Consider the following 288,358-nt stretch of genomic DNA (forward strand, 5'->3'; position numbering starts at 1 on the left):
GGAATAATGCCATATGTCCTTGGAATAGTATAAAAATCCCACATGAACAAAACACTAGGAAATCCTAGTATATAGAAAGATTAGATAAGTACATAAACTCAAAGAAAGGAGAGGAAGAAGTGAAGCTTGAAGATCCATAAGCTAGGCTTGATGATCTCATGGACCTCATTCAAGGCTTAAACATTCCATCTTACTAATAGAGGTCATCACTAAGAAAGAAGGAGGCACCAAAGTAAATCCATTATCCTACTTATAAGGATCATCTTTAAGAAAGAAAGTAAATCCCTTATCCTACTCATAAGGGTCATCTTTAAGAAAGAAGAAGGCAAAGGGCACCAAAGTAGTAAATCAAATGGACACGTAACAATCCATGAAGATCTCTAGTATCTAGTCCAAGATTTTGGGAGATTTGTAGGTGATTTAGGGAGATTTGCAGGTGCTTTAGGAACGCCGTACTAGAGCATTCTCCCTCACCCTTGAAGAACTTAGGTGAACTCGTGACTACGATTTGGTGGCAAAGGCTTGAGAATCAAGGCTTACAAGTCAGAGGCCCTCATACAAAATTTCTTAGTGCCTCGTACTCTTCATCACACTCAAGATGCCCACTTCATGTCCTTGTAGGCATGGGATGCCTCACATTATTATAGACAGTTGTTCTTGAAGAGAATATAGCATAATTTTGAATGATGCAATGGCTCATAAGGCTGACACCACCAGGAGCGCCCTTAAATTCTCCAAACTTAGCTCTAGAACGCACTCCTTACAAGCTCTACAAACTTGCTTGGTCTCATTCTCGAAGCCATGGATGTATCCCGCTTCGGACTCAAAGCATTCGTCCAAACCAAACTCGAAGAGACTGCTTGGGAGCCGCAAGTCGACGTAAGAGAGACGGTTGATGGTTTTACCTTCGTAGTAAACGTTCAAGGTACTCAAATCTACACGATTCTAATGAAGGATCCAACGCAAGTTGCTGGCAGATGTACTCATGTTTCCCCACGTATATTGCTGAAGGATGAAGTATGCACTGCAGGATTCGAACGGGAAGACATTCGGGTAGAAGTGGAGGACGGTCGTGTTCTACTTCTGGGTGGGACGCGCAGAAGACGTGAACAGAACCGAAAGAACCATTGGCCGCCACAAGTAGATCGGTCTGGCCTGTTTTTGTGCAGGCTTCAGCTGCCGGAGAATGCAAGCGCCGAGGGCACGAAGGCGAGCTTGAGGAATGGATTTCTCACAGTCACTGTTCCGAGAGTCGTTGTTTCAGGGGGGAAAAGGAGGCTCAAAATGAGCATTGCCCAAATCAACCTTCAATAGAACGGGGCCGAAGGATTCCTGAGTTGTAAGAAGGTAGACTACACTTTCTCTTGTGCTCAGGCAGACAGCTAACCTAGAGTTGTAAAAATATATAAGTATTGTAAACTCAACATATGAGCATATAGAGGTTCGCTTTCTCCTTGAATAAGGTGTCAAACCCAATCTGTAAACCCCTTTTAATAGTTACCTTCATCCGTCAATCAGTCGTACATAAACTTGCCAAAGCAATTTGTTCTCCCTTTAAAAAGTTCAAACCTTTTCAAGTGCAAACTGGTTTATCTCATGTTGTCAAGTCAAATAATAGTTTGAGTTCATTTGGCCCTTTTACAAGTGCAAACGAGTCTAAGTGATTATATTGTCAAAGAAAGCAGGTATGGGTTCACTTGGTCTTTTAAAAACTTTTGACCAAACTTCTTTAAAGTAATGCTACCATTGTTGATAGGGTTCTTAAATCCTACAAACACACTTTTTCTACATTGAGAACAAAGTTCTCTTTAAAAAATACACTGAGAAATCCTTGCCTCTCCTTCTATTCCCTTTTTTACCCTTGTCTTTTGATCACATAGCCACCTTTCTCTCTCTTTTTCCTTCGCCACTATGCTCCTCTCCATCTTGAAACCTTGACTTGCTTCCCAAGGCCAGGTAACACATGTGTTGATGCTCTTTTACATTAATTCAGTATTGGCTCATTGATGTATGATGTTTGATTGTTGTAACAAGTACTCAAAAGCTACCCTCTCTATATGGGCTATTCTTGCTTCCACCCTCCTTTATTCTTTTGCCTCATTGCCTTAGCTTCTAAAGTACACTTGTTCTTGGTTCATATTAGTGAAGAGTCCTAGCGGCCATGCCAGGAAATCAACAGTAGGCTATGTTGCAAAAGATAGGAAGGGATCAAAGCAAGAGGAGGTGCAAAAGCAAATGCATGAGTTACAATATGTACATATATATATAGATAAGGTTGGGAGGGGATGATGGGTTCAAGGCATTTCATGTTAATGGAGAGTTGTTTTTCAAAGGCATTCCCATGTCGATGAGTAGAAGCTGGCAATGAAGATTCTAAGAAAAGTGTAAAAAACAGTATTCAACACAATTATTTTGTCTCTTTGGTTCAAAGTGTGAGACATCCAATCTTTTACATTCCATTTTAGGCAAGGCATGCCCCAAATTGTGAGGAGAAGTGCCACATTACATGTTAGGCAAGGCACACCACCAAGGTTGCAATGAGGGAGAACCACATGGCTCGACCCTCTAGAGATCATAAAAGAATGAGTTTCCATACTGCTCCTTACCTCAGAGCTTATAAAAAACATCGGGCTAGAACAGTTGTACAAAATCTTTCCCATGGTGTCAAGCATTAGAGAAGCATTATGATAATGGTTTTTAAAAAACAAAGCAAATGTAAGCCCACATTCAAAAACAAGACATAGTTAGGGCTCTCTATTATAGTGCATTGAAGAAGCATATGTCGGAATCCTCAGCTAGTGTGCCCTCAATATTTCCACTATCCAAAGAATCATTACTTCACATTACCCTATAATCAAGTTGTGAAAAATTCTAATCAAACATCCCTAAAAGCTCTTCAATTTACTTGGCGACAACCACAACAGCATCCATCAGTGTTTCTTGTAGAAATATCCTAAAGCCATAAAAAGATTACAACCCTACATCCTTGAGAGACACTTGCCAAAAACCACGACAACGTCCCTTAATGTTGCTCGAAAAAGCTCGTATGCCAAAAATGGTAGTACCTCTGCAGGTGAGGTAACTTCATCTAAAGTTAAGATGTCTAAGATGTTTCTTTGTTTCCCAAACCATCTTTGTCACTCTCAAAATTGTTTGGGAAGCCAACACGAGGGAGAGATCCCTTGCAACCCTTCTACCGATCTACATTGTGATGACGCTTGTTTGTTCACAATGAGTTCACTCAAAAAACAAAACCTTGGACCTGCCTGGCAAGAGAAATTACATAATCTTGTAGATGGGAAAGAAAATGGCTACATAATCGATCACACAAAACATCAGCACTCAAACATAGAATGGCAATGATCATACCTCACAAATCATTTTCCCACACAGAGACATGCATCAGCAACTAGCCTCAAAGAGTAAACTCGCTATCATGACGGGCGTGACCCATATGAGAGTGGTTGAATCTTTTGCAAGCCCTTATTCCTTAATAGCTTCAGCACTCTGAGTTGAAGATATGCCAAAAGATCAATAGGTTTCATGAACTTGCAATGTGGATGGCCAAGTCTTTCTATGTGTCTTTTAATGTCAGGAGGCAAATCTTCATTTATCCACTACCCTTCCCAAAAGAAGCACTTGCCTTTTATTGCACTTTCTCTTCGTGCCATCTCTTTGTGCAAGTTTTGTTGAATGCATTGTAATGTTTGAATGCATTTTATGTTCTCAACTTTGTGTGCATTATACGTTTTTAGCTCTCTATACATTCTTTTCTCAACTTCATATGTTTTCAACTACTATGAATGCATTCTATGTACTCTATGTAATTTATGTTTTCTATGCATTCTATGTTGTCAGCTTTGTACATTTTCAGCTTTGAAATCATTTCATATTTTGAATGCATTCTATTCTTTATATGCATCGCATGCTTCGTATGTTTTCAACTTTGCATGCATTGTATATTTTGAATACATTCTATGCATTAAATGCATTCTATGTTCTCAAATTTGTGTGCATTGTATGTTTTCCACCTTCTATGCATTTTGTGTTCTTAGCTTTGTGTGCATTTTATGTTTTTAGCCCTCTATGTAACTTTAAATGCATTCTATGTACTCTATGTGTAGTAGACTTTGTATGCATGTATGATCTTAGCTTCATATTTTTTCAGCTTTGAATGCACTCTATGAATTCCATGAACTCCAAGCATTCTATGCTTGTGTGCATTCCGTGCTCTCACCTTTGTAGGCATTCCAATATGCTTTGTATACATTCTATATTCTCAGCTTTTTATGCATTGTATGCTCTCAGCTTCGTATGCAATAAATCTAATATGTTTTGTATGCATTCTATGCTCGCAACTATATGTTCCATGTTCCATGCATTCTATGTTGCCAACTTGAAGCATTCAATAGCACACTATTGGCAGGTAACTGAAATCATTAACTATAATGAAGTGAGTAGCCTGCTCAATTAGTTCAAACTCGAAAGATGAACTTGAGTAATTAAGACCTGAATTTAGAGGTACATTAATTGACTCATTCTAAAGAATATAACATGAACTGAGAGAGTAGCTTCCTCATTGACATGGACTTTAATTTCATTACTTTGAGAGCAGCCTGCTCATTGACATTAATTGGCTCCATTAGTTCAAACTCAAAACTGAGAGAGCACCTTACTCATTGACATTATCGAACAACATCCACACAACATCATGTATTAACGTCTTCATAAAAGATGTTCCATGGTATTATTGTGCTTAATGGGTGTATCTATATGATGATAATTTTTATACATGCAATTAGGATTATGTGTGGCCTTTATGTGTGCATTGTGGCTAAGTTCATATGTGGGCAAGTGCGAGTGAGTGTATGCATCTCTGTATTTATGTGCAATTGAATATCATTGTGTACTCATGTACATGGGTCCCTGCATGTGTGTACATGTGCCCGTGTGTGTGTGTGTGTGTGTGTATGTGTGCTATCAAACAACTATCCTACTACACTACTAAACTAGTTTCCAATGTCAAAATAAATCCATTTCAAATATCTGCTCTTGCCCTTTTCAAACACTTAATGAGAGTAATTCATTGTGAAACAATCTCACTACTACACACAGATTCTATTGCGACATTTAAATACCGACGTTTAGCACGCGCGGGGTGCTAATCGTCGGTATGGGAAGCGCATCTTGTAAAGCGTCACTATATAGCGACTTTAAGCAAACGTCGCTATATAGCGACGATTCTAAAGTCACTATATAGCGACGTTTGTCAGAAATGTAAGTGTCGCTATATAGCGACACTGAGATATTATTTTATAGAGACATTTTCCAGAGAGCTTTTTTACTCATATAGGCCTTAAAAGTTAGTTTTTCCCAATGATAAAAATTTTTAAATTTTCATACATGTTTGATCTTTTGAGAGAATAAAAGTATGAGAGCATGTACATCAAGCCTTTGAAGCTCATATATTCATGTCCAAGTTTGAGATGAAAAAAATCAATGAAGAGCATTTACATCAACTGTTTCATCTTGAGCCAAGTCTAATGCACCAAACAAGTCTATCTCTAACTCTATACTGAGTTGATCTCCTATATCGTCATCGTACTCTAGCATCGTGTGTTCACCTAAAAGTACTTGATCATCTTCTTCAATAAAGTTTGGTGATTCTTGATGATCATTGTCTTCTTCCTCAATATTGTGATCTCCATCTTCCTCCCGTGCGCATCTTCCTCTTGGCTCATATTGTGATCTTCATCTTCTTCGCTAGATTCATCGGGATCAATTGGATCCGGCATTGGTAGTGGCATCTCCATATCCACATCTCTATCTTCAAAAATTTGCTTACTTCGTGGTGCAACTTGGATCACGTACCACCATCTTAGATCCGAATGATCTGGATGAAAAACCACCTATATTGAAGATGGGTGCCAGATGTCATCAATTATATATATGACATTATGCTTAAGTACATGTATCAATGGATCTTTAAAAATGAAAGCTATGATTAATTAAATCATTAGTATGCACCTGCTCATAGTGCTCACGAAGAACAAAAGTATCACTTTCATTGGTCCAATGTTTAGTGGAGTCTATTGCAAAGAAATTGCTACTATCTTTTCTCACTGTCGCATGGGGACCGTTGTAAATAGTTCTAAACCATTTTACATCAAGAATGAAAATACTAAATCATCTGAAATAAACTTCATAGATTTTGCGTATGGTTCCACAATAATCCAACTATGAGGAGAGAAGATTGGTATCTGAAGCACTTGCTCAGCTATCTTGTGTGAAGTTAGCCATGACTCCACAATCATACGTGACTCTCTTTGAATCGATGCATTCCACGTGAAAATGTCATCCATATGACCATAATGCGCTGTACTTTTTGTACTGTAAAAGAGCATCATTAAAACAATGAAGATGCATCTATTTTATAGCGTATATTGCCACAAATAATTACTTAATTACGTTAAGAGGTAAGAAACTTACATGCATCATACATCCAGATGATAACTTTTGCTTGCACTCATTTATTGTCTCTCCATCATGTTTGGCTTTACGTAGAGCTAGTTGTAGCCAATCAAGTGACATGTGAGTGGGGAGAAGAGCCAGATCCCGTGGATATGGTTGCAATCGCTTGTACATTACTTTGAATCTCGTCCTTGCATTTATTCTTTCTGCTTTGGCCACTTCATATCTCTCAATCCACTTCTGCATCTCAGGGCTATTGAGGATACAAAACTTATTGAATTTCTCTATTTTCTCTTCGCTCATCTTTCTTTCAATCCCTTTTCCTTGGGGAACCTCGCCAACGATGCGATCATCATCCTTATTATGCCAAGCTTGTGGCATATTGGGATTCGTGGATGTAAGAAACTCTGTGATATATACTAATGACTCTTCCACAAGCCATCTCTCTACCATGCTTGCTTCTGGTCTTTCTCTTTGTCTTACAAATCCCTTCAAAGTTTTCATAAACCGCTCAAGAAAAAACATTCATCGAGTATGAACGGTATCTGCAATAGCCACCTCATCAACTAGGTGCACAAGCAAGTGGACTTGAGTTGTCATAATGCTTGAGGGAAAGTGCTTCTCAAGCAAGCATACGGCTTCGATGGATCCACCCTAGCCTTCTCGATCCTTGATATGGAGATCTCTTTTTGAGATATCCACCGATTTCACATGTCCGTGTAAGATATTTTCATAATCAGTCTATAGATTAATCAGCTTAAATTGAAGAAAATGCAATCAATGCGATTTGATAGTAAGCATACCTCACAATACCACTGATCTTGAATATAGTATTTCTAACATCTTCTTGTAAGCACCCTTTTATTATAATTGGGAGGATGAACTATCAAAGCAACAAAGAAGTCATGTCAACAATATAACATAATCATAATTACGCTAATGCATCACGATTATCGGTACACTTATTCTACAGCTTAGAATACCTTTAAGACCTTGTGCCAATCATGGGACTTGAGCCACTAAGCTTATTGTCCTTTGAAAATGCTCCTTTCAAGCAATGCATGTACCCTGTCGGTGTTTGAAAAGAGGCAATGTCCGCCTTGACCGCTGCCTCCTCCCTCGTAGAGAGGATTCACATTGCTTTCGGGAGGATAACTTTTCCCGAAGCATGCACTTGGGGCCACAAACGAGACATCCTATTCATAGCACACAAGTCTTCTCACTCTCCTCTTGAGTATTTGGAACCAACCAAGTGTGTCCAAATAGTAGCCCCCACATTCTTGAAGATATGCATGGGATCGAAGAGATGATTGATTTGTCACTGACCCCAATAAGGAAGCTCATGAAAAATCGATAGCCTCTTCATACTAGGAGGACGTTCCTCTCCATTCGCCCTCCAAGCTTGAATCCAGTCACTTGCCTTCAAATATGATGGTGGTGGATCAAGCTGACCTCCACGTGCGAGATGGTCCAGCAGAAGGTATTGAGCATGATCTTCATAAATATTTTTTCTGATATTTTTGGAGTATCGTGCAAGGGATTTCAAACCCGGTCCATAAACAGGACAAGCATGGTACCCACTTGTAACAAGTCCTGCATGCATGCATGAATGTGCTAGTATAAGACATGCATGTGAAAGAGAGTCATAAAAGCATAATCCTATATTATACTTATAGAGACACAACCACGTACCTGTGTACTCTCCATATCTTGGGTAGTCATGCATGGTCCACATTAAGATACCCCTAACCAAAATATCATTGGTATGTCTAGGAGCTCTATGAAAATCAAAGACCCGCACTCCTCTCCATTATATCTGTAACTCCTCTATCAAAGGTGCCATGCACACGTCCATATTTTTTGCCTTGTACTTCCGTGGAACAAGTAGTACAAGCATGAGGTGTCCCTTTTTTATTGTTACCCATAGTGGGATATTGTAATTCACCACGACTATGGGCCATGTCGACTAAGATGTCGAGCGTAATCTGAAAGGATTCACGCCGTCCATGGCGAGCCCAAGATGTAAGTTGCGTGGCTCCCTCGCAAAGTTCGGCCACTGATTGTCTATGTGCTTCCAAGCTAGACAATCTACGGGAATCCTCAATGTGTCATCAGTGGATTGATAAGATGCATGCCATGTCATCAACTCCGCTAGGATTTGCATAGAAACATGTGCTGTATTCTTGCAATGATGGGAAAGTGTCTCAAGACCTTTATCGGTATCTGCTCACCCTGCAGTCATCTCTATATCATTGTTTCCCACACTTCGGACAACTAGCCAAATCTCCATGCTCATGACGAAAGAGAATACAATCAGTACGGCAAGCATGGATGGTATCATAGTCCATACCCACCGTTGTTAGCATCTTTTTCGCTTCATCTCTTGATGCGGGCATGGTATTTGGTGCAGGCAACATCTTCTAGAGCAACCTATCACAATTTAAACATACATAGGCTTGGAATAATGATGATTCAGTACACTAATCCATACATGATGATTCTCAAAACAAAAAATATCCAAATAATGAGTCAAATTAATGCAAGAGCTAACCTCATTAAGGCCGAGACACTTGTATCCGACCACCCATACTTTACTTGCAGATTCAAGATTGAGAGACAAGCACATAGTTTAGACATCCTAGCACCCTCGTACAATTGTGTTGATTGCAACTCTCGCATTTTGACCTCAGACTCTGACATCATGTGTACATGGGATGTAGTGCCCCTAAAAATAGAATCCATCATGTCGACCATACCCTCGTCATCATCCGTTCAAAGTGTGAAGGTATATGCGTACCCTTGTCAGCCTCCTGATCCTGATTTAAGATTTCGTATAAATATAAGATCTTGTCTCAAGGTTTCATACCATAATGGTATCCAATATTAACTGCGAACTTAAATAGCTTTGACTTACCGATAATCCATCAACATGTGCAACACCAACCGTGGGTACTGGTTCAGGATCCTCCCTATACATCCGCAAGTGGTGCATGATAATACGACGTTGATGTCGTATTTCTTACTTGCAATGAGTGCAATGACAATATAACCTCTCCGTAAGCCACTTTGTGCTCCCGGGCATTGGCGCATCATCAGATGAGCTTCCACTCGTCCCTTCTATCTGCACTTATAAAATCACAAAATAAGTTGCAAGGAAATATATTAACAGTTATAAAATAGCATCTATGAGCTTATTTTTTAACTTTAAACATAAAGTGTCCTAAAATGTCGCTATATAGCGACGTTTTGATGTGTTCCGTCGCTATATAGCGATGATTTGCTTTGTTCCGTCGCTATATAGCGACGCTGTGGGTTAAAACCCAAACCTCGCGATGTGCGGCGCTTTCTTTAGCAATCTCTATTGTAAGCTACAATCTCTCCTCCCACCTATTTCCGATGACCTCCCACTCTATTCTTCACTCCTCACCAGTACTCACCCCTCTCCTAACACTTGTGCTCCTCTCTATCCTTCTCCCTCTTTGCTTTCTTGAAAAGAAGTTTTTCAAGAAGGTGAGTCTCTTTGAACAATGTAGATTCGGTTTTTATGAGATTTTGTTTTGTGAGTATTGAAGCATGTTTCTCCTTGTATTGCTAAGGCTATGTGCTAGTTTTTGTGCTTGATTTCAAAGGATTGAAGACAAAAAATGAGATTTTGTGAAAGATAGAAGACTCACCTCTTCTAGTCTTTTTTGTATTTCTTTTTCTTCTCTTTCTCCTTGTCTCCTCAATCCAATCTCTTTGAGAAGTTGGACGCATTATTCCAAGTAAGAAAGTGCTTCCTCTTTTTTCCTTTTGTATTTCTCTTTCTTCTCTTTCTCCTTGTCTCCTCAATCCAATCTCTTTGAGAAGTTGGATGCATTATTCCAAGTAAGAAACTGCTTCCTCTTTTTTTCTTTTGTTATTTTTGTTATTTGCATTGGCCTGTAGCTAGCACCTTAAGCGCTAGCTAGCTGCAGTGATGGGCGTAGGAACCTCTCTTCCCCTCTCTTCTTTTTTTCATCTTTCAATCTCTTTTCCCCTCTTCTTTTTTACCCCTCTTTCAATCTCTTTTTCCCTCCTTTCCTTCTCCTTCTCCTTCAATCCTTCAATTTTTTTCCCCCTCTTCCAATCTCTTTTCCTTTCCCTCTTCTTCTCTCTTTCCCCCCCTCTTTCCCCTCTTTCAATCTCTTTTCCTTTCCATCTTCTTCCTCTTTTCCTCCCTCTTTTCCCCCCTCTTTTCCCCCCTCTTTCCCCTCTTTCATGCTCATGCTTATGCTTATGCATGAGCATAAGAGCAGGAGACATATGCTCATGCATAAGCATAAGCATGAGCATATGTCTCCTTCTCTTATGCGTATGCATAAGAGGAGACATATGCTCATGAATAAGCATAAGCATAAGCATAAGAGAAGGAGACATATGCTCATGCATAAGCATGAGCATATGTCTCTTTTTCCCTCTTTCCTTTCCCTCTTCTTTTCTCTTTCCCCCCCTCTTTCCTTTCTTCCAATCTCTCTTCCTTTCCCTCTTCTTTCTCTCTTCCCCTCTTTCCCCTCTTTCATGCTCATGCTCTTATGCTCATGCATAAGCATAAGCATAAGCATGAGCATATGTCTCCTTCTCTTATGCTTATGCTTATGCTTATGCATGAGCATGAGCATATGTCTCTTTCTCTTATGCTCATGCATAAGCATAAGCATGAGCATATGTCTCCTTCTCTTATGCATAAGCATAAGCATATGCATCTTATGCTCATGCATAAGCATAAGCATGAGCATATGTCTCCTTCTCTTATGCATAAGCATAAGCATATGCATATGCTTATGCTTATGCATAAGAGAAGGAGACATATGCTCATGCTTATGCTTATGCATGAGCATAAGAGAAAGAGACATATGCTCATGCATAAGCATGAGCATATGTCTCTTTTTCCCTCTTCTTCTCTCTTTCCCCCCCTCTTTCCCCTCTTCCAATCTCTCTTCCTTTCCCTCTTTTTCCTCTCTTCCCCTCTCTTCCCCCCTTTCCCCTCTTTCATGCTCATGCTCTTATGCTCATGCATAAGCATAAGCATAAGCATGAGCATATGTCTCTTTCTCTTATGCTCATGCATAAGCATAAGCATGAGCATAGGTCTCCTTCTCTTATGCTTATGCTTATGCTTATGCATGAGCATATGTCTCCTCTTATGGATAAGCATAAGCATAAGCATAAGAGAAGGAGACATATGCTCATGTTTATGCTTATGCATGAGCATAAGAGAAGGAGACATATGCTCATGCATAAGCATGAGCATATGTCTCCTTCTCCTTCTCCTTCTCCTCTTTTCCTCTTTCCCCTCTTTGAATCTCTTTTCCTCTTTCCCTCCCTCTTTTCCCCCCTCTTTTCCCTCTTTCATGATCATGCTCTTATGCTCATGCATAAGCATAAGCATAAGCATGAGCATATGTCTCCTTCTCTTATGCTCATGCATAAGCATAAGCACGAGCATATGTTTCATTCTCTTATGCTTATGCATGAGCATATGTATGCTTATGCATGAGCATATGTCTCTTTTTCCCTTTTTCCTTTCCCTCTTCTTCTCTCTTTCCCCCCCTCTTTCCCCTCTTCCAATCTCTTTTCCTTTCCCTTTTCTTCCTCTTTTCCTCCCTCTTTTCCCCCCCTCTTTCCCTCTTTCATGCTCATGCTCTTATGCTCATGCATAAGCATAAGCATAAGCATAAGCATATGTCTCTTTCTCTTATGCTCATGCATAATCATATGTATTTGCCTTTTAATCTCTTTTTCACTTTCTCTCTCTCTTTTCCCTTTTTTCCTTCTCTCATGAGCATGTCTCACTTTCCTCTTTCGATCATAAGCATATGTATTTGCCTATGCCTATGCTTATGTTTTGTTTTTTATTTTTTATTTTCGTGTTTGTGTCTATGTTAGACATGGGATCATGTCGCACGTCCGACGAGTACGGATAGCCTTGCAGGAGGAGACATCACGATCTCTATGCTCTAAAGGACTTTGATTCCTCTCAAGCGACACCTGAGGGGACTACCTCTAGTCCGACTCCTCTCGGACGTAGCACTGCGACTACCCCTGGTCTACCCCTGGTCTGACTCCTCTCGGACTAGCACTGTGACTATCCCTGGTCCGACTCCTCTCAGGCATCGCACAGCGACTAGCCCTTAGGGAACTCCTTTGCTAGCAGCACATGGCTTTATCAGGATTCCCGACGAGTTTGTAGCGCAGATGACCGATGAGGAGGCAGCAAGATTATTCTCTCTGTTATCTCAGAGGACCTCAACCATTCCCTCTCCTACACCGACGGCAGGACCTACTGCCCGGCCGTCCCCTCATGCCCCTTCGACTGAGGGGTCATCACCTGCATGTGCCTATCATAAGGGAAGGAGGAGTAGGAGGGGCCGCTTATGTTGTGCTGACTCGGGAGATGTAGACAAGTCAGCACAATCACATTCCTACAGGTCTCCACTTGGTCCCGAGACACAATATCAGTCAGGTCCCTTGCCCTCTCCTACTCCCACTGCTACTCCTCGCTCCGGAATCGCTCCGGAAGCGCTCGCACAGCTTCCACTCGCTCTGACTCTGCCACTATCATCAGTCCTTCTTACCTAGACGAGGACCTCTCCTATCAAATCACAGCTACTAGAGAGATAATAGAAGATAGAAAGGGCAAAGCAGTGATGGCCACCATGAGGCGGTTGATGAGCCATCACTTCAAGAGCGGCATTGCTACCGATTGGCGGTATCAAGATGACCAAAAGAAGTAGGCGGTCATCGATGAATTAAAACAAAAATACCCTAACCTGCCAAATTGGGAGTTTAATGAGAATTGTATGCAAGAGCGCATGGGTTTGGTCTTGAAGCATTGTAGATCAACCTTGCGTACTTCCATCGCAAAGGGGATGGCTAAACCCAGCTGGGTAGACAGAGTTGATTGAAAGTTCTTCAAGAAGCAGAATAGGGACCATCTCGAAACGTTTCCTCAAAGGAGGGCTGCGAGGAGACGGCTGGACACCGTAGGTACTTCGCACTTTGGTGCAGGCGGACGGTTGGTGTTCGAGGCAAGCGAGGTAAGTCTACTTCTTCTCATTTAATGTATTATTCTATTTTTTTTACTACCTATTACATGCAATTTATCTAACTCTAACTCTCGTAAATTGGATTCATAACAAGCTGCGATGGGTCGTCTTCCTACAGATGCAGAGAGGCGACGCGCATTTTGCATAAGGACAAAGCCGTGGTTTATTGAGCAAGAGGCAATGGGAGTGACGGTCGATTGGGCTGAGGCGGCTGCTCGCACGGTATAAGTCTACTCCTACTTGTAATCTCACTTTTTAAATTGTTTTATTCTTTAAGTTCCAATGTAATTTTCAATTTATATGGTTCACTCTTAGGGTCAAAGTTCGAGCGTCCCATCACCGGAGGCAAGCGATCATAAGGGCTAGGGATCAGACGCATGTGACGAGGGTCAGGGAGAAGGCGCAGCTCATGAGGACCAAGGATCACGCCAACAACATGAGGATGAGGACGAGGACAACGAGGACGATTTGAATGAGTAGTAGTAGTAGTAGTAGTAGCAGTTTGCATATACTTCGCCATGTCATTTTGTATATCCGCTCGTTTGAGCAATTCTGTATCACCCTTTTAGAAAGGGTAATTTTGTAACAAACAATGTTGTATATGTTCGACATGTATATGCTTTTGTTGCTCGATCATTTCATTTGAGCGATTTTGTATCACCCTTTTCGCAAGGGAAATTTTATAATAAAAAACTTTTTTTTTTGTAATTACAAAAAAAAAACATTAGTGGGGCAAAACAGGGCTTGCTATGGCCTTGTTTATAGCCCCACTAATGCTTTTTTTTAAGTTCTGTTTATCATCACTATATAGCAACGTTTACCAGTGTCGCTATATAGCGACGTTTATCAGCGTTGCTATATAGTGACGGTTTATAGCGATCGTTCTTTTTTGATGCTTTTAACGACTTTAATAACGACGTTTGCGCCCATTAAAAAAAAATTTAATGTAAAAAGCATCGGTATTTTCGTCGGAAAAGGCCTATGCCTTGTAGTGTCTCTTAATACTGCCTAAGTAAGAACAATTCATATCATACCATTCCTTCTCCCAAAGTAACAAAGTGAAAGTCAAATTTTATACTCACATTCATGTCAGAACATTGTAAAAAGTATAACAATATCGATGGCTAGTCTCCAATAGAATGTTCAATCTTATTTAATAGTACTTGGAGATAATCTGTTGTAGAGTATGCTTCAAAGTTGCCAACACCTTCTTCATGCCTTATAATTTTCAATGCAAATCTGATGGAGAGGTGTGCCAACTCACCTGCATCCATCCACAAACATAGCACATTATAACATGCACACTATGAATTGTGGGACTGCAGGCTTCAATGCCGGCACATAGTTGTTATCTGTGTCACTCAATCTAGATTAGGATAATCAAATCTAGGCATTTTATTATTCAATAGTAATCAAAGGTGGGCATTTAAAGATATTAAGAAATGCATATAAATGTTCGTGAAATCCAAGTAATAGATGGGAATCTTAAGTAAACCATAAATTCATCATTTCACACTTAAAATCATGCCATATTCTTGACTTCTATTGATAAAATTCCAATGGAAATCTCATAAGGTAAAAAATGTTCAATGGAATCACATAAAATCCCAAGTCAAAGTAAAATCCCATGGTCCAATTCCAAGTCCAATTCTCTTAATTATAAGAGGCCCATGGTAGTTGAAAGTATAGGAATCCCAAGTAGAAGGATGTCTCAGTGCAAGTGTATGATTCCCAAGTAACAAATTGTAGTAAGAGATCTTAAAAGAGTGGAATCTCCCCCTTAACATCATAAACAATGTGAAATGCAAGAAATCTATGCTTTCTTGCTCTTCTACAAATCCTGAAAAAATCCTCATAAAATTATTTTTAAGGAATAGAAAGATCCCATAAGAAATAAAGGGGATACCCATGGATATCATAAGTCAAAGATCATGTAATAAAAATTGCAATGGCAATATCCTTTTTGTTCATGAATCACACCTAGGTAAAAGTTATAATGAGCTCATCTCAAAGGTATAATGAGCTCAAAGTTCTAATGACCTTGAGACTTCAAAATTATAATGAGTTCCTCTCTAATAGATTAAAATTTTTGTAAGCTCCAAGTGGTTTGGGATTTTTTTTTCCAAAGAGGAGATATTAATAGATCCACGTCATCTATACCTTGTGGAAGGGGTTTCTAATAAGACTCTAAGGCAATGATCATGGCTAGTAGATGGGGACTATAGCTCTTGCCATTGTGGGTGCTTGAGGCATATGAAAACCATCTAAATTGGCTCTTGTCATTTGATTTGATATGTGACATGATCCCATTTGGATTTGTAAGTCCAAAGATATGGGGTCCTACTTTTAGGGCCTGAATGCCTAAAATAGACAGCGCGTTAATGCGCTACCTATGTCATGCATTTAGGCCTCAAAAGTAGGACCTTATTGGCAACACAATGGGGTCCTAGCTTCCCTTGATCTCCTGTTGGGTTTTCCACTTCTTGGTATTATAATTAAATCTAAGTACACATCAGAGTGGTAAAGTTATTGAGAGGGTCACAAGTTAGCATTCGAGAATTAATAACTACTTAGCAAATTTTCTAAAAGAAATTCCCAAAGTAATGCCAATGGGAACCTCAAAATAATCTCTAATGGATCACAACCGTAAGATCTCCCTAGTATATAATGAAATTCTAGTGGTTTTCCTTTAACCTCAAAGTTTAAAGAATGCATATCAAGTATATATACGGCCATATAAAAATTCCAAACTCCTTTCAAGTGGGTTCAATTCTACATGTCATAAGAAATGAGAATGGCCCAAGAACTACAGTAAATATTAGAATGGGACTACCCAAGGCCATGTTATGGACTATCAAAGGGCAAATAACCAAAGATGGTCCTAGTAGTAAAACCATGCCATAAGAATCCAATGGCACTTTTTCTTTTCCTCTGAGTCAGCAAATGTCTATTGGAATATCTATGGCCATGAAACAAATCTTATATGTAACGTCCTACTTTATGAGTCTCCTATACTCATCTAGGAGTGCAACAAAGTAACATATATCCTACATAATATATCACAAATTGATAAAATTACGATGGTCCTTCTCTTGGTTAACGAAATGTCTAGTTCTTAGAAGGACTTAGGGCCCAAAACAAAGTCTAGTAATCCCAATCAATATCACCATGGTCTTTAGTTGAAATCTGTTTATCCAAGTAGCATTATCCATTTCCTTATGCTGGAACATACTCTGGGACAGAGTTATGAAGCTATCACGGCGGCTCATTTGAGGCTTTCTAGTCCTTGCTACACACAAGTGAAGGATCAGGAGGCCACAAGTCCCTGCTGGCCAACACAGTCATCGCAATCCTGTGCAGAAATCTCATATAGCGCAGTGGTCACCGAGAGCTACCACACGGGTGTGAGGTAAGCCTTGCATGGATCAATGTTCACATAACCAGAACGAACTCGTGGTCTACTATGCAGACGTGGTCGAAATTAGTGACCCACTACAATCCTTAGATCACATGCTATAGAAATAGCGTCAAACCACGATCGTTGATGGAAACTATGTACGAGCAAAATGGAGCTTACAAAATGAAAACTACGCCACAGCAAATCCCAGCAAACCGAGTTCACAAAGGCTACAATCCATGGACAAATGGAGGGGTTCGAAAGGAGCGTGAAGCCGAGGAAAGCCACTCGATGAGTGAAGGGCGTGCATTGCTGCCTAGGCGGCTGCTGCTAAAGTTTGCCCTTCACAAGATGGGTAGGTAGGTGAACGACGAAGAAGAAGTGGATGCAGGAAGCTGAAGGGCAGGGATGATAGTATCGATGAGGGACAAACCTGAAGCTCGAAGGTGTGGAGCAAGAGAAGCAATATTTACTGCTGCTAGACATGCAATGACGTTGAGCGGAGCAGCCATCCCTATGGCGCATAGCAGCTTCGTCTTGTGAAGGAATGCAACCGATTCAGATAAAATTAAAGACTCCATTGAGCTCCAATGGGAGTCCCTTCGGGCGTGACTAGCTTAGTAGAATAGGAAATATCAACAGGAAGTATCAACAACAGATTCGTAACAGCCATCATAGCTGGAATAGTGAAACAGCAGATTCGCAAGAGCCATCATCTCGTGTTATGGACTCTGGACCACCTAAAATGGATGCAAAATATGTAAATATATAACATTGCTTGACGTTTGAGGTCGTTCCTCTGACGTTTGAGGTCATCGACAACCCGTGTCCATTTCAGTCTCCATGCCTGAGAGTCATGACCTTCGTAGTTTTGAGCGGGAGGTCTTTTGCGCGAGGTCATCTCCTAGGTTTGAGCGGGAGGTGGAGATGTCTTTTGTGCGAGGTCAAGGTCTTTAAAGCAAGCCTCCATCATCTGCCCTTGATGGATACCATTCGTAATGGGCAATGTGGTCCCTAGACCACGTTTTTAATGGCCAAGGAATGCTTACATTTCCCAAGTACTATATGTCCTTAGACATCTTAATGATCTATCCCTACACATAGGATTCTCTTCCCAAAAAAATCATGTGTTCCTCAAGAAACTAAAAAGCTAGGAAATACCAACTCCATCTGTAAATTAGGAGGCATACCAAATAATCCCCTCGTGTACAAGGTCTGATCGCATTCTATGGTATTCGAGCCCATTCATAGGCCCTCGAAAAGATATGTGGTTTGTTGGGTAGTATATATTATTAAAGAGAAGTGGCTCATTGGGTAGTGTATAGTGGTACAGCAATAATAGACTCCCAGGACTATAATGGCCAATCATATTAGTATAAGGCGATAGTCACACTATGGATCTTTGGTTTGTTGCTGTGTCCATTGTTTCATTAATTTTGGGAACCAGTTGTTTCATCTTCTTAGACTAAGAATGTCAAATTCTATTAATTTTGGTTTTGTTATTTTACATTGATTAATTTAGAGTGTTTCATTAATTTTGGGGATGATGCATATGATCTTTCTTTATCTCATTGATGTCATTTTAATGAGAAAATAAGTGAGATGTTTCATAAACTTTGGGAATGAAGTATTTGTTATGTAAACTCAAAAATCTTGTTCAATTGCAACATGATTGCACAAGCCGTGACCTACAATAACTCACCTTAAATTATTTAGTATCTGATAATGAAAACATGAAAAACATTCCAATGCACAATGAAAACCTCAAATTTAACATTACAATGCCATACAAGAGAGTTAACTTTGTTGAATTATCAACACATTTATATAATAGTTGGTGTAAAGATATAAATGCCATTTGTTTAAAACAATGACCAGAGTAAAGCTAAGCTTGTTATCATCATCATGACATTGTCAATGGTAATTGTTATGCATTCAACCAATAGGAAGACAATGAGCTCAAGCTAAGCTTGTTATCATCATCATGGCATTATTAATGGTAATTGTTACACATTCAACCAATAGGAAGTCAATGAGCTGAACTACTCAATACAAGCCCTTATTTAAAGAAAACAAAAGCTTAAAACCATTGAGTATTAGCTCAGGGCCAACTTCCAAGAATTGAACACATGAAAGTGCTCAACCAATAGGAAGACAATGAGCTGAACTACTCAAAACAAGCCCTTATTTAAAGAAAACAAAACCTTAAGACCATAGAGTATTAGCTCAGGGCCAACTTCCAAGAATTGAACGCATGAAAGTGCTCAACCAATAGGAAGACAATGAGCTGAACTACTCAAAACAAGCCCTTATTTAAAGAAAAAAAAACCTTAAGATTATAGAGTATTAGCTCAGGGCCAACTTCCAAGAATTGAATGCATGAAAGTGCTCAACCAATAGGAAGACAATGAGCTAAACTACTCAATACAAGCCATTATTTAAACAAAACAAAACCTTAAGACCATTGAGTATTAGCTCAATTTGCAGTCTTGTCGTTTACTTGATTAGCCCCTTCTAGGCTTGCTTCTGCTTTCTCACGCACGGTAGGTGGAATTTTGATCTTCTTGGGCTTCTTCCCTCCTTTCGGTGTCCAACTCGATACTATTGAGTCTACTTGCTCCCAACGTGTAGGATCTTTGTCATTGCATATCCAACATTTCTCCCAACAATTTGCATACACTTCTTCCTCGCTTGCATTCTTCTTATGCAAACATGGTGCCCAATACTGTATCAATACCATGTTGTATTCTTTAGAGGAAGTATTGGATTTAATGTCTGACTTGGCTTCACCCAACCAAATTGGATATATATTATCGTTTGGCCTCACAAGAACAAAGTCACCCTTTTTTACATCTATAAGAGGTTGGAATGTATCTTTTGGCTTGTTACGTTGAGGACCACAGTATTGGTTTTCCAATGCCTTTAAACCCATGAAACCTTCATTTTCGATGCTGGTGTTCTGCTCTGCTACATGTGTTGTCTTCTCTCTCTCTCTCTCACACACACACACACACACACACACACACACACACACACACACACACACACACACACACACACACACACACACACACACACTTATTTTCCTAGAGAATCAACATATGCATGTGCATCTGTGTAGACATGTCCTCTCGTGTGTGTGCACACATAGGCAAGCACATACATGCACACTTACACATATAGAGACTCTTGACCATGTACACCTCTCTCTCTCTCTCTCTCTACACATATAGAGACTCTTGATCATGTACACCTCTCTCTCTCTCTCTCTCTCTCTCTCTCTCTCTCTCTCTCTCGCTCTCGCTCTCGCTCTCTCTCTCTTGCTCTTGCTCTCGCTCTCTCTCCTCCCCGCCCCTCTGTGTGTGTGTGTGTGGTCTCGTTAGTCTGCAATCAAGCTCTCAGTCTGGTCATGGGCATATGGTGACCGGTCTTTGTACTTCGGGGTTCTTACTCTTGCCCACCCACTGATTGCATGAGTCGTTCAAAGGGGCGGTCTTCACCATGTGTCGCAGTTGCCCCCTTTTCCTGGGCAGCCTGTGCCTCTGCTCTATCCCACTGCTCTAGTCTGCTCTGCCCTCTACTAGAACCTGCGCCACATGGCACTCTTGCGTAGACCCACCTTCCACTCCAACGTGGTGCTTCCCCCAAACCTCGAAAACTCCTCCTCTTCCCAAACCTTCAGTGAACCTTCCTTCCCCTCTCTCTAAACCTCCACAATGCACCACGTGGATCCCTTCCTTAAAGAATAGTAAGATAAGAAGGGATATGTTTGAAGGTTATATTTTCACACTTGTTTTGTGTATCTATGCTCTTTAACTTTAGTGATTCATCTTGGGACTTTGTCTATTCTCTCGCCACCAACTTTCTCTACTCTCTCTTCCTCTCTTCCCATCTCTATGTTCTCACCTCTCTTACTAGCCATCTTGCCACACCCTCCTCTCTACCTCTTGCTCAATTCCCTCATAGCTTTAGGGTCTCCTTATGCTCCCTCTATCACCTACAAACCCCCCTCTTAGTCTCTTGCCTCATTGCCCTGACCCCCACCCTATGCAACTCTCCTACTCCCTACCAGTCTCTCTTCCCCTAACCCCCCCCCCAATACTAACCTCTTTTATTCTCCCTTATAGCCTCTCAACCCCCCCTATAGACTTTCCTGCGTCTCCCTCATGGGTGTTCTCTTAGCCCCCCCCCACATTCTCTCCACCTCCCCCTCCTCCCTCCTTGTGGTGGCAATGACTTACTCCCTCATTCTCCTTCGCAGTCACCTATTCAGCCACCCTAGCACACCTCTTCTCTTGCCCCACTTGTGTGGCTTCTACCCAACCCTCCCCTTGCCCCACCTTCCCCTCCCCCTCCCTTGTGGATCCCCCCTCACCTCTACTCACCACCCATCTTGGCAGTTGCTGCCCATCCCTCCCCTCACTCCCCCCTTCTTGCAATTCCTGGCTCCTCTCACTCCCCTTCTCACTCACCTGTTCCACTAGCCCCTTAGACTCCTTCACATACTCCACCTTCACTCCTCTTGGCCCTTCTCCTAGCCTTGGGCTCCCATAACACCCCCTCATAAACTGTCCACCCCACCACCCCACACAAACTCCCATGACCACACCCTCACAAACTCTCCACCCCACCACCCAACACAAACTCCCATGACCACAAACTCTCCACCCCCCCCCAAGCCTTTGACCACCTCAGAACCTCTCCACCCCCTCCTCATAACTTTTGACCTCCTAGCCATGGGGTGTCATGAACCCTCATAACCTCTCCACACCCCCCCCCCTTACTCTTGGCCCTTCTCCTAGCCTTGGGTTATCATGACCCCCTCACAACCTCACTACTCCCCCCTCAATACTCTCAGTCCTTCTCCTAGCCTTTGGCTATCGTGGCCTCACAACAACCTCCCAACCCACCCTCACTACTATTGGCCCTTCTCCTAGCCTTGGGATGTTATTGCTCCCTCATAATCTCACCATTCCCCCTCACTCCTCTCAACTCCTGGGCTACTGTGACCCCCTTTGAGCCTCTCCCCAACTCCTCATGCTCTTGACCCACTCTACAACCCCCTTTCCCATTCACTTTCTCCCTTCACCTTGACCTCCCTTCTCTCATGGTTGATGACATGAATAAATACGTAGGTTCATCAAATTTGGTTGATTTTTATATATAGACCCATGCAACTCACACATGGTAGAGCTAATTGTTGATCATTTTGACATTGACCTTTAGACTACAAGGGTTGTTGATTGAAGAGTGGTTGACCAAGCAATGTGGCAATTTTTCCCAAAATGAAAGTAAAACCGGATGCAAATCTTTCTTGATCTTATGGGGTTTTGAACCCACCATCCCTCATTCCTCAAAATTTTGGGTCGCCATATTACCATTTGCATTTCCTTGATATTTTAAATATGGAATTTGTAAACTTATATTCTATAAGCATGGTGGATCTCAAAGGCCATAGGTTCTCATCCACATTGACTTTTGAGAATTTATGGCAAATGTTTTATTAAGCTTCACTTGACCTACATGAACGATCCTATACAAGCTCATTATTAGCGATCATGGTGATTCAAACAAATTAGGAAAGAGTCATTGATTCTTATTACCATAGCATGAAGAAGAATTGGGGCTCAACCCTCTATCCACAATACTTAGAGATGATGGCTGCATGATTTGAAAAGGTACTCTGTATCCTTAGAGGTACTCATTGATCATTACACCCAAACTACATTGTAGATTGGATTGAGGCATGTTCCCATGCATGCAATTGCACCCATCATAAGTGTGACTCACACATTGGATTCTCTTAAGGATAAATTCATTTGGTTAGACAATTTTTCCAATTTAACTCTCAACTTTAGTCCAAGATTGTTTAGATATTGTTTAAAAAGCATGCACCCCTACTATAACTAGACAATTGTATTGTATTTTTTTTACGGCCAAAACCACACAAATTGCACTATTTGGCTACTATCTAGCCCGCTTTATTGAGAAATTGGTAACATAAACACTAAATCCAAAAGGATTTTGATTCCATTGTTCATAAGGAACTACAAAAACCTCATGGATCAATGGGAATATATGCCTCATTGCAATATGGACATGGAAGCTTACTTTTGATGTAAGCCATTACATGCTCAATGATTTATCGATGGATTTCTATACTTGTAGTAGACATCAAAGTCACAGTCATCATGCCAGTGAGCATCACACAACATATCTTGTGATTGATGGTATGGAAAAGGCTAGCAGTGATTTCAAAGCAAAATGTAGTTACCATGGATTGTGCCTTGAGTACTCTGTGTATCTAGTGGTCCTTGAGTACTTCGTGTATCTAGACTCATTTGTCCCCATACTAGCCATACATTTCAAACAAGGTTATGTATAGCCAGCACCACCACTTATACCGAACATTAAGGTTTTTAAATATGCACTTAGCACTATTAGCATTCAAGGAATCACCTACCTTCTAGAATTCTATTATGATTGGAATGTTAGTATGAGAAAAAACCCATTTGCATGTTTCATTACTTTTTAGAAGTACCTAGGTAGAGCCAATATACATAGCTCCATATTTAATTGCACACTTGCCACTCCTTTATAGTGTTTGAAACATGAAGTGAAAACTTAAATATTGGGGCATGGGTACTATTGCATAGTGGAAATTACTCCACAAGGCACATGTAGGATAGCAACACTACATGGAGTCGAGACTTTGTTTGTGTTTTTCCTGCATCTCACCATGTTTGTCCGATCATATCTATGTTCCATAACATTAAATGTTTTGCTCTTTAAGCTCAAAATGTACTTATGTATGAACTATGAGAAAGACAACGAAGGATGTGGTGGATTGAAGAGTGACCTTTCCCATGGTACTAGGAACAACAGTGATAGCAATGTGCCTGCATTTTAGCCCAAGCTCCTTCTTGGGAACCTGCAAAGCCAAAACTATTTTTCCCTCATGGAAGAGTTTATGAATGCCAAAGCTATAGTGCCTTCCTGCAATCGCTCATCTTTCTTTTAGATTCCGAGTCCACATACAATCTCTTGCCATACAATTTGGCAGCAAAAATTGATTCAATAACTCCAAAGTAAGCAAATAGATATCTTAAATTCTCAACATCTATTGAGCAGCCATAAATGATGTCCTCAAATTAATGATATGAGCTCCTCAGACTAATCAAATAATGCAAGGGCTGCTCCTCAAAGTATTTAGGCAAGAACGGTTTATCAATTCATTTTTAGAACCTTCAAGTAAAATCCTTGATTTGGGCTTTCTTTTAAGATACTATAGGTATGCTCTAGCTTCCTTGAGTGCCGAGTTTGCATAGAGTCTATTGTTGAAGTGGCTGTAGGCCTGTGATATTTGTGGGTCAGGACAACACTCATGCTAGAATTATTAGTACACCGGTTTGACTACAACCATGATGAGGTTTACTGAGCTCCTGCAAATGTTGTCTCTTTCTCTATACATTAATGCATGCAAAGGCATACCTTAGGATGCTTGACTTTCAAGTCTAAAATGGGAGCAAATATATATATTCATATAGATACCTCTATGGTGAAGGATGCAAGGAGTCCAAAGACTGTGGCGATCCCGGCTCTAATTTGTGATGGGATCCAAAGAATGTACTTCTATGGGATTAGAGACAAGAGGTACCTGTGTTAGTTGCTCCCATATCTACTGTGATACAAAGTTATGGCTCGTGATTGGGTGAATGAGTGTGCCACAAGTATGAATCTTCTTGTTCTCCACCTGAAATGTTAAGGGCACCCTAGCAGGATCTATTGTTATATCCTCAGCATCATCTATCGTTTCTAGGGTAGCCTTATATATGGCCATTTGCCTCCTTTGCTTTAACTTAGCGTCATGAACCTTGGTCTTTTCAATAGCTTGTCATTTCATTCTTGCCACTTTGGCCTTAAGTTCCTTTTCCTGATGGATGGCTTGAAGGGTTTGTAGGGTGAGAGGACCGTAGTACCTTTTCAATTTGCTTCCATCATAAAACATAAAAGCGTGCTCATACAACATGGTTATTTACTATAGTAATATTGTTATGTATCCTAGGGTGCACAAATATTTTCCATAAGTAGAGGACCTAGGAAGACAAAAACATCTTTGGATGTGCTTGCTGAAGTGTGCTTTCGAGTTTCTCTGAATCCCTTCAAGCTTCAATGATGGATACAACAAAGAAAGACAAAAATGGAGGAGTTCTTGTGATTTTCAATGGCAAGAATCTCGTATCCTGGCAGCTTGCTACACGGTTACTGTTCATGCAAAAAGGATTGTGGGGAGTTGTAGGCAATATAAAGAAGAAACCCAAGGGTAATGCATCGGAAGTAGATAGGAATGCATGGGAATTGAAGAACGAGAAGGCTATAGGCTACATGGGACGGCTACATGGGACGAGTTCGCGGACCAGAGTTCTTACGCCATCTTGATATGAAGGTCATGGCATCAGAGAATTGGCAGATTGGCAGATGCTAGAGACACTGTTTGGAGTACGCATGAAACATTCGAGAGCCAATCTCAAGCAAGAATTATTTGATCTATGCATGCAAGAAGAAAAGACACTTGGAGTGTTTTTAAACAGGTTGCAAGCGTCGCTAAGACAACTAAATGATATGCGAGCAAAAGTAGAAGATGAGGATAAGAAGGTGGTACTACTCAAGAGTCTACCTGTAGAACAGCATGGAGATGTGGTATGTATCTTGCGTTTGGATGAGGAGATGGATTTTCTCGACTGTGTTGGAATGTTGCTCAGTGAGGAGAAGCGTAGTAGTGCATCTTTTTATGATCCAAGAGTGTATGTAGTAACTGATAAGAGAAGATCTACTCAAGATGTTCGCAAAGATAGAAGATGTCATTATTGTGGTAAAGATGGGCATATCGAAAAATTCTGCTATACCAAACAGCGTGATGAGATACTGAAAGGTAAGGATAAAGAAAAAGTGTTAGCTCTGGACAAAGGTGGCGAAGAGGAATCCAGTATGTTAGTTGAGGCAGATGTCTTTAAAGACCAAGGTTGGGCCTTCTAGAAGAAGCATGTTCTTTGTAAACATTTCTATTCTCTGTGTCTCAGTACAAATCGGTCTTTTTGATTTACTCATAGTGTGTTTTGATTTGAAAGCTCTTTGTGAGCATTGATAGTTCATACGCAGTCCTCTTTGTGAGGTAATGAGCTCTTTGTGAGCATCGATATCTTCATGGAATTTTTTTTTTAATCAAGCTCTTTGTGAGCTGATGATTGTTTGTCTGTTGCTTCCCCATTTTGGCCAAGGGGGGCTATGTTGGCTTGAAGCTTGTTAAAGCTCATCCTCATGGGGAGGAGTCCATTACCCTAAGGTTACTATGTTGCAGGTGATTGGCTTAGTGGCATAAGTCGAGTTGTTTGATTGGACCATGCAACGAAAGAGCATATGATTGGCTCACTATTGCATGCTTACTACTACGTGGCAACACTCCAATTCCTGCAACACGTGGTTGCAGCTCTTGGAGCTTCATGAATGTTCTGCTCACTACGAAGGCGCATCACTATTCGGAGGCTTGAAGCGTCACACCAACCTGTAGACAGCTTGATGAGAGTCGACCTTAGAGCTAGATACCACTCCGGAATGTAAAATTTTCGTTGACGTTCAAATGTCCATCGCTCGCCACAACATCAATTTCTCATCGTCCCCCGCTACAACATCGATTTTCCATCGTCGCTTACCACATCACTCGCCTCTTTCAAAATTTATGTTAAAAAATTCCATCGTTTGCCACATCATCAAACATCAGACCATCCACATTATCCGCCATCGCCATCGCCCATTATCTACCATTGCCACTGCCAGCCCGCCATTGCCATCACCTGTCAGCGCAATCGCCACTCGCTCTCGCCGCCCGACCGTGCCCCTAGGAGATTGTAGTGAAGGATGCCATGAATTGTGAGCTCCAACAAGGTCGGTAGATCTGAGGAGACATGCATGGCCACATATCTATTGAGAAGGGTAGTTTCAAGATTATTATTTTGGAAGCTTGTGGCAACCGGTGTTTGTGAGTTGATTATAGAAGAAAGAGTTCTCAGTTATCCTTTGTGTATTTTCGTCATTTCATGAAGTTCATTTTCTTCTACATTTTATGCAATTCTAGCTAGTCTTCCTTCACAACCTCACTAGTCATGCATAGCGCACCCATACATTTCGAGCACCACGAATAAATTGCTAAAATCTCCAAGGGAGACTTGCTTTGGCCCAGACACATGGTACACTCATCACAAAAAGAGTAAAGTACTTAATATTCCAAGATTCAATGGGCAGGAGGTGTGAAAAGTCAAAATTTATAGGAGCAGCAAAATTTTCAACTGTTGGATTTTTTCCCTCCGACGATACACGTCAATAGAATTGGATATCCCAAACAAGTGCAATGTGACCTAAAATGCTTGAAAATGCAAATAGGCCAAAGGGCACACTATCGGGTTTGATGCCATGTATTATGAAATGCAATGCATTACCTTTGGCATGCTTATGAGCCATATAGCAAGCAAGTGCATGGAAAAAGAAATAATTCAAAATTATAAATAGTGTTGGATTTATTAAAAGATCTTTGCACATGCACAAATTGCACATTTTCAACTTCTTCCATTTTATCATAAATCTAGATACCAATATCAATAGCTATTAATGTTTCAAGACCACCATGTAGTAGTCTCACTAGTTTGGATTCTAAGTTTTCAATCCATTTTGGTTTTCATCAAATTAAAAGAAAGTTATGAAGCGTGCACTCAAATGGGTGTGCATCACTTTAGCACAACATTGGAGGCCCGTTAATACATGCCTAATGTTGTCATTTAGGTGTGTCCTTAGGTTGAGGAGAAGCTCATGTAGTGTACTTTTGAATGATTACTTGGTTGCATGTATGTACATGATAAAATTTTAATGCTTTTGAGTAAATTGCTATATCCTATAGTCTTCAAGATACATGCTTTACATGCAAGCACTTGTAATGCTTTAACGGTCTTGTTCCAAATCCTTATTCCATAATTTTTTAGTCTCATGTTTAAATTTGGAATGTGTATTACAACTTGAAGACAGTTTTTCGAATTCCATTGAGCAATGGTGGGTCATGTAAGATACCTATATACAGAAAATTCCCTGAACCTCACAAAAAATGGCTACACCCAAGAAAACAATGACCCACGAGGTCTTGAAAACCTCTACGTGGGCTCCACGTGTAGCTCTCTGCCCTAAGTCCGCTCTGATAATCAACATTCTACTATGATTTCTCCCACAACTTCTCTGATCTGACTCCAATGGGTATGCTTGGACTAATCCTAAAAATACTTTCCAAATGGAAAGTTTACATCCCTTCCAAATCAAAAGTTTCTTTTATGGCACTATCATTTCCACATAAAAAGTTTATTTACTCACATAATGCTTTTGCACTAAAAAATGGAAAAAGTAGGAAGTATAATTCGCATCTTACTCTAGGATAAATTTTTATTTTAAAGATTGTTAAATCAATATTAAAAAATTAAATGCATGAAAACATTATCTGTATGAATGGCCCATGCATGACATGAGTTTACCATAAGAGTCTTGTAAAATCTTCAAGATATCATAACGGTATTGATAAGCACCTTTGAGAGTTTTAAAACTCTAAAATCTAGAAGATATGGCATCATAGGAGGCTGCACATGCACGCATGGCACGAACATGCCTTTGGTTTATCGATGGAAGGCCATTGGTACATATGACAAGATGGGTGCGCTGCACTTGCCCACGTGGCATATCGATGGAAGGACATTGGTACAGATAGTGAGACACATGTGCTGCAATTGCCACATGGCACGGACATGCTTGTGGGGCTCTTAGTTCATCATGTTGTGTGAGATTCACGCTGCAGCTATTGATGATGGAGGGGAGGAGGGGGAAAAAGGGGGAAAGGGAAGGGAAGGGGAAGGGGGAAGGGAAGGGGAGGGAGAGAGAAAGAGAGAGGGAAAGGAAGGGGGAAAAGAAGGGGAGGGGAGGGGAAAGAGAACGAAGGGGGAAGAGACATTAGGAAAAAGTGAAGCTCATTTTGGGGCCCTGTAAGAATATCATGATTTTCAAATTTTCTTGGATCAAAATTATTAATTTCTAGAGTGAGAAGCACAAATTTATATGGTCGAGAATTTAATTGGAGATATAAATCGTGAAACTGATAAATTGAAATTTTGAAATTTCCACTTCAGCATTTTTTAGTGAGTCATAAATGCTATGTTCAAGGACCCAAATGACTTTCTACTATTTTGGTGTGGAATTTGGTGGTTTTGGCATCACCTTTGTGTTTGGAGCAAGCGAAAACCCCAAATCAACTTTTGAATTACTAAATTTGGCCGGTTAGAACGACTAGAATAGGTGCATGGCAGGAGTGTGCTTACGAAAGTAATTTGGGCACTTGGCCCGAGGTCAAGTGCCCAAATAGCTTTCTTAAGCAGATTTCTGTTAGGCGCCTGCTTTGGTCATTTTGACCTCTCTAGAGACATTTATGACACTAAAAAAGGCTCGAGCGGGAACTTCAAAATGTCGGTTTAAGGATTTAGTATAGCATTTAAGACACACTAGAAAACAAGAGCGGAAACTTCAAAATGTGAGTGTGTCGAGCATCTCTAGAGAGATAAAGTCTTTTTTTTAATTTTAAGAAAAGCATTTTCAACGTAACGTTGGCCTCTCTCTCATTGGAGGATCTCTATTTTTTGTCTAACCTAAAAGGCCTCAGAATGAGCTCCATTTTTTCACACTGAGGAAAGGGGAGGATGAGGGAGGAAGGGGGAAGGGGAGGGGAGGGGAGGGGGGGGGAGGCGAGGGGTAAGGAAGAGAGAAAAACGGGGATGGGAGAGGGGATGGGGAGGAGAGTGTAAGTGGGGAGGGGAGAAAGGAAGAGGGGAGGGGAGGGAAGGGGGAAGGGGGAGGGAGGGGAGGAGGGCGGGGAAGGGGGCACGGCCGTGGCCACACACTCCCCTCTTTCTAAGAGAGAGAGAGAGAGAGAGAGAGAGAGAGAGAGAGGGAGGAGGGGGGAGGCAGGGAAGAGGGGAGGGGCGCCGCCATAGCCGCACACTCCCCTCTTTCCCAATATATTTTTTGGCACGATCGCAGCCACTTTTTTTTGTGCAGGCTGCTACCACTTTTGTATTTTGGAGGGGAAGGGTGAAAGGAAGGACAAGAAGTGGGAGAAGGGAAGGATAAGAGAGAAGAAGCGAGAGGGAGAGGGGAGAGAAAGAAGAGAGAAGATAGAGATAGAGGAGTGGGGAGAAGGGAGAGGAATGAAAAAGAGAAGAGAGGGAGATAGAGGAGTGGGTAGAAGGGAGAGGAATGAAAAGGCAAAGAGAGTGAGGAGGGAGGGAAGGAGGGGGAAAGAGGTCAATATATAAGCCACCAAAACCTAAAAATTTTAAATTTCCCTCTCCCTCTCCCGCCTCTTCCTTCCCTTTCCTAGAATTCAAACTTTCCTCTCTTTTTCCTCTCCCTCTTCCTCTCCCTCCTCTCCCTTCCCTTTCCTAGAATTCAAATTTCCCTTCCCTTCCCTAGAATTTAAACTTCCTGCTCCCTTTCCCTCCCCTCCCCCCTGCCCCCTCCCCCTCCCTCTCCCTCTCCCCCTCTCCCCCCCCCTACTTCTCCCCCTCCCCCTCCCCCTCTCCCCCTTCCCTACCCTCCGCTCCCCTCTCCCTCTCCCCCTCCCGTCGTACCCTACCCTCCTCTCCTTCCCCTCCCCTTGCCTTTCCCTTCCATCCATTCCCTTTCTCCCCTACCTTTGCATGACAATGGCTGTCCTTTTTAATTTATGTTTTTTAAAACAAAACATTAAATAAATTCATTTGCGGACTTGGATTATAGTCTCGCTTTTTTTAATGGCCATGATACTTTGCACTCACATCAAACAACCTATCTTGAGTCATGTGGAAAGTATCATTGCTATCGGATATGGTTTGCATAGTCAAACTCGCATTGGACCATGTTTTTCAATAAGTCTCATACATAATGATCAAAAAACACCCTCCAAGTTGTGTTCTTCAAATGTGCACATATTTCATGGCCACGATAATTTGCACGTGTCAATATCACCTATCTTGAGAAATTTACAAATTATCGTTATCATCGGATATGGTTTGCATGGTGGAAATCACATTAGACCGTGTTTTTCACCAAGTCTCATGCACAATGTGGAAATCACATTAGACCATGTTTTTCACCAAGTCTCATGCACAATGGTCAAAAAACACACTCCGGGTTCCATTATTCAAACATGCATATATCTTATAGCCAAGATACTTTGTATACACATAAAATCAATTATATTAAGGTGTATGAAAAGTATAATGCCCATCGGATATGGTTTGCATGGTCAAAAGTCGCACTAAAGCATATTTTTCACCAAGTGTCATGCACAACTCTAAAAAAAACACACTCGGAGGTGTGTTATATGAACACGCACATGTCCAATGGCCATGATACTTTGCACCTACATCAATCCCTTATACCTTAAGAGGCTTGCAAAGTATCCTTTCCATCGGATATGGATTGCATGATCGAAGTAACATCACACCATGTTTTTCACTAAGTCTCATGCACAACCTTCAAAAGACATGCTCTGAGGTGTGTTATTCAAACGTGCACATATCTAATGGGCACGATACTTATCACATGCGATCCATCGAACATGTTTTTTTGTTATTCTCTTTTACTCTTAGTTTTGTTTCATGTCTCTTCTAAACTTTTTTCTTCCCTTGTCCCTTTTCTGTTCTTCTGACAAAAATTTAAGTTGTAAGATTGAATATATTGTAGTCTTATGAAGATATATACATGTACACATGTATATATTGCAGGGAAGCAACTGGCAGCTCCAAGGGTTTAAACAGATGTTGGTGATGTTCCAATCCAAGAGATGCGAGATTGTGGCATTTGAGATGAACTCTTGATGAAAACTATATCAGACTCTGTTAAGTTAGTGATGGATGAGGTAGATGAGAGAAACAAGGAAGCCGCATATTAATGTATAATTAGCAACCTTGGGTAATGTTATTTAATTTGATAGGCTGGTTCTTATTTGTAATTTCATGTCAGCTAAATGTGCGTCACTGAATCCATTTTTCAAATATTCAGGTTAAAGATAGATCTTATATGATAAGTAAACCGATTACTGTGTGGATACAGCTGATTAAATTCAGGCATGTCCAGAGATAACCAGGAGGTCCTCTGTTGAGATAAACAATGTGGTCTTCAAAGAGAACTCTCCACAATGAACTGCATGTCGATGGTATTGTAACACCAGGCCATGATCTATGTACATGAGGAAGAAATAGCAGCGGCTACATGTGCCCAAAACGTAATGTTGTAATTGCTAACCTTTTGAGTATTCTAAACCACATTCCAATACTTGTGGGAGTTCAAGTGAGGTCAATTTACAGCCTGCCAAGGTCTTTGTCTTCAAAGGAGCCCACTGCATCTAAAGGGTGTACACACTGAGCATGCCTACATACAAGACTGCATAAAGGCTTCCATGCAGATCCTGAGCAATGCCCAAAAAAAGGCTAATCAGGAGGTGCAAAAGACCAGGTCATGCTAACTCTTTCAATAGGAAGATGCCATGCTCAGTCTATGCTCCAAGTCTGGCAGCCTGAGAAATCCTTGCTGTAATTTTGTGATTTTGCATATTATGTGTAGGCCTTGAACCTCTCCTCATGTTGTGATTTTAAGGTTTCGGTTTAGCTTTTCCTCTCCATCCTATCTTTCATATATTGAGATGACACTTAAATTAAAAATAAATGCTTCCATGGTTGGAGGCAAAGGCTGGGACAGTGCCCAGCCATAGGTCCTCTATATGGGCAGGAGAGATGGGGCTCAGACAAAATTCCTTGTATTTGATTGGACTTCCCACAGCAGGCACTACAGTCCATGTGAGACCAGCCATCATTGGGGCTTCCTATGGGTCTGCTGGGAGGAGTCAAAGGCAAGTACAGTGCCCAGCCATTAGCCCTCTAGAGGGGCAGCACACTCCACATGGGACTCCCATGTTGGCTGCCCATCATTGGGGCTGCCCATGGTCTAGACCAGTGGGAGGAGTCCAAAGGCTGGGACAGTGTCCAACCATAAGCTCTCTAGATGGGCAAGAGAGGGGGCTCAGTCCAGCAAACAGGCACAGGCCTGGTGGGCTTTTACAAGCCCTTCAAGAGTGCGTTCCCAGGCACTGGAAGGAGCAGGAGAGCGCTGCAGCAAGGGCACAGCAGTCAACCCAGATCCAAGTGCACAGCAGGCAATTGAGAATGTGGACCAGAGGCATCAGCAGGGTGTAGCAAAGGCACCAGTCAAGGTTCCAGCAGACCCTAACATGTGTGAAGTGCTCAGGCAGTGAGCAGATCACAAGTGTGGAAGGAAAGCTGACAGAGTTTCGCATAGCCACTGAAGACCTTGTTGAGAGGCATGCAGCAAAAAGAGTGAGCAGAAGTGTGGGCAACGGTACGTGGCCTCCGTACTAGCACTAGTGGGCAGCATCCTGCTGTCCACGTAGTATAGTGTATGAGTGCACCTTTTGTACCTGTGTTGGGTCCTATCTATTGGACTTGTTTTGATATACAGTTATTCCTTGCCATCTCTCTCTATATACTCCAGATCTGAGTGTGATTTACATTTACACATATGTGTGCACATCACGAGTAAGATCTAAAGGTTGAGCTGGATAGAGACGAATCGACAAACAGTTATGGGGAGATCTCAGACTCGTCTGATGAAGAAACTATAATTGGAGACCCACTCAAAGGATCAACAAAGGAGATCTTAGGAAAGGTTTATAGAGCCATCATGACATTCGATAGAGAGGATCAATTGCCGGCTAATTTAGGAAGGTCTCTTATGAAGGATGCTCAGGCCCTCATAACAAGCAGGAGGCATCCCTAGAGTAGCACAAAGAGCAGCTTTGGGCCAGCCAAGAGTGCATCAAAAAGTTACACAATGCATGCTTGTTCTTGAGTAGGCATACCAGTACAAAGAAGCATTCCAGCTCAAAAGCTGGAGGATAAGTTTCCATACTATAATGAGGGAATTACAGCTTCCGAACAATTATCAAAGGATACAAGGAAAACTCATGGAGAAAAAGCTTGCAGTACCTATAGTGGAGCTCAATACATGTAGAAGGGTCTTGAATAATTTTCAGTGCAAGAATTAGGGTTTGAAAGAGCTTTGCATCAATATTAGAAGTCAAAGATCGACAATTGAATGCGAAGCAGGATAAACAAGCGATGATACAGATTCCATTTGAGGAGGTCCACTTAGAGCGTGATACTCTTTGATAGCACATTGAGACATTGAAAAATGTGGCTTAACAAAGGCTCGAACCCCGATGAAATCAGTTATAGTTTACATGTTATGATATTTTCTATTTCAAAAATTTGAATCGACATATTGTAGCAGCACCTCCTATGGCATTTGGAAAAACACCACTGTGTGGGGGTGAGCGAGTAGAAAAGTTAGTCTACTCGTTGTTGTACACACACATTGTATACATTTTGATAGGATAAGAAGAGTAAGTACTGTCCTTTAGGATTCATCAGAGGAGTTTGTAGCACTAGGATGGGTAAAGGAAATAAGAGGGAGACTCTGATGTTCTCGTTCTCTACTGTGCAACCCTAGATGGCAGTATTTGCTCAAATTGAGGAACTCGAATGAATATGGAATTCCTATATCAAACTATTGAATCTTCAGTGGCTTTCCTTCATGTTGCACTTGTGAAAGTTAATGTGAATGTTAATTGTGAATGAATTTGTATGTTTGTGCGTTTTGTCTGCTTTATTCTATTTATTCGATGTGGTTAGTTCGAGAACTCAGACAAAATAGGGGGTAGATTCAATGCTAGGATGATTAATTCATTCGTCATAAAATGTTTTGAGAGGCAATTAAACTAATAGAGCGACATGTGTTAACAAGGTCACGAGGAAATGATAGAACTCTGTTTCCTTGACTCATAGCATAGATCGTTTGATGTTGAAGGGTGCCGAGACTAGACGAGTACTAGTGAGATAGGGGCTCTCAACTGCTCTTCACAACTTTTTCAATAACATGAACGCACACATGAAGGAAAGAAGTGCTAATAAATGAGGCTGAAGTATAAAGGTTCAAAAGCTTTGACAAAAACAAGCTTGGAAGAAAACTATATTTCTTAGAAGGGGATTAGGTATTAAAGTGAAAATGGGAGGAGAGGAGCAAAAGGAAGAGACGTGGAAGAGTCATAAAGGGCCAACAAAGATTGAGTAGTGCACCTTAAGGGAATGAAAATGTAAGTCAATGATTGCACACTAAGAAATTTAGTGTTTTTCAAAATAAATGTTCTAGTAGAGATTATTTAAGTGCGTGCAAAGAAGCTTCATTCTATAATAGACTAATACAAAGACTTACTTAAATACAGAGGTAAGTGGTCTTGGGAGCATTATCCAAAGAGACTCGAAAAGGTGAAAACAGGGAGGCTATAGTAAAAGGTTGGGCAAGTTCTATAGAAGGGGACCAAAAATTACTATTTGAACAGAAAAATTAGGGAAAATTTTAAGGACTTGAAAACATGCGCATTCCAAGCGCGTCAGATTAAAACTTCTTTTCTCTAAATCATCAAATCATTGAAATGATCCACAATCTTATGAATTTTGGCAATACAAAACCCCTACATGCTATATTTTACAAATGATGAGTGAAACTAGGGCCCTATGAAACTCAAAACAACTAATGAAGACCTTAATGAAACTCAGAACGTTTCCATTACCACTAGCGCTAAGAAGACAGAGCATACACTCGTCTATTATACAATTCTAACTTACATTACAGCCGAAAGAAATTCGGCTTTTAGTTATAAACGATGTTAACAATCGTCACCAGCGCCTTCTTGACCCTCCCGGCGTTCCTGACTTTGGGGATCATCACAGTCAGAAGCCCCCTCTCCAGCGTTGCCTCTGCCTCTTCTCCGATTGCCGTGTTCGGAAGCTGGAACCTCCGGAAAAATCGAATGCCCGCTTGCCGCCGCTCTCCTGTAACTTGTAGAACCCTATCATCCTCCATTTGCACCTGGATATCTTCTGCTTTCACTCCTGCAAAATAAGCCAAATGCTCTCAATATTGGCGGATCAGTGTGCACTGCTTTAGCGGAATTGTCTGTAACTTCCGTGATGCTGCAAGAGTTCAAGCAGACAATTTACCGGGTAAATTGATTTTGAAAATGTGGCTAGCTAAAGTCTCTTTCCAATCCGCTTGCGGTTGAACTACACGAGTAGCTGCACGCCAGCCCCGACCCTCCATGCTTTCGAAGAAGATAAACGAGCACGGAATAGGTAGCTAGAAGCAAAAGCGATTTACAAGTCTGATGCTGGAGTGTGAGTTTGCCATTACCGATTCCAACTGAAATTTATAGGCAGGGCAGTGGAACGATTCGACCCATACCAGGGGCCCGATACGTATCACTAATCAAAACCGCACATGATTGCCAAAATTCGAAGGATCTCTCATGGGAAATGAAAAAGCAATGCTCAATATGTGAAAGATGGGACGCCGCAATGGGTACAGTGGAATCCAATTATTGGGCTTAAGCATATGGAGTTCAAGGCTCAAGCATTGGTCTGAAAGCATATTCAGTGGAATCCAATTATTGGGTTGCAGCATATGCAGTTTCAGAGTGGTTTGATTATTGATACAATTGATGCACTAGGATAATGCTAAAGTAACATACTTGAGTTGCACGCTACTCATTATTCATTCTCTTAAGTATGTCCCCCTTACATTGAGAAATGTATCCTCGAGATGCACGCAACTAATTATTCATTCTCATAACGCTCAAGTCTTATCAAGCTTTAGTATGCAGAACTTTGAAGAATACTACGGAGTGGTTCATCTAATTGTTGGGTGTACAATACCAATCATGGCTAGTCTACATGAAATGATACAATTGATTTCAAGTGTCATACACATGCTATGCACCTTGTGCCTTATAGCTTGAGAAATTTAACCCCATGTGAGAACACACATAACAAACGGGTGATGGAAATTTTGAGGGACTTGATTAAAATGTGACCAAAGTCTAGGGTTCTAAACCTCAATCTAGTTCTAAAATGATGATATGACTTCAAAGTCTCCATCAAACAAAAAAAAAAAATATATAGTCATAAATAATAAGAGACAATTTCTCTACCCTAAAAGCATCTTTTTGATCCAATAGGAGAAAATTGAATATAATCATTCATGCTTTGTATTTAATGCCACTTTTCGTAGAATATTTACAAACAAAATGGGTTCATTTGGAAAAACGTTCGACTTTTATTATATAAAATTATTTGAAAATCGTGTGTTACTAGAGTTTTTGTTATTTTCACTAAACATACATAAAATTAAGAATGTTTTGCAGACTCCCTAGTCCTTTTGAGAAAAGTAGTTGCATGCATTTCCTCTACACTCTTAATCCTTTTGCTTACCTCCTTCGAAATTCCATGCAGGGATTATTATTTTTACGTTAGTTTCGTTAATACTTATGAAATTTTTATATGGCTTGTGAAAGATTATATGCTCTTATAAAAATAAAAGCTCAGTATCTTCACCACAATTTAAAACTAAAGTTTAAAAAAGAGCTAGGCCTTTAAGATTATAAAATTATAAATAAATTCCATGAAAATTTGCCAAAGTTTTCTATAATAAATACTAGTGGGAAACTCGTGGCGAGCTTCCTTTTCCTCTTTGTCTTCCTCGTTCCTTTGGCCATGGCTGCCTTTTCCTAGTTTATGGCTTAACTCCCCCTTTGTAGCCTCAATTGTCTCCTCACCTCCTCCCTCGACCTGGCTTTCCTCCTCCTCGTTTTAGGTCTTGCCTCCTTTCATTTCCTGTCCCAGAAACGCCAGTCGCCAGCCTCCTTGGTAGACCACCCTCACAATGGATTCCATGTCAGTTTCTACCACAATAGCAGATTGATCCACTTGAATGGTATCATCAGCCTTAGCTTACTACTTTTCCTTTGCCATAGCGCCTTGGACATTTGGAGAATCGTGCTCGCTGCCACGTAGGGGATTGGTTTCTGGGAGGTGCTCTCTTCCATCAGCTAGGCCCTCATCTGGATGGTCTTTGCATGGCCGAATACTTTGTTGAACCGAGGGAGATAGAAACCACTAGTGGCAACGAACGTTCCATAGCTCAGCCATAACGCGCAACAAGAATCCATATACTTAAAAATGGGCTCTTGTGCAATCGTTCTGGCCTCAGTTGCTCTTCACGGGCAAGGTGTTTACAGAGTACGACGGGCCTTTCTTGATCATGCAGTTTGTGGAAGAGGAGAAGGGGCTAAAGCCTGAGGTTTGCAGAGCAAAGCGAGAGAATTGGATCAGTACATGAAGATATGAAATGGAAACCAGAAATGAAACGGTATGGGCACGCTCAAGAAATGCACCCTACGAACACAATCATTCCCTTAGATCCACCGACCAAGATTTATTCAATCGTCCTCCCCCAAACCTCTCCTTAAGAGAGAAAAAGATATATATTTGGGAAATTTCGCCAACATATTAAATATAATTTTTAAAAATTTGGCTAGATCTATAGAATTAAGCACCAGAAGAAGACTAGTGCAATCAAGTATAATCTTGTGTTAACATTTTATGTTGTTAGAATGATAATAATGTGGAGGTTTTATCTATTTGAACATGAAGCCGTTCGATATTGCATAAAATGTAAAATTTATAATGTACTATTGTCGCCAATATATCTGACATAGTACAATCCAGTACTCAATCAATACCTTAAGTGGGCCAATGCATGGCCTTATATCTAACCTATATTTAGCTACCTTAAGCTTATGGTAGGCCCATCACCAGCACTATGTCTACCCCTTGTCAAGTCATATAGTAGGGGTATAACTATTTTGTATATGACATTTTCTATGTAGGCTTCATTAATGTGGATCCATATGGTGGCATATGAGATAAAACGATGTGTACATGTGTGTGTGTGTGTGTGTGTGTGTGTGTGTTTAGATTTAATAATCCCATCAATAAATGAACCATACAATTAATTCGATCATTTGGATAAGTTATTAAAAGATGTATATGAGAAATGGATTGAAAAACTTTAAGAAAACTAAATTAAAATAACCTTTGACAACATTGTAATCCAAAAAATTGCTACGGAAAGCAAGAGTACTAGCCATAGAATTTTTCATTATATTGAATTTGCAAACTTAAGTAAAGAATCAGTACAACAGTGTCAAATCCGTCAAGTAGTCCAAGCTTTGAGGTCACGGTCTACTTACTTGCCACCATCCAAACCAACCAATTGTTAGAACAATGAAGTTGAATTTGGGTAAACAGGTAATGCCTGTATCCCCTAGCTTGTTATCACTTTACTAAAGACTAAGAACAAACCTTTAGGAATTCTAACGTAAAAAGAAGCCTTAAAGGAATTAAAGAACATAGCGAGGGTTTTAATTTTAAAGAACTCCAAAAAAGTGAACCAATCCTAAGTGGGGTACTCCACACCCTTTAAAAGAATCATTACCAAAAAAGTTGACCCCATCAAGATTCACAAGGCATAATGACAAAAAATGGAAAGAAAGGGGGTTAATCCACACCCATTAGCGCAAATATTATCTTCTTTGTAAATGCCACTTGAGGGGGGTAGACCACACCTGTATAGCGGTAACTTCTCTTTTTTTGAAAAGCTTAGAATGAAGGGGGAATTACAAGGGGAATATTCCAATTCCCTAAGATCAACTTTTTTTGTTAGAACTAAATCATCACTTAAGAGGAGGAATTCACACCAATGATTAAAACATGCCTTAATAATTGGGAGTAGAGTACTTGAAAAGGTTAGAAAATTTTGAAAAAATTAAACTATTAATTAGATACAAATTGATAACCAAAAGTGGCCAAAAAAGGTAAATTTTTTACCTCTATATATATATATATAATATGGCTAATAAAAAGACAGAAGAGGGACTAAAGGGCTAAGGAGGTAGATGTGTAAGCTACTAAACAAATTAAAGCAATCAATAAACTTAAGGGAAATGAAAGTTAGGAAATAATTTGTCTCTACAAACGATATATACAAACATGTATATATATATAAACAAGACTATAAAAAATTAAAGAAAAAAATCTTTAAAGAACACTACAAAATTAAGGGAAGAAAATAACTAAACAAAAGAAAGAAGGCACTGTAAATAAAAACAAGTAAAAAAGATTAAACATAAACGAGTACAAAGAGTGCAAGAGAGAGGCGAAAAAACCCGCAGTGCCAGTCCCAACAACGCGTCACGAACCAAAAGCATACGAGCGACGCCAGAGGACACTGAGCAGAGTGGAACCAAGTTCACCTATAAGGGAGACAAAGAACAGTGCGGCAGATGCCCCGAGGAAGAGCCATCAAGGTGCGCAACGATCGCAGCCACACAGTACTGAAACAAAAGAACCGACACCATTGTGTTAGAGAGGAGAGAAGTAGGAGGTAAGAGGAGAGAACCGACATCATCACAAAAAAGCCGGGATTCTATCTGAGAAGCCAAGTAGCGAGTCAAGCGGGAGACAAACTGGGTGGTAGACTTACTGAGGTTCCTAAAGTCGAGTAAATGAAGGCTAAGAGGGATACCAGACGGAAAAGACTGAGTGACCATGCAGAGAGTTAAAATCTGTGAAGCTTGATAAAGTTTCCAATAAGATCTTTGAGTGGATTACGTAGAAACGACTTCTTTCGACTACTTGCGTAGAAAGCAATACTAAGTAAATACGTCCCTAACTAAGGCAAGTCAAAGAAAAATGCTTGTAGTCAGGCTAGGAGCAGCCAAAGGAATGAAGGCGAGGAGCAGCCCATGGAATGAAGGTAAGGAGCAGCTTAAGGAATGAAGGCGACCGTGAAGCGTAGATGACCGTGAATACATTGGAGTGAACTTGGCAGTAAGGCGGCCAAACAGTGTAGATGAAGAACGTCGATACGGAAGAAAGCCAGCGAGGGGAGCAAGGTTTTGAGGGGGCGCAAGAGACAAAGAAGGAGTTTGCAGGTGTCACTTATGAAGAGGAAGCGCAAACTAGGCAAAAAATGGCCAGCTCATAAGGGCACGTAACACTTCGTGGGCGGGTAGTGATGAATGCAGGTGGCGGTGGCCGTTTTAGAAAGGAAGGGTAGTGAAAGACAAAAGGGTAAGGTGGTCAACTACCACTTAGGTAGTTAATAACAAAAAAGAGAGTGCGGTGGGGGGGTTTGGCTCCGGGTATTAAGAGAGCCATACAGGACTAGATAAAAGAAAGTAAATAAGTCAAGGAGGTACAATAGGTAGGATAAATTGGGCCCCCGGTTCGTCAAAAACTGCATTATTTTGTGGAGGAGAAAGTAAGAGGGGTGAAAAGGAAGGGCTATGACCTAAGGTGCAAGGCAAAAATTAAAGCATAAATGGGGGGAAGGATTATTTTAACGCGTGTCTCTTCAAGACTTTTCTACACTGCCTTGACAAAGGGTATATAAATGCGCATGGCTGTGTCCTCTTCCCTCTGCATCTTGCAATAGTCCAGCACTCTCCCTAGGTCCCCATCGCCAACTCCTCACACTGACTATGGCTTTCGCCGTTGTAGCTCACTTTCCCAGCAGCAGGACCCAATTAGACGACGGTTCCGCGAGACATCCAAGTACGTAAGAATAGGCACCCTGGCTTAGCTGCGAGGGGATTTGAAATGTGAGATAATTCTAGGATAAGTACAAAGACGCGAGCTTGCTGCAATTTTCGATCGTATTGGGTGATCTGATCAGAAAGAGAATTATGGGAGAGGTTCAAGAAGTTCAGCCCAGAGAGCTCACCAATTTGATACTGTAGGGGTCCCGAGCACTTGTTTAGAGCCGCAAAGAACTTGGACAAATTATAATAGCGCCTGATTTCGCTGGGAAGAGGGCCATCGAAGTGGTTGTTGTTGATTTGGAGGACTTGCAAGGGGAGTGAGCCGCCGGATGTAGGGAGCACTATGTTACCTGATAGCCTGTTATTTTGGAGCATGAGGACAGTCATTTAGGGGAGACTCCAAATGTTAGTGGGCACAGGTTCTCTGAACTGGTTGGAGTGCAGTTCGAAGCATAAAGTTGGAATTTTGACTGCGAGGGAACAGGAATCAATGGAAATATAAATGTTAAAACCCAAACAGATCATGAGCGAACGAGAGAGAGAGGGGGGGGTTGTGGCGAGGTGAAGAGGGACAGGCAGCCTGGGCTCTGTGAAGGGTGGAGGTAGAAATCCATCACAGGTAGGCCTAGCGGAGGGAGTGAGAGAACCGCTGGAGGAGGGGGGGCGACAATGACGCGGAGGGGCAGGAGTAGGGTGGGCTAAGGCGAAGGGTTTAACTTAGGCTAAATGAGATTAATTGAACTTAAATTAATTTAGATTAGCTTAATTACTTTAGATTAGGGGGTTTAACTTAGGCAGAATTAACAAATAATTTTATCATTGAATCTCTCAAACCAATTGAGTTTTGCAGATTGAATGCAATGCATGTACAATTGAGCCACAAAATTACAAACCTCCTAAAACAAATCTTATGGAAATCCAACATTTGAATGGGTGGATCATGAATTTCTTAATTTAGTAGACCCTTAGATAGAAAGGGGGTACATTAGATACATAATTGGAAGTAAATAAGACAAGGGGGTACATTAGATAGGAGATTTAGTTAGAAAAGGGGAAAGAATTGTGAGAAAATTAGTTAAAATTGGTTACGGGTTGGCTAAAAGAGGATAAGAGCGGGGGGGAAATAAAGTACCTAATTACTAAATAAATTTAAGCAAATCCTAGAAAGGAAAAAGGAACTTTAAAAAAAAAAAAGGGGGGGGAAATGTTAGGTGTGTTGTTATTGTTAGGGGGGGGTTTAATTAAGAGTCTTGAGAGAGGAGTGTGTGTGTGTGTGTTTCTTTGCCATGTATATGTTTATTAAACATATACATATATATGTGTGCACTGTGTATCTTATATTACACACGCGCATGCACACGCGTGCACACAAACATGCCTAGATCAAAATTGAAAAGACATTCCAGAATATTACTAACTCCTTACTGGTATGCGAAAAAAACATGGAGACTATAATGCAACTACAAAAGACCATGACCGATTGTGTGTCATGGGGTGTGAAAAACCAGACTCCACCCTATGAAATTTTGCACAGTTCTACAAACCCAAAGCATATTGTATATACATATTACTATGCCATACTCTACTACAAGAAGACTTATATGGTTGGGTTGTTGGATTTTTGTGTTAGTATTGGGTAGGGTCTTCAACTATGTTGGTCCTTAATAGGCTTAATGGGTGTATTTACTTTTCTTGACCTTTTTAGGTTCATTGTAAATTCTTCTCTTCAACATGTGAGTGGATGAAATTTGATTATTGTAGCACTAAGGAAATTTTGATTTTAATTGAATGATGATCAAATGATTTACATAAAAAAAATTTAAATATAAAAAGAAGTAGCATAGCTTTCTTTGGTAGAATCGTATTTAGAACTTGTGTTATGGTCACTGGCTACTTATTCTCTCTAGGTTATGTGTATGAGGTTAAGGGGTGCGTGGTTCATTTAATTAGAATTTCTATTCTTGTCTAAATAATTTTATGCTTGGATTATTCTCTTGTAGGCTTTAATGAACCCTTAATAATTAAATAAGGATATTTTGTTATTTGTGTGATTTAAAGAGTTTTGATGTCTCTTGGGTGGCGTTTAATGTCTTGGTTATAGATGGAGATATATAAGTAGTATGGACATTTTAGTACATTGTTACGTCAGTTTAATCTAGTAGTCGAGTATTAGCCTTTAATTGTTTTACCACACTGTCAATTGTATGGGTAAACCAAAGAAGGGATGGACTAGTAGTGTTTAATATAAAGGTTTAATAATAAATTGAGCCATGCCTAGATTGGAAATAGGGTCTCCTTGAGAAGCTTCCCTATTTTTTACTTTTGCTCAAGATTATGAGAAGTAGATCTCTGTAAGGTCTACTTGTCATTCGTGAACTTTTAAGTCTAACTTTAATTTTAATTAGTGTGAATGAAAGTTCGTTGTCCTACCTGCCTATCGATTGCAGAGTCGGCTTTGAAATTCTCTCGTGGGCTTATAAAGGCGGACTTCTAGGTTTTTGTTCAATTACTCTAAGTGTTGCTAGCTTCCCAGAGTCTTATGGTGTGTCAATAGCTTAATCTATCTGCTCACCTCTTTCCTCTTGATCAGGTTTGTCAACATCGTCAACTTCTAAGGTGGAGGTAATGGGCACTCCTTAGGTACCAAAGTCCTCTGAGTTAGATCATAATATCTCCCAATTGATGGTAGAGTTTGCTGATTTGAAATTGCATTTGGTTAGTGCACAATAACCTAGAGCACCAAAGAGTGAGGATAGGCCTCGAGATAAGAGTGGGGTCACTTGCTGTGAATGTAATGAAAAAGGTCACCATCGCCCTGAGTGTCCTAGATTGAGAAAGAAAGAAGAAAAACAAGTAGCCTTGATAGAAGCTTCTTCAAGGGAGAGAGCTAATGATCGCTAAACGGGGGCGTGGTAAAGCAAAAGAAGAAGAAGAAAGCAAGGAAGTAGTAGATGATTGCGAATCAATATAGACCAGCGAAATGAAGGGATGAAACTATGCATGTGCCATCACCATAGTGATGCAAAGCAGAAGGAAGCAAAGAGCGTTGAATACAAAGAAAAACAAGAAGTTGAAGGAGCTCAAGAGAACTGCAAGTGCGAGGAGGAAGAGCAAGCAAGCAACTAGTACATGCAAACAAATGCCCAAGAATTGCAATCCAGATTGCCAATACCCCACCTTGACAAACTTGAAATGACAATGATGATGACCCAAAATAGTCTTGTCAGATCAAGTTAAGGATGGCTAGAGCAATGCGTTCAACATTGGAGCTGAAGTGGTCTATGGAATCTTCTATGCCAAACAACCTATTGGAAGAAGTCGTTATTTCCTATGTGATGAGGCAGCATGTACTAGAGTGCATGCTGATGTAGTGTTGGGAATGTTGCAAGTAAAGCACAAGAGTAAAGGGGCTATTTTATTAAACCAAAAAGACAGCATGGTATTTACATGTCCTTAAATGAGCAAAACAAAAGATGATGCGAGGTCAACCAAAGTAAGGGGAGCACAATAGTGTGCAGGTTGAGGTGACAAGAAAAGTGTAAGCAAAAAAGGTTCTTCACTCCTTTCATCCATCCTAAGCCGAGGGGCACATAAAGTCCATCCTAAGAGGGGGGCACAATAGCTCCATCTTGAGCGGGGGACATAGTAGCAGTAGCTGGCAATTTAAGAAAGAATTCCAAATTTTATTTGTAATATCCACTCGCTCATTCACAACAAGCATAACATACTTTTGGAGATTGTCCTAGATCTTATCAATCGAGACATCTGCTGCTTCAATATAACAATTATGGGCCTCTATGCATGAATTAATGAGCAGTTAGCCCAAATGCATCAACTAATTCACCTTCCAAGTAGTAATAAGACCAAACGCTTGTGCTATGGCTATAATGAGAATGGAGGCAAACACAACGAGGTCTAGGAATATAATATATGTGAGAATAGAGCCCAATTATTGACCTCCCAACTACTAGACCTTTGCTCAAGACTTCAAAGATTGCATCTATCATGCATTCTTCCAAGTTCCAACTTCACTCAAGAATAACAAGCTCACAAGTTTTAAATATACCAATGAAAGGCAAGGATCATTCAAAAGATACTATACCTGGTAGATCCGCCCATCTCTTCCATTAGCTAGAGAAAACGTGCCATTGGAGGAATGTCCGCATTCTTGCTGGCATTGGCACTGAATGATGCTCGCATGTAGGGTAGAAGTGAATTTTTTGCTTTGCCCTTAAGTGCACGCACGGTGTAGTAGCGGGACCTGTAGATGATGAGGACTCCTTAGGTGAATTCTCAAGGAGTTCACTATATGTAAACCCTCTATATCATGTGCATTCAAGGCCTAACTTTAAAATCCCTTATCTATGAATTTTTCATGAATAAAACTCACCCTTTTTCTATTCAATCTGTGAATACCCCCTTTAATTGGTACCCTTCTAGAAAATGTGTAAAAGAAAGGATTTTTAAATTCTTTATGTTGAACCCATGTGCTATGCTTACATATTTATGAGTGACCCCCCCCCGAGGGTGAATTGCCATCTTTTTGACAAAGGCATGCCTTCCAGGGAGTCCAGCCATTGTGAGTGCGCCTGCGATGCATGCAATGTTCCAAAGGAGCCATAAAAGTGGACTCTTAGTTTCAGAGGTATGGGAGAGAAATGTTTCTCTCTTTGATGAATTGTTGTACTTTGAACTAAGAGTGAGCATTTCGACTCTCTTTGAACACTTAGCGCATCTTCCAACAAGAAGGATATGCTTGCATGGGAGGTCTCTTCACCAAATGGATGTCTTTCAAGTCCACTCCGACAAATGAAAATTCAAAGCCACCATGGTGCTGCTCAAATTTTGTCTCACATCACTCAAGGTTCGAGCCCATCAAGTTATAACATAGATTCTAGCTAGTACTTGACAATCCAGCCTGACAAGTTAGAACATAGAACTTGCCACCCCACCAACCGCCTCACCTTTCTCCATCATGTCCATCCAAATGATTAACCTTCCTTTTCATGATTAATTTAGTATTGATATATTAGCGTTGATTTAGTAAGGATATATTAGTACTAAATTACTACTAAATTAGAACTAAACTAACATTGATATATCAATACAAATAAGTACTAAATCAACATATCAACATTAGTACTAATCAACATTTCAGCATTAGTACGCAATGCAAGCACTAAGGGGAGGTGCTGGAATGTAACTCACATCTGACCACCTTGCAGTAGCCAAAGGATTATGGCACCAAGGGGAGATGTTGAGAGTTGTGGTGCCATGAGCACATGTAGAGCAAAGGTATGAGTAAAGGGAAAGTTGCCACATGGCATGGAGGAGATATCCCACATGTGAGCAAGCATATGGATGTAAGTATCCTCACCTATAAAAGGGAGGTTCATTTGAAGTAATATCAATCAAGCACTTTACACTATCTCAAGATTCTCTTTATGAGTCCAAGTTAATCTATCTTGGAACCTAATTGACTTGAGGTACATGTCATGAGCACTCTCGTCATCATGTTTCCACACAGGTTCCATCCACCTTAGAGTGCTCCATAGATCTTGAGGCACACATGTTTTGTCAGCCCTTGCCCCAAAAGGGCCCCCTCAAGGGCCATATTGACAAACACATTGACAAACATTGCAAAGCTTTTATCCTTGGCTTTTGTGAAAATGGCTTTGTGTAAGCAAAATGGCCTTTTCTCTCTCATTTCTACTTGATATTGATATTTGAACACTAATAGATAAACAAGAATACTACAACACTCCTTTTTACTTGATACTCCAACACTATAGAAAGATTGTGGGGGCGGGGGGAGAGAGAGAGAGAGAGAGAGAGAGAGATGGATCTCACAAGAAACAACATGACTAAATGAAATTGATTCTTTATATATATAATTGTTGACCCAGGGTCATTCCAACATGTAGTAATATATCCATGTACAAGATGTATTCAATCCCATAGAATGGGGGATAGTATTTAGAGAACGGGTTTAATACAAGGATTTTTGTAAACACGTCCATTGGCAGCCCCAAAATTCTTTGTATCACATCTTGCCAGTTTGTAGGCCTTGCAAAACACAAAGCTAAATATGTGGCAAATATTACAGGATTGTAGATAAATTCTTGATAATTAACAAGTTCAAATACATTAAAGATAAGTTTAAATACATGAGAAGTCTAGATAAAAATTTAAACAATAAGAGTGTAGATAAAAATGGACTGTGCACAATAAGCATAAAACCAACTCAAAGAGCATTTCTTTCTAGAATAGGAGATCAGCTCATATACAATGTATCACTTCTTTTAGGATCTTGTCCTACGCAATGGGGTTGGCCATTTTCCATTATCAGTCAAAAAAACCGTAGGATTCTTTAGGAAACTAAACTTTTGATTCATTGAGCCGATTGGGAAAAATCTACCAAGCGACGTGTCGTCTAGCATGTCTACATCTTCACAGGTCTAGCTTGGAATAGCATAAATAATTTTAACAGTCTCCACCACCTTCTCATAGTAGCTATCCATCTCATTGTCCTTCATCCCTTCTGGGATGTCCTTCTGGCTATCCATCATCCCTTCTGAGATGTCCTTCTAGCTGTCCATCATCCCTCTAGGCTGTCCTGTACTAAAACATCCTTGCCCAGAAGCTTAACTTGGTTTGCAATGGCATCCAACATCTATACTTCCTCTTCAAATCTATTTGAGTGAAGTTGGTTTCCCATGCCTGCAGGGTTAATTAGAGTCCATTTAGCATACATTAATTGAATTTGAAATTAAGCACATACACATAATTATATAATCTTTTAATCTTTTATCTTCTTGTTGTTGTACAAGATCTTACAACGCTTGTTTTAAAAATCCTACTCCTCCCTTCGTCTAGGTAGTAGCCTCATCTTTTGAGGTAATTTTACCTTGTGAGACTGATAACAAATTACAACTTCATCAGTTACATTTAGTCCATATGTAATGTAATAGGAAAAACACAAAAAAAAAGAAAGAGAGCCAAAGACACATCATACCTTCATCCCCTCCCTGTGCATCTTTTGGGTGTGAAGCCCCCTCTGCAGGATCTCTCTCAATTGCTTCCTTTTGCCTTCTTACCTTTTTAACACCTCATCATCACACTGTCCTCCTCTCCCCCTCTTACACCAACCTAGGAATATTTACATCCTATATCAGGTTATCCTACATAGGCTTCTCACGAGACATGAGATTGCCATCTTCCATGACATCATTGGTGGGTTTATCACATGAGGCCTGTGCGGATCCATGCTGCTTTTTCTTCACATTGGGATTCAAAATGGTATTACTAGGAGATTGAAAAGTTTCATCTTGGACACATACACTCCTAGACTTCTCCGTAGCTTGAGTAACATGAAATCCAATTGCATTCAATTTCAGTACTATAGGGAAATAGTTTAGTAGTACACTAATAATACTACCTTAGTTCTAACAACTAGAGTAGCTGTAACATAGAAATAGATTGTACTATATTAGTACTACATTAGTACTCTACTATAGAAACTACATTAGTAATATTAACACTCTACTGTATTAGTATTATATTAGTACTCTACTATAGAAATAGAATAGTACTATATTAGTGTTCTAAGATATTAGTATTGAAGAGAAACAGATAGTATTACATTAGTATTAATATAGTACTATATCAGTACTAAATTAAAGATATGATATATTAGTACTGGAATAGAAACAAATAGTGCTATGTTAGTATGGTGATAGTACTATGTTAGTAGTATATTAGTAGACATTAATAGTCTACTATATTAATACTAGAATAGTGCTATATTAGTACTATAAAGAAATAGATAGTACTCTACTAGTACTAATATTAGTACTAGAATAGGAGTAGAATAGAAACAAATAGTATTGATATCAGTACTATAATATTACTCTAATATATTAGTACTAGAATAGTGTTATATTAGTACTCTATCAGTGCTAACATTATATCTAACGCATTACCATTAGTACATATAGTACTAGAACCAATACAATCTACGTAATGCTACTAAATTCAATCAGCATATGTAGTATTGAATGATACAATCAGCCTATAATGCTAACATAGTACATTTTCAGCTTTATAATAGAATGTTTTTTATGCTACCAAGTAATATTTTGGTATTCTTCTATATCATAAATTATAAACATTATTTGAAAAAGTGGAATTTTAATACAACTGCAAAGAAAAATTACCAGTTTTTTAAGAATCCTATGGCAGCCACCCAATCTTCTAAAACACTCTTCTTGTAGGACATAAAGATGCACTCGGTTTGATAAAAAAAATAACTTGTTGCACACACCATGTGGTATGTGTGAACACCACATCAAGAGATTCTATCTTAAATCCCATACCACACAATTCAACTTGCATATGTATAGAAAGGGTTAGTATGTACTAGCTACTCTACAAAGACCAGGGCCTAAGATAAAATAGGTATTATGTAAATGAAAAAAGTTTATCTTACTTTTAATTGGCCATTGGAATACTTGAAGAGCATGTTGGATGATGTATCGGTATAGGGATGAGAACCTACAACACATGCTTTGTCACAGCTACTCTGTTAATTGCTGCATATGAATGTTGAATGCAGGTCCTACCTCCAATTGCTCTACGATCTGAATGTGGTGCATTCTTGCCAAATAGAAATGTTTTGTGGCACATTCCAACTCTGCTTCCAACTATTCCAAATTTGCTAATAGTTAATCTTGCATGGTGCTACTTGCATTTTTTAGTTTAGTACCAACCTAGTCGACTGTGTGTTTCACATAGTCAATCTATTTTGTGGTTTTTGACTCACGTATAGTAGCCATTTCTAAGTCTGAGTCCTATTTTTGTTTCTCCTCCTCCACTGATATCTTCCAATTAGATAAGATTGCTTGTTGCTGATCATCAATCATCAGTGTCTCACACAATGTAGTACTCAGGTTCGTCTTCACAGGATGTTTCTTTGTAAGTCCTTCCAACGAGGTTCCCGAAACATGCTCCTGTTTGATACAGGTGCTTTCTTAACTAGCACTCCTAGCATTGGTTTCTTGATGGTGGGCAAAATCATCCCATTTCACCTTAGTGCCGTGAATACATGCGCATATGCTCCAGCCAATATAGTGCCCTCCTCATTGTTCATGATTGTGCCAATCTGATATATCTTTCTATGAAATCTTCATTAAAAAATTTCTTGAGGTTTCCAATGTGATAGCCCCACCAGCTTGACTTGCACGGGGTGCCCCAAGTGTCTTGCATCCATTTATCCATGTCCTAGAAGATGTCTCACCTAGCTTTAAGGAAAACCTTCCACACAAGCTTCACCCCGATTAGAATTAGGAAGGTTTGAAGTTCCTTGCCCTTCTCCTTCCCCTTTTCCTTTGTTACAATTCTCTTTGTTGGAGAGAGTATTCGAGGTGCTTTCTTGGGTTTTCTTTTCTTTCCTAATGACTTCATGTTTTTCTTCTGAGACATGTTTGCTTCAGTTTACAAACGATGTTATAGCTCAGCCATATGCTCGCCATATGTAAAAGCTGTATGCAACATTACAACTCAACCATATGTAAAAGATGTATGCAAAGAAAAAACTCAAAAAAGAAGAAGAGGAGAGAGAGAGAGAGAGAGAGAGAGAGAGAGAGAGAGAGAGAGAGAGAGAGAGAGAGAGAGAGTCACCTTTTGTAGTTTGCAAACTTCGTATGCAGAGGTAAAAGTCAAAAAAGAAGGAGAAAGAGAGAGCGACAGAGAAAGAGAGAGAGAGAGATTCAAATAATCACCTTTTTCTTTATAATGCCTTCAGCCAACGTGAGCTCTCTACCCAAGATGCACTTCTTCTTTGTCTGGAAGAAAAGAAACCTTCAACAGTTCAATCAACTAGCTGATGTGCAGGTCAAAGTGAGAATAGGTGGTCGATAAAATCTTGAACCTATGTGTGCCCAAAAACAAAAGACAAGGCCAGAACCCATAACAATTTTCTTGGATGTATCTTAAGTTTGTCTCGCGTGTGTGCATGATAATGTGTGCATGCATTAACTCAAATCTTTTGAAATAGTACTAATATATAGGATTACATTGTTGCCACTAGTACATACACCATAGGGTGCTTTCACCTTGGGCAAGATTTTGTCAATCAATAATTTTTCTTTATTGGTCATATAGCTCACATTGGATTCTAGTGGTGTGGCATCTTGAAGACAACCATTATTGGTTTGTCAATTGATTTAGAGGTTGTCATGGCTCGGTGTTAAAGTAAGTGTTAGTTTAATATGTCATGATGGACATGCATCTTAATATGTAATACACACACTCAATTCTTTCATATGTTATGATGGGCAGGTTGGAAAACAAGTTAGTATCTGCTATTAGAAAAATCAGGCAGTATCAAGACCAAATGAATTTCCAGACATGTATAACAGTGTAGCAAAAGGATGGGCATAGATGTGGGTTGCGATTTCCTACAACTGCATGTTGCTCCTCAATGAAATTTCAATGGGACTTGCATGTCTCAATAGAAGCATATATAGAGCTTGATCTACAAGAGTTTAAGGCTAATGCCATTCACGACCTAATTGCTACCATTGGGAAATAGCATGTAAGTGAGGCAGACTCACCCAAAGCAACATAAGATACAATTCATTATCCTAAAGCATTATAGCCTGTACAGAGTTACAACTTGCAAAGAAAGAAGAGAATGAGCCTACCCCAAAAAGCATTACAATCTCCACAAGAAGTAGAGACTCAATGCATAAATTCTACACAAGAATTAGATTGTTGAGAGATATGGTGCCATGAGCAAATGTAGAGCAAAGGTATGAGCAAAGGATAAGCTGCCACATGGCATGGAGGAGATATCCCACATGTGAGCAAGCAAAATGGATGTAAGTACCCTCACCTATAAAAGGGAGGTTCATTTGAAGGAATATCAATCAAGCACTTTGCACTATCTCAAGATTCTCTTTATGAGTCCAAGCTAATCTATCTTGGAACCTAATTGACTTGAGGTACATGTCATGAGCACTCTTTTCATCATGTTTCCACACAGGTTCCATCCACCTTAGAGCGCTCCATAGATCCTGAGGCACGCATGTTTTGTTATGGTATTAGAGCATAGGTTTAGCTCTCCTAGTTTAGCTCATTAGTAGTTCACTAGGATTGCTTCCATTCCTAGATTAGTTGTAGGCATGTGTTAGGAGCTCATGTTTTTCTCCTAGTTTAGTTTTAGTTTTAGATTGAAAACAAATTTCCGTCCCTTGAGAGAGAAATTTTCCGTCCATCCATTTCATGAGAGATTCATTGTGACTTGAGTGTTCATTCAAATTTGAGAGCATTCTTTGAGATATTTTCTGCTAAGAGGATGAAGAGATTTCTGTTCATGCCTCAGAGATTTGGTGAGAGTTTGATTCACAAAGAATCCCTACGAGTCTTCTTGTGTGTGAGAGAGAAAGAGTTTCTACAACTCTATCTATAGCCAGCCGAGGCAATGCTTCTTCTACCTCGAATCTAAGGCAGCCTACTGCAGCAAAGACAACATAGAGCCACAGCAAGCATGCAGCCAAGCCATGCCTCCTCCAAGCAAAGTCTCATGAGCTTCAGCCTTGACTCCTATGCAGTGGCGGCCACCCACTTTGAGCTCTGGCCACTAGCTCATGCAACTCTGAGCCGCAACGACCTCCTACTACAAGTCTGAACGACCGCCTACTACATCAAAGCCGTGACCAAGGCATCCTACAACAACCTACTTTTGCAAAGTCCTCCCAACTCACGGGCATCCTTCCATTGAACAGCAGCAAAGCAAGAAACGCGCTGCAGAGCCATAGCTGCAAAGCTTGACTCAGCCATACGACTCACAGCACCTAAGAGCACCGAAACGACCTGCTCTTGCAAGGCAGCCGCAACACAGAAGGCTCTCATATGCCTTAGCAACTAACGGACTCCATCTAACGGCTCAGCAGTCCACAGGCGCAACAAGCCCAGCGTCACAACCGCTCCAAATGCCTTCACGGACGGTCACCTACGACGCCTCCTCCACAGTGTGCCTCTCATCGCAATGCACATAGGCTGTAGATCGCGCCTCATGGTCGAGCATCACCAGTAGCAAAGCATAGCTTCCTCCAACGGTCCCCAACAAGAGCGGCTTTGGACAGCCAGCGACCTCTAGCGACCTCCAATATCGAGCTATTGCCAGCAGCAATTGCATCGCTCCAAGCAATCGACCAATCGATCTCTGCTTGAGCAGCCAATGCTATCTATGAGCCGCCGTCAAAGCCAGCTCCCAATACCTCGAGTCACCTCCATGGAATATCTGCCTCGCTCTTTCTCATCCAATTCGCCATGTCGATGCCCGCACCCGCATCTCCGTTGCAGTCGTCGTGCATCGTGCAGAGAAGCCTCAGCTTTCTCTCTTTCTTCCCTAAGGTATAGACCTTAGGACACGTGGCATTTTTGGAACCACTCCTAGTGAGATAGGGTTGGTTGAGTTAGTTGAACTATGGTAAAGTTTGTGTAAACCTTGGGTTTAACCAAGTTGGGATCAAAGGTCACCACAGTGCCACCTATGCACACAGAGCCCCTTGCTAAGCACAGTATGGAATTCAGCATGTGAATCCCTATGCCACATCATCAAGGTCCCCTCTTCTTCACAAAAGCTTCAACAAGGCGTAACTTGCAATCCAGGAGGAATTTGGACACACTCCAAAAAGGAAAAGTGATCGTCTTTTCAAGCTCTACGCGCTGGTCAGATCAGAATCATTGTATGCATTTAGACACTGCCAATATTGAAAGAAATCAATTGGTAAGACCTTTGCAACAAATGAAAAAGCAAAGCATGAATGTAAACATCGATGTAAAAAGCAAGCCAAAAGCACAAGTGTATGAGATGACCATAGCCCGAAGCATGGCATCCACACAAAGCATCAAGGCACATGGAAGAACAAAGCATCATGCATGAAGCTACACAAGGAAGAAGATTGCAGATTGAAGAACCAACAGGTCAACTACATAGCATCGTCATCAAGCCATGAGCCAAAAGGTGACATCGATGGAATGTATTGAAAACAAAAACCCTTGCCAACCTTGCCTATATTTTGCAAATCAAGCTTGACCACCTGAGAGTAGCTATGAAAGCACCCAGGGGAGGTATTGACATGTAAAAACCACACTTGACCACCTTAAGTAGCAATGCATGCACTAAGGGGAGGTGATGGAATGTAACTCACATCTGACCACCTTGCAGTAGCCAAAAGGATCATGGCACCAAGGGGAGGTGTTGAGAGATATGGTGCCATGAGCAAATGTAGAGCAAAGGTATGAGCAAAGGATAAGCTGCCACATGGCATGGAGGAGATATCCCACATGTGAGCAAGCAAAATGGATGTAAGTACCCTCACCTATAAAAGGGAGGTTCATTTGAAGGAATATCAATCAAGCACTTTGCACTATCTCAAGATTCTCTTTATGAGTCCAAGCTAATCTATCTTGGAACCTAATTGACTTGAGGTACATGTCATGAGCACTCTTTTCATCATGTTTCCACATAGGTTCCATCCACCTTAGAGCGCTCCATAGATCCTGAGGCACGCATGTTTTGTTATAGATACTCAATGTACACCTACAGCATCACATCTTGCAAAGCTTCGAGGAGATTCAGTCTACCCCAAAATTATTACATTTTTCAACAAAAGTAGAGAGTCAGTGTACATCGGTTGCAGAAGAAGTAGAGACTCAATGTACTCCTAGAGCATCACAACCTTAAGAAGAATCATTAGAGTCTACTCCATTGTGAAGGCTGAAGCATGTAGATGCCCTTTTTCTAAAGTATCCTAAACTTTGTTGGATCAAAAACCTCAAATTGGACATTTCTTGGTTGTTTCTATTGACTAATGATGTTTTTTGTTAATTATGTTAAATGTCAAGATACATGAGGTATATTCACTCACGATATTTATTTCATGTGTATTATTTGATTAATATATGAATGTCTCATTATGTGGTTCTTTAAATATTAAAAGAGGCATTAATAGTGGTTCTTTTCAAATATTTAACTCACTTTATTTGAAATCTTTCAGTTCAATCACTTTATTCAAAATCTTTTGTCTCACATTATGATTTTGTATAGTCTTTCATGTCACAGTGTCAAAGTAGAGTGTTCTCCTATCCTCATCATAGAAAAACCACTTCTGCTCTTAGAATTTTTCAATCACTAATTTCAAACATTTAACTCACTTATTCAAAATATTTCATCTCACATAACAGTTCTGCACCTGCCACTTCACACTAGCTAGTAGAGAATTTTCCTACCATCATCACAGCAAAATCTCAACCTCTCTCATTAGCATTATCCCACATTACGGTTCTTCACATGTCACTTCACACTATCTAGTAGAGCATTATCCAAATATTTATTTCAAATCTTAAACTCACTTTATTCGTAATCTTTCACTTCAGTCACTTTATTCGTAATATTTCATTTCAATCACTTTATTCATAATATTTCATCTCACATTAAGGGTTTACACTCCATTAAATTCCTCTCTCACTCCTTCCATCTTGCCTTGGAGTTTTGCTCTCATTACCATTCTCCTATCCTCATCCTTAATCTCATGCTTTCTGTTTCTTCTTCCATCATGCCTTGAAGTTCCACTCTCATCACCATTCGAGATCCTATCCTCACTCTTACTTTCATGCTCTCTATTCCCTCTTCCATTGTTCCTTCAAGTTCCACTATCATTTAAAAAATTGAGAAAAAATTCTTCTATCCTAAGCCCTACTCCTGCACTTTCTCTCTTTCCTCCTTTTGTCTCTGCTTAAATCTACACTTCATGGATCCTTTTGAAATAATCTCTTCCATGGAGGTTGCCATAAGCAACAACCATAGATTGGATCATGGAGAATGAGGAGAACAAAGAGACGAGAAAGAGACAATGCGCTCTACTCACACAAGTTGAAAAAGAGGAGTCTGCCACTCAGAAGGACCTGGGGAGGGAGGAGAGGGAAAAAATAAGGAGTTGCATTAAATAAGGAGTTGCATTACTGAAATAAATAATTTAATTTCAAATAGGAGAGATCTAGTAGAGTTTTAAAGTGAGGTTATTGCTCATAGCACTCGTCATGGGTGATTTCCACTACATGAAGAGCAAGCCATATAGAACTAGGAAAGTGTTATCGAGGAAAAAGTCAACAATTTCTTACTTCTCTTATAGAATTGTAATTATATTCAACCCATGATGAGATGGTTTTAGTACAAGACTAGGTTGATTCTCAAATACAATTAGCTAATGCCAATGCCTTCTAGTGAGTATAATCTAGAGGCTTATGATTGTAACTATTTGAAGGTGTTTGTTAACACCATTGGTAATATTATGAGACTTTGCAACTAATTTTGATGTAACTTAGGTGTGAATACCATGCTATTGAAGGTGTTTCTAAACTCCATTAGTAAATATTATGAGAGTTTGCAAGTGCTTTTGATATAACTTAAGTGTTAATGTCATGGGGTTCCTAGAGAATATGATAGTCTATGTAAGATGTCACGTTAAACTTTATAATTATAATTTTATTTTTTTTAAAGAAATCTTAAAATTTTCTTACTTTTATGTTTTAATATGTTAGAAATATTATTTTTTAAAATTTTTGTCTAAAATTACCTATAAAAGTGAATTCAGACATTGAAAAGTGTTGAGAAACCATCTCAACATCATGTGTTCGATATTGTGCATAGCACTAACACATAGAGTTCTATAAATGAAATGGTTAGAAACCCTAACCCTAACCACTGTAACCCTAAAGGGGTTTGTATGTAATCATCATTTTCAACTAAATCTAGTGTACAATTAGTCATTTGTGGTGTGCTCTCTAGTTGTGCCCGCCGCTCTCCTCATCTCCACTCTTCTCCTCTCCTCTCTCCATATTTATTCATGGTACTATTAGAGCTCCCTTGCCTTCCATTGAGGCATTGTGATTTGTATGAGAGTGTGAGAGATCAAGAGATTGAGAGAAATTGAGTGTTCTTTCACTTCCCCTGAGTAATAGAAAATTTCCATCCATAATTCCGTTCATTGTGAGTTCATTTCTTTTGAGAGATTGCTATATATTCGACACCTTGTGAGAGAGTCCTAATAAGATATTTTTTGTGAGGGAGAGACCCCAGATCAATTTTCTCCTTTTTCTTTTTTCAAGAGAGAAACTAAGGAAATAGAGATAGTTTTATTCTATATTGAGAGAAAGAGACCCTTCAGAGGTCTACAACAAATTCAATGATGGTGGACAACACACAACAACAGCTTGCTTCTACAACATACAGACTCACCAAACATAGACATTGGCTATGCTACAATCACATGCAATAGCAAACCTGATGCAGAGGAAAATTTGCAAGAAATGTTCAGGAAATATAGGTAGTAGTTGACTCAACTACAAGTTGTGGAGGCACATCACTACGGCAACAGAGCTGACTACATGCATCTGAGGCTCCCAACAGAGCTTCTACTACATCAATCTACAGCTAGGACAGCAACTCGATGGACCTCCAATAGCAACTAAAAATCAGAGACACACAGACCAAAATAAGGCTACAACTAGCAAGACGGTGAAGGCAGTCAACCAAGCACTAGCGCCTGACATACAACTCTACTAGTGCAACTAAACCTTGACTCTCTAGTTTGACAACTACATCAACTATCACTTCCAACAACCTGCACGTGCCCGACACGGCTCTTCCAAAAATGAACGACCGACCAACCACAATGCTCAAGCTTTGCTGCTTCCAGTAAGGTCCCTATAGCACCAAAGATAGTCCATGGCAGGAGCAGCTACATACACAACTACCTCCAATAAGCTCTCCTACCATCTCTAGCCACTACTCACTCACAGCAATGACACCTTCCCATAGTCAACTACACACAACCTCCAATCGGCTGAGGCAACAACAATCAACCCGAATCTCTAGCATGAGCATCTACGACTCTACACAAAGGCACCAAATCATTCACACACATCAATGCCCTCTCAATGACTGGTTTTGGTCTTAGCAGAGCATAGAAGACCAGTGACAAGAAAAGCATGGTGACCAGCATAGAAGACCCCGAGACTTCTACCAACAACGACCATCGAATGTAGCAAATTTCTTTGAGAATCCAAATGATTCCATCAACACATGCGGAGATAGGCTTACCACACCTTGGGTCACTGTTTTGACACATGGTAGAAGAGTCTTATATGCCACATCAACTTATCCTTCCATGTCATGACAACTAGCCATGTTGCCATGTCACCTTATCATGACACATGGTAGTCCCACAGACACTTATCTGCCACATTAGCAAATCACCCTTATTTGGCATGTGGTAGTCGCTTGCCATGTCATCCTCTAGTTGACATGTCATTAGCCATATTAGCAAAGCCATGTCACCACTACCACATCAGCACTGACCAGTCAATTGCCATGTCAGCAAGTCCATGTCAGCACTCCACATCAACTAACACATCATCTTCCATGTGTCCTGCCACCTTAGCATTGGCATCATGTGGCATTCCCTTGGTAGGCACACTTACGCTTTAGTCAGTACTTGCATTGTGAACCAAGTAGCCACATCACACAGTGCCTCCCTCCACCTAGATCAAGGCATATCTCTTGATCTAGGAAGAATTTGAGGGTGCTCCAAAAAGAAAAAAAGCTCAATTTTTTGTGTTCTACGTAGTCATCACATGATGCACACATTTCAATACAAGTATCACACACTTTTGAGCCTCGGTGCCAAATTCGCTTCTTGCATGCTATTAACTAGAAAAGAATTCAATGCATGAGACTAGACGCTATGCATGGTGACACTCGAGGGCCATGGAGGAAAAGGGAACGTGAGGGAAGAAGCGTTAACATAGATGGGAAAAAAATATTAAGAGGGGTGGGAATGAAGAGAGGGACTATGGCACAAGGGGGAAGGAAGAGGGGGAAGAGGAGCATGTACATGATGGGAGGTGGAGTGTAGAGATGGAGACATCAAGGGAAGAGAGTCATGCTTTATTGGAAAGATGGGGGTGGGAAATCAAAGTACTAGCTAGGTGGCTTTACAAGAATGAGAGTGTTCCATCAAGGAATAGCCCCCTCCTTTTATAGCCAAGAGAGGGGGTCTCTCCCAATAAATGCATCCTCCCACATGCATGGTGTGTGTGGAAGAGGGTCCCATGTGGGCTAGGCAGTTACGCACTCTCAATTGTGTGCGACAACCCTTTTCCTCATTTTTCCACATACATCAACCCCCATATCCCAAGTCTAAGATACTCCCTTGGCCTCTTCCCAATTTTATAATATGTTCAAACATCTAGGAGGACAAGTGGAGGGTTGGCACAAGGAATCTTGCCACCTCATCCTACTTTCCCATTATTTAACTTGCATTCTTGGACTTTATACACCCCCCCCACATGGGCCTATCCTACATGGAGGGAATAATCCAATATAATATCCATCTCCACCTATTTTATATTACTTCTCCCATGGTCCTTGGGCCATATCTCACTAAATGCAGGCGTGGGACTGCCTAGGTAGAGGGGTGGTGCATGGAGGACCCATGCCACCTTATCATTTTATATTATTACTACCATGGATTATGTACAACACACCTTATGGGTCCTCTTACATGGAAGGGTGGCAAATGGTCATGCCTTGCCACCTCAACCTTGGGCCTTATGCACACCATATTTTATTATACTATTGCCACACATACAAGCACACACACATATTTATGCCTTTTACTTTGGTCAAATTTATCCATAATAGTTCCCCCCCCAGGCAGGGAATGCACATCATTTCCATGCCTGGGACCATCATACACAAAGAAGGGCTTGAGATGACACTTGTTGATCACCTTCTTGCCATATGGCTCATGCAGCTCCTGAACTTGTACAGACCCATTGCTACGTTCCTTGATGATTTTGTATGGACCAATCCACAGTGGCAGGAACTTCTTATCGATTTGATGGTCCAATCTGTTATCAAAGCATAGCACAACATCCCCCTTAGCAAAGTGTCTTTCCCATCCCTTGCGAATTTTAGCATCCAAGCAAGCCTTTTGTCGATTCTTTTGGATCTCTGTTTGATGTAGTGCAAGGCATCGGGTTTCATCTAACTTCTCAAGTTGTACCAACCTGGCCTCTACATGTTCATCTTCCGTCATCCTTTGTTCTCATGCCAATCTCAAGGCTGGAATCTCTATCTCTAATGGTAAAATTGCCTCAGTTCCGTACACCAACCCAAAAGGAGTGTGACCTATAGACGTTTTATGAGAGATGTTGTAAGCCCACACAGCTTCAGTGACCTTCTAATCCCACTGGCTCCTGTTCCCTGTGGCCATTTTTCTGATGGATTTACAAAGGAGGCCATTGGTCCACTCCGTTTGTCCCATAGATGCTGGATGATAGATGCTAGAAGTGCGGTGATCAATACCCATGCGATCCATGAGCAACTCCACTGCTTCATTTGAGAATGGACTCCCATGGTTAGATACTATTTCCATGGGTGTCCCAAACCTTGTGCAGATACATTCAAATATGAAATTTGAAACTGCCTTACCATTTGCAGTGGGGAGGACGATAGCTTCAGCCCACTTAGTGACATACTGAGTGGCTACCAAAAGATACTTCTTTTTGCAGGCAGTCATGGGTAGGGGCCCAACAAAATCTATTCCCCACCTCTAAAACGGATGGATAGACATCACTGGGTGATGTTTCCCAGGACGCAAATCCTTCCTACCAAAGAATTGGCATGGTTCACAAGTTTTGCAATACATAGTGACATCCTTGAATAAGGTCGACCAATAGTACCTAGCATGTAAGATCTTCTTAGTTATATAGTCATTGGCATGGTGGCCTCCATAAAATCCATCATGATAATGCTTCAATACCTTAGGTACTTCATTTGCATCAATGGCCTATCTTAGTACCCCATCCAAGCCTTGATGGTATAACACCCCATCAAAGAGAGTGTAGCGCCTACTATCTCTACGAATTTTCTTTCTCTCACATCTAGTACTTTCTAGAGGAAAGGAGAAAGTGGTTAGAAACCTATAGATTCCACCATACCATGGATCCCCAACTTCTATGGCCGCTACAAGGGTTACATTGAGGCACTCCTCTAAATCAATCAAAGCATTCTTCAAGTTGGAACAACCCCCTTTTACAATTTTGAAAGAAAAATCATATTCTTGTAAAACTACCAACCATTTGGCCAACCGGCCCATGGGATTTGGTGATTGAAGAACCTGCTTTGCAAGACCATTGCTACAGATTATAATGAAGGACTTTCCAGCAACATAATGCTTAAATTTCTCAATGCAGAACACCAAAGACAAAGCATGCTTGTCAGCCTCAGAGTAGCATCATTCAATTTCGAGCAATTGTCGAGAAGCAAATCGAACGAGATACATGAACCGATCCTCCCCTTGCTGGAAAAGAATACCCGCCATAGTGTGCTCACCAAACCCAAGATTGATATAGAAAGTCTTTGACCAATCAGGATTGCATAGAATGGGTTCTGAAGCCAGATTTGTACAAACCCATGATCACAATCCTCATCCCAAGAGAAATCAATTCCATCTTTTAATAGCATAGTCATGGGTTGCGTCAAAGTAGCATATTGATCAATGAAGTGGCAATAGTATCCTACTAGATTGACAAATGAGCATACCTGACATTTGGTTGTTGGTGGGGAGAGCTTGAGGATAGCTTCTACCTTCTCAAGCTTGACGCCCTCAGATGAGACAATATGTCCCAGTAACCTCCCTTGATTGGATCCAATGGTGCATTTATTAGGGTTGAGGCTGCCATTCACATCATTGACCCTTTGGAAGGCCAACATAACCTTCATGACATGCTCCTTATGTGCCGACAATATACAGAAATCATCTAAAAACACCTCCAAGAAAACCCACAAATAAGGAGCAAACACCATCTACATAAATCTTTGAAAGGTAGCAGGAGCATTGGTGAGGCCAAATGGCATTACTTTGAATGCAAATGTTCCCCAAGGTGTGGCAAATGTGGTTTTAAGCACATCCTCCTTAGCAATTTCGATTTGACAAAACCCAGAGTAACCATCACAGAAAGTATACATCTCATGACCACTTACCTTCTCAAGAATGAGGTCTTGAAAGGAAAGAGGATGATGGTCCCTCTTGGTGGCAGCATTGAGTTTCTTATAAATGATGTAGACCCACCACTTGTTTTTCTTTGAGGTCTGGGGAAAGCATAGATTCAAGCTGTTGAGAACTAGCTGTTACTTTTCTGTAGGTGGCGGGGTCGGCGGAGACACCCCCATCATGTAAACTTCCTCCTCTGAGAACTCCTCCTCCTCGTCTGATTCTTCCATTGATTCAGACACCGAGGATGAGAGAGTATCATTGTCTTGCTCCTCTTCTTCTTCTGGTTCAGTGGCACCTGGTTGCATTAGGATCTTCTCCTTAGAAGCACCAAAAGACATGTGTCCTGTCTTACAATAGCTGATTGCATCACTCTTTCTCAACCATGGTCTCCCAAGTATGGCTGGGTAAATCATGTGTGTATCTTCGATGTCAAGTACATAGGAATTGACGGTGGTGGTCAACCCATTAACAGTGATGGGCAAATCCTCAATACCACAGTCTTGCTCTGTACATGATGAAGTTGCTTCTTGATTCCTTCCTCCCTCATCCTAAGGCTGCGGATGTTCTCTTTCATCTCCTCCACTTTTTGCTCACTCTATGCAACAACTGCATCAGAATCCCTCAGCATCTGTTGAACTTTCATAAATTCCTAAAAAACATCTTCATGGGCGGTTTCCAAGACTTCCACTCTACTTTGGACATCTCGCAGGGCGATGTACTGCTTTTCATAACTATTGAAAGCCACAACATTCCTTGCTTCTTCATTTTTCTATTGTCATGGCATGGTAGGCAACTAGTCTGGTCTCTGTATGCTTCTCTAATTGGTAGAGTCTTTCTTTCAGGGATGCATGATCTCCCATGCATTCCTGTACTACTATGCATAGGGTTGGTATTACAAATTCCAGTGGGATCATAGGTTGAAGACCGTACACCAATTGAAAATGTGTGTTCCTTGTACTGACCTTGATTGTGGTCCGGTATACCCATAACGCTACACTTAGTTTCTCTGCCCAATCAGAATGCTTTGGTTCTACTACCTTGGTGAGGACAATGCATAATATTATGTTGGTGGATTCGGCTTGTGTTGATTCCCTTGGAGGTAGTAGGGTGTGCTTTTTCTATGGGTCATCATAATGCCAAACAAGAGTTCTTGGATAACATCGTTGACAAAATGTGTGCCTCTATCTGACACAATTTTAATGTGATATCCAAATTGGGTGATAAAATTCTCGTATAAGAACCTTGATGCGCTTCTGGCATCTTCCTTGCTGACTGCTATACCTTCAGCCCATTTGGGAAAGTAATTAGCGGTGGCCACAATGATGTAACATGGAGGTAACATGCATGTGTTTCCTTTGCTGCTAGATGTATGGGTCCCACAAAATAAATCCCCCATTTTTCAAATGGTTTTTGTGTAATAGCTTTTGTGAGGGGATTTAGGTACTTGTGTTATGGTTTAGTAGTTCGTTAGCATACATCACAGCTTTTGACATATTCATAGGCATCTGCCCAAAGTGTTGGCCACCAATAGCTTACGAGGAGGACCTTTCTTGCTGTCGCTTCCCCTTAGAAGTGTCCTCCTGCAAAGCCTTCATGGACTTTATTGAGGATTGGCATGATATCATGTGGCATTACACATCTCCTTAAAACATGGTCCTTGCCCATCTTGTATAGTTGTCTTGCAATGAGTTGATAGGGTGCAACTTTTAGAATTAGTTTTCTAGAATCCACTGCTTTCATTTCAGAGGGTGGTCTTCCTACCATTAAGTACCCAATGATGTCTGCATACTAGTCAAGCATAGCATCAATTTGAAATAATGCGGCGACTAGTAGGTCATCTTCTATTCCTTCTGGTTCTTCTTGTGATCGGTAATGAAATGTTGAGTTAATTTTCTCACCATGATTTCAAAATTGAAATCTTGTAGCAGTAAAAGCCATCGAGTGATCCGGCCCGGGGTACATGGTAGATTCACAAGATATAATAAGCCTTGATGATTTGTGTAGAATATAAAGTCAATAGCCAATACATAGTGTCGATATTTATTCACGATGTATAGATCATTGCCAAAGCTTCTCTTTCTGTTGTGGTGTAATTGCATGATCTAGCTACTTGCTTGCAAAGTATACTGGGTAGTCTTTGTTGTGTTTGCCAGGTTGACATAACATGCTCCCTACTACATAGTTGGAGCCATTAGTATGTACATGAAATTCTATGTCCCAATTTGGTGCCATGAGGATTGTAGAAATTAGTAGTGGACACTGCCATTCTCCACTGGTGGCATTCTCCACAGAGATTGACACAAATCCATATGATCTCTACACAGCGGAGAGAGTGATCACTACATAGAAGAATGCACATTACTACTAACGGAGAATGGCAGTAGGATAATGGCAAAAGTGCCAATGCACATGTGAGTTTAGGATTCCTTGTGCATGTTTTCAAGTCATGGTATGAGATTGGCACCACTGCCATTCTCCACTGGTGGCATTCTCCATAGATTGACACAATTCCATATGATCTCTGCACATGTGAGTTTAGGCTTCTCCACAGAGATTGACACAATTCCATATGATCTCTACACAGTGGAGACAATGATCACTACATAGAAGAATGCACATGTGAGTTTAGGATTCCTTGTGCACCACTGCCATTCTCCACTGGTGGCATTCTATAATGGCAAAAGTGCCAATCCACATTTTACTTTAGGATTCCTTGTGCATGTTTTCAGGTCATGGTATGAGATTGGCACCACTGCCATTCTCCACTGGTGGCATTCTCCACAGAGATTGACACAAATCCATATGATCTCTACACAGTGGAGACAGTGATCACTACATAGAAGAATGCACATGTGAGTTTAGGCTTCTCAATGCCATTTCTTAGGGCCTAATAAGAGATTGGCACCACTGCCATTCTCCACTTGTACAAATGTTTACCCTACTATTCTAGGAGGGGTATTCTAGTGATCATAGGAGAGTGGTGTCAGATTCCAATCCAAATGTGAGTTTAGGATTCCATATGATCTCTACATAGTGGAGACAGTGATCACTACATAGAAGAATGCACATGTGAGTTTAGGATTCCTTGTGCATGTTTTCAGGTCATGGTATGAGATTGGCACCACTGCCATTCTCCACTGGTGGCATTCTCCACCGAGATTGACACAATTCCATATGATCTCTGCACATGTGAGTTTAGGCTTCTCAATGCCATCTCTTAGGGCCTAATAAGAGATGGCACCACTGCCATTCTCCACTTGTACAGATGTTTACCCTACTATTCTAGGAGGGTATTCTCGTGATCATAGGAGAGTGGTGTCCTATTCCATTCCACATGTGAGTTTGATGATCTCAGTGTCTTTATGTAGTTGCCATCATGAGATTGGCATCACTACCATTCTCCGCTAGTGGTAATCTAGACAAACTGAACCTATAGATTGACATTCCACTAATTTTATTGGCTGCAGTAGGATAATGGCAAAAGTGCCAATGCACATGTGAGTTTAGGATTCCTTGTGCATGTTTTCAGGTCATGGTATGAGATTGGCACCACTGCCATTCTCCACTTGTACAAATGTTTACCCTGCTATTCTAGGAGGGGTATTCCAGTGATCATAGGAGAGTGGTGAACATTTGTACACAGTGGAGACAATGATCACTACATAGAAGAATGCACATGTGAGTTTAGGCTTCTCCACTAGTGGTAATCTAGACAAACTAAACCTATAGATTGACATTCCACTAATTTTATTGGCTGCACATGTGAGTTTAGGCTTCAGAGTGCCATTTCCTAGGGCCTAATAAGAGATTGGCACCACTGCCATTCTCCGCTTGTACAAATGTTTATCCTAATATTCTAGGAGGGGTATTCCAAGGATCATAGGAGAATGGTGCCCGACTCCAATCCACATGTGAGTCTGAGGATCTCAGTGTCATTATGTAGTTGCCTGCATGTGATTGGCATCAATTCAAGTCTCCACTGGTGGCAGTCTAGATAAACTAAACTTGTAGATTGACATTCCACAAATTTTATTCGGTGCAGTAGTATAATGGCAAAAGTGCCAATGCACATGTGAGTTTAGGATTCCTTGTGCATGTTTTCAGGTCATGGTATGAGATTGGCACCACTGCCATTCTCCACTGATGGCATTCTCCACAGAGATTGACACAAATCCATTCTCCAGTGGTGCCAATCTCTTATTAGGCCCTAGAAAATGGCATTGAGAAGCATGCACATGTGAGTTTAGGCTTCTCAATGCCATTTTCTAGGGCCTAATAATAGATTGGCACCCTGCCATTCTCCACTTGTACAAATGTTTACCCTACTATTCTAGGTGGGGTATTCCAGTGATCATAGGAGAATGGTGTCCGATTCCAATCCACATGTGAGTTTGTTGATCTTACTGTCATTATGTAGGTGCCTGCATGAGATTGGCATCACTGCCATTCTCCACTAGTGGTAATCTAGACAAACTAAACCTATAGATTGACATTCCACTAATTTTATTGGCTGCTTTAGGATAATGGCAAAAGTGTTAATGCACATGTGAGTTTAGGATTCCTTGTGCATGTTTTAGAGAATGGCACCACTGCCATTCTCCAAGGGTGGAACATAGAAGAATGGCATGTGAGTTTAGGCTTCTCAGTGCCATTTTCTAGGGCCCAATAAGAGATTGGCACCACTACCATTCTCCCTTGGTACAGTTGTTTACCCTAATATTATAGGAGGGGTATTCCAGTGATCATAGGAGAATGGTGCCAGGTTCTAATACACATGTGAGTTTGGGGATCTAAGTTCCATTACGTAGATCCCAGTGGAAATCTGCACAAACTCAACATGTAGATTGGCATTCCATTGATTTTACTGGTAGTGTATCATTGATATTTTTATTTTGGTACCAAATCTTACACATAAATCTTGACTAGTGTTGCAAATCTTTCAATTTATTTCAAGGGATATTGGCACTAGTGTCACTCTCAAGGACTTCTTACGAGGTCTTGGAGAATGGCACTGGTGCCATTCTCCATTTAAAATTAAAATTTCAATCTCTAAATTTGCCATTCAATCATGAAAATCAAAATTGAGATTAAAGTTTAACTTGAAATCAAAATTTGAAAACTAGAATTTTGGTTTTGAAATACAATTTCACACAGAATAATTTGAATTTGAATTTAAATTTAATATTGGAGAGAAGGGCATATGTGCCACTCTATATATCCAAATTCAAAAGGGAACAATGGCGGGAAGAGCTATATTTCAAAATTTTATTTATCTCAAGGGGTATTGGCACTAGTGCCACTCTCACGGACTTCTTATGAGGTATTGGAGAATGGCACTGGTGCCATTCTCCATTTAAAATTAGAATTTCAATCTCTAAATTTGCCATTCAATCTTGAAAATCAAAATTGAGATTGAAATTTAACTTGAAATCAAAATTTGAAAACTAGAATTTAGGTTTTGAAATACAATTTCAAAAGAATAATTTCAATTTGAAATACAAATTGAAATTAAAAATATCAATATGAATTTGAATTTAAATTTAATATTGGAGAGAATGGCATAAGTGCCACTCTATATATCCAAAATTCAAAAGGGCACAATGGCGGGAAGAGCTATATTTCAAAATTTGAATTATTTAGTAGTTTCAAACTATCACTTTCAACTTTCAAATCTAAATTTCAGAAAAATCAAGACCTTTTCTCTCATTTCAATTGATGCCTTTCCCTCATTCACTTTCTATTCATTCCAAACAAATTGGGGAGGAGTCTCAGAGTCTCAGAGTTTTACTCACCACAGCTCGCATGGAGAGTCTTGAGGCAAGAAGGCAACCAACGGCTCGACAGCCTGAACTCCACCGTAGCTGCGAAGTTGATGGAGCTGGAAGGAAACAACACAATTGACAATTGAAGCTCAATCAGTTCAGTAGCTTCTCTTTAATTTTCGGATTTTTTGCTTTCTTTCTTGCAATTTGGCTTCTTCCTCCACCATCGACACAACAAGATAACAGGAGGGTTGAAAGAAAGAGAGGAGAGCTCCTCCACCATCTATGCAACAAGATAACAGGAGGGTTGAAAGAAAGAGAGGAGAGATATACCTGTGACGGACTCAGACTGCTCGATTGGAACGGAGGCGTCGATTGGAACGAAGGCAATTCTCTATTTTACACATGATTGGAACTTAGACTGCTCGATTGGAATGGAGGTGTCAATTATAACCAGATTACTTGTGGAACTTTGATTACTTGTAGCGCCGATTCGAACGAAGCGCTCCTTGAGTCTATGCTTGATGAAAAGATACGCATGAGGAGAAGCTTGACGAAAAGCTACGAGCACGAGGTAAAGCTTCGCGCATGAGGGCTTGAGGAAAAGCTATGCACACGAGGTGTCCACGAACGGAGCGCTCCTTGAGTCTATGCTCAGACTCTGTGAGAGCCTTGAGGAAAAGATACACATGAGGAGAAGCTTGATGAAAAGCTACGAGCACGAGGAAAAGCACGAGGTAAAGCTTCACGCACGAGGGCTTGAGGAAAAGCTATGCACACGAGGCATCCACGATTGATGAAAAGTTATGAAAAGCTACGAAAAGCTACGAAAAGCTAAGAGATTGTGCGCACGAGGAGATCCACAGTCGCACGGCATGCGAGGCGATCCACGTAGGGCAATGAGCATAATGAATCAGAAGGTACTAGGGTTTTTCAATTTTTTACCTTCATAAGTTTAACCTTTTGCATTTCGTTAAAAAACAAATTTAACACATTTAATATATCCTACCTTTTGCATTTCATTAAACTAGGATCTAAGAATCCTCCCTACACCCTTCTCAAGGGATATTAAAATTGGCTTATGATCAGAGAACAAGAGGGATGTTAAAGTAGTGGTGTCAGCCAAAATCCTTCTAGAGAAATAAGCAAGGACGACGAGATATACGAAGTTAGAGATGTGTCATTGAGCTTCAAGTATAGACTTGGGCTCCATAAACCACACAAGGCTCTAGAAGCCTCTTGTAATAGGCCTTGACAAGAACTACAGTCTTTTCAAGAGCATAAGAATGTACTTCAATAACTACTTAGCTTGAAATAAGTTCTCATTGGAGTTTAGAATGCAAGCTTCAAGAGAAACACATAAAAATATAGTCAATGATGTCTAGACATACTCATAGTGATGTAGAAGTCATCTTTGTGTGAATTCACAAACCTCTGCCTCTCTCTCTCTCTCATAGAAGGGAATTCCACACACAAATCCTATCAAACATAAATTTCAAACAACAAGAAAATGAGTTCCTAGGGGGCTCCTACAATCAAGCTCTAGAGCTCTCAAATATAAATGGGAACTATAATACTCAAAGAAATGGTGAAGATGGGCAATGTTAGCCCCTACAATCAGGCTAGCTCTAGAGCTCTCAAATATAAATGGGAACTATACTACTCAAAGAAATGGTGAAGATGGGCAATGTTGTAGAGGGAGGGCTTTGGAGCGTAACAAAACCAAGGGCTTACAAGAGAGAGACACTATAGGGGGGAGAAGAACACCATGGGCTGATATAAAGATAGGGGTGAGAGAGAGGGGACAAGATGACTAATTGTACACTACATTAGAAAATGAAGATGAGGGTAAATATACATCTTAGTGGATAATGACTATTCCTTATAATCCACATGTTGAGGATAAAAATGCAATTTAACACTTTTTAAACAATTTATGGCTAGGTTGCAATGAAAGGTTAGCTGTGTCAAGAGGGCAAATCTATTTGAGGGCACTTATCGAGATTCGATGTTATGACTCATGTGCTACTATATTTCTAAAATCTTATTGAGGTGAACTTCCTCCTTTGACAAGACTAATATACACAACCTAACTAGTTTGTCACTTGATACAACTCCCATAAAGATACATGTTATGAAAACTTTATAATTATTTCTACTAAATGAAATGCAAGCATGACCACTTGTGAAGTTCATTAGTTACTTTGGCATAGTAGAGAGAGAATGAGAAGTGCTTGAGAAGGTGAACATAGAAGTCATCCACAGAAGACAACAATGGCTTGAGGATGATTTCCTTAAAGAGTGCTTCTTAAGAAATTGATGGGCTAGGGGTTAAGGATGATAATTCTAAAACATTAAGCATCTAGATCAAGTAGATTAAGGACATAATTCAAGTGCACCTTTATTCAAAAGGAGTTACTCTCACAGGCACACCATGGGCACCACCCACACATCATGGATGGGCAAGATTGCCCGCCCCATCCAACCCATGGCACAGATGCATTCAATGCACCATAGAGGGACCTAGGCAGCTCTAGTGTGAAAACAGCATAAGCATTCAAGCTGCCAAGTTAAGGGCACTTCAGCCTATAGAGGGGCACGTCTGAGCTGAGGTCAAAGCCACAGAGAGAGAGAGAGAGAGAGAGAGAGAGAGAGAGAGAGAGACAGAGCGCAACGAAATGTACAAGAGAATATTGTATTGGGCGGTAAGTTTACCTCTTGAGTCAAGGCAGCAAGGACGGCGAGATATACGAAAAGCAAAATTTTACATTACTTGGACCTTGATCAAGAAAAACACACTCTAACATAAAAATTTGTAACTTAACCAACCTAGCATAACCAAACTAACGTGAATAAACTCACATAACGAGCTAGGTTTCATAAAGTAATATCGATCAACTTTACCACATATATGAATAAATGGAAGTAAAATAGTGTATGGTTTCAAATGAATACCACGTTCACATACACACACACACACACACACACACACACACAGCCATCCTCCAATCTCCCCATTTTACAAAGCTAAAATTTTTTAAATTTGCTCCACTTCCATTCTCCCATTGCAAAGGGGGAATGGCACTAGTGCCATTCTCCCATTGTGATTTCCTGATTCAAATCTTGGCTATGCAAAGGGGAAATGGCACTAGTGCCATTCTCCCAGATTCAAAGTTTTGGCTTCACAGAGTCAAAATGGCACATGTGAGTTTGATGATCTCAGTGTCATTATGTAGGTGCCAGCATGAGATTGGCATCACTGCCATTCTCCCCTAGTGGTAATCTAGACAAACTAAACCTATAGATTGACATTCCACTAATTTTATTGGCTACAGTAGGATAATGGCAAAAGTGCAAATGCACATGTGAGTTTAGGATTCCTTGTGCATGTTTTCAGTTCATGGTATGAGATTGGCACCACTACCATTCTCCACAGAGATTGACACAAATCCATATGAACTCTACAGAGCAGAGACTGTGATCATAGGAGAGTGGTGTCCGATTCCATTCCACATGTGAGTTTGATGATCTCAGTGTCATTATGTAGTTGCCAGCATGAGATTGGCATCACTACCATTCTCCGCTAGTGGTAATCTAGACAAACTAAACCTATAGATTGACATTCCACTAATTCCAATGGGAGAATGGCATTGGTGCCCTTCTACCTTTGTGAAGCCAAAATTTTGAATTAGGACATTCCATTGGGAGAATGGCACTAGTGCCATTCTCCATTTTCCTATTACAAAGCCAAAAAATTAGGACATTCCATTGGGAGAATGGCACTAGTGCCATTCTCCATTTTCCAATGGGAGAATGGCACTAGTGCCATTCTTCATTTTCCTATTCCTAGTGCCTTTCTCCATTTTCCTATTACAATGGAGAATGGCAATAAACCTATAGATTGACATTCCACTAATTCCAATGGGAGAATGGCATTGGTGCCCTTTTACCTTTGTGAAGACAAAATTTTGAATTAGGACATTCCATTGGGAGAATGGCACTAGTGCCATTCTCCATTTTCCAATGGGAGAATGGCACGAGTGCCATTCTTCATTTTCCTATTACAAAGCCAAAAAATTAGGACATTCCATTCGGACATTCCATTGGGAGAATGGCACTAGTGCCATTCTCCATTTTCCAATGGCTAGTGCCATTCTCCATTTTCCTATTCCTAGTGCCATTCTCCATTTTCCTATTACAAAGCCAAAAAATTAGGACATTCCATTGGGACATTCCATTGGGAGAATGGCACTAGTGCCATTCTCCATTTTCCTATTCCTAGTGCCATTCTCCATTTTCCTATTACAATGGAGAATGGCACTAAACCTATAGATTGACATTCCACTAATTCCAATGGGAGAATGGCATTGGTGCCCTTCTACCTTTGTGAAGCCAAAATTTTGAATTAGGACATTCCATTGGGAGAATGGCACTAGTGCCATTCTCCATTTTCCAATGGGTTCCATTTTCCTATTACAAAGCCAAAAAATTAGGACATTCCATTGGGCATTTTCCAATGGGAGAATGGCACTAGTGTTATTCTCCATTTTCGTATTCCTAGTGCGATTCTCCATTTTCCTATTACAAAGCCAAAAAATTAGGACATTCCATTGGGAGAATGGCACTAGTGCCATTCTGCATTTTCCATTGGGAGAATGGAACTAGTGCCATTCTCCATTTTCCTATTCTCTAGTGCCATTCTCCCATTGCAATGTCCTAATATAAAATTTTGGCTTTGCAAAGGGAGCATGGCACCATTGGCATTCTCCCAAGGCAAAGTCCCAAGTCAAAATTTTGTCTTCCAAAGGAAGAATGGCACTAGTCTGTTCTCCTCTTATGAAGACAAATGTTTTTCTCAAGTCAATGCATGGGGAGAATGGCACTGGTGCCATTCCCCTTTTCAAAGATGGGATATGCAATTCTCCATAGGTTAGCCAAATTCACATGGAGAATGGCACTGGTGCCATTCTCCCCCCGCTGGAAGGACAACTTTGTTGGTCTTATGAAATTCTTTGGTTGTAGTTTGTTCATAATCAATTTCCTGTCATCGTAATGAGAGGGGATGGCTACTATCAGATGCATGAATCAGGTCATGACGATGGTGAAAATAATTCATGCTTTAGAAAAAGTTTTATCAAATTGCTAAAATTTTTAGGGAAATAATTCATGCTTTTATGAAAATTTTGTATAGACTCATTCATGCTTTATAGAGATTTGCACCAATGCCATTCTTCCCCTCTAGAAGGACATGTTTGATGGTCTTATGAAATTCTTTGGTTGTAATTTGTTCATAATTAATTCTTCGTAATCGTAATGACAGGGGATGGCTATCAGAAGCGGGGAGAAGGTCATGATGATGGTGGGGAATGAAGTGGTTGGAATTGGTGGAGTGTGTGCAATAGATCCGAAGGCCTACTGTAGTGGTGTGAAGATTGGGACAGAAAATGTATCGGTGATAGTGGAGAAGTCTATCAATAGTGAAATGCTCTTGCCATTTCCCACTATGGATGCAGTGCTTGTTGGTGAGGCAATTTGGAGCATTGTCAACTGGCCTAAGGGCTCTCTAAAACATGTTGGTGATTCTTTAGATGATGCGGTAATTGAAGAAGCTGCACCAAGTGAGCCTGAGCGACCTTATGTTGAGGCAATGCTAGTTTCTTCATTGGAAACTGACAATTTCATTCGTGGATCTTGGAAAGAGAAAAAGGTTGTCTTATGGGATGAGAGCAAAACAAAGATCGTGGGGGAAGGTGTGATCTTATATGTTTTCCCGGGAGACTCTATAAACTTTGACCTATTGGGTAACGATTGCATTGGTGTGGGTATTGAAAAGAAAGAACAAATTAGAGGAAGTGACTCAAGGTCTTCTATACAAGATGTCGGCTCTCTCAGCCTAGTCAAGCAGATTACCTTACTTGAAGGAAGCCCATTGCAACAATATGTGCCCATGGACCACGTTGCTCGTATAGATGAGTTAGTCAATGATCAAATGTTGAAAAGGGATGATTTAAGATCAAAGAAAAGAAGGTACACTTTCATTAACAGGGTGCCTAAACAAAGAGAGCCTCCAACAACAATGTACAAAATGTCACTAGATTCGGTGCAGCAGGTTTCTTCCATCGATTGTTATGGGAGTAGGTGTTGCCAACATGCAGAGCGAGATCTCTTAATGAATCTAAGGAAGAACTTTTGGGGCAGCTCCTTGGAGTCTCGTACAAACTTTATATACGATGTGTTGTCAACGGCTTGGCATCATGACTACACAGGGAGGATATGCTACAACTTCAGGATAAACGGTCGGGATGTCTGTTGTAGAGCATGGTATGAGATGCATGGAATTCCAAGGACATCATTTTATCGATACAGGGAGCAATTTGAGAGTGGTGTGCAGCGATATGTGCATGGCAATTCAGGGATTATGAGGAGGAGCAGGGAGCACATAGGTATGGGAAGGGCTCTCATTCAACACTTTGTGGATAATAGCATAGAGCATATGCCTCACAAGAGTAGAACCATGCAGGATGGTTCTAGAGCGACACAGCAAGTGATACCTGAAGTGTATAAGAAGATAGACATCCTACGTGAGGTCAACACTTCACTTAATCAACGTGGTTATCAAAGCCTATCCACATCCACATTTGGTAGGATTTGGAAATCAAACTTAAAAAATGTAGCCCTTGTTAAGACGAGTGAATTCTTGAAATGTAGCTTGTGCAGCCAGATCAAGGCTCAATTGGCAGCCACAAAAAGTCAAGATGAGCACAATTCGCTGATGGAAGAGAGAAAGATGCATATGATACAGCAATAAAGTTGTAGGAACTTCTATTATGCATGGCGTAGGTACTCCGAGATGGATCCAAAAAAGTATGTATGCATAATCCAAAAAAAGATGGACCAAAAAAAGACGGCAATTCCAAGACTTCGGGTGAGGTCCAAGGACACCGATTCTGCATGGCAATTACAGGTTTCACTCATTGGAATGATTACCCATGGGCATGGAAACGGTCATTATGGACACTTCACCCTCAATGGTTTGTGGCCATCTGATCCCAACCTGACGATTGGATCGCTCTCAATTTGTTTGCATGACCTCGAGAGGATGGATATGCATGACCTTGGAGACCTTACTACCAATGGGATTCCTAGAAGCAATGCTCGCCTTTTGAATGCTCTATGTTCAAGAAACGCTTTGGACTCCCATTACAGTTCTAAAGGTGCACATGTTTCCACAAGTGGAGCTAGCTTGTTTGAAAATGTAGATGTCATGATCACAAATGCAAATCTAGAAACTGTATCGGAAAGTGACCCGAAGTCTGTCACGGAGGCCATGACAACTTCCATTGCAAGGGCTACAGACACATGTGTGAATTTTTTTCCGTCAAATACAAGAGAAAACCCACCCTCTTTAGAGGGGAGTGTTGCTATTGAGCCACCATTCCAAAAGTTGCCAGAGAACTTGCTACTCTAACTAGATAATTGTGGGTCTGAGAACAAAAATAGATACTTGTTTGCATACCTTTCTCTTCTTGTAGCAAGGGGCATTTTCAAGACAGTTCAATTGGGCTTCTTGATGGTAGGGCACACACATGAGGACATTGATGCAATGTTCAGCCGGTTTTCTGAGAGCTTGCAGGTGGGACAAACACTCACTTTCCTGCATCTGATGGATACATTCAAAAAATGTACATCATCTTCACCGGCACCATTTGTTCTTACACGGGTTCCTAACTTCAAGGATTATGTAGATGGCTACCTATGTGATGGGTAAGAAATGCTAGTTGGACATGCAAAGCCATTACAATTTCGATTTTATTTTTGGGTTCAAATCCTACTCTTTAATAAAAAGAGAGGAGAGGAGAGGAGAAGAGAAAGAGAAGAGAAGAGAAGGAAGAGGGGGGGGGCGGGATCTGCTATTACAATTTTACAAAAACTCAGGAGAACTAGACCTGGAGACGCAGTAGCCCAGAAAACTGTCATGCGAGTGAACACAGTAGATGCGCGGATCGAATGTGCGCACAGGAACTCAGAAGGAGCACATATGTTACAGTTCTGCAGATGCGACCGGTACGAGCATAAGATTTGTCGGCCAGAACACACGTAGAAACTGTGAGTAGAAAGTAGTAGTCTGAAAGTGTAGAAGCAGGGAGGTTTAGATGCGTGGATCGAATGCGCGTGCAGGAACTCAGAAGGAGCACAAATGTTATAGTTCTGCAAATGCGACCGGTACGAGCAGAAGACTTGCCGGCCAGAATACATGTAGAAACCGTGAGCAGAAAGCAGGTAGTCTGAAAGTGCAGAAGCAGGGAGGTTTTGCAGCCGTAGGGACAGGGAAGGTACAGAGTTTGGAGGTGCAAAAGTAGAGAACTGTGCACGGAAGAGGCTGCCTCGGGGGGGTCACTCATCATATGTAACCCTATCACGTGAGTTCAACAGAAGGATATTTTTTATTTCTAAAATTTATAAAAATAAATATACATAAGGGACTATTTAAAATAGTTTTGGAAAAAATTTACAGATTTGTATAGAAAAGGAATACATTTTATTAATGAAAAAATTACAGATAAGGGATTTTAATAAATAGTCCTTGAATGCACGTGATATAGAGGGTTTATACATAGTGACCCCCCCATGGAGGCTGCAGAGCCGCACCCAGTCGTAGGAGTAACAGGTTTTACACCACTAGTCGTGGAGATTTCGATCCTAGCAGCCACACTATTTCTATTAGTCGGAAAAGAAATCAAGATAAGTGGCTAGACACTAAGCATGGTGACTCTCAAGGGCCATAGATGAAAGGAGAACGTGAGGGCAAAACATTATCATGGGAGGGGAAAAGGGATTAGAAGGGGAGGGAATGAAGAGGGAGACTATGGCACAAGGGGAAAGGGAGAGGGGGAAGAGAAGCAAGTACATGATTGGAGGAGGAATGTAAAGATGGAGACATCAAGGAAAGAGGACCATGCTTTATTTGGAAGGAAGAGAAGGGAAAATATCAAAGTCCTAGCTAGGTGGCTTTACAAGAATGAGCGTGTCTCATCAAGGAATAGCCCCCTCCTTTTATAGCCAAGAGAGGGGGTCTCTCCCAATAAATGGATCCTCCCACATACATGGTGTGTGTGGAAAAGTCTCCCATGTGGGCTAGGTGGTTACGCATTCTCAATTGTGTGCGACAACACTTTGTCTCAATTTTCCACATAAATCAAGCCCCATATCTCAAGTCTATGATACTCCCTTGGTCTCTTCCCAATTTTATAATATGTTCAAACCTCTAGGAGGACAAGTGGAGGGTTGGCACAAGGAATCTTGCCACCTCATCCTACTTTCCCCATTATTTCACTTGCTCTCTTAGACCTTCTATCCTCCCCCACATGGGCCTATCCCATATGGAGGGAATAACCCAATATAATATCCATCTCCACCTATTTTATATTACTTCTCCCATGGACTTTGAGCCATATCTCACTAAATGCAGCCTAGGTGGAGGGATGGCACATGGAGGAGCCATGCCACCTTACATTTTATAATATTACTACCATAAATTATGTACATCACACCTTATGGGTCCTCTTACGTGGAAGGGTGGCACATGGTCATGCCCTGCCACCTCAACCCTGGGCCCTATGCACACCATATTTTATTATACTATTGCCACACATACAAACACACACTCATATTTATAACTTTTTCCCTTAGACAAATTTATCCATAACAATGCACGCGATACATAGGGTTTCCTAGTAGTGCACCCCTCGAGTAAAAACTCCTTAGGCCCTAGTGTGTACTTTATGTATAAGCCATAGGGATAAATTCCAAGGTAGAAGGAAGTACTGCATTTATACGGTATAGGAATGCCGTAAGTATAGAGATATATGCCAAGTTATAAGGAAGCAATGAATTTATTGGATATCTCTTATTGCAAAAATGCTCCATGTAACAGATTGTTTAGTAATCAAGGCAGAGGTGGACTCAATAATGCATAGTTAACTCATTCCAAGAGTGTGCCAAGCTTGTATTGGGATCATGGAAGTATACTCGAAGGGGAATTTTTCTAGCAAATGCTTAGTGATTTGATCTAAGAAAAGAATACAACATTATCATTGGGATGAGTTGGTGAGCTTCTAGCTGGTTGTGCTATCCTCCACATGTCAATGTGCTCACGAGCCATGTCAGGGCCTTTAATACCACTAGAAAGTATAGTCACCCACTAACCTACAACAGGCCCTATTGGATAAAAGGTAGAGAGGTCTATTTAAAATAAAAAAGGACCCCTTACCCTCCCTCATGTCAAGAAGCAAGTCACTTATATGTACCTATTCTTCTACCACTCTTCCAAATTCCCCCTCTCATCTACCTAGTTTCCTCCTCTCCTACACCTAACCTATCATACTCATGAGGAACCCATGCCTTTAATGAACAAATATGGAAAGAGGAGAGGAGAAGAGTGGAGATGATGAGAGAGGGCATAGCTAGAGAGCACACCACAAATGACTAACTATACACTAGATTTAGTTGAAAATATAGAATATATACAAACCCCTTTAGGGTTAGGGTTAGGGCTAGGGTTTCTAACCCTTCCCTTTATAGCACTCTATTTGTTAGTGCTATGCACATATTCAACATATAATGTTGAGATGGTTCCTCAAAACCTTCCCTCAAGATCAACATCATGAAGTAGGCCTTCCCTTAAGATCATGATTTTGGGGAATTGAAGAAGGACTGAGCATTATATTTCATCACACCGCTTTTATGGGAATGTCCTTCCTATGCATCAAATCAAGAGCTTGTTGATGCTTCTCAAAAAGCTCCAAGTGGTTTGGTAAAGATGTCTGTAACTTTATTTACTTTCACAATAGTGCCACGTGATGTCACCAAGTAACACTCTTTCTCTAATGAAGTGCTCTCTAACATTAATGTTCTTGATCTTGGAGTGATATACTATATTCTTGTCCAATGCTTGAGTCGATTTATTATCACAGTATATTGTTGTTGGATTTGATTTATCAAAGTAATATGTTTTTGATTACATAATACATATCTGGCTGTGTAATAGTCAGATATATAAGAGATCCAATGAGCTGTTGATAGTACTTGTCATTGACTGTAGGCTTTTCTACATCGTTAATAAGTTTCAAGCTCTATTCCATGGTAGTGGCGACAATCTTGCTATCTACCATATGAAACTTCTTCAAGAGATTGTCAACATATTTTAGCTGACTCATGAAGGTGCTATCTGAGTCCCTCCACAACTCAGTTCCAAGACAATAGTGCATGAGTCCAAGATCTTTCATGTCAAACTCTATAGATAATTCTTGTTTCAACTTCTTGATAAAGCTATCATTGGTTCCTATCACAATCTGATCATCTACATACAAAAGTTCAATAGTAATGTCTTTCCCTTGAACTTTGTAGTAGAGAGTATGATTTGCATTGGACTTCATGTGTCCCAGATTAGCAAAATACTTGTCAATTCTATTGTACCAACTTCTAGGTGCTTGCTTTAAGTTGTAGAGACTTTTCTTGAGATGGCAAACATGATTGTCTTTCCCTGGCTCAACATAAAATGTTGGTTGTTCGTAGACCTCCTCGTCAAGGTAACCATTGAGAAAAACATTCTTGACATCTAGCTAGTACACATTCCATTTGCTGAGTGTCGCTAGTGATATCAAGAACTATATGGAATCCATCTTTTCTACCCAGGAGAATAAGTTTCATCATAGTCTTAACCATATTGTTGTGCAAATCCTTTTGCAACTAGTTTGGATTTATTTTATTTCTATGCTTTCATTTGGATTGTACTTCACTTTGTAAACCGATTTGTTTTCTATGGCCGCCTTTCATGGTGGAAGGTTGCATAATTCCCAAGTGTTATGTTTATACAAAGCTTCCATTTCTTCATTCATGGCAATTGTCCATTCTAGCTTATCAATTGCATCTTCAAAACTTACACTGGCTCTTCAGTAGCCATGATGGTAGTCAAAAGAGCATAGTTGGTAGTTTCAACCTGAATTGCTTTTCCTTTTTGAGCATATGTCAATTTTGTTGGTGGTTTGCTTTCCCTAGTAGACCATCTGAGTTGCTGCTCTTCTTGGGGTGTCTCTGGAATTTCTTTCTCTTCTTCAATTGGTATGTCCATCTCCTATGTGTTTGAGGTTTACGCTGAATTGGTTTGATTGTTGGAAGCTGATTAAGTAAGTAGTTTGCACTGGCAATTTCTTCTTCCCAATACTGATTCGGAAGATGCTTCTTACTAAGCATTGTTCTAGCACTGTCTGCTAAAGTACAGTTCTTCCTTTTAGCTCTTGCATTCTGATGAGGAGTATTTGCACAGTGAATTGTCTATATCTTTTGTAGTCGTTGATAAAAGTCAAGTAGTAAAGTAAACCATTGATGCTATGAGTCTGTGCATAACCCCATACATCTTTATGTATCAAATGAAGTTATACCTCATGCTTGAGAGGTGCTTCTACTAAAGTTGGTTCACTTTTGTTTACCGAAGTAGCATGCTTCACAAACTTTCCCAAGAAATTTTAGCTTCGCAATTCCAATTGCCATAGTCTGATTTTTGAGCTGTATCAAGATTATGAAGTTGAAATGTCCATATCTCTTGTGCCACACTACAGAGAGTGGCATCCATTGATGTTGAGCTGACATGGCATGCAAATATCTAGCATTCTATACAAGTGTCCTTCTGATTACTTTTCCTACTACTTGATATCATTTCCATTTGTCTCTAATCGTGCATTCATCTCCATCGAAGATGACTCGGTAGTTGTTTTCTATCATTTGCCTAGCTGACAAGAGGTTCTTGATGAGCTTCATAACATAGAGTACACCAATCCTTTCGTACTAGTGAAATTGTTCATAGAGAGAATGCCTTTCCCTTGAACTAAAGTCAGCCTGTTATATGTAGTGTAGATAACATTCTTCTATCCTTCTAATGGTTTCATCTCTGTGAATCATTCTTGATGCTTTGTCATATGAGATGATGTACCAATGTCGATGTACCAAGGATCCTGATCTGTTTGATCGACTTGATAACTACATTCCCCTTTTGAATTGCAATCTATGTCAAGATACATTATTTCAGTCTTCTGCATTTTCTCACTTGCAAGAAACAATTTCTCAGGTTCATTGGCATAATGACTGTGACTTCCATAGCTCATTTCCACAACCAACTAGCTATGTACATAGCTATGCACTCACCTAGCAACATGCAACAAGTGAAAAATATTTTTCCTTTTTTATCCACACAGCGTATAGACGCGTAGTTAGATGCATAAATAGACGCGCTTATAAATACGTTTATAGATGCACATATAGACGCGAGTCGAATAGATAGACGTGTATATAAATGCATTTTTAAATGCACTGATAGACGCGCTTTATTTTTTATTTTTTAATTTTATAGAATGTTGTGTATGTTGTGTATGCTATATAGTTACAAGAATCCCATATCCACATTGTGTAATTCAATTCTTACAGCCAACCGCATTTTAATTACAATTCCAAATAAAACATTACAACTCCAAAACGCAATAAAATTGAAAGCTCAAAAAGTACTTATATATACATATAGCACGAAGCTAAGCCATGTCATGTGGCTCCAAGTACAAAAAATAAGAGGAGTGTATATACAAGAGGCACAAAGCCAAGCCAGTGGCTTTAAGTACAAAAAAGAGTAGCTAGCACTACTTGTACGACTGATCTATGTTCTCCAGGTCCTCACTCCCTTCCACGCTCCCTTCTGCACCTCCTTCCTCCTCTTCCTCATCGTCTTGTGCACGGGCCTGTAAACAAGGGACAACATATATCAATGTATGAAAAATCAAATCTTTACTTATAATTTTGGCATTATTTAATTACTTTCAAATACCTGGCGGGCTGCTCCAGTAGCTCGGGTATACTGCTCCTCAGTAATCAACCCGTCATCATAGAAGTGCCTCCATGTATCTCCTTTGCGATGGTGGCGGTGGTAGGCTATCTCCACAGGAGTAGGGTATCTGCCTACGATCTCAAGCTGCATGACCGCGACACACTTTGCGGAGGAATTAGTACAAAGAAACAACCTCCTAATAAACTACATAAGCAATATAATTTGAGATCGATACTTACAAATTGGGCCTCCCATGATTCAACACCACCTGCTCCAAAATGCGCGCTTCCATATTCCTCCATTTGGATCCTCCGTGCCTCCATGTGCTACAGACTGGGGTCCTCCCTCGCTGACTTCATTGCCTTCTTCCACTCACGCTTGTGAGCGGTGTGGGGCAGGCCCCTTGGTGGTTGACCTGCCTCAAGCCTGGCAAGCTCCACTAGTGCCTGCCTCTTAAGCGAAGATCTTTTATTGCTAAGTATCATAACAATCTTTGACTTCGCCCATTTATCTGTGAACTGGCGATTGGGGGGGTTAGGATACCTAGAGCGAATAGTAGCGAGGGTCTCATCAACCAACCTCTTTGGGTGGTCTTTGTAGTGGATAAAGCAATCTCTGTAATTGTTAGCAATTACAGAGCGCATGAAGGCCATGATGTCCTTCCCCCACGCATCCATCAAGATGCCTCCTGTCTGAGTGATGTCATAATAAATCGTACCATCACCCAGAGGCACATCTAAATCATTTGAATCATCATCCTCCCCACTGCCACATGACCCAAAGCACTGTGCCATGCATCCCCCACCGCTCTCCTTGCTACTACGCCTGCTACCCTGTCGTGTCGAGCTCGTATGCTAGCCACTCGTAGCTGGAGACTGCACGGGACTACGTTGACCACTTGTAGCTGGAGAACCGAGTCTCGACAGCATAGGAGTACGTCGATGGCTCTACGAGACAGAAGGACCTCCTGACGGCATGGGGGAAGGGGCGTAAGACGGGATGGCAGAAGGGACATAAGACGGCATGGGGGAAGGGGCATAAGATGGTACGGGGGAAGGGGCATAAGAAGGGGCATAAGACGGCTATGCTGACTCCGCTGGGGTGATCTCAGGCAGTGTGGGGTGGCTTGGAGTCTGTAGTGCCGACTCCTGGGGAGTGTTTAGAGTACTCGTCATATACCCGTATAATTCCGCAGGACTAGGAGGGTGCCCTAAAAGGTTATATAAGTCCTTCCAAATAGATTCCCAGGGATCAGGTGAGCTGGAAGCGCTTCTTGGCCACATGTTGAACTGGCAAAAAGGAAAAAAATCTATTACTGATGAGCTGAGAAGAAAGGGGAAGACAAGAGAGGCTTACTGTCAGAGCGCATCTATAGACGCGTCTGATTTGCACGTCTATAGACGCGTCTAACAGAGCATCTAACAACTCGTCTAACAGAGCGTCTAACAGAGCGTTTAACAGAGCGTCTAACAGAGCGTCTATCGACGCGTCTGTCTATGTCTGTAAACAGGCCAGACGCGCATTTAGACGTGCCTGTAGACGCGCTTTTAGATGCACTCTGAGATGCGCCTATAGACACGCTCCGACAGATGGGATTTCTAAAAAGTAGAAAAGGACATTGCGCCCGACACAAAAACGTGACACTGATACCCAGATCATGCGCTTCTTGGATACGAGAAAGTACAAATCTAGAGAGAGCAAACTTCCAAACAAGATCAATTGCAAAAAGACTTACTTGGATAGAGGTATGGAAGGTTCTTCTTTCTTTTTCAAAGTTGCTTCTCCTCCTTGTTCGTCCTCCTCTCCTTTAAGCTTAGAAGTAAGTGTGGGTGCCTTTCTCTTGAGTGTAAGCTTGGAAGTAAGTATGGGAGCCTTCCTCTTAAGCATCGAAACTATGGATATGCTAATAAGGAAGGAAGCAAGCCACGCGAAGTATAAGTAATGTGAAGAAAAGCAAAGCGAGCGGTGCGCTAAAAAACAGGTTTAAAAGCCGCATCTATAGTCGCGTCTAATAGTGCGTCTAAATACACAGAGTAGACACGCCTTTAGACGCGATTTTAGACGTGCTTTTAAACGTGCCACAGAGTTTAAATTAAACATTTGAAGAAGAGCAAATTTGGTGGGTTGTTTGTTTGTAGGATGTCTTCATCTTCAACAAGTAGCTCCAGTGAGGATGAATCCCTCCATATCCACCATCACGAAATGTGGTTGGAGCAAAAAATTCAAATGTGTGTGTGATCGATGTCGAGGAAACATGTATCGTGAATGCAGGATTACACTCAATCATATCTCAAAGTATGGAGAATGGGATGTGACCGTAAACAGGGTAAGGGTTTGTAAGTTAAGGTTGATTGAGATACCTATGGGTGTTCATATGTTTGAGTTATGATCCCGTTTTAATTTGATACAGGATGCAGTGCCAACCCGCATATGTTACCCTATGCTCGTCGTGAGGAGGTGAAGCATCGGCGATATGAGGTGGGATCTTCAGGAGAGACCGTTACGGATGCATGGAGTGATGGTGATAGTAGCCCTCCGACATTATCTCATGAAGCCGTGGAGGAGGAGGTGTTTGATGATATGGTGCGGGATTTATATGTCCATCAAGGGAGGGATAATAGCATGGAGCAGGATGATCTTTTTACTGCAGCATCGGCTCCACTGTTTGAGGGGTGCACATTCTCTGTTCTACGTGCCTCCCTTGAGTTACTAAACTTGCAAACCATCTATGGATGGAGCAATGCAAGTTTGAATGTATTACTCAAGTAAGCTTTAAAGTCGATTTTGCAAACATGGTGAATTATGCTAGTGGGTCAATTACTCGAATGCTTTTCCTCATTTATGGTCTTCACGTGCAGGCTATTGTATAAAATGCTTCCAAGGGAGAATAAACTACCGACCTCAAGAGATATGGCGAGGCAACATGTGACCTCTCTTGGAGGATTAGATTACAAGTGCATCCATGCATGTGTCAATGATTGCGTTTCGTTTCGTGGACTACATAAGGATGCAAGAGAGTGTCCTGCTTGTGGAGAGGCAAGATATAGAGAAGATCTCAAAACCTTGGACGTGCCTCGTAAGGTATTGCGACATTTTCCCATAATCCCTTGCATCCAACATATGTTCAAGTGCAAATCTATTGCAGAGCTCATGTCATGGCATTCCTCCCATCGATCAACCGATGGCAAGTGGAGAACTCCCGCAGACTCTCCTACGTGGAAGCATATTGAAGACACATGGCCAAGCTTCAAGGAAGAACCTAGGAGCTTGAGACTTGGATTGGGTATGGATGGTGTGAACCCATTTGGTCTCAAAAGCATGTCTTACAGTGTATGGCCAGTGATATTGGTGAATTACAATCTTCCACCCTCTATGGCTATTAAGAAAGGACATGTCATGCTGTCCCTTCTAATTCTAGGGAAACATAAAGTCAAAAACCCTGATGTTTATTTGGAGCCTTTGATTGATGAGCTAGAGATACTTTGGAGAGGTATCGAGGTGCATGATGTGAGCAGGCCTCCCTCGTCACGAGACTTCAATTGCAAAGCAGTCTTGATGTGGACGATGCATGACTTCCCAGGCTATGGCAAGTGTTCAGGTAAGCATTGCATTTTTAATTATGAATAGGCAAAGGATGTGGCACCCTAAACCCACCTTCCACTCTTAATTAAATCTCTTGTTCAGGTCTCACTACATCGGGTTACCATGCATGTCCTGTTTGTGGTCCTTCGCTAGTTGCCTCACGGTCAAGACGCATTGAATAAGGTCATCTATGAGAATCACCATCGATTTCTCCCACCTGATCATCCTAGATATGTTGCCCCTTGGAATGAAGTCCTCCCACAATCACTCACCGGGGGAGATTGGATGAGAATTTGGGACGGTTCCACGACTCCTCCACCACTTGGCATGAGCCGGTAAGGGTTTGTAACTATTGGCTGGAAGTAAAGATTGGCTATATTGGCTGAAAGTAAAGATTGCACACTAACACTTTATTTTGTTTAGATACTCCATCTTTTATCGTTTAGCATATTGGTCCCACCTCAAGATCAATCACCTGCTTGATCCCATGCATATCTTCAAGAATGTGGCATCTACCATTTGGGAGCATTTGAATGGGACACGAGATTCGGCAGGCATAAGGGAGGATCTACATACCATAGGGAGGATGCGTGAAGCTTGGCCTCAAGAGAGACCAAATGGGCGTGTTTTTTTACCTCATGCACCGTGGATGTTATCAAAGCTAGAGATGGCGACAGTGAAGCATGTGCTATTACTACAATTCGTACTCCCACTGGATGCATGAGGTATTTGAAGGGAGCCTTTACAAAGAGCAAGAAAAGAGGTGTAGAGCAATTATATGGCTTGAAATATCATGATTGGCACAAGATTCTCCAAGTAAGTATTTTATGTGCATAATATCTTTTTCCTTTCAAATTTGTGAGTGAATAGCTATAAGCAACTAATCAACCACCTCCTCGCGGGTTCAGTTCATACTACCTACTAGCATTTCATGTAGTGCATTGAAGGATGTGAAAGATTGTATTTACAAGATGGGCGAGCTTGTGAGGTATGTGAGCTCAAAGGAAATAGATCCCACCACGCTTGAGAATGCTCGAGTTATGTTAGTGGAGGCGGTTTGTTTAGTGGAGGAGACATTTCCACGTTCTATTCTCACAAGCCAACTATATCTCATAGTGCATTTGGTGGATGAGATTGCTATATGCGGTACTATACATGCACGATGGTTGTTCTTCCTGGAGCGCTTCATGAAGACCTTGAAGGGCTTCGTGAAACAAAATGCAAGACCCGAAGGTAGCATGGCCGAGGGTTGGTTGGTACAAGAGTCACTTGTATATATTTCTGAGTTTCTTGTTGACGTGGATAGCTCTCTCCCACGACTATGGAGGGATGATGAAGACCTAAGGATGACCTCTACTGTGCCTCAAGGGAAAGGACGCAACAAAGTAATAGACACGGAGTTGCATAATAGTATCAACCTCTTTTGCGTGCTTAATAGTGATGTGATGAAAAGATGGGTGACAAGATACGAGGATGCAAAGGCAAGAAGACAAGAAGAAAGGGCCCTCTTTCGTACACACCACGGATCTTGTGTGCCATACCCTCAGTATCTAAGAGCACTTCCAAAGGATATTCATGTGGATTGGCTACTTGATGAAATGGAGAAAGCAGAGAAAGACGAGGGGATGCATATCACAATGGAAGAATGGGAGTATGCTAGGGGATGCATGAGCAAGGTCGGTATATAGAATGTTATGCATAAGTTAGGAGCTTTCAATAATTTAGATTGCTTATTTAATTGATTTTTTCCTGGTGTAGTGCACTATGTTCAATGCTATATGGTGTGAGGGCAAGCATTTTCGAACACAACGGATTGATGATAAGAGAAACACACAAGATTGCGGCGTCATTGCTAGCTTTGAGGGAGCCAATGGAGCCATGGATGATTATTGTGGCATAATCCAAGATATTATTATGCTTGACTTTCGACGCTTCTTTGTGTATGTTTTAGATGTAAAGTGGTTTAAGGACGTGGTGGAAAGAGGCCCTAATGCAACAATCAAACGCCATGCAAGTGGCTTTGTAACTATTGACTCCACAAAGTTTTGGCAAAGTAGGAAGGACACACTAGTACTACCGCAACAATGTGAACAGGTATTGTGCACACATATAAAAATACTCGCTTTTAAATATTTGATACAAGAAAAGTAACATGATTGTATTTGTGTTTGAATTAGGTTGTCTATCAACCAATGGTGGATAATAATAGATGGTGGCATGTCATACCTATTATGCTACGTTCCAAAGTGATGTATAGTACATTTACTAATATGGAGCGTATGGAGGATGATCATGGCCATGGACATGATGATGACTGTGATACGAGAGAGGAGGATGATCATGAGATAGGAGATACAGATATTGAGGCCATTACCCGTGAGGACGAGCCTACCATTTGAGATGCTGATTTCGATGAGCACATGAGTGGCACAAGTAGTAGCGGGTTGAATGTATTTGTGGATCTAAACACTTGTTTGGATTTTGAAGTAGATAGTTTGGCAAGGGTTGATCTCATTGAGGATGAGATTTAACCGTAGCCCCATAATTGATATTGGCAAAGCTATTTTACATATTGTCTCATTCTCCTCATCTCACTTAATTCTTGTATATGTGGGCTTGCAAAAAATTATGTGCTTTGCTAATCATGGGCAATGTTTGGAAAGCAATGATGTACACCAAAATCTCACTTTCTGTATTCTCTGGTTTGCATCTATTTACGCGTCTAAATGCGCGTCTAATTCTCAGTGTAAACGCACAAATAAGCGTGCTAATACATGCGCAAATAGACGTGCTAATAAACGGGAGGTTAGACGGGCCCGTATTTTCTCAAGTTAGATGCGCATGTAGACACGGTAATTTACGCACAAATAGACGAGCTTTTAGATGCGCATTTAGATGCGCCCGTAATTCCTCTACTAAAGCAATGCCTATAGACCCGCCCGCTATTTTGCGCGTCTACCAAGCGCATCTATAGTTGCTTTGTGTTGTTGTGAGGCACTTCTATGATGACGGGTTGGATACTAAGGAGCAGTATATTTGGGCTACTGGAGCACCCCCCAGGTATTTGAAAGTAATTAAATAATGTCAATATTGTAAGTAAAGATTTGATTTTTCATACATTGATACATATTGTCCCTCGTTTACAGGGCCCTGCAGAAGAAGATGAGAAAGAAGATGAGGAAGAAGGAGGCATAGAAGGGGGCGAAGAAGGAAGCGAGGACACAAAGAACTTAGATTAGTCGTAGAAGTAGTGCTAGCTACTCTTTTTTGTACTTAAAGCCATTGGCTTGGCTTCGTGCCCTCTTGTATATACACTCCTCTTATTTTTTGTACTTGAAGCCATAGGACATGGTTTGGCTTCATGCTATATGTACATACAAGCACTTTTTGAGCTATGAATTAATATACACTCTTTTTATTTTTTTGGCTTTCAATTTTCTTGTGCAATGTTCTATCAATTAATGCCTTGTGAACTAAACGTTTTGGAGTTTTAATGTTTTATTCGGAATTATAATCGTCGGCTATTGACATGCTTGCAAGAGTGCTAATTAAAATGTGGTTGGTTGTAAGAATTGAATTGCACAATGCAAAAATGGGACTCTTGTAACCACATATCTTACACAACATACACAGCATTCTGTTCAAGCACAAAAAATTCTGCTTTTATTAAAAAAAAATATTATGTAGAGCGTCTATCAGAGCGTCTATAAATGCGTCTATGTACATGTCTCTCTGTTTAAGAGGGCGTCCATTTGCACGTCTATAGACGTGTCTACAAACGCATCTATATACATGTCTCTCTATTTTTTTAAAAATTTCTAGCAGAGCGTCTATTTGTGCGTCTACAGGCCCGTCTATCTGTTATATAGATGCGCCTTTAGATGTGGGTCTACAGATGTGCAAATAGATGTGCCCGTAAGTTTTTTTTTAAGTTATGAAAACGCATCTGTGTGCACGTCTGTAGGTGCTTTGTCTTGTTGTGTATTCTTTATTTTAGAGATTGAGTTGTCGATCAAAGAGCTAGCCACGTGTCCTTCATGTAGCTCTTCTCCTATATCTCCTATATGTACCACATGGCAATTTTGAGCAATGACCTTCCCAATATCTTGGCCAACCGTCTTTCTATCTTTCTCTCTCTCACGAACTCTCAAACGCTCTCAGTATCTTCTTCCTGCCCCAATGCGTGTCTATTACGTGTCTTTTTGTTTGTTTTTTATTTCTGCAGAGCATCTAATAGCGCATCTATAGGCGCGTCTATAGGTTATATAGACACACCTATAGTCGCGAGTCTATAGACACGCAAATAGACGCACCCGTCACTTTTTTATTATTATAGGATCATACTCATCATGAATTATGCTCCTCTAATACCTATTTATGGCTCCCAAAGTATAAGAAATAGAAAATAGAATAAGTGGTTTGAGATTTATGGTACACCCCTTAGTTAATATTAGGAGATTAGAGAATATAATTGTATTAGTATGTCAAATAGTTGTTGTGCTAAAGTCGCAAGGGGGGATTAACTAGTTTACATGGGGTTCACACCTAGCCTTAAATAACTCAATATGTTTACTTGAATTTGGATAATTGCATGCACTCAATGGTGAGTGTTTACAAATCATGTGAGGATAAACCCACAAATATAAATTATCTTTCCAAAATCATAATATTTGCACAAAATGCCACACCCCTTAAGACCTAGTATACTTAAATTGGGAGTTCATCCATTTGAGCAGTGAAATAAAGATGTGTAATTTGCACGTTAGCCTTCATAAACTTTTATTCTACACAAAATATTTGCACAAAATGCCTATTCTAAGTTTTAGTATACTTAAATTGGGAGTTCATACATTTGAGCAATGGAGTAAAGATGTATGATTTGCACGTAATCCTTCATAAAATTTTATTCTACACATAAGTGAAATGCTTTCAGAAAAGGTTTCTTCAAAGGAAATGGCCATATGTTGTGCTATTATATGTGTTAAGCAACATGACTTTGTCTTTATGTTGAGCATCAAGTTGAAGGCAACACTTTCACTATCTACCAAAAAAAAGTCAAGGTGTAAGGGTAGCATTTTAACCTCGAGGTAAAGCTTCGCATATTTGTTTTATTCTCATGATAAAAATAGGACTCCTCGAGTGTCTTATATTGAGTTCAGTAAAGCACAATAACTTTTTCATAACCATGAGAAAGATAATTCACAAAGGATGAAAATAGATCCTAAATCTTAAAGCAAAGGTATATGCGGCAGTCGGAGTTTCCTTCCCTTACGGCAAGTTATGCTCATGAAAACCTTCTTATCGATAATCATGTACGTAGGATCGATATTCGGAAGTCACTAATTATTGGAGGCAACATTTGGAATTTCCATGTGACTTATCCGACAAGGAAGCCTTTGGATAGAAAGGCACTTGGATACATCGGATGATCGTTACATATAATTATTGGCCTGGAGATGAGCATTACATATAATTATTTGAGTGTCACAGGATAATGCTTGAGTATGATTGACCTGTATTTGCACGCGATTCATTTCTAGGATCTGTCGAGGATTTGAACCCATTATCCGTGCAGATGCTTCTTCCTTCGGATGAAAGAGCGTCGCAATTAAAGTTCGTTTCCTCCTTTGCGCTGTCTGAAGGCTTATCTCGCATCTAAATGATTTTGGTGGTGTGGGTGCTCCGGGGGTGTGGGTGCTCCGGGTAGCTGTGATATGCTGTCCCCGTAAATCGGGAAATGGAAACGTTTTCGTCGCTCATACACCGGCGATTTTCATGACGTGCAAAAATAAACTGCTTGGTAAGCATGTACAGCTTTATGAAGCACATTCGTACTATGATTCCCCACCATTAATCTTATCCTTTCTCCTCAACTCTCACCTTGGATACAATGTAAAGAAAGGTATATGCAATACAAGATGCTCCACTATCTCCCGTTTATAAGTCTTGCAGACATTTTGACGTGTGTCAGTAATTATTATGGTTTTGTAACGGTGGCGGGATCTTTGACATGTTTCTAGTTTTGTGAACCTTTGCATACGTTGCCAATCACATGCTCAAATTCTAGCTCTTACGAAATTTTACACACATACACACATAAATGTATGTGTGTGTGCGCGTGCGCGTGTCCATTGGTGACTTCGTCACAATATTATTACAACAAAAAGAAGTATGTATATATAGTTTTAAAGTGACTTGGTCACAACATTATTTATTTCAAATTTTTTACTTTGCTTGGATTGCAAATAAACAAGAAGGTTCCAAGCGAAGACGAAAGAAGGATATTATTTATTTCAAATTTTTTGCTTTGGTTGGATTGCAAATAAATAAGAAGGTTCCAAGTGAAGATGAAAGAAGGATTTAAGATTTGGAGTGACCTTCGAGCTAAGATAACTAAAATTCTCTCTCTTCTCTTAAATCTCCCTCACCCATCCTATTTCAAACTAATTCTCTTTCTTCCCGTGGTTTTAGGGTTTCAAACTCATTCTCTTTCTTCCCGTGGTTTTAGGCTTTACATGCTTTAGGGTTCAACAAAAGAACCTTTAGATCATGATCCCTCCAATAACTTACTCATTCCATCACTCACTCTATGGAATAGAGAGAGAAGGCCCAAGTAATCTACGCTTGTTTCCAAGGCGAGATAATGTGTGGTGTGGAATATACATGGGCAACCACCTGACGATTGAATGCCCTTGCCTACGAGCAAGGCCAATGCTACGTCGCCCATTGCACTAAGTGGGGAAATCATGAAACTTGACAATGTCGATACCCCAAGCCGATGCCCCCACCCTCTACCAACAAAGGAAACCATTGCCCTTACCGCCGGCACCACCTAACCAATATTATTAGGGCCACTTAGCCATACAAGGAGCCCCCCTTGGCCAACCAAGGGCCATTATGGGCTCAAAATTTGCCCTTGCCATACCGCCAGTTCTAGGTCCACAACCCCCACCACCACGAATTACTCCCATAAACCAAGTAACCATTGAGGAGCCACCAAGCGAGTGGGAGGACCCTAACTATGCCTTACCAGCATCTAAGCCATCTCCCTATGAGATTCATGTGGATCAAACTAGTTAAATTAGTCATTATGTTATGCAGGATGAGCAGTATATTTTGGCATATCACATGGCTCCTACAATGCAACAAGCTAGGGACATGAACACTGTGAAACACAGATCGACAATCCAATGTTATACGTGCCAAGGTCTGCACCATGCTAGGAGGGCCCACTCACCTAACTTTGCTTGCCTAAATTACTAAAAGCTCTAGAAAAACCGCGACCGCTCGCCTAAAATTTGATCACTCACCTAGGTTCGCTCACCTAAACATTTTTTCCATTGCATGGTTGGGTTCCTCATGACCTTCTGTGTCACCTCCTCAATTAGCCCCTTATCTTACATTTAGTTTCAGTTTCTCAAAAGAACATACTTTGGTTTATTATGCTTCACTCATTCTTTATAGTATTCCTGAATAAAAATGAGAATGCCACCTATGTAAACATTAGTAAAAATATAGACCTCTTCATAAAAAGAGACTAAAAAACTTTTCAAACTTACCGTTTACTTGAGTAGTTGCATTCTTGAAGGATTTCTTGAATGTAGAATGTAATCACTTCATATTTAGGTAGCTTGGCTTCACTTAATGGTTTTATTCCTAATAACTCAATATCAAACAAATGTTTAATCTCTAGTTACTATAATTCCAACATTGGGAAGCCACCCCTAATTTTTTTCACCGTGATGCCCTCATTGAAAAATCATTCATCGACTATGGAGCTTTGATTGCATGTGTTAACCTAGTCAAAAGGGGCCAACTAGCTATGTCTTTGTAGATGTTCTACATGTAATTCCATGTAGAAACAATGAGACACAACTGTTCTTGTTTATTCATAGAGTGGTTACATATATAGGCAACTGCCTTCATGTAGGTACATCCCAGATCCACAATCATCTCCCGATTATCTCAATCAATCACCTCCTATGATCACTCACTCATCACACCAACTGACACACCTAACTGGAACCTTCTAGCACACCTACACTCACACACTTCTTGCATAGGACTCCAATCCCATAGGCACACACATCAATTTGCCCCTTCATTCCCCCTCACAAATTGATGACCTCATCCCTTAGCAATAGTACATGGGATGCTCCGTGGCTTGCCCACTATCATGTGGCAACACTCATGGCCCCAACCTGTGACTCACTTATAGAATTCTTGGTTTACAATCGGGAGATGGACACAAACTATGTATGTAAAAGCCCAATGAGTCCAACAAGGAAAAATCTGAAAAGACTAACAATCATTTGAGGATGGGCTATCCATGGCAGAGAACCATTATTGACTTCATACACACATAACTTAGAAAACATATGGATCCTTCCCCTTGTCAGATTTGACTTGGGTGTTGTAAGCAGTGAGAGATTGAGCTTTGACATTTCTCTGGTTCTTCTTCTTCTTTAGTTTCTGGTTCCTCAACAAGATTGGTTGAACATCTCTTTTTGGCATAACATTTCTTTTCAAAGTGTCCAGGTTTGCCACAAAAGTTACATTTCATTTTGCTCTTTCCCTTGAAGTTGCTTAAGTTGCTTCTGGCCAAATATGCCCCTTCTTTGTAATGACTTCTTTATTTGATCTTTCTCTCCTCCTCCAAGAGTGATGCTTCAATTTCTACCAGATTTATCTCTGGAATATTGGTGAGTGTGGTTACAATAGTGCCATATTCTTCATTGAGACTTCTAAGTAAGATGGCAATGATAATATCTTCATCAAGATTAAAGTTATCGCCTGATAACTGTGTCAAAATGCTCTTCATTGAATTTAGATGTGAAGAGATGGACTCCCCCCTATCCAATTTTAATTCAAAAAACTTGATAAGCAAGCTATACTTAGAGCATCTTCCCTGTGCTCCAAACACATGCTCAAGATGAGTCCATGCAGCATGAGCAGTCTCACATCTATTAAAGTGATGAATAAAGGAATCACTCAAACCAAGAGCAATTATAGCAAGAGTTTTTTCATCTTTTGGAAGCCATGAAGCTTCTCCTTGTTGATGCCTGGGCCAAAATGCCTCTCAGTATGCTAGGCAGATGCATGGTCGTGAAGCATATCTTGGCCCCAACGTCCTTCTACATTTTGTCGGTTTGTGCTTTCCTTAAAACCCACTTGGGGATGATTGAAAAGGAGTTGAGAGCTTTCATTTGGAAGAGAACCAAATGGAAATGGCTCTCTTGGTCTATCCTCTATGCCCCTAAGAAGCAAGGTGGATTCGGAATTCCAGATCTGAGTAGGCGCTCCACAGCCTTTTTGATGAAGTTGTGGGTTTAGTTTCTTGACTCTAAGGAATCATGGGCAGGATTCCTCGAGGATGCAATCCGGAGATTACCAATCAGCCATTTCCTAGGTATGGACATGTGGACTAAAGTCTTCTCAATAGCCCCACTCAGACTGAAATAGCTTCTTTAGCAGACTGGTGGTTGTGTGGAAGGAACCTTGGTATCACCTTGTTATGGTAGAAGGGCCTTCCCACAGGTATTGCTGATTATTCCCTCAAACTCTTGATGTGGTGGCAGGCGGCTTTTGGCCAGGAGGCGACTGCTTTGCAGTGGGAAATGAGGCCTTAGTAGGTTCTCTTCACTCAAAGGGTTTGCACACCTGGGAGGATCTGTGGGACCCTCAGACAGAACACTGGCAACACTTGGCAAAGCTTGAAGTGGGCTATCGCCTCTCCCTTGCTGAGCTGGTATTTCTGTCAGAAATAGTGCGCAAAATCCTAGCAGATTGGCCGACCAATGTACACCCCTCCCAGGCTTCATCTTCAGTTCCAGAAGATTGGGAATGGGGGATAGGATTACCCATTAGCAATATTCCTGCTAAGCAAATGGACAAGCTGCTTGCTTACAAGGAGGATTGGCATCAGAGATATAATGAAAGATGGTTGAGGGAGGACGGGGAGCCTAACTGGAAAGGCAGATTCAAGCATGTATGGAAAGCCTCACCCTATAGCAAAGTCAACTTCTTCCTCTGGAGGATAGTAGGGGGCCATTTCCCGGTGGGAAGTCATGTTCCATGGTTGAATTTGGATGACAGGTGCAAATTCTGCAGGTCTGCTACTGAATCTCTCATGCATTTGTTCTGGGGGTGCCTGATAGAGCTTTGCTATTGAAAACAAACCCAGCAAAGGATCCACTTTTGTCTGGAAGCTTATTATTGGTGATTACTTGTGTATGGATGCTTATTATGTGGCAGATATCAAGAGAGCAAGCAAAAATTGACGAGTCTGTATGATCTTCAAGATCTCTTGATCACGAAATGCTCTTGAATGCCACAACATCTCCTACACATCAAAAGAACTCACCATTCAAATTATGTCCATCAAAGTTGTGGTTCAATGGAGTGCTCATCACCGGCGATGCCTCCTTTCTCAAAAAGTCAAATTTGCATAGTTTTCCTGTCGGTCATCAATCGATATGTTGATGTGCATCCAAGGCATGTTTCAAACATCACTCTGCATGACAAAATTGAGGTGGCAGCTCTTCAAACCTCAAGTGGTCACTTCGGCCCTTGCCACGACTTTGATAGGAGGAAGAGAAGCATTTTCTTATGGAGGATGGGTAACTCTAGGACTCCAGGCCCCTCCCTCCCGTCGAAGTCATGGGGAAGGGACTTGAGGTGTGGCTGCGCCCCATTTTCCCATGAGGATGACATTCACCAAGCACGTCCTCCGTTAGCTCATTTTACTTTTACTTCATATGTTTTATTGCTTATCTCGTATTTGCTTTGTGGGTCCCTTCAAGGCTCTCAAAGTTAATAAATTCTCTCACTTGTTTTTAGAAAAGGGAGGGGCGTGAACAATGGAGACTTAAGTAGGCACGGGAACATGTAATAATTGTATAAAGCTACAAACCTTGTCAAAAATATAAACAAAAGAAATTAACAACTCTTAAAATTGGAAAGAAACTTGAGTCACTTAGTAACACACAGTTTGTATCACTATAGGCACCACCAAAGCTTGTGAAGTATATCGCTAACCGATTATATAAGTAGCAACTCCAATAACTATGTCCCTTCTAATAGATATAGACTTCTCTAATTGCCTAGCATAGTATGGTCATTCAAGAGCATACACAAATAGCCATAAACTACACTAGTTCAAATAGCTTCAATGCTTCTTCTAATAGAAAATGATTGAATAATGAAAAGTATCAAACTCAAATTTTTAAAATTGCAAATAAACCCTCACTATATGTGTGTGTGCGCACGTGTGTGTGCATGCGTGTGTGCATATACAAGTGCTTACTTGTGCATGTGCGCATATTATGCACGTGTGTGTGTGGGGGGGGTAAGAGCTTTGGATTTCCTTAGCCTCATAATTGTTGTTTCAACAACATTACTACTATACAACATGGTATGACTCCACCAATTTCCAGCCACATATGGGTATACAAATCAAAATTTCTACAAATATTATCACAATAAAACCACGGAGATGTGAAACAAACCGATATCATAGTAGAAGGATACATAATGGAAAAGAGAAAAAAAGGAAAGGATCAAATTTAGTGCTTCAATTCAACATGCCTCCAATTGAGCAAAACTAATTGAAATACAGAGGTGTAAAGACTCTATCACCCGAGAGAGGCAACTTATAGGATCAGGATATGATGGTGAAGACTAGAGGAGGGTGGTGCAATGGAATGTTGAGGAACCATCTCAACATCATATGTTCAATATGTGCATAGCACTAGCAAATAGAGTGCTATAAAGGCTCAAGGGTTAGAAACCCTAACCATAACCCTATAGGGGTTTGTATATATTCCACATTTTCAACAAAATCTAGTGTACAGTTAGTCTTTTGTGGTGTGCTCTCTAGCTATACCCTCTCCTCATCTCCACTCTTCTCCTCCCCTCTCTCCATATTTGTTCATGGTATCAGAGCATGGTTGTACCTTCTGGTGAGCTGCCATTCTTCTTATAAGAGTGTGACCACAACTCATCTACTCAAACATCTTTTGTAGTGCAATCAAAGGTTGTAGACGTCCACGGCCACAAAACCTACTAGCATCTACTATAGAGTGGACTACATGCAAGCGACTCAGAGCCTACGTGACTACACATGACTCTACCAAACTCCTACAACTAGACCATAAACGACTCTCACATGGGCAGGCAACTCGGGGGGTTCACCTAGAAAAAATTTAGCGTACCTGATTGATCAAAGGATAGATTGCATAATATTTCATTTTGCACTCACATGCCACCATTGTAAAGTCTTATAGCCTATTTTTTGATATCGTGCACACATCATTTAAGCCTTGTAAAGCCTCTTGGCTATTCTTGGCATCATTTGCCACAAGCCTTGTAACAAATTGTATATACATTGCAATTCTATCTTCACGGACATGTCAGATTTGACTTGATATAGACAGTGTATTGCAGTTGATTTAGACTGTGATTTTCACAATACTTTGTGTACATTTCTTGCACTGGCAACCTCAATTTGGAGGGATCTTCTAAGCTAGACAATTCCAATTATGGCACATGGAAATATCGAATGAATTGTTGGAATACTGAAAGGAAAGAGTAGAGTGGACACAAAATTAGAATACTTGCTTTACATGCTTATGGAATGAAGAAAAGTGAGGTCCTTAAGTAGGCACCTCATACAAGCTCACTGACATCACTGATGACCTCAGAGCTCCACAATCATCTCCTCAATCTGCTCCTAGATTCTCTCAATCATCCTATGTGGCTCTTCCACCACCTAACTGTGCTTGTGGGCACCTAACTGTGCCTCTAGCACTCACACATAGAAACATAAGGTGTGCCTGAGGCATACACCTTGAGATATCCCAACAAACCCCCCCTCAAGGGAATGCCTCAGGCTATGTCAAGGATACATCTAGTCTCATAGTTTCTCATGCCATCTCATGGTGGTCAAGGATTAATCTATGGCTAGGTTCTCATGCTAGCAAGGGTTCCCTTGGGTGTAAGGTAAACAAAAAGGGATACAAAAAGACCTTCCAATGGTTATCTCCCCTGCATGTACATGCACACAATGTCTGCAGGAGGTACCATGGAACAAAACATACACATGGCCTACATCATAAGGTGACCAGAGGTGTTTACAAAACACACAAAACACAATAGTTTATTTTCATTCATTTTGGAGGACTATCCAGGCTGAGTACCTTGACATAAAAAGAGAGATCTGGAGCATACATAGAGATGTGTTTAAAATGCATAATCTTCAAAGGATGCCTCATCTTGTGGAGGCTCATTAACTGTAAGTAGATTTGCATTTTCTGTCTTTGCTTTGGCTCTGCAAAACTTCTCATGATGGTTGTTCTTGCCACAGTGCTTGCATGGATTAAACTTTGAAGCAGTCCTTTGAAAGGTGATTTGTCTTTCCACAGTGATTGCAAGGAGTATACTTGCCCTTCTTGACTTTTACAGCATAAGCAGTGTCATTGCCTTTCCTTAGCTCCATATGCCTTTCTTCTTCTTGGAGAGCAGAGATAATGCCTTCAAGGTTAGGATTGGGAAGATTCTTCAAAGTGCTAACAATGTGATCAAAACTTTCAGGCATACTCTTAAGTAACACTGCCATAGCATCATCAGGGGTGATAGGAGAGTTGATAGAAGCTAATTGAGTCATAAGACTCCGCATATAATTGACATGAGCTGCTAAAGTAGTATCACTTGCCATCTTTAATTCAAAGAAAGATATTCTAAGTGATAGTTTAGAGATGTGAGAGCTTGCACCAAAAATCATGTCTAGCTTCTGCCAAGCTTCCGAAGGAGACTCCAAGTCAGAGATATGGTGTATATAATCATCACCTAGAGCAAGAGCAATTATACCATATGCTTTTTCTTCTCTTGCTGGATCCCTTGCCGGTCGTGTCGGTGTTGAGGATTCTCCAGCATTGGAGGCTGTAGAAGAAGCGGTAGGAGTGGGTTTGACAAGTCCCCATAAGTTCTCCCGCATCAATGCAAATTTCACCTTCATTTGCCATGTATGGAAGCCCTTTCCATTGAACTTCTCAAGATTAAATATGGTAGCCATGAGAGGGTCTAACCCAGATATTGGGCAGTGTCTATCTCTCTTACAAGGCAAAAATAACTGAAAGACTTCCAAAATATGAGCACTTGATGTAGCAAATAGTAGTGACTAGATTTCAAACAATGATGCTTCTTCTTACATGCTTCATAGAAGTGGGTGAAATAAACACTTTCCAATCAAAACCAGGTCTAGTAAGTCAAAACAAAACTGAATCCACACTTGTACTTAACTTATTGAAAGCTTCAAAAAACCAGAAATGCTAGAGTAGCATTTTATGTAGCATCATCTTCAAAAACTTGTCCAAAACTGTCAAAACTGAAAAGCTGAACTTGGAGGGCTTGTAGCTCACTCTTCAAAGCAAGGAAAAGAGGGCTTTCTGAAGCAAAAGAAAGCTCATATACCAGAGAAGGTCCAGCACAGAGGTTGGACGAAATGGTGCGCACTTTTGCCCGGGAGAGTTGCTACAGGCTGAAACTGAGTTTTGACGATTTCGCCCTCGTTACTGAACCAAATGACCTGAAAAATGGCTCAAAATCTTTGTATTGAGGTCGCCCATCTACTTCTAAGAGGGCTCAGGCAATGGCGGAGCAGGCAGGGAGTATTGAGCAACAGAAGAAATTTGCTGTTTGGAGAATGGCAGCCACCACAGACGTTTTTTCTTCAATTGCTTGCAGGTGGAAGTTCGCCCATACTAGAGGAGTTTCCAGCTCAGAGGGTTTGGGCAATGGCCGTTTGTAGATGGAGAACCAAGCTCTCAAAGATTTTGGGAAGAAAGAGGAAAATGGAGAAGAAGAAGATGAAGAAGAAGATGATGATGTGGCAGAAATGGGCTCAAGGGGGATCAAAGGGCTCTGATACCATGTTGGAATACTGAAAGGAAAGAGTAGAGTGGACACAAAATCAGAATACTTGCTTTACTTGCTTATGGAATGAAAAGTGAGGTCTTTAAGTAGGCACCTCATACAAGCTCACTGACATCACTGATGACCTCAGAGCTCCACAATCATCTCCTCAATCTGCTCCTAGATTCTCTCAATCATCCTATGTGGCTCTTCCACCACCTAACTGTGCTTGTGGGCACCTAACTGTGCCTCTAGCACTCACACATAGAAACATAAGGTGTGCCTGAGGCATACACCTTGAGATATCCCAACTTGAATACCATTCTTGTAATTCAAGACAAATTGGAGTATGTCGATGCGTCTACATCTAGACCAATGGCCGATCTAGTTAGTAGTAGCTCCACTCCCACCGTTGTTGCAGCACCAACAGTGGGATCTACAGCTGCACTAGATTCTGCCATTGCCAAAGCACAAGCAGAATGGTACAAGAAAGACAAATATGTATATCATTTGATCAAGCTGAATGTGCAAGATGTCATGCTAGGATAGCTCAACATAGTCAAGACATCAAAAGAAGCATGAGATATGTTAGCAACTCTTTAGAATGTAAGAACACTTCTAGGATTCTCACATTGAGAGGCCAAATCGACTAGAGTTTCTGCAACAACAATGAAATTGATCATTATTATGTGCTCAGAATCAAGGATTACAACAATTAAATCACAACAATAGGAGAGACAATAAATCCCACAGAATCGGTTTGGTTCATCCTAAATGGACTAGTAGAGGGGTACACAAATATAGTCTAGAGTATTGCCATTTAATGGCAAATACCAACACTGGAAGAGCTACAATCAGTGTTACTTGTTTGTGAATAACTCAGGAGTCAGGACACAAGCCATTCATGCATGCAAAGGTCATTCCAATGATCAAGCATTCACATTGCACAACTTTAGATAGAAGCAAAGACAAAGGCAGAGGCAGAGGTAGAACATTTTAGCGAAGTGATCATCATCAACAACAACAAGGTCGTCACATCAAAGTCAGCATTAGCATCGTCCTTAGCAACATCAACAACAACAACCAACATAAAATTATTCCAATAAAGGAAGATTCTAAGGGTGATGCTTGTGAAGATAGTGGGAGAGAAGGAAGGAGTCTCACTTGTGGCTTTCTCACATACACAATGGGGGAATACACACAAAGGTGGAGGCTGAAAATAGTTTTCCTCTTCTTAGTTGTGAAAGCCAAAAAGAACTCTAGTACAAAGAAATAGAAGAACCCTATATGTGGGTCTCAAACCAAACTCAGCTAACTAAGGTGGTATACTAACTGAGCCACGAACTAGAGTACATAAGGATAGCTATCATCCAGCTATTATTCATGGGCGGTGTACCAACCGTATCTGCAACTAACAAGTCAGTGACATAAATGCACAACGGTCACCTTGGCATATCACGAGTGGAGCTCGATATCTCAACAGTCCCCCTCGAGCTCAATCCCAATTCCTGCACACCAAGTAGGTCTCTAAACTTGCGCAGCTTCTATGCACCTAATGCCTGCATGAATATGTCAGATACCTGATCCTCTATGCTGACATAAACTAGATCAATAAGACCTAGTAAAACCTTCTCCCGCACATAGTGATAATGCACCTCAATGTGCTTTGTTCTAGCATGATAGACTGGGTTATTTGCCAAGTGTATACTACTCATGTTGTCACAATAAATGACAACTAGCCCATCTGTAGACTGATGCATATCATAAAGTAGCTTATGCAACCAAGCTACCTCACATGCAGCCATTGCTGCACCCCTATACTCAGCCTCTGTGCAAGACAAGGCAACTGTAGGCTGTTTCTTACTGCTCCAAGTGACTGCAGCACTCCCAAAAGAGAATACATATCCACTGGTAGATCGTTTATCAGAAATACTACCAGCCCAATCAGCATTAGTGTATCCATGCAACTGTATCTGAACAACAGTCTCATAAAATAGTCCATACTACAATGTGGACTTCACATACCTGAGTATGCGTCTAGCTGCATCCAAATGCAGTTTCCTTGGAGCCTGCATAAACTGACTTACCAATCCAACAGCATAGCTCAAATCTGCTAGCCTGGTAATAGTCATATAAATCAAACTTCCTACTATGCATTTGTACATAGTAGGGTCTTCCAGAAGCTCACCTGCATCTGCGCTCAGCTTTACATTTTGCTCCAAAGGAACTGAAATAGGCTTACAGCCTGTCATCCCATATTTGGACAGCATGTCCAATCCATGTTGGAATACTGAAAGGAAAGAGTAGAGTGGACACAAAATCAGAATACTTGCTTATGGAATGAAGAAAAGTGAGGTCCTTAAGTAGGCACCTCATACAAGCTCACTGACATCACTGTTGACCTCAGAGCTCCACAATCATCTCCTCAATCTGCTCCTAGATTCTCTCAATCATCCTATGTGGCTTTTCCACCACCTAACTGTGCTTGTGGGCACCTAACTGTGCCTCTAGCACTCACACATAGAAACATAAGGTGTGCCTGAGGCATACACCTTGAGATATCCCAACAAACCCCCCCTCAAGGAAATGCCTCAGGCTATGTCAAGGATACATCTAGTCTCATAGTTTCTCATGCCATCTCATGGTGGTCAAGGATAAATCTATGGCTAGGTTCTCATGCTAGCAAGGGTTTCCTTGGGTGTAAGGTAAACAAAAAGGGATACAAAAAGACCTTCCAATGGTTATCTCCCTTGCATGTACATGCACACAATGTCTGCAGGAGGTACCATGAAACAAAACATACACATGGCCTACATCATAAGGTGACCAGAGGTGTTTACAAAACACACAATAGTTTATTCCATTCATTTTGGAGGACTATCCAGGCTGAGTACCTTGACATAAAAAGAGAGATCTGGAGCATACATAGAGATGTTTAAAATGCATAATCTTCATGGGATGCCTCATCTTGTGGAGGCAAAATATCCATGTCAAGGCAAGGTCTTACCACATGGGCAGTGTCTAGTGCCTTATAAGATGGTACTATGATAGAACAAGTGGATCTGAAAGTCATATCCTTCAAGAGAACAATTATCTTGTCATCTTTAATTCAAAGAAAGAGATTTTAAGTGATAGTTTAGAGATGTGAGAGCTTGCACCAAAAATCATGTCTAGCTTCTGCCAAGCTTCCGAAGGAGACTCCAAGTCAGAGATATGGTGTATATAATCATCACCTAGAGCAAGAGCAATTATACCGTATGCTTTTTCTTCTCTTGCTGGATCCCTTGCCGGTCGTGTCGGTGTTGAGGATTCTCCAGCATTGGAGGCTGTAGAAGAAGCGGTAGGAGTGGTTTTGACAAGTCCCCATAAGTTCTCCCGCATCAATGCAAATTTCACCTTCATTTGCCATGTATGGAAGCCCTTTCCATTGAACTTCTCAAGATTAAATATGGTAGCCATGAGAGGGTCTAACCCAGATATTGGGCAGTGTCTATCTCTCTTACAAGGCAAAAATAACTGAAAGACTTCCAAAATATAAGCACTTGATGTAGCAAATAGTAGTGACTAGATTTCAAACAATGATGCTTCTTCTTACATGCTTCATAGAAGTGGGTGAAATAAACACTTTCCAATCAAAAACAGGTCTAGCAAGTCAAAACAAAACTGAATCCACACTTGTACTGAACTTATTGAAAGCTTCAAAAAACCAGAAATGCTAGAGTAGCATTTTATATAGCATCATCTTCAAAAACTTGTCCAAAACTGTCAAAACTGAAAAGCTGAACTTGGAGGGCTTGTAGCTCACTCTTCAAAGCAAGGAAAAGAGGGCTTTCTAAAGCAAAAGAAAGCTCATATACCAGAGAAGGTCCAGCACAGAGGTTGGACGAAATGGTGCGCACTTTTGCCCGGGAGAGTTGCTACATGCTGAAACTGAGTTTTGACGATTTCTCCCTCGTTACTGAACCAAATGACCTGAAAAATGGCTCAAAATCTTCGTCTTGAGGTCGCCCATCTACTCCTAAGAGGGCTCAGGCAATGGCGGAGCAAGCAGGGAGTATTGAGCAACAGAAGAAATTCGCTGTTTGGAGAATGGCAGCCACCACAGACGTTTTTTCTTCAATTGCTTGTAGGTAGAAGTTTGCCCATACTAGAGGAGTTTCCAGCTCAGAGGGTTTGGGCAATGGCTGTTTGTAGATGGAGAACCAAGCTCTCAAAGATTTTGGGAAGAAAGAGGAAAATGGAGAAGAAGAAGATGAAGAAGAAGATGATGATGTGGCAGAAATGGGCTCAAGGGGGATCAAAGGGCTCATGTTGGAATACGGAAAGGAAAGAGTAGATTGGACACAAAATCAGAACACTTGCTTATGGAATGAAGAAAAGTGAGGTCCTTAAGTAGGCACCTCATACAAGCTCACTGACATCACTGATGACCTCAGAGCTCCACAATCATCTCCTCAATCTGCTCCTAGATTCTCTCAATCATCCTATGTGGCTTTTCCACCACCTAACTGTGCTTGTGGGCACCTAACTGTGCCTCTAGCACTCACACATAGAAACATAAGGTGTGCCTGAGGCATACACCTTGAGATATCCCAACAATCCATACTACCTTTGCAAGAGCCGTATCCCACTTGGTGATCTAATCACCTCAATGCCCAAGCAATAATGCAGCTCTCCCAAATACTTCATCTCAAACTTCTACTTCAATAGCATTTTCACATGAAGGATATCTTCATCACTATCACCTGTGATGATCAAATCATCAACATAAATGACACGCAACATAATACCTTTCTTTGTTTTTCTCACATAAAGTGAGAAATCTGCCTTGGAAATTTGAAAGCAAATAGTGACAAGATACTGTCCTATCTTGTCAGACCATGCTCTAGGTGCTTGCTTCAAGCCATACAAGGCTTTCTTCAACCTGCAAACAAACTCAGGATGAACATCATGAACATAACCTGGTGGCTACTCCATAAAGACCTCTTCTTGCAAATCACCATGCAAGAAGGCATTCTTTACATCCATCTGATGTAAAGACCATCTCTTTGATGCAGCCATAGAAATGACTGCTCTTACAGTTGCCATCCTTGCAACCGAACTGAATGTTTCTTCATAATCAATGCCATATGTCTGTGCATACCCCTTGACAACTAATCTTGCCTTGTATCTGTTCACAGAACCATCTACATTATGCTTCACCTTATAAACCCACTTATAGCCAATTGCATTCTTGTCTTAAAGCAAAGGCACCAATTCCCATGTAGCATTAGCTTCCAAGGCATCCATTTCTTCATCCATGGCTTTCTCCCATTTTTCTTTTTCCATGGCTTGCTCAAAAGAAGTGGATTATGGTTCCTGTATCACTTTGACCATATAGGCATAGTGAATGGTTGTAAATCCATCATATTTCAGCCTATCCACAGGATACCTAGCTCTGGTAGACCTGCGCAAAATAGACTTACTTCCAGGTGCTCTCAAAACATCCTTGGTCTTCCTTACTCCAGGTGTAACAACAGAAGGAATACCCAACTCATCATCAATGCTATGTTATGAGCCACTGGATTCACCATCCACATAAGAGTGACCTGCATTCACATCAAACATGGGTCGATCTACCTTCTCTTTTCCTTTTCATGATACCTGCATACCACTATCTGCATTGCTTTGAGGAGATTCTCCTGATCTCAATCTACCTGTCCATGGTGAAGTATGTGAACCACTGCTAGAGGACACTCCAGGTCCACTAATATTTTGTGATTGCTACTGTGAATTCTGTGCGGCATTACCATTTTGTGCATCTACATCATCAATCACATTTACTGGTTTATACCAGCTGCTCATCTCATCAAAAACAACATCTCTGCTCACTGTAAACTTACCAGTAGAAGGGTTATAGCATCTATACCCTTTCTGCTAGAGAGAATAACCAATAAAGATGCACTTCTCAGCTTTTGGATCCAACTTGGACCTCAACTCATCTAGCACATGAACATAGGCAGTGCAACCAAAAATTTTCAAATGAGAAGTATATGGTTTCCTACCAGTGTACATCTCCTCTGGTGTCATGCCATGTATTGCTATAGTGGGAGTCCTGTTCATTATGTAAACTATTGTAGCAACTGCTTCAACCCAATAATAATCTGGTAGGTCTTTTTCATTTAGCATGGCCCAAGATACCTCTCCAATATGCCTGTTTTTTCTTTCTGCAAGTCCATTTTGCTATAGGGTATGACTGCATGAATATTGCTGCTTTATGCCATGCTCCTATAGGAACCTTGCAAACTCATTTGAGAGGTACTCTCCCCCTCCATCTGACCTTAGGCATTTTATTTGCAGGCCTGTTTCTTTTTCAACCATAGCTTTAAAAGCTTTGAAATGCCCAAACACCACTTTTCTTTTTCATAAAATACACCCAAACTTTTCTATCGTAGTCATCAATAAAAGTGACAAAATAATGACACCCTCCAATAGATGCAGCTTTAGTAGTCCACACATCAGAGTGGATTAATTCCAATGGATTCTTACTCTCTTGAACATGTCTAGGAAATGGTTTCCTTGCGTGTTTTCCAAATTGACAGGCTTCACATACCTTATGCATTTTTGCAACCTTGAATTTAGGCAATCCTGCAATAATATTTTGGGCTTGCATTGATTTAAGTCACTGTACATTAACATGACCAATGCATTTATGCTAGATATCAATATCTGCAACTACACTGGTCCCATGTGCAAACATTGCTGCACTCAATTCAGGCATGTCTGCATCCAACATAAACGTCCTGCCCTTCTTCTTTTCTTTTGCTATCAAGCGACCGTTATTTTTCATATCCTCAACAAAGCATCCATGAGGATTAAATCTAACCTTTGCAAGCCCTGCTCAACCATTCAGCCAATAGAAACTAGGTTCTTGGTGATATTCAGGACATGAAATACATCAGGCAGGTATTTCTTTTTCCCATCCTCCATAAACAAAGGAATTTTACCAATCTACACAATAGGATGTGCAGCATCATCACCAGTCTCCACAAATCCTGGTCTTTCCATTTTCCTTGGATCCTGCATCCATTCTGCATGACCTATCATGTGGTTTGATGCACTTGAGTCAACATACCACACATCATTGCTTTCTTCTGCACTTGTCACAGAATTGGTCATGTGCTGCACCATAAACAGATGCCCATTTCTGTCATCACCTTGTCTATTAGAAGATGCATAATTCCCTTGCTGCAATTTTCCATTCATAATGTCATTCTGCTTTTTATAGAAGTCTTTAGCCATATGACCCATTTTACCATAGTAGTAGCATTCAACATTGCTCTTTGCATTTCGGCCTCTCTGCCATCCACCACGACCTCTTTGGCCCCTCGTGCCTCTAGAGTTACGACATCCTCCTCCATAGGACTAGTTTTCTTGAGTTTGCTGCATATTCTGATTTCTACTACGGCCTCCAAATCGGCCTCCTCTACCTCCACCTCTACCTCTTCCAGCATTTGAGTAGATGACAGTTTCTTTTGAAGTTCCTCCTGCAGAAAATGCACCACCATTTCTCTACTCTTCAGAAACTAGAAGAGCAAACAACTCCTCAAAATCAGGAAAATTTTCACGGACAGCAATGGATGTCCAAAACTATGCATAATCCTTTCCTAGACCATTCAAGGTCATAGAAACTAAATCATCATCTTCCACTGGCGACCCAATGGAAGCAAGTGCATCTACAATCTTCTTCACCTTCATGTGGTAGTCATTGATGCTCATATTTTCTCTCTACACATTATGCAACTCTGCTTGAGCTGCATTTTCCTGGCTTGCGTATTTATGCTATACATTTTTGCCAAAGTATCCCATGCCTCCTTTGGCATACTTGCATCTTGAATATGCACAATCATAGAATCTGAAATATTGATAGACAACTAGTACATAACTTTTTTGGCTCTCTCATGCCATCCTTTAAATGCCTACATTTCCTGTTGATTGGGAACATTAGGAAGAACTGGTTCTTCTTCATTTCCTGTAATGTACTCCCAATAGCCTTTTCCCATCAGGAAATTCGTCATTCTAAACTTCCATGCTTGGAAGTTGTTCTTGTCAAGCTTTTTAGTGACAATCTATGAAAGAGAATTAGACGCCATTACAGAACACTGCAAAATATTTTGTCACTGCAAAAAAACACAGCTTCTGCCTCACAAGGGCAAATCTACAAAACTGACGAAAGTGGTATTTGACCACACAGTCACTTCCTAGTGACGATTTTGCATCAACAGGCAATAAGGATGATTTTGTAACTCCTAATATCTCTGCACACAGGCATATGATGCAATTTCTACGACAACTTTTCACTGACCAGCAGAATAGTGGTCGCACAGCAAAAACAGGGCCTTTTTCTCAATGCTTGCAGAGAACTTTCGCCTCCAAAACAGGCCCCAAAATGGCCTCGAATCAGAAAAATAAAGCATATACTGCCCTCTCACCACACCGCGAAGGGCGTCTCAATCTGAGACAATGCACTCTTGCACTTTCCAACGGTGCTACCTATAGAGATTTGCTCCCAAACTCGAAAAAAGGAAAGCAACACTGGTCCTCTTACCAAGACACCACAAACTTGGTTTGCTTTGTTGAGCTCCTTACCACGAACCAGGCTCTGATACCATGTGAAGATAGTGGGAAAGAAGGAAGGAGTCTCACTTGTGGCTTTCTCACATACACAATGGGGGAATACACACAAAGGTGGAGGCTGAAAACAGTTTTCCTCTTCTCAGTTGTGAAAGCCAAAAATAACTCTAGTACAAAGAAATAGAAGAACCCTATATCAACCAAACTCAGCTAACTAAGGTGGCATACTAACTGAGCCACGAACTAGAGTACATAAGGATAGCTGTCATCCAGCTATTATTCATGGGCGGTGTACCAATCGCATCTGCAGCTAACAAGTCGGTGACATAAATGCACAATGGTCACCCTGGCATATCACGAGACTTGGAGCTCGATATCTCAACAATGCTTGGGGGGTGTACTACTAAGAAACCCTATGTATCACCTGAGTTCAAAGGGTATTAAAAAAACCCCTCAACTAAAATTTCTTCCACAATAAAAACACTCCTCTTTACTAATGAACTGTGTTCTTTTTCAAAATTTGATTTAAAAAATCCCTCATTAGTATTGTAATTCTCTTAAATCTTCCCAAAAAGTTGGATTAAAATACCCCTCCTTTTGAATGCACGTGGTACACTAATTTTTTAAAGGTGAACCCCTCGAGGGACTATGAAATGCATCCACCAATGTGTGAAACATTTAGTGCAATATCATAATTACTATCATAACTCTAGACACTATGAAAGAGATTTTCACAAGAAGCAGTACGACCAAGGATCTCAATTCAACAACAATCAAGATAATTTTTGTGTAAGAGGAAATCATCGTTGTGGATATTCAAGGATACCCTCATGACGGACTCCACACTAATGATATATTGTCTTGAGATGGAAGACACTTCTACAGGGACTCTGGGAGATAATGAAGTGCAGTGTGGTTGCAGCAGGCAATCGAGAGCAGTGTGATGGTGTTTTGCTGAGGAATGACATGTGTTCTTCATGGTTGTCCAATGCCATATGTGCAAGAAAGAATGAGTTTTTTGTTGAAATGCCTTGCTTCCAGTGTGTCACGATTGGCTTCATGGTTGTGTGATAGTCTGCGAGGAACTGAGCATTAAATGCTGGTTAGCAGGTTATGTGCATTGGTGCCTAAGGTTGGATATGGGCACTAATTCCCTTGGTATAAAGTTTGAAGGGAAGGGGGAAGAGTAGCGAAAAAGGAAATGCATGACATGGCTTTAATCAAAGGAGACCATGCATGCTACATGAAAAAGAAAGGAGGCTTCTCATCGACAAGTTGGCAGGAAGTCACGTACGCGGAGAGGACAACTTGTAGGAGGATTCCGGAAGGAGTACGTGGGCACTCGGGAGGATAGACACATGAACGGAGGGAGATCTGGTTTAGAAGCTTCACGTGAAGGAGAGAGGCTCTTCTGGATGAAAGTGACGACGTGATACAAACAGCAGAGGGGGGAAGGGAAGCTTGGGAAAGGAAGGAAGGGAGTGCCTTGGAGACGGAGGCCATGCTCCATGAGCAAGGGAAGAAGCTGAAGGAGAGCGACTTCACGGGGAGTCTGGAGGAGTCGATGATGCCTCGGGGGGGTCTCTTCTTTAGAGAGTAGGAGAATAGCTATGAGGAAGCTATTATAGCTTGAAGGTAGAGATGAGCAAGAGATGGCGGGTTAGCATCATTTCGAGTGCTTGTGATGATCTATGGGAAAGATATAATTCGATTTCTAATCGTGGTCACCTTGTGGGTGGAAGTCCGATGAGTTGTGGGATTGAATACTTCATGAATGTGAATGCTTGTGAGTTATTGAGGGGAGTCCAGTCAGTTGGTAAGAGCTTGTGTTGGGCTGTGTGATCCACTGGGTTTTTGTTTGAGATTGTCTGGCTTCTGGAGAAAGTGTGGCTAGAGTGTGAGTTGTGTCCGAAGATGTGAAGAGACAATGATGTTGAATGGATGCCTTTTTCCTTGTGATTGTGTTGTTCAGGTGTTTTAAACGTGGATGAGGGTAGCTGTGAAGGCGGATTAGGCTCTACTGCTTTTGTCCCCCCATGTTTTGGTGCCTCCACGGAGGAAGTTCACTTCAGTTTACAAGATTGCAGTAGCAGGTAAGGACAGATGTATTGAAGTCCAGCTACATGTGATTCGGAGTGCAGAGAGCTTTGAAAGTGCTCGCTCGCAGGAAAAAGAATGCTCTTCGGATGCAGAGTGAGCTTCTTCAGTAGTGTGTTTGTTTTGTTACCTTCCAGTTTTGTTGTGGTTGAGAAAGCTAGGGTGTGTGACAGTTGAAAGATAGTGAGGATGGCACAGGACTTTCCAGAGTTCTGGGGGATCCGTATGAGAATGCAGTGAGATTCTTGGAAAAGATGGAATTCACAGCACTTATGAAGGATAGGGCAACCCCTCAGATTTTGTTTCAGATCATGAATTATTGTTTGCAGGGAGATGCAAAGGCATGGTTGCAGACTCAAGTGGCTGCCTTCAGGCCTGCTCATCCTCAGCAGCAAAATCCGGAGTATACAGTGGTGAGAGTAGCTTTTCTTGCACGGTTTGCACAATTCAGGAGCCCTAATGAAGTATGGAAGGAGTTGTGCAAAATTCAGCAAAAGGATAGTCAGGATGTGGATCAGTATCTGATAGAGTTTGGTAGATTGTGGAGTCTATGGTGTGAGGCTTTAATTCCTGAAGTACCCCCGCAAATGATAAAGAGAGACCGGTTTGTGGTTGTTCTGGAGCCTTCACTCCGTTTGAAGGTGGAGCTGAAGAATATTGATAGTTTTGAGGATGCAGTCAGAGTTGCCAAAGAGAAGGAATGGAAAGTCAAGAGATTGAGGCAGCTTGGTATGCAAGAGGAGCCTAAGAATCTCATTAGAAGCCCAGAAATTATTAAGGCATATGTAGAGAGAGAGTCGGTATCTGTTCCTGTGTAGGATGATTCCCTGAGAAGGGAATTGCATGAAGCTGTGGAGCTGATAAAACATTCAGCCTAAATTGGGTGGAGATTGCAGAAAGAAGCAGAGGTCAAAATAACAGCGGAGAGGCTATGGATGGAGGAGAAGGAAGTTCAGCTGACGCAAGGAGAGTACCAGATTATGTGATGAGCTATAGACTGGAATGGGAAGAGGAACTTGAGGAGACAGTCACAGATGAAGAGACAGATTTTTTGAGTGAGACAGAGGAAGAGAGCATCTCATCAGAGGAAGGGAGTCAGTTGTCTTCACTGTTGAAGGAACCTGATGATGTAAGGGAGCTGGATATCATTACACTTATGAGTGGAGGCTTGTCAGTTGCTATGGAGGAGGGTGTTGCTCAGCTAGATCTGTGTGAGGTGGTAGAAGAGAGCCCACGAGTAGGGGTTGCTACCATAGATGGCGCGAAGGTTGAGAGCCCATTAAAGGCAGCTAAGGATAAGTCTGTGTGTGTAGATGATGATCATGCTCCAATGTTGTGTGGTGATGATGTGCATATGATGGCTGAATGCAATCCGTTTGTAGTTGACACTGTGATTGTGCATACTGAAGAAGCTGAGATTTCAGGTTCAACAAGTGAGGAAGAAAGAGGTGAAACTAGTGAAGATGAGAGCTTGATCATGTGTGACAGTGGTGAAGCTGATGAGGCTATTACTGATAAAGTGAAAGACCTGCAGTTAAAACACTTAGTTTGGGTGGGACCAGCAAGTGTTGATTGTGTGCATGCAAACTGTGATGTGTATGAGGTTAAGATTCAGTGTTTACAGGATGACGATGATTCAGAGGATGAGCTGAATTGTGTTTTTGATGATGCACTGGATGATATGTTAGCATTGATCTCTTCAAAAGAGAATGAAAACACCAGTATGCATGTTGAGCTGGATGGCAGTGATAGTGTGGTTGATGATCAGTTGGATGCTTTACTTGATGATACCCTCATGGATTTTGCATGTGTGGTTGGCAATGACAAGAAAGAGTGTGTTGATATATTTGAGCATTCTACAGATGGGAAGGATGTCATTTTGATCCTAGGTGATCTTGATAATTCATGTGATGGATTGAGTTTTACAGCTTCGAAGGTTGAGGCAATAGGGTATGCTGAGAAGTCCCTAATCATAGATTATGAGCTGGTAGTGCCCGTGAGATTTATGTGTGAGGTTGTGACCTCAAAAGATGTAGCTCATGTGAAGAGGAGCAAGACTCATGATATAAGTGTGACAGCTGATAGCCAGTGGAGTGGTGTAATATCTTGGCAGGATAAGTTATGGGATCCTGGAGGCTTATATGGAAGGAGTTGGTGGCTACATCAAATTGGTGTGATGTTGATGCCTTTTGATCCAAGAGGATGGTGTATTATGCATATCTGGCTTTGGAGGGTTCAAAGTTATCCTTTTGATCCGGGAGGAGGAATGTAGAAGCATAGAGCACAAGCTTGCTTTGTTTTTGATCCACGTGGTTTGCTGATGTTTTTCTTTAGCTGCTGGACATGAATGTCACAGCAGAAGAGTAGGGGTTGCTAGAGATGTGTGGATAAAAAAGGAAAAATATTTTTCACTTGTTGCATGTTGCTGGGTGAGTGCATAGCTATGTACATAGCTAGTTGGTTGTGAAAATGAGCTATGGATACCCTCATGATGGACTCCACACTGATGATATATTGTCTTGAGATGGAAGACACTTCTACAGGGACTCTGGGAGATAATGAAGTGCAGTGTGGTTGCAGCAGGCAATCCAGAGCAATGTGATGGTGTTTTGCTGAGGAATGACATGTGTTCTTCATGGTTGTCCAATGCCATATGTGCAAGAAAGCATGAGTTTTTTGTTGAAATGCCTTGCTTCCAGTGTGTCACGATTGGCTTCATGGTTGTGTGATAGTCTGCGAGGAACTGAGCATTAAATGCTGGATAGCAGGTTATGTGCATTGGTGCCTAAGGTTGGATATGGGCACTAATTCCCTTGGTATAAAGTTTGAAGGGAAGGGGGAAGAGTAGCGAAAAAGGAAATGCATGACGTGGCTTTAATCAAAGGAGACCATGCATGCTACATGAAAAAGAAAGGAGGCTTCTCGTCGACAAGCTGGCAGGAAGTCATGTACATGGAGAGGATAGCTTGTAGGAGGATTCCGGAAGGAGTACGTGGGCACTCGGGAGGATAGACACATGAACGGAGGGAGATTTGGTTTAGAAGCTTCACGTGAAGGAGAGAGGCTCTTCTGGATGAAAGTGACGATGCGATACAGACAGCAGAGGGGGGAAGGGAAGCTTGGGAAAGGAAGGAAGGGAGTGCCTTGGAGATGGAGGCCGTGCTCCATGAGCAAGGGAAGAAGCTGAAGGAGAGCGACTTCATGGGGAGTCTGGAGGAGTCGATGATGCCTCGGGGGGGTCTCTTCTTTAGAGAGTAGGAGAATAGCTATGAGGAAGCTATTATAGCTTGAAGGTAGAGATGCGCAAGAGTGCTTGTGATGATCTATGGGAAAGATATAATTAGATTTCTGATCGTGGTCACCTTGTGGGTGGAAGTCCGATGAGCTGTGGGATTGAATACTTCATGAATGTGAATGCTTGTGAGTTATTGAGGGGATTCTAGTCAGTTGGTAAGAGCTTGTGTTGGGCTGTGTGATCCACTGGATTTTTGTTTGAGGTTGTCTGGCTTCTGGAGAAAGTGTGGCCAGAGTGTGAGTTGTGTCCGGAGATGTGAAGAGACAATGATGTTGAATGGATGCCTTTTGCCTTGTGATTGTGTTGTTCGGGTGTTTTAAACGTGGATGAGGGTAGCTGTGAAGGCGGATTAGGCTATACTGCTTTTGTCCCTCCAACGCGCATGTGTCTGATATATAGACGCGCAATTAGACGCGGGTCTCCAGATGCGAAAATAGATGCGCAAATAGACGCGCCCATAAGTTTTTTATTTAGTTCATGAAATGCATCTGTGCGCGCGTCTATGGGTGCTTTGTCTTGTTGTGCCTCTTGCAAATATCTCCTCTGCGATGGTAGTGGTGGTATGCTATCTCGACAGGAGTAGGGTACCTGCCACGATATCAAGCTACAAGATGACACAATTTGCGGAGGGGTTAGTACAAAGAAACAACCTCCTAATAGACTAATTAAACAATATAATTTGAGATCGATACTTACAAATTGGGCCTCCCATGATTCAACACCCCTTGCTCCAAAATGCATGCTTCCATAGTGCTCCATTTGGATCCTTCGTGCCTCCACATGCTGTAGACTGGGGTCCCCGCTCTCGCTGCCTTCATTTCTTTCTTCCACTCATGCTTGTGAGTGGTGTGGGGCGAGCCCCTTTGTGGTTAACCTCCCTCGAGCCTGGCAATCTCTGCTAGTTCCTGCCTCTTAAGCGAAGATCTTTTATTGCTAAGTATCGTAACAATCTTTGACTTGGCCCATTTATATGTGAACTGAACATTAGGGGGATTGGGATACCTAGAGCGAATAGCAGCGAGGGTCTCATCAACCAACCTTTCTGGATGGTCTTTGTAGTGAATAAAGCAATCTCTATAATTGTTAGCAATTACAGAGCATATGAAGGCCATGATGTCATTTCCCCGTGCATCCATCAAGATGCCTCCTGTCTGAGTGATGTCATAGTAGATCGTACCATCACCCTCTGGCACATCTGCATCATTTGAATCATCCTCATCCCCATCCCTACCCCTCCCAAAGCATCTACCACCGCTCTCCCTACTACTACGCTTGCTATCGTGTCGTGTCGAGCTAGTACGCTGGCCACTCATAGCTAGAGAATCGACGCGTGACTGCACAAGACTACACTTACCACTCGTAGCTAGAGAACTGAGTCTCGACTGCATGGGAGTACGTCGATGGCTCTGTGATGCAAAAGGGCCTCCTGATGGCATGGGGGAAGGGGCTCGGCTCTGTAGCCGATTGGGCTATCTCGACTCCACTGGGATAATCTCAGTTGGTGTGGGGTTGGGGTGGTTTGGAGTCTGTAGTGCGAACTCTTGGGGGGTGTTTAGAGTACCCATCATGTAGCCGTATAACTCCCCAGGACTGGGAGGGGGCCCCAAAAGGTTATATAACTCCCAAAAGATGGTCCCTCGAAGATCAAGTGAGGTTGAAGAGCTTCCTGGCCACATGATGAACTGAAGAAAAGAAAAATAGAAGATTACTGATGAATTGAAAAAAAAAAGAAAAAAGAGAGAAAAAGTGGGATAAAAGAGAAAAAAAGAGAGAAGGAAAGAGAGGAGAAAAGAGAGGAAAAAAAGAGAGAAAAAGAGAGGAGATAAGAGAGAAAAATTACCATGAAAAGAGAAGGAAAGAGAGGATAAAAGACAGAAGGAAAAAGAGAGAAAAGGTGAGGATAAAAGAGAAAAAGAGAGAAGGAAAGAGAGGAGAAAGGAGAAGAAAAGAGAGGAAAGAAAGAGAGGAAAAGAGAGGTGAAAAAAAGAGAGAAAAAGTGGGGATAAAAGGGAGGAGAAAGGAGAGGAAAAGAGAGGAAAAAAAGAGAGAAAAGTCGGGATAAAAGAGAGAAAAGGAGAGAAGGAAAGAGAGGAGAAAAGAAGGAAAAATAGAGGAGAAAAAAAGAGAGGAGAAAAAAACAGAGAACAAGAGAGGAGATAAGAGAGGAAAATTACCACGAAAAGAGAAGGAAAGAGAGAAGGAAAAAGAGAGAAAAGGTGAGGATAAAAGAGAGAAAAAGAGAGAAAGAAAGAGAGGAGAAAGAAGAGGAAAGAGAGGAAAAAAAGAGAGAAAAAGAGAGGAGATAAGAGAGGAAAATTACCACGAAAAGAGAAGGAAAGAGAGGATAAAAGAGAGAAAAAGAGAGAAGGAAAAAGAGGAGAAAAGAGACAAGGGAAAGAAAGAAGAAGAGAGAAGGAAAGAGAGGAGAAAAGAGAGGAAAAAAAGAGCGAAAAAGAGAGGAGATAAGAGAGGAAAATTATCACGAAAAGAGAGGATAAAAGAGAGAAGAAAAAAGAGAGAAAAGGTGAGGATAAAAGAGAGTAAAAGAGAGAAGGAAAGAGAGGAGAAAGGAGAAGAAAAGAGAGGAAAAAAAGAGAGAAAAAGAGAGGAAAAGAGAGGAGAAAAAAAAGAGAGAAAAAGTGGGGATAAAAGAGAGGAGAAAGGAGAGGAAAAGAGAGGAAAAAAGAGAGAAAAAGTGGGGATAAAAGAGAGAAAAAGAGAGAAGGAAAGAGAGGAGAAAAGAGAGGAAAATAGAGGAAAAAAAAAGAAAGAAAAAGAGAGGAGATAAGAGAGAAAAATGACCATGAAAAGAGAAGGAAAGAGAGAAGGAAAAAAAGAGAAAAGGTGAGAATAAAAGAGAGAAAGAGAGAAAGAAAGAGAGGAGAAAGGAGAGGAAAAGAGAGGAAAAAAAGAGAGAAAAACAAAGGAAATAAGAGAGAAAAATTCTCGAAAAATTACCACGAAAAGAGAAGGAATTAAGAGAGGATAAAAGAGAGAAGGAAAAAGAGAGAAAAAGAGAGAAGGAAAGAGAGGAGAAAAGAGAGGAGGGAAAGAGATACCACGAAAAGAGAAGGAAAGAGAGGATAAAAGAGAGAAGGAAAAAGAGAGAAGGAAAGAGAGGAGAAAAGAGAGGCAGGAAAGAGAGAAAAAGAGAGAAGGAAAGAGAGGAGAAAAGAGAGGAAAAAAAGAGAGAAAAAGAGAGGAGATAAGAGAGGAAAATTACCGCAAAAAGAGAAGGAAAAAGAGGATAAAAGAGAGAAGGAAAAAGAGAGAAAAGGTGAGAATAAAAGAGAGAAAAAGAGAGAAGGAAAGAGAGGAGAAAGGAGAAGAAAAGAGAGGAAAATAAGAGGGAAAAAGAGAGGAGGAAAAAAAGAGAGAAAAAGTGGGGATAAAAGAGAGGAGAAAGGAGAGGAAAAGAGAGGGAAAAAGAGAGAAAAAGTGGGGATAAAAGAGAGAAGAAGAGAGAAGGAAAGAGAGGAGAAAAGTGAGGAAAATAGAGGAGAAAAAAAGAGAGGAGAAAAAAAGAAAGAAAAAGAGAGGAGATAAGAGAGGAGAATTACCATGAAAAGAGAAGGAAAGAGAGAAGGAAAAAGAGAGAAAAGGTGAGGATAAAAGAGAGAGAAAGAGAGAAAGAAATAGAGGAGAAAGGAGAGGAAAAGAGAGGAAAAAAAGAGAGAAAAAGAGAGGAGATAAGAGAGAAAAATTACCACGAAAAGAGAAGGAAAGAGAGGAGATAAGAGAGGAAAATTACCACGAAAAGAGAAGGAAAGAAAGAAGGAAAAAGAGAGAAAAGGTGAGGATAAAAGAGAGAGAAAGAGAGAAAGAAATAGAGGAGAAAGGAGAGGAAAAGAGAGGAAAAAAAGAGAGAAAAAGAGAGGAGATAAGAGAGGAAAATTAACACGAAAAGAGAAAAAAAGAGAGGATAAAAGAGAGAAGGAAAAAGAGAGAAAAAGAGAGAAGGAAAGAGAGGAGAAAAGAGAGGAGGGAAAGAGAGAAAAAGACAGAAGAAAAGAGAGGAAAAAAGAGAGGAAAAAAAGAGAGAAAAAGAGAGGAGATAAGAGAGGAAAATTACCACAAAAAGAGAAGGAAAGAGAGGATAAAATAGAGAAGGAAAAAGAGAGAAGGAAAGAGAGGAGAAAGGAGAAGAAAAGAGAGGAAGAAAAGAGAGAAAAAGAGAGCAAAAGAGACGTGGAAAAAAGAGAGAAAAAGTGGGGATAAAACAGAGGAGAAAGGAGAGGAAAAGAGAGGAAAAAAAGAGAGAAAAAGTGGGGATAAAAGAGAGAAAAAGAGAGAAGGAAAGAGAGGAGAAAAAAGAGAAAAATAGAGGAGAAAAAAAGAGAGAAAAAGAGAGGAGATAAGAGAGGAAAATTACCACAAAAAGAGAAGGAAAGAGAAAAAGAGAGAAGGAAAGAGAGGAGAAAAAAAGAGAAAAATAGAGGAGAAAAAAGAGAGAAAAAGAGAGGAGATAAGAGAGGAAAATTACCACAAAAAGAGAAGGAAAGAGAGAAGAAAAAAGAGAGAGAACAAGAGAGAAAAGGTGAGGATAAAAGAGAGAAAAAGAGAGAAAGAAAGAGAGGAGAAAGGAGAGGAAAAGAGAGGGAAAAAAGAGAGAAAAAGAGAGGAGATAAGAGTGGAAAATTACCACGAAAAGAGAAGGAAAGAGAGGATAAAAGAGACAAGGAAAAAGAGAGAAAAAGAGAGAAGAAAAGAGAGGAGAAAAGAGAGGAGGGAAAGAGAGAAAAAGAGAGAAAGAAAGAGATGAGAAAAGAGGTGAAAAGAGAAAGAAAGAGAGGAGATAAGAGAGAATCACTTTTTTTCATTCATGCAATCACTTATTTCCATCATTTAGTATGCAATCCTTTTCTTGGAAGTGGAAGGAGAAGGGGAAGGGAAGGAAAATGAAGAAATCTAAGACCGTCGAAACACATCTATATCCACGTGTACCAGTGCATCTATAGGTGCGGTTGTCTGTTTCCAAATATAGACGCATCTATAGAGGTGCTCTTAGATGCATCTATAGACGCATTCTGACAAACACACTTTTTTTAGAACTTGAAAAGGACAAGCGCTTGACACAAAAAAACAACACTAGTACCAAAAACATTCATTCCCTGCATACGACAAAGGACAAAGAAGATCAACCGTCAAGAGACTTACCTTGGATAGAGATATGGAAGCTTCTTGTCCTTCTTCAAAGCTGCTTCTCTTTCTTCTCTTCCTTGTTCACCCTCTTCTCTTGTTCAGGTCTCACGACATCGGGTTACCATGCGTGTCCTGTTTGTGGTCCTTTGCTAGTTACCTCACAGGCAGATGCATTGAATAAGGTCATCTATGAGAATCACCATCAATTTCTCCCACTTGATCATCCTAGATATGTCGCTCCTTGGAATGAAGTCCCCCCACAACGACTCACTGAGGGAGATTGGATGAGAATTTGGGATGGTTCCACGACTCCTCCACCACTTGGCATGAGCCGGTAAGGGTTTGTAACTATTGTGTGCTGTATTGGCTGGAAATAAAGATTGCCTGCTAACCCTTTCTTTTGTTTAGATACTCCATCTTTTATTGTTTACCATATTGGTCCCACCTCAATATCAATCACTTGCTTGATCCCATGCATATCTTTAAGAATGTGGCGTCTACCATTTGGAAACATTTGAATGGGACACGAGATTCCATAGGCATAAGGAAGAATCTATGCACCACATGGAGGATGCGTGAAGCTTGGCCACAAGAGAGACCAAATGGGTGTGTTTTTTTACCTCGTGCACCGTGGAGGTTATCAAAGCTAGAGATGGTGGCGGTGAAGCGCGCTATCACTACCATTCATACTCCAACTGGATGCATGAGGTGTTTGAAGGGGGCCTTCACAAAGAGCAAGAAAAGAGGTGTAGAGCAATTATATGGCTTGAAATCTCATGATTGGCACAAGATGCTCCAAGTAAGTATTTTATGTGCATAATATATTTTTCCTTCCAAATTTGTGAGTGAATTAGAAGCAACTAATCAACCATTCCTCGTGTGTTCAGTTCATACTACCTACCAGCATTTCTCGCAGTGCATCGAAGGATGTGAAGGATTGTATTTACAAGATGGGCGAGCTTGTGAGGTACTTTACAGGATGCAAGGTGTTCATATTTCTAATATTGCATACGTTTAGGTATGTGAGCTCAAAGGAAATAGATCCCACCATGCTTGAGAATGCTCGAGTTATGTCAGTGGAGGTGGTTTGTTTAGTGAAAGAGACATTTCCACGTTCTATTCTCATAAGACAACTACATCTCATAGTGCATTTGGTGGATGAGATTGCTATATGCAGTACTGTACATGCACGATGGTTGTTCTTCCTTGTACCAACCAACCCTTGGCCATGCTACCTTTGGGTCTTGCATTTTGTCTCACAAAACCCTTTAAGGTATTCATGAAGCGCTCAATGATGAAGACCTAAGGATGACCTCTATTGTGCTCAAGGGAAAGGACACAACAAAGTAATAGACATGGAGTTGCTTAATAATATGAACCTCTATTGCATGCTTAATAGTGATGTGATGAAAAGATGGGTGACAAGATACGAGGATGCAAAGGCAAGAAGACAAGAAGAAAGGGCCCTCTTTCGTACACACCATGGATCTCGTGTGCCATACCCTCAGTATCTAAGAGCACTTCCAAAGTATATTCATGTGGATTGGCTACTTGATGAAATGGAGAGCGTAGAGAGAGACGAGGGGATGCATATCACAATGGAAGAATGGGAGTATGCTAGGGGATGCATGAGCAAGGTCGGTATATAGAATGTTATGCATAAGTTAGGAGCTTTTAATAATTTAGATTGCTTATTTAATTGATTTTGTCTTTGTGTAGTGTACTTTGTTCAATGCTATATGGTGTGAGGACAAGCATTTTCGAACACAACGAATTGATGATAAGAGAAACACACAAGATTGCGGTGTCATTGCTAGCTTTGAGGGAGCGAATCGAGCCATGGATGACTATTGTGGCATAATCCAAGATATTATTAAGCTTGATTTTCGACGCTTCTTTGTGTATGTTTTGGATGTAAAATGGTTTAAGGATGTGGTGGAAAGAGACCCTAATGCAACAATCAAATGCCATGCAAGTGGCTTTGTAACTATTGACTCCATAAAGTTTTGGCAAAGTAAGAAGGACACACTAGTACTACCGCAACAATGCGAATAGGTATTGGACACACATATAAAAATACTCACTTTTAAATATTTGATACCTTCGATGCAAGGAAAATAACATGATTGTATTTGTGTTTGAATTAGGTTGTCTATCAACCAATGGTGGATAATAATAGATGGTGGCATGTCATACCTATTATGCCACATTCCAAAGTGATGTATAGTACATTTACTAATATGGAGTGTATGGAGGATGATCATGGCCATGATACGAGAGAGGAGGATGGTCATGAGATAGGAGATACAGATATTGAGGCCATTACTCGTGAGGACGAGCCTACCATTGGTGATGCTGATTTCGATGAGCACATGAGTAGCACAAGTAGTAGTGTGTTGAATGTATTTGTAGATCTCAACACTGGTTTGGATCTTGAAGTAGATAGTTTGGCAAGGGTTGATCTCATTGAGGATGAGATTGAACCGTAGCCCATCATTGATGATGGATTCTATTTTTAGGAGCACTACATCACATGTACACGTGATGTCAGAGTCTGAGGTCAAAATGCAAGAGTTGCAATCAATACAGTTGTACGAGGGTGCTAGGATGTCTAAACTACGTGCTTGTCTCTCAATCTTGAATCTGCAAGCAAAGTATGGGTGGTCGGATACAAGTGTCTGGGCCTTAATGAGGTTAGCTCTTGCATTAATTTGACTCATTATTTGGATATTGTTTGTTTTGAGAATCATCATGTATGTTTGAGAATCATCATTATTCGAAGCCTCTGTATCCCCACTTTTTCTCTTTTATCCCTACTTTTTCTCCTTTCACTTTCTCTCTTTTTCTCTCTTATCTTCTCTCTTTTCTCCTTTTTCTCTTCTCTTTTTCTCTCTTATCTCCTCTCTTTTGTCCTTTTTCTCCTCTCTTTTCCTCTCTTATCTCCTCTCTTATCTCCTCTCTTTTTCTCTCTTATCTGCTCTCTTTTGTCCTTTTTCCCTTCTCTTTCCTCCCACGTGAAGCTTCAATAGCCTACTATTGAGTAAACAAATACAGACTTTTGTCACTCTAATTCAAAGAATGCAGGGTTCTGTAAATGTTTGCTCAATGCCAGGTTGTAAGATGCTAAGATTTCTCAATATCTTACAGGGATTCTAAGCTATAGGATTAGTGTACCGAATCATCATTATTCAAAGCCTATGTGTATTTGAATTGTGATAGGTTGCTCCAGAAGATGTTTCCTGCACCAAATACCATGCCCGCATCAAGAGATGAAGCGAAGAAGATGCTAACAATGGTGGGTATGGATTATGATACCATCCATACTTGCCGTAATGATTGTATTCTCTTAATTAGTTGTGAGCATGGAGATTTGGCTAGTTGTCCAAAGTGTGGGGAACAATGATACAGAGATGACTTTCAAGGTGAGCAGATACCAGTAAAGGTCTTGAGACACTTTCCCATCATTGCAAGAATACAGCACATGTCTCGATGCAAATCCATAGCGGAGTTGATGACATGGCATGCATCTCATCGGTCCACTGATGACACATTGAGGATTCTTGCAGCGTGTGCAGGACTTGTTACAAGTGGGTACCATTCTTGTCCTGTTTGTGGACCGGGTTTGAAATCGCTTGCACGATACTCCAAACATATGAGAAAAAATGTTTATGAAGATCATGCTCGATACCTTCCGCTGGACCATCTCACATGTGGAGGTCAGCTTGATCCACCACCATCATATTTGAAAGCAAGTGATTGGATTCACACTTGGAGCTGGGCGAATGGAGAGGAACCTCCTCTTAGTATGAAGAGGCTATTGATCTTTCACGAGCAAAATTAAGAGTGGCCAAAAAATCATCTTGAATGCATTCGCATCCCAACCACACGAGAAGCTAGTATTAACTGAGAAGATAGTAAGTAATTAAGATACTTATAAAATATGCTAGCTCCACCTCTTCAACTAGATCCACCTCTTTCTACTACTATGATGCTTTGTAGATTTATGAATGATGCTCCAATTCCAAGCATATGCAAAGTATATAGCTCACAATGACTAAAGTGTTTTGACAAACAATATTCTATTCTCACACGTTTATGGTCATTACCTAAAATCACACAACCTGTGGCTCTTCTTTTGGTCCTACATACTCAACAAGCCCTACCTTTAAAGTTTAAGGATATCTTCTTTTATTTAGCAAGAGGCGTACTAATTATTTCCTTCATATCAATTGACTAGTTATTTTTATCAATGATGAGTGGCCTTAATATACAGCCAGAGTCATAGAGTCTCCTAATCTCCATCCAAGGAACATCGATGACTATTTTGACCATCTAAGACAAACCATTAGAACGCTTTCATTCCAAGAAGAAGGTTCTAATGGTGTGCCTTGACCCAGTGCTTACTAAAATACATCAAATAGACAAAAGAGAAAGAAAATAAGAAATAAAGAAGAAAGGAAACGGGTGTGTGGTTGTCTTATCTCTATTTTCTTGCTTGTGGATCTCCTTACTGATGGCCTTAGCTTGGGTCCTTATGATCACAATCAATGATACTAAGGACACATGGCCTTTCTCAATACTCAGCAGGTTAATGTTGCCCTTTGGATTAGGAGCCAATCTAGGAGTTCTCCTCATGGGGCAATATTGATATAGATGATCCACTCCACAACCGAAACATAAAGGAGTGTTTGAATTGGTTGTGTTATGCCCAGGTGTGGGTTGATCATCCTTGTATGGGCAGTCCTTAAGACCATGAGGTCCCTGGCATTTGTAACAGGCTATGACCTCGTTGGCAGCTATTTGATATGGAAATTCACTAGTGTGGTGTAGGTCTACCTTGGCACATATAACATCGGATTGTCGCTCTGTCATTCCTGATGCTCATGTCCCTAGCTTGCTACATTGTAGGAGCCGTGTGATACACTAGAATATACTGCTCATCTTGCATAACATAAGGACTAATTTGACTAGTTTGATCCACATGACTCTCATAGCGAGATGGCTTAGATGCTGGTAAGGCATAGTCAGGGTCCTCCCACTCGCTTGGTGGCTCCTTGATGATTACCTGGTTTATTAGAGTAATTCGTGGTGGTGGGGGTTGTGGACCTGGAACTGGCAGTACGACAAGGGCAAATTTTGAGCCCATAATGGCCAAGGGGGGCTCCTTGTAAGGCTAAGTGGCCCTGATCATATTGGTTAGGTGGTGCCAGCGGTAAGGACAATGGCTTCCTTTGTTGGTACATGGGTGGGGGCATCAGCTTGGGGTATCGACATTGTGAAGTTTCATGATTTCCCACCTAGCGCAATGGGCGTAGCACTGGCCTTGCCTGGAGGCAAGGGCATTCATTCATCAGGTGATTGCCTATGTATATTCCACACCACACATTGTCTTGCCTTTGAAACAAGTGTTGATTACTTGGGCCTTCTTTACCCAAACCACTCTTGGGTTTTTGGGCTACTCGGTTCAGCAGGTCCATGGCTACCTCATCTATGTTTATGCCTTTAGCCCCTCAAGCAGAATCCTTGGCCTCAACACAGCTATTGATCTTGCCTGAATGAGATCGCAACAGCTACTGGTCGCTCATTCTCTTGTGTGGTTCATAATGGGAATCCAGATGTTTAATTCTTGCAATATATTCCCTGAGGGTTTCGTGCTCATTTTACTTAACTTCATACAAATGGTTGATCAAACTCCACTTTGGGCCTGTGGGAGTGAATCCCACTATACAGTCCTTCCTTATGGTCTCCTAGTTGATCTTTTCTTCAAGAACTAGGGCCTTGTACCATTGGCTTGCCTTACCATCAAGGCTAAGCCCGAATGCATTCACTTTATCCAGGTCACGAATGTCTTCAAAGGTCTCACAGATCTGTTATGAAGAGGTGGGGGAGAAGGAAGGAGTCTCACTTGCGGCTTTCTCACATACACAATGGGGAAATACACACAAAGGTGGAGGCTGAAAATAGTTTTCCTATTCTTAGTTGTGAAAGCCAAAAGAACTCTCTTTAAGTACAAAAGGAATAGGTGAACCATATATGTGGGTCTTAAACCAAACTTAGCTAACCTAGGTCACATACTAACTGAGCCACTAACTAGAGTACATAAAGATAGCTGTCATCCAACTATTATTCATGGGCATTGTACCAACAGCATCTGCAGCTAACAAGTTGGTGATATAAATGCACAATGGTCACCCTGGCATATCACGAGCGGAGCTCGATATCTCAACATCTGCTCACACCTTTTGACATGGGAGATAGGATCTTCTTCACCTAAGAACTTAGTGATGATCTTAGAGATCGTGACCAGTCAACTGTGTGAGGCATTAGTGTCTCTCCCCATGACCACTTGCACTGCCTGCCCCCCTTCCTAGTGCTTGCACTAGGATTCTCATCACCTCATCAATGAGTACTTTCCATGGCGTAGGAGGAGGTGCTTGAGGGATTGGCACAATACCAAAGTTGGGTGGTCCCTCGGTGGATTACAAAAGTTTGTCAGCCATATAAGAATCGGGATGGATGGACCTAGCCTCCTGAGGTCCTAGAGTTGGCATACGCAGATGGCTTGGGTCTACCAGTCTTATCAGTATCCAAGCCTTGGTCTAGCTTTGTTCATGTTAGGAACCTATATATAAGATGGAGTTGTGGGAAAGGTAGTACTATCTAGAGCTCCCCCCAAGTTGCAAATGGATTGGGACAAGGGACCATTGATTATGGAAAGGTCTTATCCCCAAAGTCCATCTGATCGTTCCTCCATCCCTTCGGACTAGGAGGCAATTACCTGGGCACCCATGGCTCAGAAGTTCTTGTGAAGGCTGGCTCTCCCTCATAGAACTATACATGCAGCCTTGAGGGTTCCTCATTTGATGCAAGTATGGGGTTACTTGGTGCATTACAAGATATTGTATTTGGTGGTGGTTCTTGCTGCTCCTTAGCCACCCTATTTTGCATGGTGAATGGATTGATTTGGTTGAGGTCGGCCAAGCCAAACCATCCCATGAGATTGGAGAACAACTCCCTCAAACGGGAGGCTGTAGTGGAAGGGGTGGGGGATTGGGGCCTTACAGAGCTAGAACTGGGAGCCATAGAGGCCTCGGGATTCAAATTCAAAAATTTTCCCATTTCAACGTCGAAGCTCGTAGTGTCCTCCAAACTTCAGGACTCTGTGTGTGCAGGACCGTGCACTGAATATGAACTTAAGATCGCGATCTCGGATGGAACTAATAGTACGGCACTAGATTGGACTAGTTAGGATGTTGTTGAAAGCATTATCCTTTAGTTCAGGCTCAACAGCTATAACCCTCCTAGACCTCAGTCGCCTACTCTGCCTGGCTGTGCAGTCAAAATTAGTATCTGTGTCTGTCTACTCTTAAAGCAGCAACCGCTACGTTAGCCTTAAAGTAGCAACTCAGTGAGTCACTACATTAGCAATAAAGCAATGGTAATTGCGTTAGCAATATAGCAACAATTGATTATAGAAATGGGTAATTATAGCAACGGGTCAACAACATAATGGGTAAATATAGCACAGTGATTGGATATAGCAACAGATCACAAGTCGTCGTGTTAGCCACCTTAAAGTAGGGGTTGACCTCTGAAGTGACATTTGTGAGATCATTAACTTCCATAGGGTGTTAGAGGTGGATGGGGGTGGGTGGCCAGTTGGTAGTCCACATGTCAGTTTGTTGTTGCTTTATATAGCAGCGATTAGTTGAGTCACTGCGTTAATTTTATACCAGTGATTCCCAGTCTGGCATAGTCACCAACTAGTTTTTTATGCTCGCTGAGAATTTTAGATTTTTTTTCAAGGTCTGTGAGAAAAAATGGGTGCTATACTACCCGTTCTACCTACTAAGACCATATTAGATAATTCGAGAAAAACACAATTCTTAGAATGGCAGTTTTGGAAGAAATTGTAGCTCCCCTCAATGAAAAAATAGGAGAAATATGTGAAAATAGACTAGATAGCCATTCATGAAGTGTGAAATATCAACTACATTCTCAAATAATAAATAGAATATCAGTGTCTAAACTACGTTATCATCAACAAAATAATAAACTTTGAAACCCATTTGAGTTAGATTCATCTCATGAGCCATAGTGATGTTCAAAAACACCTTCATAATAGCGAGTCTCTGGAATTTCCATTGATATTGAGACTCGCTTTTGTTGTGAGCATTCTCATTTGAAAATCTCCAAAACACCGTTTCAAAAATGTAGAGTGTAATTAATAACCATGAGTATTGCAATGAAAATGCACAGGCTCTTTAAGTTAGTAAGATATGTAGTCGATGGAAAATCAAGATATATAGTTGAGGAGAATGAATGCAAGATATGTAGTTGATGGAAAATCAATGGGCAATGACAAGCATTTGATGTAATTTAGGTGGCAATGACAATCATTTATTGTGCACTTTCAATGTTTAGACTGACTAGCATTATTGTAAAAGGATAACTTTACATGTCATGTTGATTACTCATTGCAAAGTGAAAAAGTACACTTTAGGATGAAAACATAACAACTTGTTGATGCACCATTGAAATCCCTGAAATAAATCATGATTCCAAAGAAACTCTCAATTTCTAGCCCCAAAGAGAATGACACCGGAAAGAATGGCACGAGCGACACTCCTTCAAAATACATTATAAATGTAGTTATGAACATGTTTGCATATTATTCACACACAGCAATTACGCACCAATTTACATAGTTGGCAAGAAAGTAGTAATTCCCATAAGTAATGATTGTATAAAGAAATACAATGTTGTTATTCAAAATTCATAGTCTGCAAATAGCTCCTCTCCTACATTTATATCATCTATGGATTCAATACAAATGTGACCATATTCTGCAGTATCTATGTTCATCATGGGGTCATACCAAGGTGGAACATTAGGCGAAAATACATAACAAACGTTTGGCTTTACATTGGTATTTCTATTGCTGTTAATAAATCTTGCCACATTGCCATATTGAACATCACCAACAATATGCACCATATCCTTCATAGGGACAGTAGGGTCCTCTTGGATAGAGTACTTCTTTATCCTTGGATGAACTCTACATAATTCCTTCCAGTCTCTGTAGGAGTACTTGTCACCTCCATAATGGAGAATAGTAGTCCCTCTCTTGATGGAGTCATGCACAAACAAGCCCAAGCCACAGCACCTGTAATGGTTGACTCATGCACCTCGAAAGCCACATTTTTTATTTAGAACACTTCGTTGATAGGGACAAGTAACTTTGGTGGTCCAAATGGATCTCGTTCTGGTATGTACCTACTCAAGCTTGATTTGAACGTATATCTGTCTACATCACAAAAGACAAATTCAATTAGCTGCAACAACAGTTATATAGACTTGAGATAAAATCAAAAAACACTTTGACATATGTACCTTCATGAAAAATATGCATTCTTAGTCGGTTTATGTAGCCCTTAGCAATGTATTTCTTGATATAGCGACCTTTGTACCCTAGGCCTATAGCCAATTGAGAAACTTGCATAGCATTCATGCTAGAGAGTTGCGGAGCATTCCTTAAAAGTCTTATTTGGGATGCATTGAGTTTAGGCACCTGGCCATCACCACCATGGGTTGCCCTAGGGTGTACACCCTTTGGTCCTGTATTACCACCTATATCCCTCTCTCTTAGTTGATCTGCAAGAGGAAGATTTCTTGTTTTATATTCCATTCTTGACCATCTCCCTCCATTCATCAATTACTTTCTGGACAAGGTTGAAATCCTTATGCCCCTCCATCACAGGTAATTGTCCACACCGATTTGTCTCAATCATGCTGCGCACGTCTTTAGTTTCATCGAGTTGTAGTAAGTACGGCATCAACTCTCTCAGTAGAATATTATCATCCTTGTCTTGTACATCAAACGTTGAAGGAAATATGCAATTTGATGGAGGGCTAATGCAACCCTTGTATGGTGAGTCATCAATAAGGATTGTCCTTCTAGCATCACATCCAAATGCCTTTGAGATTTTTGCTAAGGGTTTGAACATTGCCTCAACACCAACCTTGTCAGGCCTATTTATCCTCGTCTTACTGTAAGTGTAGCATCCTTGCTGAGACCATATAACAAAGAAATGGAGGCTCTCATTTGCATAATTTTGCAGCTTTCCTACCATATCAAGTACGTTATACTCCATCGCAATTGACTAGATACCTACATTAAATCTTTGTACCAAGATTTTAAGAAATTCTATGCACCCAGGACGAACAACCATATAACTATTTTTGCCATGCATAATAGACGGATGTATTGGAGACTTGAATAGGCAGCGACTTAATAACAGGCCATTCAAGTCTAATATGATTGTTAATCGTGGCATATCCAAAGAAATTGTATGTGGATATAGATCCAAATTCTCCTTGAAGTTGCTGGCTTCTAACTCATCCAAATTGTCAGGTGCTATATTTTCATACATGTTTGCAACAACAATAAGATTATCTAGTCTTGTCCCCAATGTTGAGACAGTACGTTCATCCATGTTCTCTTCTAAAAGTATAGGATTCATGATATTCCTTGCAATTTTCTCAATTTTTGGGGTTATGTTTTCTTCTATACCTCCTGTATCCATTGCGTAATTGATAGTCCCCATTTTGGGTGGTATGTTGTCCTCTATATTTGATGTCTCCATTTCCTTCCATGCATCATTGGTCCCTGTGGAAGTTGAGGAATATAGAAATATTTTGATTCTTTAGAGTGTATTCAACAATGTCGAAGCACAAAAGCATATGAAACTAATAAATAAAAATAAAGTACGAACATTATCCATTGCCGTTCACTGATTCCATTGTCTTTTTGGGGAATGGCACTGGTGCCAATCTCTCTAAAGTTAATTGAGAATGCAAATAGTGCAACCTTTCTCTCTGAACTCATAGAGAGAATGGCACTAGTGACATTCTTCTCTTGCGGTGGTGCTAGTGCCATTTTACATATAAGGTTATGGAGAATGCCACTAGTGCCTTTCTCTATATCCTCATTGGGAGGAGAGAATACTACTAGTGCCTCCCCCCATGTCCCAAAAGAAATGTACAATGCATGATCTGAAAGCATAGATATTGTATTACTTTGGTCCAATAGATTTGTAGAAAGCACCCAAATCCAACCTTTGGTAGCATAGTTAATACTATACAATTTTTAATCTCTATAATGCTTTCAACTAACATAGATTCAAGAAAGGAACATACCAGTACTACCATTTCTACATAACCACAAAGAGAGAATGGCACTAGTGCCATTCGCCATATGAGGTCACATAAAATGTTAATAGTACCTCTTACGTATAACCCAACATAGGGAGAATGACACTAGTACCATTCCCCATGTCATTATGTCACACAATTTTATCATACCTAATGTTTAATCTCTTTAATATAATGAGAGTATGTGCAATCAAGAAAATCCATAAAAGTCATATTATTTTGAAACTGAATACACAAGGCATAAATGAGTAGCTAAAGACCTTGCTCCAAATCTTCCAATGTAATCTTTGGGATAGCTTCAAGATCTGCTTCAGTTAAAGGTCGCAAGTCTTCAATGTGATGATCACCCTCTTTAATTCCTTCATCGATAGGTGAATCAGCTCTATGTGTCTCAAGAGGCCTTTGGGATAGCTTCAAGATCTGCTTTAGTTAAAGGTCGCAAGTCTTCAACGTGATGATCACCCTCTTTAATTCCTTCATCGATAGGTGAATCAGCTCTATGTGTCTCAAGAGGCCTCTCAATGCTAGACCAAATCTTAATATGGGGATTATTTGATGCATGTGCCACACACATAGCCTCGACCTCTGTCGCCTATTGGTTAACTCCAAATATTAGCTTAGTGATGAACACTTACTTTGTATAAGTCTGGATTAGTTGCTACAATGGACCACATATTCACTTTACTAGTTTGTAATCTTTATAAGGACATCCGTGGGTCTCTGGAATATGATAGACTATTCAGGCCTTTTCTTTTCTTGCATACGTTGCTCTTTTCTTGGTTTCTTGCTCAAGCACTTCCTGTCTTGTTATATCCTTTGACTCGGAGATTAGACTTATCCAACACATGTCATCACAAGAATACAAAGTGCATCTCTCTAGATTTCAGAGTGGGAGATATTTTTCAAATGTTCTCATTTGCAAATAAAAACGTCACAGAAGGTCAAAGTATTGGGATTTGAATAAGTGGATAAGTGGTCATTTCCTTAGATGAGGATTTAGAAAGTTATAGATGATAATGTAGCCTCATTGGATGGTCCCTACTATGAGGTAGGGAAGGATTTGAGATGGGAGCATGCAACTTTTGAAGATTAGAAAGAAGCATGTGGTTTTCAATTATAAATATAAGGTATACTACAATGTCAAATGACTTAAAGAATATGCCAATATGCCAAGCTTTTTCCCTTCAGAAGTGGATGATTTCAATGTACTCAACTATAGAATTGAGATCTTATCAAATATTTTAGAAGTGATTTCTTGTTTGGAGTGGATGAATTCATGCACATTGAGAAGGGAAATGATTTCAAAAGTACTGCCTTATTGGCTCGGTTTCTTTGCACATTCTATTGTCCTTCGAAGCTTCCACTTCTATTTTGAAGTGGGAATCTCTCTTTGCACATATTGTAATATAGATGTGATGGAAGGAACAACAGTCCTAGTTGATGTATTCTAATACTTTTGCTTTTGGATTCCACTCCATGTCATAGACTTGGACATGGCTTCTTGTGATCAATACCTTGTCTTTGTATCGTATGTAGGACTAGACTACAAAATCAATTGGGTATCCAACCCAATTAATGCCATTGTGCATGGCATGCCTTGCCTTTTGCCATGTGTTTCAAGGTCCTTAAGTAGGAGAACGAGAAAAGGGGTACATGAGCTCTACAGTGTCGGCAAGGCAAGCAAGAGATCATAGGAAGGAGTTTGAGGGGAGAAATTCAAAGGGATGATGGAAGGGAGACTTGCAAAGATTTGATACATTTAACAATAGTGAGGAGGAGCCAACCATTGTTGAGCTTCCTTGGCTTTCCCCCTTTTGCTTTCCAGCAACAACTAAGCAAGGAAGAAGAATACAGGAGATTTTTAAGCCCTCCAAAGCACATCGAGACACACTCACACATGCCTAGAGAATCAAGATACGCATGTAGACATACTCTCACATGTGTATGATATATAGTTTTAAAAACCTCTACATGCACACAGATATACACACTTACACATGTGCACATGCTTGTGTATACATACACTTGAGCATGTGAGTGTGTAATGTTATGTGATATCAATGTGCTTGTGTGTTTTGTGTGCACATGTGCTTATGTATGTACATGTATGTGCTTGCACACATGCTTACATGTGTCAAGACTTATCCATTGATGATGTATGTGTATTAATTCTATGTGTCACTGAGCCTTGTAACCCAATTCTGCCCCATGCATTACCATGATCTAATTGTCCATTACATACTTTCTCTTGTGCAGTGATGTTTATACATTCTACTTTCCTCCTACTCTTCTTTTCTATTTATTTTTTGCTTGAGTAGGAGAAACCACCCCATGGATGTTTTTATTGAAGCTATACTTTTATATTAATTATATAAAATCCAGGCAAAAGTTTATCAAGATAATTTTTTTAGTTTCATGATATTGACAAAACGTAGCATGATTTTATATACTTTCTTTTGAATTTTTAATTAAAATATGTAAATCCTAGCAAAACTTTTAAAAATTTTGCATAAAAGTTTCAAATCTTGGCAAAAGTTTTCAAATTTTATTTTTATCAGAGCATATAAACTTTTGATGGCAATATAAAAGTTTCACTTCTGAACAAAACTAACATGAAAAAATCATCCTAAACCACCCCTACTCTTTCTATATCTTTTCTGTTGCAAGTCCCTAAATCTTTGATGTTGACACATCCAATTGGACTTCTCTCTTTGAGAATCTGGCTAGAGCAACTTGCAATGTGGTATGTGGCCTAAGATATGTGCCTATTAACCGTCATCATAATGAATTCTTTCTTAAAGGTGATTAGTGATCGTCCCTTTCATTGCAAGCTTTTGCATTGCCATAGCTCCCTTCTGTTCTTCTTCTTCTTCTTCCTTGCCTTTCTAGCATCGCCATTGCCATATCATTGTCAGGATCAATGGCATCACTGGTAGGTTTGTTCTTTCCCCTAGCCTTTCATTTGGAGGAGAAACAATAACATTTTAAGTATGTATGTATGTATCTCGTAAGTAAGTAAGTATGTATATCATGGATGAATTTTTCGTGTTAGTTTCAGTAAGAAGCGAAACTTTTATATTGGTGTCAAAAGCTTGTATGTCCTAATAAAATTAAATGTTTGAAGCATTCGCAAGGATTTGAAACTTTTATACAAAGGAATATGAAGTCTCACCACAATGTGCATCTTTTACTTCAAAATTGAAAAGAAAATATATAAAATCATACTATGTTATATCAATCTTATGAAACTAAAAAAATTACCTCAATTAACTTTCGCCAACATTTTATATTAATATATCAGTATATCTTCAATAAAAATATCCCTGATGTATATACACACAAACTCTCCTCTCTCTCTCTCTCTATATATATATATATACATTTATTTATATTTTTATATTTTTATTTATTTATTTATTTTTACACACACACACACTGTTAGCCAGAAAAGAAATTAGAACAAGAGGCTAGACACTAAGCATGGCGACGCTCAAGGGCCATAGAGGAAAGGAGAACATGAGGGCGATACATTATCATGGGAGGGGAAAAGGGATTAGAAGGGGAGGGAATGAAGAGGGAGACTATGGCACAAGGGGAAAGGGAGTGGGGGAAGAGAAGCATGTACATGATTGGAGGAGGAATGTAAAGATGGAGACATCAAGGAAAGAGGACCATGCTTTATTTGAAAGGAAGGGAAGGGGAAATCAAGGTACTAGCTAGGTGGCTTTACAAGAATGAGCGTGTCCCATCAAAGAATATCCCCCTCCTTTTATAGCCAAGAGAGGGGGACTCTCCCAATAAATGCATCCTCCCACATGCATGGTGTGTGTGGAAAAGTCTTCCATGTGGGCTAGGCGGTTATGCACTCTCAATTGTGTGCGAGAACCCTTTGCCTCATTTTTTCACATAAATCAAGCCCCATATCTCAAGTCTATGACACTCCCTTGGTCTCTCCCCAATTATATAATACGTTCAAACCTCTAGGAGGACAAGTCGAGGGTTGGCACAAGGAATCTTGCCACCTCATCCTACTTTCCCCATTATTTAACTTGCACTCTTAGACCTTCTATACCTCCCCCACATGGGCCTATCCTATATGGAGGGAATAATCCAATATAATATCCATCTCCACCTATTTTATATTACTTCTCCCATGGACTTTGGGCCATATCTCACTAAATGCAGCCTAGGTGGAGGGGTGGCACATGCCACCTTACATTTTATAATATTACTACCATGGATTATGTACATCACACCTTATGTGTCCTCTTACGTGGAAGGGTGGCACATGGTCATGCCCTGCCACCTCAACCTTCAGCCCTATGCACTCCATATTTTATTATACTATTGCCACACATACAAACACACACTCACATTTATGCCTTTTTCCCTTAGACAAATTTATCCATAACAGTTCCCCCCCCCAGGCAGGGAATGCATAGCATTTCCATGACTGGGTCCATCACGCACAGAGAAGGGCTTGAGGTAACGCTTGTTGATCACCTTCTTGCCATATGGCTCATGCAACTCCTGAACTATATCAAAGCATAGCATAACATCCCCCTCAGCAAAGTGTCTTTCCCATCCCTTGCAAATCTTAGCATCCGAGTGGGCCTTTTGTCGATTCTTTTGGATCTCTATTTGGTATAGTGCAAGGCGTCGGGTTTCATCTATTTTCCCAAGTTGTACCAATCTGGCCTCTACATGTTCATCTTCTATCATCCTCTATTCTTGTGCCAATCTCAAGGCCGGAATCTCTATCTCTAGTGGTAAACTGCCTCAGTTCCATACACCAACTCAAAAGGAGTGTGACCTGTAGACATTTTATGAGTGATGTTGTAAGCCCACACGACTTTAGTGACCTTCTGATCCCACTGGCTCCTATTCCCTGTGGCCATTTTCCCATGGTTTTAAAAAGGAGGCCATTGGTCCGCTCCGTTTGACCCATGGATGCTGGATAATAGATGCTAGAAGTGTGATGATCAATACCCATGCGATCCATGAGTAACTCCACTGCTTCATTTAAGAATGGACTCCCATGGTCAGAGACTATTTCCATGGGTGTCCCAAACCTTGTGCAGATACGTTCAAATATGAAATTTAAAACTGCCTTACCATTCGCAGCGGGGAGGGCGATAGCTTCAGCCCACTTAGTGACATACTGAGTGGCTACCAAAAGATACTTCTTTTTGCAGGCAGTCATGAGCAAGGGCCCGACAAAATCTATTCCCCACTTCTGAAACGGATGGATGGACATCAGTGGGTGATGTTTCCCAGGACGCAAATCCTTCCTACCAAAGAATTGGCATGGTTCATAGGTTTTGCAATACAAAGTGACATCCTTGAACAAGGTCGGCCAATAGTATCTAGCATGTAAAATCTTCTTTGCTGTATAGTCACTGGCATAGTGGCCTCCACAAAATCCATCATGATAATGCTTCAATACCTTAGGCACTTCATTTGCATCAATGGCCCATCTTAGTACCCCATCCATGCCTTGACGGTACAATACCCCATCAAAGAGGGTGTAGCGCCTACTATCTCTGCGGATCTTCTTTCTCTTATAGCTAGTACTTTCTGGAGGAAAGGAGAAAGTAGTAAGAAACCTATAGATACCACCATACCATGGCCCCAGCTTCTATGGCCGCTACAAGGGTTACATCAAGGCACTCCTCTAAATCAATCAAAGCATTCTTCAAGTTGGAACAACCCCCTTTTACAATTTTGAAAGAAAAATCATATTCTTGTAAAACTGCCAACCATTTGGCCAATCGTCCCATGGGGTTTGGTGATTGAAAAACCTACTTTGCAAGACCAGTGCTAGTGAGGATAATGAAGGACTTTCCAGCCACATAATGCTTAAATTTCTCAATGCAAAACACCAAAGTCAAGGCATGCTTGTCAGCCTCTGAATAGCATCGCTCAGTATCGAGCAATTGTCGAGAAGCAAATCGAATGGGATACATGAACCGATCCTCCCCTTGCTAGAGAAGAATACCTGCCAGAGTGTGCTCACCAAACCCAAGATTGATATAGAAAGTCTTTGACCAATCTGGATTGCATAGAATGGGTTCTGAAGCCAAAGCATTCTTGATTTGTGCAAACCCATGATCACAATTTTCATCCCAAGAGAAATCAACCCTATCTTTTAATAGCATAGTCATGGGTCGTGTCAAAGCAACATATTGATCAATGAAGTGGTGATAGTATCCTACTAGATTGACAAATGAGCGTACCTGACATTTGGTTGTTGGTGGGGAGAGCTTGAGGATGGCTTTTACCTTCTCGGGGTCAGGCTTGACGCCCTCAGATGAGACAATATGTCCCAGTAACCTCCCTTGAGTGGCTCCAATGGTGCATTTCTCAGGGTTGAGACTACCATTCGCATCATTGACCCTTTGGAAGGCCAACCTAACCTTCATGACATGCTCCTTACGTGACGAGAATACACAAAAATCATCTAAAAACACCTCTAAGAAATCCCCCAAATAAGGAGCAAACACCATCTGCATAATCTCTGAAAGGTAGCAGGAGCATTGGTGAGGCCAAATGGCATTACTTTGAATGCAAATGTCCCCCAGGGTGTGGCAAATGTGGTTTTGAGCACATCTTCTTTGGCAATTCTGATTTGATAAAACCCGTAGTAACCATCACAAAAAGTATACATCTCATGACCACTTACCTTCTCAAGAATGAGGTCTTGAAGGGTAGAGGATTATGATCCCTCTTGGTGGCCATATTGAGTTTCTTATAGTCGATGCACACCCGCCACTTGTTGTTTTTCTTTGGGGTGACTACCACTGGTGAAACCCATTCAGTATTGTGAACCGGAACAATAAACCCAGCTTCTACAAGTTTTTGCAACTCTAAGCGCAAAGCATTAGTCTATAGGGGCCCTAAATCAGGCTTCAGTTCTATCTTGTGCTCTAGGGCAGTCACATGGCAAAGGTGGCAGTAACTAGTTGCGAAGAGGTCACGGAAATCTTTGAACATTTCTAGGAACTTGTCTTTCTCACTTGGAGTGAGGTCTGGGGAAAGCATAGATTCAAGCTGTTGAGGACTAGCTGTTACCTTTTTTGTAGGTGGTGGGGTTGGAGACACCCCCATCATGTAAACTTCCTCATCTGAGAACTCCTCCCCCCTGTCTGATCCTTCCATTGATTCAGACACCAAGGATGAGAGAGTATCACTGTCTTGCTTCTCTTCTTCTTCCGGTTCTGTGGCACCTGGTTGCATCAGAATCTTTTCCTTAGAAGCACCAAAAGACACGTGTCCTGTCTTCCAATAGCTGACTGCATCACTCTTTCTCAACCATGGTCTCCCGAGTATGGCTGGGTAACTCCTGCCTATATCTTCGATATCCACTACATAGAAATTGATGGTAGTGGTCAACCCATTGACAGTGATGGGCAAATCCTCAATGACTCCCAGGGTGGCAAGTCATCGACCATCTGCTACCTTGATTCGAGTGGAGGAATGCCTTGTGCATTTCAAATTCAATTTCTTCATGATTTGGGGCACCATGATATTACATGCAGCTCCCCCATCAACACACACATTTTTGACACGGTAATTATCTATGATGACATCTACTGTATGTGGGTGCCGATCAATTTCTTCAGAGATAGAAGATACCTCTCATACCTTTCCCTTTTTCTTGCTCCTCCTTGTTGAGAGCCCTTGCTGCAGCTCACGTCTCACCTTAGGGCTTAATGTTATTAGTTGAGGGAGCGTGATGCTCAAAGACCGATGAGCAAGGTCCTGAACGACCGAATAGTCCTCTTGCCCTGAGCCAATGGGAAAATCCGAGGGTGACCATTTACTCCTGCGGGATCTTTTAGTCTTCTCTGTTGGTGGGTCTGCCATCTCAGCATCTGAGGGCTCAGAGAAGGACATCGTCTTCTTGGGGCAGCCCGGTTTGGAGAGGGGTCCGAGGTGGTACGACTTCTTTTCCCAAGGTCAAGGATCTCTACGTCAGAATCCTCAGTTCCTGATTCACTTAGAAGATTCACCCTTGGAATATTGGGACATTCCATGCGATAATGACCCTTCTAGTGGCACTCGTAGCATACAACATTAGCACGGTGTCTTGGAGGGCAGTTGGCTTGATTTCTAATGCCCACCATCTCAAGCCGAAGATCTCATTTAGGGCCTTGGCTAGGTCATTGACTCTAGGTTCTATTGCAAGGGGGGCCTCTTTAGCTAGAGGGGCCGAGGGAGTAGAAAGGAGGGGGCTCGTGGGTGAGGCTGAGGAAATCTTCGAGGCAGAGGGTGAGAATATACACCTTGTTGAGGGTAAGCATCTAAGGGAGGACCATACATTTGAGGTGGAGGCAGTGGATACATCCCTAATGAGGGGTGGGGGTATGCCCCTGAGTTAGACGCCCCAGGTTGTTATTGCAAGAATTGAGGGGGTTGCGGAGGGACAATCATCTTCTTTAAAGCGGGATCCAGACTGAACTTTATCAAACTTTTGAGCAATCTCATGTGCTAGCACCATAGTTTCTGGATTCTCCCATATAAGCTTGAGGTGGAATTCGTCACTTGCTCTTGCTACAAGGTAGCCCAATACATGCTGAGTCATTCCAGCTCAACATTTGGCATTGTCCTCCTGCGTGGCAATTAAATGGTCCAAGAGCATGGCCGCTTGATCCACATATCGTCGCGCCGTCTTACCTTCTGACTGCTTCAAGTTTGCCACCTACAAGTACACATTCTCTGGCTAATCTTCTTTGCCAAAATACTCAAACATCGCTGCTGTCAACCTTCACTAGCTTTGGTGAATGTCTTCGTCCTGCTTCTCATACCACACTTGAGCCAAACCCTCTAGAAATGTGGGAAGAACCAACAGCCATCTTCTGTCTTTAGTAAGAAAGTTGAGAGAAACACAACGGTGCTTGAAGGCCACAAGATACTCCGGCATCCTTCTTTTGAGCAATGTCCTTGAGGACCTTTCTGATGATCTTCCGAAGTCGGTAAACTCGTATCAAATATGCCCAACACTTAGTTTCATGATGACCACAACCTTTGAATTCCTTACAAACGATTACCCTCCTTCGTGGCTTGTTGCTTTGTTGGGGTGGTGCTTCCACTTGCATCATGCGTGATTGAAGTACAAGCTTCACGTGCCAAGAAATCAGCAACTAGATTTCGAGCTGGAGGGATATGCTGAATTTTTACCTCTTCAAATTGGTTGCAAAGTTCCAAAGCTTGTTGATGTCGTGGAACCAAGCCTTTGCTCCGCACCTTCCACCTTCCACTAACTTGTTCACACACTAGTTGAGAATCTCCTTGCACTTCAAGTTGCTTGACGTGATGTGCTTGTTCCTTTTGTAGCCCAAAAATGAGCACCGAGTACTCAGCTTGATTGCAAGTACTTGCAGGTGCAGACTTGCTATAACAATACTCCTCACCACCCGGTGAAGTGAGCTTCACACCCATGCCAGTAGCCTTGGTCGAAGGTTTGTAAGCTCCATCAAATTGAAGGATCCAAGATGTCATCACACCAGGACTAAAATTTGGACATCCCAAGTTTCTCGGTAGTCCAAGATAGGTAGAAGGAGAGGGTAAGGAGAATTCAACACTTGAGCCAAATGTTCAACACCAAATAAACTTGCAATCCTTTGTTGATAGTTTATCTTTAGACCAAAAAGAATTACTTGAAGCTCGAAATGAGGCACAAAAGGTTGATTAGGTACAAATGGATTCCTTGGTCGAAACATTACCAACCATAGCCGAGGACTAGAAACCTTTGTAGTGAGATTGAGAATAAACCATTCAAGACGAGCTTATCCACAGGAATTAACAAGCAGATGCACCAAATCTCCCCCCAAGCTTGGGGAGCATCCCACCCTTTGTTGAAGGACACCCTTTTAATTACCTCCGAATCAGCAAGTAGCTCGATCACCGCACAATCAGTAGAATTAAAATCAAAGTTCTCCCAACGTATCAATAGTTCTTCACCTTGAATCAACCATGGTGTATCATCCCACCCATCGTCTCCTTGAACAATGCATTGGACAATCAGTCGTTGAAGGTCGACATGAAGATCAAGAAAGAGATCTCGCCAATTGGTAGCCGTAATGAGCGGAGGACCAGGCACCAAATCCTTAAACTCGTCGAGAAGTGACATAAATATCCACCCTCCTTGTGTGGCGTGCATCCGTGAAGTGGACTTGGAAAAGTTCAGAATCAGCGATCTAGTAGGAGATGTGAATAGAGCACATGAAATGAAGTACTTTTGCTTTGTACAGCAAGAGTAAACTCCCCACGGTTAGAGAGTTACAGTTCCCGAGATTTCAATATATAAGCAAAAATCATCACATTTTCATCACTTCCAACTTGTTGGCCCAATGATAAGTCTCCCTTTTGTGAACGGGGAGGTCTTGGGTTCAAATCCTACTCTTTAATAAAAAGAGAGGAGAGGAGAGGAGAAGGAGAAGAGAAAGAGAAGGAGAAGAAGAGGAGAGAGGGGGGGCACGGGATCTGCTGTTACAGTTTTGCAGAAACTCAAAAAAACTGTCGGCGACCAGAAGACGCAGGAGCCCAGAAAACCATCACAATCTATCTGCAACGCACACGGGTGTGCACAGTGGATGCGCGAATGCGCACGCAGGGGCACAGATGTTGCAATTCAGCAAATGCGACCGGTACAAGCAGAAGTTTTGCCAGTCAGAATACACGTAGGAACTGCATGCAAAAAGCAGGGCGAATGGAAGCACAGAAGCATGCAGCCGTAGAGACAGGGAAGGCATGCAGTTTGTGTTGAGATATCGAGCTCCACTCGTGATATGCCAGGGTGACCATTGTGCATTTATGTCACCGACTTGTTAGCTGTAGATGCGATTGGTACACCGCCCATGAATAATAGATGGATGACAGCTATCCTTATCTTCTCTAGTTCGTGGCTCAGTTAGTATGCCACCTTAGTTAGCTAAGTTTGGTTTGAGACCCACATATAGGGTTCTTCTATTTCTTTGTACTAGAGTTCTTTTGGCTAAAGAAGAGGAAAACTATTTTCAGCCTCCACCTTTGTGAGTATTCCCCCATTGTGTATGTGAGAAAGCCGCAAGTGAAACTCCTTCCCTCTCTCTGACTATCTTCACATGGCATCAGAGCCTGGTTCGTGGTAAGGAGCTCAAGAAAGAAAACCAAGTTCGCGGTGTCCTGGTAAGAGGACCAATGTTGCTTTCCTTTTTCGAGTTTGGGAGCAGATCTCTGCAGGTAGCACAACCGGAAGTGCAAGAGTGCACTGTCTCAGATTGAGATGCCCTTCGCGGTGTGGCGAGAGGGTAGTATATGCTACGGGTGAGGGCAAAGCCCACGGTGACTTTATTTTTCTGATTCGAGGCCATTTCGGGACCCATTTTGAAGGCAGAAGTTCTTCGCAGGCACACAGAAAAAGGCTCGATTTTTGCTGTGCGACCACTGCTCTGTAGGTTAGTGAAAAATTGCCGCAAAAATTGCATCGTATGCCTGTCCGCAAAGATACTGGGAGTTACAGAATCATCCTTATTACCTGTTGATGCAAAATTGTCACTAGGAAGTGACTTTGTGGTCAAATACCACTTTCGTCAGTTTTGCAGATCTGCCCGTGTGAGGCAAAAGCTATTTTTTTTGCAGTGACAGAATATTTTGCAGTGTTTTGTAATGGCATCTGATTCTCTTTCATAGATTGTCACTGAAAATCTTGACAAGAACAACTTCCAAGCATGGAAGTTTAGAATGACAAATTTCCTTATGGGAAAAGGCTATTGGGAGTTCATTACAGGAAATGAAGAAGAACCAGTTCTTCCTAATGTTCCCAATCAACAGGAAATGCAGGCATGTAAAGGATGGCATGAGAGAGCCAGAAAAGTTATGTACTAGCTTTCTATCAGTATTTCGGATTCTATGATTGTGCATATTCAGGATGCAAGTACGCCAAAGGAGGCATGGGATACTTTGGCAAAAATGTACAGCACAAATACGCAAGCCAGGAAAATGCAGCTCAAGCAAGAGTTGCACAATGTGCAGAGAGAAAATATGAGCATCAATGACTACCACATGAAGGTGAAGAAAATTTCAGATGCACTTGCTTCCATTGGGTCGCCAGTGGAAGATGATGATCTAGTTTCTGTGACCTTGAATGGTCTAGGAAAGGATTATGCACAGTTCCGGACATCCATTGCCGTCCGTGAAAAATTTCCTGATTTTGAGGAGTTGTTTGCTCTTCTAATTTCTAAAGAGCAGAGAAACGGTGGTGCATCTTCTTCACGAGGAACTTCAAAAGAAACTATCTTCTACTTAAATGCTGGAAGAGGTAGAGGAAGAGGTAGAGGAGGCCGATCTGGAGGCCATGGTGGAAATCAGAATATGCAACAAACTCAAGAAAACCAGTCCTTTGGAGGAGGACGTGGTAACTTTAGAGGTAGGGGGAGCCAAAGAGGTCGTGGTGGATGGCAGAGAGGCCAAAATGCAAACAGCAATGTTGAATGCTACAATTGTGGTAAAATGGGTCATATGGCTAAAGACTGCTACAAAAAGCAGAATGACATTATGAATGGAAAATTGCAGCAAGGCAATTATGCATCTTCTAGTAGACAGGGTGATGACAGAAATGAGCATCTGTTTATGGTGCAGCATATGACGAATTCTATGACAAGTGCAGAAGAAAGAAATGATGTGTGGTATGTTAACTCAGGTGCGTCAGACCACATGATAGGTCATGCAGAATGGATGCAAGATGCAAGGAAAATGGAAAGACCAGGATTTGTGGAGACTGGTGATGACACTGCACATCCTATTGTGCAGATTGGTAAAATTCCTTTGTCTATGCAGGATGGGAAAAAGAAATACCTGTCTGATGTATTTCATGTCTCGAACATCACCAAGAACCTGGTTTCTATTGGTCAAATGGTTGAGTAGGGCTTGTAGGTCAGATTTAATCCTCATGGATGCTTTGTTGAGGATATGAAAAATAACGGTCGCTTGACAGCAAAAGGAAAGAAGAAGGGTAGGATGTTTACGTTGGATGCGGACATGCCTGAATTGAGTGCAGCAATGTTTGCACATGGGACTGGTGTAGTTGCATATATTGATATCTGGCATAAACGCATTGGTCATGTTAATGTACAGTGACTTAAATCAATGCAGGCCCAAAATATTGTTGCAGGATTGCCTAAATTCAAGGATGCAAAAATGCATAAGGTATGTGAAGCCTGTCAATTTGGAAAACAGGCAAGGAAACCATTTCCTAGGCATGTTCAAGAGAGTAAGAAGCCATTGGAATTAATCCACTATGATGTGTGGACTACTAAAGCTGCATCTATTGGAGGCTGTCATTATTTTTTCACTTATATTGATGACTACAGCAGAAAAGTTTGGGTGCATTTTATGAAAAAGAAAAGTGAAGTGTTTGGGCATTTCAAAGCTTTTAAAGCTATGGCTGAAAAAGAAACAGGCCTGCAAATAAAATGCCTAAGGTCAGATGGAGGGGAGAGTACCTCTCAAATGAGTTTGCAAGGTTCCTACAAGAGCATGGCATAAAGCAGCAATATTCATGCAGTCATACCCCACAGCAAAATGGACTTGCAGAAAGGAAAAACAAGCATATTGGAGAGGTATCTCGGGCCATGCTAAATGAAAAAGACCTTCCAGATTATTATTGGGCTGAAGCAGTTGCTACAGCAGTTTACATAATGAACAGGACTCCCACTGCAGCAATACATGCCATGATGCCAGAGGAGATGTATACTGGTAGGAAACCAAATATTTCTCATTTGAAAATTTTTGGTTGCATTGCCTATGTTCATGTGCCAGATGAGTTGAGATCTAAGTTGGATCCAAAAGCTGAGAAGTGCATCTTTATTGGTTATTCTCTGCAGCAGAAAGGGTATAGATGCTATAACCCTTCTACTGGTAAGTTTACAGTGAGCAGAGATGTTGTTTTTTATGAGATGAGCAGCTGGTATAAACTAGTAAATGTGATGATTGATGTAGATGCACAAAATGGTAATGCTGCACAGAATTCATAGCAGCAATCACAAAATATTAGTGGGCCTGTAGTGTCCTCTAGCAGTGGTTCACATACTTCGCCATGGACAAGCAGATTGAGATCAGGAGAATCTCCTCAAAGCAATGCAGATAGTGGTACGCAGGTATCATGAAAAGGAAAAGAGAAGGTAGATCAGCCCATGTTTGATGTGAATGCAGGTCACTCTTATGTGGATGCTGAATCAAGTGGCTCAGAATAGAGCATTGATGATGAGTTGGGTATTCCTTCTGTTGTTACACCTGGAGTAAGGAAGACCAGGGATGTTTTGAGAGAACCTGGAAGTGAGCCTATTTTGCGCAGGTCTACCAGAGCGAGATATCCTGTGGATAGGGTGAAATATGATGGATTTACAGCCATTCACTATGCCTATATGGTCAAAGTGATACACGAACCAGAACCCACTTCTTTTGAGCAATCCATGGGAAAAGAAAAATGGGAGAAAGCCATGGATGAAGAAATGGATGCCTTGGAAGCAAATGCTACATGGGAATTGGTGCCTTTGCTTAAAGAAAAGAATGCAATTGGCTGTAAGTGGGTTTATAAGGTGAAGCACAATGCAGATGGTTCTGTGAACAGATACAAGGCAAGATTAGTTGTCAAGGGGTATGCACAGACATATGCCATTGATTATGAATAAACATTCAGTCCAGTTGCAAGGATGGCAACCGTAAGAGCAGTCATTGCTATGGCTGCATCAAAGGGATGGTCTTTACATCAAATGGATGTAAAGAATGCCTTCTTGCATGGTGATTTGCAAGAAGAGGTGTTTATGGAGCAGCCACTAGGTTATGCTCATGCTGTTCATCCTGAGTTTGTTTGCAAGTTGAAGAAAGCCTTGTATGGCTTGAAGCAAGCACCTAGAGCATGGTCTGACAAGATAGGACAATATCTTGTCATTATTGGCTTTTAGATTTCCAAGGCAGATTTCTCACTTTATGTGAGAAAAACAGAGAAAGGTATTATGCTGCTTGTCATTTATGTTGATGATTTGATCATCACAGGTGATAGTGATGAAGATATTCTTCATGTGAAAATGCTATTGAAGCAGAAGTTTGAGATGAAGGATTTGGGAGAGCTGCATTATTTCTTGGGCATTGAGGTGATTAGATCACCAAGTGGGATATGGCTCTTGCAGAGGCAGTATGGATTGGACATGCTGTCCAAATATGGGATGACAGGCTGTAAGCCTATTTCAGTTCCTTTGGAGTAGAATGTGAAGCTGAGCACAGATGCAAGTGAGCTTCAGTTCGCTTTTGGGAGTGCTACAATCACTTGGAGCAGCAAGAAACAGCCTACAGTTGCCTTGTCAAGCACAGAGGCTGAGTACAGGGGTGCAGCAATGGCTGCATGTGAGGTAGATTGGTTGCATAAGCTACTCTATGATATGCATCAGTCTACAGATGGGCTAGTTGTCATTTATTGTGACAACATGAGCAGTATACACTTGGCAAATAACCCAGTCTATCATGCTAGAACAAAGCACATTGAGGTGCATTATCACTATGTGCGGGAGAAGGTTTTACTAGGTCTTATTGATCTAGTTTATGTCAGCACAGAGGATCAGGTAGCTGACATATTCACGAAGGCATTGGGCGCAGAGAACCTACACAAGTTCAGAGACCTACTTGGTGTGCAGGAATTGGGATTGAGATCGAGGGGAAGTGTTGAGATATCGAGCTCCACTCGTGATATGCCAGGGTGACCGTTGTGCATTTATGTCACCGACTTGTTAGCTGCAGATGCGGTTGGTACATTGCCCATGAATAATAGTTGTCATCCAGCTATCCTTATCTACTCTAGTTTGTGGCTCAGTTAGTATGCCACCTTAGTTAGCTGAGTTTGGTTTGAGACCCACATATAGGGTTCTTCTATTTCTTTGTACTAGAGTTCTTTTGGGTTTCACAACTAAGAAGAGGAAAATTGTTTTCAGCCTCCACCTTTGTGTGTATTTCCCCATTGTGTATGTGAGAAAGCTGCAAGTGAGACTCCTTCCCTCTCTCCCACTATCTTCACAGTTTGGAGGTGCAAAAGTAGAGAACTGCACATGGAAGAGGCTGCAGAGCCGCACCCAGATGTATGTGTAATAGGTTTTACACCACTAGCCATGGAGATTTCGATCCTAGCAGCCACACCATTTTTGTTAGCCGGAAAAGAAATCAGGACAAGAGGCTAGACACTAAGCATGGCGACACTCAAGGGCCATAGAGGAAAGGAGAACGTGAGGGTGATATGTTATCATGGGAGGGGAAAAGGGATTAGAAGGGGAGGGAATGAAGAGGGAGACTATGGCACAAGGGGAAAGGGAGTGGGGGAAGAGAAGCATGTACATGATTGGAGGAGGAATGTAAAGATGGAGACATCAAGGAAAGAGGACCATGCTTTATTTGAAAGGAAGGGAAGGGGAAATCAAGATACTAGCTATGTGGCTTTACAAGAATGAGTGTGTCCCATCAAGGAATAGCCCCCTCCTTTTATAGCCATGAGAGGGGGACTCTCCCAATAAATGCATCCTCCCACATGCATGGTCTGTGTGGAAAAGTCTTCCATGTGGGCTAGGCGATCCTTGTTGGGGGAGCGGGTGTGAGTGTCTACACCAAGGAATGTTGGGAGAGGTGGGAAAAAACCTTCCATCAAGCAAACCCACCTAGAAGTGAAGCTAGCCGATAGTGGAACTATTGAGCCCTTGGGAGTCCTCACAGGTATTAACATCAAGGTATTTAGCTTCATGTACCCTGTTTGATTTGTAGTCATGGACTTTACCCAGCAGTTTGGATATGAAGCCATCCTAAGGCAGACCCTTCTTGCGAATGTCTAGACTTGTACATGATTGGCGCACTGACAACATCTATTTACGGCATGAGCAGCAAATTGTGTGAGAGGACTTGCACAAATACAAGGCCCATCCTTTGTTAGGACAACTATTCATTGTGGAGTCTGACACAACCAACAAGACCGCATCCCTAAAACTGTTCCAAACTTGTGAGAGGGAAGATGACGAGAAGGAGGTAGATGAATTTTGGTATGACCCTCTCCCCGAGCCAGAGTTCTAGATGCACATTATTGCAACCATCAACATCCAAAAAAGAAAAGGGTTCCAAATAACAACCCTTGATCATGAAGAGTGGAGCATGATGGTTCCCCTCATAATGTTTAACATGCTCAAACCCCATGAGGTGAGCAAAGGGATAATAAGGGTCAAATTAAACCTAAACAGGCTAACATATGTAGGTGCCAATTCATATTAGATGACCTTACCCCCAATGAGGAGCATCCTTTAATTGCCCTCCTTTAAGAGTACAAGGATTGCATGGCCTAGAGGTACATAGATATGAAGGGTGTGCCCACTGAAGTCGTACAGCACATAAAACCCATGCTAAATGATATAGGCTAGTGCGCCAGCGTCCCTACCCTATGAATCCCAAATATGCACTTATAGTCAAGGAGGAGATTCAAAAACTCATCGCTGCAAGATTCATCTATGAGATAAAGCATACAGACTGGGTGTCACCCATCGTGATAGCCGTAAAAAAAAATGGAAAGATTTGAGTATGTGTGGAACTGAAGAAAGTCAATGCCACCATGAGGCACAACCACTTGTTGAGATATCGAGCTCCACTCGTGATATGCCAGGGTGACCATTGTGCATTTATGTCACCGACTTGTTAGCTACAGATGTGGTTGGTACACTGCCCATGAATAATAGCTGGATGACAGCTATCCTTATGTACTCTAGTTCGTGGCTCAGTTAGTATGCCACCTTAGTTAGCTGAGTTTGGTTTGAGACCCACATATAGGGTTCTTCTATTTCTTTGTACTAGAGTTCTTTTGGCTTTCACAACTAAGAAGAGAAAAACTGCTTTCAGCCTCCACCTTTGTGTGTATTCCCCCATTGTGTATGTGAGAAAGCCGCAAGTGAGACTTCTTCCTTCTCTCCCACTATCTTCACATGGTATCAAAGCCTGGTTCATGGTAAGGACCTCAAGAAAGCAAACCAAGTTCATGGTGTCCTGGTAAGAGGACCAGTGTTGCTTTCCTTTTTCGAGTTTGGGAGCAAATCTCTATAGGGAGCACAGCCGAAAAGTGCAAGAGTGCATTGTCTCAGATTGAGACGCCCTTGGCAGTATATGCTGCGAGACTTTATTTTTATGATTCGAGGGCATTTCGGGGCCCGTTTTGGAGGCGAAAGTTCTCCACAAGCACTGAGAAAAAGGCCCTGTTTTTGTTGTGTGACCACTGCTCTGTAGGTCGGTGAAAAGTTGCCACTGAAATTGCATCGTATGCCTGTGCGCACAGATATTGGGAGTTACAGAATTATCCTTATTGCATGTTCATGCAAAATTGTCACTAGGAAGTGACTGTGTGGTTAAATACCACTTTCATCAGTTTTGCAAATTCACTCTTGTGAAGCAGAAGCTATGTTTTTTTGCACTAATAGAATATTTTGCAGTGTTCTGTAATGGAATTTGATTCTCTTTCACAGATTGTCACTGAAAAGCCTGACAAGAACAATTTCCAAGCATGGAAGTTTAGAATGACGAATTTCTGTATGGGAAAAGGCTATTGGGAGTTCATTACTAGAAATGAAGAAGAACCAGTTCTTCCTAATGTTCCCAATCAACAGGAAATGTAGGCATATAAAGGATAGCTTGAGAGAGCCAAAAAAGTTATGTACTGGCTGTCTATCAGTATTTCAGATTCTATGATTGTGCATATTCAGGATGCAAGTACGCCAAAGGAGGCATGGGATACTTTGGCAAAAATTTACAGCACAAATACGCAAGCCAGGAAAATGCAGCTCAAGCAGGAGTTGCACAATGTGTAGAGAGAAAATATGAGCATCAATGACTACCACATGAAGGTGAAGAAAATTGCAGATGCACTTGCTTCCATTGGGTCACCAGTGGAAGATGATGATTTAGTTTTTGTGACCTTGAATGGTCTAGGAAAGGATTATGCATAGTTCCAGACATCCATTGCCGTCCATGAAAAATTTCTTGATTTAGAGGAGTTGTTTGCTCTTCTAATTTCTGAAGAGCAAAGAAATGGTGGTGCATCTTCTTCAGGAGGAACTTCAAAACAAACTGTCTTCTACTCAAATGTTGGAAGAGGTAGAGGCAGAGGTAGAGCACGCCGATCTAGAGGCCATGGTAGAAATCAGAATATGCAACAAAATCAAGAAAACTAGTCCTATGGAGGAGGACGTGGTAACTCTAGAGGCAGGGGGAGCCAAAGAGGTTGTGGTGGATGGTAGAGAGGCCGAAATGCAAACAGCAATGTTGAATGCTACTACTGTGGAAAAATGGGTTATATGGCTAAAGACTGCTATAAAAAGCAGAATGACATCATGAATGGAAAATTGCAGCAAGGGAATCATGCATCTTCTGTTTATGGTGCAACACATGACCAATTCTGTGACAAGTGCAGAAGAAAGCAATGATGTGTGGTATGTTGACTCAGGTGGTTCAAACCACCTGACCGGTCATGCAGAATGGATGCAGGATGCAAGGAAAATGGAAAGACCGAGATTTGTGGAGACTGGTGATGATGCTGCACATCCTATTGTGCAGATTGGTAAAATTCCTTTGTCTATGTAGGATGGGAAAAAGAAATACCTGTCTAATGTATTTGATGTCCCGAATATCACCAAGAACTTGGTTTCTGTTGGTCAAATGGTTGAGCAGGGCTTGCAAGTCAGATTTAATCCTCATGGATGCTTTGTTGAGGATATGAAAAATAATGGTCGCTTGATAGCAAAAGGAAAGAAGAAGGGCATGATGTTTACTTTGGATGCGGACATGCCTGAATTGAGTGCAGCAGTGTTTGCACATGGGACCAGTGTAGTTGTAGATATTGATATCTGGCATAAACGCATTGGTCATGTTAATGTACAAGGACTTAAATCAATGCCGGCCCAAAATATTGTTGCAGGATTGCCTAAATTCAAGGTTGCAAATATGCATAAGGTATGTGAAGCCTGTCAATTTGAAAAACAGATAAGGAAACCATTTCCTAGACATGTTCAAGAGAGTAAGAAGCCATTGGAATTAATCCACTCTGATGTGTGGACTACTAAAGCTGTCTGTCATTATTTTGTCACTTTTATTGATGACTACCGCAGAAAAGTTTGGGTGTATTTTATGAAAAAGAAAAGTGAAGTGTTTGGGAATTTCAGAGCTTTTAAAGCTATGGTTGAAAAAGAAACAGGCCTGCAAATAAAATGCCTAAGGTCAGATGGAGGGGGAGAGTACCTCTCAAATGAGTTTGCAAGGTTCCTATAGGAGCATGGCATAAAGCAGCAATATTCATGCAGTCATAGGTACCCACAGAAAAATGGACTTGCAGAAAGGAAAAACAGGCATATTGGAGAGGTATCTCAGGCCATGCTAGATGAAAAAGACCTACCAGATTATTATTGGGCTGAAGCAGTTGCTACAACAGTTTACATAATGAACAGGACTCCCACTGCAGCAGTTCATGTGCCAGATGAGTTGAGGTCCAAGTTAGATCCAAAAGCTGAGAAGTGCATCTTTATTGGTTATTCTCTGCACTAGAAAGGGTATAGATGCTATAACCCTTCTACTTGTAAGTTTATAGTGAGCAAAGATGTTGTATTTGATGAGATGAGTAACTGGTATAAACCAGTAAATGCGATTGATGATGTAGATGCACAAAATGGTAATCTAGCACAGAATTCACAGCAGCAATCACAAAATATTAGTGGACCTGGAGTGTCCTCTAGCAGTGGTTCACATACTTTACCATGGACATGGAGATTGAGATCAGGAGAATCTCTTCAAAGCAATGCAAATAGTGGTATGCAGTTATCACGAAAAGGAAAAGAGAAGGTAGATCAGCCCATGTTTGATGTGAATGCAGGTCACTCTTATGTGGATGGTGAATCCAGTGGCTCAGAACAGTGCACTGATGATGAGTTGGGTATTCCTTCTATTGTTACACCTGAGGAAGACCATGGATGTTTTAAGAGCACCTGGAAGTGAGTCTATTTTGCGCAGGTCTACCAAAGCTAGGTATCGTGTGGATAGGCTGAAATATGATGGATTTACATCCATTCACTATGCCTATATGGTCAAAGTGATACAGGAACCAGAACCCACTTCTTTTGAGCAAGCCATGGGAAAAGAGAAATGGATGCCTTGGAAGCAAATGCTACATGGGAATTGGTGCTTTTGCCTAAAGACAAGAATGCAATTGGCTATAAGTGGGTGCATTATAATTATGTGTGGGACAAGGTTTTACTAGGTCTTATTGATCTAGTTTACGTCAGCACAGAGGATCAGGTAGCTGACATATTCACGAAGGCATTGGGCGGAGAGAAGCTGCGCAAGTTCAGAGACCTGCTTGGTATGCAGGAATTGGGATTGAGCTTGAGGGGGAGTGTTGAGATATTGAGCTCCACTCATGATATGCCAGGGTGACCGTTGTGCATTTATGTCACCGACTTGTTAGCTGCAGATGCGGTTGGTACACTGCCCATGAATAATAGCTGGATGACAGCTATCCTTATGTACTCTAGTTTGTGGCTCAGTTACTATGCCACCTTAGTTAGCTAAGTTTGGTTTAAGACCCACATATAGGGTTCTTCTATTTCTTTGTACTAGAGTTCTTTTGGCTTTCACAACTAAGAAGAGAAAAACTGTTTTCAGCCTCCACCTTTGTGTGTATTCCCCCATTGTGTATGTGAGAAAGCCGCAAGTGAGGCTCCTTCCTTCTCTCCCACTATCTTCACACCACTATCCTTTGCCTTTCATGGAACATGTTCTAGAAAGTAGCAGGAAAGCAAGCTTATTTCTTCCTAAATGAATTCTCGGGATAAACCAGATATCTATCGCCCCATAGGACTAGCATGAAACTGCCTTCGCAACTGAGTGGGGTGTGTATGTGGCCAAAGTAATGATATTTGGGCTTACCAATGCACCCGCCAAATTCCAGTGGTTGATGATCACCATCTTCAAGAAGTGTATATGGGACTTTGTAGGAGTCTTCCTAGATGACGTGTGCATGAACTCAACATGGGATGATCACCCGAGATACTTGAAACTAGTCCTGGATGGTTGTATTGGATATCTTTGAATACCCTCAAGTGAAAATTTTGGGTCACATAATGTCCAAGAATAGCATCTCCATGGATTACATCAAGATAAATTTCATTCTAGAGGTACCTCTCGGGGGGGTCACTATGTATAAACCCTCTATATCACGTGCGTTCAAGGCCTATATTTAAAATCCCTTATCTATAAATTTTTTCATTAATAAAATGTATCCCTTTTCTATACAAATCTGTAAATTTTTTCCAAAACTATTTTAAATAGTCCCTTATGTATATTTATTTCTGTAAATTTTAGGAATAAAAAATATCCTTCTTTTGAACTCACGTGATAGGGTTACATATGATGAGTGACCCCCCCGAGAGGTACCTACACCCACCAATGCCAAGGGAGTGCAGTGCTTTATGGGCCATATGGGCTACTATTGAAGGTTCATCATGTTTTACGTAGACATAGCCCAACCATTGTACAAGTTGTTATTAGGGATTGAGGAATGTCAAAAATCCTTTGAGACCCTCAAGCTAGCTCTAGCCACAACAATGATATTGTGGGCCCCGGACTAGAATCTAATATTCCATGTCCACATAGATGCCTCAAACTTTGCCATTGAATGTGTGTTAGCACAACCATGGAAGTAAAACCTAGACTACCCAGTGTACTTTTCTAGCGACAATTAAATGATGATGAGGCAAACAAGTTCATCTTTTTTGTAGATCATCAAGCCTTAATGTATTTGGTTAACAAGCCCTGCATGACGGGACACATCACAAGGTGGATACTAATCCTTTTGGAGTTTGACTTTACATTCACAGTACATAAAGGGAAGACCCACATCCTAGCCGACCACCTCTTAAGGGTTCCCAATGGGGAGGCTCTAAAAGGAGTTGAGGATGACCTCCCAGATGCTCCCCTATTCCTCATTGGAAATAATATCGGAGTGGGCAGCCGAAATACGCCACTATTAGGCAAATGGGCTACCTCTAGACAAATCCCTCAAGAGGGACAAAGCCCGCAAACTCATCAAGGATGTAGCACCATATCATCTAATTGTAGGCCAACTATACCACATGGGCAAGGATGACATCATGCATAGATGAGTGTGCAAGCACGAATACATTGATGTGCTTGAAGAAGCACATTCCAAAATAGCAGGCAGTGACTGCCACCGCTGATGTTATGGCACGTAAAGTGTTGGAGGCAGGCTTATGGTGGTCAACTCACTTCGGAGATGCATCTGAGTTTATCAAGTGATGCAGTCCCTGCCAAATAGTGCGAATCCCGTATAAGGCAGACATGATTCCCCTAGCAAGAATATTAACCGACCAGCCATTTAAGAAATGGGGCATAGACTTTACTAGCCCAATAAGCCCAACCGCTAGAGGAATAGGGTCTATATACATTATCATGGCCACAAATTATTTCACCAAATGGGTGGAGGGGCAAGCCCGCTGATGTGTGGTCCCACAGCTAAGTTTTTATAACAAGTCATCAAATGGTTTGGGTTCCCCTTAGAATTGGTCAGTGACCAAGGAACTCATTTCCTCAATGAAACTATAGCAATCGTGAATAGTGAATTCATGAACATACATAGGAAGTCGATGCCATACTACCCCAGGGCAAGCAACCTAGCTAAGAGCTTGAACGAGACATGCTGCAAGATTATAACTTGCACCGTGGAAGCTAGTCGTACCGACTGGGAACACAAGCTCATTGCCGCATTGTGGGCCTACCTGACATCTTACAAAGTAGCCACAAACTGCACCCCTTTCAGCGTAGCCTTTGGGGTGGAAGTAGTTATGCCAATGGAATATGTAGTGGCCAGGCCAGCTCTAGATCACAATCAAGGAAAGGATCACCAAAATTTCCTTGGCAGAGTGCTTAATCGATCTCGAATGGCTAGATGAAACAAGATTGCATGTAGCCTATTGCCTCTAACTAGAGAAGGTGTGGTGCAAAAAATGGTTCGGCTGCAACCTCAAAAACAAGGACCATGAGGAAGGAGACCTTGCACTCCTCGATAGCATCCACACACCAAATGTAAACTTAAATACACTACAAGGCATAGGCCCTTTTCTGACGAAAATACCGATGGTTTTTACATTAAATTTTTTTTTTAAACAGGCGCAAACATCGTTATTAAAGTCATTAAAAGCGACGAAAAAGAACGGTCGCTATAAAGCGTCGCTATATAGCGATGCTGATAAACGTCGCTATATAGCAACACTGATAATCGTTGCTATATAGTGACACTGATAATAGAGAGTAATCTCCACTACATGGTAGGGACCCATGCCCCTGTATGTACAGGGGCATGGGTCCCTACCACGTAGTGGAGATTACTCTGCAAGGTGCATGCCAAATAGCTACCCTAGATGAAGTGGAAATGAATGGTTACCTTAACAGAAGCAAATTGAAAAGATACTATGCCCCCTCATCTGGTAGACCCTCGAGGTCATCCATAGGGAAAAGGAGATTAAGGTTGAGGCTCGGGGGGGTCACTCATCATATGTAACCCTATCACGTGAGTTCAACAGAAGGATATTTTTTATTTCTAAAATTTACAGAAATAAATATACATAAGGGACTATTTAAAATATTTTTGGGAAAAATTTACAGATTTGTATAGAAAAGGGGTACATTTTATTAATGAAAAATTTACAAATAAGGGATTTTAGAAATAGGCCTTTAACGCACGTGGTATGGAGGGTTTATACATAGTGACCCCCCCGAGGGTTGAGGTAGCCCAAATGAAACGTTAGCCCATCGAAGAAGCCAAGGCATGTAATGCCAAAATCAAAAAACGAAAGCAAGTGGTCATGTACTCGAACATCTAGGACTAATTGATGAACTAACGATAGACCCAGCTAGGTTGAATGTGCAATTGTAGAGTCTGAGATCACACATCGAAGCACTCGTGGATCTGGGAGCGAGGCATAACTTCATCTCTTGTGAAGTATGGGAAGCGTTGCAGGTACCCCTAAACGTTACTATGGCTTCAGTCTATGCAATCAATGGTCAACTCTTAAGCAGATTAGGGTATGTGGACTTGAAACTAATGGTTGTTCAATCAAGAAGTAGAGATTAATTCCCCATAGACGCGAGCAACAAACAAATGATATTGGAAAGGACCTGTTGTATGCCGTGAACTACCAAATTGACTAGAGGGCTCAAACAGCAACTGCAATAATTCTGCTTTGTGAAGTTCATCCCACCTCCCCCACAGTACCGGCCCCTGCACAAGGCCCTTGCACAAAAGGCAAGGAAATTTTAAATGAAGGTAATTTCAAAACCACAGCATCCCCCCATGCTCCTGCCTTCGGCCCTCAGAAGAAAGTTCGGGCCAAGACAGCGCAAAGTTCTAGTCAGAGTGACAGCAAGGCCATGCCGCAAGCTGCTCTTCCACAAGCTACTGCCCACCCAAAAATGCCGCAAAAAATAGGTACAAGAAGCCATTCTATGTGCACAATTCCACTTCAACAGAAGTTAATCACCCAGAAAAACCCAAGCAAGGAGGGGTCTCTGTGTTGGCCTACACCGACACGAGCAATCCCATCCAAGAGAAGAGCTTGACGTTGCCAACCGCCTTGACTGCAAGTGCCAATTTCACCACTTGAAGCAGAGAGGGCTCGCTGGGTTGCCATAAAGCTCTTGGAAGCCCAGGGCTACTCTCAAGGCGAGTGAGCTGCTTGGGTCTAGAAACTTCCAATGACATTGAATACGCAATCCTAACATGTTGGGGTTCAGAAGGTAGTAACACAAGAACATGTATCAAATCTGGATGTAGTTCCACAAGAACCTACCCTCAAGCCCATCGCGACAAACAAGCCCCCAAGCCCACATTCCATGAATAGTGTAGCTCAATGAGAAGGTAACCCAGGTCATCCCTTTTTCCATTTTTTCCTTCATCTTCTTCTTCTTTCCCTCCCTACCTTTTTTCCCCCATCCCTCCCCCTCTCTCCCTCTTTCGCCCCCTCTCTCACAAATTTAGATAACTCCTATCCCCACGGCCCTCACCTTTCTATTATCTTGACAGCTATCACCTTCCTACTAACCCACCGACCCATCCCATTATGCTATCTCCTTGGCCGTAGGGATACCAAAAACTATAAAAGGCCACCCTATCCCCAGAGGTCATTGCCATAGCAAAAAGTGAAAAACTATGTCAAAATTTTGCCAAATCTTCCTCAGGCCTCTGCCTTCTTCCATCTTGAATTCTAGCCCCATTGGATGTCCTCGTAGCATCATCCTTCTCCACCGACTCTCTCCTCATGTAGCTACCCTCCTTTTTCCTGAGGATTACGAAAAAGAGAGCAAGAAGAACCGAGCAAAGTAATTAAACCGAGCGACAAAAAACGAGCAAACAATCGATTATAGAGACATTATCAATTCATAAATTTAATTGAAGCTCAATTAATCTAACCAAAAAGTCTAACTTTCCCCCTCCTTTGCTAAAACATATAAAATCTTTATTGAAAGTTGTTGGCACCTCTCTTGCCTCCTGGCCTCCTATTGCCCATTGTAGCTACCTTTCTTTATCACCTCTTGCCTCTAGGAGTGGAATCTCTATTTCCTTACACCTATTCCTCATTTAGAACAAATGGTTCTAATGTGTGGTCAGTGGCCTATTTCGACGGACCTCCAGTGGGCCGTTTTGGGTGGACTGGGTCGGTCACCCAATTGGGTCTAACCGACTATGACTGGTGGCTATATAAGAGCAAGCCCGTGAAGCCCATCATCATCACTGGCTATAGCAACCTTGATTCCTTAGCATCCAACCTCCGTCCTCTACTGTTTCTAGCACGTCATCGAAGCTTCTCACATACGAGCGCACGGCTGGGAGGCAGCGCCATCTATTGTATTAGTTTTATAGTAATCAAATTTTTGATTATCCATACTATCTGCTTTTCTCTCTTGCATATGAGATCTTGTAATCTATTGAGCATAGACGTTGTATTGTTTTCTTACATGGTATCAGAGCTTGGGCTCTAGCAAGAAGATTTGGTAGTGTGTTTCTGTTTGTGAGCAGATTGTGAGAGATGGCCCAGCCTGCAAGACTACGAATCCCACCGTTCGGCAAAAGCGGAAAGTTGGACGGCACTAACTATCCACTCTGGAAGTTCAAGATGAAGACCATCCTAAGCGTATACGAGCTTTGGGATATTGCTACTGGGGTGGACATGAAGCCGGTTGCGAGATTGAATCTAGCCAATGTAGGACAACAGATAGTACCAATTGAAGAATCTGTGCGATCAGATGACTGCGACTGGCATCACCATCACCAGTGAGAATCTAGCACGAAGGTGCATACGGATTCTCCCACCAAAGTACGACGGTCTTGTTATGGCGCTGAATACACAAAACAAAAATCTGCCCCTCAACTGTGAGGATTTTAGCACAATGCTTCTAGAGGAGGAGATGCGTCAAAAGATGAGGACTAGAAAAGATTCGGCTTTCTCGGCTAGATCAAAGAAAGGTAAGGGTAAGGACTCTGGTAACCCATCTTCTTCTGATGATAAAAGGAGAAAGAAGAAGATCAAGTTCTTCTATTGCAACAAGGCAGGGCACAAGCAGAATGAGTGCTGGAAGAAGATTGCAGATGAGAAGAACGGAGTAAAGAAAGAGTCCAGCAATAGTGCGAAGGCAGTACCAGTAGAGCTGTTCGTAGCAATTGAGGATATTTGCACGGAGGTAGTTCATGTACCTATGGATGAACCTTGGATCATTGACAGCGGTGCATCACGCCACATGACCCAGTCGAAAGGATTGGTATACCTCTCTATATCTGGTAGGGAATGACATCCTGGTAGCACTCGGCAATGATGCAAAATGTCCAGCAAAAGAAAAAGGTACGATTGCTCTCAAGTCAGATGGAGTTGTAAAACAATTGTCCAATGTTCTTTATGTGCCAGATATCAAGAGGAACTTGTCCGTTTCTGCGATCACGGATCAGGACCTCAAAAAGTTCACTTTGATAAGAATGGCGCACAGATTTTGGATCTTCAAGGGAAGGTCATTGGTAAAGGTACACTGTGCAACAACATCTATGAACTCTCAGCTTTCAGTGCTCGAGCCGATGTGAGCAACACTAAGCTGTGGCATGAGAGGTTTGGTCATCTAAACCTTAGTTCTTTAAAGGAGATGCATAAAAGTGGAATGATTGCAGACCTACCAGAAATTATAGATCTGCCCAATGTATGTGAAGCTTGCATGATGGGCAAGTAGCATCGGCAGCCCTTTCCTAAAGAGGCCAGCAAGGCAAAGGCTCCTCTAGAGCTCGTTCACATGGACCTCTACGAAAAGATGGAGACGGAAGCTTTGGGTGGTTCCTACTACTTCATGATGCTGATCGACGACTACAGGTGAAGGATATGGATATACTTCCTAAAGACTAAAGATGAGGCTTTTAGTAAGTTCAAAGAATGGCATGTAATGGTCGAGAAAGAAACGGGGAGAAAGGTGAAGCAATTGAGATCAGACAGCGGTGGTGAGTTCACATCAAGTGAATTTAAAAGTTACTGCAAAAGTCACGGGATCAAGAGCCAGAAACCCCCGCCACATACATCATAGCAAAATGGAGTAGCAAAGCGCAAGATGCGCATCATCTGTGAAATGGGTAGGAGTATGATAAAAGGGAAAGATTTGCCAAAGACTTTCTGGGCTGAAGCATGTAACACGGCAGTTTACATTCTGAATTGTAGCTACATGAAGGCTGTGAATGGGATGACTCCACTGCAGGCCTTTTCTAGTAAGAAACCTTCAGCGGCACATTTCAGAGTTTTTGGATGTGACTGTTTTGTGCATGTCCCTGATGCTAACAGGACCAAATGGGAACCAAAGAGCCGAAAGTGTATTTTCTTGGGCTACAATGAAGAGGCGAAGGGTTACCGTCTTTATAATCCTGTTACCAAGAAGGTAATAGTACGTCGTGATGCGGTCTTCTTAGAATAGCCGCATCAATTGGAGGAGGATGCTTCCTTCCCAGACAACCACGACCAGGATATCCATCCAATACAACCACCAACAGCAGACCAAACTCCCCCAATGGTGCTTGGGAGGATTCAAGATAAAGAAGAGGAAGAAGATCTTGCAGAACCACAATGGCAACGGCCATTCTTGAAGTGGGTAAAGAAGCTTTTGGACAGCAGAAAAACTCCAGCCATTGAGGAGGAATCATTCAAACACTGCCGGTCCAAGAGATTAGAGGAGCAAAGAAGGGTGCAGAAACACTTGGTCAACTATGCTTTGATGACAGAGGTGGTCCGTGTTGAAGAACCCAAGTGTCTTAAACAAGCACAGGGTGATGATAGGTGGATAGAGGATATGCAATCGGAGTATGGCTCCATAATGAATAACAACACTTGGGACCTTGTGGATCGACCACCACAATGCAAGGTAATTGGCACCAAGTGGGTGTACAAGACCAAGTACAAGTCCGACGGCACATTGGATCATGGCTCATGGCAAAAGGATTCGCATAGGTACATGGTTTTGATTATCAGGATACTTTTGCTCCCACAGCTCGACTAACCACAATTCGTAGTTTTTGGCCTTAGCAACACAAGAAAGTTGGCCCGTGTTTCAGATGGATGTAAAATCCGCCTTTCTAAATGGAGATCTCAAGGAGGAGGTATACGTGGAACAACTACTAGGCTTTGTGATCCTTGGTTTAGAAGGTAAAGTTTGTAAACTAAAGAAGGCACTTTACAGGTTGAAATAGGCCCCACGAGCATGGTACCAGTGGATTGATGCCTATTTTTTGCAAAACAGGTTTAAGAGGAGCCCATCTGATGCAAATTTGTATATCTACAGAGAAGGAGGCAGGTGTATGATCATGGTCGTTTATGTGGATGACCTTGTCATAACAAGGAACCATGAAGAGAGTTTGAAATGATAGACCTCGGACTGATGCATTTCTATTTGGGGATTGAAGTTTGGTAAGAGCCAAAACAGATCTTCATCTCACAGCTGAAGTATGCTGGAGCGATACTGAAGGCATTTGGCATGGCTGAGTGCAAGACAGTTGGCACCCCTATGGAGGTTGACGTGAAGCTCTCAAATGAGGATTCATCACCACAAGTGGACGAAGCAAAGTACAGAAGGCTTGTGAGTAGTTTGATTTACTTGTGCAATGCGGTCGGACATCAGTTTTGTGATTGGTGTACTAAGCAGGTTTTCCAATAAGCCCCGAGAGAACCATTGGAGGGCAGGGATGCGGGTGCTGAAATACATCAAAGGCACACTTGATTATGGCATCACCTATACCAAGGGCAACATCTTGACCGGATTTTGTGACTCGGATTGGGTAGGAGACATGGACAGCAGGAGATCAGTGACAGGTTACTATTTCTCACTTGGATCTGGAGCTATGTCATGGGTCAGCAAGAAGAAACCCACAGTTGCTCTTTTTTCTACCGAGGCTGAGTACAAATCAGCATGTTTTGCTTCTTGTGAGGCAGTGTGATTGAGGATGATTTTAGGGGACATGGGTTTAGTGCAAAAGCCTACGTAGTTATCATGTGTGACAATCAGAGTTGCATGGCAATTGCAAAGAACCCTGTGTTCCACGCTCGCATAAAACACATTGAGATGCAATATCACTTTGTACGTGAGCTCACCATGGATGGAGAGGTCAACTTGGTGTATTGTTCGACTACAAAGAACGCTGCAGACATCTTCACGAAGGCTCTTGGAAGAGACTTGCTAGAGAGGCATCTTCATTGACTTGGCATTGGACCAAAAAAGTAAGTTCACTTGTGGCTGGACATTGAGGGGGGGTGTTAGATATCAATGCTCCACTCTCGTGTAACTACGTGCGTGTAACTACGTGGGAACCAGCTAACTCTACTTGCATGCCCCCCATATGAGGAGAAGGCATTTGAGTAGCTAGGTTATCCGATAGGTCCTGGTTTGGATACCAGATGGGAGCCATGTGTGGCCTGATGGTTGGACGGCTTCAGATAGAGTTGGCACACTACCAACTAGGCTACATGCAAGTGTGGGAAGACATCCCATGACTGACCGCACTGAGGGTAGATGGAGCATTTCCTAGGGCAGCCCACTCTCGGGCTGCAGGGCTCGTTTGGAGCCCTAGATGATCTTGGATGGGGCTCTGGGCCAAACGGTGACCATAGGTTAGTTGCTCTATTCTGCGCCACGGTTCTAATGTATGGTCGGTGGCCTATTTCGGGACCTGACCTCTAGTCGTCTGTTTTGGGTGGACTGGGTCGGTCACCCAATTGGGTCTAACCAACTATGACTGGTGGCTATATAAGAGCAAGCCTGTGAATCCCATCATCATCATTGGCTACAACAACCCTGACTCCTTAGCATCCAGCCTCTGTCCTCTACTGTTTCCAGCATGCCATCGAAGCTTCTCACACAGGAGTGCATGGCTGGGAGGCAACGCCATCTATTGTATCAATTTTATAGTAATCAAATTTTTGATTCTCCATACTATCTACTTTTCTCTCTTGCATACGAGATCCTATTATCTATTGAGCACAGACGTTGTATTGTTTTCTTACATTTCAAGCAAGATTATGTAAAAACAAAAAATGTAGTACTTAATCTCTTCTACAACTTGAAAGGTAAAATTTTTATAATTATCACATATTTTTTGTTATGCACAAGGATACAACAATTATGGAAATAAAATGGGAATGGTATGTGAAAATCTTTTTTTCTAATTTGGTTTTATGCTCTTTGATGGAAATTATTATAGTTTTTTGGTTGTGCTTAGGGAGCTTAGGTCTCAACATCCTTAACCTAAACCTGATGATGCATGGAAAAAGGATTCATTGTTAAATTTGGACCAATTAATACTCTTGATTGTTTGAATGTTGGGATACATTTTGTCATTTTTTGGAGAGAGTCTGCCTTATGTTAATAAAGAAAATGAGGAGAGGATAAATAAAGATAATTAAGTTGTCATTATTGTTGCGATATTTATGATTTCAATATAATTATGATTCTCTATTTTTAATATTGAGAGATTAAATTACATTTTTGTTACTAATATCATAGGGGTGAAAGTTGTTGTGGAAGAGATCACCTCTTATGTATTTTATCCTTTTTCACTTATGGATATTATCATGTGGCATGGAGACATAATTGAGCATTTGGAGATTACATTGCCATGGGATTGGACCTTTCTAGTGAAAAAAAGCTTGCTGGATGAAAACATCATAAGGTGGCTAGAAATAGCATGTCTTGGACACTTGCTGTTTGAGTAGTAAGGCACTAATATCTAGAGTCTTCTATAATTTTCCAATACTACAAGGTGATTTTTAGACTCTATCGTATCTTTAATTTACAAATGCACAATAAAGTCAAAGATTTTGATTTCGAATTATAGATATTATGTTTTATTTTTATGCTCCATAGCTAAAATAGCATTCCACCTTACCATGCTTTCACCTTGCCTACATGCAAGTAATGTGTTTCTTGACTTTCCCCCTGGCTTTAAGATGTGTGGAGATGGTATACCTACATCATACCATCTCTCAAAGGATCAGTTAAGGTGTGGCATACTTGTGATTGCAACAATATTGGATGATCAGATGGTGTTTAGTGTCACTTGCCATGCTTTAGGATAAATAGAATTTAGTAGTTTCTTATGTGAAATTCAATTGTGATACACATTGTTTAAGAAGATAGGTACATAGATTATGGTGTTCTTAATTATATGGTCTAAAATGATTTGAGGACACTACTTGCATTGTGAAATGTGGCCGATAGTTTGTAGTGATTTTTGTTTTACATCTATCTTTGATGGGATATGCATCAAACATTGCACTCAATATATGTAGTCTAGTAAGAGATTTCTTGCATTACAAAATGAAAATTCAATTGTTAATTGTGATTTTTTAGCTATTGTTACAATTATCATTATATGTGCTCTAATGTGCAGACTGATATTTGGTTTATCTACTTTGGCATAATAGATGTAAATCAATTCAATAAAAATGTATTCTTATTCAAGAACGTTCAATGTCCATACATTGATCGTGCCTGTGATTCTATTTGGTCATTTAGATCTATTTACAATGTAGATTGTGTTTGTTAGTGATCTACTAGGCTAAGCAGTAGCAATGGAAAGGGTATTGGTGAGAAGCATGATCAAATGACCAAAGTCGAAGGTGAAAGCCTCCTCGCAGTGACAATCCTTGGACCCATTGCGTACTGCCTCCCTTGTCACCTTGACATGAAGTTGCTCAAGGAATTCCTCCAGGCCTACAACTCGAACACCAACGTCAGCATCCTGCACAACACAACATGCACCCCCCACTTCTACCACCTCAATGTGGATGTGGTGTGCACGGCCTTTGGCCTCCCCATCATTGCAAAGAAGTACTCTAAGAAGAAAAAGCTGCATGAAGCCCTTGGCCATATCTACAACTATGATCGAAAGAAGAGCAAGGGCCACATCTACTTCTTCACAATCACCAAGCTAGAGTTGGAGAAATTGGCATGCATGCTCTAGTGGCATATGGACCACCACCAATCCATGGTGCCCAACATCCTCACAAGATTGGAAGCACCTAAGGTCACCAACTAGGTGGACTACTTTTGCACCCAGATGTGAGAGGACCTCAAGATACATGACAAAGTCCTTGGCAACCCATGCTCTATATGTCAGTGCTCTACCACATGTTACAGCAACAACTGTCGATTGGATATGGGATGGCTGACAAAGCTACCATAGGGCCTGTGCCAATTGAAGAAGAAGAGACAGTGGCCGTACCTAAATGACCAAGGATAGCAAAGCCGAGTGCCACCCCCTCCAATCATCTCCCTCCAACCAAGTGCCACCCCCTCTAGTCATCTCGCTCAACCACCTCTTGACAGCTAGTTGCACGCCCAATACAAAGACCACTACATGGTGCTGGAATTCTTACCCAAGCTGCATCGAATCAAGCACTTGGATCTGCGCTCTAAGGGAAAGGCCACCACCCAACACCCCATCAATGTCGATGACTTCCATGGGGAAGATATTGTCCACATTGGCCTCCACTCTGGTGTCCAAGGCACTCAGGCAACCCCTCTGCTCCCCAAGTCTCGGCCTCAGCCACCCCCAAGAGTTCACCTCCTTCATCACTGGATCCTCTTCATCCATGTGGTCTAGGCTCACAGAAGTCCTCCAATCTTGCAGTGCCCCCTAGTACTAGACCCTAGGAGGCTACACCACCATGTCAGGCAAGCATCTCTCCCACACTGATCAGATGGAGCTTCACATGTTGGATGTGATGGCCCAGCTTTTGCAGGTGACATGAATAATTTTGCAGCAGAGATAAGAGAATGCCTCTCAGTTATCATCCTCTCTCCTCCAGGCACAACTTAGCACGTGTAACAACCACACACTCATGTCGCATAATCTACAGAGAAAACTTTCCTCGATAGAGTGAAGGAATATTGGGCCAAGGATGAGGAGTTGGAAGTCTCCCTCACCAAGCTCAAGGATTATTTTTTTGCCAGTGAATCCCTGGTCCAAACCCTCATAGACGAGTTGAATAAGGTAGAATCTAGCCTTCGCAGATGAACAAAGGGCATAGGCCAAGGAACAAAATGCTAGGTCTGACACTCAGATCCAAACCCTCTAGGATCTCCTAGCACAGGAGCGCGCCCTAACAATCACCATGTAGGTAGAGAATGAGAGCATGCACACCTTTAGCTTCCCAAAGGAATCGACATTGGAAGATAGAGAACAACAAGAGTTCTAGATGTACCCAAAGGTCTCTACACAATTTGCCACTTACACACTCACCCCATGCACCATCCCCCAAATACTCCAAATGCACTTTAACGCACTTTGCACACAAAACCTGATCTTCCACATAGACCTCACCGCCCCTCTTCCACCCAGTGCACTCCAAACCATCCTTCGTCCCAATCTCGACCATTGCCATCCCATCCTCGCCATGTCATATTTTTTCTCGCTCAAAACCTCCAGCCCGCCAGTCTCTTGCAAGATTAGGGAAGGAAAGAGTGCGTACTCTTGCATGTCATGATTTCAATACTAAGAGAGGAAAGATTATGTGAGAAGCTCTCTCACTATGAAGGGGGGAGAAATATTGTGTGAGAAGCTCTCCGGCTATGCATAGAAAGAGGAGTAGGATGACACATTTGGGAGGTTGGTATTTCCAAGGGGATGGAACAATGTTTGCCTGGGTGTAGCCAATTGCGAAACTATTTTCAGGGCATCATGATGCTGCACTAACATAATAATGAGATGCAATCTATTTATTTTGAACACCGCATAGCTCGACACACAGTAGCTTTGCCTTGCTTCGCACAATGTAGTCTTTGGCCTGCTGACTACATCATGCATCTCTGCACTCCTTCGCCCAGGGAATCCTTTGGCCTGACCACCTATCATCGTGCAGCCTTTTGTTGAAGCTTTACCACCTGTCACTGGGCAACGTGCCTGTGCAAATCATAAAATTCAAGGTTGGCTTGGAGAGACCACACGCTGGTTCTTGGAATAATAATGAGATGCAATCAATCATGACCACTATGATGGCAAATAGAAGGAGAACTATTACAACCACCATGCTGATTCTTGGAGTTATATATTAGTGCACCAAGGAAAATGTATTTCCTTATGCAACCAAGGAAAATGCAATTGATGATATGGCCCTTGAGGGCTCCCCTTTGATTACATCTGGTGACCATAACCACTCAGCCATTACGTAATGGAACAAAGGGATTCCAAAAGAGCCAGCATTTCTAGTCCTACAAAGTGCAACGTAATCACCTTATATGAGAAGGAAAACAACATGTGGGATCACATTGCACCAAGGGGTGGTAGTAGATACAATAGGCATGGTGAAGATGAGTGGGTGAGCAGTGGTGCGGATGAGTTGGGGAGCAGATGATGAGTGATGAGAGTTTGAGGAGGGAGCATGGAGTAAAGTAGAGAAAGGTTAGAAGAGAGTTGAAGGAGGTTGCGTGGAGCAAAGTAGAAGAGAAGGGGTGGATGAGAGCAACATAGCAAAATGCCATGGATTTTATATATTATAAAGTTTGAGCCTTCGTGCTGGTTGGAGGCCTAGAGGCCTGGTGTTCCATCCAAATAATCATGACTACTGCCTTAATTAATCAGAATTCGAGGAGGGTGCCATCCAAATAGTCATGAGCCATATTAATTGCAAGGCACCACGGTGGCTGGTAATTATATTGATGGAATCTTAGGCACCACCACCACCAACAATAGTGGTAGTTAATTATGACATGGTTGGTCATCATGAAGCAGATGCCATTATCATGGTAATTAATTGGTAATTAATTGTGGTAAAATTAACTAAACTCTACTGAGCATGTAAGCTCGATGATTGGTAATTAACTGCACTCTAATGATCATGCAAGCTCGGTGCTGGCGGCTAACTGCAGACACCACCATCTTGGTAAAAAGATAGCAATAATTAATTGAAAATTAACTGCACTCTAGAGAGTATGCAAGCCCAGTGAATGGTAATTAACTGCACTCTACACTACGATGGTAGGTAATTAACTGCCAACCCAGTGGATCTTAGCCACCATAGATGTAACCAATGAGAGCCACCACCACTAGGAAATAATTACCACAAACGTAAATCATGAGGCCTAATCACCTCTAATCACTCCATTACAATGCACTCTACTGAGCATGCAAGCCCATTAATTTCTAATTAATTGTAATGTATTGATCATGCATGGCACCACCACAAATGTTGTTGGTAATGTTAGACGCTACCACCGATGCAGCCACTAGCGGCAAAAGATAACAATAATTACCATAGCTGTAAATCATGAATTATAATCAACTCTAGTCACTCATTACCATGCAAGTTAGTACTGCCACCTTGAATTAATCGAAATTTGGGCCAACCACCATGGTGGCTCTCACCTTGACAGTTTCTTTTCATTAGGCTACAAACTTTAGCCTCTGCTATTGCATTCCCTTAACTGTTTTGTCTTCTATCCCTCTCAACCTTTTCTTTCTCCCTTGCACTCGGACTGGAAACTTAAGCCTCAACTATTCCATTTCCTTCACTATTTCATCTTCTATGCCTCTTGACCATTTCTTCCTCCCTTGCACTCTTCCTCCAACTTCTATCCCTTCTCATAATGGATCCCCTGGACACACCAAGCTCCAAAGCATGTTTGAAATCTCCTCACTTGATCTTTCCCACCCCTGGACAGTAGTCCACCAAGAGCTCCTCACACAGTCTTTGCTCCCCCTCTGCAGCATAGTGCGAGAGCCTCTCCTCCCCTAATATTGAAATTGTGACATCTAGGAGCTCCTCACTCGCTCTTCAAAAGCCCAATTTGAATGCTCTCAGTAATTTCACCAACTTCGTACAAGAGGCGAACGTGAAGGAGGGACAAATAGTCTATCAAGTTTAGAATATTACCATCACTCAAAGCATGATTGAGAATGCGCTAGGAGTTCTTGGAGGCAATTTGCAAGCACACTTCTTATAGAAGCAGTGGAAGAGACTGGATATTCTAGATATATACGCCAGCATTCAGATTCGTAAAGATGGTGGAGTCAAGTTTTCTAGCTTTCCAATAGACCTCCAAGATGTGCTAAAGAAGACAATGCACTTCTTTCCTGATATGAGAGGAACTGTGAAGTTCTAGCAGGTTCAAGCAGCAGTAGAGTAACTGAAAGGATGTAATGTCTCTTTCTCAAGGGCAATATCCGAGAGCATGATAACCAACTTGAAGAATTACGTGGATGGCAAATCCAAATTGTCATCTCATTCCACTGGAGTTGCAATGCACCTGATGACATCTACCCTCAAAGGTATTTTTGAGCAATACGATAAGAAGATGTCTCAGAAGGTGACTTTTCTATAAGAGAAAGCCATCGATGCAGCAAAGACAACACAACTTGAGGAAATTCTCAGGGACGGTGTAGAAGACAAGGTAGAGGAGGCAAAAGAGAGGGCCTTGCAAGTATGAGAGCAAGATGAGGCCACTGCAAAAGTGGTTGATGTGGAAAGGCATAGAAGAGAAGAAGCAGAGAAGCACAACAAGGAGCTCCAAGATAGCTTAAATATGTCACAATGGATGGGGACATCGTGGAGAAGGAGCTAGCAATGATGCAAAATCATCTTGAATATTATAGACCTGAAAATGAGGCTCTTCACAAACAGCTCTACAACATGCAGAATGTATTGAACATTGAAAAAGACCAGATGTTGGAGGAATTAAAAATGGAGAATGCAAAAACCAGAGCAATGATGCAGGATTTACAACAAAGCTTCAACGCCAGTAAGGATGGGGTAGAGAGCAGCCAAAGTGGAGAAGACAATGAGACAGCTCTCCAAGCTAAGAAGGATGCAAAGAGCAGCCATAATGGAGTAAGTTGTAGTATCCATAGTGGGGGCTATTATCTATAAACACTTCTGCAAGTTTAAAGATTAAGCTACAAGACCCTACAACAAGCTTATAATAGGCTTGTGCACGAGCTTGCAGTGTCTTTTGAAAGTTTTGAAAAGTAGTCCATCATCATGAGGGATTTCCAAAATAGAGCAGAAGTCCTGGAAATGGCCCATGTTGATGCTATTGAGCAATATAAGCAGCTTCAAAAGAAGGGGAGAATTAAGGTCTTAAAAGGGCCTACAATTAGTGTTTCCTAATTTCAAGGGATTAGAGAGTGATTTGAGGTGTACCAATGAGAGTGCTAGAAGGTGTGGGGCAATGATATGTGTTGGCTCTTTCCTACTGCTTTCGTAGGAAGAGCAGGGTTCTCTCAGTATGCAGGGTTCCGAGGCTTTTTGTCACCTACATATATATTAGAGTTGTCGATTGTAGTATACGTGTAGCTTAGGACCTTGAGTCATGTTCTGGTGAGAGATGTAGGCTTAAGTGTGGTAAGCAAACAAAGTTCATGCATGTGTAAAAGGAACGTAAATCATCTTTGTTGAGGTAATGAAGGCTTTCCCCTTCATTGGGGGTTGTAGGGTTTAGGAGGAGTTTAAGGGTTAGAAGGAGGTTCCAGGGTTCAGAAGGAGGTTCCAGGGTTAGAAGGAGGTTCCAGGGTTTAGAAGGAGTTCCAGGGTTTAGAAGGAGGTTCTAGGGTTTAGAACGAGTCTAGGGTTAGAAGGAGGTTCCAAGGTTCATGGTAGAGTACATGGTGGAGAACTCGTCTCCCTCGTAGATCATGGAGTTTAAGGGATGAGGAACAAAGGGTTTAGGGGGAACATAGGAGTGGGAGAGAAAGAAGGTGTAAGAGCATGGGGGAAAGAAGAGAGAGGAGCGAGGAGGAGGAGGGAGGAGGACGAGAGAGGAGGAGGAGGAGGAGGGAGGAGGAGGAGGAGGGAGGAGGAGGAAGGAGGAGGAGGGAGGAGGAGAGGGAGAGGGTGGGTTACAAGGTTGGAGGAGAGGGGAGGAGGAGTTGCAAGGTTAGGACATGCTTTTGGACGTGGAGTGCAAGGAAGCATGGGCACTTGAGACAAACTCTTGGAATACCAAAGTAGACTCAACACAATGCCCCAAAGAGTGTGGGCTTCATTCCATTATGGGGTATTTATACAAGTTGGAGAGCTTCTCTCTCTACATGTAGGAATTGTAACACAAAGTAACACATTCCCTTTCTACATGTAGAAGTCATATGTAGAAGTTGTAACACATTCTCTTTCTACATGTAGAAGTCGTATGTAGAAGTTGTAACACAAAGTTGTAACACATTCTCTTTCTACATGTAGAAGTCGTATGTAGAAGTTGTTACACAAAGTTTTAACACATTCTCTTTCTACATAAGTTCATGTTAGCACAGAGTCAACATACTCCCGGATCCATTTTATTACCCGTCGTCGGGTTATGGCTTATTTTGATTTCATAGTTGGGATGCCATGTGCATAATCCAGTCGTTCCTGCTGTAATGCTTTTACACCATACAATTTGTGGTCTGTAGTCAAGAAGATTATCTCCTCTTAAGGAGGGGTAGTCATTGCTGAGGTTGCAGACATTGCCATCGAATCTTCTTGGGAAGAGGTTTGGCGGGGGTCTCGTGGTTGAGGCTGGCATTTCTTGCTATCTTGCATACATGTTGGATGCGATTGCACCCGTATCATTGAGCTTGTAGATAATTTGTGTGCAAGTCTGATATTATAGCATATAGGAGATGGTTGTGATGTTTGGCGGGGGTCTCGTTGCGGAGGCTGCAGACTCTTTTGCCAATTCATCTTGAGTTTTGGCATAGCTTCTTGTCATGCTTGTGAATTCATTGCATGCTTTGAGAGTATGGAATGAAAGGGTGTGATACTATTATTGATGTAATCTATTATGTGCCTATGCAAAATCATGTGAGTGTACGTGATGTGTCTAACTATATGCTTATTTGTGTGATTTAATAGGAAAACTGAGACCCAATCATCCCTAATACGAAATTGATTAGGTCTTCCTAAATGTGCAAAAATGTGCATATGCCAGTGAGTGTGCGTGTAATAATCTAGTGCAAACTATATGTGCAAAAATGTGCATATGCGAGTGAGCGCTTGTCATACAATCTAATCCTAACTAAGGAATACTTGGTTTCCCAAATCTTCATTTTTGTCGGGGATGGCTTTGTGTCGACGTAGTAGCGCTTTAGTTGGCTCCCAATTATTTTTGTGTTGAATTGGACTCTGTCCAAGGTTTCTAGTAGCACAGCTTGAATTTCAAATGCTTTTCGTGGTCTTGGCATTGCTATGGGGACACTGCCACTTGTGTAATTCTTGAAGTACTCCATCACTTCTTAAAGATCAGCCTTTGATGTGTTGAACTAGCCTGACATGTGCCATGTGTATAGTATTATAATTTGTTTGCTCTTGAAGACCCTCTTTTTTTTTTTTTGGGTGAATTCTCATGATCGATCTTCATATGCACATGTGGCTTATACTTTCAAAACTTCTTACGTTGGGAACTGTGGGGTAACTTTTCCACTGGTAAGGTGTTTCCAAGTAAGGGTTCATTTGCTCAGGGGACCATTCAAGAGGCGGTGATTCTGATTTTGAGGGAGCTGACTTTGCAAGGTACAATTCGACGATTCTTGATTGGACTCATTCGAATTCATTGAAGTGCTCGGCCTTGGCTTTTCTGCAATTTCCTCCTGCTTTCTTGCAGGATCTTCTGCTGTTATTCAACTTTGGAGGTTCAACTTTTGGGAGCTCGACTACCATTAGGGCATGCAGAATGGCTTAGTCATTATCAAAGATTTGATCTTCAATTTCAGCATTCGCTGCCTCTATTTCAAGGAAAATTCGAGTCATCATTGGTATGGGTACCCTCTTCAGGTTCATCATCCACTCGAGGCCAGCCATAAAGAATGGCATCTCTAGATTGATTGGTTCTTCATGTTGGAGTGGAGGATCTACCTGTAGTGCCTTAGCATCGATCTATGAGAAGATGGGGTCTAATGAATGGTAGTTGTCGATGGTTGCCAATGTTTGTATCCAGTTATTGACATTGCTTTGTGAGTCACCCGCTATGGCATGCTGTTGCAAGGGAGCTGATTTGCTTGAGATTGTTGTTGAAGAAGTGTCATCCAATGCTCTAGGCACAATTGGTTTAATAGCTCCAGTCCCCACATTCACCTTGACTGCAGTGTCTCGATTTTGGATTGTCAGTCTATCAGTTCCCCAGTCATGGAGGACTGATGCTTCCCGTAACCAAGGACGTCCCAGTAAGATTTGATAGGATTTTTTGGGGAGATCCAAGATTGTGAATTGAAGGGAAAAGCAGACTCTTGCGATCTTTGTGGACACGCCATTCACTATCCCCAAGGGTTTAGCTCGTGAATCATCGGCAAGGCATATGTTGAAATTATCCTTTTGCATCGATGGGAGATCCCATTCTTCATAGAGCTCCTTTGATAGGACATTTACACCTGCTCCACCATCCACTATGGCTTGGACTTCATTATATGCCTTGTGGATCAAAGGCATAGTAATGTTGCGCATGTCATCTCTCTCACCCGTCTGCATAGAGATATCTTCAATGTCATTCATAGGTGGAGGGGGATTTGCGAGTTCAATCCATCCTTTGAAACTCTCCTAGAGATTGGGACAATTCTGTAAGAGGATTCCGATGGGAATTGACACAGGGCAACTCAGGATGCTAGAGAGTGCGGCTCCTTCAAGTTGATGTTGCAGTACATTCTGTTGTGGAGTCTGTTGTTGGAACAAAGGCTCAAGTATAGTATCATTACTTTGTGGGGCCAAGTCATGGATTGGGTCTTGAGCTTGTTTCTCAGCCTCAAATTGAGCTTGTTCATTTCGTACCCATTGTTGAAGTGCCTGAAAACGAGCCTTCTCCACTTTTGCATTTGGATATGGAGCTTCTTTTATTTGAGGCTCGGGAGTATGTGGATGAGCTCGACTGCTCATTGCTTGGTGGAGGTGTAGGCACTTGTGCTTTCTTTTTATGAAGCCTCTTTGGTTGGATTGGAATGTTAGGGTCCTTGGTGGCCTCTTTCTGTTGGCATGTAATTACATTTACAGGTTGTGATTTTACACTTGCCGCACCCAGACTTTGATGGTCCACCCCAATGATGTCGATGGGAATGCCAGGCTTAATTTCTGTTTGTTCTGGGACCTTATTTTTCATGGGACAATCCATACAGGCATGTCCTATGCCACAATCTTTGCAGAGTGGTTGGAAAGTAGCGGGGCTACCACGATGAGGGAACTCTCTGATCCGTTGATTTTTGCCACAACCGTAGCACTTGATTGGTGCTCGAATTGTGTTGGGTCATACTTGATTTGCATAGACTGGTATTAGACCCTCTGCACCTTCTACAAAGTACACTAGGTACTCTGCTTCATACTCAAATGGCGAGTCTACTTCCTCGGCTTGTAATTGATGTAATGGAACTGCTTGAGGAGCTAGGTTTGGTGCTCTTGGATAGGGTCCTGGATTTGGATTCCTAAGGAGTTGTGGGACTTGTGTCCGAATGGGTACAGGATTTAGCCTTGGAGCTAGGGGCGCTTGTACAAGTGCCGGCTGCCTGTATACTGGCATGGGTGCTGCTTGGTATTGTTGAGGTCGAGGCGGGTTGTTGCGCATGTTGAAGATGAAACTGTTCTCAACATGGCCACCAACAACGCAAATATGGCACCACTAGTGGTGTAAGTATGATCAAGGTCTTGCTCTATGGTGCATATGTGCATCTAGGGGAGTCACATGTGTGTTTGTGTGTGTTGTAAAGGCACATCAAGTGCTATGATGTGTCTAGTGTGTGACCTAAGTGATGATGTAAGACAAAGGGAATCCCACTGATGTAGGGATTGATTCCCACTGATGTAGGGAATGATTGTAGGGAAGGTATTTCCTTCTCCCCCTTTCTATAAGAGAGTTTTCTCTCTCTCACAATCATAATAGAGATTTCATTGTGCTCTCACACCTCTTGCAAGATGCATCTATTCTATCCTACGGGATCCTACATTTGGTATCAGAGCTTTAGATTCTACATCTAGCCTAGCCTAGCATTAGATGCTATCTCAAGCATAAACTACAAGTTTCTTCATCTTCTCCATTTTCCTCCTTCCCAAAATCTTTGAGAGCTCTGTTCTCTGCCTACAGACAACCATTGCCCAAACCCTTTGAGCTACAAACTCCTCTTGTATGGGCAAACTTCTAGCTGCAAGCTTTTGGTGAAATTTCAACTGTACGTGAAATGCCAACACTCACACTCTCTGATGAAATTTTGTGCAATGCTGCCTCTGTGCTTATCCTTCTGTCAATTCCTTTGAGCCCGAGCTGCATGACTGAGGGCAAGTTGCTGCTGAAATCTGAGCTCATTTGGACAATAGATGGAGGAGAAAATGATGAAAAACCAGTCAGTCTTGTCAAGCTTGGCTATGGCGACCTGATGCAACATTGTGCCTCTCCTTGCTGGTAGCCCTTCTCTGGTATAAGGCCCTTCTTCTTGCATAAAAATCCCATTGAATAGAGCTATGAGCTATGAGAATTGCACCCTCCAAGTTCAGGTCTCTGTTTTGGATAGGTTTGACAATGTTGTGAGTTTGATGCTACATTAGATGCTACTTTAGCATTTCTGATGTTTTAAAGTAATGAATAGCTTCAGTACAACTATGGCTACAGCTTTGCTTTAAGTTGCTACACCTGTATTTTCATGGAATGCTTGTCGACTGAGGACACATGCTTTGAGGTCATTTTGACAGTGATTCAATGGACATTTTGACAGTTTTACACCTACATGTGTGGTGGTATTTATGTAAGTTCATTGAACAGCTGAGGAGGATGTATTGTCAATGATTTGCCGTTGTTTGAAGCACATTTCGGGGCTGTTTTGCCAGTGCTTTTGGGCTATTTTATTGCTGATCTGTGAGCATTCTCGGGGCTGATTTGGTTGGGCATTGTACTTGCCATTTTACTGGTGTAGTAATTGACATACGGGGTGATCTGCTGGATGTATTTTGACCATTTTTGGGGCTGTTTTTGGCCAGAGTAGATGAGTGCTGTAAAGGGCAGCAAACATTCAAGGAAGCTGTTGTTGCTGTTTTTATGACAAAACAGTCATTTTCACGACTGAATATCTCTTTCCTGGTGTGGAATTGCACTGTGTGCCGAAATGAAAAGTTGTAGTTCACAGAACATACTACAACTTTGCTTTTGGAAGTAAGTTGATCCGGTATAAGCTGCAGGAGTTACAGCCTCTGCAAAACCACAAAAAGTTGCAGTCTACTGTCTATTTGTGACCAATGTGCAAGAAGCTGTTTTTCAGGTGATAATATCTGAGAATCCACAAGGATTTGGCTCTTAAGGTCAACTAACAAGTTGTATATCTTTCTACCAGCTACAACTTTTCTGTTTACAGCTTTGGCATCCGGTCTTTCAGTGAAAAGATATCGCTGTTCAAAGACAGAGACAGCATGTTATTTTGCCCAAAGTGGCTGTGAGGTATTGTTGTAGGAATTTCTCTTGCACAACAGTGAATTGGGAACTCACAGTAAATTACAGAAAGTGATTGGGATCTCACTTCAGTCCAAGGGCATTATTGGCATTTTGGTAAGTCACTTTGGCACATTTGGCAAGTGGTGAATGCTTGATTTTGTTCCAAAGGATTGCACACTTGAGGTGATGCATTGGTGATGCAGTAAATGCCATTTCAATGCATTATGGATTTGCATTGGTGGATGCCGCACTGATGTTTATGGATAGTTGAGCTGGGCTCCTATTACCATTGGTTGAGCAGGCATTGCTCATTTGGTTCAGTGCATTTCTTACTTGGATTACCAGGCATTGGTAGGTTACTCGGTTGCATATATTCCTGTTTATGCCTCTTTATGGCTGAGTGCTTTTGAGCATTGGATCAGCCAGTTTATTTGGAGACCTGATTGGTCTAGACAACACTATATTTTTGGTCATTTGGGTTGCCTATTGTACTATACTGCTCTTTGGTTGTGAGCTATTGTGCCACAGATATGGCATCTACAGCTAGTAGTGCCCTCTTTGATATTGAGAGGTTGGATGGATCAAACTTTCAGTAATGGAAAGAGTAGATTTATGATGTGTTAGTGCAGAAAAGACATCATAAGCCCATTCAATGCAAAGGTGTCAAGCCTAATAGTATTGCAGGTACAGGATGGTGTACAGGGTGTAGACTGCCATGCATATGAGTTCTATACTCGTATATGCCGGATGTATGACCATGATAGTGTTATGTTACAGCATGATGGGCTGAAATACAGCCTTGATATGCACTCCAAAGGTTGATCAATTGGTAGAAACAGGTCATGTTCAAGGGGGAATTCCAAGAGTAAGTCTAGCTCTCGGACTTGTGTTAGATGTTTCTATTATGGAAAGTATGGCCACATGAAAAAGTATTGCTGGAAATGGCTGAGAAAATACAAGATGAAGAGCAAGGTTAAGAATGACAGGAAGAAGGAGAAGAAGCATGTTGAGCTTCAAGGTGTGGATGCCAGGGTTTCCACTGACAGTAGCAGTGATGAAGGCATTCTTTTGTCTATGTCTGACACCTCCTTCTTGGCCACTGATGTACCCATTCTCGATGATTGGATGTTAGATCCATGTGCTTCATGTCATATGACCCCTCATAGGTCATGGTTCACTGCATATCAGGAATGCATTGTGGAGAGTGGTTTGATGGGCATTGATCATTCTATGGATGTCTATGGTTATGGGGATATCCACCTTGTTATGCCTAGTGGCTCTATTCTTGCTCTACAGAGGGTTAGACATATACCAGGACTTGCTACGAGCAAGATCAGTACTGGACAGTTGGTTGAGGCAGGTTATCATGTCTCTTTGGGTGATCATGCATGGAAGATTGCTAGAGGCAATTTGGTTATGGCTAGGGGATCACGGGTTGGATTCTCTTATGCATTGCATGTATCAGGTGTCCAGGATAAGATGCTTATGATTAGTAAGCAGCCATCAGCTAGTTTATGGTATGCCAGACTTGGACATATGTCTACTGCAGGTATGGAAGCCCTTACAACATTGAGATACATTCCTGTTATGGATGTCTCTCAAATTTTGTGTCATGATTGTGATGATGGTCAGTAGTCAGGATCCTCTTTTGTGAGGAAGACAGTCAGTGAGAGGTATGTTCAGCCATTGCAATTGGTTCATAGTGCAGTTTGTGGGCCTATGCCTATCGTTTCACTAGGTGGCGCCTCTTACTTTGTGATATTTATTGATGCTGCTACAAAGTACATATGGGTATATCCGATTCGTCAAAAGCATGATGTATATGATACATTTCAGCGCTTCTTGGGTAATGCTGAAAATCAGTCAGGAAAGAAGCTATTGAGCTTGATGACTGATGGTGATGCAGAGTTTACCTCTCTTAGATTTCAGCATCTATGTGATACACTTGGTATTAGGAGGGTGTTGACCACTCCTCATCTTTCTGCTCACGATGCCTTGGCAGAAGGCATAAATTGGATTCTATTGGATAGGATTGGTAGCATGCTACGATATGCAAGTCTTACCAAATGCTATTGGGCTGAGGCATGTAAGACAGCTGCATACTTGCTTAACAGGTCACCCAGGAGATCTCTGAATGGTAGAGTGCCATTTGACTTCTTGACAGGAAGGGCACCATGTTATGAGCATTTACGTATGTTTGGCTGCGAGGCTTATGCTCATGGTTCCCGATTGAGGAGGTGTATCTTCCTTGGATATAGTGAGTCCAGTAGCAACTACAGGTTATGGGATTCTTCAACTAGAGAGTTGATATGCAGCCATAATGTCTATTTCAGAGAGGATGCTATGTTTAGACAGCCCAGGATTGTGGATAGCAGGAGAGTGGTATTCCAGGAGGGTGTAAGTGCACTGATACCTCCGAATTCTATGTAGGGACAGCCCATATCCCTTGGAGTGGGAGGTTTTTCCCATATGGTGAGTAAGCTATAAAGTTGGGACAGCCACGATTACTTCCTGATTTTGGTCAGATGTCTCAAGTATTCCACAGGCTTATACTCCTATGGAGATTGTTGATGCATCTTCTATGGACAGTTATAGTTTACTCCTAGGATGCGGAGTGCCTCTTGTAGATGAGAACGAGGCTATGCATGGTGAGGAGGATACCTTGGCTAATGATGCTCGGTATGATCCATTGGCTGGTTATGCCAGGACAGATGTGGTTTCTGCAGTTATTGACTCGAGTCATATTGCGCATGGGCAGGAATCATTGATATGTTTGCTTCATAAGTGCCTCCATGGCCAGAAGCAATCCCCTTGAGCTTGGCTTCATAGGTTTGATACCGTTATGAGAGCTCAGGATGTGATGCACAGTGAGACAGGTTATGGTCTCAGTATTCAGGAGGTTGCTATCCTTCTGAGGTTACTTGCCATATGGTTCCTTATGGACAGGGATGCTTTGCAGTGGGAGCTGCATGGTCTTGATGATGTTTGTCAGATACTTGGTTGTTTCAGTATGGAGAGGGGAAAGTTACTGAGTACTCCATTGCGTGTATTGGCTCCATACTTGAAACACAGTAGGTTTGACGATCACAAATCAGTTGAGCAGCAAGTTATGGTTGATATGGCAGCCATAGTATTTCATGCATCCATGACTGTGTTGAGACTTGGTTCTCACATGTTTGCCATTGGGGCTACACTTCCGGTTCTTGCTTCCATTGCAGTGGGAGTTGGTAGCATGATTATGGCAGATTTTGGCAGTAGGGAAGCGGTTGTGGACATCAGGTCCTTATGCTTCCAGGAGCAGCATGCAAGTGATGCAGGTTGGGTAGACCAACAGAGGTCTATTGTAGGGCATGTGCTTATATTCACAGGTGGTACAGAGACATTTTCTCTGCACAGTGATAGTTCCGGTGCGATGGACTCAGCACAGGAGCACGTGGTGGTGAGAGTTCACTCTCCCAGTGAGATCTGGCATGAGATCTTGGTTGACAGGCATCTATAGCTTGTCATTTTCTATCTTGCAAACCTGATGTCTGCTAGCAACTTATCCTCTAATAATGCACTTTGCACATTGTAAAGTGCCGATGGGCATAGGATGACGATTTGGTCATCTTGTTTTTCAAGCCTATGGCTGATTGTATTATATGTGTACTATACTCCCTTAAAGGCACACTGCCTTTAAGTGGGAGGTTGTTGGGGTAAAGGGCAGTGTGCCCACTCACTTGTACAGTGCCCATGTAACTCATATATATATGATAGAGGAATAAGCTAGAGTATCTTTTGCTCCACCAGATTTTGGTGTCTCCTTACCCCTTTGTGTGTGCTCTCCTCTCCCACAGTTTTATATCCTCAATAGGAAGGAGATGGAAAAGTGCATTGAGAGATATGAAGAGGGAAAAGTAGAAAGACATGTAGGTGATCGCAACCTTATCCAAGGGATCTTGCTCTTCTCCAAAAAGACATGTCACATGATTGGCTATAGCAATCTTCACAACTCACAAAAGAGAGAGGACACAAAATGTGGAGGCTAAAGCCTATCTTCACTTACTTGGAACATAGCACACAACAACAATACAATGAGAGAGGGGTATATCCTATATGTCTAACTCTAGAATACATGGTTCATATGTGAACCCAATCCGAACATACATGGGTGTCTAACTATGCCACAAGTACAACCAACAAAAGGCGGTGACATAAATGAGAGTCACCCAGGAGATATGTTGGGGGTTGAGCTTGATATCTCAACATGCCACAAAAAAGGAAAGTTGACTTAAGACTTAGAAAGTGTATCTAGGTGTTCTTTAGCCTCTATGGATGACTTAAGCCTTAGAATGTGTTTCTGGGTGTTCCTTAGCCTTTGTGGATGGTCACTTGCACTTAGGAAGGTTTTAAAAAAACTAGAACTAGACTATGTGGCTACAACCCTTAGGTATGTGGCCACACGCTTGGTGCTGTTGATCTTGGAAGTTGGTCTGTTGGGCTTGGAAATACTTCTAGGACATATTTCAGTCCTTGTGGAAGGTTTTTGCACTTACTGGTGAAGGTCCAATTCTGTAGCCATGACGTGGCCACAAAAGTGACTTTGCTTATTTTTGTCCTTGCACACTTCCACTATGTCTTGGCAAGTCCCTGGACTAGTTCTAACTTTTTCTTGGTCCAAAATGATGGAATTATGAGTGTAAGGGCACTATATGGCCACACTGCTAAAGACAAGGTAGAGATCAATTCTGGATGTTTTGGATGCTTACTTGGGCATGGCTATGATTCAGAGGTTCAATTCAACTACCTAGGTGATTCTGAGGATGATGGAACACTTGCACTTCTATAGCCACGATGTGGCCATAATTTTGCCTTAGAAGATTTTCGAAGTTTGGCAGTTTCTAGATGTTATGGAGTCTCTGTGGCACAAATATGACTCTATTTGATGAAGCTATGTTGGAGAAAGTCACTACGTGGCCACACTTCCAAGACCCTTATGCTGATCCATATTTGATATTGTGTTGGGGAATTGCCTTGTTTGTGATTCTTGAGATGTTTCTCAATAATGCAAGTGGTTTTCGAGTCAAAATGGCACTATGCAATTCTATAGTCACGACGTGGCCACACAAATGACTTAGTAGATTTTTGCACCCTGACAATCCTTGGTCTTTTGGCAATATCTTGGGAGTGTTTTGAGTACAACCTTGAGTCCAAATGAGTGTGTTGAGTGGGAGTTTGGAGGTACATGGCCACACTTCTTAGCCAAATTTCAAGGTTTTTGATGTTTTCAAGTGTAGGCAAGTGCATGGATGTTATACTTGGTTGTTTTGGAGATGTTCTAGCCCTGGGAAAATTTTGCCAACATTTTGTTCCTAGAGCTATAGCTCCATGGGGGCACAAATGCCCAATGTCCAAGTTCAAGTTTTTTCCACTATAGAGAGGTTGTCCAAGTGTTGAAGATGCCTCTTGACCAATTTCAAGTTCAGTTAAGTGTTTTATCAGGTAGATTTGAGGTACACGGCTACGCTTTTTGAGTCATGTTTTTATGTGTTTTTTAGGTGTTATCCAGGTGATCTGATGCACTAGAGAACAATGCAGCAAATGTAGAGCAAAAAAGATAGCAAAAAATGTACAATCACAAGGTCAACACCACGATGTGGCCACAAACTATCTAGAGTGGATAGGTGGCAAGGTGCCACAATTCTGATGGTGGGAAGCAGATAAGCATATACGTCAGAGTATTCCACTTTTCAAGAGGTGCCCACAACATGGCTACATCATTACATGGCTACATCACTACGTGGCTACAGGAGCCAAGATGTGGCTCCAGAGTCGTGTGTCCCGAGAGTGCTTTTGCAGTAAAAAATTGACTCTATCAGCTCATTTTTTAAGGTTTTTGCACTATTTTTTGCTACTACAGAGGCCCCTAAGAACCTATACTACACTACAATGACAAAAGAAACAAACAAAAACATAAAAAAGAGTAGTTTTGGGGGGGTTTTGAGAGAAGTCTTGTCACATCAACTTTGGTGATTGTGACCTTCCAATGCCTCTCCATTCAAGAATGCCTAGTGATTTGACACTTCAAACACTTTAGCAATCATGTCATCTACCTTCTCAACACACCCATGCATAAAAAACACACAAAACATGCCCGTATCGACCACAAAACCACTTGCCCTTAAGGCTCCTACTACTCCACAACCAACCCTTCAATGCTAGTCATTTCAAGGTGGGTAATGGGTGGTTTACGAGAGAGATCGGTGCTTAGAAAGCCCAATGCTACTAGTACCAGGAAACGGTGCCAAAATTGTTAAGCTTTTCCTACTGAATGTGTCGTGGGGATCTTGCAATGAGCTGATGAAGAGCTAAACCTTCATGGAAACCCTCGTTTGAGAGCAACTAAACTGTCCGATTGACAAGGGTGTCACCTTACTCCCGTTCTCACACAAGTTCTCACACAATACAAGTGACCATAGATGAGAAAGAAGAGTACAGAGAGAGAAATCGCATCGCGAGTGTGGTGAAGGGTGAATGTGTAACATGGAGCGTAAGTAAGGGAAGAAGAGAAGCAATGCACAACACAACAATACAATGGTGGAGACAAAGTTGAAGGAAGATCTACTCTCTATTTCCACTTGTGAGAATGAAGGCCAAAGACCAAATGTGGCCTTTATACATAGGCTTTTTAGGGTTTGGCCCTAACCCTAGCACATAGAAGCACTCTTTTTTCAAGCATTTCCTTCCATTACATGGCCAATTGGCGAGGCTTTTCATAGCTAGTCTACTCCTAGTGTAGAGAACAATATGTTTAGCTCACTACTTGTGGTATTGTGAGCACTCTCAACTGGTATCAGAGCCCGGGTGATCTAGCTGAGCGTGCGTGAATGCTTAGAAGCTGAGCAGCTTTGTGGGAGGAAGGAGAAGCTCTGTGGGAAGCTTTGTGGGTGACTTCACTTGCATCCGAGTGTGCAGAGACCTTGGAGGAACCTTTGGAAAAGTTACTTTGGCTTTACAAAGTGATTTTGAGAGCCTGTTAAGTGTTTTCAAAGAAAAAGTCATTTTTTGAGCTTTTCCCTGTTCCGTTCGATGAGACAGAGACTCTGTATTGACTTGTAGAGGCAACTATTGCTTGCTTTTGGTGTCCACTTCACTTCAGGAGCTTGGAAACACCTTCATTCTTGAATCTGGGATCATTTCATTGGATTTCTGACTCACTGTGTCAGTTTCTACGTTTTGTTGTAGGGAATGATGTTGTTCGGAATGCCTTCCCTCAACAGAAATTACAAAGACAATAGATTTTCATTACATGCCTGAGTACGGAATTGAGAGAGATATATCCATATTGCTGCTACTGTGTATTACTCCATGTGCGAGCGAATACAATGCCAGCCCCCAAGAAACACATAACTGCCCCCCTGAGAACAACCAACCGTCATCCACATATGTAAATATACCCTAAGTGCCTACCCCCTTAATCCTAAGGTGTATGTGCACACATGCCTTAACACTTGGCACACCCGGTGGGTCGAATTTAGAATTCGCCTACACGAACCCACACAAGCACCAAATGTCAAACTGAATACAGTGCCATAAATAGAAACTACCCTATAGTGCATAGAATCATGTGAGTGTAAATAATACAGTGCCACCACTTTATGGCAACATGCCAGGGCTGGGAACCCATATAATATAATATCACCCACTCATGATCATACAAAATAAAAATATAGAACCATGAAGTAATCAATAGGTCCCCACTCCACCGGCACGGAGTGTGGACATCATAGGCACGTCCATGCCAATACGAAAAATATGTCGATGACGCTCCAGCAACTGCTACCTGTGCTCGAAAGAACACATCACCTCGAACTCGTATCGATGAAATGCATGGCGAAATACCATCACCATAGTACCATGAAAAATAACTCCGCAACATATGCATAAAGAACTCATGGATAGTCGAATCATCCATCAAGGAAGAATCAAGATCCGCAACCTGAACAACCTGCTCCACATGCAAATCAAGATTGTCCTCCAGCAAGGTATCAAACCATGCCGCATTCACCTCATGTTCCTCACGCTGCAAATTCAGCGGCTTCTTTTCTTTCAGCTGCACATCCAGCAGCTCCCTGCTATCCAGCAGATCCTCCCAACCTTCCGGTTCCGGATCCCACACGGGTAATCCAACCCACCGCCTCCACTCTTTCTGAGAGTCTTCGGCTTCCTCCTGCATTGTATTAAAACAAACAGCTTCGCTAGAAACATCTTCTTCAACGTTCTCCACCTTGGTGCATCCCATATTGAGTACATCAATTATAGATACACATTTCTCTTCCTGGTCAACAAACACATCTTTCAATAGCCGCTCCCGACACAAACTCTGTTGCTTTTCACAACTAATATGTCGCTCCTCCGGATCATTAACAACAACTTCAGCTAAAGCACCATCTCCAATCTTCCTCACCCTTGCTGTATTGCCTAATTCAAGTCCAAAACACGCAATGTCACCATTTTGCACGAGCTCAAAACCAAGGCCTTCTTTATTAAAAGGATGTCTGTACGTGGGAGGGACGAAACTAGCTGCGGGAAACATTTTGGCGAAATCATGCATAGCTTCCAAAATCCATTTGGGTGAACATTGATACCACAAATTCCGTCCCTCCTCAAGAGCATTGCCCTTGTTCCCCTCTAATTCATCAAGATCTTCATCTCGATCATTCTCTACTGCAAGCAAAGCTTGCTGCTCTTGATCATGGTGCCATTCGCCATTGTTAACCGTCGTCACGTAATCCAACGGAAGTTGATAATCTTGTACATCCTCACTGGCCCGCTGGTACCTAGCCGCACTATTCTCAGGCTTTGGGTCAGCCCCCTGATCACAAAAATTGGATTCACCATCCTCCTCCTTCGTTAGACATTCAATCTCCGATTGAATTTGGGCTTGTAGATCACCCGCCGCCATGGACACCCATGCCAGATCTTCCACCGCCCTTGGGCAATGGGGATGTTGTTCATGCCAGACCTTGCCCTCATTTGCATCAGCAATTAGACGTCCCAATTCCCTCAGGATCTTATGCAAGCGTTTCAAATTCTTTGAAGCCCGATGGCGGAATACACGACATTGAACTTGATCAAAATATTCAAGAAAAGAATCCGGACAGACCTCCAAATAATGGCCACGACTGTTGCAGCCATTACAAACGTGAAGCCACCATTCTGATTCGCGATGGTTGTACTCGCCACAGTAGGTACAAGATGCAGAATTCGTAGTTCTATGCTCATTATTGAAACTTCGCTTGCATGTCATTCTTTGAATGTTGCCCTTGACCGTGATCGCAGATGGTCCCAGGAAGTCACCCTCTGATCGCCGACGGTATGATATGGCTTCAGCTCCAGATGGCGATGACTACCGTGGTGGGTGGTGGTGCTTCCAGCAGACGAAATAGCTCCGTTAACGGACATCTCCGCATGCTGGCGATTGGCTTCCGTTGGCTGTCGCTTGTCGCTGATGGTACTCCCGCTAACGGAACTATCGCTGACGGAAGCTATCCCTCTTCACCACCCGCACAATCGTGCAGCCCACAATGCCCTCATGGTACTTCGTTGCTGATCAAAATTCCGCATGTACTCGTACAAAACACGAAGAACACCGTCTACTAGACCTGCGCCTGTTCATATCTCCTCAAAAATGTACTTCAAAGATGGACTGCTCCCTCATACTGCCATAGGTCTCTAGCACCCAAAAATCAACCGCTTCCAAAGTCACCATTGTGGAAGCTTCACTGGGACTGCAGCAACGGATCCTCCATCACCAAAGGGATTCGAGTCTCGTGATCGCCAAGTGTTGTAGGGAATGATGTTGTTCGGAATGCCTTCCCTCAACAGAAATTACAAAGACAATAGATTTTCATTACATGCCTGAGTACGGAATTGAGAGAGATATATCCATATTGCTGCTACTGTGTATTACTCCATGTGCGAGCGAATACAATGCCAGCCCCCAAGAAACACATAACTGCCCCCCTGAGAACAACCAACCGTCATCCACATATGTAAATATACCCTAAGTGCCTACCCCCTTAATCCTAAGGTGTATGTGCACACATGCCTTAACACGTTTTTCTACCCGGGTGTTGAAACTCAAGTTTGGAGGAACCATTTGCAGATCTGTCAGTTTCGGTGGACTCAGGAGGTCTTAAAACTTCTGTGTTGCTCATCATTCGCACTCCGGTGGAGTTTACAAACAGCTCTGTTTCCAAAAATGTTTTTCAGTCTGTATGTCAGACCTAGTGATTGAGACCACGGTTTCCAAAACCGTCTATCCCATTGCGTTTCGGACGCCCAAAAATCCCTACCTGTTAGTTCTTGCGCGATTCGGTGGAGGATTTTCAGAGTTATAGATCTCTGTGTATTCGATTTCATCTCTCTGTTATGCATTTTTCATTCTAAGGTTTTGAAACCTTAGATTTATGCCACATGGCAGTGGATAAGTGTTGACTCCCATTTCTCACTCATCGGTTGGGATTTTGGAGTTCCAGAAGAAGAGAGATATTTGCAGATTTTCTTGCTAAGTCTGCTTATGAAATGGTGCCCATGTTTTGAGGCATCTCAGGTTCTATTTTCAGTAGCAGTCATTACCGTGGGACCATGATTTCTTGAGCATACCTTATGCAGATCACTCTAGTTGCAGTTTGAGTAGTGTGCGCGCATTCGTGGTGTGCATTGGGTTGCAGTGGATGATTTATAGGCCATTTGGATGCATTGCGGTCCTTATTGGATGCGTTGATAGGCCCAAATTGCCTTGTGGGATGCTATTTTTATGGACGCTTTGCACATGGATGCTATTTTATGCTGAGGGACAGCTTTGACACATTGCAGGTGATGCACTGATAGTGCTATGCTCTCTTGGATGAGATATTATTGATGCATATGCCAGTGGACGGTGTTTATGCTTGAGTCATTTGGCACTTATTGGCATTTTGGATTGCCACTGCAGTTGGCATTTTCTTTTGGGCCAGATTTGCTCATATGGATGCATAGTACATGCACATGAGTCAACTGCATCTTTTTTTATGCTTTGAGCTTTGAGTTTTGGTGATATTTCAGTCTATTGTGGCATACACATTTGGGTGCACCTCGTATTTGGTGTGATTCTCTCTTGCAGGCACTAGCATTTGGGATTTTTCTTTATTTGCATCATGGCATCCTCTTCCATGTCTAAAAAGGAGTTTTTCAACATTAAAAAGTTTGATGGGACAAACTTTTCTCTGTGGAAAGAATAGATAAGAGATGTGCTTATTCAAAAGAAGCAGATTAAACCCTTGGCAGGGATTGAAGCTAAGCCTGCAAATATGTCTGAGGATGATTGGAATGAGTTGGATGCATTAGCAAAGTCTACTATTAGACTTCATCTTGCAGACTCAGTTTATTTCACAGTAGTAAATAAGCAGACTACGAAACATTTGTGGAAGAAACTGTGTGCCACTTATGAGAAGGAAACTACCTTCAATAAAGTTTACCTCATGAAGAGGTTGTTTGAGCTGCAGATGAAGGAAGGGGTCTCCATTGCTTCTCACTTGAATGAATTCAATATTATTTTCAGCCAGCTTCAGGCTCAGAAGATGAATTTTGATGCGGAGACTAAGGCAATATTTCTCTTATGTTCATTGCCATCCTCATGGGATACCTTCCGTACAACTGTCAGTAACTCTGCACCTGGTGGAGTACTGAAATTTGATGATGTTATGGGTAGCTTGTTGGCCGAGGAGATTAGACGGAAGTCTATGGATGGCAACAAGCAGGATGCAGCCTTAAATGTGCAAAGGGGAAGATCACAGTTCAGGGGGAAGTCTCAAGAAAGAGTAAAGTCTCGTAGCAAATCCAGGGCATGGAACATTGAGTGTTACCACTGTGGCAAGAAGGGCCATATGAAAAAGGATTGCTACAAGCTGAAAAGAGAGCAAAAGGATAAGAAAAAGAATGCAAAGTGGGGTGCAAATCAAAAGGAAGAGAGTCCAAGGGAGGACAAAGGAAAAGTGAAGATCGAGGAGATCAATGCAGTCACACATGATAGTGACAATGACGTTCTCTTCATGTCTAGTTTATCTGCAGAGTTGCTTACCACTTCAGATGATGCATATTCCTAGGATTGGATTTTGGATTCTGGTGCTTCATTCCATGTTACTCCCCATAGGGAAAGGTTCTCCACTTATGACAGTAGAAAGACAGGTTGTGTGCATCTTGGAAATGACTATGCATGTGACATAGTCGGAGCAGGTGACAAAGTTTTCTTTTGCAAATGGGTCTGCATTTATTTTGAAACATGTGAGACATGTGCCTAAGTTGACCAAGAGTCTTATTTCAGTGGGTCAGCTAGATGATGCTGGTTTTCACACCACTTTTGGCTTTCAGAGTTGGAAAATTTAGAAGGACTCTATGCTTTTGGCTAGGGGTGCCAGGTGTGGGACTTTGTATCCCTTACATGTATCAGGGGTATTTGATCATGTTGTTGCAATAACCGAGCAGCCAAGCACTTCTTTATGGCATTGCCGGTTTGGCCATATGAGCCAAAATGGGATGAGACTCTTATGCTGTTTAGGTTATGTACCGCATTTGAGTTTCTCTAATTTTGAATTTTGTGAGCACTGTCTCTATGGGAAGCAGACTAAATTAGCCCATAAATGAAGGGGAAAGAAAGAGTTTGAAAAGCTTGATTTGGTGCATTCAGACGTATGTGGTCCCATACCTACACGGTCATTAGGCGGGGCTGAATACTATGTGACATTCATTGATGATGCAACTAGGAAAGTGTGGGCTTATGCTATAGCTCGGAAGAGTGATGTGTTCCAGGTATTTCAGAAATGGCTGGCCTTGGTTGAGAATCAGTCAGGTAGAACGCTTGAATGCCTACGGATTGACAATGGTGGAGAGTATCTCTCTCATGACTTTCAGTATTTCTGTGATACACGTGGGATTAAGAGGGAGCTCACATCCCCTCATACTCCAGAGCAAAATCCAGTTGCAGAAAAGATGAACCGTACCATTCAAGAAAGGTTGCAATGCATGCTTTCTAATGCAAGTCTTTTTGGTGGTTTTTGGGCTGAGGCAATGAAGACTGCAGTGCATGTGATCAATAGATCACCTAGTAAGAGTTTGGATGGTGGTATTCCTGAAGAGGCATGGAGTGGCAAGAAGCCCTCTTACTCTCATTTGCGTATATTTGGGTGTGAGGCATATGCACATCTGCCAAAAGAGCTTCGAAAGAAGCTAGATCCTAAGTCTAGGAAATGCATCTTTCTGGGTTATGGTGAAAGTGGAGAGATGGGCTATCGTCTCTGGGATCCAGAAGCAAAGAAGATCATGCGCAGCCATGATGTAGTCTTCAATGAGAAGAAGATGCATAAGGCACCCATGAGGGATGTTGAAATGAGGAGAATCACTTTCCAAGTGTGAATCCACCTGCATATGTTGATAGATAGCAAGCTGTCCATGCACCAAATGTGCAAGAAATGGTACCACCAAGTACTCCCACAGGTATACAATCAAGGGTAGATGATGGATCATCTATTGGTGGAAATGATGAGCCAAATGTGGCTGATATGCAGGTGGGACAGCAAGCTGAAATGCCCTTGAGAAGATCATCTAGAGTGTCTAGACTGCCTGATAGGTTTGTTCCAAGGGTAGACTATGTGATGCTTACTGATTGCGGGGAGCCTTCTTGCTACAGAGAGGCTATGATGCGTGAGGATCAATGCAAGTGGGAGTATGCTATGCAATCAGAGATGAGTTCACTTATGAAGAATAAGACTTGGGACTTGGTTTCTTTGCCACATGGAAAGAAAGCATTGCCATGTAAATGGGTCTACAAGATGAAGGTCAAAGGTGATGATGTGCCTAGGTACAAGGCCCGTTTGGTCGCTAAAGGGTTCAAGCAAGAGAAGGGTGTGGACTTTGATGAGATATTCTCTCCGGTTGTGAAGATGACCACACTTAGATGCATGCTTGGACTAGTGGCAGGAGAGGATATGGAGCTTATGCAGATGGATGTCAAGACAGCTTTCTTGCATGGGGATTTGCATGAGGAAATTTACATGGTGCAGCCGAAAGGCTTTGAAGAAAAGGGCAAAGAGCATTTAGTTTGTAAGCTGAAGAAGAGTCTCTATGGTCTTAAGCAAGTTCCTAGAGAATAGTATCAGAAGTTTGATGCTTTCATTCGGTCCGAGGGTTTTAGAAGGAGTGAAATTGATCACTGCCTCTACACTAAAAGGGCTAAGGATAATAGCTTGATAATCCTGGCACTATATGTGGATGATATGCTATTGGCTAGCAAGAATACTTATGAGCTAGATGCATTAAAGGCCAAGTTGCATGAGGCCTTTGATATGAAGGATTTGGGACTTGCAGGTCATATTCTTGGTATGCGCATCACGCGTGATCGAAGTAGGAAACTCCTTTGGCTTTCACAAAAAGAGTATGTTACAAAAGTATTGCAGCGTTTCAATATGGAGGGGGGGAAGGCAGTGAGTACTCCATTGCCTCCATATGTGAAACTGAGTCATACAGATAGTCCCAAATCAGATGAGGAAAGAACCATGATGGCCAAGGTTCCTTATGCATCAGCAGTTGGGAGTCTTATGTATGCTATGATAGCTACTAGACCAAACATTGCATTTGCAGTGGGAGTTGTTAGGCGGTATATGGCTAATCCAGGAAAGAGGCATTGGGAGGCACTTAAGTGCATTATGAGGTACATGAAGGGTACCAAGGAGATGTGCATCTGCTTTGGTAAAGGAGACATGCATGTACTTGGGTACACAGATTCAGACTATGCAGAGGGCATGTGGATAGTAGGAGATCCACTTCTGGTTATGTGTTCACCTTTGCAGGTGGTGCAGTGTCGTGGATGTCTCGCGCACAGAATTGCATTGCTTTTTCTACCATAGAGGCTGAGTATGTTGTAGCCATAGAGGGTTGCAAGGAGGCTATATGGCTTGATCAGCTAGTGGGAGATTTGGGGATTCATACAAGTGTACCGACATTGCATAGTGATTCCATGAGTGCTATTCAGCTAGCACGGAATCCGGTCTTTCATGCAAAGACCAAACACATTGAGATTAGGTACCATTTCATCAGGGAGGTAATTGAGGACAAGCGCATAGAGCTTGTCAAGGTTCATACAGATAATAACCCTGCAGATATGCTGACGAAGAGTCTACCTAGTCAGTATTATCGTGTACTGATGGGCATTGGATAGTAAGCTCACTGGTTGTTCTCCCTTAAAGACACATTGTCCTTTAAGTGGGAGGTTGTGGGGGTTAAAGATCATTGTGCCTTTACCCCGGTTATGTACAATACTCAAACACATATATAAATGAATGAAAAAGAAGATTAGGGTGGTTCTGCACCCACCAAAACTTGTGTGGCTCTCTGTTTCTCTCTCTCTCTCCCTCTTCCGTTCTTGCTTCCATTGTGAGCACTCTCAAGACGTGTTGGTTCAAGGAAACAGTTTGAATTATCGATGTGAAATAGCAGTTGCCCACTCTCCTTGTAACCACCATTTGTAACAAACCGTTACCCATTCTTTCTTACAAGGCATGTTCTTACCTTCAATAGCTACTTGTTCGCACTTCACAAAGGAATGTTAATGACACCACTTTTTGAACCACCTATCCATACTTCTACCCACATGGCTTCAAGTAGCTTTCTTGTGTATCAAGAACAATGCTTACCATGGGCCACTTGGTTGGTCCATGTGCACCATTGTGAATCTGTAAAGTACCATGTGTCCCTTGTTAGAAATGAACATGGTGGTCAACATGGACAAATGGGCCACTTGGGTGTGCCTATTAAATGGGCACCATGTGTACGCATGCGAGAGTTTGTACAGAGAGTCACATGGCTTCCACTGAGTCCATGGCTTTAAGTAAACTAACACATATCTACCTACATGTTGTGCATGATGATGTTAGTAAGTATTGATCGATAACGGTTAGTAAGATATTGTGACATGAAAATTTGGGCCCTCTTATACATGTGGTAATAATTATGTTGTGAAAAAGCCAACCTAGCTTATGGGTTGTTACATGGAGGAACTCCGTGAAAAATAGAGCAACATTTGATTTATACTTTTCCAAATGTTGTAAACGGTTTCCCTTCATCTTCTTCCACCCTAATACTGAAGCCATTCTTTTTATGAGTCTTCTTCCATTCTACGTTTACTTCACGAATATGAACTTTAACTGTGCCTTTCTTGATTTCTTGCAGATGGATGCATATTTCGAGCAGCTCGTGGAAGACGATGGTGAAAATTGGCTACATAGAGTACCTGAGTAGACGTATGAGCAGAGGTCTATGCAATGCCAGAGGGAATGCCTGGATTTGTTTGATAGACATGCAGGTTTTTGCAAAATCCATCACGTATTTGATAGGGGCAGCGTAATTGTAGGAAGTGAGCCCGATTCCAAGAGCCCCATGAAAAGGCTTTGGGATGACCCTGATCTTGTCATTCTTGGAGGAGAATCTACGTTTATGATGGAAGCTACTTTCACAGGCAAAGATGGCCATGTCAAAAAGTTTGGCTCAACTGGTTTTATGGTTGCTCTTGGAATCACACTCAGTGCTAGTCATTTTGTAGAAGAATGCGATGACTCCGGCTATAGAGGACAACTAACGACAATCCAAGGATGTGCCGGTCACTTTATACCACTAGGTGGCTTTCGGGTCAAGAGGTTGAACTACCAACTGCTTTATACTATCAACAATCTCTTCACTTTCCCGGCCCTTATAGGAACAGACTTGTTTGTATTTTCTACAGATGGACATGGAGCTGACTAGTCAGACTTTTCTTCTTCCGTGTTCTCCAAAGTACGAAGATTGTAGTGAAGTCTGTAGTTTCTCCTTTCCTCACGTAACGCTTTTCATGGCGGAGGCAAAGAAGCAGCTTCAAGATGGCAAGCCACCATCACTTCCTCGAAGCGATATTTGGAAAGCCTATAAGGTAGGAATGCAGCTTCGTGCGAAAACGTTGAAATGCAAAGCTACCAAGGATGACTCTTCTTCATGCTAAAGGATACATTTAGGGGCTTTGCCACAGGGTAGAAGGTGGCATCCTCGGGGATAATAACGGAGTGCACGACAGCAGCCATCAAAGGAAGATACTCTACATTAGGAGGGAGTTCTGGCACTCCAGTTTGCCCTCTTCCGCACCCTGGGTACTAAATAGGCCTATCAGTTGCTTTTTCCCCAAGTTTAAATAGTCTTTCCTATAGCACGTAATCTGAAATCCGTTCAAATGCGAAACGATATAGTTATGTTTGTAGTTAAAATAGTTGAGACTAGAACATCCAATTACATACTTTTCCTTTGAATGGTTGCCCGAAAAGTAAATGGAATTGTCCATCGCATGGAATGCCAAAACCAAAATCTTCTGAAAAACAGAAATTCATGCACGCATGCAGGTTCTTTAAGAAACTATAACACAGGCTTGCTAGAACCGAGCATGCAGGTCCTTTAAGAAATTACAACGCAGGCTTGCTAGAACCGAGCATGAAGTATACATGTTATTATATTTGCATGTTTCAATGTGTAAAGTAACAAATCGTGACGCATATGGTCTCCTTCCACACCCATCCAAGCAATTTGTAACATGGAGATGTTTCATTACAAGCATCATGCTGAGATAGCAAAAAGCATCCACACGAAGTGGTGCTAGTGAACACTGGCATCTTCCTAAGTCATTCAGAATTTTTAAGACAGAATGTTGATTTGCATGTTAATCATGGAGTACTTGAACATCCTAGCTATGAGAGTTATTGTTAACTACATTACAACTAACAACTAGAGCAATAGTATTTGCTCCAGACAATCTACTGTTTAGAGGCATGGTAGGATTGCAATCAATTTACTGGCCTCCCGGTCGACCTGCTACAAGGAATTCCGCCTATTGCAAACAAAAGGGCAAAAGAAGTCAAAATTTACACGACCATTTTGACCATTTCAAATCTCAATCTGATGGAGTACCTTTGGTGTCGTAGGACTTTTCTGGAGCAATATTTCATCATTGTCAACCCTCATGCGTTTCGCAGGGTGTGGTTGCTGCTTCCAAAGCAAGCCATGCCTTCCACACCAATCTTCAAATGGCCTAGTGTCCAAGCCTTTCCACACTACGTCATCAAGGCCAGGTAACCTCGGAAGGACTTCCTTTTCATAGTGCTTAACAAACTCATCATTGCCACACGATGTGGCTATGTTGAGATCTGAATTGTAGCAAGCAGAGACATGCACAGCAATGAAGTACCCAGGGTGCAAAAGAGGGTAAATTGGAGTGCCAGAACTCCCTCCTAATGTAGAGTATCTTCCTTTGATTTGATGGGTGTTGTAGTGCACTCCGTTATTATCCCCGGGGATGCCACCTTCTGCCCTGTGGCAAAGCCCCTAAACGTATCCTTTAGCATGAAGAAGAGGTCATCCTTGGTAGCTTTGCATTTCAACGTTTTCGCACGAAGCTATATTCCTACCTTATAGGATTCCCAAATATCACTTCGAGGAAGTGACGGTGGCTTGCCATCTTGAAGCTGCTTCTTTGTCTCCGCCATGAAAAGCGTTATGTGAGGAAAGGAGAAACTACACACTTCACTACAATCTTCGTACTTTGGAGAACACGGAAGAAGAAAAGTCTAACCAGCTCCATGTCCATCTGTAGAAAATACAGACAAGTCTGTTCCTACAAGGGCCGGGAAAGTGGAGAGATTGTTGATAGTATAAAGCAGCTGGCAGTTAAACCCCTTGACCCGAAAGCCACCTGGCGGTATAAAGTGACCAGCACATCCTTGGATTGTCGTTAGTTATCCTCTATAGCCGGAGTCATCCCATTCTTCTACAAAATGACCAGCACTAAGTGCGATTCCAAGAGCAACCATAAAACCAGTCGAGCCAAACTTTTTGACATGGCCATCTTTGCCTGTGAAAGTAGCTTCCATCATAAACGTAAGATCAGTGTCATCCCAAAGCCTTTTCATGGGGCTCTTAGAATCGGGCTCACTTCCTACAATTACGCTGCCCTTGTTAAATAGGTGATGGATTTTGCAAAAACGTGCATGTCTATCAAACAAATCCAGGCATGCCCTCTGGCATTGCATAGCCCTCTGCTCATACGTGTACTCAGGTACTCTATGCAGCCAATTTTTACCATCGTCTTCCACGAGTTGCTCGAAATATGCATCCATATGCAAGAAATCAAGAAAGGCACAGTTAAAGTTCATATTCGTGAAGTAAACGTAGAATGGAAGAAGACTCACAAAGAGAATGGCTTCAGTATTAGGGCGGAAGAAGATGAAGGGAAACCGTTTACAACACGAATAAAGCTAAAATCGATCATACAATCGGGCATACGTATCCGGAAATCCAGACGTTGTCAATCTTTTACAGGCCGGTTATGGTTCCGTTTAAGAAAGAGGTTAAGAAAGAGTAGAGAACGAGCTATGTCAAACGAGAAGAGATCGAGCGAAACTGTCCAAGAAATCATAACATGCAGCTGAAATAGCTTTGTGATAGACACGCACAAAGAATAAGCAACTGCTCCGTTCCGTTACTTTCAGACTTTGGACAAGCCCGAATCAGCTTTCAAAACTTCTCCCGTACAAGCTTATTCTGGTGCAACGCATCACATATTGTACTAGCCGATGAGCATTCCAGCGCTGCTAGCAGACCTAGCTCTACTAATACAGATCATAGACATTCGTGCACATAGACGACAAGACTGCAAACATCCGTAAAGGAACGTGCAGACTTTCGACAAGATCGTGCGCATAGACGACAAGACTGCAAACATCCGTAAAGGAACGTTAAGACTTTAGACAGATCTATGAAACGAAGTGGAGTTCCTAAAATACCTATGTAGATTGCAGGTTGGTTGATCCGACAGCTTCAAGAACGCAGCAACGCGAAGAAACTTGACAATAGCTTCAAGAACGCAGCAAAGGGAAGCAACTTGGCAGGAAAGATGGCTTCAAGATCGGAGGACCAAGCACGCTCTGCAGATCAACAGCTTCTGATCTGAGGCGAAGCAAGAAGAAGGAGCAGTTTTAAGGTTGTGAAGATCCAAAAAGAAAAACGATGCACAAAAGCCAAAAGCGAAGAAGGAGAAGAAGAGTTTTTACGTGTGAAGATCAAGCCATTGCAAAAAGCAAAACAAAACGATGAACAAAAGCCAAAAGCGACGAAGGTGAGGAGCAGCCAAAAAGCGAAGACGGTTAACTATGGACGTAGACACGTGGCCCAATAAAAAGCTACAGGCAGTTAGGTTTAAGGCCAAAATTGTGAAAACATATTTGTTAAAAAATGGCTAATTACACGCTTGATAAAGCAAGGTTACTATCATCGCTTTGAAGGGATCTCATCCTATAACAAATTGAAGGTGGAAAGGCCGTGCCATATGGTGGTGGGTTTATTTTCATTGCAAGGATAAGTAGCACCGACGCCTCTAATTTCAAACAAAAAAAAAACTAATATTTCAATGTTGGATCTACTTCACACACACTCTTTTTGGAAGGTTTGGATTTCCCGGGCTCTCGTTCATCCATGTGTCAAAGGCTTGCTTTTGGAAGCGAGTCTTAAGCAGCAAAACTTTGGCAGAGATTGTCAATCAGAAGACCTGCTAGCCATGAGATGATATGTGTTCTATTGACCTATACAACTGTGCTATTGTTCCGGGGCCTGGATTTTGAAGGTTGGACTCGATCCATTCATCTTAACACTAGTCTATGAAACCTTTTGTGGGGAAGAAATACAACTGCTTGAGGAGGCAAGCTCTTATTTTCTGAGTACATCACCATCCTAGCAACTGTGGTTTTATCAAAAAGCAGTCACCCAAAACGAGAACTGGATACATATGCTCCCTCCGTCTTCGACAAATCAATGCCTCCGTTTCCACCTTCAAGTGCTTTGTCAACACCCCAAAAGACACACCCCAACTTCGTGAAAAGCTGTGAGTATTGTAGCATTGTATGCAGGTCTCCTGATTTGAATTACTGAATTTGTAAATGGCTAACGTAAGGGTGAATTCGAGAAAGAGAACATTGGGTTTAAATTAATTATTAGTTCATACAACTGTATCTCACACTTTAAAATTGTTACGCGAAGAAATTAAGACATGTTCTGGAATGGTGGAGCACGATGTCATTTCTTCTCTGTTGTGAATTCGATGTGGCAATAAAAACGTGGATTGTTTCATAATGTACCCTTTCGAAAGAATCACTATCATGTGTGAGCTATGGTACACGAAGATATGATGCTAGGCGCCCCTATGCAACATTTTCTTGGAAGGGGTGCACCAGAGAAAGGGGTGAGAAATCTACACACACATGATATCTTTTTGTATAATGCTTTTGGTGCTTGGATTGCTTACGAAGACTTTTGTGTGAAGCTTTGTGAATGGACTTCTGTGACCCTTCAGCCTAGAGAGTACAATCTAGAGGTGACCTTAGAGCCAAGGTTTATGGCAGAATTGAAAACATAGAGAGTGACGCTCCAGACCTCGCATGGGTGAACGAGCTTGTTAAATGAGGATTATATTCTCCGCAGAGCAGTATGATGAAGGTTCCATTTGTGTAGCTTGAGTCGGCCAATTGGATCGCCTTGCCTCGACAACAGCATGAGGCTGGATCTAATTTTTTCACATATACAAATTTGTTGTTTGACGATGAAAGAGCTGCTCATATGGTGGTAGACATTTGAGAGGTAGTGTATTCTGAGTTTCAATTAGAGTTGATTCCTCTCAAGGATTTTGAAATTTGGAGATTTTTTAAGCAAAATGTTAGCCCCCATTCGATAAGCAGGTGGAGACAACCTTCCCCCTGGTGACAGAGCCTGGACCCAATCCCTCGCAAAGTTTTTTCAAAACTTCATTCTGAAGACAGCATTAAGAGTCTACTTCTACCTTCTCCAAATTTTCCAATTAAAGTGGACCATGATATAATGTATTAACATCATTACCCTAGACACATGTGTGCACTGTGGACGTTTTCAGGTCATATGCACACCAATTAGTGTACATGATTCGATCCATACTCTCTAAATGAAAACAATGAGTAACAATAGAAGCAGATGAAACAAGAGATGTAAGGGCATGCTGCCCAATAACTACAGAAGCACCATCATCTAAAACAACATCATGAGTGACATCCAGATCAAGTGACTCATCCATGCTAAGCATATGTGTCTGAGACCCAGAAGAATGTAAGACAGGTCGAACATCACATGTAATGGCAGCAGTATAATCAGAAGCAAACATACTATATGAATTAGCTGCAATTGTAGTATCCGGTAACTGAGTAACCACTGTATTCATATCAGAAATATCTAGTGTAGGCATTTCAACTTTAGACACATCTTGTTGAAGCTTCACGTAAGGTACAGCTTGCATATCCAAAGTACGTACTAGGTATGTCTATTTTCTCCATATTCTTTTGAACCTTCAGTTTAGGCAAAGCCTCTTGAGGCTTGTCCACCTTCCTCCAAAATTGCTGAACAGATTGCAAAGAAGTGGTAGTAGGTATAATCCCTTGAGAACACTGACAGCATAATGACCAAGCTTTCGACACTTATAACAGGCTGTGGGGAAGGAAGAAAAACTAAGGAAATACGAAAGGGAAAGTCAAGGTCCCGAGCCAATATCCAAGTATGCAGGTACAGGCTGTTTCATGTCCCAAAGAACACAAATTTTAACATCTCTGTTAGGTAACAGGAAGGAATGTTGCAGAACATAAAGAACCCTGCCCAATAGAGCTCCAATGGTATGTATATGAGGAAAATGATATTGAACAAGGAGGGACTTGAGAGTAACCCAAACCAAACAGAAAGATAAATTCTCAACAGCTTGGTCGAAATGAGCTGGATCCCATGGCATGACATGAGCCAGCATTCAACAAGCCCAAATGCCACATTTACTCAGTAGAGGATAGTGCACATTAGAAGAAACATATCTGGCATAATAGAATCCTTTGCGAAGGAAAACGAAACCAGAAATTGCATCATCTTCTCCTCTCGCTTCCTTGGCCCAGGCTCGAAGTTGAAATTCCATTAGAAGCTTTCCCATGAACTAGATACAAAGACCCTGACGGTGGGCTTCCTGTTGAGAAAATTCATGGAAAAGAGTAGAGGATCAAGCAGAGCGCCCAACCGAATCTTCACACAAAGAACTCATCAGGTCCAAATGAAGTGAAGAAGATGGGAAGTTGAGCAGATCAGATTTTGAAACCTTGTCTGGGCTATGAATAGAGGCAACACCCTTCCTTTTGGAATGACATGATATATTTGATGATTGAAAAAGAAAAGGTGCAGCAGGTGGAGAATTTACAGAGCCAGCCTCAAGAGAGACAAAAGAGCATGACGCACCACCAAAGGAGAGAGGCACGAGGGTGGAACATTGAGTTGGGGCAGAACCGGAATGAGAGCTAGGGTTGACAAACAGGGCGCATCAACTGAACAAAAGTCCAGAACCGGGCAAGTGAACGTGGATACAAGAAATCAAAGGGACCCGGTGACCATGTTCAATTGATTTAGGGGTAAGTGAGGATGGCAGCTCAGGGCAGGACCACACACACAGGCGTGCGCGCGTGTGCGTGTGCACGCATGCATGGACACACGCACACCGCGCGCGTGCACACACACATGCCATGCTCCTTGAGGTCCCTTATTATACAGTACACTCAACTATCTTGCCCCTTGGGTATATTATGTGTAGCCCCCCTCCCACCCCCTGAGAAATCCTCTTTTCCTCATTTGTGTGTAATATAGTGTTGTGATATGTGGCAAAGCCATGTTGGAAAAGGGGGAGAAGATGCATCTAAGAACTTAGCAAGGCAATGCTACAAGGGGAAAGGAAGTTGCAAGGAGGATTGATATGTTATCTCACCATGCTGAGCATATGAAATAGAAACACACATGAGAAATAGAAAAAGAAGAATAAACTAACAAAGCCTTGTACTATGCCAAGTTTGAGCAATGAAGAAGGATGTTGCATGCACTTGCAATGAGTAGACCACACTAAAGATTATGGGAGAACAATGTTTGCATGGTTGCATTTGCCTTAGTGTATGCAAATCACTGCCCAAAATATTGTGTGAATTCAAGTTACACTCTTATCAAGTATGCGGTGTCCATTCAAGAACTAATGCAATTTTAAGAATCTCTTTAGATGCAATGGGCCCCAAACTAAGAAAACATATAAATGTAGACATAAATTACTATTTTGGTTCTAATTGTAAATCCTTGGTTGATGTTTCTAGTGCAATAGCACGTACTTAAGCACCATGCGTTGGGCATCACTCTAAAATATGTTTGCAAAGATGTTGACCACTAAGGAATTTAAGAGAGGATTACTTGTGAAACAAAAATTTAAACCCCAGGCCCCCTCTACAAATAGTATACATGCACCCCACTTGTCCATGTGCCCAATGGAGATGACAACAACAATAAAATTTATATATTCTAGCCATGAGATATTCAGTGAAGGCTCACCTCAATCTCTTGTTTACATTGCTCTAACAATAATTGAAGGCAATGCAAGATAGCACCAAGAGGAACCCAAGGTAGCACCTAGAGATCTTCTCCTTGCTCCAAATGGAACTATCCTCGTCAGCAACACACACTACTAGGATTTGGGCCATTATTGACGAAGTCTTCACTGAAAATACCTTGATTATTGACATTTAACTACATGACGATCGTTAATAAAAACCTCCCTAAAATCGTCGATATTAATGCATCGATAAAACCGTCGAAAGAAAGCGTGAAAAAAACCCGCCGATATAGTGGTTGAAAAAAGTGACAAAAAATAAAGGCAATTTGTGGGAAATTTTGACGTTTATATGGAGGCAAATTTCGATGCTGTGTAAAACAGCCGAGATTGCCTTGATGTAAATATCGATGGTTTTTTCAAGAATTTTTTTAAAAGGCTCCAACCAGCCTCCAATTAATATTAACAACATTGAAAGTCATTCGAGCACACCAAATAAAAGCATAATGAAGCATGATTGTAATACATTCATTGTGACATTTCTAATCCACAATTAAGAAACATTGGGATCCTCCATGGCCCACACACACACACATATTCACCTAGTAACTACTCTCAACATACACACACACGCACACACACAATCTCTCACACACACACACGCACACATGCACACACATACACCTAATAATTGCTCTCAAACATGCACACGCACACACTAACACCCTTTTACTGATACATTGCGTTGGTTGTTGTAGCTCACTTAGGATTCATCGTATGGGCAACTTTTCCAATGTTCCTTGAATTTATTGGTACCTTTTTTGGATTTTGGAAGATGTAATACTTTATAGCTTCTATGTGGTATTAACCCAAAACCCCCCTTCTTTGTGACCTTAAGGTATGATTATCGTCACACCTATTCTGATACATACCTTTATTATTTATCATGTAGTACTTTGCAATACTAATTGAGTTTTCTTGTTGATGTAATTATTGATTTTTTTAAGTTAACGTTTCTAGTTTCTATTATAATTTGCATCCTTTAAACTTTAATTTGATAATGAACTTTCCTAATCGGAATTGCTAAACATGTTTAATTTTTTAATAAAAGGCTTACGTAGTGAATTTTTGGATAATAGAAGAACAAGTGGCTTACCTACTCTAAGAGGCACCTTTATTTGACTCGTTGTTGGCACCATGCCTATTTTATACCCCCCTATCCCCCTACCTGATCCCCACTACCTAAGTTTCCTACCACTTCTATGGGTCATATCCATCTGCATCCTCCTGGAGTACTACTTTTATGCTCTACACCCTCTCGTCTTCCTATACTCCACCCCCTTCTAAATGCTACGAGCAACCTGTGCCATGACTACTACTCAAGTGCATAGGCTTGGCTTTTTCTCTCTCCAGTTGGTCTCTGTAACGACATGCTAGCCTTACATACTCCCTTACAAACTACTCTGTTTCGTCCATTAAGAGCTTTGGTTAGTCGTAGCATACCTCTAGAGATTTATCTGGTTAATTGGTTATGGCAACATTTGTTGGTGCTTTGGGCTGTAGTTTTTTTTTGTAGCCTTGCCGGTTTACGTATGAGTCCCTCGTTTCGGTTTGCCTCGAACTACTGCTTGTAGTAGTTGTTGATTTACACCCGGATCTCTGCATGAGTTTATCTCCTAGGTTGTTGTGAGTGCTTGGGAGGTCTAGCGCCTTGCTGCTTTGTCTTACGTCCAAGCTTGCTGACTTGCTTGCTCCGAGGAAGTCTACGTGCTACCTTATAGGGTTAAGTGTAGTATTACCTACGTTCATTGTTTGCATGCTTTGTCTTACATTTCCTCCGCCTTGACTTACTGCCTTCGCTGTTGGCTAATTGTAGGTGTCGTAGGTGCTGCGACTATGTAACCTTGCTTGATCCCTAAGTGTGTAACGTTATCTTTAAACTCGCTCTTTAGACTCTCCTTATTTCATTCTCAGTAGACTCACTATCCACATTCCCTGGCGGTCTTGTGCTTCCTTGGTTACTGTCCTGGACTGTGTACTCTGTTTGCTAGACCTTGATTTTACTCTGGTGTGTGCAACGACGTGGTAAAATTATCGTAGTTTGGGGTGTATCCAGCCTGTGTGTGTTGTGTGTGTGGCTGGTTGTGTATAGTCTGCCTCCTCCCAGTCTGTCCGCTGCCTCTCCTTAGAGTAGTAACCTTTAGATATTCTCTACTTAGGTCTAGTACATAACTCCTATCTGCATGATCGTGCCTAGTTAGTAGTTGGTGGTAGAACTCAAATGTTCATTGGTTCGGGTCATTAGTTTTTTACGCAGCAAGGTTGTGCGCTAGAATGTCTCAAATTCCATCATAGATCTAGGTCCTGTCCCTCATTTTTACTTGCTTCTTGTCTTGGGGGCCACGTGCCACGTGTACTACTTGCATGGCATTATAATATAACCTAACCTTACCCTATTTGCCTAATAACCATAAGACTAACCTTTGGTCATTTTTACTAACCTGCCATGTACCCCACTTACCCTTTAATTTCTTTTTGATCCTTTAAAATTCTTTTTAACCTTTTTTAATTGAGTACGTGTGTTTGTCCACACACACAGATAAATATCGATTTACCTCCTCTTTTATAGAAAATGCTAAGTTTACTTTTCTATTCCAATATAGGCCGTTCTTGTAATACTTGTCGCAATTTCCTAAGCTTTGATTTATATTCATTCAATTAGAAAGGTTGTGTTATAGTTGTGATATACATTATATTTCCCCCTTTCAAACAATGTTGGGACCAAACAGCCCAACATATAAGAAGACCGCTAGGATGTCTACCGCTAACCAGGTGCCAAAATTGCCTTCATCAACCAAAAGATGTAGGAGGCCCAAAAAGAATTTGAGCAATGTGGTGGAATTATTAGGACTAGACCTTACCTCGCTAGAATTGCCAAGACAATTAAAATAATGCTGGAATTGCAGTTATTGGCTCTGCTCTATGGGATTTGCTTTGAATAATTGTACAATAATTATGGACATGCGTCACTTGTCATCCATGTAACTCTTACTCTTACTATTTTCCTGTTTCATGCAATATTAGCATCTGATTTGCACCTATTTAGTGACATACCCCTGCATCTTATGAACATTTAATGTTACTTCATTAGGGGACTATATATCCATAACTTTTAATATTTATTTGTGCCTCCTTAATGGAAGGCTTGTTAATTATTTTGTCTAACTCTTTCTAACAAGTATTGTACCTCCTCTATGGATGATTTAGCAACTACATTAGTTCTCTTACTCTTTTATGCCTCCTTTATGGCAGGCTAGGAAATTAGCACACTAACCTTTAATTTACTGTGCCTCCTATATGGTACACTTTTTTTCGCTTACTTTTATCATGCCTCCTTTATGGAAGGCTAGGAATTTAATTAATTCTTGGCACCTTTCATTTGTATATGTTCTGACCCCCTCTTTTTTTTTCTAATATAAGCGTGGGTACTTGTTGTTCTTGATGAGTATTATTCGTGACAACAATAACAGGTAGGGGAAGGATGCTTGGATACCTGTCACCCACTCAACAATCTGTAAAGTTCTAACTTTGGTTATTATTTGGTTGGTTTGGCAGGTATAGTTCTTCCGTCTTCGAATAATTGTTATAAAAAAGTACACGACTACTGTGGCTACCCCTTGAAGATACATCGTTATCTCCTTTGGATTTCATCAAAAATCAATTTTTTTAAAAAAATTGTACTACAACAAGGATCAATATAATGTTTTAAGTATATGTATTTTTCCTAAATTAAATTCTTATTTCAATTATTGGTAATATTACTTGGAAATAAATATATGGTTCATTTATATGATGGGATACTGAATTATTTACACACACATTATTTTTCCAAGTAGCCCTTGGTCGGGCTATGACCATATATTTATTTCTTAAGTAATTATTACTGTTAATTAATTATTTTCTTCCCCCATAATCTTGGTTTTCTCCCCCCCCCTTTTTTAATTTTTTATCAACCTAACCCTCTCTTCATGTGCAGACTACTTGGATCCCTTCTTTGGTTAAGTTGGGGTACTCTGTAACTAAGAGAGTGATTTGAGGTGTACCAATGAGAGTGCTAGAAGGTGTGGGGAAATGGCGTGTTAAGGTGGAGGGTGGGCAGGCTTGCAGAGAGCCCCTATTGGTTGCTCCCCTTACACTAGGGACCACCCAAACCATCCCCCCCTCTCTTAACCCATGTTTGACCTCCTACCAGGTGCACCTCCCCCACATGAGCCCAAAACTGTCTTCAATGGGATGGTAGGGCCCTTATGGTGAATTTTTCTTCTCCCCTCCCTCTTTCTAAGGCCTCTGCCCCCCACTGTTCTGGTCCAGCCTGCCAAATCACTCAGATTTGAACCAAATCCCATGCATTTTTCCTCTTCCCCCTCTTTCTCTGCTCCCTCCTGCTCTGGCCTGCTTGCTGTAACTCTCTCTCTCTCTCTCTCTCTCTCTCTCCCCTCTCCCTCCTGTGCCTCTGTTGGAGCTACTCTGTCCCTCTTCTTATCCCTCTCTTGTGCCTTTGGTGCTGTCGCTCTGTCTCTCTGCTTCTCCCTCTCCTGTGCCTCTATCGCTACTGGTCGTCCCTCTCCTTCTCCCTCTCTTGTGCCTCTATTGCTACTGCTCTATCCCTCTCCTTCTCCCTCTTTTGTGCCTCTGTTGGAGCTGCGTTGCCTTGTGTAGGAGTCCCATTCTTGCTGTTGCAACCTCTGCAAGCATGGTGAGGAGAAAGGCTACAAGACCACGCAATGTTGTGAACTCTTGTGTCTTCCACAATACCAGAAATGCATTGGATGATTGGATCCCTTGCACCTACAGCTTAAATGACTAGATACTGATGAAAGGATTGGCCAAAGATCCACATAAGCTTCCCAAGAGCACTTAGAGAGGTGACATCTTGCATGAGTGGAAGGGGCACATCTTGAAGTTCAAGTTTGGGATGAAAGGATGGCTTGCAAAAGTGCAACATGTTTATATGGGAAAAGATATGTGGCTTCCTCCATCATTCAATCAATCTAGGATGCCATCACACTGTGAGCCTTTCTATCTATGTACCTTTCTCACCTGTAAGTGTAATGAGTCCATTTGGAAATTTTGTGTTTGGTTTCTACGAGCTCTTATTCATGGTGGCAGATGTTTTCCCTTCAGACCTCGAGGAGTGGGAACCAGTTGAATCATTCATAGGCAAGTTCACTGCGATTCATGAGGATTTAGGTAAGCAAATGCATGTTGGGGAGAAGTTGGCCTCCTTGCGAATGAAGAATGTGTATTGGTATAATGCAACATACGTCACTCCAATGACATCATCAAGCTATGGCCATCTGCAAACCATTGCACTACCACAACTTCAAGACATGGATTGCAGCAATGTGGACTCGAGGACATTGCAATCATACAAGGACAAGATTGCAAAGGATGTGGGCATGGCCATGAAGTTTACATTTGGATCCAAATGGGCAAGGTTATCTTGGTTTATGCCTCTACACATTTTTGCTTCTTTATTTCAGAATATACATATGCATAAAACAAAAACTATGTGGTCCTGCAAGCGTGTAGATGAAAATTCTCTTGAAGATTTACTTGGGATGAATCGGGGAACCAGGTCAGGTGACCAAAAGGGTGATGTGTTTCAACGTCATGCATGTAAAGACAATGTGGTTATTAGATACCATTTGTCATGCCAACTATTGTATCTAGCTTTTCAGTACAGGCGCTGGAAGAAAACAAATGGCCAGTGGCTTCCCCTAGACTCTAATGAAGACAATACGGGGGTAAGTTTGTCTATTGATGTTGAAGAGGGAGATGTCAAGAATGTGAATGTCACATTGCAATGGACTCTAAGGGATGTGCGAGAACACCTATTGGTCATGGAGGACGGCATGTCAAAGTCCTTCTACTTTACCTTAAATGGTGGTAAGATCAGCCGCCATGTGGAGAAGTGCATGCATAGTGCCAATTTCATTCCTCCTGCAACTTTGAAGATTGCTAACAATGTGCTTGACCAGTGCAGCATTAAAATTTTTGTCTGTCAAGTCCTAGTTATTGCTTCAAAAGATGATGGGCAATTAAATTAAAATTTTTTCTCCTTTTAGTTCATGGTGGTCAATGTTTTTCAAAAAATTTGGGGATTTTATGATTAATTTTAATTTTTAGGGTTTTGATATTTTTACATCACATTCTCACTTTCACATTTAGAGAGCCATAGAAACTCCCATCCTCAAAAGTTACTCCCTCCATCAACTGCTATTTGCCATGGATTCAGCTAGAACTGCATTCCATGACTTCATCTCATGAACTGCATTTGCAAATCGTGAGGAAGAGCTATTTTTAGCGTTTGATAACACTTTAGATGTCCTAGGCACACATATGTGCGCCAAGGATGACTTCTCAGATCTCATCCTTTACATGCATGATAATTTCTCAAATTTTGCCTATACACTTGACCACACTTCAAAGAGATGGGTTCCCATAGATTACATAAAGTATCTATTCATAGAGGAACCCAAGTTTGTAAAGCACTTGGCCCACTTTTGTGACAACCTTACAGACGAAGGGTTTAGGACAGTCGAAGTTCAAGACATCCTAGGAAAAGGGATCACAGGAAATACAGGCACCAAATTCCTTTCATGGGAGATGACATTCATCTTCCTTCTCTAAGAAGGAAATTTAGAGGAAGAAGCCTCATCATCTAGCACCCCCTTTATTAAAATTGCTGACCTAGTCATTCCTAGACTAGACTCGGACATCTACATGGAAGAGAGTCTTGACGATCCAATAGAGGACGTGAAAGCAGCTCAAGCATTGAGCCTACTTCAAGAGCCCCTAGTAGAGCAAGAATCTGCATCGGAGACCGTTGATGCAAACTCAAAATTATGGTCCTTGTCCCCCCTCATCATCGATGGAGAAGAGTACGCATTCCTCCATGACATAAAGATTCTTTTTGGACTACGAGAGGATGAGGCACTCGGAGTCCTATCGGGGTTCGATGTTGACACAAGTGTCAAAAATCCCAAGGTTTTAGGTACTGAAGACCAGACAATGGAAGACTTTCTCTTGACGATGTTGGTTTCAATGAGGGATGCAGACATGTCCATATACGATGCATAACCCTCTCATGCATAATCTTTCACCTCCAACATAGGTTAGGAGAAAGCATCCACCTCCCAAATGGAACATCACACAGCACGCAGCAGGAGAGAAGGATGTTATTGCTGTTGCGGCTAGATTTATATCTAGGAATCCACTAGGGGAATCAAAGACCCCTATTCTCTATGTACTTGAACTAGCCAAGAAGAAAGATAGCCTATGAGGCCTTTTGTATATATAAACATATATTTAAATGGATATTTCGATGGATACATGACTACATGTCTTTATTATTTGTTTTAAGTTATCATTGCTCGTCATGAATTCCATTGTATTTTGTTTAAGTCGTTGATGATATATTTTCTCCATCATTTTAATTGTGTTAATTTAATAAATTTCTAGCCAATTTAGTATCATTTTCACCAATTGTGGGTATCAAGAGTTCATTTTTGTCAAATCCTGAAGGAATTTCACCGTCGTGCAAAAGGGAAAAGTGTTCAACACGTCGCCAGGACCCCAGAAAGTGGGTTTTGTGCTTTCTGGGGTCCTAGTGACGTGTCGGACACTTTTCTCTTTTGCACGACAGTGAAATTTTGTCCACCGTGGCGGGTTTTGGGCTTTCTAGGGTCCTGGCGATGTGTCGGACACTTTTCCCTTTTGCGCAATGGTGAAATTCCTTCAGGATTTGACAGAATTCAAAACTTAACTTTAAATGATCATTTACTGCAAGCATTGAAATGGAAAATATACAACAATGTGATAGTGTAGAGAATGTCTATATATTTTATTTTAAAAAATCGACCCTTGGGCCTTAGATACAAGATAGTGCCTTCAAGGGCAGGGGGTGGTCTAAGTCCTAAGAGTGGGCTACAAGACAATCTAGGGCTTCAAACTTGGGTCACTTCGTAGCCGCTTCGCGTGAGCCATGTCCTTGTCCATGACCGTGACGCGCTTTGCATGGATGGCACACAAGTTGGCGTCCTCAAGCAGAGCGGTGGTCACTTGCTGTGCAGCTTCCTGGAGCACCCCCATAGCTCCTGTGCTAAAGCACACGTCATCCTTGTATCCTTATGCAATCTCCCGTACCACACATTGGAAGGGAGCACGCAGGATCAAGTTGTCGGTGGTCTTCTACATTTGCCTGATCTCCCTCAGGGCCCGCGCTCCTGGTTTTGCTCGGTACGGCTTCCTGACTCTTGCACGTTGGGGCCTTACAGGTACCCGAACACCTTCCCAGGACCTCCTGACCACCTTGAACTTCTTCCGCTACTCCTGTCTGCATTGATGAGTCTCTCACTGACGTCTGGAGCTTTAGCCTTCTTTGGGATGGGCCTTCCTCAGAGTCTTCTTTACCCTCCTCATGGGCACAAGGGTCATCTCTACCATGGGCTATATCTCCGGGAGAGGGAAGATGGTGCTCTTCCTTGCAGTCTGTTGACCCTCAAGAAGCCTCTCTATATCCGGGAGGTTATCGAACACATTTTGTTCGATCGGGAGAGGGATCTCATGGGGAGGAGAAGGCTGAGGGTGCTAAGGCTGAGGGGAAGGTTGAGGATCATGCTGAGGCTAAGGTTGAGGGGAAGGCTGAGGGGAAGGCTGGGGAGAAGGTTGAGGAGAAGGCTCATGCTCTTGGGGCTAGGGAGTGGGCTCACGTGACTTGGGAGGAGAAGAAGGCTCAGGAGACTGGGGAGTGGGCTCACTGGACTTGGGGGAGTTGGGGAAGGGCTCATGAGAGTCAGGGGAGGCGCCACCAAACTCGGATAGGTTTGTGTGCACGGATGCTGTGGAGGTGGTGGAGCTAGAGGAGGAAGGGTGGAGGCGGTGTCCAGTGGGTCTAGCAGTGTTCTTCACTCTTGGCATTGAATAATGAGAGTTAGGGTTTTTTTTATCTTTTTATAAGGGCCCATCATGTTTTGACATCCCTTTTAATTACATTTAGGGATTCATCATGCCCCTGCCCCGCCCTAACCCCTCCAACCCCGCAAAGATATTTTTGATGAGATGAGCAGTTGGTATAAACTAATAAATGTGATTGATGATGTAGATGCACAAAATGGTAATGCTGCACAGAATTCACAGCAGCAATCACAAAATATTAGTGGATTTGTAGTGTCCTCTAGCAGTGGTTCACATACTTCGCCATGGACAGGCAGATTGAGATCAAGAGAATCTCCTCAAAGCAATGCAGATAGTGGTATGCAAGTATCACGAAAGGGAAAAGAGAAAGTAGATCAGCCCATGGTTGATGTGAATGCAGGCCACTCTTATGTGGATCGTGAATCCAGTGGCTCAGAACAGAGCCTTGATGATGAGTTGGGTATTCCTTCTATTGTTACACCTAGAGTAAGGAAGACAAGGGATGTTTTGAGAGCACTTGGTAGTGAGCCTATTTTGCACAGGTCTACTAGAGCTAAGTATCTAGTGGATAGGTTGAAATATGATGGATTTACAGCCATTCACTTCGTGATATGCCAGGGTGACCGTTGTGCCTTTATGTCACCGACTTGTTAGCTGCAGATGCGGTTGGTACACCACCCATGAATAATAGCTGGATGATAGCTATCTTTATGTACTCTAGTTAGTGGCTCAGTTAGTATGCCACCTAGGCTAGCTGAGTTTGGTTTGAGACCCACATATAGGGTTCATCTATTCCTTTTGTATTAAGAGAGAGAGTTCTTTTTGGCTTTCACAACTAAGAAGAGGACAAACTATTTTCAGCCTCCACCTTTGTGTGTATTCCCCCATTGTGTGTGTGAGAAACCTGCAAGTGAGACTCCTTACCTCTCTCCCACTATCTTCACATACATCACATCTTAAGTGAAGGAGTAGAGCATTGTGAGTTGATTCTTCACATTCTACCTCATCATTAATGACACCAGTGTACACTATCAATGATTTCCATTGGACTTGTGATTTACAACAAAATCTTAACATGCTCAACTAAATAAAACAAAGCATAAATGTCTCAAATTCTATAGTACTTTTTTGTTTCTTCACACACATTTGGTATATTCACAATCTCTACATGCATAGCTAATCTCTACATGCATTTGGTATATTCACAATCTCTACATGCATACCCATTCTAGAGCATGCTCCATAACTTTTTCTTGGCTTGTTGAAAACCGAAATGGCTTGAAAAATTGGAATCCACACTAGTGGGACTAGTGGAATGTGGTCTTAAAACATGAAAGTTGGTGATATTTGTATCTTGAATCACCCTAGAATGGAAAATTCAGAAATATGCAAAAGTAATCATACTAAGAACAACGTAGCTTCTCCTCAACCATAGAACATATCCAATTGAGAACATCTAGTAATGTTGTGCAAAAATTTTGCATACCCATTCCAGTGCACACTTCATAACTTTCTCCTAGCTTGTTGAAAACCGAAATGGATTGAAAATTTGGAATCCACACTACTGGGACTAGTGGAATGTGGTCTTAAAACATGAAAGTTGGTGATATTTGTACTTGAATCACCCTAGAATGGAAGAATTTGAAAATGTGCGATTTTTGCATGTGTAAAGATCTATTAATAACTCCATCAATTTTTACAAATTTGCATTGGTTTTTTTTCCCTCTAATTCCTTACTATGTTGCTCATAAGCATATCAAAGGTCATTTGCAGTTCACAATATACACCATCAAATCCGATAGCGTGCTCTTTGGCTTATCAGTGTTTTGAAGCATTTTAGGCCACATTGCACTTGCTTGGGGGTAGGAATTTGCTGATGTGTATTGTCAGAGGGGGAAAGCCAGGATGGCTGAAAATTTTGATGCCTCGCAAGCTTTCAAAATTTCAAGCATCCCACTCTGGAGAATGTCTAGAATAAAGTACATAACCCCTGTCAAAGTGTAGATTGTGACAGAACCTCTCGGCTCCCGCCTTGCATGGTATTGCATTCCTCTTCTCTTTTCTCTATAAGATGTGTTCTTTTCTTTACTCACCTCACCAGCTAGCTGGTCTTTGTCTGATTGCCTCCATGGCAATGACAATATGTAGCTCGTCCCCTACCCTGCAAGCTGCACGATTTGGTTTCTCATTGTGTTCTTCATCCTGGAAAGTTGCCTTCTTTGCTTTGCTTACCTCACTAGCTTGGTGGTCTCTGTCATCGCTTTCATTTACTAGCCTCACTAGCTTGGTGGTCTCTATCTTTTTTTCTTTGCTCACCTCATAAGCTAGCTCGACTCTGTCTGATCGTCTCCATGGTAATGGCAATATGCAACATCTCTTCATGGCTTGCAAGAGAGCCAGATAAAGGTGGCAAGATAGGAAAGCTGAAAAAGCTGGTCAAGGCATAAGGAAAAGATTGCAGGAGGAGGCAAGAACTAGCATGGATGAGGAAACAAGCTCAAAGAGGCAAAAGAAGACACTTTTGAAATACATGAGGAGGGAGAAAGAACGAGAAGGTAGAAGACTCCTTGTAGAGGAGCAACACAAAGCGGTTGCAGATGGATGCACCAATCCCTTGGAGTGAAGAACATGAGTTGTCGTCAATTGATTGGTGGGAGAATATTTGGAAGCAACATCAGACCTTTAGATGAAAAGCAGGCTCATTTCATCATAATGTTGACCTTGCACCCTAAAGTTCAGCGAGTGACTGTGAAGAGAGTGGGAGAGAAGTAAGGAGTCTCACTTGCATCTTTCTCACATAACAATGGGGGAATACGCACAAAGGTGGAGGCTAAAAACAGTTTTTCTCTTCCTAGTTGTGAAAGCCAAAAGAACTCTCTCGTAGTAGAAAAGAAATAGATGAATCCTATATGTGGGTCTCAAACCAAACTCAGCTAAGCTAGGTGGCATACTAACTGAGCCACTAACTAGAGTACGTAAGGATAGGTGTCATCAAGCTATTATTCATGGGCGGTGTACCAACCGCATTTGCAGCTAACAAGTCAGTGACATAAATGCACAACGGTCACCTTGGCATATCACGAGTGGAGCTCGATATCTCAACACTCCCCCTCAAGCTCAATCCCAATTCCTGCACACCAAGTAGGTCTCTGAACTTGTGTAGCTTGTCTGTGCCCAATGCCTTCATGAATATGTCAGCTACCTGATCCTCTGTGCTGACATAAACTAAATTAATAAAACCTACTAGAACCTTCTTCTGCACATAGTGATAATGCACCTCAATGTGCTTTGTTCTAGCATGATAGACTATGTTATTTGCCAAGTGTATACTACTCATGTTATCACAATAAGTGACAACTGGCCCATTTGTAGATTGATGCATATCATAAAGTAGCTTATGCAACCAAGCTGCCTCACATGCAGCCATTGCTGCACCCCTGTACTTAGCCTCATGCTCAACAAGGAAACTGTAGGCTATTTCTTGCTGCTCCAAGTGACTGCAGTACTCCCAAAAGAGAACACATATCCACTGGTAGATCGTCCATCAGAAATACTACTAGCCCAATCAGCATTAGTGTATCCATGCAACTGTATCTAAACCCCAGTCTCATAAAATAGTCATTACTGCATTGTGGACTTCACATACCTCAGTATGCATCTAGCTGCATCCAAATGCGGTTTCTTTGGAGCCTGCATAAACTGACTTGCCAACCCAATAGCATAGCTCAAATCTGGCCTGGTAATGGTCATATAAATCAAACTTCCTACTATGCGTCTGTACATAGTAGGGTCTTCTAAGAGCTCACCTGCATCTACACTCAACTTCACATTTTGCTCCAAAGGAATTGAAATAGGCTTATAGCCTGTCATTCCATATTTGGATAGCATGTCCAATCCATACTGCCTCTACTAGAGCCATATCCCACTTGTGGATCTAATCACCTCAATGCCCAAGATATAATGCAGCTTTCCCAAATCCTTCATCTCAAACTTCTGCTTCAATAGCATTTTCACATGAAGGATATCTTCATCACTATCACCTGTGATGATCAAATCATCAACATAAATGACAAGCAGCATAATACCTTTCTCTGTTTTTCTCACATAAAGTGAGAAATCTGCCTTGGAAATCTGAAAGCCAATAGTGACAAGATACTGTCCTATCTTGTCAAACCATGCTCTGGGTGCTTGCTTCAAGCCATACAAGGCTTTCTTCAACCTGCAAACAAACTCAGGATGAACAGCATGAACATAACTTGGTGGCTGCTCCATATAGACCTCTTCTTGCAAATCACCATGCAAGAAAGCATTCTTTACAGCCATAGCAATGACTGCTCTTACGGTTGCCATCCTTGCAACCGGACTGAATGTTTCTTCATAATCAATGCCATATGTCTGTGCATACCCCTTGACAACTAATCTTGCCTTGTATTTGCTAACAGAACCATCTGCATTGTGCTTCATCTTATAAACGCACTTGCAGCCAATTGCATTCTTGTCTTTAGGCAAAGGCACCAACTCCCATGCACCATTTTCTTCCAAGGCATCCATTTCTTCATCCATGGCTTTCTCCCATTTTTCTTTTCCCATGGCTTGCTCAAAAGAAGTGGGTTCTGGTTCTTGTATCACTTTGACCATATAGGCATAGTGAATGGCTGTAAATCCATCATATTTCAACCTATCCACATGATAATTAACTCTGGTAGACCTATGCAAAATAGGCTCACTACCAGGTGCTCTCAAAACATCCCTTGTCTTCCTTACTCAGGTGTAACAACAAAAGGACTACCCAACTCATCATCAAGGCTCTGTTCTAAGCCACTGCATTCACCATCCACATAAGAGTGACTTGCATTCAAATCAACCATGGGCTGATCTACTCTCTCTTTTCCTTTTTGTGATACTTGCATACCAGTATCTGCATTGCCTTGAGGAGATTCTCCTGATCTCAATCTGCCTATCCATGGCGAAGTATGTGAACCACTACTAGAGGACACTATAGGTCCACTAATATTTTGTGATTGCTGCTGTGAATTCTGTGCAGCGTTACCATTTTGTGCATCTACATCATCAATCACATTTATTGGTTTATACCAGCTGCTCATCTCATAAAAAACATCTCTGCTTACTATAAACTTATGAGTAGAAGGGTTATAACATCTATACCCTTTCTGCTGCAAAGAATAACCAATAAAGATGCACTTCTCAGCTTTTGGATCCAACTTGAATCTCAAGTCATCTGGCACATGGACATAGGCAATGCAACCAATAACTTTCAAATGAGAAATATTTGGTTTCCTACCAGTATACCTCTCCTCTGGCATCACGCCATGTATTGCTACAGTGGGGTCCTATTCATTATGTGGATTGCTGTAGCAACTGCTTCAGCCCAATAATAATATGGTAGGTCTTTTTCGTTGAGCATGGTAGGAGATACCTCTCCAATATGCCTGTTTTCCCTTTCTGCAAGTCCATTTTGCTGTGGGGTATGATTGCATGAATATTGTTGCTTTATGCCATGCTCCTCCAGGAACCTTGCAAACTCATTTGAGAGGTACTCTCCCCCTCCATCTAACCTTAGGCATTTTATTTGCAGGGCTGTTTCTTTTTCAACCATAGCTTTGAAAGCTTTGAAATGCCCAAACACTTCACTTTTCTTTTTCATAAAATACACCCAAACTTTTCTACTTTAGTCATCAATAAAAGTGACAAAATAATGATAGCCTCCAATAGATGCAGCTTTAGTAGTCCACACATCAGAGTGGATTAATTCCAATGGCCTCTTACTCGGTTGAACATGTCTAGGAAATGGTTTCCTTGCCTGTTTTCCAAATTGACAGGCTTCACATACCTTATGCATTTCTGCAACCTTGAACTTAGGAAATCCTGCAACAATATTTTGGGCCTGCATTAATTTAAGTCAATGTACATTAACATGACCAATTCGTTTATGCTAGATATCAATATCTGCAACTACACTGATCCCATGTGCAAACATTACTGCACTCAATTCAAGCATGTCCCCATCCAACGTAAACATCTTGCCCTTCTTCTTCCCTTTTGCTATCAAGTGACCTTTATTTTTCATATCCTCAACAAAGCATCCATGAGGATTAAATCTGACCTGCAAGCCCTGCCTCAGCCCTGCTCAACCATTTGACCAACAGAAACCAAGTTCTTGGTGATATTCGAGACATGAAATACATCAAACAGGTATTTCTTTTTCCAATCCTGCATAGACAAAGAAATTTTACCAATCTGCCACAAATCCTGGTCTTTCCATTTTCCTTGCATCCTGCATCCATTCTGCATGACCTGTCATGTGGTTTGATGCAACTGAGTCAACATACCACACATCATTGCTTTCTTCTGCACTTGTCACAGAATTGGTCATGTGCTGCACCATAAACAAATGCTCATTTCTGTCATCACCCTGTCTACTAGAGGATGCATAATTGCCCTACTGCAATTTTCCATTCATGATGTCATTCTGCTTTTTGTAGCAGTCTTTAGCCATATGACCCATTTTACCATAGTAGTAGCATTCAACATTGCTGTTTGCATTTTGGCCTCTCTGCCATCCACCACGACCTCTTTAGCTCCCCCTGCCTCTAAAGTTACCATGTCCTCCTCCATAGGACTGGTTCTCTTGAATTTGCTACATATTCTGATTTCTGCCACGGCCTCCAGATCGGCTTGCTCTACCTCTGCCTCTACCTCTTCTAGCATTTGAGTAGAAGACAGCTTCTTTTGAAGTTCCTCCTGAAGAAGATGCCCACCATTTCTCTGCTCTTCAGAAATTAGAAGAGCAATCAACTCCTTAAAATTAGGAAAATTCTCACGGACTGCAATGGATGTCTGGAATTGTGCATAATCCTTTCCTAGATCATTCAAGGTCACATCATCTTCCACTGGTGACCCAATGGAAGCAAGTGCATCTGCAATCTTCTTCACCTTCATATGGTAGTCATTGATACTCATATTTTCTCTCTGCACATTATACAACTCCTGCTTGAGCTGCATTTTTCTGGCTTGCATATTTGTGCTATACATTTTTGTCAAAGTATCCCACGCCTCCTTCAGCATACTTGCATCCTGAATATGCACAATCATAGAATAGCCAGTACATAACTTTTCTAGCTTTCTCATGCTAGCCTTTAAATGCCTGCAACTCCTATTGATTGGGAACATTAGGAATAACTGGTTCTTGTTCAGCTCTAGTAATGAATTCCCAATAGCCTTTTCCCTTAAGGAAATTCGTCATTCTAAACTTCCATGCTTGGAAGTTGTTCTTGTCAAGCTTTTCAGTGACTATCTATGAAAGAGCATCAGACTCCATTATAGAACACTGAAAAATATTCTGTCACTGCAAAAAACACAACTTCTGCCTCACAAGGGAAAATCTGCAAAACTAACAAAAGTGGTATTTGACCACACAATCACTTCCTAGTGACGATTTTGCATCAACAGGCAATAAGAATAATTCTTTCACTCCCAATATCTCTGTGCATAGGCATACATAGGCATACGATGCAATTTTTACGGTAACTTTTCACCGACCTGCAGAACAGTGGTCGCACATTAAAAACAGGGCACCTTTCTGAGTGCCTGCGAAAAACGTCTGCCACCAAAACAGGCCCTGAAATGGCCTCAAATCATTAAAAAAATGTCACCAAGGGCTTCACCCTCCTATAGCATATACTGCCCTCTTGCCGCACCATGGAGGGCATCCCAATCTGAGACAATGCACTCCTGCACTTTTCGGTTGTGCTACCTCCAGAGATTTGCTCCCAAACTTGAAAAAGGAAAGCAATACTGATCCTCTTAGCAAGACACCGCGAACTTTCTTGAGCTCCTTACCATGAACTGAGCTCTGATACCATGTGAAGAGAGTGGGACAAAAGTAAGGAGTCTCACTTGCAGCTTTCTCACATACACAATGGGGGAATACGCACAAAGGTGGAGGCTGAAAACAATTTTCCTCTTCTTAGTTGTGAAAGCCAAAAGAACTCTCTCTTAGTACAAAAGGAATAGATGAACCCTATATGTGGGTCTCAAATCAAACTCAGCTAACCTAGGTGGCATACTAACTGAGCCACTAACTAGAGTATGTAAGGACAGCTGTCATCCAGCTATTATTCATGGGCAGTGTACCAACCGCATTTGTAGCTAACAAGTCGGTGACATAAATGCACAACGGTCACCTTGGCATATCACGAGTGGAGCTTGATATCACCCTGCCAACACCTCAGGAGTTCCATGCACAAGAGGCACTGCAATTGAACCTAAGAGATGGGCTACAGAAAAGTGAAAGGGGCACACAACTTAGATTAACTAGTTGCAAAGAGGGCAACATTAGCTATGCTGCTATCCCTTGAAACATAGAAGAAATGGATCGGACACACAACATCAAAGATGTTGTCAATCGGAAGGTCCAACATGGCTCCAATGGTTGGATGCAGAGTAAAAGCGATGCAAGATGATCGAGAATCAAAAAGTATATGGGCTTCAATAGAATGCAAGAAAAGGAAAGATAGCCTAAGTGTAGAAGTCATTACTCTAGTGACATTATTCTGGCACGAGAACACGAAATTTTCTCCAAACCAAAAGGACATTTGCAAAAATTGGATTGAACACAAGCAGTTTGAGGAGCACATCATACACTTGCTTGACTCAACGCAGGTGGCTATCTTTGCTTAGTTCTAGTTGTTTGAATTCTAAAGTGACTATCCTAAACCAGCCCAACCAGCCCAGTGGTATGAACATTATGCAAAATATGACCGAGTTGGTTCGGATGTAACACCAGTTATGTGGTTGAAATAGAAATGAGCATCAACATGCCACCGAGCTATAAAGACCAGTTATGTGCTTGTCCTAAATCAGTGTGGTGGAACAAAAATAAATAGCAATATCATTAAGCTGGTAATGTCAACTGATGTTCTTAATGTGTATAATTGATTTGTTTGATGTTCTTAATGTGTAATCGACTTGTTTTGATGTTTTTAATGTGATCGCCTAGTGGTTGGAAGTGGTTTGAATTCTAAAGTGATTGTACTAAACGAACCCAACCAGCCCGGTGGTAGAAACATCATGCAACATAGCACCGAGCTGGTTCTGGTGTAAAACAAGTTATATGGTTGGAACAAAAATAAACAGCAACATGCCACCGAGCTCGTTCAGATCAAACACCAACTATGTAATCAGTGTGGTTGGAATAGAAATAAAGATCTGGTTCAAAATTCTTAATGTGTATTGGACAATGTTCTTAATGTATAATTGATTTGTTTTGATGTGCTTAAGCTTGATGGTTGGAACTGGAAAATCATGCAGTTCTTACCACCGAGCTGGTTCAGATCAAACACACTGGGCCGATCATACTAAGAACCTTAAAGCAAAACTATTACACATTAAGAACATCATTCAAGTCAATCCCCAATATATTTCGATGTACCTTATTATTATTGTACAATTGATCATGTTGTAGTCCAACGCAGTGGTTGAAATTGTTTTGTTTTAGTGTAGTGAAAATTTGATTTGTCTTATAACAATTGAAGATAGTTGAAATTGTGATAAGTTATCTTAACCAGCCCGGTGGTTGTTATTGTACAATTGATCATGTTGTAGTCTAGCCTTGTGGTTGAAACTATTTTGTTTGTGTACTGAAAATTTGATTTGTTTTGTAAAGATTGAAGATAGTTGAAATTGTGATAACTTATCTTAACCAGCTCGGTGGTTGTTATTGTACAATTGATCATGTTGTATTCCAGCCTGATGGTTGAAATTATTTTGTTTCCTCCTAGTGAATAATTTAGTAGTTGTTTTGTTCACTGAATTTTCAAGGGGCTGGTTTTGGATTGGGTAAATAGATGGATTTGTATCTCAAGTTTAAGGATCAAAACCCTGATGTTTCAATTGGGCAAAGGAGCTTCGAGGTTTGTAAGCCCTAAAGAAACTCAAAGATAAGAATGTGTGTTGTTGCAAATTGCACATAGACTTTGACTTGGCCCAACAAGCATTGAATGAATTGAGATCTGGTCAAGTTGGAAGATTGCTCCATGGAGATAGGTGCCTGTTGGATGATTGCTCAATTCTGAGGCCACCTATATCCTCCTCATATGTTGTAAGGGAGAGCTAGTTTGGCACCCTAAAGTCAATGTGGGAGCCATCATTCTCTCCAAAGCCTACAAACTATGAGTGGTACCGCATTGAATGCATTCGTGGTACATGCAAACATTGTGGTATGCAAAAGCCATTTAATATCTATCCAAATGAAATGAGGGAAGGAAGCCTTGCTCTAAAATGGAAGAGATTTGAAATGGGCAATGTTGAAGGATCTGACAAAAAGAGATGGCTACTTTTGTATAAGAGCACTCATCCGAGGGAGCTAATAGATCACTCGTTAAATCTATCCCAAAATATGTGCTTCACAATTTCATGGCTAGCTGGCAAGATAAGCAATTCAAGACGTGTCTTGCTAATTTTCCACATGACACGATTGTGTCTGTCATAGATTTTGCAGAGAATTACTCATTTCAGGAACAAGATGAGATCCAAAGTGCTCATTGGCACAAGCAGATAACAATTCTAGTACATCCATGTGCTTGATTCTTCTATGACTGATGCCAATCTACTTGCAGACTCATAGGAGTTCAGGTTAGTGGAATGCACATACAATTTCTAATTTTAGATGATAGGGAACACGACACCTTATTTGTACATGTGTTTCAATTGCATTGGGAATGGCTAAAAATCGATGATCCCCATTTCCAAGCAAATATAAAAGAACATTGGGTGTGGTCAGATGGGGCTTCCTCAATTCAAATAAGCCCATGGATTCTACTTTGTTTCAAGGTTTAAATCCTCAACTGGTGTAAACATGATCTGGAATTGTTTTGGGTCTAGCCATGGCAAGGGGAAGCATGATGGCTGTGGAGCTATTATTGAGAGAGCTCTGTATAATCACCAAATAACATACCCCCAAGAGGGTGTGATTTTTTGGTGAGCTTTTTCCCCCCCGGGTGTGATTTTTTGGTGAGCTTTTTGTCATGAGCTTTTTTTCAATTTTCATGAATATTGCGAGCTTTTCATTCAGCTGAGAGAGAGAGAGAGGGGGGGGGGGTCATGGAGTGGGGTGGGTTGAAAGTTTGGGTTGTGGTTGCAGTTAAGAGGAGAGAGGGGGGGGAGGGGAGATAAAGGAAAGGGGGAGGGACGGGCGCATGGGTAAGGTGGCATGGAGAAGGGAGGGGAGGGGAGTTGGAACATATATTCATTATCATAGTGGAGAACGTAGAGGGGGAACTTATAAGGTATGCAAAGAGGAGTGCAAGGAGGAGAGAGAGGATGAGGAATGTGAAAGTTATGTTCATCTACTAAATGTAAAGGGGAAGGGAGAGCATGTGGGAAATTTGTTTATTTTCAAAGTGTATAATTTGACAGATTTGACCTCATATTTGGATTCCTCGGCGAATTCCGGTCATTTTGAGTACCAACATGACCATATTCTGATAAAAATTGGAAAAATGGTGTTTTTGTCATTTTGGCCTGTTTGGGGCCCCAAACAGGCCAAAATGACAAAAACACCATTTTTCCAATTTTTATCAGAATATGGTCATGTTGGTACTCAAAATGACCGGAATTCGCCGAGGAATCCAAATATGAGGTCAAAAGTTTCAAATTATACACTTTTAAAATGTACATATCTCCCATAGTTCCTCCCTTCTACTTTGAATATGGACATATCTTCCATAATTTTTTGCCTCCTACTGCCACTCATATCCTCCCCCCCCTTGTGCATAGTATACACTCTTCCACCCCTCCCACATGCTATGAAAATGAACATATCCTATATTCTCTCCCCCTCTTTCTAACCTCCCCATCTTTCTTATAACAAAAACATGTATGGATTTCTAAAAAAAGCTCGCAAAAACAAAGGAAATGGTAAAAAAGCTCACATTAAAAAGCTCGCCAAAAGATTTCCCCCCCCCCAAGAAAAGCTATAGAATTCCCACGATTCTATAACATGGCTTGCACTCAACCACTCCATAGGGGCGTAATCAACATACAACAAACAAATACAGAGAAATAGTGTAGTGCACAGAGTCTTCCATGAAGTGGAAGTGAGCAAAGTGCAAAGGAAAAATAGACTGGATTGTGAGCCCATTAAAGGAACTCATAAATTGCACAACATATGGGGCTTCTCAGACAACCACCTTCTCAAAACAAGAAAACTTTCTCATTTCTATAGTACGTGCATCATAGGAGAGCATGACAATTGTGAGGACATTACAACTATGAAGACATGGGCATGAGTTCAGGTCTTTCCTCTATGTGAAGATGGAGTGACAATCCAAAATGCACCAAAGATTCAGGATGAGTATAATTTCCTCATTGATGCTCTACAAGAGGGGGACAACTTTGTAGTTGTTGTTGACTCCCAGTAGAATGAGGAGGAAGACCCATACTTTGTGTTGCAGTGTACCAAAGCCAAGCACAAGGTTTCGAAAACATTTGATGATCCTTGGGGCCAAACATTTAATAAGTGGTTGTTGGAGGTTTATGGTATGAAAAGACATCCAAGAGACACCACAATTACACTCTATTACATAAGAGTAAGCCTACATTTTTGTACTCTCATCTAGTAAGAGCTATTAAGTTTCAGTTGCATATTGTGCCTTGACAAAAGAAGGGCAACCCTATCTTCAAAATGGATTTAGAAACGCATGAGCACATCATGTGGTGTCTTGGAGGTCTTAATGGAGACTAAGGAAAACAGGTTCTACTAATCTTGGAAATGGAAAAATATATTTATATAGTCATTTTGTAATGGAAAATATATTTTACCATGATGGTGGCCATTTATCCGATGCTATCACAGTGCTGGTTTGCACAAGTGGAACAAATTTTATGGCTTATGGCTTACAAATAAAATATAATGTGATTCATAATCTCACTGTACTAGTGATCTCTTATCCATCGTGCTGAATAAAGTACATAAACCCTACCACCGTGTTGGCTATCCTAATCCAATACTAAAACCATCATACACAACCTATAGGCTACCACCATGCTGGCTATCTTGAAAACAAGGAACAACCACGTGTGACTTATTCTAGTACTACCACCATGCTATAGTTGTGGTCTCCCTTGACTAGATTGCCTTCTACCATGCTTGGGTTTCTTCCCTTCCTGCTCTATCTGATAGGGTTGGTTCTTTCCTTCGGGCTCCTTTAGCTTGTGCTTCTTCTCATTAGGCTCCTTTCCTCTAACCTGGTCAAGATCCTTTCGTTTCTCATGTGTAGCAGCAACTGGAATGCATATGCAGGTTCAACTTTCTCACTGTGGATATTTGCAGTAAGCGAGCACTACCGATCTACCCAAGAATACTTGATTTGCTCCAAACAAACTCTGCATCTCGATTTTGCATGCACAAAAACCCCAAAGAAAAACACATGCACAAGGTGTTGGCACTTGGGCCATCTGATCATGCACTCATCTATGATGGAACCTTTGCAGACCATGCATGCAGGAGCATTCTGCTTTTGCATAAGAGTGAAGTCCTTTGATTTAACTATTGTGGCTGTGAATATCAAAGTCTAATATTTTTCATGGGGCAATCAATTTCTTGATCCCTTCCTCTCTCATCCTGAGGGTGTGGACTGAATCTTGAACATGCTACTTCACTGTTCCCATCATATTAGGAAAGTATTGTCTTATGTCTTTCAACACTTCTTGAAGTTCTACTGGCAAGCTCGACGCCTTGAGTCCATCTGTACTAATCTGGGCATTGGGGTAAAGAGTTAAAATATCATTTCTCTTCCACTTCCTCTCCAAGAATTGTTCTTGGTAGTCAACTCTAATAATGTGTATAGCCTTTTCAATCAATCTTTCATCAATCTTGATCTTTTCACCCTTGCAGATGATGAATCCATCCTTCACATCTACGGACTCTATCATCTTGGTGAAGTTTATTAGAGAGACCTTCAAGGATTTGCTCCCGGAAGTCGCACGATATCAAGAGGGGGGGGAGCAAGATGGTGATAATGCAATGAAATGGAAGAGTGGAGGCTTAAGTAGGGTCACGGGGCACACTAACATGCCAGCCACCATGGTGGCACTTGGACTTACTCACCAGGCATGTGGCCCAGATTTTGATTGGTATCATTGGTGATTATTTGGAAATTTTCCACCAACTTCTAATTACACCAGCCACTGCCGTGGCATCAGAGAAGCCTGTAAGTCAGGATTTTGATTGATTTGATTGAAAGCTGGGTCATTAATACCAGTCCCATGATGCATGTGATTAGATTGCCGTTAATTACCAATCATGATGATTTGGGCAGCACCATGAGTGCAGTGAAGGGCACCGCAGTGGCTCATTAATAATACCAGTGGCTAATGATGCATGCTGTCAAATTTTAATTACTAGTCATGATCATTCGGACGACCATGGTGGCTTAAGTAGATTGGTGAAGTGAGTAGCAAGTAAAATGTATAGTAAATTACTGGGTTGTCAACAAGTTCACAAACTTCATTGCTTGCATGCATGTGCTAAGATATGACTTTTCGTGAGGATAAGTGTGTTCACTTGAGAAAAATGGTCAAGAACACAAGGTGGCCCCACAAAAAGAACATAAGAAGGTACAAGTGGGAAGAATAGGAAGTGATCACATGAGTGCAACTCCAACCAACTTGAGTAAACTAAAGGTGACCAGTATACAAAACCAACCCCGATGAGAACTCATGCACCACCCATGATAACATCAATGCTAGTAAAAGCAACGTACCCACGACATCGAAGCAAGCGATCCCCAGACTACATCAGAATCGTCTCAGAGACCTCGCCCTAGCACTTCATGTGAGGGAACTGTTAGATATCAATGCTCCACTCTCGTGTAACTACGCGCGGGAACCAGCTAACTCTACTTGTAAGCCCCCCATGTGAGGAGAAGGCATTTGAGTAGCTCGGTTATCCAGTAGGTCCTGGTTTGGACACCAGATGGGGGCCATGTGTGGCCTGATGGCTGGACGGCTTTAGATAGAGTTGGCACACCTTCAACTAGGCTACATCCAAGTGTGAGCAGGCATCCCTTGACTAACCGCACTAAGGGTAGATGGAGCATTTCCCGAGGCAGCCCACTCTCGGGTTGCGAGGCCCGTTTGGAGCCTCAGATGATCTTGGATGGGGGCCGAACGGAGCCCGTAGGTTAGTTGCTCTATTTTGCATATCAGTTCTATCGTGTGGTCAATGGCCTAGTTCGGGACCCTATTTCAGGACCGACCCCCAGTCGAGTGTTTTGGCAGACTGGGTCGGTCACCCAATTGAGCCCAAGCGACTACGACTAGTGGCTATATAAGAGCAAGCCCGTGAAGCCCATTTCATAACTGGCTACAGCAACCCTGATTCCTTAGCATCCAGCCTCCATCTTCTACTATTTCCTGCTCGCCATCGAAGCTTCTTTCATAGGAGCACACGGTTGGGAGGCAGTGCCATCTATTGTATCAATTTTATAGTAATCAAATTTTTGATTCTCCATACTATATATTTTCTCTCTTGCGTATGAGATCCTATTTTCTGTTGAGCACAGACATTGTATTATTTTCTTACATGGTATTAGAGCCTGGACTCTAGCAAGAAGATTTGGTAGTGTGTTTCTGTTTGCAGATTGTGAGAGATGGCCCAGCCTGCAAGACTGCGAATCCCACCGTTCGGCGAAAGCGGAAAGTTGGATGGCTCGAACTATCCACTCTGGAAGTTCAAGATAAAGAACATCCTAAGCGCATATGAGCTTTGGGATACTACTACTGGGGTGGACGTGAGGCCGGTTGTGAGACCAATCCAGCCAATGCAAGAGAACAGATAGTACCAACTGTGGATGAGATTCTCGCATGGACAAGAAGAAATGCAGATGCATTGTGTTCTATTGTCTACAGTGTAAGTGATTCCGTCATGGCATTAATTCAGCATGTCACCACAGTGGAGGAGGCATGGACGGTCTTGAAAAATCAGTACGAGACCACGAATCAAATGCAGATTCAGAATCTGGAGACTCAATTTGCGAATGAGAAGTTGTCTAAGTCTGAAGCGACAGAGAAATTCATCACCAGGGTGAAGAATCTGCGCGATCAGATGACTGCGATTGGCATCACCATCACCAGTGAGAACCTAGCACGAAGGTGCATACGGATTCTCCCACCAAAGTATGATGGTCTTGTTACGGCGTTGAATACGGAGAATAAAAATCCGCCCCTCAACTTTGAGGATTTGAATGCGATGCTTCTAGAGCAGGAGATGCGTCAAAAGACGAGGACTGGAGAAGATTCGACTTTTTGGACCGGATCAAAGAAAGGTAAGGGTAAGGACTCTGGTAACCCATCTTCTTCTGATGATAAAAAGAAAAAGAAGAAAATCAAGTGCTTCTATTGCAACAAGGTAGGGCACCAACAGAATGAGTGCCGAAAGAAGATTGCAGATGAGAAGACCGGAGTAAAGAAAGAGTCCAGCAACAACGCACAGGCAGTACCAATAGAACTGTTTGTAGCAATTAAGGAGATTTGCACGGAGACAGTTCATGTATGTTGACAGTGGTGCATCATGCCACATGACTAGTCGGAAGGATTGGCATACCTCTCTATAGCCGGTAGGGAATGACATCCTGGTAGCAATCAGCAATGATGCAAAATGTCCAGCAAAAGGAAAAGGTACGATTGCTCTCAAGTCAGATGGAGTTGTAAAACAGTTGTCCGATGTTCTTTATGTGCCAGATATCAAAAGGAACTTGTTGTTTGTTTCTGCAATCATGGATCGGGGTTTCAAAGTTCAATTCGATAAGAATGGTGCACAGATCTTGGATCTTCAAGGGAAGGTCATTGGTAAAGGTACATGGCACAACAACATTTACGAACTCTCAGCTTTCAGTGCTCGAGCCGATGTGAAGAACACTAAGCTGTGGCATGAGAGGTTTGGTTATCTAAACCTTAGTTCTTTAAAGGAGATGCATAAAAGTGGAATGATTGCAGACCTACCAAAAATTTCAGATCTGCCTGATGTATGTGAAGCTTGCATGATGGGCAAGTAGCATCGGTAGCCCTTTCCTAAAGAGGCTAGTAGGGCAAAGGCTCCCCTAGAGCTCATTCACACGGACCTCTGTGAAAAGATGGAGATGGAAGCTTTGGGTGGTTCCTACTACTTCATGACGCTGATCGACGATTACAGTAGAAGGATATGGATATACTTCCTGAAGACTAAAGACAAGGCTTTTAGTAGGTTCAAGGAATGGCATGTAATGGTCGAGAAAGAATCGGGGAGAAAGGTGAAGAAGTTGAGATCAGACAGAGATGGAGAGTTCACATCATATGAATTCAAGAGTTACTGCAAAAGTCACGGGATCAAGAGGCAGAAACCCCACCACATACATCACAACAAAATGGAGTAGCAGAACGCAAGATGCGCATCATCTGCGAAATGGGCTGGAGTATGATGAAAGGGAAAGATTTGCCAAAGACTTTCTGGGATGAAGCATGTAACACGGCAGTTTACATCCTGAATCGTAGCTACACGAAGGCTGTGAACGGGATGACTCCACTGTAGGCCTTTTCTAGTAAGAAACCTTCAGCTGCACATTTCAGAGTTTTTGGATGTGACTGTTTTGTGCATGTCCCTTATGCTACCAGGACCAAATGGGAACCAAAGAGCTGGAAGTGTATTTTCTTGGGCTACAGTGAAGAGGCAAAGGGTTACCATCTCTATAGCCCTGTTACCAAGAAGGTAATAGTAAGTCGCGATGTGGTCTTCTCAGAACAGCCGCATCAATTGGAGGAGGATGCTTCCTTCCCAGACAACCAAAACTAGGATATCCATCTAGTACTGCCACCAACAGTAGACCGAACTCCCCCAACAGTGCTTGGTAGGATTCAAGATAAAGAAGATAAAGAAGAGCCTGTAGAACCACAATAGCAACGGCCATTCCCGAAGTGGGTAAAGCAGCTTTTGGACAGCAGAGAACCTCCAGCCATTGAAGAGGAACCATTCGAACACTGCCATTCCAAGAGATTAGAGGAGCAAAGAAGGGTGCAGGAACACTTAGTCAAATATGCTTTGATGATAGAGGTGATCCATGCTGATGAACCCAAGTGTCTTGAAGAGGAACAGGGTGATGATAGGTGGATGGAGGCTATGCAGTTGGAGTATGGCTCCATAATGAAGAATAACACTTGGGACCTTGTGGATCGACCACCAAAACGCAAGGTAATCGGCACCAAGTGGGTGTACAAGACCAAGTACAAGTCCAACGGCACGTTCGATAAGTACAAGGCTTGGCTCATGGCAAAAGGATTCTCATAAGTACATGGTTTTGATTATCAGGATACTTTTGCTCCCACGGCTCGACTAACCACAATTCGAAGTGTTTTGGCTTTAGCTACCCAGGGAAGTTGGCCTGTGTTTCAGATGGATATGAAATCTACCTTTTTGAATGGGGATCTCAAGGAGGAGGTATACGTGGAACAACCACCAGGTTTTGTGATCCTCGGTTCAGAAGGTAAAGTCTGTAAACTGAAGAAGACACTTTACGGGCTCAAACAGGCCCCACGAGCGTGGTACCAGTGAATTGATGCCTACTTTCTACAAAACGGGTTCAGGAGGAGCCCATCTGATGCAAACTTGTATATCTTCAGAGAAGGAGGCAAGTTTATGATCGTGGTCCTTTATGTGGAGACCTTGTTATAATAGGGAACCATGAAGAGAAGATCTCAAAGACGAAGCATTTGCTAGGAAGAGAGTTTGAAATGACAGATGCATTTTTGTTTGGGGATTGAAGTTTGGCAAGAGCCGAAATAGATCTTCATTTCATAGCTGAAGTATGCTGGAGAGAAACTGAAGGCATTTGGCATGGCTAAGTGCAAGACAGTTGGTACCCCTATGGAGGTTGACGTGAAGCTCTCAAACGAGGATTCATCACCATTGGTGGACGAAGCGAAGTACATAAGTCTTGTGGGCAGTTTGATTTACTTGTGCAACACGCGGCGGACATCAGCTTTGCGGCTGGTGTACTAAGCAGGTTTTCCAATAAGCCCTGAGAGAACCATTGGAGGGCAGGGATGCGGGTGCTAAAATACATCAAAGGCACACTTGATTATGGCATCACCTATACCAAAGGCAACATCTTGACTAGATTCTGTGACTCGGATTGGGCAGGAGACGTGGACAGCAGGAGATCAGTGACAGGTTACTGCTTCTCACTTGGATCTGGAGCTGTGTCATGGGTCAGCAAGAAGTAACCCACAAACACCTATTTCATTAATTTTGGACTTTTTGTTTTTGGATGAAGCCTAAAAATCCTTCCCAAATGAAAACTTTACTTTGTGAAAATATCCTTCCCAAATCAAAATTTTACTTTCTGAAAATATTCTTCCCAAATCAAAAGTTCACTTTATGGCACTATCATATTCACATAAAAATATTTTTTTTTCAATCTATACTTTTGCACCAACATGCAAGAATTTGAAATAATCCTATATTAGAAATTCTAGCTATATCTAAGTTATTTGTTAATTTAATTATTTTTAATATTTTTCCTTGACGTCGTGATAAATTTATAAATCCATGAAAGGAGACTTAAATATTTCATGAAAATGACGTTGTCACTCGCAATATGCACAAAATTTTTAAAACTTTTAATAAATAGAAAAAAGACATGATGCCATAAGACCCAAGTTTTGTATTGAACTAAAGAGGTATAATAGTAATTATAGCTATTATTATATGATTACATTGAGAGACGTTGCTCTTAGCTAGAGTATTTATATCCAAAATGATATAGATTGAACATATGTTTACAATTTAAATTGTTGCTCTTAAAGAGCCTCAATTCGTGCCATCTGCATAATTTGACTCCCCATTGTCTTATTGCTCAATGTCATGACATTCCCTTGCCAGGTGCCATCTGCATAATTTGACTCCCACTTGTCTTGCCAAGCCTTGCCCCTTGGGTGCATTGACTCCCCATTGTCTTATTGCTCAATGCAATAGTCCCTTGCCAGGTGCCATCTGCATTAACTCCCTATTGTCTTGCCAAGCCTTGACCCTTGGGTGACATCCAGTGCAAAATATAGGTGCCATCTGCATTAACTCCCACAAGTTGTCTTGCCAAGCCTTGCCCCTTGGGTGCATTGACTCCCCATTGTCTTATTGCTCAATGTGATAGTCCCTTGCCAGGTGCCATCTGCATTAACTCCCTATTGTCTTGGCAAGCCTTGACCCTTGGGTGACATCCAGTGCATATTTTGACTCTCATTTGACATAGGAGGTGATGACTCTGATTATAATTGTCTTGGATTGGCTTCTTGCCTAGTACCCAAATAAAATCCTTCAATGGACTTTAATACAAAGCTTTAATCATGGACATTCTTCATTTGCACGGTCTCCTTCTACTTCCTCCATGGCGAGCATCCTTATATGCAAAATAGTTTGCTGTGGTATTTTTATTTTTTCTTCTACCTCATATCCCATGCGCTTCTTTGATTTCTTTGCCCTTGAATGCCAAGACACTATGATTGTCTCTGTCGAAACTTGAGAGATCGCTTCATCATTTGGGACCCACTCCTTCATTATACAATTAGTATACAATGTGTTGTTATCCATATTCTCCTTCCTGCCCTTTGGCTCATACCATACCACTATAAATGTTGTAGCTCTCCCTTGGTCATCTCTTTGCACATCAACTACTTTTGCAACCCAAAACTTCACATTCTCATATTCATCATCCGATGGCCGAACCACAACAAAACAATCGACCTCTATATCTACTTGTGGCATAAAATTTTCTCTTCTTCGGTCCACAATATGGACGTGGGAGTAATGATACAAATTCATTTTCAAAGACTGGAGTTGGGCGCAAATCGTTATGAACATTTGGCCAAGACATATTGCATTCTTCCTTGACATCCTTTGAGCCTCGCATTCTCTCAAGGTCCTTTATTAAATTTCGTGTCTTGTTAATTATAGTGGTAGTGTGTTCTCTCCAAGTAGGCTTCGAATCAGGATATCTCCAGAGCATTTCCTCTTTGTATGTAATAAATGCTTTTAATCCTTCTATTTCACAGTTAGACCTCTCATTGAATTCTTGTATAGGAGCCCATGTTGGATACCTTTCCTTGTTGGGAATTGAAGTTAAGAGACTCTAAGGTTCTTCAGGTTCCCATTTTGTATCATGAGAATACTGTTGCCATTGCATTACAGGTTTTTCATCTTTAAAAAAAAAACGAAAGTAGTGTGGATTGGTATGACCTGTCAATGCATCACCACCCGTTTGTATGAAAGGTAGAATGAAGCTCTTCCAATCATACATTCTTTCGAGCCTCTCACATACTGTACTTTCCTTACGACCACCAACTTGCCTGCCACATCTTCTTACCAAGTCATCTATTGTCTCCACGTCCTTGCATTTAAGCTCCCTTGAGACTGTGCTAAAAACCTGATCGATATCCTCATGTGTATGCCCAACATACAAAAATCCACATTTGACCTCATTGAAGATTCGATGAGCAACTAGCATGGAGCAGAATGCAAACATGAGTACATTCTTATTTTCTCGCCAGCAATTATCAGCTTGTATTCTCAAAGTCAGTGGTAGGCGACCTTTTTCTGCATGTATATTGCGAATTGCCTTCATAATAGATGTTACAACTTGATTGCTATCATGTAGATGCAAGGAATCAATCCATATATCTACAAAGAACTTAATTGCATGCACTAACACTCCACATAGATGTGTCTTTAGAAAGTGCTTTCGTTGTAATTTAGGTGGAGTGGCATGGAAGGTGCATTTCAGCGATCGCATCACCGTTAGGGAGTTTGGTAGATATATGGGGTTGAGGTAAAGCATTTTCATGTATGAATTCTTGCAAAATTGATGCTACCCTGACAATTGAGATTCTTGATTTGGACCTCCCTCTATTACCGTGAATGCTAAATTTGTTGCCACCCTTTGCCTTGGTGACTAAATCCCAATATGTACCATGGGATAATTCGGTAATATTGTGATATGCCTTATTGCAAATCCTTTTTCCATTTATGAGAGGTTTTACCTTTTGTCTTGAACTTAGCCTTTTATTGCCATTCTGAAGAAAGCAAGAGAGACTTGTGAGAAGGTATTCATTTCTTTCGCTTCCTCTTCTTTGCCACACGTGTCCTCTACATTCCCTGATGTCTGCAAGATCAATGAAGCGCATACATCTTCGCTTGCAACATAGATATCCCAATGCATTTAACATGTTCTCCTCCTTCATTACTCTCTTTCGCTTTGGTTGCTTTTGTGGATCTGCCTGGATTCGCTTTCTCTTCATGCATATGTATGACCGTTTTCGTTCCTCGTGCACGTTGTTATCTGTATTTATGCACTTCTTCTCCTCACATTTGTTTGTAACCAAGCATCCATGATTGGTCGTTGCATCCTTGTCCATATCACAATCAAAGTTAAATATTGAATAATCCTCTGTTGATCTCATCCTCGTTTTTAACATACTCTTAGGACCATTCAATGAATTCAATATTCTACGAGAGTATTGAGAACCTTGAAACTCTTCCACTCCTGAGAGAACATCACTCATTGGGACATCTTGCATGGCTTTCACAAATCCACAAGCTTGATTAACACCAGGTTTGTTAATATGCATGAACTCATCCACACTTGACAAGACATCGCTATTGAAACCTTTGCCCTTCTCACTGTGCAAGAATTCATCCACCCCAGATAAGGCTTCGCTTCTAAAATCATTTTGTTTCTCGGAACCAATGGACTCATCCACTCCAGATAAGATGTCACTTCTATAATTGAGTATATTGAAATCATCCACATTTGAAGTGATAGAGCCTGGCACATGGGCATGCTTTTTAGGTCCTTTGATATTGTAGTATACCTTGTCTTTATCATTGCAAACCACGTGCCTCTTTCTCATGTTTAAAAATTGCATGCTCCATCTCATATTCTTGCCTACCTCATAGTAGGGATCACATAAGGATGTTATGTTATCAACCATACCATCATCAGTGTCTTTTAGAATCCTCATCTGTGCAAATGACCATTGCTCCACTTGTTCAAATCCCAATACTTCACCTTCTGCTACAGTCTTATTTGCAAATGATCTCATTTGTAAAATGTCCCCTATAGTAAAATCCAAGGTGGTCCACTTTGTATTCTTGATAATGTCTGTTGCATAAGTCTCATCTTTGTCCCATGCTATAAATGATTTGTTGGATGTATTGTAGGGCATAACATCTCCAAGTGTTTCCATATCTCCACATTTATACTTTAGCTCAACATGTGCACTAAGAATCTTTGATATAGTACCTGCCACCTTATCTTCGCCAAGTCTTCGAAAGTGGCAAACTGAATTGGGATCACTATCATGGATTGTAGCAAATGCAACTACTTCTCTTTTGCTACATAAAATCACATCCATCCCTGGAACAAAATCTATAGCCATCTCCTTTGTGAGAGTCCTTTGCAAGCAAGCTGCAGTAGCAACAATTACATATATATTAGTCTCTTTTTAATAATCTACTCATTTATTATAATTTTTAATTAGTACTTAATTTATTGGTGGGACAAGTTATCCGATTAAGTACTCATTAGATGGACACACCAAGTTATCCTTTGCATGGTCGATCGAGCATTAAATACTATTTTTGCTCTAGTGTCATGCACATCTGTAAAAAACACGAGCCTGCTAGGTATGTTATCCAATCAAGCACTTATGGGATGGGTGTGCCACTTTGCATGTAAGTCAATTCCACCTAGTTGAAGGTGTGTGCAAAGTATTGTGCCCATTGGATATGCTTTGCATTGTCGATCAAGCATAAAACACCATTTTTGCCTTAGTGTCATGCACAACCATGAAAAAACACGGTCCTAAGTGTGTTAATCAAACAAGTACTTATTAGATGGGGGCTCCACTTTTCAGGCAAGTCCGTTTCAACTAGGTTGAGATGCATGCAAAGTATTGTCACCATCGGATATGCTTTGCATGGTTGATTACACATTATACAACGTTCTTCCCATAGTGATATGCACATCTGCAAAAAAACACACCCTTAGGTATGTTATCTGACCAAGTACTTATCGGATGGGTATGCCTCTTTGACAAAATTTCAATACCACCTAGGTTAAGGAGTAGGAAAAGTATTGTTCCCATCGGATATGCTTTGCATGGTCGATCGAGCATTAAATACTATTTTTGCTCGTGTCATGCACATCCGTAAAAAAAACACGCTGCTAGGTGTGTTATCCGATCAAGTACTTATGCGATGGGAATGCCACTTTGCATGTAACTAAATTCCACCTGGTTGAAGGTGTGTGCAAAGTATTGTGCCCATCGGATATGCTTTGCATTGTGGATCAAGCATAAAACACCGTTTTTGCCTTAGTGTCATGCACAACCATATAAAAACACAGCCCTAGGTGTGTTATTCAAACAAGTACTTATCGGATGGTGGCTCCACTTTGCACACAAGTCTGTTTCAACTATGTTGAGGTGCATGCAAAGTATTGTCACCATTGGATATGCTTCGCATGGTCGATCATGCATTATACACCATTTTTTCCTGAGTGGTATGCACATCCGTAAAAAAACACGTCCTTAGGTGTGTTATCTGACCACGTACTTATCAGATGGGTGTGCCTCTTTGAGAACATTCCAATACCACCTAGGTTGAGGTGTACAAAAATTGCTGTGCCCATTGTATATCCTTTGCATGATCGATCCAGCAATAAATACTATTTTTGCTCTAGTGTCATGCACATCCGTAAAAAAACACGCTGCTAGGTATGTTATCCGATCAAGCACTTATGGGATGGGAGTTCCACTTTGCATGTAAGTCAATTCCACCTAGTTGAAGGTGTGTGTAAAGTATTGTGCCCATCGGATATGCTTTGCATTGTCGATCAAGCATAAAACAACGTTTTTGCCTTAGTGTCATGCACAACCATGAAAAAACACGGTCCTAGGTATGTTAATCAAACAAGTACTTATCAGATGGGGGATCCACTTTGCACGCAAGTCCATTTCAACTAAGAAAAGTGTTGTGCCCATCGGATATCCTTTGCATGGTCGATCGAGCATTAAATACTATTTTTGCTCGTGTCATGCACATCCGTAAAAAAACACGCTGCTAGGTATGTTATCTGATCAAGCACTTATGGGGTGGGCGTGCCACTTTGCATGTAAGTCAATTCCAGCTATTTGAAGGTGTGTACAAAGTATTGTGCCCATCGGATATGCTTTGCATTGTCGATCAAGCATAAAACACCGTTTTTGCCTTAGTGTCATACACAACCATGAAAAAACACGGTCCTAGGTGTGTTATTCAAACAAGTACTTATCGGATGGGGGCTCCACTTTGCACATAAGTCTTTTTCAACTACATTGAGGTGCATGCAAAGTATTGTCACCATCAGATATGCTTTGCATGGTCGATCACGCCTTATACACCATTTTTTCTCTAGTGATATGCACATCCGCAAAAAAACACGCCCTTAGGTGTGTTATCTGACCAAGTACTTATCGGATGGGTGTTCCTCTTTGAGAACATTTCAATACCACCTAGGTTGAGGCATACGAAAAGTTTTGTGCCCATTGGATGTCCTTTGCATGGTCAATCGAGCATTAAATACTATTTTTGCTCTAGTGTCATGCACATCCGTAAAAAAACACGCTGCTAGGTATGTTATTCGATCAAGCACTTATGGGATGGGAGTGCCACTTTTCATGTAAGTCAATTCCACCTAGTTGAAAGTGTATGCAAAGTATTGTGTCCATCGGATATGCTTTGCATTGTGGATCAAGCATACAACACCGTTTTTGCCTTAGTGTCATGCACAACCATGAAAAAACACGGTCCTAGGTGTGTTAATCAAAGAAGTACTTATCAGATGGGGGCTCCACTTTGCACGCAAGTCTGTTTCAACTACATTGAGATGTGTGCAAAGTATTGTCACCATCGGATATGCTCTACATGGTCGATTACGCATTATACAACGTTTTTCCCGTAGTGATATGCACATCCGCAAAAAAACATGCCCTTAGGTATGTTATTTGACCAAGTACTTATCGGATGGGTGTGCCTCTTTGAGAAAATTTCAATACCACCTAGGTTAATGTGTAGGAAAAGTATTGTGCCCATCCGATATGCTTTGCATGGTCAATCGAGCATTAAATACCATTTTTTCCTTAGTGTCATGCACATCCGTAAAAAAACATGCTGCTAGGTGTGTTATCCGATCAAGTACTTATGCGATGGGAATGCCACTTTGCATGTAAGTCAATTCCACCTAGTTGAAGGTGTGTGCAAAGTATTGTGCCCATCGGATATGCTTTTCATTGTAGATCAAGCATAAAACACCGTTTTTACCTTAGTGTCATGCACCACCATGAAAAAACACGGTCCTAAGTGTGTTAATTAAACAAGTACTTATCGGATGGGGGCTCCACTTTTCACGCAAGTCCGTTTCAACTACGTTGAGGTGCACACAAATTATTGTCACCATCGAATATGATTTGCATGGTCGATCACGCATTATACACCGTTTTTTTCCTAGTGATATGCACATCTGCAAAAAAACATGCCCTTAGGTGTGTTATCTGACCAAGTACTTATCGGATGGGTGTGCCTCTTTGAGAAAATTTCAATACCACCTAGTTTGCAGTGTATGAAAAGTGTTGTTCCCATCCGATATCCTTTGCATGGTCGATCGAGCATTAAATACTATTTTTGCTCGTGTCATGCACATCCGTAAAAAAACACACTGCTAGGTATGTTATCCGATCAAGCACTTATGGGATGGGCGTGCCACTTTGCATGTAAGTCAATTCAACCTATTTGAAGGTGTGTGCAAAGTATTGTGCCCATTGGATATGCTTTGCATTGTGAATCAAGCATAAAACCCCGTTTTTACCTTAGTGTCATGCACAACCATGAAAAAACACGGTCCTAGGTGTGTTATTCAAACAATTACTTATCGGATGGGGGCTCCCTTTTGCATGCAAGTCCGTTTCAACTAGTTTTAGGTGCGTGCAAAGTATTGTCACCATCGGATATGCTTTTCATGGTCGATCATGCATTATACACCATTTTTTCCCGAGTGATATGCACATTCGCAAAAAAACACGCCCTTAGGTGTGTTATCTGACCAAGTACCTATCGCATGGGTGTGCCTCTTTGAGAAAATTCCAATACCACCTAGGTTGAGGCATACGAAAAGTGTTGTGCCCATCAGATATCCTTTGCATGATCGATCGAGCAATAAATACTATTTTTGCTCTAGTGTCATGCACATCCGTAAAAAAACACACTGCTAGGGATGTTATCCGATCAAACACTTATGGGATGGGAGTGCCACTTTGCAAGTAAGTCAATTCCACCTAGTTGAAAGATGTGCAAAGTATTGTGCCCATCGTATATGCTTTGCATTGTCGATCAAGGATAAAACACCATTTTTGCCTTAGTGTCATGCACAACCATGAAAAAACACGGTCCTAAGTGTGTTAATTAAACAAGTACTTATCGGAAAGGGGTCTCCACTTTTCACGCAAGTCCATTTCAACTACGTTGAGGTGCACGCAAAGTATTGTCACCATCGGATATGATTTGCATGGTCGATCACGCATTATACACCGTTTTTCCCCTAGTGATATGCACATCCGCAAAAAAACACGCCCGTGTTATCTGACCAAGTACTTATCAGATGGGTATGCCTCTTTGAGAACATTTGAATACCATCTAGTTTGCAGTGTAGGAAAAGTGTTGTGCCCATCGGATATCCTTTGCATGATCGATCGAGCATTAAATACTATTTTTGCTCTAGTGTCATGCACATCCGTAAAAAAACACGCTGCTAGGTATGTTATCCGATCAAGCACTTATGGGATGGGTGTGCCACTTTGCATGTAAGTCAATTCCACCTAGTTGAAGGTGTGTGCAAAGTATTGTGCCCATCGGATATGCTTTGCATCGTCAATCAAGCATAAAACACCGTTTTTGCCGTAGTATCATGCACAACCATGAAAAAATAGGGTCCTAAGTGTGTTATTCAAACAAGTACTTATCGGATGGGGGCTCCACTTTGCACGTAAGTCTGTTTCAACTAGGTTGAGGTGCGTGCAAAGTATTGTCACCATCGGATATGCTTTGCATGTTTGATCACGCATTATATACCATTTTTTCCCGAGTGATATGCACATTCGCAAAAAAACACGCACTTAGGTATGTTATCTGACCAAGTACTTATCAGATGGGTGTGCCTCTTTAAGAAAATTTCAATACCACCTAGGTTAAGGCATAGGAAAAGTATTGTGCCCATCGGATATCCTTTGCATGGTCAATCGAGCATTAAATACCATTTTTGCCTTAGTGTCATGCACATCCGTAAAAAAGCACGCTGCTAGGTGTGTTATCCGATCAAAGTACTTATGCGATGGGAATGCCACTTTGCATGTAAGTCAATTCCACCTATTTGAAGTTGTGTGCAAGGTATTGTTCCCATCGAATATGCTTTGCATTATCGATCAAGCATAAAACACTGTTTTTGTCTTAGTGTCATGCACAACCATAAAAAAACATGGCCGTAGGTGTGTTATTCAAACAAGTACTTATCGGATGGGGGCTCCACTTTGCACGCAAGTGCATTTTAACTATGTTGAGGTGCGTGCAAATTATTGTCACCATCGGATATGATTTGCATGTTCGATCACGCATTATACACCGTTTTTTCCATAGTGGTATGCACATCCGCAAAAAAACACGTCCTTAGGTGTGTTATCTGACCAAGTACTTATCGGATGTGTGTGCCTCTTTGAGAACATTTCAATACCACCTAGGTTGCAGTGTAGGAATAGTATTCGCCCATCGGATATCCTTTGCATGGTCGATCGAGCATTAAATACTATTTTTGCTGTAGTGTCATGCACATCCGTAAAAAAAACACGCTGCTAGGTATGTTATCCGATCAAGCACTTATGGGATGGGTGTGCCACTTTGCATGTAAGTCAATTCCACCTAGTTGAAGGTTTGTGCAAAGTATTATGCCCATCGTATATGCTTTGCATTGTCGATCAAGCATAATACACCGTTTCTGCCTTAGTGTCATGCACAACCATGAAAAAGCATGATCCTAAGTGTGTTAATAAAAAATTACTTATCGGTGGATGGACAAAAATAGTAGAGCCTAACCCGCCTTCACAGCCACCCTCATCCACGTTTAAAACACCCAGACAACGCATTCACAAGGCAAAAGGCATCCATTCAACATCATTGTCTCTTCACATCTTCGGACACACGTCACACTCTGGTCACATTTCCACTGGAAGCTAAGAAACTCAGAAAGAACCCAGTGAATTACACAGCTCAAGACAAGCTCTCTTACTAACTGAAATCAAGTTCAGTAAACACATAAATGACCCATGAAACATAATTTCATCTCTGTGAGCATACACCACAACCACAACTATTTGCCATGCACAACCACATAAGGCCTTCACACATCTCATATACAAGCTGTTTGCAATCCACAAGCTCCCCTCAAAATTCTTTGAGGTTGAGGTGAGTCAAGCTCCCGCATCATAGTTCACAAGCAATTGATGAAGCCTTATGACCAACCAGGGCTCCTCCTCTAAGATGTGTCATCAAGGCACCCCTTGAGGTTCAGTCCCTCAAACACACAACCAAGATGCACAACCCAAGCTCTATGTCCATCCATGTCCCAAAGCAATGGCGATGTAAACTGGCACTCATCTTCTAAAACATACTGTCTACTCAGCTTGCAACAAAAAAACTGGCCATTATGCTTAGCCAACCCATGCTATGGATTAGTGTTCATCACTTGCCAAGCTAGAAATGGAATCTCCAACTTATCACGGGCCTCCACAGATAGAGACGCGGTCAGCCCATGTCTCACAATCTCTACTATGGCAGCATCCTATTCCTTTTCGATCGCTCTCTCCTTCATGCACAGATTACATCTCTACAAGGACCACTTTCCTTCGTTGGCTTTCTCCCCTCACATGACGAAAGCTACTCTGCGACTTCTTTTTCTCATAGAGCACACATGAGACTATGGCTTTCACACTATGTTAGCCTCCTATTCACAGTGTATGCACGACTAAACTCCCGTCGTCTGTGATCCTCCCAGCCCACACAGTAACGATTTCACAGCCAAGTCTTCACAAGACTTCAGTAAGCGCTGACTGTACCATTTAGCTTGTCACCATGGAGCTCCACCTTTGTCGTCTTCTTCACAGCAGCTCTCTTTTTGCCGCCTTCACAGCGCTCACGAAGCTCCCCGCTTATGGCTCTCCTCCTCCTCACCTGTTACGTGAAGATGGCCAGCAAGCAGAATTCCCGTCATCACGGCCTCATGGACTCCATGCACTCTAGCCCACGTCTCGCAAGATACTCCCTGACTCACATATCACCCCGACTATCTCCTCGTTGCCTCTGAGCTCACCACCTCCTGTGCTACGAGCCTACGATCCCTTTTCCAGCTCACAACTGCTTCCACCATTACGACCTCTCCCTGTCTACGGCCTCTGAACTTTAGAGGCTCCCCGAAGCAACAGATCCCTTGACGAACCTCCGGCCTACAGCATTGTCATATTCTCTGCTCTCCAAGCTCCTTCTTCCACGTACATTCTTGGCTTCCCTCCAGAAGCATGCAGCGTGCAATCGCATCGCCACAGCTACCCTCTCCCTTGCTCCAGAGCTCACGAAGCTCCCATCGCTTCCGGTGCTCTCCCTGTCGTCTGAGATCCTTTGGGTGTCCACCACCCTTCACGAACTCACAGGCTCCCTCTTGTAGTCGTCGCAATCCCCTCGACAAGCAACAGCCCCTCCTCAGCTCACGTGTCCTCTCCTCCCCACGAGCCTCTCCTGCTCCTCTCTTCTTTCCAGAGGAGCCCTTCCTCACGTAGCTCCTAGACTCCCGCTCCTCTCCCAGGACCCCGATATCCTTCCTCTGGCATGCTTCTTGCAGTCGCCACCTCGCCATCCAGAACCTCCTCGCCTCGTCCTCACGTAGCCACCTGCATGGATACCTTTTTTGATTATAGCCACGTCATCCCATGCTTTTTACCACTCTTCCACCTTCCTTCAAACTTTACACCAAGGTCATGGATGCCCAAAATCCCCTTCTTTAACACACCAATGCATGCTAGAAGCATTTAGCACCATATTCATTGACTATGTGCACACAATTGCATGCCACCAGTCGTTTAGCATTTGATTGCCCACTGACCATCCACATATGATGAACACCATCCCGTCCCTGGATACCATGAAGTGCTCGAAAGTTGCTCACACAAAATCTGATTGAACGCCAACAAGCACACACACAGGTTGAACATCACACATGTACATATGTACAGACGAGTTTGAGGTTTTCAAAAATCTTCACACACCTTTAGCAACCCCTTCTCTTCTGCTGTGACATTCATGTCCAGCAGCTAAAGAAAAACATTAGCAAACCACTTGGATCAAAAACAAAGCAAACTTATGCTCTATGCCTCTGCTTTTCTCCTCCCGGATCAAAAGGATAACTTTGAACCCTCCATTGCCAGATATACATAATCCACCATCCTCCTGGATCAAATGGAATCATTAGCACACCAATTTGATGTAGCCACCAGCTCCTTCCATGTATCCACATCTTCATTAAGCCTCCAGGATCCCATATCTTATCCTGCCAAGATATTACACAACTCCACTGGCTATCAGCCGTCACACTTATATCATGAGTCTTGCTCATCTTCACATGAGCTACATCTTTTGAGGTTACAACCTCACACACAAATCTTACAGGCATTCTGTCCTCACTAACATCTGACTCATTCTCTTGAGCATGATAAGAAACACACATCTTATCATCAGCAACCACACATGCAAAATCCACAAGGGTATCATCAAGCAAAGCATCCAGCTGATCATCAATCACACTATCACTGCCATCTAGCTCAACATGCATACTGGTGTTTTCATTCTCTTTTGAAGAGATCAATGCTAACATATCATTCAGTGCATCATCAAGAACACAATCCATCTCATCCTCTGAATCACCATCATCTTGTAAACACTGAATCTTAACCTCATCATACTCATCACAATTTGCATGCACACAATCAACACTTGCTGTCTGTAGGTCTTTTACTTTATCAGTAATAGCCACATCAGCTTCATCACTGTCACACATGATTGAGCTCTCATCTTCACCACTAATTTCACCTCTTTCTTCCTCACTTGTTGAACCTGAAATCTCAACCCCTTCGGCATGCACAATCACAGTGTCAACCACAAACTGATTGCATTCAGCCATCATATGCACATCATCACCACACAACACTGGAGCATGATCATCATCTACACACACAGACTTATCCTTAGCTGCCTTTAATGGGCTCTCAACCTCTCCGCCATCTATGGTAGCAACCCCTTCTCTCGGGATCTCTTCTACCACCTCACACAGAATTGGTTGAGCAACACCCTCTTCCATAGCAACTGACAAGCCTCCACTCATAAGTGTATTGATTTCCAGCTCCCTTTCATCATCAACATCCGGCTTCTTCATTAGTGAAGACCACTGACTCTCTTCCTCTGATGAGATGCTCTCTTCCTCTGTCTCACTTAAAAGATCTATCTCTTCATCTGTGACTGTCTCCTCAAGTTCCTCTTCCAATTCCAGTCGACAGCTCATCACATAATCTGGTTCTCTCCTTGCATCAGCTGAACTTCCTTCTCCTCCATCCATAGCAACTCTCCTGTTATTTTGACCTCTGCTTCTCCCTGCAGTCTCCACCCAATTTAGGCTGAATGTTTTCATCAGTTCCACAGCTTCATGCAATTCCTTTCTCAGGGAATCATCCTGCATAGGAATAGACACCGGCTCTCTCTCTACATATGCCTTGATCATTTCTGGCCTACTGACCAGGTTTTTAGGCTCCTCTTGCATACCAAGTTGCCTCAGTCTCTTGACCTTCCACTCTTTCTCTCTAGCCACTCTGACTGCATCCTCAAAACTATCAATATTCTTCAGCTCCACCTTTAAACGGAGTGAAGGCTCCAGACCAGCCACAAACCGGTCTCTCTTTATCATTTGCGGGGGTACTTCAGGAATCAAAGCCTCACACCATAGACTCCACAGTCTACCAAACTCTATCAGATACTGATCCACATCCTGACCATCCCTTTGCTGAATTTTGCACAACTCCTTCCATACTTCATTAGGGCTCCTAGATTGTGCAAACCGTGCAAGAAAAGCTGCTCTCACCACTGTATACTCCGGATTTTGCTGTTGAGGATGAGTAGTCCTGAAGGTAGCCATCTGAGTCTGCAACCATGCTTTTGCATCTCCCTGCAAACAATAATTCAAGATCTGAAACAGAATCTGAGGGGTTGCCCTATCCTTCATCAGTGCTGTAAATTCCATCTTTTCCAAGAATCTCACTGCATTCTCATATGGCATCCCCCAAAACTCTGGAAAGTCCTCTGCCATCCTCACAATCTTTCAACTGTCACACACCCTGGCTTTCTCAACCACAACAAAACTGGAAGGCAACAAAACAAATACACTACTGAAGAAGCTCACTCTGCATCCGAAGAGCATTCTTTTTCCTACGGGCAAGCACTTTCAAAGCTCTCTGCACTCTAGCTCGGAGTCGGATCACACGTAGCTGGACTTCAATACATCTGTCCTTCCTGTGACCACATTTTCCACACCACTCACACTGTATCACTCTCATGTGTGGATTTCTCCCCATTGCTTGCAACACATCTCAGAACACCTGCTCCTCCAATCTTGTAAACTGAAGTGAACTTCCTCCGTGGAGGCACCAAAACGTGGATGGACAAAAATAGTAGAGCCTAACCCGCCTTCACAGCCACCCTCATCCACGTTTAAAACACCCAGACAACGCATTCACAAGGCAAAAGGCATCCATTCAACATCATTGTCTCTTCACATCTTCGGACACACGTCACACTCTGGTCACATTTCCACTGGAAGCTAAGAAACTCAGAAAGAACCCAGTGAATTACACAGCTCAAGACAAGCTCTCTTACTAACTGAAATCAAGTTCAGTAAACACATAAATGACCCATGAAACATAATTTCATCTCTGTGAGCATACACCACAACCACAACTATTTGCCATGCACAACCACATAAGGCCTTCACACATCTCATATACAAGCTGTTTGCAATCCACAAGCTCCCCTCAAAATTCTTTGAGGTTGAGGTGAGTCAAGCTCCCGCATCATAGTTCACAAGCAATTGATGAAGCCTTATGACCAACCAGGGCTCCTCCTCTAAGATGTGTCATCAAGGCACCCCTTGAGGTTCAGTCCCTCAAACACACAACCAAGATGCACAACCCAAGCTCTATGTCCATCCATGTCCCAAAGCAATGGCGATGTAAACTGGCACTCATCTTCTAAAACATACTGTCTACTCAGCTTGCAACAAAAAAACTGGCCATTATGCTTAGCCAACCCATGCTATGGATTAGTGTTCATCACTTGCCAAGCTAGAAATGGAATCTCCAACTTATCACGGGCCTCCACAGATAGAGACGCGGTCAGCCCATGTCTCACAATCTCTACTATGGCAGCATCCTATTCCTTTTCGATCGCTCTCTCCTTCATGCACAGATTACATCTCTACAAGGACCACTTTCCTTCGTTGGCTTTCTCCCCTCACATGACGAAAGCTACTCTGCGACTTCTTTTTCTCATAGAGCACACATGAGACTATGGCTTTCACACTATGTTAGCCTCCTATTCACAGTGTATGCACGACTAAACTCCCGTCGTCTGTGATCCTCCCAGCCCACACAGTAACGATTTCACAGCCAAGTCATCACAAGACTTCAGTAAGCGCTGACTGTACCATTTAGCTTGTCACCATGGAGCTCCACCTTTGTCGTCTTCTTCACAGCAGCTCTCTTTTTGCCGCCTTCACAGCGCTCACGAAGCTCCCCGCTTATGGCTCTCCTCCTCCTCACCTGTTACGTGAAGATGGCCAGCAAGCAGAATTCCCGTCATCACGGCCTCATGGACTCCATGCACTCTAGCCCACGTCTCGCAAGATACTCCCTGACTCACATATCACCCCGACTATCTCCTCGTTGCCTCTGAGCTCACCACCTCCTGTGCTACGAGCCTACGATCCCTTTTCCAGCTCACAACTGCTTCCACCATTACGACCTCTCCCTGTCTACGGCCTCTGAACTTTAGAGGCTCCCCGAAGCAACAGATCCCTTGACGAACCTCCGGCCTACAGCATTGTCATATTCTCTGCTCTCCAAGCTCCTTCTTCCACGTACATTCTTGGCTTCCCTCCAGAAGCATGCAGCGTGCAATCGCATCGCCACAGCTACCCTCTCCCTTGCTCCAGAGCTCACGAAGCTCCCATCGCTTCCGGTGCTCTCCCTGTCGTCTGAGATCCTTTGGGTGTCCACCACCCTTCACGAACTCACAGGCTCCCTCTTGTAGTCGTCGCAATCCCCTCGACAAGCAACAGCCCCTCCTCAGCTCACGTGTCCTCTCCTCCCCACGAGCCTCTCCTGCTCCTCTCTTCTTTCCAGAGGAGCCCTTCCTCACGTAGCTCCTAGACTCCCGCTCCTCTCCCAGGACCCCGATATCCTTCCTCTGGCATGCTTCTTGCAGTCGCCACCTCGCCATCCAGAACCTCCTCGCCTCGTCCTCACGTAGCCACCTGCATGGATACCTTTTTTGATTATAGCCACGTCATCCCATGCTTTTTACCACTCTTCCACCTTCCTTCAAACTTTACACCAAGGTCATGGATGCCCAAAATCCCCTTCTTTAACACACCAATGCATGCTAGAAGCATTTAGCACCATATTCATTGACTATGTGCACACAATTGCATGCCACCAGTCGTTTAGCATTTGATTGCCCACTGACCATCCACATATGATGAACACCATCCCGTCCCTGGATACCATGAAGTGCTCGAAAGTTGCTCACACAAAATCTGATTGAACGCCAACAAGCACACACACAGGTTGAACATCACACATGTACATATGTACAGACGAGTTTGAGGTTTTCAAAAATCTTCACACATCGGATGGGGGCTCCAATTTGCACGCAAGTCCGTTTCAACTATGTTGAGATGCATACTTTTTTATATTTTCCCCCAAGAGGAGAAGAGACTGAGTCTAATGAAAGCATGCTATATTTATACTTCTATGATTATTTAAACCTTTATTTAAATTTAGGATGTGTAAATCTCATAACTTTTTAAATTTTTCCTCCAAGAGGAGGAGAGACTCACTCTAATGAAAGCATGTATGAAACGTTACTTTTAATTTTTGCTCCAAGCAGAGGAGAGACTCACTCTAATGAAAGCATGTATGAAACCTTATCTGCTTGTTTAAGCCTTTATTTGGGATGTGTACATCGCATAACTTTTTTATATTTTTATAGTAGAAGGAGGATGTAGAAGACATAGCAAGTGCAGAAGAATATGATGTAGACTACTCTCTCAATAAGATGAGTCATGAAAATATGAATCTATTAGAGCAGATTGGAAGTTCATTCACCGCTATGTTGTTAATTCGACAACAATCTCATTTTTTTGAATTTGGTGAAGAAGAGATTTCAATCCTCTTGAATCCTAAGAAAGAGGTTAATGTCAAAGTCATTACAACCATCCTCAGGTTTGATGCAGCCTTTTCCTTGGCTTTATACTTTGCTTATTTTGATTAAACCCAAGAAGCTAATACTTTTTTTTTAAATATAGTAATGTTATAGCAAATTTTTCGCAAAATATACAAAGCGTTTCATATATGCTCGATCCTCATATTTTGGAAGTGCGTAGCAACAAAGAAGAAACCATAGAGGATGTTTGCAAGTGGTTGAAGCACATTCCTATGAATGACGCACGAGTTATTTTTACAGCATATTATGAGAAGTAAGCAAACCGTACTTGTTTTTTCTATTGCATTGCTAGAATTGTCTCAAACATAGTAATTATTCTTTATTGATAATGCAGCTCACATTGGAGTCTGGTAGTCGTGGACATCTTTGCGAAGAAGTGCTTCTTTGCCAACTCAATGACATCCGTCCATGGCACTATGTTAGAGTAAGTATAGACTACACTTGTTGTCACTTCTTGACATGTAGATTGATATGCAATGCACATACTCACTGTTGTTATATGTTTTTATGTGCAGATCAGCTCGAAAGTTAGGAGGTGCTATCGACACAGTAATGCGGCAATGTGACTTGGCACAACAAATAGAGTATATAACATGTCAGGTATCACATCAAGAGAATAGCCACATCTATAATTGTGGATGGAGGGTGGGCTACAATTGCTTTTTGGTACTTGGTCAAATTTTTGAGATACAAAATGACACCACACTGTCAACATATATGGATTTGCATCTCTATGCATTTATAACATGTACCATTCGAGCAATCATTAAGGGAGACATTATGGACCCTCCCACAAGGCAAATAGATAATGGCTCAGAGGAGTGCGAAATGAATGCCGTCAAAGAGTCAAAGGGGATAGAAAACCTCAACTCTACAAACATGGCTTCATTGGAAGAATTGGGAAGCTCTTTTAATGTTAGGGTTATGATTCAACATAGACCTCAATATCTTGAATTTGGGGGAGAGGAAATCTCAATCCTCTCTAGAGCTCCAAATGAGGTCAATAACAACGTTATGATGGCTATTCTCAGGTTTGATACAAACTTTTTTTCTGCTTGATAATTCAATATTTTGATTAAATCTAATAAGCTAATATTCATTTATTTGTTGGTGCAGTATAGTTATCTCACGATTTGGTAGAGCCGTACAAAACTGTGTGTATATGTTGGATTCCCTCCTTTCTCCTATACTTAGCGATAGCAGAAAGACAATAGCCGATGTTTGTAAATGGTTACAGCCTTTACATTTACATGGCGTGCGAGTCCTATTTATGGCATATTACGAGATGTAAGTATTATGGCAACCTTTATTTTCATCTTATACTGGCAACATTGTGTTAAATAATAATGGTTCTTAATTATTCGTGTAGGGAACATTGGAGTCTGGTGGTTTGGGACCTTGAAGACAACTATTGTTGGTTTGTTAACTCAATTGCAGGCTTTCATGGCTCAGTGCAAACGTAAGTATTCTATTAATCTGTTGTTACTTCTATATTATGTACCTTATGTAATAGACACACTAAGTTTTTTTAATATGTCATGATGAGCAGGTCGATTGAGAAGTTGGTATCTGCTATCAGAGAAATAGGACAGTACAAAGACTCGGTAGACTTCCAAAAGCATTTAGTAGTAGAGCAGGAAGATGGGCATAGTTGTGGGTGGAGAGTTGACTACAACTGCATGTTGATTTTCAATGAAATTTTCTCACTTAAGCCACAGATCTCATCGGAAGACTCTTTGGAGCTCAAATATTCAGAGGAGGATATACAATTGTTTAGGGCTGAAATCATTCGAGACCTAATTGCTGCCATTAGAATACAACGTGCAATTGAAGAAATATCATAGCTTGCATTTAAGGAAGAGGAGACTGATTCTACTGTGAAAGCACTACACACTACAGAAGAAGTAGAGACTCAATGTACACCTACAGCACCACAGCCTCCACTGGAAGCATCAGAAGAGTTGCCACAGCCTCCGCTTGCATTTAAGGAAGAGGATACTGAGTCTACTCCGAAAGCACTACATACTACAGAAGAAGTAGAGACTGAGTGTACATCTAGAGCACCACAGCCTCCATTGGAAGCATCAGAAGAGTTGCCATAGTCTCCACTAGAAGCATAAGAAGAGTTGTGATGCATGTATGATGTTGTGTTTGTATATATGCATGAGGAGCATATTCTCATGATGTTGTTGACTCCATGAATATTATGATTGACATTTATTTGTTGCAATGTATGAATCATGATGTAGTTTTTGTTGATTATACACCAATTTCTGACTTATTACTTAAATGGCATTTAGTCATGATATTTATATATTTATTTCATGCACACAATTTTATGATATGAATGTGTGATGATGTGATTATTAGGAAATATAACCTTCTGTGATGAGAATTTTGATATGAATATGTGATGATGTAATATATTAAATGGCAAAGTATCAATTCCCAATGCTCCACTCACTTAAAGTACAACATTCCCAATGCTCTGCAAAATTTTATTCAGTTGGACAGTCTCCACTCACTTAAAGTAGAGCATTTCCAATGCTTCTCTCACTTTATTCCAACCCTTATCCTTATCATAGCGAACACATCGTGCCTTAGTGCACTTGTAATCTTCCATCGTAGTCCTTCCATAAACACTCTCTTATTTCTTACATCCTAGTCCTTCTGATTAACTTGTATTCATCTTTCACTTTACATCTTCCCTCACTTTCTATCACTCTTGAAGGAGAGGTAGCTCACTGTGCATCCCTTGGTATTGCTCCCTCACTCTCCTTCTCCCACTTTCCCTCTAAGACAATGACTAGTTACTACCCAACTTCATTTAGTGAACTCAAATTCTATCTTAGATCTCTTTTGTATGGACCAATGAAGGGAAAATCATTCGAGGAGGATATGTTACGCATATGGCTACTTGATTTGAACTCAGCAGAAGAGGTGAATATCCTTAGCTTTCTTTTTTGCTTCTTTTAATCATGTACTTCTTATGCGAATGAGTTAAATTTTCGTATAGGATATGGCGGTGGCTAGAAGCTGTATTGAAAAAAATGGTGAAGATGAGGAAATCCAAGAGAGAAAAGAAGAGTTGTTGAATGCTTACAAGTCGGCGGAAGATTCGAAACAAGTTGTGAGGAGAGTCTGTGAGGAGATTTGCGATGCCAACCCTGGTTACGCATGGCCTGCAAGTTTAAAGTCTGCTTGTTTTCATGAAGCCAATGCCATAGTAGGCACTTTCGAGGACATATGCTCTCTCTAATGACTTAATAGTCAAGTGATGGAAATTTAATTCCATAGAAATTTAAAGTAATTGTGAAATTTAATTCCATAGACTTATGTGTTTTCTAAAGTAACTGTAACAGACAAGAAATGAAACTACAGTTCCACAAAGACTTTTTAGTTCTCTAATGTAAAGTTGTAATAGACAAGAGAGACAAAGATGACATCTTCTAGGCTGAGCTAATGGAAGGTGTTTTTTAACACCATATGGCTTTGAGTTATATGATCTACTTCTTGTGTATAAATGTGTCATGCTTTTTTTTAAATGTACTCTAGTTTTTTAAATGTACTCTAGTTTTTTTTCTAATTTGATTTTTAAAAATCTTACTTTTTGTCTCTTTTAACAACATGAAGTCCTCTTTTTTTAATGTACTCTAGTTTTAATAACATGTCACGTCTTTTTTTCTAATTTGCTTTTTTAAAATCTTACTTTTTGACTCAAAGTTTTGTTTTATAAGAGCCTCTTTTTTTGAAATGCTTTATCCAAAATTATCTCACAAAACGAATTTGGACAGTGCACTAGTCCAAAATTAATGAAATAGGTGTTCACAGTTGCTCTTTCTTCCACTAAGGCAGAGTACAAATCTGCATGCTTTGCTTCTTGTGAGGCAATGTGGTTGAGGAGGATTTTGGGGGACATGGGTGCAGTGCAGAACAAGCCTACGCAATTATCATGTGACAATCAGAGTTGCATGGCGATTGCAAAGAACCCGGAGTTCCACACTCACACAAAACACATTGAGATTCAATATCACTTTGTACACGAGCTCATCATGGATGGAGAGGTTGACTTGGTGTACTGTCCGACTACAGAGAATGCTGTGGGCATCTTCATGAAGGCTCTTGGAAGAGACTTGCTTGAGAGGCATCTTCATCGACTTGGCATTGGGCCGAAAAAGTAAGTTCACTTGCAGGTGGACATTGAGGGGGGGTGTTAGATATCAATGATCCACTCTCGTGTAACTATGTAGGAACCAACTAACTCTACTTGTAAGCCCCCCATATGAGGAGAAGGCATTTGAGTAGCTCGGTTATCCTGTAGGTCCTGGTTTGGACACCAGATGAAGGCCATGTGTGGCCCGATGGCTGGACGGCTTCAGATAGAGTTGGCACACCGCCAACTAGGCTACATGCAAGTGTGGGAAGGCATCCCTTGACTGACTGCACTGAGGGTAGATAGAACATTTCCTGGGGCAGCCCACTCTCGAGTTGCGGGGCCCGTTTGGAGCCTCAGATGATCCCGGATGGCTCTGGGCTGAACGGTAACCGTAGGTTAGTTGCTCTATTTTGCACACCAGTTCTATCGTGTGGTCAGTGGCCTATTTCGGGATTGACCCCCAGTCGACCATTTTGGGCAGATTGGGTCGGTCACCCAATTGAGCCCAACTGACTACGACTGGTGGCTATATAAGGGCAAGCCTGTGAAGCCCATTTCATCACTGGCTGTAGCAACCCTGATTCCTTAGCATCTAGCCTCCGTCTTCTACTATTTCCTACTCGCCATCGAAGCTTCTTTCACAGGAGCACATGGTTGGGAGGCAGTGCCATCTATTGTATCAGTTTTACAGTAATCAAATTTTTGATTCTCCATACTATCTGTTTTCTCTCTTGCGTACGAGATCCTATTATCTGTTGAGCATAGACGTATTATTTTCTTATAGGAACAGGTAGAGGTTGTCAGGTTAGAAGGCTTAGAGGCCGTCTCCATAGGCCCCCCACACTAGCTTGCTAGGGAGGCTTTGCATTAAATGGGGCAGTCTCCATACAATCTTGCTCGTGCCTCTACAACTAGGCACACCAACTTTAGAAGAGAATTTGGGGTTGCCTAGGGGTACCCCCAGACCTCCTTCATAAGATGAGAACTGGGTGGAGCTAGTTTTCAAACATTGGTAGAGTATCTACTGCTTGCAGTGAGGTGAGCAAATGGACTAGATGTATCTCCACTAACTGTTAACCAATTCTAGCAATCATTAGAGGCTTTGTATGGGGACGATCTCCAACATTTGGAGGCCCTCTAACAAGCTTCCTACAAAGAGGCCCCTACATCACAACTAGCGATGGTATGGGGATGCCTCTTAGGATAGAGTTCGAAACACTACCAACTAGGCTACATGTTAGTGTGGGAAGGTATCCCATCCTCGTGACCTAGTGGTGACAAGGGGGTTTATGCTGATCGACGATGGGGGGGAGGAGCTTGGAAGCAAATGGTCTGTGGCGCTTATGGGGGGGAGGAGCTTGGAATCAAATGGTCTGCGGCACTTACAGGTATTTGGACAGAGTTTTTATATAGACAAACTCTGTCTGATAGTGTTTTTTTATGAAGAATCTCTGGTTGGAATAGGGCTTCAATTTTGCGTGCCCAATTTTTCCGCTCCCCCTTTGCCTACTGCAGCTTGTAAGCTTTCCTCCTCCTCCTCGCAAGCTTCCTCCTCCTCCTGACAAGGTTGTAAGCTTCCTTCCTCCTCCTCCATCTTGTAAGCTTCCTCCTCCTCCTCCTCACAAGCTTTCCATGAGCTTAGCCTCACTCAACTTTCCAGTTCAAGAATGGCCTCCGTAGCTTTCTTGCTTCTCCTCCTCGCCATTCATTACAACAGTGGTGGCCTTTAATTTTCCCTAATAGAGCTTGAAGAGTGCAGCTACTTTTTGTACCTCCATCATTATCTTTTCTCTTGCTTGCTGCCAGATGAAAGGTGTCCAAATTTTTATCACCAATTTCATCCTCCTTTGTGGCATTACATCGATGGGATCCAATTCACGCCTTGCAAATCCTCACAATCATATAACGCTCCACCAACAATAGTGTCCAACCTCGCCAAAATCTTTCCAGGTATGTGCTTAGTCCTCTACATTGCCTTTGTTTCATCTTGTTTAATTAATTATGCAAAGTTTCTAGCTTTGTTCGTGTGCTTTGGTGAAGCTTTGTCTATGCTTCCATCTCCATTTTAAGGAAGATGCAAAACTAGGAGGCACATACTAACTGATATCACAGTGGGTGCCTAGGATGGAATGGAGAAGAAACCATTCCATACAAGATTAAGCTACTACTTTGGCAAGGTAATCTTGCCTAGAGAAAACACCATCATCATAATGATTGGTTTTTTCGAGGAACTTGCATAAATGGTTGCATAAATTTCTAAATCTTGCACACACTTGCTTTTTTTTTTTTGGCAAAAAATTTGGAACCAAATATGTGCTTAAATCCTTGACAAAGTTGGCCCCTTGGAATGTTTTGGGCTACATAGTAGCCTGCTACTATTGTAATTACATGCTACTATTGATAATTCTTAATAATTAATTGTATGCTCTATGGCAAATATGCATGATATGGATGATCGACATGGTAGCATGTGTATTTGTGTTGCTAAAGAATGCTTCTAACTTTAGCCTCTATTTCTTGGCATGTGGCCTTGAAAGAGGGCTCATTTGGCGGCAAATATAGGGGAAATGGCTTGACAATTTGTTTTGGGATGCATAGAAACTTGCTGTTATTGATGCATCCTGCTACATAATGCTTCCAAGTTTCTACAGCCTACTATATAATTCTTGTAAGCTCTATTTCTTGGCATGTGGCCATGGAGTGGATTTGGGACAAAAATTAAAATATGGGCTGAAGCATGAAAGCCTTGGCATATGCCATATGCATGAGGAATGTTATTATACTAATTAATGCTTGAAGCTTCTATCGTTTGGTATGCGTATTTCTCAATCTACCAATTGTGTATTTTGCTGTCTGGTTCTGCTTCTCCTAAAGTATATTTTGATTATATTTGTGCATGCCAACATGAAAGGACACATGTCATAACAACAAAGAATTACAACATAGTAGCACAGATTTACCATGCCTAAACCTCCAAATCCACTTTGGGGGATCCATACTACTTTGATTGTGGTAGCAGGGTCTAGAAACAAAGAGTGTAAGTCCAATTATTTTGGCAAGCCTTTTGTGATATCGGGGACACATATTATTCTCCCTATGTTTGCACTTAGTGGTAGGGGAATTGGTGGATGTCCTTCGGCTCCTATTGGTGGAATTGCATAGAAAGTTAGAGAAAATTCAAAACTCTGTGATGGACCTAATACCATATCTGCTACCTTGCAAGATGAGGATTTGTTTATGCCTAAGTCTCACAATCAACCATAATGATGCTATGGATACTGATTCTAGTGCTATTGGTTTTTCTCTCATTTTTCTCATGTAGGAAAGGGGACTAGTCTCACCATCATCCATTGCTATTCCTATTTTGAGATGCAAAGGTATATATGTATCAATTGAATGCAAATGACTACAAAGTTTTCAATGATTTTGCTAGAGAAAGTTGAACATCAAAGAGACATTGATCATGTTTCACATTCTGTGTAAGTAGAAAAAAAGGACATCATTCACTCTCTAGAAACTATAGGAAATTCACATTCCTAGTGTATGTTGCCATGTTGTTAGCATTTTCTTTTGAAAGAAATTATATGAGCACACTTTCTTCTAGGACGGTCTGTCCTATGAGGATTACAATCCTGATGAATCAAAATAAGAGATTAAAACATCTCCTAAAACTTGTGGAAAAAAATGCCTAAAATAAACCAAGGCTTCTAAATTAATTAATTCTTACCAAGCTACCCCTTTGCAAATCTGAAGCACTTCCTATATTATGGAATTCTCTGTTGAAAGGTTCAAAGTCATTTGTAGAGGTGCCCAAGCTACAGTAAGAAAGGATGCGACTTAGATTACTTTTTCAAATTCTTCATATTGAAACATGCAAAGCTTGTAGGGACTTATGGATGGATTATTCTCATACTTTATCTTTGTAGGTCACTTTTCAATCTGATCAAGTTGAGAAAAATTGGTGGTATGTTATTCAAATCGCACCTCGAAAGCGACATGTATTTGAAGACCTAGAAGTGGAGCTAGAAATGTGGATGATGAGCTACCAATCCATGTATTGCAAGAAGCTAGTACTTCTAATATACCTCCCACTAGAGTTGATGCTTTTGATGATAGTTTGAGCTCTTTAGAAGGATTCTGAGTTATAGATGTAGGAGAACTCACTTTGCATGTACAAGATCTGCAAGACACAGCCACAATTGATCGAGACAATACACGTCAAAGTGAAACTGATGATTCATCTGACTAATACATATGAAAACGAAACACAATTTTCCAAGTGTTTTTTTCAAATTCATTGGTCTTGCAAAAATGAATTTTGAAGAGTTTTAAGGTGCATGACATTATCGACGCTGTGTATATTTCCAGAGAGTCAACATTTTTTTCGATGCTTTTGGACTACAATTACGACGTTTTCCTCGACATTTTTTTCGACGGACATTTTGACTGTTTTGAGCTTCCATGATTCAACTTCTATATCGACGTTTATAGCCACGCTTTTATCGATGCTTATTTCGATGTTTATATCGATGCCCGTAAGTGATTTCTTAATCACCTGCTAATACCAACGATAATCAAGTTACTTAAACAAAAACTAAGTAAAAGATGACGATGAATAACATAAAAAATGAGCCTATTTGTAGTAGTGATGACTGCTTGGCACAAATTGGATTTAGCCAACTGTCGCAATTTCAAGGAATACAATAAGAAGTTATGGGATGCTTATCTACCTATCAGTTCCTATCGTCAAGTACCACTCTCGAACAACTTGAAAAGTACCGTTGTGGTGTATCGAAGGAATTTTGGGACTTTTGCACTAAAACCACAGTTTCTAATATGGTTCAGCTCATCAAGACCGCCAGTATAGCCTATGCTTTGCTACAGGGAAAAACTTTGGATTTCAAGGGAGGTCAAAAGCCTTACGTCAAGAACAAAATGATTGAGAAGAAGGCTACATGGGAGAAGGCTATGTCTATGGCAAGGCGGCGCCACAACAAGAAGTATCCCTCTTACATGACACAAGAAGAAAGGAGATCATTGTACGACGAACATAAATGTTTTATCTGCAAAGAAGGACACATTTCTCATGATTTTCTAAAGAAGGGTGAGCAGAAGACTAGAGACACTAAGGGTGATCTAAAAGGAAAGAAGTCAAAGTCTATGGTGGGAATAATGCATTATGCTATCAGTGAGAAGCCATAGGGTGAGGAAGAGGAGCTGATGCGAGTATGGGGCAAAGTGAGAGATTAGACTGCTCTAATTTTCTTTGATCCAAGGTCTAAAGCTAATATCATCAATCCAGATTTAGCTAGTAGATTGGGGATGTGTTTAGAGGAGATGGGACCACTATGCGATGCTGGTATGGCACGTCCAAACTTGCATAGTGTTACCCCAATCATTGGGAAGCTCATGTACCATATTCAATCATTGGTGGATTATGAGGATTTTTATATCATGACCTTGAATGGGGTTGATGTTTTGTTGCGGATGCCTTGGATACATCTGATGGATGCCAATATCAAGGGGTGGGACATAAAGATTATGGTGACCATAGAGGGAAGACCCATGTAATTGATGTGAAACTTAAAGGGGAATCTATCTTTATTGTTTCAGCTTTTGCCATTACTATTGCAATAACGAATCATTTATCTATGTACATGGTATTTGTACAAGAGTCTAAGTTTGAGAATGAGGATGCTACTGTGTCCAAGGTGGACAAAGATACAGCTACAATTTTAAAGTAGTTTGTTGCTTCCACCCAAGCGGCCAGAGGATCATGGTATTGATATCGTGCTGGGTAGTAGCCCACATAACAAACCACTTTCTAGGGTAAATGCGGCACAATGGGAAGAGATCGTGAGCCAAGCATAGGAATTGTTGGAAAAGGGGTTGATTCAGCCTATTTTGTCCCAGTATGGTTCTCATGTTCTGTTGGTGCAAATGAAGGATGGCTCGTGGCATACGTGCATCAACTATGATGCTCTGAATAAGATTGCGGTAAAGAATCGTTTCCCGATTCCCAGAATTGATTATATCTTGGATATAGATTAAAAGGGGAAGTGGTATTCATTCACATTGACTTGAAGAGTGGGTATCATCAAGTCTGCATTCGACCCAAAGATGTACATAAGACAATGTTCCATACTTCTTTTATTGTTTTTGCATAGCTCAGGAGGCATAAGTTACTTGTCAATCCCAAGAAGAGTGAGTTCTTGATGATGCAGTTCTACTTTCTTGGGCACATCGTCTCCAAAGATGGTGTATGCATGGATCCTGCAAAAGTTGAAGCTATCAAAAGTTGGCCCCAACCTAAGAACTTGCATGAGGCTCACAGTTTCTTGCATTTGTGTTCTTATTATCATAGGTTCATTCGTTGATTTACAGAGATCTCCGCATCGATGCATGCCTTGCAGAAGAAGGGTATAGTCTTTGCGTGGACTAGAAAAAGAAAATGCAGGTTTTGAGGCACTGAAGGAGAAGCTTGCCACTCATCTGGTATTGATTTTGCCTGATCTGAGGAAATCTTTCCATGTGCAAGTGGATGCCTGCTTCGGTGCAGTTTTGTGGTAGGAAGGGCATGTGGTGGCCTATAAGAGCCATATACTACATCTAGCCGAGTGGCATTTACAGATTTATGAGAAGGAATTGTTGTCTGTGATTCACATGCTTTGTCTAGGTGGAAGCACTACCTGTTGGGGGCTGATTTCACTGTGTCGACAGTCGATAGATCATCAATCACTATGATACTTCCTAGCACATGCTAAGTTGTGAGAGAAATATATGAGGTGGGCCAATATCTTATCTATGTTTAATTTTTAGATTGTACATGCTGAAGGCAAGAAGAATGTGGTTGCAAATTCTTTGTACCAAAAGCCACAAGTTTCAAGAATGACTATTGCTTATCACCAATGAATTATATGCTATGAAGCATCAGTATGCTGAAGATGAGCAGTTTGCTAGAACTTATGAGTGACTAGTGGATGGACAGAGACATGAGCATTATGTGCTCAAGGATGGGTTTCTGATGATGCATGGTAAGATTTATGTCACGAAGTAGTTGTGTCCAAAGGTCATCAAAACAGAAGCCATGATCCATTGTATGCAGGACATCGTGGTATCGATGCCACAGTAGAGGACTTCTTTTATTGGCCTACCATGCATCATGAAGTTGAGGAGTATGTGCATACTTGTATGACTCCGCTACCCATACTTGATAAACCCTGGGACAACATTGCTATGGATTTCATCCTTGATTTACCCAGGTCTCCTACAGGGAATGATGGGATTTGGACCATCATTTATTGATTCAACAAGCAAGCCCATTTTATTCATGTACAGAAGGAGATTGGGGTTGATCGTATGGTGAAGTTTTTCATGCTGAACATCTTCAAATATCATGGAATGTCCAAGTCTATAGTAAGCGAGATAGAGCTCCGTGTATGAGAAGTGAGGAATTTTTGGGAATATGGATACTACTCTATAGTTTCTGTCTGCTTTTCATCCACAGATAGATGGGTAGTTGGGGCAAGCCAATCCCACAATGTTGGATCTTTAAAGTGTTATGTTTCAAAGTAGCAGTCTTAGTGGGAGAAATTCTTGCCATTGGTAAAATATTCATATGACAATACAATACATTCATCTACAGGTAAGGCTTCGTTTGAGATCGTGGAAGGAGGCCGCGAGGTTCCACCTATCTTGTAGACAAAACATAACACGTACTTTTGAGGTAGACAAGTATGTGGAAAGCCTAGATGTGGCTACCAGAAAGTGAAGCATGTGCTTCAACATTCACAGGAAAATCATAAAAAGGTAGCAAATCATCACCATCATCCACTTGAGGTCAATGTGGGTGACAATGTGTTGATGCATTTTCAGAAGGCAACGTTGAAAAGTACTAGGGGTAAGACTTCGCTCTTTCCAAAGGTGAGTATGAGGTATCATGGGCCTTTTCGTGTAATTAGTAAGATCAATGATGTCTTTTGGTTGGAGTTTCGTGATCATTGGAGGATTAACAACTATTTTCATGTGAATCTTCTGAAACCTTTTCAAGGTGATGTGCTTGAAGATCTACCTGGGGGGATGCAGCTAGAAGAGTTGGATGAGGGTCTAGTACCCGAGTAGATCTTGTCACATAAAGGTATTAAAGAAAGAGGTAAAGTTACCTAACGCTACTTGGTGAAGGTTATTACTCACATTTCATGTGAAGTGGTTGGAGGAGGAGGAACTAGCAGATACTTCTTAGTTATTTTAGCTTTACCTCCTGGCTTTCCAATTAGAGCTGACTTCAGTTAGGTATTTTCAGTTGGAGCTGGGCTCTTTCAGGCTCAGTAGAGCAGAGGTCTGGGGCATTTCCTGATGCTCAGAGGGGGGTAGGACCTCCACTCCCTTGGTACAGATAGCTCTAGTTACATAGTGGTCACTTGGTGACACAGTTTGTCTCACATGAGGTACTACTTGTTGACAATATTTCTACTGTGGGACCATATGTTTGGGGTACCAATCATTGTTTGTAATGGATCCTAAGTTTTTGCAATGATATCTGATTTTGTTATCCATGGCTCTACAAATTATATATGCATCGTGGTTTCTAGTGTAGAGTTGATTGACAATTGTAGTGGTTCTCAATACATCTCATTATGTGTGGTTGATGTTGTCGTGTCGAGTTGGTTGACAACTGTGGTGGTTGTCAATGCATCTCATTATGTGCCATTGGTGTTGTTGTACAAAATTGGTTGACCATCATTATGTATATGTGTTGTTTGTCATTGTTTCTTTGAGAAATACTAACCCTTTTCGTACAGAGTTGGTCGACCACTTTGTTGGTTGTCAATGCAACTCATTATGTACACTTTTCTTGCTTCTGTGTGTGTAGGTCAACGAGGACATTGCCCTTCTTTCAAGATGGGGGTAGAGGACGTGAATTCATGTGGAATTTATTTTTAAATTCTCGCAAAATCAAACGTGAATACTCCAAGCCTTGAGGGCATAGGATGCTAGCCACGTGTGTGGGTCTTGGGAAATTGAAAATTCCTAGCAGGACCATGGAATGTCTAAATGTGCAATGGAATTCTCTTGGAATTAGTTAATTATTTCTGATTGGCCAACAAAGGGTGTAAAAAGAGTGATGCATTAAAATATATATTTTAGGTCACCACATGTTTCACACCCGAAAAAACAAGTTTGCCCTAATTTGGAAGTAAAGTGGGGAAAAGCATGCAAGGCATGTTATAAGTCCATTAGGAAAGCTGGGCGCCTGATTATCTGGTGTTTCCATCCAAGAGAAGGTCATCTCTACTGCCAGGAGGAGTGGTGCATATTTTCACAAACAAGGTGTCCGGGGGTGGAACAGAGCAAGTTCGTTGTGAAGAATCATTTTCTAGCTGCTACCAAGGTGTTTAGGGGAGTTTTGGGGCTATTGGTGGTGGTTCGTGTAGCTCTACGACCAATTTCTTGCTTCTTGTCGTTGTTCAATTGCAAAAAGCTGAAAAGAAAATAGATGATTTCTTTCTCTGGGTTGATGGTTGCTACTAGTGTTTTGTTTTGACATTCCTGGGAAGGAACTAAAAATAGGAGAATGTTTTCTCTCTCTATTGGTTTCTTGGAGGCTGGGTTTGACCAAAAGAGGTGCGCTTTGCTGTGTGGGGCTCGTACCAGTCATTGGTGTTGATCTTTGATTCATCCCTATTTGTAGGGAATTGATTTTCAGCCTATGCATGGGCTGAAAATTCTCTGTTGGTAGTTTGGAGAAGTGATTGGTGTCTTGGGCATTGCATGCACATCAGTTGTTGCGAGGGCAGAACTAAGGAAATTATTTGTGCTAGTTTTGATTTGCCTATGGTTTTGTAGGACACCAGAAGCACTTGTAAATGGTTCTTTGGCATGGTTATAAAAACTTAAAGAAATACCACAATGGGCACCAGAGTTTGGGGCCAATTAGTGTCACTGTATTTGAGTTGGGGAATTCTAGCTCTTGTGTGATTCTTTGTGCCAACTGTGGAATTGTTTTATGATGTACTTGTTGAAGATGTGTAGTCAGTTGTACTGTTGAAGAGCTGAGAGAGATGGCACAAGACTGTCTAGAGTTCTAGGGAATGCCATATGAAAATGCAACTAGATTCCTAGAAAAGATGGAATTTACAGAGGTTCCATAGTCACATTATGGAAAGACCCTCCAGATCTAAGTTCACCATACATTTGCTACCAACGATGGGCACACCATGGCAACAATGGCAAGATTGCACTTTTTAGCCAATGCTCAGGGCCACTTTAAAAAGCCACTAACAAGATTGGCACGTGAATAAGGGGGGCTTCACAACCATTTGGGGACAAATTGTGGCCCCTTATCTTGTGTCTAACTCTTTTGGGTTAGTAAATGGAAGTCGCCCACCCTCACATTTGTATAGAGCAAATACTAATAACTTGAAAATATATACCTTTAACAAGCTAAGCACGAACAATGTGTGGTTGAGTGGCTTATGCCAATCATTGGAATGGTTGGGTCATGAGTTCAATACTCCCCAACACCATTTCCACTGATGCCTTCATACATTGTTGTGATTGGAAGTTCTACCCAACTCTATGGCCATGGTTGGGAGATTCATGGAAATCTATCCATGGGTCTCCTCCAGGGTATGTGTGTAGGCATGTGAAGGTAGTTGCAAATATTATTGGGCAACTGTTCCTTTTAGTGCTTGTGCATTTGTGGGTCATGTCTGGCTGTGTATGTAGGAATGTGAAGGAAATTTTTGTTTTTTGTAAATATCAGGGGACAATGGTTTCTTTTAGTATTTGAGCACCTAGAGTCCCCCTCACCATTTCCACTTATGCCTACATCCATTGTTGTGATTGGAAGGGGACATCTACCAATCTTCTACCCAACTCCATGGTTGAGATTGGGAGTTTTATGCAAAGATGTCCACCTATCCCATCTAGTTGTGTATGTAAGAGTTTGAAGGCAGTTACAAATATCATTGGACAATGACTCATTTTAGTTACTAAAACCCAAAGTAGAGTGGATATCTTGCAAGATGCCTATAATGAAGCTGTAAGAGAATTTGACATTCTTCAGTAGCAATTGATAGAATCAAATACAACTATTGCCAAAGAGCATTAAGTGGAGGAGTTGAAGGAGAACATTTACACCCTTAGGGTAAGGGAGGACCGAATCAAGAAAAAACTTGCTTGTGTAAAGGTGAGATTGTGGTATTGATAGTTGGAATAGTTAAAGGAGAAGACTATCCTCTTGAGATGGAGTAGGGTCATAAGTCACTATCTATAGTGGGCACATTATAGATGAGTGCCATGTCAAATGGCCCCAATGTGGCCACTCTACAATGTGTTTTGCTTTGGGGTGTTTATGCATGCAACCTTAATATGCAGAGCTTGTAAAATGCCAATGATCAAGTCATATGCACACCAAATGTGCCTGCCTCCTATAACTATCCACCCAAAGAGAGTAGCAATTGTACATGCATTGATGATAAGAAGAAAGGAATAGGTTGATGAAGGAGAGCAATAGACTCTTGATGAAGAAAATAAGAAGAGCCTTAATGAAGGGAGCTCAAGCTATGTGATGAAGGAAATAAAAAGAAGAAGAAGAAGAAGAAGACAGCAAAGGAGGAGGAGGAGGAGGAGCACGATGAAGGTGGCTCAAAGCAACCTGATGAAAGCAACTCAAAGAAGAAAAGAAGGTGGATGTACTAGTTATAAAAGATGGGTGGTTTCTAATTGCAACCAATGTCTTTGTCAGTTGATAAAGTATTTTCCATTTGTCCAATAGTTTGTAAATAGTAAAAAAGTTGATATACATGTAATCCAAGAAACACCTGATGAGAATGGAGTGAGTAGGAAAGATTACACATCAATTTTCAAATTGGTGTCAGCAAACTTGAAAGATTATAGGATAAAACATGTGCTCTTTCAGAATCCTGTAAACTTGTGGAAGTTAAGACGAATTTCAATCAACAAGTAAATGATTGTATTGGATAGTATTTCTAGGTGTATGAAAGTGACAAGGGAAGCAATATGTATAATCCTTAAAACATATTTTTTGTTGATTTTTAACTAATACAACTATAATTAGAAAAGCACATTTGGTGGCTAAGATCATTTGAGGTAAGCACACACTTGGATTTCAAATAATATGCTATATTTCTAAAAACCAAGAAGTTGCTTTGTTTTGTTAATAGGTGACATTAGGATATGCTAGTGAGGAAAGAATGAATTTTCTATACTATGTAGTGTGTTATATTGCAAGTTGTCCATTGATTTTCCAAAATCCTTTAGCTCTTCTTCAAATGCATGGTGGCCATTCTTGCTCCACGTCTATTTGTTACAAAATATGAATAGTTGGTCTAATGGTTTCCATACTTTTGTTTTAACATTTCATACAAGCTCTTTTCCTTATGATCTTTAATTGCCTTGTATATGAGCTTCCAAAGGCCATACTCCACTTTAGAAACATATCTCAATGTTGTGCCTAATTTTACTTTGCTTTGTGGTTGAGATAAAGCCTTCTAGCTTTGACCACACCAATAGATGGCTTGATAGGGGCTTCCTTTCCATTTGTTGATATCTTAAGGTCATTTGTAATATGAACATCTCCTCTAGGGAGACCAATGTACATCTATACTTTTTTGAAAGCTTGAGTTGCCTTGAAACTCAATCATATAAATCCAATATAAATAAATTGTTAGCTTTTCATTGATTAGTGTGAAATGTGCATATGCATACATTGCACCATGGGATATGAAGAATAGCTTTGAATTTTGAGTCATCAAATTGTCTAGGTGCTCTCATCCACCCCTTAGGATCCTTGGTGTATGTTGGTTCCTTACATAAAGACATGGAGAATTTGAATTGGCTCTTTTGCTTATGTGAATATGTGGGGGTTAAAGGTCACTGTGCCTTTACCCCGGTTATGTACAATACTCAAACACATATATAAATGAATGAAAAAGAAGATTAGGGTGGTTCTGCACCCACCAAAACTTGTGTGGCTCTCTGTTTCTCTCTCTCTCCCTCTTCCGTTCTTGCTTCCGTTGAGAGCACTCTCAACTGGTATCAGAGCTCGAGGGATCTAGCTGAGCGTGCGTGAATGCCTGGAAGCTCACTAGCTCTGTAGGAGGAAGGAGAAGCTCTATGGGAAGCTTTGTGGGTGACTTTACTTGCATCCAAGTGTGCAGAGACCTTGGACTCAGGAGGTCCTAAAACTTCTATGTTGCTCATCATTCGCACTCCGGTGGAGTTTACAAACAGCTCTGTTTCCAAAAACGTTTTTCAGTCCGTGTGTTAGACCCAGTGATTGAGACCACGGTTTCCAATACCGTTTGTCCCATTGCGTTTCGAATGCCCAAAAACCCCTACCTGTCAATTCTTGCTTCCATTGAGAGCACTCTCAACTGGTATCAGAGCATAAGGCACCCATGAGGGATGTTGAAATGAGGAGAATCACTTTCCAGGATGTGAATCCACCTGCATATGTTGATAGACAGCAAGCTGTCCATGCACCAAATGTGCAAGAAATGGTACCACCGAATACTCCCACAGGTATACAATCAAGGGTAGATGATGGATCATCTATTGGTGGAAATGATGAGCCAAATGTGGCTGATATGCAGGTGGGACAACAAGCTCAAATGCCCTTGAGAAGATCATCTAGAGTGTCTAGACCGCCTGATAGGTTTGTTCCAGGGGTACTATAGCATACATAAGACTCCCAACTGCTGATGCATAAGGAACCTTGACCATCATGGCCCTTTCCTCATCTAATTTGGGACTATCTGTATGGCTCAGGTTCACATATGGAGGTAATGGAGTATTCACTGCCTTCCCTCCCTCCATATTGAAATGCTGCAATACTTTTGTAACATACTCCTTCTGTGAAAGCCAAAGGAGTTTCCTACTCCGATCACGCGTGATATGCATACCAAGAATATGACCTGCAAGTCCCAAATCCTTTATATCAAAGGCCTCATGCAACTTGGCCTTTAATGCATCTAGCTCATAAGTATTCTTGCTAGCTAATAGCATATCATTCACATACAGTGCCAGGATTATTAGGCTATTATCCTTAGCCCTTTTAGTGTAGAGGCAGTGATCAATTTCACTCCTTCTAAAACCCTGGGACCGAATGAAAGCATCAAACTTCTGATACCATTCTCTTGGCGCTTGCTTAAGACCATAAAGACTCTTCTTGCAAACTAAATGCTCTTTGCGCTTTTCTTCAAAGCCTTCCGGCTGCACCATGTAAATTTCCTCATGCAAATCCCCATGCAAGAAAGCTGTCTTGACATCCATCTGCATAAGCTCCATATCCTCTGTTGCCACTAGTCCAAGCATGCATCTAAGTGTGGTCATCTTCACAATCGGAGAGAATATCTCATCAAAGTCCACACCCTTCTCTTGCTTGAACCCTTTAGCGACCAAATGGGCCTTGTACTTAGGCACATCATCACCTGTGACCTTCATCTTGTAGACCCATTTACATGGCAATGCTTTCTTTCCATGTGGCAAAGAAACCAAGTCCCAAGTCTTATTCTTCATAAGTGAACTCATCTCTGATTGCATAGCATACTCCCACTTGCATTGATCCTCGCACATCATAGCCTCTCTGTAGCAAGAAGGCTCCCCGCAATCAGTAAGCATCATACATACTAGACCAGACATTGCATTTGCAGTGGGAGTTGTTAGCCGGTATATGGCTAATCCAGGAAAGAGGCATTGGGGAGGCAGTTAAGTGCATCATGAGGTACATGAAGGGTACCAAGGAGATGTGCATCTGCTTTGGTAAAGGAGACATGCGTGTACTTGGGTACACAGATTCAGACTATGCAGGGCATGTGGATAGTAGGAGATCCACTTCTGGTTATGTCTTCACCTTTGTAGGTAGTGCAGTGTTGTGGATGTCTCGTGCACAGAAGTACGTTGTTTTGTCTACCACAGAGGCTGAGTATGTTGCAGCCATAGAGGGTTGCAAGGAGGCTATATGGCTTGATCGGCTAGTGGGAGATTTGGGAATCCATACAGGTGTACCGACATTGCATAGTGATTCCATGAGTACTATTCAGCTAGCACGAAATCTGGTCTTTCATGCAAAGACCAAACACATTGAGGTCAGGTACCATTTCATCAGGGAGGTACTTGAGGACAAGCACATAGAGCTTGTCAAGGTTCATACAGATGATAACCCTACAGATATGCTGACGAAGAGTCTACCTAGTCAGCAGTTTGAGTATTGTCGTGTATTGATGGGCATTGGATAGTATGCTCACTGGTTGTTCTCCCTTAAAGGCACATTGTCCTTTAAGTGGGAGGTTGTGGGGGTTAAAGGTCACTGTGCCTTTACCCCGGTATGTACAATACTCAAACACATATATAAATGAATGAAAAAGAAGATTGGTTCTGCACCCACCAAAACTTGTGTGGCTCTCTGTTTCTCTCTCTCTCCCTCTTCCGTTCTTGCTTCCGTGGCAGAGCTCCTCGCTGAGTTCTCGGAGCAGAGACAACATTCTGTTGGTGAAAATTTTAAGGGCAAAATTTAGCCCAAAGGCGAATTTAAAGCAATGTGGACTACATTGTATATAAAATAATGTTAAACATTAGCCCCAAAAACTTATTTTCATTTTGAGTTCTCTCTCTCTCTCTCTCTCTCTCTATATATATATATATATATATATAGTTTAAATTTTTCGCTTTTGAAATTGAAAGACCAGTTTGGCCGACATTATCTGGCTTTTGGCCAGCATTTGGCTGGCCTAATTTTCCCCTAAATTGGGGATTGTGTAGCCTGTAGCTTAACAGAAGCTGCTACCTAGTTTTAGATATGATAATGGCAAAAGGGAAGGAAGAGAGTGTTATAGCTTTGAGATTTCATGAGGGGAAGAGAGCTACTATCTAGCTTTAGAGAGGATGGAGGACAAGGTTTTGAGGGAGACTTTGAAGAGTGGAGGACTTGCAGCTTGCTACACAGGTTTTAGGGGGGAGGCAATAGTTTTGATAGAGGTGGTAGGAGTACAAGCATGTCACTTACCCAAAGAGCTCACCATCATCAGGAAGGCTCCATGGGGTGAGAAGGCATAGGCATGGTAGATGCACATGGGGCAAGGAAAATAAGGAGCTTGTGCTCATAGATCAAGGAAGCCCATGAGCCGAGAGCTGAGGAGGAATTTGGTTCAGCGTTTGAGAAGCCCTATGTGTGGGTTGAAGCCACGAGTGCTACCATTGGGAGAGTTATACATGCTCAATAGGTAACATGCTTTAGTTTCTTTCCGATATCAGTGCTAGCCTTCATTATTACTTAGTCTATACATGCTCAATAGGTAACATGCTATAGTTTCTTTTTGCCTTCATTGTGAGTGCTCAATAGGTAACATGCTATAGTTTCTTTTGCCTTCTCCCTAAGTGGTAGCCTTCATTATGACTGAGTCTGACAAAAACTCAGTATGCAGACCTTTGTATGAATGTATGCTTGTAGAGAGTGAGCATACAATGTTCTCCACCACTACTACATTAGTGGGGATGTCATAGTAGCTGGTCCCTACTAAGCATAATGAAGTTGATGGTTTATAATCTAGTGGATGATTGCCATGAAGTTAAGCTGCATTTTTTCATGTGATGAGTTTGGGCATTTTCCGATTCATCTAGTTATATCTTTTTGCTATCAATATACATCTCATCTAAAAATTCCTTATTGTTGTTACTATACAGCTTTCGGAAAGTGAGTACATCAAATTGTGTTCTGGACTCATGTTTGGCTTGTTATTGTAGTGCTAAATCCTCTTGGAACTCTTTTTATTTAAAGACATCATTACTTTTGCTAGCTTTCACCTTTGTAAGATGGGTCTTCAGTCTCAAACTTTGAACGTAGCCCTCTCGTGTTTTAGCTTTTCATTACCATTAACTTTATGTTATTCGTGTTAGCTTCCCTCTTAGGGTGGATGGATTTCTGTTTCAAATAACATCTATAGAGTGATTTCATGCCACATAAGGTGGCATTGTAAGTGCACTTAACATGGGGCATACCTCAGCTTGTGGCATTTGGCATTTTGGCGACAACAAACAACTGTAAACAAGAAAAAGTCACCACCACACTTTAGTTGATCTAATCTCCGGCTCATAGCGGATATGACTTGAAATTTGTTTCTTTTTAATGATACCTATGTTTGGTATTTGCTTTAATGGAGTCTCATTTTGTTTGGTCTTTTAATTGCTCCGTTGAAGTTCTTTGCATTGATAATTCGTCTTTAATGTTTCGTTAAGCTGTCGCTACTACCTTTGGACATAATTGTTGCTACCAAGGACAACGAAGGCACCCAAATCCAGAAGCCCCAAGATGATGGGCTTACAACTGTCATTAAGCCAAAAAGCCAACACAAGGCTAATCCTACATCCTTGAATAGATTTACTGGTCTTCTGCTAGAAGCCTTTGATCCTTCTCAAGACACATCAGAGAGCTAATACTGTGGGGAAGACTCTGAGATTCAGATGGTGAAGAAATAATTATAGCCACATAGGCTAGAGACTCTCTTGCGGATGAAGTAGACATGATGGATGGCACTCAATGCTCAATTTTCAGGATTGTTAGGTAGTACGATAACTAATAGTAAATGCTCTTTTTCAGGACTGTCAGGCAGTAGGACATCAATCACCAAAGAGTAAATGCTCTGCTTTAGGACTGTCAGGCTGTAGGACAGTGAACAAAAAGCATAAATGCTTTCTTTCAGAACTGTCAGTAAATGCTATTTTTCTTTAGTAGCTGCTCAAGGCAAGCCCCTTTGTGTAGCCCCATTTAGAGTCAAACCATCCTTCACACCTCAGCTAAATTACAACTATTGTTGCCCTCATTTATTTATCCACTGCTGAAGCCAAAGGCACGCGTTGGAGGAGACACGTAACAGTAGTCATGAGCTGGTTTCTAGGCAAATCTGCTGCAACCTACTTCAACTATCTTCATCACCTTCATTGAGAGATGTTGGCTGAATTTGCGAGCAGTAAACTTCACCAACCTCTTCAAAAAATTTCTCTATTTTAAACTAAGATTTTGCATGCTTATTAAAATATGCATTTCCAATAAATTTGCAGTGTTTTGTATGTGTTTCTTTGTCTCCAATTTGCTGTTACAAAATCCTAGGTGAGCATTGGTATTTGGGTAGCAAACACAACAAGCTTCCACTCGTCTTGGTTCTTTTTTTCTTACAAATAGTAGCATCATGAAAAACGAGATTATGAAGAAAGCATGAAACACATTTCCTCCCATTGTGTTCTGTGAAAGACCAAAACCACCAAATGATTCTCCGTGGTGTTGCAAGCATATAGGTTTACAATATGTTCTATCAGCATCCTTTTGGGGCATGGATGCATAAGCAAGAAAGATGTTTTGTCTCTTCAAACATAGAGGTTACTAACTCACTAGTTCTCAATGGATTTCATCTGGTTTCCTTTTAGCTTCCTCAACCACACTAGCACATACATCCACAACATCAATGAATGTGATCCTAAGCCTTCAGCCTACATTTGACTAAATGGTTATATGGTCTCTCTACCATGCCCACTCTGGGCGCACAGTGATTGTGACACCCACATTCTGTTGTGGCATCTCTAGCTAGCATCATCTATGAGGCCGAAATTCCCAGACACATTGACAAGGGTTGTTCCCACAATAAAACTCAACCCCAATCCATTAACAGCAATAGTAGCATGAATCACTCAACGCTCTTCTAGGGCTGCCATGCTAGCACACACACCCACAATGCAGGTGAAGGTGATTTTGTTTTGCTGAAAACCCTTAGCTGGCCAAATAGCTATCGGGCCTCCTTGTCGCTCAATGCTAACCCCAAGGAATTCTCAACATCAAGGAATCTTTTCCCTTCCACTTCCTTGTTGGAAAGTAGCTTACGCAAAGGATTCAACCTACACTTCCTCGCCTTACCAATCTTTGCTAAACTTACCTCCCTTCGCTAGAGAAGCCTCAGTGGACAAGCGAGTTCAACTTTGATTGGAAGAAGGCCAGGGAGGTAGTTTGATACTTAGGGTGTCCAATAGGGTTGGCATATCCCTCAAGCGGAGGTTGGTTGGTGCCTCAAAGGAATAGATGACAAGTTTAAATGATCAACATTTCTAGGAAACAGGATATTAAAACATGTGCAGACCTGCAGGACATGAGCACCTAGTTGGACTATTGCGGGACATGGCCAAAATTATATGTGAGCATGATATCAAAGTGAGCATGATATTAAAGCATGGACAGACCTGCAGGACATGACAAGCATGCCATGGCTCGACCTGCAAATAGTAGAACAACATGAACTCACCCACTGAAAAACACACATGTTGTATTACCTAATAGACAATGTGAAGAGTTAAAGAGTTTCAGAACTATCAGTAAACTTTTTCTGGACTGTTAAGGTAATAGGACAGTGAACAACAAACACTAAGTGCTTTATTTCAGAACCATCGGGCAGTAGAAAATATGCATACTTGTTGATACTCACTACATTTATTCCCAAACAAGCCTAATACCAGCAAAATTTCTTGTATGCAAAGACCAACCAAGTTTCTCCTGTCAAAGGCTTTATCATTTTTGACTTTCCAGATCTGCAAAACGATGACTGCTCTGATCAAGTTCCAGACTTTACTCTGGGCATCGTTCATCCTGCCTATCTCCTAGTAGAAAGTGTTTCCAGCTTGGGCCAAAAGAGAGTCCTGCATTTTCTCTCCACTGTTTAATTTGTTTCCATACCACCTGAATCGACGGACACTACCAGAATACATTATGGGTTTCCTTGTCCCGCAGAATACACAGGAGGGACATATATCCTTCCATTTCTCAATCCTTACTCACATCGGAAACTTTCCAACAAGCAGCCTCTATAGGGTGTAATTCAGTTGGCCGAAGGCATGCTGTCCCACACCCTTCTTATACTCATGGCCCATGACTCTCGACTGGTCTTGGGTGCTTCCCGGATCCAGGTATTCTTCGCTGCTTGCCATCCACTGCCAGAGTGTGGTTCTACAAAGTCCTTGAGATTAGTTTGTGGAGAGGTTTCCCTCTGCCATTGACCCAGCCTCTAAAGTTGTTGTGGCTAACAAAGGTAGGGCTGGAAGACCAATCTTCTTTTACCGTGTACAGAAGCTCCTATACAAACCTCTTCTCTCAGTTGTTGAGCTCGGATTGGAGTTCAATCATGTCAATCATGTCCCATATGTCAGTCTAGATCTGGATTCCCTTTCTCTTTAGCCTCCTTGCAAGTCTTGGGTTGACTCTTCAGTAAAGGGGGCCCATTGATAAACGCTCAATTGGAGAGCTAGATAGGACATCCCCCATCAGCCTTCTAGTACTGCTCCATTGGCAATCTGCAAATCAGATGACTGCCAACTTGGTAAGAATTTCTCATTGAGGCGGTACTATTTACTCAGAAAGCAACAGGTCTTGCCAACTCTGTTGCCACGGATTCCGATGGCAGCTTGGGACATAATCCAATGCTTGGATATTATTGCCCAAGGGCGCATTGAGGCTAATTTCTAACATTTGAAAGGAGATCGGTTTTTATATTTTAGTCTATTTTTTGTTTCCCCCCCCCCCCCCCTCATCCAAAAGACCCCCCCTCCCCTTGGGCCTCACATATTATAAAAATATGTACAAATATTAAAATCTTGCATATTTTTCAAGGTATATGCCTTATATTTTGTGGGAGGGGGGACATGAGATTTTCCTATTTTTCCCTTGCATATTTGAAAAATTTAAAGGAAATCTATGCATATTCTATATGGACCTTGTCCGCCCATACCCTGGATTTTGAATGAGGGTAGTAACATAATACATATTGAGTTGGTGCCCCAGGATTTTAACACTATAGTAGGAGGCACTATAGTAGGAGCAACACTATATTAGGAGGAGTGCCCTGCACACTTGTTATCATTGCCACTATCCATCGACTGGGAAGATGCTTCACGTTCACCCCCATTGCTCCACGCATTCACAACTACGTTTGTAGGTGACGATGAGCAGATATGGGCAATCATACCACCTCTTCACATGCATACTTATACAATGTGTGAACATTGGAATGTCTATACTAATCGACTCGTACTCTAGTTACCAGCACTTTCAAAACCTCCAAATCAAACTCACGTTTGAAGTTCCACTAGAAACCCTTTGAATTGAACATTGAAGTCATGGCCGCAGAGGAACCAATAAGAACCCCCCTTTGAGAGGGAAGGCCAAAAGTACCACTATACTAGGAAGAAACACTATACTTAGGAGGAAACACTATACTTAAACGAAACTTCCATGCACGATTGTTACTTGGCCAACACTAGAGCGTTTTATGACACTCTAAAATCCAACAAAGCCATGTGGCACATTTGACACCCTTAGGTCAAGTATGCTCTTAGAATGACCATACTATACTAGGCAATTAGAGAAATCTATATCTATTGGAAGGGACATAGTTGTTGATAAGAATTTTTCCTTTAGTAGTGAAAGATTGCAAGAGGGAGCAAGCAATTGAGCGAAAGAGCAAGAGGTGTAAGAGGGAGTAAGAGGGAGCAAGAGGTGGAAAGAAAGAACAAGAGATTACAACTTTGATAGTGCATGACTTGAATTGCCTTACCATAAAAGTTTGGGGGAATGCAAGCCATTGGCCAAGCAACCGCTTGTTTCTAGCATTTTGCTTTTCAATAATTCGTAACAAAGAAAAATTACATTGGCAATACATACTAGATTGAGCCGTTGATAACACAATTGCATGGAGTTGGTACTTATATAATCGGTTTGCAATATACTTCACAAGCTTTGGCGATGCCGATAGTGATGCAAACAGTGTGTTGCTAAGCGACTCAAGTTTCTTTCCAATTTTAAGAGTTGTTAATTTCTTTTGTTTATATTTTTGACAAGGTTTCTAGCTTTATACAATTATTACATGTTCCCGTGCCTACTTAAGTCTCCATTGTTCGGGTCCCTCACTTTTCTAAAAATAAGTGAGAGAATTTATTAACTTTGAGAGCCTTGAAGGTACCCACCAAGCAAATACGAGATAAGCCATAAAACATATGGGCGAATGTCATCCTGATGGGAAAATGGGGCGCAGCCACAACTCAAGTCCCTTCCCCACGACTTCGACGGGACGGAGGGACCTGGACTCCTGGAGTTACCCATCCTCCATAAGAAAATGCTTCTTTTCCTCCCGTCAAAGTCGTGGGAAGGGCCGAACTGACGTTCGAAACATGATAGGCAAACTGCGCAGATTTGACTTTTCAGAAAGGCGGCATCGGTGATGAGCCGTCCATCGACCCACAACTTTGATGGACATAATTTGAGTGGTGAGTTCTTTTGATGTGTAGGAGATGTTGTGGCGTTCAAGAGCATTTCCCGATCAAGAGATCTTGAAGATGGTACGGACTCGACAATTTTTGCTTGCTCTCCTGATATCTGCCACACAACGAGCATCCAGACGCGAGTAGATTACCAATAATAAGTTTCCAGACAAAAGTGCATCCCTTGCTGGGTTTGTTTTCAACAGCAAAGCTCTATCGATTGACATGCCGGGCAGAATCTGAATTATTACCGCATGATGTTTTATGCGCACTTCGTCCTGAAAGCCTTAAGATAAGTAAACTTGGAATGTGCATGATCCGAATAATCTTTACGAGCATCTGGTCAGCCAAGACACATTCTTTCCTGCCTTGGTGGGCTCGCATTTGTCCCACATTTACAAAAATCTTCCTTAATGCGTAGAGTATGATTTCAATTGGCCTCGCACACGTAGCACATGCATACGAGGGAACACTCACGATACATGTTTCCTTCGCTTTAAACAATCTTAGTGATTCTTATGGGGAGAGGAAGAGACTTGCTTAGAGGGTAGGTTTGCTTGTTCCATTCCTAACATAAGGGTAGAAAATGTAGCAATTTTAAAACGAGGAACACCCAAAGCTTTCTCATTTTCATTTTTTTTTGTTTATCTTTGACATGATCTTATTATCTTGTATAAGAAATCCAAAATACTTGTTTTCAAGAAAAGGACTTCTATTAAGTATGAACAAAACCCACAAGAGCAAGCTCAATGTGGAAATACAGCATGCAAGCATGAAAAAGAACACCCCAAAAGGGGCCAATAAAAAGCTCCTCACAACAAACAAGAAATAAACTAAGGTTGTGGCTAAAAGTGTCATCTCAACCTTTTAGTGCACTCCAAGAAATCAAAACTAGTTGAAATTTATTCTTTAACAAGATGAAGAAAACGATGGGCATCGCTATGCAAGTCCATAAAGGGCAAATGAATGAATATTTATTAACACTTCATCTAACACCAATGTGGCCAAATCTCTCTAAACTTCCCCCTACACAAAATAAGCTACTTCATAGAGTCAAGGCAAAAGCTTGTAGGCTAAACCTGTGTTACTATAACAATTACATAACTTATCATGAGATATCATGGAAAAATGTACCATATCCTAGTTACTAAAATTACTAAGTTGATCATTCAACTACATCCATTATCATTAATATCATTCAAGAAATTCAAGTTGCTAGATTCATTTTTGTCCAAAGCAATCATATAAAAATAAAGTTTTATAATTGAAAATGCTTATGGCATTCCTAGCATGATACATGAAATCATCATTTTTGTTATCATTTTTTTGATGGGAAACTTGAAATTGTGTAACACGTGAGGCATTATCCACTTGTTAATTAGTTTTAAATCATAGACTCTTAACCTCAAGTTAGGTGAGCATTGTATAGAAGGTATAAGACAACTTATTTTGTTTGGTAGCTCTAAATAGTGTTAAACCAACAAGGTTGAAATGAGGTCGAAATCCTTAAAAACATTTTCCATACAATACATCTTGCACATCACCTCACATCATATCTCATCATATTTATGCTCATATATTTGGTAAATTAATCCACATTCAACTAGGTGTTTTGTGATTACATAGGCTGTTAGATATGCTCAATGCCCCACCCTCTTAGTAACCACCAGTGGTCCAAGGTGCTCAAGTTATAAGGCCCCCATATGAGGAGAAGCCATTTGTGAGCCCGAGACACTGAATGGATCCTAACTTGCATGTCAAATGAGGTCTATCAAAATGAGACCGTTGATGGTAGAAAGGTGATTGTGTGGGAGCCCCTTATTATTATTGAGGCCTGGGGATAGTATAGGGAATATTCCCTAAATATTCCATGGATGACTAGTCGATTCCTCCGACTAGGTTGACTGGTCAACTTCACCGACTAGGTTGATTGGTTGGTTCCACCGACTACGTTGATCTGACTACCGCCCTCATAGCTATAAAGAGGCGACCTCCCCAGTCCATTGTTCCAGCAGTAGAGATCTTCCAACTAGTAGCTCTTCACCTAGTATCTGTCTAGATTGCCATCTAAGCTCCACTGTGGGAGCGCAGGGGTGGACAGAGCCATCATCTGTACTACATCAGTATTGAAGGAAGTTTTTATTCGTCTCTAGTTTGCTGTGTACTCTCTATTCTTTGTTCGGTTTCTATTCCGTTGCGTTGTGTAATTTAACATGGTATCAGAGCCTAGGCGGCTTTAAGGATGGAAGAGTAAAAGAGCGACGAGGGCTTCAACAGCATACGGAGTGATAGCAACAGAAAGCCGCTCGAGTTTAGCAACTGCAGCTGCACAAGCTGTACCAACAATCTAAGCATTGAGGATTTGCCCACCAGCCTTCATTGAAGGCAAGCGAGATGGTACGAACTACACTCTGTGGAAGTTTAAAATTATTGCTATTCTGGATTCATATGAGCTTTTGGAGGTAGTACTAGGGACTGACCCAGAACCACAAGGAACCCTCGACCTATCAAATCTAGGGAGTATGATACCTCCTAATGCCGACCTTTTACGAGCTTGGAGATTCAGGAACGTAGATGCTCTATGTGCCCTAGTTACAAGTACTACTGATAGCGTTTTGACCTTGATTCAACATACATCTAAGGCAATTGTGGCTTGGAACATATTGAAGAGTTAGTATGAGATGCGAAATAACACAAGGATCCAGAACCTGGAGAATCAGCTCGCAGTTGAGAAGTTTAATGAAGGAGAGACAGCAGAGGCGTTCATAACCCGAATCAAAAATCTGTGTGACCTAATGGCTGGCGTTGGGATACAAAAGACTAGTGAAGAGCTAGCTCGACGGTGTCTTTGGATATGTCCACCAAGGTTTGATGGATTGGTAATAGTGCTTAACACTCAGGTGAGACCCTAACCATTGTCATTTGGGGAGTTCTTGGCTTTACTTATGGAGGAGGAATTGAGGCTTAAAGCTTGAGATGGAGGTGGCAATGGGGATGCTGTGTTCTCTGCCACTACGAAAGGCAAAGGTGGTTCCTCCACCAAAGATGAGTCCTCTACTAGTGGTAATAAAAAGAAGAAGGGCGGCAAGAAGAAGTTTCAGGGAGAATGCTTCTACTGCAAGAAGAAGGGCCATGTGATTGGAGATTGCTGGGTCAAGAAAGCAGATGAAAAGAATGGTACCGTGAAGAAGACAGACAAGGGAAAGAGACAGCTAACACAGTGGAAGCAGAGTTGGATCTATTTTTGGCCATTGAAGAAGACTGTTCCTTAGTTCAAGGAGCATCAACCACTGATTCATGGGTGTTGGATAGTGGTGTCTCCTGTCACATGACCTACAAGAAGGGTCTATATTGTTCCATGTAGCCTCTACAGGAACCCATCACTGTGACGGTTGGAAATAACACCAAATGCCTTGTTGAGGGTACAGGTACGGTTTCATTTGTTTCTGTAAATGGAGATGTTAAGAAACTATCTAATGTGCTGTATGTTCCACAAATCAAGAGAAATTTGCCATCAGTTGCTTCCATAACTGACCTTAACTAGGAGGTGAGGTTCAACAAGACAGGAGCAAAATTTTTGGATAGTGCTGGCAATCTTGTTGGTAGAGAAGTAAGGAGGAACATGCTGTATGAGCTAAGTGCTCTTACATCCAATGCTGGAGTGGACACAAGCAGACTTTGGCACAAAAGATTTGGCCACATCAGATTTGCAGTGCTGAAGGAGATGCAGAAGCAAGGTATGGTTGCTCACTTACCTGCAGTAGCAAAAATCAAAGAACCATGTGAAGCTTGCATGACTCGGTAAGCAACAAAGAAAGGCATTCCCACAAGAAAGCAAGAATAGAGCAAATGCTCCTCTAGAGTTGGTGCATGTTGACTTGTGCGGTAAGATGCCTACACAAGACTTGGGGGGATCTTCCTATTTTTTATTGATTGTCAACGACTATACTAGGAAGATGTGGGTGTACTTTCTTTGTGAAAAGGCTCAAGCTTTTGGTAAATTGAAAGAATGGCTATAGCTTGTTGAAAATGAAACAGAGAGAAAAGTGAAGAAAATCAGATGGAATGGTGGTGGTGAGTTTGTTTCTATAGATTTTGGAGATTTTTGCAAGAGCAAAGGGATCAAGTGACAAACGATGACACCACATACGCCTTAGCAAAATTTGGTTGTTGAATGCCGAATGCGGACCACCATGGAGATGGGGAGGTGTATGTTGAAAGGTGCTGGACTGCCAAACCACTTTTGGGTTGAGGCTGTCAATACTACGATTTACATCCTTAATCACAGCTATACAAAGGCACTCAAAGGTAAAACACCACATGAGGCTTACAGCAGTAAGAAGCCATTTGTCTCCCACTTCAGAACGTTTGGGTGTGAATGCTATGCACATGTACCAGACAAAGAGAGAAACAAGCTACAGCCAAAAAGCACCAAATGTATCTTCTTAGGCTATTGTGATGAGAAGAAAGCCTATAAGTTGTATGACTGAGAGGCAAAGAAGATCATAGTGAGCTGCGATGTGGTGTTCAGGGAGCAGCCACATGTAGTGGAGGCGGAGAAGAGCTCTTCCATTTTATCATCAAGCGAAGAGGTAATTCACTATGGACTTGTCCCAAGAGCTATAAATGAGGAGAAAATATCAGATGATGAAGGTATAAGTCACCAACCTATTGTTACACCACCGAAAAAGCCATTGAAGCATTGGGTAAGGTAGCTCTATGACCATGATAACCAGATGCCTATGTCTGTTGAGCAACATGTAGATGGACCAAGGTAGTGATCATCTTAGAGAATCGAGGAGCAAAGGAGGGCTTCTACTCACATAGTCAATATGGCCTTGATGGCTGAGATTATTGCAAAAGTAGGAGCCATCGATTTTGGAGGAATTACTTGCAGACCGAGATTGGAAAAACGCTATGTAATTAGAATATGCTAGCATTGTGAAGAATGAAACTTGGGAGCTGGTAGATCGACCACCTTAACAGAAAGGTTATTGGCACCAAGTGGGTTTGGAAGGTAAAGTACAAGCCGATGGGACTTGGAAAAGTACAAAACCAGATTGGTTGCACAAGGATTTTCACAGGTTGAAGGGTTTGATTTTCAGGAATCTTTCACTCTGATTGCCAGAATGACCACTATTCGCACAGTACTATTGGTGCTACTCATAAAAAGTGGCCAGTTTATCAAATGGATGTTAAATCAACATTCTTGAATGGTGACCTCAAGGAGGAGGTGTACTGGCTCAGCCACCTGGGTTTGAGGCCCCCCATTCTGAGAACAAGGTATGTAAGATGAAGAAGGCTCTGTACGGGTTGAAACAGGCCCCAAGAGCATGGTACCAATGGATAGACAAATTCTTTCATAAATTAAACTTCAAAAGATATGCCTCAGATGCTTGATGTGTACAAGAAAGGTGGAAAATCTGCTATTATCGTTCTATATGTGGATGATCTCCTTATTACAGGTGACTATGAAGACATGATCCAGCAGACTAGAAAGGCATTGAGCATAGAGTTTGAGATGACAGACTTAGGCTTGATGCACTACTGTTTGGGGATTGAAGGTTGGCAAGAGCCAAGCAAGTTCTTCATCTCTCAGCTGAAATATGCAAGGGAAATCTTGAAGGCATTTGGTATGTCCGAGTGCAAGGAGATAGCTACACCTAGTCCCATCTTTCTGTGCAACACTAGACTGGACATCAGTTTTGTTGTTGGCATTTTGAGCGAGTTCTCTAATAAGCCTCGGGAGAATCATTGGAATGTAGGGATGCGGGTGCTCAGGTATGTGAAGGGCACTCTTGATTATGGCATCACCTATGGTATAGGCACTTCCTTGGCTGGTCATTGTGACTCAGATTGTGGGCTGGAGATGTTGATTCCAGGAAATCAATTTCTAGATATTGTTTCTCTTTAGGTTCATGTATCTTCTCTTGGATCAGTAAGAAACAACCAATAGTGGCATTCTCTTCTACCTAGGCTAAGTACAAGGCAACATGTTTTGCTGCTTGTGAAGCAGTGTGGCTGAGGAGGATCTTATGGCACATGGGATTGCAAAAGGATGAGGAAACTGTGTTGAGGTGCGACAATCAAAGTTGCATGGCCATTGCTAAATATTTAGTGTTTCATGCGCACAACACATATAGAGATTTAGTATCACTATGTGCGTGATTTGATCGAGGATGGGATAGTGGAATTGGTCTACTGTCCAATAGAGCAAAATGGAGCAGATATCTTCACCAAGGCACTCAGATGGATCAACTTCAAGGTCATCTTCAGAGACTTGGCATTGGGCTGAGAAGGTAGTTCACCTATGGTGCACATTGAGGGGGGGTGTTAGATATGCTCAATGCCCCACCCTCCTCTTAACTACCAGTGGTCCAAGGTTCTCAAGTTGTAAGGCCCCCATATGAGGAGAAGCCATGTGTGAGCCCAAGACACTGGATGCATCGTGACTTGCATGCCAGATGAGGTCTATCACAATGAGATCGTTGATGGTAGAAAGGTGACAGTGTGGGAGCCCCTTATTCTTGCTGGGGCCTGGCGATGGTATAGGAAATATTCCCTGAATATTTCATAAATGACTAGTCAGTTCCATTGACTAGGTTGACTGGTCGGCTTCATCGACTAGGTTGACTGGTCGGTTCCACTGACTACGTTGATCTGACTACCGCCCTCATTGCTATAAAGAGGCAACCTCCCCAGTCCATTGTACTAGATCAGATCTTCCAGTAGAGATCTTCCAGCTAGTAGCTCTTCACCTAGTATCTGTCTAGATCGCCGTCTAAGCCCCATTGTGGGAGTGCACGGGTGGACGGAGCCATTGTTTGTACTACATCAGTATTGAAGGAAAATTTTATTCATCTCCAGTTTGCTATGTACTCTCTATTCTTTATTCAGTTTCTCTTCTGTTGTGCCATGTAATTTAACATAGGATAATCATGTCAATTATCCTTCCTCCTTACCCCTGCCCTATCCCTTTTGTATCAATTGTGGATTTTTGACTCTCCAGTAAAACCATTGTAGTTTGTTAAAGTACAAGATGCCATAAACTTTAATGTTCATGCGTACTCATTCCACACACTTGGCTTGATTACAAAGCCTTACATGTAAGATTTATTCAAGGGGTAATGTTTAAACCCCTACTTACAAATAGACATTGTGTCCCCTCCCTTAATAAGAATTAACTATTTTTGTTTTTGTGAACTCAAAAGCTTCTTTTGTATGTATTACTATTATTCTTTCACCCATTTTCTTGGTCATTCAGAACAATTATGAATACTCAAAAATTTGAGGTAAGTTTTCCATCCATGTTGAAATCACTTCTAGAGACTTCTTTTTGTTATTGGTAATTTTTAGAATTGTTCAAATTATAAAATCTATTTATTTTATCTTGCTCAAGTAGAAAGATATCATAATGTCTTCATTACTATGTACTTATTCCTTAAACATTACTCATAGATCAAATAAATTCTTGAATTGATGGATAATTATATACATATTAGATTATATACAACAACTTGTATCGATGTTTATTGCACATGCACGATGATCATGAGAAACTCACATGCTTTAGCAAATAACAGGAAACATAAATTTATTGGGTAGAAGAAATGTTCACTTATACATGTATTGAAAACCATGTTAAGTGATCAATATAGAGCATCTATAAAAGAGATTAAAATAATAAATTGAAAGGTATTAAAGATATGTATTTCTAAGGTGGGGGTTGAAGAAGATCTTGTCCCTAGAACACTTGTAGAAGATCTTATTAATACTTGAAATACAAGGTTACATACGAATTCTGACTATCACATGAGTTCAATAGAAGGAGATTTTTATCATGTCTTTAACATTAATATATTTACAAGGGGGTTTAAAAAAAACATTTTGAAAAAAGTTTATAGATTTGTACATTAAAAAAGGGGCTTCATTTAATCATATAATGTTCACAAATAAGGGATTTGAGAATAGTCTTTTTTTTGTTTTGGGAAAAAAAGTGTTTTTAAATTATATACTGTTCAGAAGATATACAATCATAACCAAAAAAATGGTCCTAAAAGAAGTAAGGTTTTTCCAAAGTCTGACAACAAGGTAAGTAGCAATAAGAAAAGAGACCATTCTGAGTTTAACTCAGACTTGTAGTAGATGGTTCCTTTGAATTGACATTCTTCATTGAACGGCTTGAGGTGCTCCTATTCATGATCATGTATCTCTGAAAAGAACTGTTCAAGGTCACTGTCATAGATCCAGGAGGCCTCAATCCATTCAACAAAAAAACAACTTTGCAAATTTAGTAACATTCAGGTTAAATTGATAATCATTTATGGAAATCCAAATAAACCACAAGGCGTGTGCTCGAACAAGTGCTCAGTGAGAGTGTTTGACTTTGTTGCATCCCCAAAAAGTATGGCTTTCCAATTCATTGGCTCTCCTAGTTGCATCTGTACCATTTTCTAGACTTTTTTGGTAGACAAGCACACCATGAATAGATGGAAGACATCTTCTTGGGACCCTGGATAGCGTCAACATTTGCCATCCCCTTTTCCAATCCTCATCCCCCTTAAGTTGGTCCACACCACTTGATGCTTGATAAGCCAAAGCAGCGACGTTGATATCTTCTTGAGCATAAATTTTGACCAAATGTAAGAAAACCTCCCCTTCTAGCACTGAGCAGAGTCCTAGGTATTCCATCTAGTGTTTAGGATTGAGATCATGTCTCCCATATCCTCATATGGAGTGGGCACAAGAAGCAAGTGAGGGGAAAGGATCCAACTAAACTCTAAAGCATAGTTTAGAACTGCTCCCCCCTTCCACTGTCTGTTTCCTTTCCAAAGAGCAAGAATAATCATGAGAATTCAAGAAGAAAATTATAAGGTTCCAAGGATTGTTTATAAGAGAAGGAAAAATAATAGAGCTTAAAAGAAAGCTAACAGTACAAGAAAGCATCCATATTAGACATGCAAGCCATTACTCCATTATTCATGGATGGTAGGATAGATCTATATGTTAACCATAGAGCGATTTACTCTTTTAAAAGAAAATGAGTATTAAAAAGTATACTTGTTGGTGAAATTGGATGGATTCCTAGTCTTGGAACCATAAGCGTATTGGGGTCTAGTAATTTTGGGAATGAATAGGTCATTAGGGGAGAATTGGGGTCTCAAAAGGGCCTCATAAAGAATGGATTAGTCCTAATGAAAGGGCCAAGGTAGGTCCCAAAAAGTCCTAACCTCTCCCCCTCGCATTTGGGTGAGATCATTCCCCATCACCTTGGCAAAGTCGTAGAGCACATCGTGGTCTTCCACAGCAAATTTTCTCCTTGAGGTTCTTCGGAGCTATTGAAGTGCAAGGTATTGTTCCGTGCTATTGGATACTCCAACATTACTCGAAATGTCAAGAAAGTCATTTTGGTACACTGCTTGCATGCTATCAATGCCTTTGGATCGAACATTCATGGCAAGGCATTAACGGCAATAGCTATGTCTTTGATAGTAGGAGAGGAGGATGTTAGTGCTGTTGCGGCTAGGTTTACATCTAGGAATCCACTAGGGGATTCAAAGACCCATATTCTCAATGTACTCGAACTAGCCAACTCTTGGTGGAGGCTTTACAGGTACCCGAACATGGTCCCACAACCTTTATCATGAAGATCTTGGTTCTTCCTTTGAAGATCTTGCATAGAGTTATGCATTGCAACAATGGTGCTATTTCCTAAATGTGCTAGCATCCCTGCCTGGGCTCTATGCATCTCGCTTGCTTGCATAGACATTGATTGAGCATTGTTTAACAGATTGTAATAACCAAGCAACCCCGCATGTCCATTTCCAACAAACCAAACTAGCTCATGCATTGTATGGAAAGGAGGGCGTTTTTTTTTTGGCAGGATCTAAAGGATACAAGGATCCTTCTACCCAAAGGTGGAGATGCTTCTTTCCTTGCAAATGAAGATTGTGGATTTTGGAAGCTCCCCTCAATCCCAGACTACGCGTGCTTTCATATTCAGCCTCCAACTCTAAGTGAACCTGGTACTTGTTGGAGACGTCCCCAAATGGTGCCATGAATAAAGGAGTGTAGAGAAGGAGAAGATGTGGAGAAGCAGGCTTGAAGGAGCAGCACGCAGGAAGAGGGAGGGCGAGGAGGAGGGATGGGAGAGCAAGGACCAATAGTCAAACAGGAGGGAAGGGGGGCGGACCAATAGGTGTGGAGGGTGAGGAGGAGGGAGGGAGGAGGGAGGAGAAGGAGGGAGGGGAAAGAGGAGCAGCAGTGGAGGAGGAGGGAGGGGGAGGGGAGGAGGAGCAGGCATGGAGGAGGGAGGGAGGCAGGCATGGAGGAGGGAGGGAGGGGGATGGCAAGAGGAGCAGGTGTGGAGGGAGGGAGGGAAGGGGAGGAGGAGGAAGGGGGAGGAGGGAGTGAGGACAGGGAGGGGGAGGAGGGGGGAGGCGGAGGAGGAGGGAGGGGGAGGAGGGAGTGATGAGGGGGAGGAAGGGTGGGGGAGGAGGGAGGGGGAGGAGTGAGAGGAGGGGGAGTGAGGGAGGGGGAGTGAGAAACAAATTATACCGAAAGAACATCAAAATAAAAAATATTGTTCAAACTTACCACTACATTGTCGTCGGCTTCTATCCCTTCCTCATTTGCAATATTGATGGAACCACGTGCTGTGTGATCCATTTGGGAGGTGGACACTTTCTATTGACTTGTGTTGAGGGTGGAAGCTTCTGCATGAGAGGACTGTGCATCATATACGGACATGTCTACATCCCTCATTGAAACTAGCATCGTCAAGAGAAACTCTTCCATTGTCTGGTCTTCAGAACTACGTCTAGGATGTCTTTAACTTCGAACGTCCTAAACCCTTCCTCTGTAAGGCTATTAGAAAAGCAGGCCAAGCACTTTACAAACTTGGGTTCCTCTAGGAATATATACTTTATGTAACCTATGGGAACCTAGCTCTTTGAAGAGTGGTCAAGTGTGTGTATATGCAAAATTTGAGAAATTATCTTGCATGTAGAGGATGAGATCTTAGAAGTCATCCTTGGCTCTCATATATGTGCCTAGGACATCTAAAGTCCTATCTAAAGTATTTATGATATTTCATAAAAGCACCAAGGAGTCAAAATTATCCCTCTCTTCCAAAATAAGAGATTTGCTTTACATAGCCATCTTAGGGCCCAAAAATCGCTATGAGTTCCATCACCTGTACTCAAGCTGCTTATTACATTAGTTACTATTAACAATCGATTGAACGAACTACCAACAATCGATCGAACGAACTACCGAATTAATCGATCCCAACATAACCGTGCTCAAAGCACAATCATCAAGCACAACACCAATAACACTAGCAACATCAGTATTAACATGGAATCACCCACAATACCGACCATTTAGCATGGAAAAACATAAGCTAGTTAGGCATCCCTATCTAACCACACAAAGTATCCACTAGGACCCTCGCCACGTCCGGTGCGCTCCTATGGAGCACTTTGCCATAGTCACACTTGACTAAAATAATAATGTCCAAAGCAAGATATATCAGAAATATAATTTTCATAACATCCCTCTTGGTTGGATTGCAACTGACCTCAGTTTGCTTGTTTGATTATAGGAACTAATGAGGTCTGGAAAATTGCGAAAGAACCACTTCGGCATCCACTGAGCATCATGTCTCGAATGATTCTTAAATTTGAGCAAGTATTTAATATAGACATTTCCTTTTCGGTTCGATGTCTATTGATGATCAATAATGCATTCAGGTTCTAGAATTTCTTCTTCATCAACAATCAATGGAGCCTCTTCATAGACAAGATGAATAGGTAAAAGTCCTTTGAAGGACTTTAAGAGGCTGATATGAAAGCATTATGTATTTTCCAATTATCAGGTAATTCAAGCCTATAAGCTAGATCATTGATTTTCTAAATCACCTTGAATGGTCCATAAAAACGTGGGGACATCTTGATTACTGGCCATTTCTCAACACTCTTCAATCTTCTTTTCTCAATCCGAGGAAGTACACAATCACCTTCTTTAAAAAGCATGTGTGCATGTTTCCGTTTCTTATTAGCTTGTTTTGTGTACTTCTCTTCAGCGATTGCAATGGCTTCTCGAACCTCTTTGAGAATATTTTGATAGTCATGGGTAAATGCATCTGCTGCCTCTACTCTATGGGTCAATCCTGTGATAGGAATAGGTCAAAGCTTCCCATAGATAATCTCAAAGGGTGCTGTTCTAGTTGCAGAATGAGGAGTGTTATTATAAGCAAGCTGTAAGAGATGAATATATTCGTCCCAAGTCTTTGGTTGACTTCCCGCATAAGCTCTTATGATCATATCTAGAATAGTATTGTTTGTAACTTCAGTTTGTCCATTCGATTCTAGATGAAAAGTTGATGAGAAATCTAACTTAGTGCCTAGATTATGAAATAACGCAGTCCAAAAATTACTGCAAAACTTTGAATCTCGATGAGACACTATAATCTTTGGCAAGCCATGATGAGCAAAGATATGCTTGATGAATAAATGTGCATCTTGTTGAGCTGTTAAAGTCTTCTTGCATGGGTAAAGCGATCTACTATCATCCAAATCATATCATCTTGATTCGATGTAGTAGGAAATCCTGTTATGAAATCCATGGATATTTGTTCCCAAGGTTGCGTAGGAATAGGCAAGGGCATTAGCAATCTTGGGGTCTTTCCTTTATAACTCTTGATCTTTTAACAAGTGATGCATTTGGCTACAAATTTAGCCACACCTTTTCTTATAGTAGGCCAATGAAATGCCGTCGCTATCACTTGTAAAGTTGACTATGCACTCAATCTTCTTTGGATCTACTCGAATCCCATCGGTGAATAAATATGACCCAAATACTCTATCTGGTCTTGAAAGAAACTACTCTTTTCAGGATTTATGTACAATTGATTTTCTTTCAAAAGTGAAAAGACTAGCTTCATATACATTCTTTATGCTCCTCAACGTCTTTGCTAAACACCAGAATATCATCAAAAAATACTACCACACAATCTTGGTGTTTAAGAAAGATTCGGTTCATCATTCCACTAAAAGTGGCTAGAGCATTAGTTAGCCCAAAAGGCATAACTAGGAACTCATAATGTACTGTTGGAGTTCTAAAGGCAGTCTTGTATATATCCTCTTCTACCATACAAACTTGATGATAGCCAGATCTGAGATCTATCTTACTAAAGACCTTGGCCCATTTCAATTTGTCCAAAAGATCATCAATCCTACGGATTGGATATTTATTCTTCACTATGATTTTGTTTAGTGCACAACAATCTATGCACATTCGATAGGTTCCATTTTTCTTTTTGACTAATAAGACAGGTGCTCCATAAGGAGAACTGTTGGGTCTTATCAATCCTCTCTCTATCAGTTCCTCCACTTACTTTTGAATTTCCTTTTGTTCTAGCTGATTGACTCTATAAGGAGCTTTGTGCATGCAAGGTGGAGTATTGCTTGGTAAGATTTCTATCTTATGATCTTCAGGTTGAGAACATGGTAGACCAGGTGGTAAATCCTCTAAGAAACAATCAAAAAACTAAGAAAGAAACTTTTGGTGTGTAAGCTTAGTGTTTGGCTAAGTAGCCGTTACCGTATTCACCAAAATCAGATATGTCTTCTCACATTTCCTAATTGCTCTTTTGGCTTGTGTGTGGTTGAGTAAAGGACTGATCTCAGATTTCATTGAACTTTTCAGACATATTTCTTGTCTGTCCTTCTCAATCCACATGTAGATCTGATGTGAATCATAATCTCTCTTAGGATTATATTGATGCCTCCATGGCATTCCTAAGATGATGTCCACTCCCTATAGGGGTGCCACTAGAAAGTATCATGTATCCTTGTAGGGTTTGATTGAGATTTCAAGATTCTTGACTTCTCTAGTGCAATTGTACTTTGTTTTGGTAAAAGTAGCTTTGACCTTATAGTTAGATGGGAAAGACTCTAGGTTTAGCTTTGCTAAGGTTCTTTCCGAAATGAAATCATGTGTACTACCATCGTCATGTAGAATAACAACCTCTTTGCCATTAATAAAACCTTTCATTTTTAGAAGATCATGACAATTATACTTAGCTCCCTCTTGCTTGGCTCCTTCGTCATCAATCATGTGCACTTTCGCCGTTAGGGTCTTCTTTCTTTCGGGACACTCAGTGGCTATGTGTCCCACCTTGTTGCACTTGAAACACCTTATTTCTTTCTTTGGAAAATTTCCACCATTCGGCTTCGAAGAAGAATCTTTCTTTTGTGGAACAAAACCATTTTTAGATTTAAAGAAGGGCTTTTTATCAAATCTCTTTTTCTTATGGAAGGGTACATGCCATTCTAAATCTTTCCCTTCTTTTGGGATCCCATTCTTCCTCTCACAATTTATTGCAAGAGAAATCGCAGAGTTTAGTGAGCGAGGATGAAACATGTTAATCTCGGCTCTCAACTTAGATTTTAGACCTGCCACATACTTCCTGCATTGATGTCGCTCATTAACTTTCTCTAAGGACTATAATTGGATCATTGTTTGCCAAAATCTGTCAGTATATGTGGAGATTGTTTCCTTATCAAACTACCTGAAAGTATCCCATTGTTGTCTAGCTTTTGCTTGGAAATGTGAGGGAAGAAAATCTCTCTTAATGAGATTTTGAAATGACTAGTTCCAAGATTTGGGTCACCTTTACTGTGCTTAGTGATGTTCCACGAAAGTGTAGTACTCTCTATTAAATGATTTGCAACACATTTAATCTTGTCTTTTTAAGACAATTTCTCCCTTGAAAAATAATCATCTAGCTGACTAATCCAAGACAAGACATTGCGTGCTTCTTTCTTTCCATCGAAATTTTGAAATGAGAAAGCTTTTCTACTTATCATACTCTCCTTCCTTGAATTATGTGCTCTCAGTGTGGCTTTGGCTATCCTGATAATATGATCATCATCGAAAATCATCGTCGGATGACTCATCATTAGATGAATGCCTCTTCCTTTTCTTACCATTGATTTTTTTTTCCAATCTCTCTCTATGCTCACGCTCATTGGCCAACTGTGCCTGAAGTGCATCTAGTTGCTCTTGGAGCATGGGTGGCTATGGCTGATGTGCCATGATAATGCGATAAATACAAATAAAGAGGAGCGGAGAAAAATAAGGGTACTAAGAGTATGAAAATTTAAATGTATGAAAGAGAAATGTGACTCAAGTGTATGGTTAAAAATGGATGGCGGCAGATACTAAGTGTATGAAATATAAACCATAGAAATCACTTATCTCACTCTTTGATTGGAGGTATGATCGGAGGTAGAAAAGACTATAGTGGGAGATATGGGACCGATGATGTCGCTCGTAGTCACCTTTGCACTCGATTGATCTCCAATTAATTGCCCAGTGATTTCATGGTTCGAAATCGCCTTCTTGATTCAAGCTTTCTCAGATTTTGCTTTGCTCTTCTTCTCTTTTTTTTTAACACGCCCTCGCTGGTCAGTGGAATGGCCTTGTACTTTGTGTTGCAGATTGCCAAAAAGAAAAGAA

General features: G+C 41.5%; 2 protein-coding genes across 2 annotated transcripts; one reads left to right on the plus strand and one right to left on the minus strand.

The window, feature by feature from the left end:
- Positions 1–798: 798 nt before the first annotated feature.
- On the plus strand, positions 799–1,329 carry LOC147888470 (16.9 kDa class I heat shock protein 1-like). Its single transcript, XM_087392178.1, has 2 exons — positions 799–925; positions 1,031–1,329. The coding sequence occupies exons 1-2, from the start codon at positions 802–804 to the stop codon at positions 1,312–1,314; spliced, it is 408 nt and encodes a 135-aa protein (XP_087248304.1). The 5' UTR covers positions 799–801; the 3' UTR covers positions 1,315–1,329.
- Positions 1,330–35,535: 34,206 nt separating this feature from the next.
- LOC147888471 (18.5 kDa class I heat shock protein-like) lies at positions 35,536–36,607 on the minus strand. The gene is made up of 2 exons (XM_087392929.1): positions 36,129–36,607; positions 35,536–36,020 (listed from the first exon to the last, which is right to left on the minus strand). The coding sequence occupies exons 1-2, from the start codon at positions 36,226–36,228 to the stop codon at positions 35,779–35,781; spliced, it is 342 nt and encodes a 113-aa protein (XP_087249055.1). The 5' UTR covers positions 36,229–36,607; the 3' UTR covers positions 35,536–35,778.
- Positions 36,608–288,358: the final 251,751 nt, after the last annotated feature.

This window comes from Dipteris shenzhenensis, chromosome 21 (genome assembly GCF_047967505.1).
Source record: "Dipteris shenzhenensis isolate YYH24624 ecotype China chromosome 21, Dip_SZ_1.0, whole genome shotgun sequence".
Lineage (NCBI taxonomy): Eukaryota > Viridiplantae > Streptophyta > Polypodiopsida > Gleicheniales > Dipteridaceae > Dipteris > Dipteris shenzhenensis.

What these genes read in the sequence shown, in the direction of transcription:
- LOC147888470 (XM_087392178.1), top strand. Translation starts at nt 802, where the DNA reads ATGGATGTATCCCGCTTCGGACTCAAAGCATTCGTCCAAACCAAACTC. An exon ending in CTTCGTAGTAAACGTTCAAG is followed by an intron (nt 926 to 1,030) that starts GTACTCAAATCT and finishes TATGCACTGCAG; the next exon opens with GATTCGAACGGGAAGACATT.
- LOC147888471 (XM_087392929.1), bottom strand. Translation starts at nt 36,228, where the DNA reads ATGGAGGGTCGGGGCTGGCGTGCAGCTACTCGTGTAGTTCAACCGCAA. An exon ending in TTTCAAAATCAATTTACCCG is followed by an intron (nt 36,021 to 36,128) that starts GTAAATTGTCTG and finishes CTTATTTTGCAG; the next exon opens with GAGTGAAAGCAGAAGATATC.